The 288,358-nt window shown below is 42.3% G+C and overlaps 5 protein-coding genes across 21 annotated transcripts; 2 read left to right on the forward strand and 3 right to left on the reverse strand.

Moving 5' to 3' along the window:
* Positions 1-18,794: 18,794 nt before the first annotated feature.
* TMEM65 (transmembrane protein 65) lies at positions 18,795-48,695 on the reverse strand (the record flags this gene model as incomplete). Of its 2 annotated transcripts, none has more annotated exons than XM_083859110.1 (8): positions 18,795-21,341; positions 22,944-23,049; positions 23,690-23,732; positions 24,913-24,967; positions 25,723-25,790; positions 27,826-27,870; positions 41,342-41,422; positions 48,377-48,695. In XM_083859110.1, the coding sequence occupies 8 exons, from the start codon at positions 48,693-48,695 to the stop codon at positions 21,249-21,251; spliced, it is 810 nt and encodes a 269-aa protein (XP_083715236.1). In that variant the 3' UTR covers positions 18,795-21,248. The 2 variants fall into 2 exon arrangements, with proteins under 2 accessions (XP_083715236.1, XP_083715235.1); XM_083859109.1 differs by lacking the exon at positions 41,342-41,422 and adding an exon at positions 45,508-45,747.
* A 33,032-nt stretch (positions 48,696-81,727) lies between these two features.
* Positions 81,728-89,529, forward strand: RNF139 (ring finger protein 139; the record flags this gene model as incomplete). Its single annotated transcript, XM_083861001.1, has 2 exons — positions 81,728-81,908; positions 86,848-89,529. The coding sequence occupies 2 exons, from the start codon at positions 81,728-81,730 to the stop codon at positions 88,656-88,658; spliced, it is 1,992 nt and encodes a 663-aa protein (XP_083717127.1). The 3' UTR covers positions 88,659-89,529.
* Positions 89,426-105,615, reverse strand: TATDN1 (TatD DNase domain containing 1). Of its 3 annotated transcripts, none has more exons than XM_083861014.1 (12): positions 105,522-105,615; positions 103,915-103,980; positions 103,335-103,384; positions 100,979-101,042; positions 99,624-99,767; positions 99,481-99,523; positions 95,703-95,788; positions 95,557-95,597; positions 94,080-94,156; positions 93,341-93,411; positions 92,339-92,465; positions 89,426-89,686 (listed from the first exon to the last, which is right to left on the reverse strand). In XM_083861014.1, exons 2-12 carry the CDS (start codon positions 103,952-103,954, stop codon positions 89,584-89,586), a joined length of 846 nt encoding a protein of 281 aa, XP_083717140.1. In that variant the 5' UTR covers positions 103,955-103,980; positions 105,522-105,615; the 3' UTR covers positions 89,426-89,583. The 3 variants fall into 3 exon arrangements, with proteins under 3 accessions (XP_083717140.1, XP_083717139.1, XP_083717141.1); XM_083861013.1 differs by lacking the exon at positions 105,522-105,615 and adding an exon at positions 104,968-105,016; XM_083861015.1 differs by lacking the exons at positions 103,335-103,384; positions 105,522-105,615 and adding an exon at positions 104,968-104,995.
* Positions 105,016-108,594, forward strand: NDUFB9 (NADH:ubiquinone oxidoreductase subunit B9). Its single transcript, XM_083861043.1, has 4 exons — positions 105,016-105,147; positions 105,272-105,464; positions 107,305-107,418; positions 108,356-108,594. Exons 1-4 carry the CDS (start codon positions 105,062-105,064, stop codon positions 108,485-108,487), a joined length of 525 nt encoding a protein of 174 aa, XP_083717169.1. The 5' UTR covers positions 105,016-105,061; the 3' UTR covers positions 108,488-108,594.
* A 2,535-nt stretch (positions 108,595-111,129) lies between these two features.
* Positions 111,130-237,412, reverse strand: MTSS1 (MTSS I-BAR domain containing 1). Of its 14 annotated transcripts, none has more exons than XM_083874530.1 (15): positions 236,641-237,412; positions 219,998-220,059; positions 217,227-217,300; positions 145,751-145,835; positions 144,245-144,336; positions 142,472-142,546; positions 131,293-131,450; positions 129,948-130,055; positions 128,864-128,961; positions 126,666-126,873; positions 119,197-119,316; positions 117,931-118,125; positions 115,719-115,883; positions 115,228-115,390; positions 111,130-114,084 (listed from the first exon to the last, which is right to left on the reverse strand). In XM_083874530.1, the coding sequence occupies exons 1-15, from the start codon at positions 236,710-236,712 to the stop codon at positions 113,402-113,404; spliced, it is 2,358 nt and encodes a 785-aa protein (XP_083730656.1). In that variant the 5' UTR covers positions 236,713-237,412; the 3' UTR covers positions 111,130-113,401. The 14 variants fall into 14 exon arrangements, with proteins under 14 accessions (XP_083730656.1, XP_083730660.1, XP_083730650.1 ...); XM_083874534.1 differs by having other exon boundaries at positions 111,130-113,937; positions 126,666-126,876; positions 236,641-237,410; XM_083874524.1 differs by having other exon boundaries at positions 126,666-126,876; positions 236,641-237,408.
* Positions 237,413-288,358: the final 50,946 nt, after the last annotated feature.

A 288,358-nucleotide genomic window follows, 5' to 3' on the forward strand; every position in this document is an offset into this window, starting at 1 on the left:
ATATAAGGGTATTTAAGGTCACCTTCATCAGAGTAAAAATGAAATTGTGAAATTACGGGTCCTTTTGAAAAGGTCTTCCCAAAATGGCCAAGGTCCTGTGGGGAAAGAGGCCCCTGAAAAGCTGAGCAATGAGATCCTTAAATGAATGTCCAAGAGCTGCCATGTGGATGTGAGCAATATGCTGAGGAGCCTTGAAAGATGGCTGTTGACAGAGTCCTTGGAGAGTCAGCTAAAAAGCACAGACTTAGCACTGTTCATTCAGACCATGCCAGAAATCAGTGCAGCACCTTATCAGTGTGAGAAAGGCCAATTACCTGTGCTGGCCTCAGCTGACAGTGACACACAAATCCCTGGGGGCTTCTGCAGGCACAGGAGGCTTCCTGTGTGATGCCCATCACCTCTCAGGAACAGGACTGCAGGTCGGCAAAGGTCTTTAATTAAATCAACAGAATTTATTCAGACTTTTGCTGTGGCTTTTTTCAGCAAGGTGGATGGCACCCATTAATAGCATGGTGGGCTTCACTCTGGGAAGCAGAACTAGAAGAGAAGTCTGTAGTACCATCACTATCACACAGAAAGGAAAAGCAAAAAAGCATTAAAAGGGTGCTTTTATTCCCCTGTTCAGTTATATTATTATGATAAGTGTTGTCTTGTTCTACAAATGATATTTTCTCAGCCAGCAGTGATTTTCCCAAAGAAACCTTTTATGTCTGACCATCTCACCATCTCTCTTCCCTCTAGATCCATTTCCAAGTTTGACAGTTTGCCCTCTAATGCCTCTAAATATTGGGAAAGGCAATACCTTCTACATCAACCACCAGATCAAACAGCCAGAAACCTGACCTAAAGTTGTGTATTTATGCAGTTAGAGAACATGCCAAGGCTTCTGAGAAAGCAGATACACATTTTAACCTGTTTTCATTATTTATGTTGTCTTTTAGTCAATGTTGTGTGCATAACTGGCCAGTTACCTTCCCCCCTTGCAAGAAAATCTTTGCCTTGAGAAAAACAAGAAAGCATTTTTACAAAGGATTTTAGGAAATTACATAAAAAGTCAGATGCTCACCTGGCAGAAGGCCAGTATATGCTTCACATTAATTGCACAATATTTATGCCAGATGAAAATGTGACCCACTCTCTAAGGAAAGCTTTAAAAATTCAGTAACTCTGAAAATAACATATAAAATCTCCTTTTTCCCCCAAAGGCATAGATTTTCTCTTTAAAATTCTGTAAATCTCATTTGCAGGATAAATAATGTTCAGCCTTTAACAAACACCAGACTTATCTTACAATTTCTGGAAATGAGAGTTCCTTACAACTGCAGCAACATCTGCATCTGCTTGCAGCAGCCACTGGGCTCACTCTGCCCAGGATGCAAAGAACGGGGAGCACCATGAGCAGGAAGATTGTCTTGGTGTCTTAGCCTTCCAGGAGGAGAGGATTGAGACATTTTTTCCTCCACAAATATACTGAACAGCCAGAGCAGGGTGGTCCTGCTGCCATCTCAGCTACCAGCACCTGCCACACCACTTTGAAACACCATCCCCAAGCTGCTGGAAACATGCAAACAAGCTGCAATAGATTATCATGAAGCCATTAATCAAGAAAAGCACTGATGTCTCATATGCATATTTTTATGCATCAAATATTTGTTTTACCCTACCAAGCCTTAGAGAAAGCTGCAACAGTAGAGAGACCTAGCTTTACAGGCTCTAGTATAATTAAAGAAAAAACTTAAGTTAGTGTGGTGTTGCTGGTTTTCAACACTTGTTCAGCAAGCCCTGAATAATTCAGAGGTACCTTTGCTTCTTATGAATAATGTACTCAGTCTTGAATTTGAGCCAGTAAAAACTTGCATTGCATCACTGAATTTTCTGCCAGGCACACCACCAGCAGTGATGCTTACAGATAATATCTAATGGGTTTAGAGTATAAATTTGTTTTGCCTCCAATATAGCCATATCTTTATGAATAACACCTCCTTACCACTACTTAAATGTTCCCATGACACATTTGACTGGAGTTTTCCATATCCTGAGATAGTTGTTAGCCTGAGATTGCTCAAGAGTCACAGGATTTGCTGCTCTGTCCTCTTCCTACTAATTCCTGGGCACCTTGACTTATTTTTTTGACCACTGTTGAGCAACCAAGACAATGTCTTCACCACACAAGCTATCACAGCCCAGATAAAACACTCCTGAATGGCAACAGTCAGCTCAGAGCCAAATATTTTGTACATGATGTTAGGACTGGTTTTCACCATGTATATCCCTGTACAATTATAAAAGTGAAATCTCATGATTTTCTGCCCAGTCACTATGCCTCCAAAGATCCTTCTTGAATTCTTCACACATTATCTGATTTTTACTGCTCCCAGAAGCTTTCTATGAATATATTAAACAAAGCACTAAGCTGTCTTGGCCATAAAATAATTCCATCCTTCCTCAGGTTATTCATTCCTCTGCTCCATGCAAGTCAAAAGAACTGAATTTTGGAGAAAGATGAAAGACAGAAATTGCTAAGTCAAGGTGTAGAAAAATTGTGAGCAGAAAGAAGATTGAATGCAAATAGACAGAGCTGGGAAAGGAGGCAGGTTTTGTCCAATCCTTACACTGTCTACCTGGGACACAACTGGGGCTGGACACATCCCTCATGTAGCCCTTGTGCTGTGGTGGGACAGGACAGGGCCACCTCTCTGCAGCCCTGCTCTACACAGGTGTTCACATGTGCCTGCCAAGGGGAGGGCTGCACTCAGGGTGTGAGAGGTCAGAAGCGTTGCTGGCTCAAAACATTTCAGGCTAGAAATGTTTTGGGGAAGGGGCAGGTCTGGCCTTGGCTCTGGTGGGTGAGGTGATGCCCTGCCCTGCACACCCCACACCCCAAGGCTGTTTCCCAGCTCTGCAGTGGCTGCCAATCCCTGGCATACCAGAGAAAACACTCCACACCCATCTCTGGAGCTCCTAGCCCAGCTCCTGAGCTGCCAAATGACTGGGATTTCCACGCAGAGACAGGGCCCAGGAAAGCCAAAGGTTATTTAATCTGAGACCTGAAGAAAGCATAAGTCTTTACCCTACCTTCTCTTAGAATTTCTATCAGCTGAACACTGCTGAAATCAATAGTGGTAGTTATGCTTGGTCTTTTCTATATCTTTTCTGTCTTTCTCACTTTCTTCTTCTTCTAATTCCCTCTTCTTGGGATTTTGAGAAACTTAAAATCAGCCAGGCTTAAGAGTTTGCTAGTTGAATGGGCTAAGTTAATGCTTTGAGAAGTGTTCTATGTTGATTGAATGCTGCTCTAAATCTTTTGTTGAAGTTCTTTGATTTTCTAAAGTTGCCAGTAAGGTTCTTTTTGTTGTTTTGAACTCTTGAGAATATGATCAGTATTTCTCCCATGTATCTAACTCAGAGTACATGAACAACTAAGTCCTTTTAAGTGTCTTGTAAAGTGAGATTTTTGTGCCTTACACAAACCCTGAGGGGTTTGGTTTACCTTAGTGCTGAGCAGCAACACATGGAAAGAGAATTCGCCTGCTTCCCAGCTAGTGAATTGATCTGAATAAATAAACCCACATCCTGACTCCATCCAGAGCCTGGCATCTTTACAAAACAGCAGCCTTCAAAACTAATTGGGGCTTGACTGCAGACTATTGTCCCTCTGGCATTCAGGTCCCATGCACCCAGGCCAGAGGAATGCTGCCTGGCCTCAGAGCTGGAGGCTGTGGGAAGACAGTCACCAGCAATTACACCCTCTGCACCACACCTCCACTGCAGGAGGTCTGGGGCCCTCCACTCATCCCTTCTACACCATGAAAAGGGAGTTAGATGGAGCTCTGGGACATGTACCAGATTCCTCTTCCGTGCCTTAGAAAAGCACCAGCCTCCAAACGCAACACCTTTCTCATTCATTCTCTTCCTCTGTGCCCGGGGTTTATCTGACATTATAGTCCACCTCTATTCACGCTCCAACACAATGCATCAAGTGTCACTCTAAGGGAATAAGATACAGAATTTAGAAAAGAATAATAAAACAAAATTCCAGGAGTCTATGAGAACAGACTAAATCTCAAAACTGCTCCAAATCCTTATTAATAAAAGTCCCTAAATACGCCATACCTTAAGATCAAACACAATCACAGCTGAGGTACACTTTATTTATGATAAATTCTCCTAAAAAAAAAAGTATTATTAATCAGCACAAACACTGCCAGTAGTGCTTCTGACAAGAAATTTCAACACCTTTCTTACAGAACAAAGTCTCTCTCTGCTCCTTCTGGCACTTTTCATTTGCATCTTTTCCACTCACTCAACTTTGAATATTGTATTACACCAAAGGGAATACAACGACCTCTTTGCAGACCTAAAGAGGAAAGTTTCCTAAAGGAAACTCTTAGGCATTTCAATGGAAGAAAAGAAATCTTCTAGTTAGAGACCATAAAAATCAGCAGGTATCAGGCAAACACTTCCATTTTGATGAAACTACACTCTTTGCTGCAAAAATATTCCTCCTGAAGATTAAACTTATTCTAGCTTATGTGAAATACTGCAAAATACAAAACATTTAAAATGCCTACATGCAGGTGATGACCATTTAGTTCTGATCATTCATCTGTAAGGAATGACTGGTTTGCAGCACAAATGCAGGAAATACCCGTATCATACCAACACAACCAGCCCATTATTCTCAAAAACATTGAAGAGACCCTCCACATCAGATATGCAGGTGCACTGTGGGTCTGTGGGTCTGTCCTGAGAGCTCAGCTGCTGAGCAGCCCTGGTGGAAATAGCCTTGTACTCCAGGAGAGCCTGCTAGTGAGACTAGGAAACAGCTCTCTCTTCCAAAGCTATAATAACGGTTCCCAGATTTTCATTCTGCCCTCTTGTTTACTATTCATTTATTCATGTTTATACCAAAGACTCCAAGGCAATACCCAAGATTTTACAGCAGTCCTTACAGAGGTTTAAAAAAATAGAAATAAAACTTAATTGCTTACCAAACTGCATAGTCTTCATCCTGCCTCCAAGTTGTATTTGTTCTCATGTCCATGTTATGTAAAAGGCAAATGACAGGATGGTAAGGTCTGTTGCAGGTTTAACTCAGCAGCATGTCTGTGCTTGGTCTTACACTGAAGACATTCTCTCTGCCTGAAGAGAGCTGCTCTGAAGCAATCTCTGAAAGTCTGCCTTGACCTGGCTCCTTTTCCTCCTCCCAGATTTCAAGCCCAGGCTGTACCCAAGCCCCAGCAGACAAGTACCAGCACATTTCTCTGTCCTGGCTGCCCAACTTCTCTTGAAAGGCAACTAAGCCTCACCATTTTCTTTTCTAATTACCACAGAGAGTTAAATACTTTTTCTATCAGCATCCTTATTAGAGAGAAAGGGTCTAGATGGGTGAATCCTAGTTGTGGTTTCTCTGTAATGCTGCTGAACTCATAGGCTCACTTCTGGTGATCTGCTCATCTTTGGTCTTTGCATTTTCTTGGTCTTGACCAGCATTAGGGTCAGGTTCAACCTGAAAAGCCTCTGAATAAAAGCACAGCAAATGATTACCCCAAATGGGAAAGCCTCATGGAGTGGTAGGCACCAACAGCCTGAACTGAGAACTGATTGGAACACGGTTCTAGTTCTCACCAAGCCTAATTACATTTACTTTTATAACCACAGACATATTCCTTGCTCCCTAACATCTCGTTTGTTTACACATTGTTGCAAACACTTTCCTGCATTTAAAAAGCCCAGCTTCATTTCATGCTGAAATTCAAGTGTTCAGAGCCCAAAGCACCTTCAGACACCAAGGGAAAGGAGAACTCTCCAGCAGTTCAGCTCCCATAAAACAGGCTCAAACTCACCAATGGCAAGTACCAGCTCTTGCTGTGGCTGCTGAAGGAAGCTCTCGCTGATGCAGCTGCCCCCTGGGAAACTCTAAGGATAAACACAAAAGGATTTGATAGCTGCGGTTCCTATGAGTTTCAGAATTTCTGAAAATCTTCAGTTTTCCTCTACATTTTAAGTTTAGGTCCTTGCAGGTATCCGTAAGTATTCCAGATCCAACCATGTCCCATCCTAAGTGGACCTTGCACCAGGCCAACTATGATTCATAGCAATCACTGACTGCTTCATCATTCTCTGTTCTTGTGTATTTTCAAACCTGACTCTTCCCTATGTCCTCCCCTAGTGCTTGGTGAAAGACTCCTCCAGTGTCCAGCCTTGAGTCCAGAGACAACAACTCTCACCAGCTCTGCACCAGCCTCAGTGTTACCTGAGTACTGAGATGGTGCCATAGGGTTGAGCATCAGCACAGTTTGAGGAAACACAGGGAAATGAGCCCATCCTGAACTGTTTTCTGTCCCATTGCAAACAACTCCTCATCTCTCACCCGTAGAGCTGCTGGGCAGGGAAAAGCCAAGGGCCTGACTCTGCTATGACTGCTGTGAAAGTTAAGGAAGAAAGGGTAAAAAAGAAAGGTTCTACCTACTTCTTGTCCACACAGGAGTAGCAGGATTTCCTTCTTGATGGAGAAATCCAACGCTGCATCCCCAGTGACAGGGATCAGCATAAAGTTTCTAAGGTTTGCCCAGAAAATCCTGCAGAACAAGCATCATTTTATATACTCCCAAGGTACAGGGTTACTGCAGGATCTCTGTCTGGATGCAGGCTTTGGTATAGTGAATTCATATTACTTCCAGATGGGCCCAAAAGTCTTGACTGTAAAAGAAACCTGAGATCCAAGAGTCTAACACAGACACCCAGAAGAAACATGTTTTCATCATGTCAGGTTCATGCATTGCCCAAGGTCACCCTCTGGCTAAGGGTACAACAGTTTAACCAGAATTTTTCAGCAAAGCTGTCTGAAGGCCTTCCCTACACTGCACAAAAATATGAAGCAGAAAAGGAATGAAACAGGGATAATGAGGGTTGATTTGTAATTAAATAACAGCCTTCATGTTTTCCAAGTTTTATTCCAGCAGCTTTTGCATCTCATTGTGCAGACATGTCACTTATTTAATATTTGCACAAAGCTGATGATGTGCAACAGTTTTTATTAACAAGAAAACTCACCTCCTCTCCACTTTTTTAATTCACAATGATAAATACATTTAGAAGAAAATTCTCTAGTCCAGCTGGAGCCCCACAGCCCACTCACACACTAATTACACTGGGGGTGCCTGTAACCAGGATTACTATTCAGCAGATAGTACTTCAGAAGCTCTTGTTGCTAACATCTTTTTCACCTACACTACAACCAGCCTTTTCCTCATGCCCACCACCAGTCAACTGCAGACTATATCCCCTCCCCAGCCACTGTTTAAACCACACATTAATACCAAAGATAGTTTAGAATAAAATTCTTCAGTTTTGTTCTCTCCCCTACAGACAAAAATAAATGCCCACTCCCACTGCTGCCACCTCCAGCTCAAACAGAACCCTCAAAACCTCCCAAGTTATTCTCTTCCAGCGATCAATACTCTCCAGGCTTGATTACAAAATAAAGGCTTTCAGAAGAACAGCCCAGAGGGTATGGATAATGCTCAGTGGTTGCACAAAGATAAACTTGGCCCACAAGGGAATCACAGAATACCTCGGGTTGGAAGGGACCCACAAGAGCAATTTCAAGCCAAGCCTTCAAGCTACTGAAGGTTTAGACTGCATTTCTCACATTTGTTCCAAGAAACTCATTCCAGAGAGATCAGACCCTGCAGCTGTTATGTACTCCAGCTTTCTCAGCCAACCAACTTGGAAAGCCAACACCTTTGGGAATAAACATACAAAAAGGGAGGTGAGCAGCAAATCAGATGCATTTAAAAAGCAATAGAGAGATCCTGCTCCTGTTTACTGCTGGCAGGGAGGCACAGAAGCAGACAAGCTCTTCTGGGAGCTCTCCCCAGCTGTGGTACATCACACACAAAGGTAGCACCATGTACATGATATGCTGCTTGTGGGAGCTCATCCTGCAAGGAAATTCAAAGTCACTTTTTCCAAGCCAGGCTTCCACCACCAAAACTCTCTTAGTGTAATTCAAAACAAGTGCCCTTCATTCTCTTCCAAGGCCAGGCTGGATGAGGTCCTGAGCAACCTGACTTAGTGGGTGACATCTCCTGCCCACACTGGCAGGGGTGGAACTAGAGGATTTTTAATATTCCTTCCAACCCAAACCATTCCATGATTCTGTGATCCTCTGACAAGAACTGACAATCCTGTAAAAGGTAAAATATGGACTTGAACATGGCAATGTTTTCAAGTTTTAACTATCAATGAACTTTTAGCTACATGGTGCTTTTTACTCCTATTTTTTACCTGAAACCATGTGAACAATTGCAGTTTCCTTCCAGTGAAAATTTTTTTTTCATGTGATAACAAAAATATATCCTACCCACAGAATCATATCATGACTGGACTGGGAAGAGACCTCTATAAATGGCTTAGTCCAACCTCTTTCCCAAAACAGGGTCACCTACAGCATGTTTCTCAGTGCTATGTCCAGGCAGGTTTTTAGAATCTCCAAGGATGGAGACTCCACAATCTCTCTGGACAGCCCGATCCAGCGTCCAATCACTCCCACAATAAAATGTTGGGTGTTTTGTTATGCTTAAATACAATTTCCTGTCCCAACAATGGGAACCACTGAGAACTAAATCGCTCTTCTTTACCCTCCCCCCAGTCAAGTATTCACACATGGGTAAGGTTCCCTTGAACCTTCCCTTCTCCAGACTAAATAATCCCAGCTCTCTGAAGCCTTCTCATATGACACATGCTCCATTCCTTAACCATCTTTGTGGCCCTTTACTGGGTTTGCTCCAGTATGTCCATGTCTCTCCTGTAACAAGGAGCCCACCTATTGGCACAAGTTCCAGATGTGGGTGGTCGCCTCTGCCACAAGGGCAATTGGTCAATTGATGGCTTTTGGTCATCTTGGGCCTTTCTGGGGTCAGCCCCAGCCTGTAGCAGTACATGGGGCTGCTCCTGCCCAGGGCCAGCACTTGCCATATCCCTTGGCTGGACATCATGAAGATCCTGTCACATTCCTCCAGCCTGTCCAGGCCCCTCTGGATGACAACACAACTCTGGTGCATCAGCCACTCCTCCCAGTTCCATATCATCTGCAAATGTGCTGACACAGTAACACAATCAGCCACGTTCATTATCAATGAGGTTAAATAGTTCTGGCCCCAGTATCAACCCCTGGGCCACCAGTAGTGACTGTACTCTGGCTGGACATGGCTCTGTGCCCAGACATTCAGGCAGTTTTCAGTCCACTTCACTGTCCCTGCACTAAAGGCAGGACAAACAACATCCATCACTCACTCTCTGCTCAACTCCTCTGCCCATCATCCCCAACATTCAGCTAGAACTAGAGAGAATTGACACACAGGACAAATTACACTATTTAAAAGTTTAAATAATGATGATCCTTGAATTGTGATTCAGTTTTATGCTTATCTAGAACAACACACGTTTCTGCTTTGTTTAAGAGTAAGTAATTTATAACATCAGAGTGAGGTTTGTATTACAGTCAGTCAGGTAAGTAGCTATTTCCTCCCAAATCTCCCCTGGAAAAGCACACTTGCTAGAGCTCCAGCAGAGTTGTCATCAAGATAAATGTGTTCTTGAGTGAAAAGAATATGCCACAGCCATTCATATGCTGACTTGTTCTTGTTGCCTCTTGACTTAAATTCATGATCTATATTAAGATTAATGATAAAGACTAAGTATGTGTTCTGAAATATGCATGCTAATGAAGATGGCATAGTTTGAAGCCAGTTGAGAGGGAAATATCTTGACTTCCATCTGCTACTGAGCTACACAATTACCCCTCCTCCTCCTCCCTCCCCATTTACTCAATTTCTATTTTGAAATGCAAAAAGCTGCACATCTCTGCCAAATTGCAACAAAATGCTAAACATTTCTAAAACAACCCTGAGATCACAAGGAAAACCATGTGGAGGCCAAGCCTTTCAAGCAGGTTAGACAGAGCAACAAAATGCAGTCTCTTAAGATCTTCAACCAAAGCACCTCTGATTTTCAACCCCATTATCTGAGCCCAAAGAATACTGGCAAAGTGTATTCCTGCTGCCTGCCTTAATATCCCTAACAGTCCACACAGCCCCATAAGGTTTCAATATGTTGGTTAATTTGATAACATTTTAAAGCATTTTTTCCTTATTTCTAACAATTTCTTGGAAGTGAATACTCATCCCTCTTTCACTTATCTGCCTTCTGTCCTACTGACTTATCACTTCCCCCTCCTCATCAGCCCAAATTTGAACACCCAAATACTGTTTTCTCTCACACCTCCCTATTTGATCCATCCATTCTGTCCACGCTAATTAAAGCTCCACAGCAGCAGGCATCTCTCACATATATGTAACATCCCTGTTCAAATAAACTAACATCCCATTTTAACTACCATGACTTCAGTGCTACTTTTCCTCTTTTCCTCCTGTCTCTCCTTCCTCAGACTCCATGGTTTTTGTTTTTGTTTTTTTTTTCCTAGTTGTGAGTTTCTAACAATCTTTTAGTGCTCTCTTCCACAGCACCAAGCATTTAGTGTTAGCTGGGCATAGCACTGTGCTGCTGCTATGACAGCAGGTTTTGTGTCCAGTGCCAAATTGTCTTTTAAATGCATCAGCATCTCCCTGTTGCTGGTACAAACCCAATCTCTCCTGGTAACAGACTTGGCTGGAACCCTTTGCTGCCACAGATGCTGTCTGTCAGCAGCTCCTCCTTTAGCAGATTTCTTCATCCACATGACTAGAGGCCAAACATCAGGTCAGCAAGGGGGGCTGAAGCTGTGACAGGACGAGTGAGTGTCTCAGGCAGAGGCAACAGGGATGGAAAACCTCTCTCAATGTCATTGACAAAATCTGCCACACTTGTGACCACAAGAAACCCAAATTTTCCATATTCTAAGGAGAAACCTTTATTATCATTTGGTCAAAATACTCCTGTGCCCAGCTAGTTCTCATCTTCTAGACTGAAGTGACATTCACACCTCTCTTGCTGTTGGTGCTGCACCTCAGAAACTATGAACCTTTTACCCAGAACAGTCTGCAGGGAAACACTGAACTGTAACTTTCCACACCTGAGTGACTCCAGCTTCACCAGACTGGATCCTTAGTAGTTACATATGTACTTTGGTGTTAAAAGCCCAATTAAATTGACAAATAATACACCTACAGCATTGCAGAGGGCAGGAATGCACTATATCTATGATTAGATGTTCTGCACCTACACACAGTAGATGCTCTGCACCTACACACAGATCTTACAGGCCTAACTTTAACTAAAAGGCTCATCACAAGAAGTAAACTGGAGTGGCCTCAGCACAGCACGAGTTTACTCCAGGTCTTGTGCATACAACAAGTGCTTATCCTGTAGCAGCTGCACAAATTTAACTGGAGCTTATGCTCCTGGAAAAAGAGCCTCCCCAGTTTCCCAGACAACCATCATGCACTTTACACAGACAAACAACGCCCACGGTGATCTGTGCATCTCACCTGCTGGGAAATCAGCCCAGCAGCCACTGGACAGAGGCCCTGCTGTCTGTTCACTGAATTTCACAGAAGTCTTTGCACATTTTCCATTATTGTGTTCTGGATACAGCCCTGTCAAATCTGCTTCAATCTGTCTAGAAGACCTGGTATACCACTGCCAGAATCTGCTCTGCCAGGTTTCCAGAGCTGAATAGGGAACTAGAGGCTGTGAATGCCGTCTAGCAAAGAATCTGAGCTGCTTTTCTAAAAGTCACTTAAGACATTAAGGCAAGTCTCCAATAGGGATGAGGCACTGTATTTCTTTCAGGCCAAGAACAGTAACAGACTCTCTCCTCATCCAGTGAAGGACAGCAGCTCTTTTGTTATCTGCCAAGAGAAATGCCACTCTGCCAATCCCACACCAAAACGAAAACCAACACTTTTATTTTGAATTTAGTTGTATTTAGTCCTGAAGGTGAAAGACTTTTTTATAGCTTTGAGTTTACTCCAAGTTTGGAGGATAGTCATGTTAAATTCTCATCCATCACTATTATTCTTCTCTACACTTACACTGATTGCGAAAGCCACTCATCTTCTAGATCCTACAAGCTGTGTATCAAAATCATCATAGAGTCAAGAGTCCCAGGAGCCAGGGACAGCCCCAGGAGGTATCCAGCACATCTGCAAATGCCCATTTTACTGGGCTGGGTCACCCCCACGATTCAGATGTGTAAAAGACTTTGCTGGCTCATCTTCTCCCAGGATTCAGACTGGGCAGCAAATCTTCAAACTCAGCTCCAGTCTGATATGCCATGAGCACAGGATCTGGTCCTGAGGAGCCAGAAACTACACAGAGTTCAAAGCCATAAATTGCTGACACTGGATTTACCTCAGCTTACCCACAAGTCTAAAGTTTGGGCATAACTTAGAACTAGTCAGCTGTTCTTCCTCTTTGGAAGCAGGGGGATGCAACATCCTGCAGAGGTGCCTCTCTGACTCCCTGCATGGCTCACAGGGATGTGTAACTTCTAGACAGTCACAGTTAAGTGAGACAAATACTACCCTGCAAAAAAGAATGACAAGCTGGCATGCTGTAGATTCCCCCAGCAGTATTATTAAGTGACAAAACTGCCAGTTTCTATAAATTGATTCACTAAGATCAGCAAAACCAGAGTTTGCTCCTGTGGGTTAAAAATCTAATAGTTCTTCAAAATTAGGAACAAAAAAAATGAATAAAAAAAGACAGACACAGACTGTGGAGAAAACCAGCAAAAAAAATATTGCTTTTGCAGGGTTAGTAAATAATGTTGAGAATAAGCACAGTTTGACATAACTGGCATTTAGAAGAAGGAAAGAAAATATTGAAGGAAGCAAAATATTAATGTAAATAACTAAATACACTTTTTTCCCCTTAACTAGTGCTTACACTCTGCTAGTGGCAGGATACTGTCAGAAGGATTCAAAGAGGTTGGGAGAAAATTCAAACATTTCAAATACAAAATAACAAGCAGAAATTGGGAACAACCAGTGAGTGTTAGGAGTCATCAGGGCTGGAAAGCCAAAGTGAAAATGAAGGACATTTCCTCTGTGAACTCATAAAGGCTGACAGAGTTTTCACTGCACAGACAAGAGTATCAGGATGAAGGGATAGTAACTCCAGCAGATCTTCCTATTTGTTATAGCTTTCTTGTGACCATCCTGGATGTATTTCATGCTGTGTTTTAAAGCACTGGAAAATGGAACTTATTTATTTGCAGAAATAATAGTGCTACAGGGGAATAATGGGATATACAGAAAAGAGTGGTTATGTTCCAACAGTGACTAAGTGTAGTTAAAAGTATGGATATATTTCCAACAGAGGAATATTTTTCAATATGCATATACACTTACCATGGGGGGGGGGGGGGGGGGGGGGGGGAATGACACACTGAGGAGTACTAATTCAAAGCAGCAAACTGAGAACACTTAAAAATGAAGGTTAGGAGGAAGCTTCCACACAACTGAAAGCAAAATGTATTAAAGCTGTAGGCCATGGTTTGTAAAACAGCTATAGCATCACCATGCCTGCAACAGCTGACACATTGCTGCCAAGTGCAGGCAGTACAGTCATTTATGGACAGCAATAGCTACAGATGCTTAATTTTTTCTAACATTCACACATCTCCAGAGCATCCATGAAAAGAAAAAAGCATGTTTAGGAAATGCAGAAACTCCCCCACCTTTTGTTCTAACCATCTGTGGCAATACCACTCCCTCTGCACTTTCTCACAATGTGGAGGCAGTAAAAGAAATCACCAAATCACCAACTAAAGGACACTACCTGGAAACTTTACCCAGAATAAGATTAGATGAAGATGTGAGATAAAATCCACAAAAACCACAGTGCTTACTGAGAGTTTATCACAGGACACCCCAGGTATGTGTCCTGGGTTGCAGTGTAGGATGTACACAAAGTATTTATTCTATCACCATCTTCATGAACTGTTGAAACCAGGTGGGGCAATGTTTTCCCAAGCCCCCTGCCTCTTCTGCTAATGGCCCATTAATGCCTTTGGGGTGTCTTCTGCTAATGGCCCATGAGTCATAGGTAACTCCCTCCAGGGGTTATCTCTGTTAATGGGCCATCAAGGACCCATTTCACACTTCTCATGCTATTGTGAGATGCTCTGCCCAAGGGGAGGAGCCAAGCATTCTCACCTGAATATAAGCTGGTATGTGGGACAGTGCAAGGGCACTTATCCACTGGATTCCCAGAGGAGCAGAGCTTCACCTGGACTGCTTCCACCATCCTGCTCAGGTTGTATTCTGACTCTGTCAGTGATCCTTCGTGTTATTGCATTTATTTTATTTTACTTTTACCTTTTTACCATTCTTCTTATTAAATTATATCTCTGACCTGGAGCCTCTCATTCGTTTTGCTTTCAAACCACAACAGTATGTTAGAAGACACCTATGACTTGTTCTGCAGCAGACTGTTTCTTTCTTAAATAGGTGCCTCTGGCAGCAGCAGCTTTCCAGCCTCTGAGTTGCTGTCCTTGCCCTCTGGTCTCTGGTTTTACAGGCACAAAGTGTGAGAGCTGTCTCATGTATGCTTTAAATTCCTTTTTGATAGACAATCTGTTTATTTTAGCAGACTGCATTTTTCATGCAAAGTAATTTACTACAGAGATCCCCACTGCTGAGCAACACAGAACATTGGCATCACTTGTCACAGCAGCTGAAATGAAAACAAAACCAAAAAAACATTGTAATTTGCTGCTTGACACGGAGTGTCAGACAGAACAGCCATCAAGAAAGGAGCAGCTCTTCCCTGCTGGAAAGTTTAAGGAAGTTATTTGTTTCCCTGTCACCCCTCTTTGCTACCAAGCTGGTCCACTCACAAGGTCAGTTTGCTTTAGAACAGTCAGCAGCTTCTATCCAATGAGTCAGTTATTTCACGGGGAAATAAACTCTTCCATTTCATGGAACAAGCTATCTTGCACAATTCTTAATTTCATTGACCAAAAGCAACATGGCACAGGGCAGGTCAAACCAAAATTAGTGCAAACTCTGGGCAAAAGACAGGGCTGAAACTCCATTATACTCCAAATATTCACCATGGCTTAGAGAATATTAGAAGACTGTATGAATTAACATCAGCACAGTATTTTTGGTGCAGAGGCTGTAAGCCAGTACCCTCCTGCTTGCAGCATGTGAGCAATCCCACCCTGAACTGCAACACCTACATCACACAAAATACACTCTGCAGGACTGGTTCTGCCATATAACAAAGGGATCACGAGATACACAACACAGATGGAGCAGCCCAGCTGCAACGTGGAAAATCTACATTTAGGCAGGGAAATCCCATCTTAAGAACCCTGCAAAAATATGAAAAACTGAGCCTTGAAGCCTGAACGATATCCAGACGTGACTGAATTCACAAGTACCCAAACCCCTCACATGTCATCTTGGTGACCTATAAAAAAAATGACATGCAACTGCCTTTTGGCTTTCCTAGGACTTCATAATCTGACAAATCATACAGCCAGGCCATTCATCTACTGCAGAGATAAGGAGAGGACTATCCTGTGAGATGTTAAGGTTTCCAGTGGGGGTCAGGAGGAACCTCTTCTTTCTTTGATAGTCACATGAAGGACTGTCCTGCTCCTCAGCATGTCAGCACAATAACCCTTGCCATAAATTAATGCAATCCAAGAAAACCATTTCTTTTCCCAGGGAAACTACCCCAATGTCTGCTTCTCTTTACAATGCAAATGAGAACTATAAATGAAAATGAGACAGCCGATTACAGCATGGGCTCTTCTTGGGATGTCTTCCTACAAACAATGGCTCTGGTTGCAGACTCTTCCCCACTCTTGACATTCCTTAGAGGTTGTGGAGCTCTCAGGGAGCAAAGTGTGTAGCAGCAAAATGATACTCTTCAGTGTTCCAACACAAAAAGGGGCAAGTAACTAATAGCAGAAACCACACAGAGAAAAAAATCACAGATCTTCATGAAAGTCTACCTGAAACTTCACCAGAAGAGGCTGTTCCTCTTTTCATATCCAACTGGCTTTCAGTGTGGTCTTTGGTAATTTGGCACTTGTACTGCAAAGGTAAATCACCTGTACACGTTCTTCTCTTCCTGTTCAAGGACCCCTGTCCTTTTATATCCCTTTTCCTTTGCTGGTTCCTTCTATGATTCAAGGGCCAAGATGTGCAGAGAAGCAAGTCTGGGGAAGGGAAACCTCACCAGCCCTTTGAAATCTTCCAATGTTCCAGCACGTCAAAAGCACTCTCAAGGCAGAGATAACAGCAGGGGAATACCATGAATGAAAATCACAGGGGGTTTTTTTCTCTTTTAATAAGACCCCTACGCATCCCTGTGTAGGGAAAATGACTGAGAAGAATCTCATTCTCCTCACTTTCCTTCTTGTTACTAGCTGGAAGTAACAGACAAGTCATTTTCAGCAAAATATAAAGAAACACCACAGTGCAAACAGACCACCCTGCCAAAGCCAAGCAGCAGTGCTGTGCAAAGACAAGGTAGCACTCTGTTACTATTCTACCAATCCATGGTACTGCTCAGTGGAACCCTCTTCTCAACAGGAATGGCAGTGGTAGGTCCCATATGGCAAATCTCACCCTTTGGATCCATGTTTTCTGAACAGTGAATGGTCCCCTTCAGGACACTTCATATTCCATTACAAGATACTCTATTTTCTAACAGATAAATCAATACTTCACAAGTTTGGCAGTGCTTAAGCTTTTTTTCGTACCAACAAACAAAACTGAGACACTCTGATAAGTACAGTATTAAAAACAGAACACAAAACAGACACAAAATGCATTCATTTAAGGTCTCAAATAATTTTGGTATTTCACAGCAAGTTGATCCTTGCACACATACACAGAAGGAGTAACTCGTGACTGTGAAGCAGCATCTAGTTCTTTAAGCCATTTGCTCACATACTGTCCACTACTAAGTTGAAGACTGTTAAGTCAGAACTATTTCCTGCCTGCAAAAGGCCTTACCTTGGCATCATCTACTTATAGGAGTACTACATCAGCACTCCAACACATAAGTCTTCCAACACAAAATAAAAAAAAAAAAAAAAAATCCTTCTGCATTTATCTTGCCTGGCTTCGAAATTTCAAGTTTGCCCAAATCCTTGGCCCACAGCCCCTGCCCTGCCCCAATGCTATTTTGAAGCAACACTGGATGCCAAAGGTCCTGAACACTGAAACAAGAGAACAGCCTTAACAAACACCTAATAAAGACTTTAGAATGGGACCCTGAATTTGTGTTATGAGGTCTGGTTATTTTCTTAATATTTTAGATAGAAAAATTCCAGAGGCACAAGACTCTCAGAGCAGGGTGATAATTCCTCCATACTTTATTAAGGCCTTCAGTTTATATTCTGCTGCTCTGTCAGCTTGTCATTAGACCATGTAAAACATCAGACCAAGAAGAGGGAAATGTTGAGTAGAAGTGTGACAGACTCTCTGAACAGCATGAATGAACTTCAACTACACAATGCAACCACAATGGAGTAAAACAACAGCCAGCCTGTACAAGTTCTCAAAATTAAATGGGACCATCCTTCCAGTACAGATGTTTTACTCACAGCACTTGCACAGACATCCACAAAAGGGACTGGCCAATGAGTAAAAAAAAAATAAACTGAGGCGCTCCAAAGTCCAGAAAAGTTCAAAAATGTTTAGTTTACTTACAAAAAACCTCAGTTAATTCCAAAAGTTCAAGTGCAAGTGAACTTCTGATTAATATTAATCACAAACACCACCAGTTTACCATGCAAACATTTTAATTATTTAAATTGCTCTCTTCCGAGCATGAAGAGACAGAAGTACCACTCCATGGTGGTATTTCCTATGACAGTGACAAAGGACCACTCGCTTAGAACGTAAATATAATAAATTCCTGTTTTGTATAACTGAGGCTGAATACCCACAGGATATTTTTAACATTTCTCCTCCAGCATCTGGTCTAATAAAGAAACACAGAACAGCTTTGCTGTAGTACAAAAGTTTACAGAAAGTTCAACAATTTAATTAAGGACAATACAAAATATGTTGTCTGAATTCAAATAATTTATGTAAAAGTACATGCATGAGAGAACACTGGCAAGAAGATTTGGGTAACCCTATTATCAGATGCATGTTCTTTGTTCCTAGAGATAACATACAGTCAAAAATACATTTATAATTTAAGTTACAATAGAAGACAGTATTTCAAACACAATTTCAGGTCTACCAGCCCTTCAAGGCAAAAAAAATTCCTGTTAACACAGGACAAACTGATAAAATAATAAAAAAAACAGAGCAATACTGAAGTCTCTGAACAAGCCTGCAGTGTTTTGTTTTTCATTTTATCAAGGAGGGAGAACATACCAGAAAATAAAGGGAGTCTTGTCTTCTCAGTTAAGTTTTTAGTAAATGTGATCAGAGCATCAGGGATTACTTTCATCCACATACCCCAGAAAACCCATTCTCCTTCTGGAGAGACAGGGCACGGATCAGGCACAGATCTTCCCTTCCACACAAAGCAGTGCCATGTCCACACAAGTGTGGATCCCACAGCCAAAGGAAACTACCAGATTCTCAGAGGGGCAGACTGGCCCCAACAAGCATCTTCTCTAAGCCTCCAGCAGCACCACTAATTCACTCACATCACAAATTATTCTTCACCTTTATGAAATAATGAAACCCCAGAAGTTGCCTTCTTCATTATATCAGACTGAAATACCCAGTGTTTCTTACCATGTGTCACTTGCCCTCCATGTTTTTGTGGTCAACTAAATATTTTAACAAGACGACACATGATTAACTTCTTTCAAGATATTTTAGTTCATTGATCTCAATAAAAGCACTGGTTGCAGTACAATAGTTTGACATACAACAACAGAAGGTACTCGATTTACATGCACAAGCTATTTAACAATAGTACACAGTCTTTCCTATTGCCATTATAAAACAAATGCTACTCTGACAGCTGGCACAACCTTCCAATTGTTCTCATGAGTTGTAATAGAGTGATGAAAACAGTGTTCTGATGGTACAATGCCAAAGAACAGAGATTTGGCCACTGCTGGAAGATTCCAATCAAGATGGCAGTATCATGACAGGAATCAGTGTTGAAATAATTGTAAAAACGGCAACAAAAGAAGCTATGCAAAACTGCTTTAACTTGTACTTCAGTTTAAGAAAAATGTGGAAAATACATACAGTTTTGTATAGAAATAAAAGTGCATGCAGAGACAGAAAAGTTGAAAGTTTAAGGCAAGAAAAATGTGTGGATGAATAAAAAAACCTCTGAACACTGAAGTACTGTAAACCAGCAGCAATCAGTTGCTGAAGGAGTGTGTCATTGCCTTTCTGGATTTTTTCTCTGGGTTGGGCTTTTTTTGAGTATTTTTGGGTTGTTTTGTTGTTGTTGTTGTTGTTGGAGTTGTGGGGTTTGTTGTTGTTGTTTGTTGCTTTATTTAATTTTATTTTAATAAAGCTTCCATCTTTGAAGCAGAAGCCGAAACTCCTCTGCATTTGTGTTTGATGCTTGGCTGAGCTTATGTTCAGTTTGACAGCTTGGTTTAATGTGCAAAGTACAGCATACACTATTAGGACTGCTCACTCCAAGCTTTCAACATCTGCTTTTCAAAAAACAGACACAAGTGCCACCTTCATTTAAATCAGTTTCAGTATTGCTGTTAAAGGGCTTCCAGAAATGAGAACACAGAAGTCAGATTTATAACAATGAGATAAGCAACAAGCTTTGTAAAACACACACATGTTACAGTAAGACTTTTCCTATAACAAATAAAAATCATCAGGGGACTTTTTTTTTTTTTTTTTTACCATTTCTTTCTAGGTTTCAGAAGTGCTAGCAATTTCAGCAAATAAAATTTTCAAAGTGCCCTGGCTGTGCCACTTTTTAGCAGCTTCTCCAAATGGTATTCAAACAAGTAAGAAACCTTCTCCTATAAGGGACAATTAGCAGTTCAGCATTATGCTAGTGGCAAGTAAGATCCTGAAATAGTATGAATATTCAATAGTTGTCATCATTTTATTTATAACCATATAAAAAACCTCAGTTACATGATACTGCACTGTTAGGTCTATAATACGCCATGTAAGACTGCAAAAATAAAAGTAAAAAAAAGTAAAAAAGGCCTCAATTCTCCTATTTTTGTTACTTTTTTCCTTAACTAATTGTCTCAAAAAAAAAAAAAAAAAAAAAAAAAAAAAAAAAAAAAAAAAAACCAAAGGCTTTCATCTTTGATGATGATCACACAAAGGTATATCAAATCAGGTCCTCTAATCCAGACTGATGGTACACTCAACATTTCAACTGAACCACTCATTACAAACCTGCAATGCCAGCATTCATTCATACCCTTAACTGTTCCCTGGCCTCGTCTACCCAATCAACCATTCACACCTTATTTTTAGCAGAATGATTTAAAAAGTTGTTTGTGGTTTTGAAACAGTTGGTCTGAATTCTTTAATATCACACTCAAACCAGAGGAAGACAAATTTAAGGATATTTCAATTCAATCCTCAAAACACTACTTAGAAAGAAAAAAACAGGCATGAATATGGAAGTACAGAAGGTGTTAAAACATCACTTTAAAAATGGACTTGGTAGAGGGCCTACACTGGAAACACTTACCTTGTCAAAGCATCAACATGATCATCTCAAGACAATTCAGAGACACTTAAGTCAGAATCATGAAAAAAAAAAAGGAAACTATGCTGTCAAATATCACTGAAATATCTAATCTAAGGCAGTGCAAAATGATGGCTGGTGAGGGGCAACCAGTCACCTTGCAAAGTGAAGGACTTCAAATTACTCATCACTGATCTTCATAATAATCTGCACTGAAGGACCTGATGAACACCAGTGATATTTCTGTCATGCAATTACAACTGTTAAGCAACCAATATGCAACTTAGGAGTGATACTGTCATCCATGGTGGATTATTGAAGTAATAACCCATTAAAGAATAAGTTCAAAGGGGAAAGTGGTAAACATCTTGCTGTAAGTGAAAACACTTCAAAAAATTTACAATTAAATAAAAAGTTAGATGATATTTTATAAAAAGAAGTACTGAACACAACAAGGCCACAATAAATTAGTGTTTCCATAAAATGACATGCTGAAGGTTTTGTTCCCAAGTCTATACATTTTTTTACTGTCTGTTATTTCCTAAATATTGACAGCATAATTGAATAATTGAGGTACAGTAGTTTACATTTGTATATGTCTTGTAAAAAGATTATTATTTTTCTTCCAGTTTTTCTTCCTCCTCGCCAAAGAACAACAAAGGAAACATTCCTAAAATGCAGCCAATGGTCACTCCAATAGCTTTACCCTAAAGAAAGGGGGAAAAAAATTAAGATTTTCCATTGATCAGTTGTTACTCATTTCCCATGCACCACCACAACCAGGAACACACACCCCTTGTTCTAGTTTTCAGCTGGGAGTCACACTTTTCTTAGCATGCAGACTAGAAACACAGATATGACAAGGTTAGAAACAGTGTTTGCTATGATAAAAGACAGTTCTGAAAAAGGAGGAGGGCAATGATCATGAAGAGCTGCACAAGTGGTAAGGGAGGAAAGAGAGATTCAAAGAATTAGCAGAATGGCCAGAAAGACAGAAAAGGAAAAAAAAAAACAAAAAAACCAACAGAACAACACCTACACACATTTTAGGTGCAATTATAAATGCATCTGCTTGTATGTGGTACTGCAAATCATCAAAGGAATGAGTGGCTCCTTGCAAATATGATGGCTTTCAAAGGCACAAGGGAAAACCAACAAAAACTGGAAAACATTTCAGATGACCTGAATGTATAAGTCAAGAGGAGATGAAATATAGTAACACAAGCAGCCTCCAAACACATCAATAGCAGTAGGTGGATAGTGTTGAAAAACTTGAAACAGTAGGAAAAAAAAAAAAAAAAAAAAAGAAAAAAAAAAAAAGCTACCATACAGGCAAAGGCACACAGAAATCTTTTCACTGACAAGGAATATGAACAAACTGAGTGCAATGACAGGGTTTTGCCACAGGCTCAGCTTTTACTGAGAAGACTCTCAGACTATGGGACAGTCCTCTGACAACATGCCAACTCTTCACTGCTCTGTGCTTTGATCTATCACTGCTAAAACCTGACTTTTTCTACCATAACTTTTCCTCAGTAAGTGCTACTTCTCCTCTCTTAAATCTGCAAAAGTATTTTTCCCAATGAAGACTCATTCTGGCAAAGTGAAGTATCTGTTTCTTTACTCAGTTTCTGATAACCTGTTTCTTTAATCATTGCTCTCACTGCTGAAGTGGGACCACTTCAAATGTTTAAATGTTAAGTAATCACCCTGAAAATGCATCTGCAAGATAGATAAGTGTCCTCTAACTGTAAACACAGGCAGTGAATATTACTCAAATGCTAAAAGTCTGGCCAGAGAAAAGCTAATTTCATATCCAAGCTAATTATAGAGTATTAGAAATTAGTACAAACCAGCACAGGTTTATGAATAGCAAGCACTTGACAAAGAATGTGTAGGAGTAAAGTACTAAGGGGTCATAACTTCCAAGTAAATTATCTTATCACCATAGCCAGAGCTCAACCCAGGTATCTGCACAGCATAACAAAGTCATTGCAGAGACTATCCATGTCACCTGGGGCTTGCTGCATACAAAAAAAAAAAAAAAAAAAAAAAAAAAAAACAAAAAAAAAAAAAAAAAAAAAAAAAAAAAAACCCAAAAAAAAAAAAAAACACCAAAAAACACTCAAGCTCAAAAAAATCCAGTCTCTTGATTTTCCCTGACATGAGCTCAAGACTAAACCCTCTGGGGAACATGCACAGTGTTGGTGGTCATTAAGGAATAAATGGAAAACGTGACAAAAAGTATTTATCAGCTAGTTTAAACACAAAAAGCTCCACATCAGCAGAGCTGCCCACAGGATACTCACCAAGTGTGCACTGAGACGGGTCTGCCACATGTCAGCTTGTTTGGGTGTCAGGTCAGGGATTGACAGACCCAGCCGTGAAGCCAAAGCTTCTACATAACCTGCAAGACTGGAAGAACAACAAAACAAGAACAAATGATTTTGAATCTCACAGTATCTTTTAGTGTAGGTTTTAAAATACTAATACCAAGAGCTTTTCCTTCAGTATACCAATAAAGTGATTGAGAGAAAACTATGGGAAAGAGTTCAGACTTCTAAAGGTCACATTTTGCAATGTAAGTTAATTACCTCACTGATTTAATATAGTATTTCCAAAAAACTTCATGCAGTATAACACAACTGGTGCGAATGTTAATGCATTTTTGCAGAGCTTTTTAAGCAACCTTTACTGGAGAAAAGGTCACTTGCAGACTAGTTAGTGGCAAGCCTTGTAATTTGCAGAAAACAAAACAGAGAGAAAGAGGGGAAAACAGGCACAACAAACAGCTTTATTTTCAGCAGTTATGTAGAAATTTCCTTTAAAATCTAAAATAAGCTGTATCTGTTTTTATCAACAATAGGTGTGCCTAGACCTGAAGACATTGCAGAGATATTGTTTTAGCTGAGGAGAAGGAAATCTCTTCAGATCTAGGAGTAACAACCTGAGAAAGTACATTAGGCAGAGCAGTATTATATTACAAAAAAACTTATTTTTCCACTTTGCATCTCAATGAATGCACCTAATATTCTTAACACAGGTTCATACATACCCCAGTCCAGCTAAATCTGAAACAAGGTTTCCCAAAGCTGCAGCTGGAGGGAGGAAAAGGAAAGAGAAAAAGGTATTATTTTAGCTTTGAACAAAACCAACCAGCTCCCACCCTCCAGTGACCCTCATTTACTCTCAATTTATATAGAATTAAAGACTAGACCTAAGTTCCTTATATTTCAGTGGTTTTATTCTGATCTTATTACAGTTTAATAACAGCAGCAGACTAGAATAAGAGGTGCAACTACATTTCTCACTTTACAAGGAGAAATCTTGACAAATACAAAAAGACAACACTAACACCTGGAAATCAACATAACTTTTGAGATCAGAGTTAGGAACAGCTGTGCATGGCTGTCAGCTCCATGTAGCTAATGCTGGACACCAAGCAAGGCCTTCCAGTGCCTGAAGAGGCACAGGAGCACTGGAAATAGGAGCTGTCACTCAGGTATGCACCTTTCATAAACATATCAACATATCCGTGCACTGTGTCAATTTAAGAAGAAATACTGTCCACAAGTGAACAAAGTTACACACAAAATACACGATTTCACAGCAGACCTTACTAAGATAAGCCTGTGACTGTTTCACATTGAACCAAAGCCTGCAAATCTCCAAATCTTTAATTTGCTCTGCTGTAACATTTTCAGTTAAGCTCTCCCTCCTTGTGCTTTCGAGCAAAGCTGCACCTGCAGCTGGTGGATCCATGGACACTTTCTGAAACTGCAGAGGCACCAAAGCTGCTGAGCAGAGCTTATCAGTTTTGGCCAGTGCAGGAGCAGGGTGGCTGCTTGGCCTTCCTGAGGTATCTCACCAAGGCAGAGGAGCCACCAAGAACTGCAGTAAAAAAGACACCAACACTGATCTCCACTCAGCACTGCGAGCAAACAGCAACACACAAATACAGATATCCACGTACACTGATACTGTGCCCTGTGGAATTCAGAGCAGCTCCATTAGAGAAATGCAAATACACTTTCCTAGCTGACCCAGGATTTGAATATTTAGCTTGAAATCAACAAAAAGCATTTTAAAAGCTATTTGAACTGAAAATGCATTTCTGCAAATGGAATATGTCCTTGCTTCACCCAAAGGTTGTTTCTTTATTAGGAAAGGCAGCTGCAAGACTGAGGAAGAGCCATTTCCAGCACTGTGTGCTACTTTCAGCCTAAAATACAGGAATGTGCCACACTAGTCTAAATGTGCTGCAATTTTAATACTTGCCTGCCATAGTTGAAATTCCTAAGACAACTCCAATTGACAATTCTATTTGGGTTCCCTGAAAAAATAAACAGTTTTCTCATTATTTGAAGGATTTGGAGTTAAAATAAATTATATTGATACAAATGACAGAAGTATAAGCTTGTTTGTGTTAAAAGTTAAAGGATAAATAGACATTTTTTCTACTAGATCACAGAGATCCTATCTTCCTGGCATATTTATTTCCCCCTAAGGCAAGGGCCTACTTCTGGAAGTCTTTTATTATTTCATACTCTCATAGCAGGGAGCTGGTGGACAAATCTGCAACTCCTATCCCTGCACATCATCTTCCCCACTGCAATTCTTAGCTGAATGCACAGCTCTGAACAGGAACTTCTACAGATACCGAGCAAACAAATAAAACACAGTGTCACAGCTCCTCATGTTTTCGGCTGAAGAAACAAAACCACATGGTCTGCATTATGGAACAGCAGTACATGGTCGAGAGATGAGAGACAATATGCATGAACTAAAACAAGACGTATTCCAGCTGGATACAGCAAAACATTTTCCATCGTGAGGACAGCTGAGCATTGGAACAGGTCGCTCAGACAAGCTGCCCTTGGATTTCTCAATTCCCTCAGGATAAAACCATGAACAACTTGATCTCACCTTACAGCTGGCTCTGCTTTGAGCAGGAGGTTAGACTAGGGACCCTGAGAAGGTCCTGAGCAAGGGGATTTTCTAGACTAGACCTCACAGGCCATTCTATTCTGTTCTCTTGAAAAATATGAATCTTGCAGACTTGAGCAAGGAATTAAACAGTGAACTTACCGCAGCAATCATAATTGCGTTATCCAAAAATCCAAACCCTACAAAAGGTAATGCGTTGTGGAAGAACACTAAAAAAAATAAGTAACAAAGAAAAGAAAATATTTATAAGAGAGTTCACTGGTGCACAGGAATAACTGAAATGTCTAATACTGGTTTTAAGAGAAAGGCAAAATACACCTACTGGTCACCTTTTTGTTGCTGGCAGGTGTGGTAAAACCCTTTGCTACACAGAAATCTTACTAATGCCTTGTGAAGAACCTACTTTGCAAATACTTGTACAATTTCAGGTGGAAGCCACTTATGCCTACTAGTGCATAAGAGAGATACTTAAAACTATATGAACTCTGGTGTTATTTACAGACCTTACAGTGATATTGCAGTATCACTGAAGACCACCAAACCATCTCATCAGACTCCCTGCATTCTTCTCTTGCTTGAAATAAAGGCCCTTTCTCTGCAAGTCCCTCACTATTTCTGTGCAAGAGCTCCATCTTTTCACACATTCCTAAAATTTCATATTTTAAAAGCATTGTCTGGAGCTAGACAGTTTTTGTCAAAACTCCTTTAGCTAAATCTGCAAATGATGAAGTGGATTTCACTAGTGTGTCATATATTAATTATCTCACCCTTTCAATCAAGACTTCTGTATCTTGATTTTGTTTGTGCACTCAGCGCAAGTCAGACTTGTAGCTGCTCATTAATACACAGCTTAAGAAACTGAGTTCCACCTTTTGTTTCATGCATTTTCTTCTTTCTTACTTCCGAAACCTATTAAACCCTTTCTGAAAATATTTTCTATTGCAGAAGCCTGGAACATGCTGGTCTGAGTTATTTCTAAGAATGTGCACAGTGCTACTGTATCATTCCTTTTTGTTCTGCTTCATTTTCTCTCTCAGGTTTTAGCCTGGAAGCTTTTGATGGGGGTGGGATTGAATTTGCACAGCATTGTCTCCAGCTGAGTTTCAAGGTGCTCACTTCATAAGACTAAAGACAGCATGAGGACAGACTGCATTACAAAAATACAGCTGAAATTTTTCAATTTTTTAAGATTTGAAGTGCAGCAAATATTCAGTTTGGATTTGGTTGGAGTTTGGGGGTTTTTTTTAACTTCACATTGGACTATAATTCCTATGTTTTATAAACTTAAAGAGATGGAAATCTAGGAAGAGGGATGAAAGAAGAGTGCATGAACCTCATAGTCATGTGACTGGTACCAGTACCTTTTGGGTTTCCTTTCTGCAGGCAGCATGAATCCATGACCACACAAAAAACCAAAGCCACATTCAAGATCTTTCATGCTTATGTGCTAGAACATGAATGGACATCTGTAACTACTGTGTGAGAATACACCCATCTTCTAAACTGCACAGGTGAAAGACTACAGCACAAAATGTATGAAACTTGCCAATTATTTTTCAACTATCACAGGACAAACTCACCAAAACACAAATAACCAAAAAAGCAGATAGATATGACCATTGTTTTCAAAATGTGTGTACTGGAGCTAAACTGGGATCTCAAGTTCTTAGTGAAATGGACAGAATTTTTGAATTCACCAAGGGACAAGGAAGGGGGAGGTGGGGGTGGGAGGGAGGCAGGGGGAAGGAACCAAATTAGAAAAAAAGGTAGATAATTAGAAAAGGAAAATGTTTGCCTAAATAAATTGGCTCACTCTGGAGTACAAAACCACTGAAATACATTAATTTGGAAACTAAATCAGAATTTGAATCATGGTATTATATTGGAAATAATCTGTTTCCAATTTCTCTGTGATTTTATACCACTTCTCAGCCCTTTCAAAACACAAAAACTCCACAAGGCACTGCAGCACCAACACTGCTTGGCTTAGAAAAACAATGTTTGCTGCTGGTTTTGTGCTCTCATTTGGGCTTTCTGTCCTACTTTCACTAAGTGTTGCACATTCTCCAGCCGAGGTGTTATGAAACAAAGGCAGCAGGGTGAGTGTTGGTGCCTGCTTTGGTTTTCTCTTACTCCATACAACTGGGATGAGGACAGACCAGCACTTGTGGAACAAAGATGAAGCCAATTCAGAGAGAGACTGCACAAATACTGAACCACATTCAACAAACATTCTTCTTTTACCATGTCTCAGTTGTCCTGGAGATGGTGGTGCAACCTCCAACTTCTCTAGAGAAGTCAAAATGAAATGAGAAAGTTAGCTGCTTCATCATAAATCTGGTTTATTATCAAGTCTTTATCAAATTACTAGCAGGCAAAAAAGCAGTTATGTTATTTAACAGCTTTCAAATGGGAAAGAAAAATACTTCACACCCACATATTTATTATTTTTACAAAAGATAACAGGGTATTAAAAGCCAAAAAATCTTAGAATATTACAAGCTTACAGTAGTGTAAGTAACAGAATACTTCAGAAGCACTCCAACAGCCATCTTCATTAGAGAATTACAAAATCACACTAAATTTTTTTTTAAAAATCAAATCTTCTAGAGACAATTGTACGGGTTTTTTTAGAGATCCTCTAAACATGCAGCAGACACCCTTCTTTCCCCTATCAAGTCTGCAAAACAAACCCTATCATTTATATTCTCACAAAAGGTATTTCTCAGAGCAATAGAAGAATAAAAGAAAAATACAGACCACTGATTTTTGTAGCACCACATTAAGTTTGGTCATTTGGTGCATGTTTCAGGTACCCTGGACTCAAACCACTAAGAATTAGCAAGGACCATGACATCACTCCTGAACCTGACAGAGTACTTTCTCTACAGGAAACCAATGCAGTTGTGATCAGAGATGCTGTGCAGAATGCAGCAGCAAGCTACTCGTTTAACAGCAGCAAGGAAAAAAAAAATAGCTACTTTTTTGGGGGGTTTTCTTGTGTATTTTTTAATGTAGATATTGACCATACGACTTCCTTTTTAAAACCGAAAAAAATCATTCCCCTAGTATTTTCCAATATTATGAATCCAGAGGTTTTAACAAGTTGCTTCCATACTTCTCCTGAGGTAACTTGTACAGACACAGTTAAAAATGGTAAGATGTGGAACCTGCAACACTCAAGTATTCAAATTTTACTTGGGGCAGCCAAGTACATGGAAAGACAATGCTGCAAACACAGACTGAGATTAATTTTAGCCTATGTCTGAGCACTGCAGACTAGAGTGAGTATTCTTGCATCCAAGTCACTCTTATATTCAAAGCTATTGTAAAGAAGAAATTAAAATATTCACTTGAAGTACCTTTGAGGAATAAAAGTTAGTTCATAATACCAGTACTGGGCCAACTAGGACACTGACTTCCAAAATAACTTCACTAATTGAAGTTCTTTCAAGCTCTAGCAGTCACTGAAGATGCACTTCCTCCCTCTGCCCAATACAAACACTACCTAAGCTTCACCAACACCAGATGTGCTCACCATGCAAATGGGACAAGTACAGCCCAAATACTACAGAAATAAAGATTATTCTGCTCTTCTCTTGAAAATGCCAAGGAATTCACAGATTCAAAGCTCAGGCTGGCAGAGGAACATGGTAAACAGAAGTGGGTCCTGTAAGAGTCAATCTTCTGAAGCCTCAAGTATCAACAGCAAGAAAACCTCAGACCAATATTTTCAGCTCCTGCTCAGGAACACTGGGATTGGGGAGGGGACTCATTTTCATATGGTTTCCTTCTGTTCTCACAGGTTAGGCAATTCTTTTACAGCAGTCTAGACAAAGAAAGAACTACCCATATACACCAGGACTGCCCTTTGGGCAGCTTTTCTCAGGGACAGTAAATTTCCACAACACTGGGGAAAATCAGAGCCACCTTGAAACAAAGAGATTAGCTGAGGCCACTGTTTCCAAAAGCTCCAGATGCCCTCAGGGTGGCCAAGCAACCTAAGTCAACATCCAACACCTTCACATTTCTGATGAAGCTTCCCTAAACTCATTTGCTCCATCCTGCTGAAAGCCAGGGAGAGAATGAAAAACCCAAACCAAACACAATCACAGGAGGTCACAGAGTGCTGCCCTCCATGGCTTTCTGCTCTGATGGGAAGCCCTCACACCAAACCACTGTGGTTCCTGGGCTTCCTGTGGCACTGAAACCACCCCTGCTGCAGTGCCCATCTCGTTTTTAGATTTAGGTCTCCATATAAAGGACTTTGTGATAAGAAACTGTAACAAAATAAACAAATTTCCAGGAAACGCTTCTTCTGAAGAAGACATCTTTTCACACTTTTCCCTGATTATGACAGCCAGTCAGATTAGATAATTTCCATCTATTTTGGGTATCAGTACAGAATACAAAAGACTGTTCAGCTTGTCACAAAATACTACAAAGCTCTAGAACATCCGTTCTTTGGATTTAACTACAACTGAGTTTGATAGCACCTGTCAGTCTACACAATTACATTCTATTCAGTCTAGCTAGACAGCTATTAAAAAAAAAACTAAAAGAAATCCCAGTGCATAATTGATTTTAGAAATTTAGTACCAAAAGGAAAAATTAAGGGTGTTTGGTAGAAGGAAAATGAAATAAAAATGTCTTATGTCTAGGAATAACAGGACTTCCAAGTTACAATAACTAAAAAGAACATCAGTTCCTCCTTCGGAATATAAATCAAGAACTACCTTGGGATGTTTCTAAAAGAAACTGGGGAATACCATTTCAAGGTTAGAGGAAAGACAAGTTAGTGTAAGACAGAGGGAAATACCAGGGCATCAGATATAAACAAAAATTACTTAATCATTGACATAATCTGTTCCAGTAGTGTGGGATTCCTGCTAAACAGGCATTTTATCAAGCAGTCCTTCACCACTATCAGGGCAGAAGTTGCAAGAAGGTCACTGGGGACAGCATTGTGGCACCAGGCTCTGGAGACCAGGCTGCTCCTGATCAGCCACAGGGAGCTCATGCCAGTAACAGCATGTTCCTGCTCCACATGCAAGAACTTTATTTCATAAATGGAAGTCTTGTAAACTCACATGGAAGCATGCCTGCTTTCCAAGCATTACAGCTTACCTCGTCATCAAGATAAAAATTAATCTCTGAAAAAAATCTGTGATTGCACATGTTAATGAGACAGGGATAGGAGAAGTGTGCCAGATGAAGTTCAGAAAACTGGTGCTGGTGACCTCTGCACATGCTCTGGGCAGGGCAGTTCCCTCTCTGCCCGAGGCAGGACAGAGCCCCAGAGAGTATCTCATCCCAGCCCAGAACAAAGCGGGGCCAGCTCAGACCAGGGGGCTCAGGACCTTGTCACACGGTACCTGCAGGACGAGGCTCCTGGGAAAAGCTGTCCCAAAACAGCTTTGCAGCACCAAAACAAGGCTTTAAAGCACAAAGGCATCTCCCCTGAGAACTGATGCTCTGCCTCTGCCAGGGACAGAGCACTGCCTGCTGCAGGAAAGGGCTGCTCCAGCTCAGCTCTACTTGCAGAGGCCAAAGATTGCTTTAAAGCTGGGACACAAGGAAGAAAAAAAAAGCAGAAAAAAACCCCCCAAACCACTGTGGTATGAAAGCCAAAAACCATTTTACAGAATCACTTCCAATATCATCTCTTTAAAGCATAACATACTTTAAAACTTTGCAAGATATGAAAGCACTGAGAGCCAAAAAAATTTTAAACAGATTTTTTAAAACTCTAGATAGCAAAACATATTTCAGAATAGGGAATTTATTCACAGGAAGTTGTTCTGACTACTTGAATTTTTGAGACTCAGCAAAAAACAAGAATAAAAATATTCGGAGACTACAGCAAAGGAAATGTGCTCTTTGTTTGTTTTACCAGAGGGAAAACAAAAATAAAAATGGTAAAATCCTATTTAAAAAGCTCAATTCAGCCAGGATCAAACAATTCAGAGTTTAAATGTCTGGGGGAAAGAAAACAACTCTAAAGTACTCCAGAATTGCATCTCACGATGGCCATTCAGCAGCTCATCCTGTGCCACAGCACTCAATAAGACACAGAATTCATCTTATTGCAAAAGGAATAAAATGAAATGGTGGAGTGAAGAATTGCTGTTTTCTAACTGACATTCATTACCATAACTGAGGTTATAAACCAAGGTTCAAGTGCAATACATGTCATGAGACCTGAATTAGCAAAGTCTAGGAATCAGAAAAACATTTACTGCTTCTTAAAATTGTTCTTGATATTTTTTAAATTTATAGTATCATCTTCTTCTCTAACTATTTAAAAAAATGCTTAGAACCCAGGGGGAGCACAGGGGGTGAGGACTGACACATAAAACTATCAACATAAATAATACCATCATCCACAACTTGGTCCAAACCCAGCAAGCTAAAGTCACTATGCCAATTGTAGCCAAGCACTTGCAATTTAGTTTTAGAATTATTATTCTTAGCTGACAAACTAACCACAACTAACAGGTAATGGGCATGCATTTATTAAAAACAAAACCAAAATCCAGCAAGTTGTCATCATTAGTTTCTGAATTATCATTTTCTTTAAAAACTGGCATACAAGAGAACTTGCAAGCCTAAAGGCATGTATTATGTTTTATTCGAATTGCAGCTAACACCACCATAAAATTTTACAGCTGAATTTGTTGCTGTCACCCAGGGGCAGGAAACAATAAGACTGAATGCAGGCACTACTGCCAGAGCTACCCCAGGAAAATACTTGCTACTGCTGAGTATTGCCATATCTGAGACAAAAATATGAGCAATGTTTTACAAATTTTTATATAGTGATTGAATTGTTTAAATTAATTATTAAACAAGTATATGAGTATCTAGAAGAGGAATATAAAAAGTATTAATAATCTAGACCTATTTTAACATAATTTTAGGCTTTGAAGGTATCTAATCTAGAAATTACAGAGGGTTTTGTCTTGAATTCATCAATCTATTCCCTCCAAAAAGCCTGTCCAGGTCACTTCAGCCAATCATTCAGATACACATCACTGAAACAGCAAAAACATTACTCACACAGAACAAGAAATTAGAGAAATTGTCGTGTCTACTAAAAGGAGGTACTCCTTTGCACTTGAGTTCATGAGAGGATCTTTACAACCAAAATTCTAGATTAGAGCCTAAAAATGAGATGTGTTATTGCTTTGTTCAGAGGTGGATCCTCAAAAGCAATTTCTGACTCTGATGCATGAGTTCATCCATGGAATAAGCTCATAAGACACCTTCTCATCGTCCTTTTTTCCTCCCCTGCTCTTCCTCAATGTTTTCACCAAACTGCAGTCTAGCAAAACTGAAAAATCTTGTCCCATTGATCTTCAGTTGCATTCCCTCAGTATTCCAGATGGGGAAACAACAGTCCATGAGTTGACATTAAAGCAAAGTTCTGCATCATTTGTTATAACTCACAAGTGGTTTCCTGTTACTACAGCAATTAAGGCACTAAAGGATGCTGACTTGTGCAGTGCTAATTATAAACCTGGCCGGCAGCCCCTTCAGTCACATGCCCGGCAGAGGGAGAGCTGGGCGGAGCTCTGGGACAAATACACAGAGGAGGGGATAGAAAATTCCTCCACTACTCTGGAGAAGGTAACTATGTCCAAATAAATATTCTGTATAAATACAAATAGGATAGTATTTTTTTAATACTCCCTGTAACATTGTAGACAATTACACAGTGATCACGCTGCATCACCCTTCCTGAAAACCCTTGAAGTGGCAGGAGATTATCACCTTTATTTGAAAGCTTTGTTACATCTGCTGGACAAAGAGCCCAACAAGCTTTACAGGAATGCAGTGTGTTCCCAGGCCAACCAACTCCCTTCAGAACAAACCCCAGTAGTGACTTCAGGCTTAATCCACTCCTGTGATCCCCTGTAGTGAGTATACAATACCCTTAACCTATTATCCCTTCCAAAAATGTGGCACAGCATCCATATCCTCTTAAAGATGCTTGACAAAACAGAGACCTAAGGTGGAAACCCTGACTGAAAATGTAAAAAAAAAAGCCTAAAATGCAAACAGGTATCCAGAGGCTGAAATCACTGTCCTCATCATTAAGAGGGTTTTATCCTCGACCTAATCCCAATCTCTATCAGTGCCTTATAAATGTAAATGTCAGTATTTCCACTCAAGTAGGTTTGTGCCAAAATATTTGCAGTGGTTTTCTTAAAAGGTCTCAAACCACAGCTGGAAAAAAAAAAAGAGTTAAGATGCTTGCCTCGGGATTCAAGAGGGTTAATCAGCTAAAATGATGACAACACAGAAAGGACTTGCAGCTTGTAATAGAGATGCAGCATAAGGATAGAAATACAGAGCCTGAGCTGTCTCCTTCAAAGAGAAATGGAGAATGTCAGAAAAACAGCTGAAGTGTTTACATGAAAGTGCCAGCAACATAGTAACACTGATAGGAGAGCAAACAGGAACAAGAATGAGGTATTCTGATCTGTGTTCCAGAAGTAGATGGTTATATCATCATTTAAAAACAAAACAAAAAAGATAAGAACGTACTTGAGAGCTGCAAAGAAAAAAACTTGGTTGTTCCAACAAACCAACAAACAAATTGCTATAGCAGTTCCCTGACTGGAAAAAAACATCTTCAGAATTAAAATTCTCTGCCTCAAAAAATCAAATACTCATCCTCCCAAGAGGAGGCAGGCTCTGCCTTCCCTCCTCATCCTCTCCATTTCAATGCTTGAGGACTGCAAGGAGCTCCTGGGAGCCAGAGGAGGGGCACTTCCCAATGGCATAACAAATTCTTCCATCTTTGGATGAATGAATCTTTGCCTGGGATGATTAACAACCTCTTCACTAGATTTGGAAAAAGGATGAGCCCTTCTGACTAACAGAGTGGAATTAATTTCATCCAAATGTATTCATTTAACTGTTTCAGTAAGATGAGGTTTTGGCATTTCTCTGTCAGCAGTTTTTTCTTGGGCCACTCTTGTTCAAGGCAGGGATCTATCCATCATTTCATGGGTTTTCAGTTGAGCAGAGCAGCAACACAGCAGCAGTGCTGAACTGGAACCAAGATCATGGTATCTGTGGCTTATCAGAGTGCAATATATTCCTGTAAAAGAACAAGCAAAGCAATTCTGTGGGACACCACAGAAGATTTGTTAACAAAAATTATCAGCACTCTATGCACAATCAGATCTGATCTGTTAGAGGACTTTCATCACCTCTAAATAGAGTTGTGTTAGGCAACACTGCTGTCTAAACATGAGAGCTCATGAAATATCTAGGGAGTTATATGTACAATTATAATATCCTTTATTCATTTATGTTCCCCCCAGGCCCTGCTTTAACAAGAAATCTGAAAAGCTGGTTTATTCCGCTACCTCCTCCCCCTTATGCCCTTTCCCCTCCTGCACAAAACTACATTTGTTTCCCCAGGAAAGCAAGCGAGTGGGGAAAATGGTTTGAAGAACAGGGAGCAGCATTGGCTGCTCAGATCAAGCCCAGGTCTGGTACCTGCAGCAGAACCTCTTAGAGCAGTCAGCTCTAGTACAGAACACAGGGGAATGCAGGGCACTTCCCCCTCCACTGCCCTGGCACAAAACAGAGTGTAATGAGGGGTTTGTGCCTCAGCAACAGCAACAGCTGTGCTTCCCACAGCCCTTGGCACCAGCAGTACCTGCCCTCAGAGAGAACAGCCCTTCCCAAAGCCACCACCACCCGCAGGCAGCTGCAGCAGCACAGGAGGACCAGGCAGGGGCTGGCACGTTAAATGTGTTTGGTGGGATTGTTCTTTTCCTTTAGGAAAACTCGACTACAATCTTTACAGAGAGCCAAAGACAAATTGCTATTAAATCACACACCACTAAGTACCAGCCCTCTTGTAAGCAGAAAGTTCCATTCCCTGCCTGAGGATGACCTTGGAAGCAAGTACAACTGCAGAAACAAGCTTCTGTCTGAAGCTTCTGACTTTAAATATATGTAGAGTTTATTGCTTTTCATCTGTCTCTGACTTAATAGAGTAACCTAAAATAAGAGAGACAAAGAGGACAGATAAAATGAATGATCATCAAACATTTTGTCAGACTCATGCTAAATGTAATGACATTCCTCCTAATTTTTCATTGCATTGGGCATTAAAGAGAAAAGTATGAGCCGCCTTGAAGTCCTTAAGAATCTATTAATTCCTGAGAGCAAAAGGAACACCATAAGAAACCACTGACAATTTAAGTTCCAACCATAAATTACACTCAAGTAATTTGTGCCTCTCTACATAAATGCCTAATGAATGCAGAATGCAGTAGCAATGACGTTATTCTTAACTCTTCACCTGCTGCTGGAGGGAGTGCAGCAGATTCATCACTTTGATACCCCTTTCCCTTCCCCATGTAACTTAGCAAAGCTGCATTTGTGAAACCAGTCTGACTCCCCCATCTGACTCCCTGCATAGTCAAATTCAAGCTGCAATTACTGCTTCCTCTGGCAAAAAACTGAAAGAATGATTATAATATAAAAACAAATAAAATTACCTCACATGGAACTTGACCTTAAAATATTTTCTTTTAGCTTTTATGTTATAAGAGTAAGGAATATCTACTGGGTTGTTATGCAGCTGCATTATGTACTAATTTATTCTGCACATGAATTTTAAGTTCTAATAAAAAACTCACTCTGTTCACAAAAATTATCCGAAATATTAAGATTGCAGCTTTGTAAATTAAGTCACACAGAAGGAAGAAGCAGAATTCAAAGGCTACTGTGCTCTACTTTTCCTAAAAGTGAACAGTTCTTACTAAACTCACTTTTTACTCCTTCAACCAACGGCCTTTATTCTGCCAAACAAAAAAAGGAACATCCTTCTTCTGGTCAGTGTTTCTCCAGCCTCTGGCAAGCATGAGGCCTCTCTCAGGAGGATTCAATTGCAAGTGCATCCCTACAGCCTCCAGCTGCAGAGCCAACATAGGCTTCAGTTCCCCTCACACCCTGAAAGTGCCAGCTGTGCACACACTCCCTCTAAAGCTGCTTCAGGACCTCTGCTCTATGAGGAGCTGCACAACTGGTCCATCCATTTAATCCCAATGCTTCTTAACTTCCCCAGAAACTACCCAATGTCTGTTTATGAAACTCACAGTTCTGCTACTTAGGACAGTTTTTGCTTTCAACTTTATGTATTTCCCCCTTCCCACTGACAGGTTTTTTTAACCTGTTCTTTTGTCACAGCTTCACTGTAAGTAGGCAGCAGAATCCTGTGAGTGTTGAACTTACACCCTCACCTCAGTTCCACTAATCAGCTTGAGAATTAGTGAAATGCAAACACAAATCCTCGGCTCAGAGTTTTCTGCATGCATAAGCCTGTTTTGTTTTCCACAGGAGAGGAAATATGGAATCTAAGGTATTTAACACTTCTTCCCCAAGGCAGTGGGAAGTATACTGTGGCACTGCCTACCTCAGTGACATACTGCAATGCCACTATTTACTGGAGATCTTAATGAAATATGCACCCCTATAGTTTTTCACGCTGTGCAGTGGCGGCCGATCACAGTGTGCCTCCAGCATCCTTCCCTCCCTCATTCTCTCCTCCCTCTGCTTCTGCAAAATCTGTGCAATGTTTACACAGCTCCTTTTCCAGCAGCAAGGAAGGTGATGGATTCAGGCTGAGGTTGCTTTTTGCAGTGCTAAAGTACTGTATGATGTGGGGGGCAGCCACTCAGACCATGATGAATAATCCTGAATAGAGAACAAAAGGAAAGGAGAGGAGAGAGAGCTCCTTTCCCAGTCACAAGACAAATGTTGAGGTAAAAAACACGATTGCAAGTAGTTGCCAAAACTGCAAAGGTAACCTGGGAGATGAAACCAGTATTGCTCACTCGTACAAGTCACCACGTGCTGTTAGTGACACAGAGATCCCAGAACAGGCTCCTGCTTGAGGCACAAAATCACTCCTGGCACTTCCCATGAGAAAACAGAAAAGACAGAACCTTAGGTCAAATGCAAAACTGCACCCTGAAGTGATCTAAAGTCACGTTGTTACTGCAAGGGGTGATTTGATACTTTCCCTCCTGTTCCTAAATTCCCTCCTGATTATGCATTAGGGACTCCTCCTTTATTCTGGCACTTGTTCTTAATCAGACACGAAGCCAGGCCCAGAGAAGAACAGCACGGGGAGCAGAATTGAGACTTTCATACCCAGAGGTTCTGGGGGCAGGGAAAGAACAGAACACTTTACAACAGCACAGGTGAAGGCAGCAGTAAATCCACACCCATATGGCCAAGTCACATCTACTACACATTTCCTCACCACAGCTCATCCAGGCCTGCCCTTACTCACTGTGGGAAACTCAGGAGAATGTTTTTCCTCTATGGCTGGGAAAAAGTAATTAAAGTGAGCTTTCTTTTTTTGAAACTGAGCTTTCAACACAGGATCAGACAAAAATCACAGTAAAACTCAGCCATAGTAATGTGCAACTGCAAAAATGTAAGCATGGAAATGAGGTAGATACAATAGGTTCCTAGCACCCAACCCTGAGATGTAATTCAACAGTCAAAACTTTAAAAATCCAAAGACTTTTTTTTGTTTGTTTGTTTTGGTAAACCAGATGCAATAAATGAATAAAAAAAAAATTAAAAAAGGTCACATTTGAGTCTTTTTCAGCCTGGGCCATTTGTGATTTATCAGAACTCAGCTGCACATTGGTGCATTTCTTCTGTTCAGGGAAAGAGACACTGAATCAGAAGTCTGTCAGATATTTGCAAAAGGAAAAGGTCACCAGGCTGATGATTTATAACAGCACTGTCACTTTTGCAGCTACCTATTTACTTGACTTATTTTACTCCATAAAATAATACAAACAGTTAATGAAATTGAGGAAGGAGTGGTGGATTTCAAGCTGTTCTTGCATCTCTTCTTTATGGCAAAAATCTTTATTAGACAAAATGGCTGTAAATCTAGTTGGAAATTCTTAAATCTCAACCTTGAGTGAAACAGTTAATTTTACATTTGTAACATCACAGCTTTATTTGCACTTTGTGAAAATTAGCCTGTTGCCAGAAGTGAAGCAAAGAAACAACTGGATCAAGAGGTTATCTGTAATCTGAAAATACAAACTCATGGTATTTGAAAAGGGCAGCTGGCCAAAGAAATTTGTTTGTTCCACGCACATTTTTCTCCAGTCTTTCACAAAATTAAATAAAGCAAATAAAACAGTTTGTACCAATTCAGACTGTTATGAAAGATAGGATAATATCCTCATGGAGACTGATGATTCACATCCTTACTGTAAGATAACTTACAGCAAACTGGCCAGCACTAAGGGATAGATTACTGCACCAAGTCAAACGCTATCAAGTGCAAATAATTTTAAAAGTTACTGTAACAGTACAATAACCAGAAACTGATAATGCCTAAAAGAAAAATGTAGCAGGTCAAAACACAGCAATTATTTATTTGTTCCCAGCAAGGATTTGGACCTGAGCTTTGTGGCAATACAACTTTCCATATGACAACACAACCCAAAGCACAGACCTGTGTCCATGGCACTGACAAGAATCACATACCAGGGACTGTCTCCTGACCCTCCCTCCTTCCCAGAATGGATTGAAAGTGCTCATGCCCAGACTATCTCCAAGAAGTGAGCTTTGGGAACCTAAGGCCACTGTGGATATTGTATCTGGCTCCTCTCAGCTGAAGTTTGTCTCACTGTAGAAACTTTTTTGTCTCAAACTGCTCCATTTTTCTTGAAATTAGTAAGATTTTTCAAAGCTGTGTCCTTCCTCTAGGTCATGCAGGAGCCTTTCACCAGGACCACTGCCAAATGGTAAGGCATGTTCTGGAAATGCCTAAAAGCCATGAAGTATTCAAGAGGACTGAGGAAAGGTTTTATCCCTACACACAAGCAGTAGGAAATAATAAAACAAACCACCTGATTCTTATGGCTGCTTTAAGCCAATAGGAGAGTTGATAAAGCGTATTATTCATCTCAAAGAGTCTTAAATATGTTCCTATTTTCCCTTTTTATTATCTAAAAAAAATAATTGTAATTAAAAAAATGAGTATTTGCCAAAAGTATCTTAGTCTAAATAAAATTTAATAAAAACTCAAACGATACTGAAAAATGAATGAACATGATGAGCCCATCATATACAAAAGGAAACTGGCAACTGATAGAGGAAAAAAGTAGAACAATCAGCAAGTATCACTATGTACTCCAGCTGCAAGGGAAGGTATTTTATAAACAATTAGCACAGAAATGTCTAAGAATTCTAAGTAAATCAACACTGGAAAAAAAAGCTGTGGTTTTATACTCCATAGTTTTGAATGAAACATGCACTCTGCTGGGTTGAAAAAAAGTATTTTGTGGGCTTTGTCTTAAAATGCTCCCCATATTTCAGAGGAAGTATGTGTTACAGGCATGAGTTAGTCACATCCCAAAAAATTCCATGTTCATTCACTGTTAAAGGAAGTTCTCACACACAGCAACAAAACAGAAACAAAAAGGCAGGCTTTTAGAATATTTGAAATATCACTGTGCTAATTTAAGGACAAAGTAGAAGCAGGGCACAAGGCAGCTCAAGTATTCATGTCCAGCTTTCTCAAAATGAGCCAATTGGTAAAAATATCTAAACAACAGCACAAGGACCCAAGACAGGTTCTTTAAGTACTCTGCTTGCAGGATATACTTATTTTTCCATTTACTTGTTGTTTTTAGAAAGGAATTTCTTCTGGAGACAACAGCTGCCTCTGTAGTTTCATATTTGGATTGATTAAATAATAAATAAGGCTGACTAAAGCTAAGAGTTTTCAGTTGAATGAGTCAGCTTTAAATAATTTCTTTCTTAGAGAAACTGGAAGACTTCCTTTGCTTTTAATTGAGGTTACACTAGAACCTCTGTGTTCACAGAATAAACATGATCTATTTCATTCATGCCTGTTGCAGGGAGATCTAAATGTTTTGAATCCATCACTCTCAAGGGTTGAAGTTGCACTCTAAGTAAAAGCTGCATTTCAAGTGATCTTTTGTAAAAAGCCCTGAATCAAAAACAGCTTTTGTACTGGACAAGAGAGTTATTGGGAGACAGATTTTCCTTTTAGCTCTAAAATGTACTGTTTTACAAAACACCCAGCTGAAGAACAATGGTTTAAGATTCAGATACTTTTCCTGTTTTGTGATTTAAAAGGTATTTGTGCATGACACCTGTTTTGTATTCATCACAGGCTTAAACACATGCAAAAGACAAAACAAATATTAATTGGAGCAATCTTTTATTTTAATTGAAGTAATCTTATTTACCTTTAGCAGGAAAGGGCAAAGGCAGCTAACTAAATAATATTTTTTTAATACTAGTATTATTTCTGCATTATATTTGGACCTCATAATTTAATGCACATCGCTTTCCAAGAAAAAAAAAAACATAAGGTAGCTGACAGTGAGCTGCTTCAAAAAAATGAAGTTGTTTCATCATCTGAAATATCTGAAGTATTAACTATAAACTATAGTATAGAGCAGCAGTTTCCAAAAGACCTATGCTTGAAACACCTTGGTCAAATTAAACATAAGTAAATGAAGATATGGATTGCTGAAATTCTTGAGACTGAAGGCTTTATATGAATACGAACAAAACCTGTGTATTTTTATTTCTTGCAGCAATACATGCCAAATGCATCAAAACAAGCATGCAGGAAGTCTGTCAAAGCAGCAGCCTGCTGGCCTTATGCAATGCACATGTCAGCAAACACACTTTTCCATTTGGGTTTTTTCTACTGTACCAAGTACACTGGTGGTCTCTGGTGACTCTACCTCCTCTGCTGGACTCTCAAGTGGTAGCAGTGCTTTAGGATACCTGGATGCTATAACGAGTTTTCAAAAGCAAAATAGCAGTCATTATTTAAAACCTTTCAATCAATACTGGAGCATCTGCCAGCAAGAAAAGATCCTTTATAAATATTAAGACCGGATTTCTGGGGGTTTTACACCAATCCCACTTGATTGTTTGCAGGGTTTTCTCAGCAAAAAAAAATAAGACAAAGTTTCTGCATTTCAGCATACTAAAACCTGCTTTAAGTTATGTGAGCAAGTAAAATTTCAGAATATGGAAGCAAACCAAACCACAACAAATCACAGCAAAATCATGAACTTCATAAAACATTACCTTGCTACAGGTGGTACAAAGGCAGAGAGTTACAGCTGACATTTTCAGAGAGCAGTTTCAGAATAGTTTTACCATGAGTGACCATGCACCAATTTTCTTGTTTATGACATTAAACCTCAGCTCCTAAATTACCTAATAATCTGTGTTTGAAGGGATTTAATGATCATCTAGTTCCAGCCCCAAGAGACACTTTCCACTAGACCCAGTTGCTTCAAGCCCTATCCAACCTGGCCATGTAGGGAAGGGGCGCTCACAGCTCCTCTGGACAACTTATGCCAGTGTCTCACCACCCCCATAGTAAAGAATTTCTTCCTAATAGCTAATTTAAACCTACCCTCCTTCATTTTAAAGCTATTCCCTCTTGTCCTATCACTCTATGTCTTTGTGAGAAGTCCTCTCCAGGACACTTGTAAAACCCACTTACATGCTGGAATGTGCTACAAGGTGTCCCCAGAGCCTTCTCTTCTCCAGGCTAAACAGCCTGAACTATTCAGCCCACAGAAGCAGAGGGGCAGACACTGATCTCTTGTCTGTGGCAGACTCAAGGGAAAGGCCTGAAGTTGCCAGGGAAGGCTGAAGTTGGATATTAGGAAAAGGTTCCACATTCAGAAGGTGGTTGTGTCCTGGAAGAGGCTCCCCAGGGAAAGGGTCACAGCAGCAGCGTCACAGAGATCAAGAAGCATTTGGACAATTTGGACAATGCTCTCAGGCACATGGTGTGACTCTTGAGAGTGTCCAGTACCAGGCCAAGACCTGGACTCGATGAGTCTTGTGGGTCCCTTTAAAATCAGGATATTCTGTGATTCCTGAGATTCAGATGTTAATGAAAATGATCAGCAGAGCCCCACTTTTCCTTCTGCACTCTGCCTTCAGGAGAGGGCTCCAAGACTCCAGGCAGGAGGTAGGAGATATATTAAAATAAAAGTTTCAAAAGCAAAATGTAGCACATCCTTCAATCTGAAACACAATATTTCTTTCACCACCTAGTATTTTTGACTCAGCAGTGAGATCAGTAACAGTCCTGGTGTAGGCTGCAATGGTCTAAGAGCATAAAGGAACTCACACAGCAGGCTGGCAAGAGTTTGTCATTATACCAGCTTGACAGGACACTTCAAACTTGTGAATCAGACACTTACCAGCAGTCTGCCAGAAGACCTTTTCTTAGAATAGCAATCAAACACTAGAGTTAAAAAAAATTATTGACCTAGGTCACAGCAAGGGAGAGAGAAGTTGATGACACTGCTCCACACACAGCATGGCATTCACCTGCATATGCCATGGTGAAGGAGACAGGACGACAGAACTGTTCCCATCATGGTACCTGTCAAAGCACAACAGCATGAAATGTTCCTCTTCTCCCAGCTCAGTATGAAATGTTCCTCTTCTCCCAGCTCAGTGGGCTCAGGGCAGTCCTCACCACAAACCTCACACCTGCACTGTGAAATCGCTCTTCAAACAACACAAGTACTTCCAGAAGGATGGAATTGTGCTTTGTTGTGTTAACAGAGATTCAGTTCTAGCAAAAAGAGGCACTAAAATCCAAGTGGTTCTAAACCACCATGGCAGATGAACCAGTTGGTTCATATCAGCAAGAAGCATCTGATACACACAACAGAATAATTTTCATAAGAGACTTGTTTAAAGAGTCTAAAAATCTCAGTGAAATCCACTTGTCTTTGATGACATCGCATCTTTTCAATTTGCAATTTTCTTTGCAAAACTGTGGAAGCAGAGGCACATAAACTCAAATACTTCCCAAGCTTTTCCAGTAAACTGGGGAGCTCATAAATTTAACACCAGAACATAAGCCAGTGAGGCTTCTTCTGACATCAAAGTAAGATTTCACCCAACAAAAGCTAAAACCTTCTGAATTCCCTGAGAGATTCTGCACCAGCTGTCAGCCCAACTGAATGCAAGGAGGTAGAGCCCTTTACCTGCACACTAGGTTTTTTAACAAGAAAAAAATACAGCAACTTGAACTTATGAACAGTTTTCTATCAGAATGCACCGTTTTGTTCAGATTATTTATGTATCTCAGATTATTATATATGGTATGATATTCCAGGGCCTTCAAAGAGAATCTAGCCAGAAACTGCATTCTCCAAAACCTGCATATAAAATGACAAAAGCAGCTGTCAAGACTCACTGCTATGGTGTTTTTGTATGTTTTCCAGGTAATACACAACCTCAACAGGCAGAAGAAGAAGAAATTCCACATCAAAAAGTCTTTTATTTAGTGATCATATCACAAAAGTCTTCCACCAAAAGTATAAAATGCAACTGGGTGCTTTCAAAGAATTGTGCTCAATGTACAAACATTATATATTAAAAGCATCTATTTTATGTATTATATACACACATACATATTTTATGTGTATGTTCACAAAGACAGGAAAACAGGATTTGTATTCCCATCTCTGCAACAAAAGATGGAAAAATAAAGGATTCTGTCACTGTCAAGACCTGAGATTTCTTAGAGGCCCTAGATAAGCACTGTGTTAGTAATATTAATGAAAAGTAGTTAGAGCTGGGCTGAAGAATATTGCAAAGCAGCACATAAAAGACCAACAGTACCCTAGGAAGCAATAAAGACACAGCAAAAATATCAAGTTTAGGGTTTCTTACTTGAAAAAATCAAACCCTTTATTATTCTCCCTCCTCATTACCAGGCTTGCTGCACTGCTTACAAGTGCATCTTTCATGAATCATCTTATATCATACACTGGAAACTAAAGGTAGAAACTCTAAATATAAATATAAGCTCCTTAAGAAAGAGGTTCCATCTTCTTCCTAATGCCACTTTTGTCAATGGAATATTGCTATAGAAGGTCAGAAGCATTAAATCATTCTCCATATTTTTTGAAAGATTTTACACTTTCATCTCCATCATGCAAGAAAGAAACAACAGAAATCTGACTATCTGAAGGCAACAAAACTAAACCTTGATTACAGGGCACCACTTCTAGAAACAGAAAGCAAGACCATTGCATTTGAAATCAACCGGCCTACTTGCTACTTCAGTGTTCCTGTAACTATGAAAATAGAAAATATACAAATTACTTGTATTCAATTCCACATGTATCATCTCCATCTGGGGTAGCTGGGTGTGACCAACATGCTTACCAGAAACATAATCTAAAATTTAAAAACTTTGTTTCAAAGTTCTTCCTGGGAAAATGGGACACCTTACTCATCTTTCCAAGGTTCAAAAGGGAAGGAAAAAAAATAGTTAACAACTTCAATGCAGAAGGAAAATTAAATCGAGATGAGAAAGGATTTGGGATTCACAGCTGTCTTCAGAAAGAACAGCTCAGTGATGTTTTGACTAAATTCTAAGATAGTAGGATACAGATTATAGTCTAAATCAGGACAGTTTTCAAAATATTTTCTGAGAACTATTCTATTGAGATTCAGTTTTGCAGTCTTTCCCCCAGCTTCTACCGTGCAAAACGCATCTATGAATTTAAACTCGGGTTTTCAGCTCTCAGTCATCACATGCTCACAGATAAGAGCTCTGCCTACTGAAGCACTAACACAAACAGCAGAATTTCAGTCAGTGTTTATTCATAAGCTGGACTGCTTAACCGAGCTCTAGTGCCCAGTATCTGGAAGCTCCTTAAACCTCCAGGTAACACAGGCGACAAGGTGATGGCAGGCAGGAACATATTCACAAACCTCTCCTCATCTACAGTTTTTGTGACTACAGCATCAACAGATGTTTTAAGTGACAAAAACGCTTCAGAGACTCATCTAACTTAGAGGTAACAGCTACAGCCCACCTACCTGAGGACCGTCCTTCGGCGTAGCAGCCGCAGCAAGGGCAGGGTTTCCCCGCAGCCTCTGCCATGAGCGGAGGCCACAGATAGTGTGTCCTGTCATACTGCGGGCTAGGGCAATTAGCTGCTGGAACTGCATCCTTCTGCTGGTGGGCCTGGGAATGGGCTGAGGAACTCGCCCCATTTGGTTCTTGATGTGCCCAGGTCTCCCCATATTGCTGACAGCCTCCCCTAGCTGATATGGGGTCTGTTAGGGCACAGAAGAGGTAGTGAAGGAAGAAGGTCAAAACTTAACCCAATAAGGACCGTGTTAAGGAGGGTATGGGCTAACACCTCCCTTTCCATAAAGAGTTATGAAAAGATCACAGGCACAAAACAAGCTTAAGCACAGTAGCAAAACTGCATAGGCACTTCATGATCAAGGAGAAACTGATTTTTCAGACTCAAACAGAACACGGGAATTTATGCAAGCAGTAAAGAAGAGAATCTGAAGGCTGGATTTGGATCACTTTCATTGGAAATCAACACGAAAGTACAACCAGTGACCTCAGCTAAAGAATCAGCTGCTGGGAGCTACAGCATGCTGCCAGCGAATGAGAAGATTGATAAGAAACCCAACATCTCTAAAACAGTTTTGTCTTGACTGAACTCACAACTTGTAAAGATCAAAAATGACACCAGTCAACTGGAAAAAGTACCTAGAAAACAAGGCACAAATAGCTCTCCCCTCATCTGCTACTCACAACCTGCATACCTATTCAGGTCATTGCTACAGTGTCACCATTTCAACAGCAGGAAAGAGCAACCATACAAAATATCTTCTAAACATTATAAAGCATTTAAAATACAGAACACAAACATCTAGCTCAGAAAAGTCTCTCATTTTCTTTCAAGTGTAGCCCTTCTATCCACCTTATCTTCTGGCACTCCACAGTGTTGAGAGTGATGATACATATCCTACACCTCTCTGCCCTTCTTCACTTCATGCAAAATCTGAATTCTTTCAATATCAATCCTCAAGAAAACAGCTATGGGCAATAAATTCAAGATAGGTTTTTTCCTCCAATTTCTATTTAACAGACTTACTAGAAGCCCTTTTATGATTCTCCTTTTTTCATAACACATGAAGAAACAGAATTTCTTGTAGGTAAAAGCTGACAGCTGTTACCATGCCGCAGTCTGCTGCTGGCTAAAGGAAAAGGTTATCTACAAAAAAAGTCTTATGAAGCTAGATGGGCAGATGAAGAATCTGACTCCAAGGATGAGGTCTGATGGCACTACAACCCTTTATGCAGCCCTACCTACAAGACTACTAAACCCACAACTGAGATTTTGCTGAAACAATCTCTCCAGCAAGATTAATTATTACAGTTTTGGGCACAAGTAAATTGCAATTTCCACTCGTGGAATAAGCTTAAAACCAACTAATAATCTCCCATGCAGTAAAATGTCTAAACTCAAACTAATGCTTTTGTTACTTTGCTTCTAAATCCTAGATCATCAGAAAGCCACAGCATTTTACACAACAGACTTTCATATTATAACTAACAGCATCTGAGCAACAAGATATTAAATACGACCATCTGTTGATTTATAGCTGTATAAACGTGGAGATGCTACACGGAAATTTTCAAGTCTCATTTTGATATAGACCACACGATCCTCCAGGTACACAGCTCCGTTTAACCTGAGCAGTAACCGATGAGACGGCAAGAACCCTTCGGAAGCTGAGAAGGATTTATTTTGGAAGAGTATTAGTTGTTAGTATTCAAAAGTTAGTGTCAGCTTGCAGTTCAGAGCATTCTACCCTCTGTGTTGTGAAACAGATAAAACCGATTCACTGTCTGCAACAGAGAAGCGCTGCTGCTCCCAAAACGAGGCGTTTAAGTGAACTACTCTTACTCTGACTAGAAACTGTTTATATGCAAGTGTGCTACAAACAAAACCAAAGGGACACCCGAAAGGGTTCTGTCTCTTCACAAAAGCAGCACTTTTACAGCTGACCCCCAGACCTTTCCTCTGCCCACCCAAAAAATTTTCCAGACATCTAGAGAGGAGCCACAAGGCACAGAAATGCCCTTTCCAAGGGCACGCTACTGTCAAAGTCACAAAGAGGCCTAGATCAAATGCACACTGATCTCTTAAATACCCACTATCATCTTCGCTGCAATGGGGATTGTAAATTACAGCCGAGGATCAGAACCAGAAGTAAGGAGGTTGCAATTAAAAGGATTTGGTTTTGATTTGTTTAAGGAACAGCGTCAAGTTGGCAAGAACAGTTGGATCAGATGAGAAAAATCACTGTGAATTACTTTAATCGGCATTGCATAGCCCTGCATCCAGAGGCATCTGTAAACTTCCCCGGCACAGACACACCTTCCCCAGTGACACTTCCAGCGGCAGCGCCGGCAGCTCTCCGAGCAGGGCGGGCAGTGTAACTCATCCATGAGCTCCCAGGGCAGCAGCACCAGCCCGGCGTCTCCTAACAGCTCTGAAATCAATTTACTGCTGCCCTGCTGTCGGGAGGGTTTCATGAGACACACTTTCCTACTCCCATTCCGAAAAATGGCCACCCGTGCTTCTCTGGGATGACAGACCCCCCGAGGATTTGGCACAGCGGGCCGATTTAACTTCCAAAGGTGCTGCGGATGCTTCTGGAAACTACATTTCAGGTGGTGTGCATCACTTTTTACCCGATTACCCTGCGAACAGAGGGGCGAGCGCCTCTCGGTGCCTCCTGCTGCTGCCGGAGTTTCCCACTCGCCCGGAGGAGCCGCTCGGTGAGGGTGGGAGGCCCCCAAACTTGGCCCCCCAAACTTGGGAGGCTCATCCCCGGCCCTCCCGCCCCGCCGGGCCCGGGGTGTGTGGCGGCTCACCTTGGGCGATGGCGATGGACTCGAAGCGGTGCAGCTCCCGCAGCAGGCAGCTCCGCTCGGTGGAGTGCAGGCTGTAGATGAAGTCGCGGGCCCCCTGCGCCGTGTTCAGCGCCTCCATCGGCTCCTTCTTGGGGTGTGTGCCCAGCGCCCGCGACCCCCGCGGCAGGAGCGGCCCCCCGGCGGCGCCCCGCAGGCTGCCCAGGCGGCGGCGGCAGCAGCACCGCGGGCCCCGCAGCGAGCCCAGGCAGGACGAGGGCACGGCGGCGGGGCCCCCCGGCCGCCCCAGCAGCAGCGCCGCCCGGCCGAGCCACGCCGACATGGAGCCGGGCAAGGGAAGGGCGCGGCGCTCGGGCCGCCACCACCGCCCGCGGCCGAGTCGCCCGGGCCGCGCTCCCTCCGCCGGGGGGGCCGGGCGGTCCGCGCCAGGCACCGCCCCGCCCAGCCCAGCTCCCGCCAGCAGCGGCAGCGCCGCCCCGCCCCGGACACAGCCCGGCCCCGCTCCGAGCGGCTCGGCTCGGCTCGGCTCGGCTCAGGCTCGGCTCGGCTAGGCCCGGCTCGGCTCGGCCCGGCTCGGCTCGGCTCGGCTCAGGCTCGGCTCGGCTCGGCTCGGCTCAGGCTCGGCTCGGCTCGGCTCGGCTCGGCTCGGCCCGGCTCGGGCGCAGGGCGGGGCGGAGGGCCCCGGGGCGGCCCCGCGCAGGCGCCGCCCGGCCGCGCTGAGGGGACCCGGCGGGCTCTGAGGGCAGCGCTGCCTCTCAAACCCTGTGGGGTGTGCCCGCTGTAATGGGCCCGGAGCTCACAGGGCTTCTCCCGGAGTCAGGCTCCAGCAGCTTGGCAGGGCGGCAGAAATGAGGTTTTGCTTGTCTTTCCCGTTTTCCAGGGCCTTGCCTTACAGCGTTGTGGTGTTGCATCATCCCGTTATAGGTTTAGTACTCTTCGCTTGCTTGTAGTGGTTGTATTGTTTTGTCATTCTGACACACCCGGAATAGTTATTAAAAAAAAAAAACCAACAACAACAACAACAACAAAACCCTAACCACGTTCAGGATAGAATTTATGTCTTGAGGAAACAGAGGTTATTTTAAAATCAGGTTTGGTTTTAAACCTCTCTTGAGCTTCGCTGCTACAAATGCCATCCGTGTGGGTTAATCCACAGTTATTCACTGTTCTGTCAAAGCACTGTGTTCAGATTGAATTAGATATTGTAATTAGACTGCAGCGAACCTAAACAACCACCTGGGACTCACGTATTTTATGCCTCGCTCGTTTAACACGAAGGTGACTTCAGAAGGCACTCAGAATTTACTTTTAACACTAAAGGTAGCAGATCTATTGATGTCCATCCAGGTGGTTTCTTCACCTAAAGGGATCTGCTGCTGCCTTGGAGGAAGGCAAACAGAAAGTTTTAACTTTGCGCGAAAAAGCAGCATTTTCTTTCCGTTTCCATGGCTGCAGAGTTAACATGTCGTATAAAGACAAAGGTCTCATAATAAACAGAGGTGCCTTACCTAGACTATGCATTCATATACTACATGTACAGTACAGAGGGAGCAGAAAGTGAGTGCAGAAATGTAGAAAATAAGTTGTAAAGGGCTGAATATATAGTATTTTAATTCTCACCCTGTTAGCTAAATAGCAGAGATAGAGGAGTATAGGCTACTATTTTCATTTAAATGCAGTTTTTCCATGCATCTAATAAAGCCTGCCTCTGAGAGGAGAGATTTTTTTCAATTCTGTCTCTCTGCATACTCCTGATCCAGAGCCACTAAGCCTTTGATGGTGTTCAGAGCTGTGCTTCCCAATTGTTTCATTGAAAAAGTGGAATCTTCTGCTGCTCTTTGGGGGAAATACAGGAATCAGTAATAGTTTCCAATCCCAGAGAACTGTAACAACAATATTTATAAATATGTTCAAAAATGCTGTTAAAATTTCGGTAACCAGATCGCTTTTAGAGTAAAAATGCATGCTTCCCACATGGAAAGGCAGGACATGCAGTGGGGCTGAAAAAAAATGCCAGACGGAAAATAAGGAAAACCCAAACTTTCCAGAGGCCAAACCTTTGATATTTAAATTTGACGTATTTCTGGTTGTGTTATATATTATATTTGATTTTACATTCCCAGAGCTGGATTGCACCAGACTAGAGAGACAGAGCAAAGAAGGAGCACTGGTCTCTGACAAGAAAAGAGACTTTATCTCTTTCCCGTGTCACACTGTACAGATATTACAAAAGGTGATTGCATCTGGATTGTTCTTGGGGTGTTTTGACAGGACTCAAAATATTGTAGGTCTTTTCAGACACTGAAGGACAATGAGCAGGAAGTTTCTAGCATAGCCTTTAGGTATTTGCTGTATAGGTATTTTCACTCTATAGAAAGGTGCAGGGACATTATTTAAGTAGACAATATACAATACTGTTATGAAAATAAAAGTCATTACTTATGTGTCAGGATTGGGATCAGGGTTTAGCAGACAGTAAATTCTTCTGTGGGCATCAGCTGTGGTTTACACCTCTTCAGGCCTTTAAACTGCATTGAACAAATTGGAATAGAAATGTCATTGGAGGGACTATTCTGCAAGGACAGGAAATTACAGAAATAACCTAATAGGTTTTTTCTATAATTTTTTGTTGGAGCTTTTATTTTCTGAAGAAGGGAAATTGAAACCATTGGCTGAACTGACACTTTAATTAATCAGACTGTCTGCTTAACTCTGTTCAGTGGGTGGTGTACAGTAACTTTCATTAGTCCCTGACATTCTAGCAGAGCTTGAGAACCTGCTGAAATTCATATTTCTCACAACATTCTGAAAAATGCAGAAGTTTCCCTGTATTTTCTTAGTTTTTTTTGCTGACAGCCTAATTTTCTCCTAATATGATTTATATTTTGAGTGACCAAACTAATAGAGATGGTTTATACACCAACTGACAGAGCTAGAAGGAAATCATTAAAACCTTACACAGAAAGTTAGGTCAGTTCAGCCTTAAAAACTGGAAGGCAGTTTTTGTAGAAAGCAGCAGAAAAATGCCAACCTCTTTAAGAGAATTTCTGCAAGGCCTTCTAGGGGCTGCAGAGCTGACAGACAAGTCTTTTTGTGGATATTGGCAGGAAATACTTTGCAGCCCTCATCCTATATAAATAATGGGTGTACATTTAATAATTATATTCTTACGTGGTGGAGTAATAGAATATTAATGAAGGACCTTTCTATTAAGGATGATTTCTCTGCCCAGTGTGAAGGTGAATATTGTTAGCTAAGGTGAGACCAAGGTTTAAAGGTTGATAATCAATAACATCAATTGCAACTATGCACAGTTTATGTTTTGCTAGTTAAGTACTACATTTTTATATAAAGTACTATATTTTGACCTATGCCAGTCAAAATTTCAACGAAACTTACAAATAAATAGTCCCAGAGAGTACAAACTACTTTCATTTTGCCTCACATTTCTGAAAACAAATGGCTCCTCTGGTGCTGCTAGCCCAGCTGGGGGCTGACCCTATGGTCCTTTGTAGCTGGCTGATGGAAGAATCTACAGACTATGAAACACAAATGCTCACTCAAAAAAGGAGCCCTGAAATATACTGGCCATTTTCTAAAATTCAAAATTTTATCTACAGTCTAAAATATGAATGTAAGACAAGTTTAGGAGGTTAAATTACCATTACTTATCGCAATAGTGGGAAAAAAAAAAGTAAGATCCTATCATTTAGGAATAAAAGAAAAATTTGCAGTAGTCTTAGAATAATAATCATAGAATCACAGAATATCTTGGGTTGAAGGGACCTGAAAGACATCTCATTCCAACTCCCATGTCATGGGCAGGGATGTCATTCACTAGACCAGAAGCTCAAGGCACCATCCAACCTGGCATTGAACACTTCCAGGGATGGGGCATCTGTAATTTCTCTGGGCAACTTGTTCCAGTGCCCCTGCACCCTCTGAGTAAACAGCTCCTTCCTGACATCTAATCTAAATCTTTCCTCTTTTAAAAGTTTAAAGCCATTGCCCCTTTTCCTGTCATGATCTGCCTGTGTAAAAAGTTGCTCTCCCAGCTTAAGAACTTAGAGGAGATCAAGTGCAGCCAGAGGATCTTTCTCACCATCAGCACTTCCCTCCTTCTAGAGCTTTGTACAATCATATGCATGATAATATTGACAAACACTTATTAATGATTTGAAGACAATTTTTGGCTTAGACTCTACTGGCTTTGTCGGGGACAGAGTTAAAGTTCTTTACAGTAACTGGTGTGGGGCTGTGTTTGGGATTTGTGCTGAAAACTGTTGATAACACAGGGATGTTTTAGTTATTGCTGAACTTTAGTTAGAGCTTACACAGTGTCAAGACCTTTTCTGCACCTCATCTTTCTCATGTAAATTATTCCATGTTTTCAACATTCAGGAAGCAGAAGACACGACGTAAGGTTTAAAGAAACCTGAAGATTGTGGTAGACAATCACTGAATAAGCTCTCTTTGGAACACTGTGCCTGAAAGGGATTGTGAATTTTTTTTTAATTATATACATGGGGTTATCAGATACAAGATGTGAAGTTGCACATATTCTCTCTAGTGTGTCTTTCAGGCTAAATGCTTTCAGAATATTGTATTCAGCTACAGTGTCCTCAGTCTAAGATAAATTGCACATAGTTAAAAAATATATTGGGAAAATTAGTAAAGGTTTGGAAAAATGCTGTTTAATAAAAGAATTCAAAGGTAAATTTCTTCACTTTATTAATTGGAAGTTTGTGCAGTAAAATTATACAGTACAGTCACAGCCATCCATATATATTGATGTATGGCAAATCTTGAATCCAAAACTAGTCAGAATTTTATTTTAGCAGTGAAAATAATAACAACCGGAACAACTTTCTGAAGGGTAATTTTTTACAGAATGGGATCTGTTTCATATCATAATAAAGAGAAGTCTTATCTTAGTCAAGCTCTTAGTTCTGCTTAGACCATCTCTTAGTTCTTCTTTTGACTTTGAAGAGCCAAATATAGGTGTTTACTGTAATTCCTCCTACAATTATAATATATGATTCACAACATTTCTTCCAATGAGTCCTGGAGCTTTTCACACTAAACATAATGGAAAATTTTGTCCTTTGTTCTCCATTATTTGCGTTCTACTTGGAAAAGATAAAGATCAGTGCATCCTTTGGGATCAAAAAAATGAGTGTGTTAGTAAATTGGGTAAGGTGAGAGCACTGAACTGTTTCAGTTAGTTAACTGCATTCAATTATGTCAGGGGGAATGTATGAAAGAAGAGAAATATTCCAAAAGAGGGTCAGGAATGTCAGAGGAAAGCAACATATATACCTTGCATTTATTGAGCCAACTAAGCTGTTTCCTATTTTATCTCTCCCAAAAAAGGACTAGGTGGTCCAAAATTTTCTCTGGTAAATTCTGCTTATACAGAGGGTCTCCAACATCCACAGTGTAAAGCTGTGACTGTCACCAGGGGGTCCTTGGACATACTTCCAGGTGTGTAAGATTGATTTTTGGGTCTATACAAATGCTGAGCAGGGTGTGGGGTGGCTGATGTGCTGCTGTCCATCTCTGGAGTCACCTGGACACGTGGGAGCTGTAAAGTTCTGGGGTGGTATCACACCAAGGATATTATACCATTGACTTTCTTTGAAACATGGAAGAAAGATAAAGGTCTCAAACCCTTACAACAAGCTGGGTTAGGGCCTTGGAGACATCCACCACTTTGTGATGTGAAATGGATGAGATGACCTGTAGTGACCTCATCCTGATAATGTTTTGCTGTGTCTGAGGCTGCTGTTCCCTCATGCTTTATAGAACATCGCCGTCACCATTATCCACGTTGCCCCTTGATCCTGTTTTCTTCTAATGAGCAAAGCTAATTAGTCACAGGAGATGAGAATTAAATACCACCAAAAGGGCAGCCCAAACTGTTGTTCAGCCTGTTTATACATTTAATGAAAGAGGTCATGAACAAAAGCTTTTTTACATCCCCGCAGAGGTTTTCAGACAGTTTGACATCATAGATTTCTCTGTTTTCCTCGTTTCTCCTTTTCGTCATCTTCTTACTTTGTTTTGCTCTCTCACTTTCTACTCAAGAAGTTTTCCACCCACACTACCCTGTTAACATACTCAGCCTGGCTGTGCCTGATCCATGACTTTAGAAGGGCCCATGGCTGCTTTTTGGAGTCTTTCCCCAGTCCAATTGCTACTTTCTGGTCCCCTCTTTTTCCAGAAGTAAGCATGAAGTAAGCATGACAACTTGTGTTGAAGTCTTCAGTGCAATTTTCAATCCCCATTCTCTGATTTCTTGATAACTAAGTTGCTGTTTGAAGCTGCCTTGTTATACAAAAGCAAATACGATTATACACCATGATAGTGTGATGGCCCGTGTCAATAATTGTAAAATTTCATAGTCTAAACTCTTTTTAAGAAAATTCCATTTTAAAAATCACATTATGAGTTCTATGAATACAAGTTAGCATGCCAATCAATTAACTGATTCTATCACCTAGGTAGTTTTAAAAAAGGAAATAAACAGGTGTGAGGTGCAAAAAAATCCAATGTCTTACTGTAAAATTATTTGTACCCTCATTGTCTGGAATCTTGAGAGTCATCTAAACCAGTGAATGAACTTTTTCCTGAATAGGGTCATATGTGCATATCCCCTCAAATTAAAAAAATTACCAATACTCAGAATAGATTAAAATCCACATTTAGGTGTTTCCTGTTGAATAGCTGCTGTGCAGATTTAACTGTTGGATTAATTCATTCTGAGAGTGGCAATGAATATTTAATTACTGTCGGTTTAAATATCAGACTACTTCCACTGTTTCAGTGAGATCATCAATAGTTATTGCCTACAAGATTCATTTAACTGTTTGTAGAGGACATATAAATCTATTTAAAATAGGAAGATGTATGATCACATCAAGATGAGAAAAGGAGCAGAAACAGATGGTGTGTAAGATCATCATGGTAGTTTGCACTAATATTTCATTCAGCAATGGGGAAAAAAGCTATAGGCAGTTCATAATAACTACAGAGATATAATAATCTCCAAATGTGCAAGTGACTGTGAGATGTTAAATCCACCATTAAATTAAATGGTGTTTTTAACGTGTTTTATGTCATGGTGGTTTTGATTAACCACTTAATTTCTGTATAAATTAATAAAGATCAAAATTTTGAAAGTCTTGATTACTCTTTCCTTTAGCAAAAAGAAAATAACTTCCTAAGGATAAAAGTTATAAGGTAGAAAACTTCTATAGTAACTGGCCACTCACAGCAAAGAATTGGAACATGCATGTTACGCCTGCATGACTGACTCCTGTGCAGGTAAATAATGGTGAGTTACTCCAGCCAACTGTTTCTAGTATTGTATTGAACCTAATATCAAATTGGATATGAGAGGAGGCAAAGAATTTGTTTGTAAAGAGAAACTTCTTCAAACCCAGAAAACCAGATGCAAATGTGAAATAAATCAGTAATGACCAAAAGCCACTGCTTTGCAGTGTCTCAAGCAGTATAACAGCCTGAGCTCCTTCCTGAACAACAGCATCTTGTGTCAAACTAGAAACAATCTTAATTGTCAGGGGCAGCTGGCTGAGTACAAGGCACAGCCTGATGTGCTGCTTCACTGTCACTGAGGGTTCACTGCTGGCAACCCCTGAGAGTGCTGGCTCTACCAGGTGGGTGAACAAGGCAGGGGCACATGGAAAGGAGTCTTGCCTTGGCACCAAATTCCAAACCAGTGAAGCTGATGTCCAGCTGTTACAGGTAAGGAATGACTATTGCATATATGTTATAATATTAGCATATATTCTGCAAAAGTTAGTATCTCTGATGTTTTAATGCTTTAGATGATAATTGTAACAAGTTTTAGTATATTTTTAAAGCAAACTAAAGAAAGAAGATGGTTTCCTTCCCAAATTTTGGGTACACAGCCTTTTCCAGGAGACCTAGACAAGCAGCTGAAAAAAGGGATTCTCCTAATCCCACAGAAAGGAACAGAAAACTTTTAGTATTCATTGCAACAAAGTATGAGGTTCTGGGCACTGTATCTTGGCTCCATTCCCTGCGTTCTCTTGATGTCCTCACCCCTTTTTTCCCTGGGCTGTTGCTGGGAGAATTGTTATAAAACAAGATACAAGGTATGAAATTTGTCCTGTGTGAGCCCTTAAGAAATTGCTCTGAAGCTAAAGAAGAGTCAGAACAAGATGAGACATTTAGCACAATAGTTATCAAAATTAAAGGTGAAAAAATTGGAAAAGAGAATTAACATTATGAATCAGGAGTGAAGCCAAACTCTAGTTATGAGCTGCTTTCTGTGGAAAGCAGGTTATTCCATACCTACCTGCTCTGGGTTTCTTGCATTCCTGCAAAGATCAGATAGCAATCACTGTCAGAGGTGAAATTGGTGAACTAGAGAGACAACGGGCTGCATGAACAATGTCAGAACCAAAGCTTCTAGATTCTCTCACATCCTTAGCCATTTGTTTGGAAGATGTTAGAGTGAATACACAAGGAAACAGTCCTGTTAATGGAGGAAAATGCTTGCTGCCACTGATTCTCCCTTGTGCAATCCAGGGATTTACCTTGCTTATATTTAACTTGAATTTTCCAGCACCTTCATAACTCATGGAGGAATGTAGTCCTGAAATATGCTGACCCATGTTCTCTCAGACAGAGCAGTGCCTTTGTTAAGAGTGGCTGAATTGTTCATTGCTCTGACCTTTTTAAATAAAACAGAGGACAGATCAGTCTTGTGTCCATTCATTACCAACACAGTAGGCCACTATTGTACTCTTGTTTATTTATTTTGCTCTCAATCTACAGCAAAGTGTCCTAGAATTACCATCTTTACATATAGTGGATGAATAAGTGTACAAAATTTGCATTTGGGCTTAAAAGGAAACAATGGAAAATATTTTTATTGATTTATTGACTTGTTTTCCCCAGGTACTTTAATGCTATACAGGAATTCTTTTCCAGAAGATTTTTCTTCTAAAAGAAAAAACAGATGGGGAGGGAATAAATTGCCTTTATGGGGATTTTTGTATTACATAGATATTTGTATTTGATAAACAGAGGATTTGAGCCAAACTTTTAGGTGCAGGGAGGTAAAGAGGCTCAGTGGAGCTATGACACTTCTATCACTCAGTGTAACGCTCCATAACCACTCACTTTATGGTCTAGTTTTAACAGCAAAAGGAACTGCAAGTTTATATTTCTATTTTTATTTGTTTATTTGCCTTATTCCACTGTCTTTTCATTTGGTTGCATGACTACAAGAAATAAAGATGTTTATGTTAAAAAACTTTTCTCCCAACAATGCCGCTCAGTATCTAAGTCTGCTTGCCCATAGGAAGGACAGAGTCTGTCCTGCCTGGTTTCTTAACCACTATGTAATCCAAGAAGCTATCGATTTTATTTTATTACTCTGCTTCTGTATTGCCTGACCTCAGTGATCTCTGCCAGGCATCTGTCTCTAGCATTTCAGCCCTGTGCTGCCTCACCTCTTACTCCCTGCAGCCTACGTGATCTGGAGCAGCAACACAAATTTTTACAGTTTTGACCCTGCGTCACACTTGTATATTTTCCAGCAGTCTCCATGGTCTTGCTCATCTGCAGCTTTCATTCTGGGCTTTACTGCCTGAACTTCAGGTTTCCATGGCCTATAAAGAAGTGTAGAGCAACCAGCTCAGATTTATGCACCTAACTTTGGAGATATCCATGGTAGCATCTAAGTGCAGGTGTCTGTGCACAGGTGTCTGGCCTCCCAGTATTGGTGGGGAGGGATGCAGACCCCTCTGGAAGACAATTCCCTTGATGTAGCTTAGAGGCTTGTCCAGTGAGGAGCTTAATCACCCTCTACTGGTTCCTGGGTATCTGCACAGACTGCAAAGGGAGTCACTGTGACTTAATGCTTAATTTCCAGATGGATAAGCTTTAGCAGATAGGCTTACTCAAAATCACCTTTAAAGCACAGATACTACTTGTCCTCAGATGCTACTTTGCTTTTATTGACTGTGCTTTTTCTCTTGCAAAGTCTGGGTAGGATTTTAAACCTTCTCAGCAGAGCACTTGCTCTTCAGGAAATAAACCCAAAGGACAATAGGACATGAGCTCAATGCATGGGCTCTCAGCTGGTCGGCTGATTTGTGCAAAACAGGGGAACCTGCATCTTCTACCAGATGTGTCAGAAGGTAAATCCCACAGTCCAGAATAATTTCATCCATATTTATCCCATTCTTTAACACTCTTCACTCTCGAATTAATCTGGAATATAAACTGGTCTTGCCAATACAAATTATTATCTGAACAACAACTGGTATTTTCTCAAAACTATCTATTTTGGAGAGAAAAAGAAACAAATAATCTTTGCACATGAATTGCAACTGAGGGAGAAACAGCTACTTTTCTAGGAGTTTCTAGTCATGATGCACCAGAGGAACAATTTGTTGATACCAAGCATTTCTATTTTCTGTTGTATTGCCACTCACAAATGTGATTTTTCAATGGTTTACAAAATTATTGCTGTGGAGGGCTCCAAAGCACATTGTGTTTGACAGATATAGGTGGTAATTAGACACAGTGTTAAGGACTAGAGGCAAATGTTCATCTGTAGATGTACTGGGGATATGGTGTCCCCCAAAGAAGCAGCCTCCAAACTAGAGATTGCAATGCCACTTAAAAGTACAAGTGGAATCATGAGCAGAAATTTTGCTCCCAGTATTGCTACAAGCCAAGTAAATGTGCAGTTATATTTCAGTGGTTATATTAGTCAGCACAACATAATTTTTCCTGATTTCTGTCCCTCCCAATGCAAGATAATTGTGTGATTATATGAGAAGAAAGAACAAACTCTTCAAAATGTATGACAGAAAATGCACTGTGTCTTCACTTGTGTTCTTTGTGTATATTACCTCTTCCTCTTTGCAGTTCTCTGAGCTTAATATACTTGCTTTTAAGTAAATAATTCCCAAGGCACAGAAACAAATTGAACTTGCAATTTGAAACTTTGCAGTTTAACATTTGCACATAACCCATAAAACCAGGATATGAGATTATTTTTTTAGAATATGCAATCTGACATCTAGTAATAGAAAAGGTCGATTTTGTTAAATTGACAGTGTATATCAGATACCATAAAATGCATGTGAAGAGTTTCAGAACAGGAGAATGTTAGTTTCCTAACAGTAGGAATTGCCTTTGGTTTTCCACAGCACAAAAAGGTGAAGTCGTTGCTTCCCTGGTTGTGTGTTTTCATTACCAAAGTGTGGCTGGCCAGAGAGATCGATAAACACAGATACTTGATTTGGGTGTAGAATACAAGAAAAACAATTTTTAACACATCAATAAACTGGAAATTGCTTCTGAGAATTAGCATCAAAATAGTTGTGTGGTTTTTTATTCCAATCCTGTCTCATTTTCCGCTTACCTATAGCTTTTGCTTGCATTCACTAAATGGAAGACACTGATCACTTTAAAATGAGACTACAGACTGCACCTAAATCAGAAGTTCCCTTACAAAGTTGTAGTGCTTCATCTTTACAAAACACAATTTAGGTTATGCTCCTGCTTTAATAATTCTTGGGGAGTTTGGGGATTTTAAAGAACATTCTATCAATGTCTTAAAGGTTTTTATAACAGTCACAATGACAAGAAATTTACATGAAGCAACATCTACAAAAAAAAAAAATAACTATTGTGTAAACTTTAGACTTGAGCTCTCAAAAGCCCCACTTGTTATCATGAGAATCATTAAAACTATTAATGATTGCCCAGCTCAGAGTTTTAGTCTGTGGAAAGGTGATTGAAACTGCTTGTATATAGCTTTTAGGTTTGCTTACCTCATCAAGCTGAATGACATTAGGGGGATTCTCAGCACATCTAAGATGAGACACTGGAAATTTAGGGCTATGTGTACTCTAATTTGAAGGTCAGAGGTATTTAGAGAGTAGCCTGGTGCCATGTGCCAATTTTGACTGTACATCTCTATTTGTAATACTGTTTATAGTCAAATGAATAAATTAAGATTTCTAGGAGTGTTTTGAACAAACTCTGCCAGATTTCCAGGCTGATTTCCATGTTAATGGATTTCTGGTTGCATTTAGTCTAAAATACAGATTTAAGACACATCTAATGAAATCTTTATGAGCTCTTGCAAGAGCTCTCTGCAACTGAAGCACAAGCAGTTAAGATTATCTAGAAATTTGCATTTCTCGTATAGAATATGAAATTATGCCTAAAGTATGTTACAGAACTTGTTTCAAATTCTACTTGTGCATGCACTTTACCTCTGGGCGTGTTCTGTCTTGTTTTGGAAGATCCGGCTGAAACTTCTCTTTTTCCATCATGTTCTCAGGAAATTATCAGGAAGGGAATTGCTCAATAGCAGACTTAACAATTAAAAAAAAAATTTACAGCCTGTGTGGATTCCTTTATAGTCATAAAATGAAAGAGGAAAAACTTGGCTCAGATTATAGAAAGATGTTCTATAAGGATCCAGTTACACAGAAGTATAGAGTTAATGCCAAATAGGTACAATTCTGTAGGCTGAAGTATGGGAGAACATACACATATTCATGAGTATTTAATACATAATCATATGTGTGGGTTAAATTACAAGCAGTGATTTTTTGTTTGTTTTACTAGTTCAAAGTCTCCACAGAAGTCTTCTTACTGTAGCTGCTGCAAATATTGCTGGGAAATAAGAGAATAGGGCCCTGACTTGGAGAGCTTTGTGCCAAAGGACTCTGGCACTGACTGTCCTATCAACAACCTTGATACCAAACTATTATGATATGGTAGTGACAAGAATACACAGCAATCAAGGAGTCACAGGTTAATTTTCTTCCTGCCATTCTGGCAACATATTTGTATAGCACTTTATACTTCTGAAGAGGCAGATAAACACCAGTAGATTCTCTCTGGAAGCAGGTCCTTCCACTTTATTTGATAAGCAGTGAAAACACACCACAGTGAATCAGTGATTTAAGACCCGCCCAGTTGCATCCACTGCATGTGATAATTGACTCATTTGATTCCCTTTCATCATCCTCTGCTGTGGCACTTCAAAGTCAGGAGCCTGCTGTGCAGCCCCATTGCTGGCTCCTGCTCTCCACTCTGGGTGCTGTGGTCAGCAGCATCCCATGGCCCTTTCCCAGCTGCAGCTGCTGCGAGGGCAGGTGAGCTGCTCTCTGCAGCTGAGGGCTGTTCCCAGCAGTGCCCAATGCCAGAAGAAGCCATTCCAGAAGCCATCCAGCCCTTGCAGAAGCCAAAGCCCTCAGCTGTAGATTTTACACCATGATGCAGGCTTACCTTGCAGTGTGATCTGACACACAGGCATACAGTCCAGTCTGGGACGAGTTAATCCTGCTTTCAAAGCCATTGAAGTCCCACTGTAGGTCGTGTGCCCAGCAGCCTGAATTGGCTTTAAAGCCTTCTAAAAATGGCTGTTAAAAATTCAGTAAAAAGAGTCCAAGGCGCTAAAGCTTTGCCCATCCAATAGCCTCAACTGAGTTTAAAATTGACAAAGCACCTCCCCAGTGTGCAATAGGTTTTAAAAAGTTAATAGCAGCAATTATATCTACCCTGAAGCCTCAGCTTTGCTGTAGTCCTATACAGAGTTCACTAGAGACCATCATCTCTCTGTAATAGCAAATAAAGATGTTGAGCACAAACATACAGTATCTTGTTTTGGGGAGATTTCAAAATATTTCCATTATTTAAATGTGCTTGCAACTATGTATCAATATAAATTATGTAGGTTAGTAATGAATATTGTTATACTATGCACATCTTTTATCTTGTTTATATTAAAAAATTATATATTTTATATATATACTAATTAAACTACTTCCTAAGACGATGATCAGCTCACATAAAGTCTTTTTTACCACTCTTAAGGAGAGTCAAATTGTTCTGGTCACACAGACATTCTCTGTGCATGCTGAGAGTGGTCTCAGCGATGTGGTCTCTACCTCTGCCGAAATCACCCCTTTCACCACCTTGTTACTCAGAATTCTGTAGCAAATTTCGTTCTAAAGCCCATCTTCAGGCAGCCACCCGACTACAACTCAGTGGGGCTTTCTTCAAAAGTGTGGCAGGTTACAGCACAACTCTTTCTGGAGGTGATAAAGGGCAGCTCTCATGCAGAGCCCGGCAGGGGAAAGCAGAGTTTAGGGGAAAGGGTGACAGAGAAGAATGTGCTTTACTGATTTCATTAATGTGGAGTACACAAAATGAATCCCATGTGAGACAGATACAGGCAAAGGAGGAGCACCTCTGTTATTCAGCAAAGAAAAATCATGATCTTAAAAGCTGTCAGCCCTGTCCAAAGAAAATACATGTTCACAAACAAACAAAAAGCATGCAGCATGCCTAACCATGACATGCACAGCAAGGCATGTCGATGAAAGTTTGGAAAATCCCCTCTTCTTTTCCACATTTACTTTAAAAATCTTCTTTTTATCTGTTGTCTGTTATGCCTGTGATAATCATCAGGGAGATTTTGGGGCAAAGAACATGAGTTCTTAACTCTTAATAGCAATTTTGCACTGGGTTATTATTCTGTAGTCATTAATTGTAGTTATTTGTAGACCATGAAGCTCAGAAGATCATATCCTCAACAAATGATGGAGAAATCTGTATTATTTTGCAAGGAGCAAATGCTTCTACAGGCTGATGCTGGCATTTCACTACAGCTAAAGAAGCACAAGCTCAGAACTGTTTGTCAAATTTTGTTTCCAAAGTAGCTTGTCTCTGTATTTCTCTTTAATTTCGAAGTAAAGCAACATTTGACCATAATACACATAGACCTTTATGCAATCATTCAAAATAGCAAACTTGAAAGTTTGCATTACTTAATAAACTTATAAAAATAGAAGTAATTTCAATGAAAAATCAGGGACATAAATTTAAAAAAATTCTTCTAGACCCCGAGAGAATTACCATACCAAATTAGTCTATACCAGTCAGATACTTGATCATCTTGTCCAGAAAAAAAAAAATATTGATATCATATCATATACTATAATTCCAGTGGGATGGAAATTAATGCAAGATTCTTCACCTGGGATGGAGTAATGCCAGGCAAAAATATTGACTGGGAGATCAGCCCTGAAGAAAGGGATTGAGGGTTACTGGTCAGCAGCAGCTCAAAAGGAGCCAGCAGTGTGCCCTGGCTGCCAAGAGGGCAAACCTCATCCAAACACAGCATGACCAGCCAGGGAGAAGAGGTGATTATCCTGATGTGTTCAGCTTTGGTGCAGCCTCAGCTGGAGCTCTCTGTGCAAGGCTGGGACCCAACAGTGAAGAAAGATGTGAAGGTTCTTGAATGCATCCAGGGAGGGCAACAAAGTTGATGGAAGGTCTGGAGGGCTGTGATGAGTGGCTGAGGGCTCTGGATCTATATGGTTTGGAGAAACGGAGGCTGAGGGGCAACCTCATTGCTCCCTAACAGCTTCCTGAGGAGGGGAAGGAGTGAGTGAGATGCTGAGCTCCTCTCCCCGGAATCCAGTGGTAGAGTACGTGGGAACAGTTCAAAGCTGCCTCATGGTAGGAATAGACTGGGTATTGAGCAATTCTATATGAAGAAAGTGGTCAAACACTGGAAGGGGCTTCCTGGGGAGGTAGCCAATGCCCCAAGCCTGTCAGTGTTAAAGAGGTATCTGGACAAAGCCCTTAACAAGAGGCCTTAACTCTTGTCAGCCCTGAAGTGGTCAGGAAGTTGGGCTAGATGAACACTGTAGGTCCCTTCCAACCCAAACTGTCTATTCTACCCTCTTTTACTCTGCTCAATTCTACTCTATTCGTCAATACAATATAACATAATATTTACTGATACTCACTTTTCTGTGACCTTATCTCAGGTTCATCTCTTCCTGCTATATAACTCCACCTTGCATGTGTAAACAATAGGGAAACTTTTCCCCAAAACCTCTGAAGTTTATGAATGAAGAGAGTTATCTCTCCTTGACATTCAGGAAGATCCTTTCACTGACTGGTTTTTACATAGCTGCATAGTGGCAGTGCAGGAGTGTTTGAACTCAGCATCTTTCTTAACATTCCTGTCCCCTCACTTCTCTTATCTATGACTAATGGCGTCACTATTCTTCCTTCCACCCACACTTTCTAAACTGGGTGTCATTTGTTTCTTTCTTTTTTGAACACTTCCTTTTTGCCATCAACTTCATTAATATAACATTTCTCATTCTCAGCTTCACAACCTTGCAGGAAGCCCCATTAGCTTCCTTTCCCCCTTCTCCCTGCATTCATTGACTTAGCCAATTATTTTGTGTCTTTTCATTCTCACAGTTCAAGCCTCAGTATTGAATCTTAATGAAGCAACTCCACCAGCACACCAGGGCCTCTCTCTGATGACCCCCCTCCACTCACACTTCTGGCCAGCAGCATCAAGAGAAACAGCTGGATTTAGGAATATGCTTTGGCTTGCATTCACAGTCAGCCAGACATATGTGCAGGCACTAAAATGTAAATTGATGCTTTATGTGGCTACAAATATTTTAGGAACAGCAAATCACCCTTGAATTATTTTGATGTTGTGCTTGGCATTTCATGTTATTTTTGCCAGTTCTGGAGGAGGGAAAATGGTGAGGGGGAGTGAAACCTACTGTCAATATTCTTCCTGTGAAGATACATGCTTTCTTTACCATTAACTGTCTTAAAAGATTCTTAATTTTAAAATAATCACTTTACTGTGCATTGCGAGCTGAAAGGAATCATATACCTTTATGCATATTTGATTAGTTATTGTGAATCTCTGAAGTTTTTGTACTGTATGGTGGATTCAGACTTGCTGCTTTCTAAATTTTCTTGTCTGGAATATATTCTAACCTTGGACTGACACTGCCAATTTTTTGTGTGTGTGTGTGTGTGTGTGTGTTCTCTCATCAGAGTCAGAAAGATCCCACTAAAATGCAATTGCTCAGACTTAATTTTTGATGTTATGGAGGAATTTGTTAGCACCTCAGCTGAATTCAATCCCAGAAGAGGAATTTTGGTTACACATAAAAATGAGATTGTTACTTTTTATCATAGTTCTGTTAGTTTTTAGGACACCCTTGTGGGGAAAGAAGAAAGCAGTTTTCTCAGCCTTTGCTGTAGACATTCAGTTTTACAAATTATAAATTGATGGAATGTTCTCCTGCTTGTTTCCTACAGAAATATCCCATACTAAATTAGTTTGCTACAAGTTTCTTTTCTATTATCAGCAATTAAGTTCATGCCCATATCATATTAGCATGTCCATATCATATTAGCAACTCAGAAGGTTTAAAAGCAATCTGATAATGTGGGATTTTATACAAATTTATTCTTCCTGCTTAAAGGGGTTTCCACTTATTTCTGGGAAAGCAACTTCCAGAGGAACTGAAATATGTTACATTAAAGAGGATAATATCTGTGGCACAGGTGAAGCTGTCAGGTGATTTTTCTGTAATAATTTTATCCACAGTGCTAAGGTCAGCCATGTGTTACAGAGGAGAAAGATCAACCTCCTCTGCTCAGTCATCTCAGGAGGCTGAGGCTGTTGTGTGCAATTACTTCAGTTGTGATCCTGGATGGGCCCTGTAGAAACAGGATAAAGGAGCATTCCAGCTGGAGGCCTTTCAGGTCCCAGTCCAAGCCTACAGCAGCTGAGACAAAGAGGCTGGGCAAGGACTAAGAAGATACAGAAGCTTGTGTGGGACATATCTAAAGGTGACCAGTGCAGGCAGGTGATTCTGCCCTTCAGAATCCATCAAACAGACCAGTCTCATGACACAGCTCTCACCTGTGCTTCTCTCCCCAGCCTCCAAATCCCACACAGCTGGTGCAGCTGCAGAGTTCTGTGCCTGTACCTGCACCCATTAGCAGCTGGACACAGCTGGACAAAGCACCTTGCAGCCTCAGTACCCCCTCTTGGGAGCCACTGGGCATGTTCCCATGCCTTTGTTCTACTTTAAAATCAAGCAAAACCTCAGTAGGAGCTTGGTTTTCTCTCATGTCAGCAATCCTCAGCCTCAGTTTTTGCAACTCCTGACAAGTTAAAAAAGACAGTGGATGAGAGGCATTAGAATTATAGATTATCCTGAGCTGGAAAGGACCCACAAGGATCATTGTGTCCAGCTCCTGGCCCTGCACAGGACAACCTGAAGAGTCCCACCGTGTGCCCAAGGGTATTGTCCAAAGGCTTCTTGAACTCAGACAAAATTGATGTTGTGACCAAGGAAAGTGTGTTCCAGTGCCCAACCACCCTCTGGGTCAAGAGTCTTTTCCTCATATCCAACCTAAACCTCCCCTGACACAGATCTGTGTGCAGTCATTATTCTGTGGAGAAGAGGAGCAGGTCTCTGAAGGCTCACATCCATCAAGTGACATGGAACCACACTGCACCAGCAAGAGTCAGAGCTGCAGGAGAACCACCTTCCCAGAAAATACATGCCACCCTGGAACTGGCTCCAGCAGGCAAAACAGGTGGTAGGAATGGAGGCATTAACACAAGATCCTGCACCAATGAATTCAGTTGCAAAATTTTCATTACTTCAGGGGACCAAGATGCCATACCTTGCACTTGCATATGGGGCCATGTTATCTTAAAGTGATTAGGAGAGGCTCAGCATTTGCTTTGAATAGCCCATTATGGGATAAATTAATCCTAAAACTCTACTGGCTCCCATATCTTGCTGTAACTGCTTGCTTAAGCTAATCTTCCAGCTTTACTTGTGAAGATTGAAGATGATGGTGAAAAGCAGCTAATAGGAAAGGAGAGAGGCTTTCTTTCTCTTCCTGGTTACAGTTCAGCTTGTTTCATTCCTTATTTGCCATCTCTATTGATGTCTAAACATATATGGAAGTGGGCAACATTTAGAAAACAGCAGATTGGTCCTTGCTCCAACCACCTGTCTGTGTACATGGCAGCAGAGGTGATAATGTGTCCCAGAATGGGGATTTAGTGGGCTTGTCTGGTGGGATATTACATTTTGGGGACTGAGAAGTGAGAACAAGAGGTTTCATATGGTTAATTGCTTAAGTAATGTGAAAACCAGGTGAGTTTGAAAACAGCCTGAATGAAAAAATGTCCAGCCAAGGAAAGTAAATTACTCACTTTGCTGCTCTCACATCATAGTGAAAAGCTGCCAGGTATTTGGTGCTAGCTAAAGTAACAGTATATCAAACTTTGTCTCAGTGTTTGATTAGAGCTAAAACAGGGTCTGTGTAACATAACATTTACTGTTGTATTCTGAATTTTTGTAAACAAAGTGTTTGTTGAGTAGAGAACAAATTCATACTTACCTTGTATTTATCATATAAAGCAAATATCTTTCTGGGAAATGAAGGGTGAAATATGTCTTCATCTAAAGCACTGGAAATATTTCTTTCAACTTCAGTGAAGAAATCCAAAGACACTAGGAGATGAAGAAAATTAGCATAATCAGCTCATGTTGTTTAATCCCTCTAGTCCAACCCAGGAATGTTCTCTATGTGCTACTGCTTAACACTTTTATCCCAGCCAGGTTTAGATTGACCTGTAATTCCCCACTCTGCTGCCTTTTGTAACTGTCAGAGAGCTCACAATGTGCATCTTGGATCTCACAGAAAGACATGCTGCACACAACATATTTTAAAAGTGTAGTTATATTAAGTGTAATGAGGAAGAGCACAGGGAAATATGGGAGCTGCAAAAGAAAATGCTTTCAAATCTGATCATATTATATAGTGTAATGTATGTATATTTTTGATTCCTTCCTTTAAAAGAGCTGTTAAGATTTGATAGTGACTGGAATGACAAATGCAATAGGAGAAGGAAGGCTTGTAGTAAGAGATTTTTCAGAAAATGGAGAAATCAGCTGAAAGCTGTGGAGTTTCCATTGGACAGCACAAGCATTGATGGCTCAGAACTGCTTACAGGTAAGAAAAACAGCTTCTGTTATGCACATATTTGTATCTTGCTTAAGTAATGCTTGTCACCTGTCTCTATAATGTTTATATTAGAAACATAAAGTCCTGTCAGGCTTCATTTCAATAAAACAGCTTCAAATCCTATCCCTCAGATCAGTCCATTTTCATCAACTAAGGTGAAATCACCCCCAGGTGCCTCCCATCTGAAATGAACTGACTATGCACTGATTGCAGACCTTGCAGTGCATGCCACAGTATTGCTGGAATTTATACAAATTGCTGTTATTAATGCAATGCCTGCTGTTACAGTAGAAGAAACAAGGCTGGAGTTCTAATCATTTTCTCTTGAGAGTTGATGGAAAACATTTAGATTTAGACACCTCTGCTTGATTTTTACGTCATTAAACAGAAATAATGCCAATTCTGGAGAAACTTTCTCCATTTGTCATATACTCAGCTGGTTTCCTTCATTGCACTGAGCTCAACAATCTGAGAATAGCTGACAATTTGTTTTTATGGCTAAATGTTTTCCATTATATAAATCCTGGATGTTACTCCAATACACAAAATCTAAAAGGAAAAAAGGTAAACACTGTGTATTAGGCTGGTTGCCGAGACAAAAATCTTGACAGAAATGAAATATTGATTAAATCTGGCAACATAACTTGGTGGGAACAGGAATGGGTGGTTCAAAATGTCTCTAAGAATGTTTAACAAAGATGGAACGATACCAAACTATAGATAGTCCCTGTAGACTTTGGGCTACAGCCACAATTATTTTGTATTTTCTAGAGATTAATTTGGCTTTGAAAAATGCAAAGTTCATAAATGCACTTATGAAACACACAGACCTATGCATCATTTTCCAGTGGCACATTTATAATTTGTTTTCTTCCAACACAAGAAGAAAAGCATTCCAGTTATAACAGTTTCTATTTTTAAAATGGCTTAGGGGAAAAAAAACCCAACAAAACAAAACAAAACAAAACAATACAAAAACAAACAAACAAACAAAAAAACCCCCACAAAAAATTTAAAAATATAGTGCTACAAAAATCTGCAGCAAGAGAGAGAATAATGATGGGATAGGCCACTCAGCCCTGGATAGTCAGAAGCATTACTCTGAGGTCTAATGTACTAAGCTCTTTCCATGGCTTTCTCCTCTCTCCCACAATTACCACAGGCCTCTTTGGTTAGGAGTTTGAGCCAGTTTGACCATGTGACACTTATTTTTTTCCTGTGAAAAGCCTCACCAAAAGAGATTACTGGGAGTTTTCAAGGTTGGGAGTTTTCAAAGTTAGTTTTTTTGTTTGGTTGGTTTTGTTGTTGTTTTTTTGGTTTTGTTCTGTTTTTTAATTTATTTTGATATTTTCTTTTTTTAAAAGGCCAATATCTTCCCAGAGATATTCCTTCCAGTCAAAGAAAGATAATGGAAAAGCTACTAAAGCTCTTAGTTCCTATAGTTACGATCTTTACCATATATGACCTATAGTTACAATCTTTACCATATATGAACTGCAAGTTTTTGGGACACTGATAATGAAAAGGAGTATAAACAGGTTTTCAAAGGATGTTCACCCATATTCAGTGAGGTGGATCTGGCACAGGTGGATCTGTCCTTATCGCTGCTTTTTGTGTGTGATCCCATCTGCTTCCTCAGGTCAGAATTGCAGTCATGTGTTCATGGGATAATGCAAATCAGGGAATTAATCTGGGGCTGGGAAAAAAGGATGCTCAGTCCATAGTCTGGTTCATTGTAAAGCTACATAAAGCTCCATGCTGGGATGAAGGGAGGACAAGGATTAAACCAGGGAACACCCATTTTACCAGTGACACAGAAGTCCATTGATTCAAACAGATCAGGAAAGTTTAGCCAGATGGCCTGATCCAAATCCTACTAAAGCCACTGTGAGCCCTCCATATTATCTCCTCTTGGAAGGATTTCAGAGATGGGCGAGCAGAGAGAGAGAACCTCACAGTAGCACTGTGGACACCCTGGCCAAAACATCTGGGAATCATCCACTGCAACTTTGCATAGATTTCTCACAGCAGTGAGCTGTATGGAGTGAATCCTGTTTAATAAGATCCTGTGTAGGGACCAAGAACTTGGGTCTCAGAAAGGAGATCACACCTTTTTTTTTTGCTGACAGTGCTAATAAATCCTTCTGTAAGAATTGTCATGCCAGACTGGGGAAAACTAAAGGTGCAATTCCAGGAACATTTCTTCAAAAGCAGTCCTGGCACATGGCTTGTGTGGAAACATTGAGATGGACAGAGGAACTGCCAAACCAGTAGAAGAGAAATACTTTTTCCTTCCAGATTTTCTTTTCCCAGCAGGATGCCTTTTAAAGTTCAATGCAGCTTGAAGAGATGCTGTGCAGCTAAAAAGACTAGACTAGAACAGAACAGAGCACATCACAGTGGCACAATACAAACGTTAGAAACACTTCATCACTCTATCATTTATATAGAAATTAATTATGAATGTTCTGTAAATCAATACACTGGTAGGAAGCATAAAAATAAATCTTCATAGCTACTCTCCTGCCCTCCTGTTATAAAACCTATCAATAGTAGAATTTCCACAGCTCATTAGGAAGCTCATCACTGTGCTGAGCTGCCTTTAGAGATGGAAAGCTTTCTGTAATACTTAATTGAATAATCTTTTGGTGCATATTATGCCATCCACCTTTTTCCTGCACTCAGAAGTAATGCAAAGAATGTGATCACCACTGGTCGTTTTGTTCTCAAAAAATCAAGTGGTGTATGGATATGTTTTCATTTGAAGGCTGAAATGCTTTTAACTAGAAGAAATACATCTTATCTTAAATGAAAGAATGGAGATGAGAAGGTAACTCCTTCTTCATCAATCTCATATATGACATCATCCTTGTCAGGAATATTTGAAATTTCTGGCAAAGCTACAGTATTTTCAACTAAGCAGAAGAAATCTATCCTGCCTGTATATTTCCGCACACATTTTTGACTCCTGCAACATCTAAAAATTCTGTTCATGACATTCCTAGCTTCTCAGAATGTGCATATGAAAATCAGATTAGCAAAAGTCAACCATAATGGAAAAAAGCCTTCTCCTCTTTTGGTATGTTCTTATTTGTTTGCATCAGCCTTCTTTCCCAAAAATTCTTTTCCACTCCTTAGCTCCACTGCAAGCAAAGTCATAAAATCATAGAATTGTAAAGGTTGAATCATTGAGCCCATCTGTGTCCAAAGTGACTGGAGTGTTTGGACAGCATTAGTGTTTGAGCCCACCCTGTGCAATGACATAAAATGGAACATTTTACAGACGATCCATTTTCTCTCTGGTCCATAAGTGAGTGCAGCCCCTCATGACCTGGTTCGAGGAATCCAATTCAAGCTTATCAATAGTCAAAACCCACCTGTCTGAGCCATCGTGTTCAGCCACTTCTGTGGACTAAAACTTGTCTGAGGCTCCCAACAGCTCCCCTAAAACAGTCCACAGCAGTGGGAAACATTTTGTGCCTTCGAATCAGTTGGATCACAGCAATATAGCACATCTGGCCTAAAACCTTTGACAAATATTGCCCTATCTCTTCACAGCCCAGTCCTTTGCTCCCTATGACAGTTCATATATCAGTGTAATTAAGTTCAAGACCTCTGTCCTGATCCTTAGGGGAATCAGTGACCTGTGCCCAGGATATCTGATAGGTCATCTAAAGGCTACAAATGAAAATCAGTGTCAGCAATTCAGCTCTCTACTAGAGCAGAGTATCTCACAACTACATTAAAGCTCCCTGGTCACAATTCTTGCAGTCCTGGCCCAAAACTAAGACATAATCTCCAGTAAGTTCAGAGGCATTATGAGCATCATGACATTTTTCCTTGAGTGGTAAATGTATCCCTTCAATTTAGTCTTCCCTACAGAGACTATTTCCACAGTGGGGAATGCCAGGTCAGTGAATAGGAGCTTTGTATAATCTAAATGTTCAGCCCCTACTGGGAAGAAGGTATTTTGCTTTCTCCAATCTGCACTTCCAGACAACTCAAAAATGAGTTGATAAACAAAGAGCTTTGTCCAGTTAGCAGTGACTGGAACAGTAGACTTTTAAGGAAGTAAAAGGACTGCATCCAATTCTGGAAAGGATTCAGGAACTGCCAGTCTTTGATAGCTGAGAGAGAGAAGTGCCAGGCTGTAAAGCAGTATCTAAATTCACTGCATGCCTGTCCTTGCCCCTCCTCATGCCAAAGGTATGGAAGCAAAGAAAGAAATAGCAGAACAAAGCAAATAATGAACTGAAGATTGTCATTCATCATCATTTCATCTCCTGCCCGTTGTCAGGGTGGATGCTGGGTCAGAAAGCCCAGAGCTAGGAGGAGATGCAGGGTACTATTTGTAACCTGTGTGGAATTCTTCTGTGGCTGTTTCAGAACTGCTCTCACAGAGACAGACACTAAATGTGGGGCAGCAGAGGTGCAAGGCTGGCAGCTGCTGCATCCCTCAGAAGAACGTCCCATGTCAGTGGGGTTGGATTTGCCTCCCTGGGTGCTTCCTCCCACCCCCTATGCATATGCAGCTGTAAATAATCACAGGTTTTGTCTCTTTTCTTATCTCACAGTTCAAGCATTACAAAGATCATGTAAATAATGTTAACATTTTGAGTCCTGACTGTGAATTTTTTGGTTCTTACACCACCAGAGCACCTGTCTGCCTGGCACAGTTCTCTTCTCTCACAAAGCACGCTTGCCATCTTCTGGCCAGGCCACCAAGCATCACGAGGCTGGCTGGAAATGCAGTCTCAAGTGTCTGTACGACACAGGCTTTCCCAGCTCTTAACACAACCACCCAAGCAAGCAGTCTGAAGTGAAGTTTTGCTTTGGAAAGTTTCCCTATCAAGAAGAATTTAGCTTTCATGCTGTGCAAAATTCATCTTTCTTGATTCATAGATTTGCATGAGTTTTTGCTTCTGTCTTCATACCTGCATATATCCTGAGTTTCATTTATTCAAAGACTAAAGGAAACATTTGGCCTAAAGTCTGTATTATTATGCTGCTTTTACATTTAAACCACAAGTTTCAGTGGCTTTTATAGGAAACTAGTGTTGAGCAAAACTGGAATTACAGTTTTCATTAATAGTTATTAAATACTAACCTTGCAGTGGAAGGTGAGGCTGAACAAAGTTCATATTGTATCAGGTTCCAACACAAATATTTGATGTGGCTGCAATTAAAGCCAGTGCTAGATTCACCTTGATATCCTCTTCAACCAGGGAGGATCTTTCAGGAAAATCACATCTTCTGCCATGGCAGATCTAGTTTCCTGTATAATTCTGCCTTCTCTCTACTTTTGTGTCTCTCATGTTGTCTATGAATACGTATCTCCCAGATCAGCTCTTCTGAAGACTGAAATCATCCTGAGAGGTGTATCATTTCAGTCAAAAGTATAAAAATTATTCTTTCCAGTATGCAATAACAATAACAAAAATAGTTATTGTTGTTGTTGTTATTATTTTTATTATTACTATTATTTTAATGCTACTATAGAGACCAGCTGGCACAGCCAATTGTTTTCACCTAGTTTTATATCAGCTAGCTGGTGTTATCTGGCTACAAGTTGTACTGGTGACCAGCAGTACAATCTGGTCTGTGAGCTGTTTTCAGCTACCAGGAACCAGCTAAATTTAGCAGCCCACAGATTAGCAAACAGTTCCTGTTTGAGACTGCGTGGGCAGAGGGCAGGGGAGCTGGGGGCAGGGATGTCCTCTGTGTGACTTCAGAAAGCTGAGGTTTTCCACTGTGACTTTTTCCACTGACAGTGGAGTTTGGTGAGACTGGGAATTGCAGCGTGGAGCTCAAGGCACAGGCAAGCCCCTGGCAGGCAAGGCTCAGCTCAGGAGTGACAGGGAGACTGGTGTTTCACAGACACATTTCCTCTGTAAGGCAGAGGTTTTCAGGAAGACAACATTTTCTGCTGTGGCATGGCCAGTTTCCAGTGAAATTCCGATTCTGTCCACTTCTGTCTTTCACAAAACAAGTAGCACAAATGGTAAAATGAATGTCGAACCCCAAGCTAAAGGAACTTGCGTTGCCCTCTGTTATTCCACTTTGTAAATCAGGATTTCTATAACTGCATTCCAGATGTTACTAAATATCTGAGCAAATATTGAATTAGAATAGGCAAATCTTGCCTTTCAGTGATACAAACTCCCCACATGCAGCCATGCATCACCTTGAAAGGGGAAAAAATCGAGTTGTAATGCATAATTAATTTCCTTAGCTACAATATACAATGTATAGTGCAAGGTTCTATGTGTACAGCTGTTACTTAATTTGTTGTTTCAAAGAGAAAAATTTCATTAATGAATTTAAAAATTCACACTAGATCTGCATTTTATTTTTTACATTTACAGCTGCCTAACACAAAGCATGGCTGAACTCAGAAAAACTGCTACGATGGCAGCATGTGCTTTTCCATGCACTCCACACAAAATATCACAATAATTTCCATTTCTCCCTCTCAAGCACACCATTTCTGAGCTGCTGTCTGGCAACTGAAAAAATGTGCTGCACCAGCTGCCAGAGTATTTAAGCTTCCTGCCTGTTTTAGCAGACAAAAATTGAAAACAGTATCTTTGAACAAATAGGTACTGAACTTTTATTACAAGAAGTAATAGCCAGGAGCAGCTACAGAACAGAAACTAATATTAAAATATAGAAATATTAGAAATATAATGAATATTAATTCCTGCCACAAAATTCTAGCATCTGGTCTGAGCTACGTTTAATATATTTTACTACTTTAATATTCTAGACCTGTTTTTACTGAGTATGCAATTTGAAGGAAAACATGCTGTCTTTTCTCCTAAGGATTAATAACAGGATTAGGGGGCTGGAAAAACCACTAAGAAAGGGGATGATATGCAACAGGCAAGCTCATAATACTGCCTGTCTCAAGCAAGATGCACTCAAACACTCAAAAACAATGGCAGGAGACAAAGGAATACATGGCAATAATGAAAAAAAAAAAAAAATAGGATCTTTATTCATTCTTTTGGTTTCTGCTTGCTTAGTTGTGTTTTCAAATCAGGCCTGGAAAACAGAGTCAGCAGCTCTGGGAAAGAAAGCAACTCTCTGCAGCAGGAACTGAAATGTGTGTGTGGAGACTTAGGAAAGACAAGACATTTCTCCGTGTAGTGCTTGTAAAACAAAAGGACAACAACAAGGATGAGGAGGGATCTGGGAGGAGCGATCTTAAGTGGTGCATATCCCCGAGCCCCGGCAGAGAGGGGCTGTGGAGCCGAGGAAGCCAGAGGGGAACGCTGCCCTGGGCACGGTGCCTCGGGCAGGAGCTGGGCAGGGCCCTGGCTGGCGGCCACATGGAGCTGTCCACCAGTACATCTCTTCCGGGGCAGGAGAGATGCAGGGAGGGGGCTGCAGTCCTGAGACACTTTCCTTGTCTCTCTCTTTCTCATCTCCCTGCTAAGCATGCTGGTCGGAGTTAGGAAATGAGACAAATGTGCCAACGAGCAACTGTTAATATACTTTGTTCTCTTAGCCCCTTTTCATTTTCACAGAAGGCAAAGGCCAAAGCCTTTTTATCTGCTCAGTTTTGTTCAGTAGAAAATTGTAAAGCCATAACCAGGAAGGCCTAACACATTCCTTAGCAATCATTTACTTTAAAGAGAATGGAATAATTGTCATTAAAGGACCATGGGAAAATTACAGAATTAAGAGGTTCTCCTCATGCAGATGATGCACTTGTAGGTTATTCTTGTCTCCTGCCAGTCTCCTGCCACCCAAGGCTTGTCCATGTGCTTTGACTCTCCAGCACCTGCCTTGCTTTATCAAGGCAGAGAAATCTTTGGGTGCTTCAAACTTTTCAAGTGAGCATTCTTTTCAAATAATAATAATACATAATAACACCATGCTCCACTAAGGGGAACAGAGTCATGGAACCATGGAATCAGGGAATGGCATGAGTTGGAAAGGACCTTAAAGCTCACGCAAGTTCCAATCCCCCTGCTGCAGACAGGGACACCTTTCACTGGACCAGGTTGTTCAGATCCCCCAACCAATGTGGCCTTAAACACTTCCAGGGATGGGGCATCCACAGTTTCTCTGGGTAACCTGTGTCAGTGCCTCACCACCCTCAAAGTACAGAATTTCTTCCTACTATCTAATCTAAACTACCCTCTTTCAAATTGAAGCCATTCCCCTTTGTCCTGTCACTGGATGCCCTTTCAAGAAATCCCTCTCCATCTTTTCTATAATTCCCTTTAGGTATTGGAAAGACACAATCAGGCCACCCAAAGCCTTCTCTTTTCCAGACTGAACAAAACCAACTCCCTCAAGCTTTCCTGATAGGAGAGGAGCTCCATCCCTTGGATCATCTTGGTGGCCTCCTCTGGACTTACTCCAACAGGTCCATGTCATTCCTGGTTGCAGACCCCAGAGCCTGATGCAGTGCTCGCATGTTACAGACATTGTCACGTCACACAGATGAGAAATCAAAATCAATCCTTCACACAAAAAAATTATTACAATTGTGTTTGCTACATGTTAACTATAAGTAAATCTCTTTCTGGTTTTTTAGCATCTTTTAAGACATGCTATCTAAGCCCACGGCATTTAGCTGTAGAGAAGGAGTAAACCCAAAACTTAATTACTAACTTTAACCACATTAATTTTTGTAGGGAAATTTTTAATATATTCAGAAGATCCCTAGGTCAATAACCATATTTACAGGTTTTACTTTGGCTTTTAAAATGTTACTTTGATTTGCTTTTTTCTCTTCAGAAGACACAGATATAAGCTACTCTTGGGTAAAGACTACTGGAGTCTTTAATAATAGTATTAAAAATGCTCACGAGTGTAGATCATTTCCATTGGACTTTAAGCAGCAATATGTTCGTTCATCTTTAAATATTTTGCGATTACTGCACTGGCAGCGCCCCAAACTCTGTCTACACTGAACACAAGAGGTGTAGGAGAGCCTGTGCATCTCTGTGCCTGGGTGGGCACTTTGCTGTGGCAGCAGAGCTCACACCAGGACGCAGCTGAGCTGGGCAGAGCCCGGGGCACAGAGCCCAGGGCACAGAGCTGTTCTCTGCACCAGGCACAGAGCTGCTTCACCAAGGCACAGCTGCCTGCTCAACCCACCAAAGCCCACATTAATGAAACAGCGACATTTGGCTTTTTTAAAATGCAGATCAGTCTATTTAATGCAAGAATATCATCCTAGGGGAGGAAAAGCCACGTTAGGTTCCTTTCGTGAGTCTTTGGGTTTTGTTTCGGTCCAAAATATAGATATCCTTAGAAAAATTGTTACAACAAAAAGAAAGATGCATTGGACAGAGCTTTAACCTTATACAAGGAATGCAACACGATATCAGAGAATGCACTGCAATAGGTCTCTGGAAAGGAGAAATGGAGTTTGGAACAGTTAATGGATTGCTACATGCATTGCAAACTGAAACACAGTTTTGACATGCACATTTGCACTGTTTCTCTTAGGGGACAACTGTTTTCATCCTTACAAAAATTACTGTTACTGAATCAGGCTAAATTTGCACAGGGTGTTTCAAGGCAAAGGTATCATGTGCATTTAGTTTTTCAGGACCTTGTATTTAGAAAAAAACTCCCACCCTAATCCTCTTGAAACCTTCTCTGCATTTTTAGTCTTTTTTAATTATAATAATGCGATTTGTGCAAGACCATGTGATTTTTCACTATCTGATGTGAGCACTTGCATTAATCCTATAAAGCCTTTGGCTGTCAAAGGGATCATCAGAGCATTTAAGCAAATGGGGGAGTTTCAAAAAATCTAAAGTTGTTTCGCTAAAAAGTGGGTTTAGATTTGGTTATAATATATGGGCACAGCCACTAAGCATGGTCTCAGCAGACTGACACAGAAAATAGGCTGTTCTACCATTCCAGAAGATAATAAAAATTCCCTTATGTCCAGTTAATTTCAGGCATGTGACTTATAGAACTGATAATTTGTATTTGTGCAGTTCCTCTTGTTCCAAAAATCTCAGATGGAAAAATGCTAACAGCTTTTGAAAAAAATCACATGAATTTTGACCACTCCAAACTATCAAAAATCATTTTTATGTGGTAGAGTAAAACCCAACCTTCTGCCACATACTGTAAAGAACATCAAAGAATTCCAGTGACTTGTTATTAAAATAGACTGGTCTGCATCTGACTCAGCCTCATACAGGAGGTGCATTAAGTTATTCCGAAAATATTTTTGAATGTTACGTTTTTATTTATTATGAAACAGCTCCCTAGGGGTTGTTCTTCTGTGCTGCCGTGTCCTGGGCGTGGGGCTGACACCTGACACCACGTCAGGGCAGGAACACCCAGTCTCAGTGATACTGCGGGAAACAACCTTCACCTGCAGCCAGGACTATTTCCCCTTGACAATTCATCTGTACAAACAAATAAGGCAGATTTATTCTTAATTTGTATGTTAGTTATGAATGAGAAACTGAAGAATTCCTCAATCAAGGAAACTTTTTTTCTGTGTATTAATAGAAATGTACAGGGAATAGTAGTTAACTATTATTAGTTAACTACTATTGTATTTGTATATACCCAAATATACAAAGAAGTTGAGGCTGCATTTAACTCTCAATATGATAAGCCAAGTTTTCCTGCACTTGTGTCTATGACTGAAGTGAATTCAGCAGGGGTTTGCTTGTGTAACAATGCTCAATTTGGTTTATTATTCCACATTTGAAGCTAGGTAGTGCAAATTGCAAAATGAAATATATCCAGTAGATGTCATCATCTTGTATCCCATGTGCCTGATAATCCAGTTTAGATTTACTTTTTTTTTTTCTTTAATAGAACTGAAATCAAAATCAGGAGTCCTAACAGAAATAAGTTTTCTGAAAAACTTGAGTAAAACATACTCATTTGATGTGATACACCTTACTAACACTAGGATTTCTGGAATGTTTGCACCCTCAAAGTGTTCACGCACAAAGTAATTTGCAGATATCCGTGACTGTACTCACATGAGCAAATAACATCTGTAAAATATCCAGTAAAGGCATGTATTTAAACCTGAAAATCCACTTAATGGGTTCCATTTAATCCACATGTCCTTAAAGCAATATAAGTATGTACTACAGCATCGCCTCTGATCCAGGAGCCTGTACTGCAAAAATAGATTTAAGATCCTCTTTACAGATGAGAATATTAAATGAAGTTGAAAGGGCTTCAGGAGGTCAGGGAATTCCATTTCCATAAATAGTGCTTTGAGTTGTTCATTTCTTGAAATTACACCTCAGATAAATCAATATTTTCATATGGATTACTGGGAATTATCAAGTACTCTGATGTGTTTGACATATACTGTTTTTCATTTCAAATCAAATAGTGCTATTTACATTCAGCAGCTTTACGTTGAGGAGTAAAATGATTCAGGCAAGTCCAAATCACTGTGATTCAGCCATCTTCAAACGTTTTCAGATTTTAAACCCTGACCTCTATTATTTGGTGTGGGGAGACTTACTGGGTCAGAGTTACGCCTTTCAGCATGTGATTAAAACACGCACTTTGTCCATGTCCATGGATTTTGTAATACAATCCTTTAGCAATCTGGCAACATTGCTGGCTTTGTTAGCTGGGGCATTGCTTAGGAAAATTCCTGTGCAATACTGCTGTGGTCTAATCCAAACCCCATTTGGAAACAATAGAAAAGCTTCCAAGGGTTTAAGCCATGGACAAATGAGGTTCATGCAAAGGCTGAGCCCCAGCAGGTGAAGCAGGAAGCAGACTCTGGTGGGAAATTGCAGCGTGGCAGATGCCAACAGGCTCACAAGGCTCATCCTGGTTGTGTCCTGGAACCTGCTTTTAATTCCCACAAGGGGTGGGGTGGGAAATGTCCCAGTTTCAGACAGGCTAACAGTGTTACACATTGCTTTCAATTTAATAATAATTTCTTTATTTAGTAAAAATCATACAGTCACAAAATGTTAAGGGGTTGGAATGGACCTTAAAGATCATCTAGTCCCAACCTGCCCTGTCATGGGACGCCTTTCACTAGAGCAGTTGCTCAGAGCCCCATCCAACCTGACTCTGGACACTGACAGGGTTAGGGTGGCCACAACCTCCCCAGGGAACGTGATCCAGTGCCTTACCACCCTCACAGTGAAAATTTTCTTCTTAATGTCTACCCTAAATTTTTCCTCTTTTAATTTGTACCCATTATTCCTTGTACTATCACTACAGCTCTTGATGAAAACTCAAGGCAGCTTGAAATTTCCAATTGTCTTTGCATCTGTGTCTTTTGTGATAATGCACGAGGAAGGAGAAAGGATGTGAAAAGAGAATGCCTTTTTTTCCTCTGACCCTTCTCCATGGTTATGCATTGGCTAAGAGAGGTCTTGTGCATCCCACTCAAGAGAGCTGGGAAATCTGATCAAAGCCCATTAGTCCTTCAGGCTGCACAACTCCCTGGCAGCCCTGGATGGTACCGAGTGCTCCAACATCCCTGGACAGGGCAGGGAAAAGCTGCAGCCGTGAGCAGCACTGCGGGATGGGGGACATGGAGCTGACCCTCCTGAGGGGCTACAGCATGGGCACACCTCTTTGTGGCTGGCACAGGATTCCTGTCAGGAGTGGGGCTTTAGGGGCACTTTAGGGATGCAAAAGGGCAAAGTGCCCATGGGACCAGGCCCGCTGCCATCCTGCTGCTTGGGCCGGCGTGTGCCCAGCTGGGCAAGGAGGCCAGTGGCATCCTGGATTGTTCCAGTGTGACCAGCAGGACCAGGGCAGTGACTGTCCTGTGGTGCTCAGTGCTGCGGCCACAACCTCACTGCTGTGTCCAGTGCTGTGTCCAGTGCTGAGCCCCTCAGCTCCAGAGGGACATGGAAGAGCTTGGCAACAGCGTTAGGGAAGGGTCTGGAGCACCAGGAGCAGCTGAGGTCGCTGGGGATGTCCAGCCTGGAGGAAAGGAGATCCAAGAGGGATCTTGTAACTTTCTCCAACTCGCTGGAAGAAGGTGCGGGTCGGCCTTTTCTCCCAGGAAACCAGCGGCGGGATGAGAGGAAGCGGCCAGGGGCGGTTTAGGTTAGACATGAGGGAGTTTTTCAGGGAAAGGCTGATCGGACACCGGCACGGGCTGCCCCGGGCGGTGCGGGGGTCTCGGTCCCGGAGGGGTTTGGGCACAGCCCGGCCCGGGCTCTGAGGGCGCTCCCCCGGCCCAATGGGCGCCGGCGCTCCCGGGGGCGGCGCTGCGCATGCGCGCTCTCAGCACGGCCCCGCCCCCGGGCCGGCGGGCGGCGCTGCCGCGGGCGCGCGCAGGAAGATGGAGGCGGCGGGGCGGGAGAATGGGGCGCGCCGGGCGGCGGGCGCGGGGCGGTAGCGGCTCCCGGCCGCCCTCCCTCCCTCCTTCCAGCCCTCCCTTCCTTCGCTCCCGCCCCCTCCGCTCCTCCGGCGGCGGGAGAGGCGGCCCGCCCCGCGCAGGGCATGGCGGCCCCGGGCCCTCCGCGGCTGCCCCGGGTGCGGCTGGGCCCGCGGCTGCGGGCCGGGCTGGAGGTCGCGCTGCGGGTGCCGAGCCTGTTCCTCATCGACGCCATCTTCAACTCGGCCCCGCTGCCGGGCGGCTCCGTGAGCGCCGCGCTGCTGGGCGCGCTGCTGCGGCTGCTGGGTGAGACGCCTTCCCTTCCTCCCCTCCCCGGGGACGCGACCGTGCCCCGCCGGCCCCGCTCTCCGCTCACGGCCCGGGCACGCCGCCGCTCCCCGCCCCTCGCCCGGCTGCTCCCTACTGCCGCGGCCCGGCTCTCCCTTCCCCCGGCCCTGATCGCCGTCCCCAGCCCCTGCTCGGCCCCCGGGCTGGATCTTCACTCGTGCCCCTCTCCGGGCCCGCTTCACTCACCCCCCCGGTCTGTCCCCGGCTCCTCCCGCCTCCTCCTGTCCCCGGAGCGGGGCCAGGGCTCGGGACTTGACCCCTCTCTTACTCTGGGGGCTTCCAAGGTGGAAGACATGTGATTTAGTGGGTATAGGGTTTTCATGTGCTTTTTTAAAAACCCTATGGATAGTGTGGTGTCTTCCTGAAATTCACTGTTAAAGCCTTGTTTTAGCAACAGCAGTTCCAAAATGCCGGGAATTTGGTTCCCAGAGGGAAGAGAAGCCTCTTGAAACTTGCCAGTGGTTATTTTCAGGCTTTTTTTTTTTTTTTTTTTTTTTTTTTTTCTCTTTCTTCCTCTGCATGAAAGATGAAAGTGACTGGTGTAACTAGGTGATACTGTTTTCAGTATCGTTATCGAGGTTCTTACCTGGCCTCGGCTTGGTGGGAGTCCCGTTCAGTGAAATGCTGTACAGGTGATACTTTGCTCTGTGTCACACTTTGGAGCTGGTGATCCCGAGGCAGGAAGAACGCAAAACAAATCAAGTCGTTGTTTGAGTTTTATTTGGTTTGGGTTTTTTTTGTTTTGTTTTGTTTTGTTTTTAATTTTTTGCAGGCCCGAGAGAGATGGATTTTAAGTTTTATTTGACGTTTATAGTAGAAGAAAAACAGGAAGGAAATAGGCAGTACAGCTTTGGGGGCAGGAAGCAGAGAAGAGAGAGTTAAAGGAAATGTGCACAGTGAGAAGTGTGGTGTGACTGCATCACACAAGTCGAGGAGTGCAGGGGGAAAAAGTAACAACCAACCTATAGCAAGAGAGCAGGTGAGAGGAGAGCAAAGGAAGGAGGTAACAAAACGCAGCAGGTATTTTGTTTTGGTTTTTACATTTAGTGTATTATGTTTATAATACTGCTTTGGTTAAGAGTGCCAGGGGAAGTCTCTGCTCACATGAGAAGTGATGCTGAGGAGGCCCTGAGTTGCCTCCTTTGCCTGCTGTGCCACGGGTATCTGCAGCTCTGGGATGGGGAGAGGGGTTCTTCCTCCCTTCCTCCCTGCTTCCCTTTTTTTTTTTTTTTTGACCTTTTGTTCAACACTTACGGAATTGCTAAGAGTGATTTTTTTTTTAATGACATTGAGGTGCCTCACCAACTTAATTTTAGGAGTCCTTCATCATATGATCCAGATGTTTTAAGAAGAGGTTTGAAATGAAATCCACCTGTGTAAATGAGAGTGGTGGATGTGTTGTTCAGTGAGGTCCCTTAAGTGTGTGGTACTGGGATTAACAGATTAAGCCACTTTTGAAGTTTGCATCTATATGAACAGTTTTCTGGAAGGGGTTGGGGGAAGAAGTGAGAAGAATCCTGGCCTTCTGCAAAAAAGCTTTGGGAATGTTTTATGCCAAGAAACTTATCTTGAACATTTAGAAAAGGGGTCTGTGGTTCTTGGCTTTCCAAAATTAAAGATTAAAATGTAGGCACCTAAAGATGATCCTAAATACCTCCCATGTGGTTCAGACAACAAAGTGCTTTTGCATCTGTTTCTTTCTTATCTGAATGTAAGGATTGCAGGGTTAGGTTTTTGCTATTGTTATTTGTCACTCCAAAGTGATATAGTTATTTTGGATCATTCTGTATTTAAATAGTGAGAAAATGTCCTTTAACTTACCATCTGCAGACTTTTGAAGTAGTGATCCAAACTTTTCCTGTAGCACAATAGCACAGGATAAGCGGACAACCTGCCCACCAGATACAAAGATTGAAGCTCTGGAAAGACTGATGATTTTGGGGGGTGGTGTTAGGCAGTCCTGAAATATTCTGGGAGTAGAGCTCTTCAGGAATGCTAATAGAGATCTGCGTGGGTGTTACAAAGTTTTACAGCAGGATTCCTTGGTCTGATCCTTCCATTACTTTCCACGCAAGGAAATAGAGTCATACACAGCACCGAACCAGCTCTGACAGCTGGAGCACGTTTTCCCTTTCATGTTTTTGATTAACCTTGCTTTGTCCCCAGCACAATGTTTACCTTTCATATCTTTGCACCGGGTTTAGGTATCTCAGTTCCAGCAGAACCACCACCCCCAGGAGTGTATGACTGTCACCTCAGACAGCAGTCCCGCCTCAGTGAGGACACTGAGTTTTGAGAAGGGTACTATAAATACTTGAGTCTGCAGAAAGATGTGCAAGTAAACAGAATGACTGGAGCTAGGGAAGAATAGTTTGGCAGTTCCACATGAATGAAATGCTGATGTGTAAAAGTGACTGTCCCCTGCACATGACTGAAAGTCGAATCCTGATCCTAGTGGGCTGTAATAAAGATTCTGACAAATTTCAAGATTTAAAGGAAAAAAATGAGATGGAGACATTCATTGTAACACAAGAAAATATTTTAAAAGTAAGTGCAGTGTGGTTTGGTTCAGTGCTGTGTGTGGAGGCCATACTGGGACAGCTGGCAATGGGGTGGCACAGGTAGAAACAGTAAGGATGAGTAGAGAGACAAACCTTATCAAAGGAGGAACTGCAGCATTTCCTAGCAGAGGGAAAATGGAAAAAGACTTACTGTTTTGGAGGGCAGAGGGGGATGGGCACAGGGCAGGGCAAAGTCTTCTCCTGTTGAGATGGACTAAGTGACACAAATGGAGATGGAGGAAAGGGGTGCTCACTGCCCTTTCTGAGATGTGCTACCTCTTAGGGTCTTTTGAGACTCCTTCAGTGAGTCTTGACTTTTTCCCATAAGTGTTAACAGAGATGTGCTGTACTTTTTGTGAGTCCCTTTTCAGAGGAAGCAGTAGGACAAGCTCTATTGACTCACTGTTGTACTGTTTTTAGAGATGTGTCTTGCATGTGAAACGTCAGTGTTTGAAGATGACCTGCAGTATCTAAATACAGGCCCGTTACTGCCACTGCAAGGCACAAAAATAGGTTTTGTTAAGGCGTGTTTCAGAGCAGCCTGCTCACTGCAAAATGCATCTCCTTTGGCTCAAATGATCAGAATTACATAAATAACGACCTTGTACAGGCATGTGAGCCTTTTCTGTGACTTCTGAGAAAAGACAAAGGCTACTAACTCATCAGCAGTATTGGTTTTCCTAAAGATGTTTGTGGTGGCTAAAATGACAAGGCAGCTGTCAAGCTTATTTTGTAAAAAGTGCTGTATATAACCAATATTTATCTTTTCTTGGAAGAACTGAGCTACCAATGCAAAGAGCTTTCTGAAAATTGACAGAGGGTTTTCTTCAGTCCACTTCACAAGGTTACCAGGTGAATGATTAGTTAAGGAGAATGTTTATATCAGCCAGTGCTACTGGCAAGGAATACTGTTCAGGCATATTAATAACTTTATTTGTAGCCTGCCTTTTGCAGTTGATTCATGTTGATCCTCTCTCCTCAGTCGTCCAAGCTTTGGTGGTTTTGTTTGGTTATTGTTGTTTTTCTTTATACAGGCAGTGGTCACATTATTGGTAGAATCAAATGCTATTTCAAAGATTTTGTTCTCATGATCAAGAGACTATGTGTTAAAATTTTTTTAAACACTTGTTTATGGCAGATTTAGAACAACCTAAACTACAACAGTCAGAAAAGACCCATGCTGTCCTCCAGCAGAAAGAGGATTACTGGTGATTTCATTGGTTTTAGTACAGAGATTGAAAGCAACTTAGAATCAAATATAAGTTGTAGAGATAGAAATCTCTCCAAACTGGAGAGATGGATGAGAAGGCAGTTGCATAGAGTGGAAGCTGATGGAGAAGTCCAAAACAAGGCAGTGTGTTTCCTGAAAAAGAAACTCTTTAAGGAAATTAATCTAGTGCTAAGTGCCATTTAATTTAACACCTCTTAGGGCAAAGCCCTTACCTATGTGGTGCACAGTGATGGAATTCATATATTGCACTACAGAAGTTTAGTGCAGCGACATGAAATCCCAAACTCCCAATAGTGCAGTTGCTCTGACAGGGTTTCTCATAGGAAGGAGGACTTCCCAGGCATGGTCAAGATGTGATCATGGTCAATAAGAGGGAGAGGTTAGCAAACAGGAATTTCAAGGCCTAAATCTGACTTCTAACAAGACAGACAAGTTTGCACTGGCATTGGCAAAGAGTTAATTGGTGCAGTTTTGGATTCTGTGCACAAAAGTTGTATACTGTGGAAGGTTTTCTTCACATGACCTTTTGTCACCACTGTCACCAGAAATAAAAGCAAACTGAGGGGAAATAAGAGTGCCTTCCCCAGAGCAAACTACAGCAATTTTTCACTATTTTCCCATTAAAGAGTTTAACTAGTGTTTTGGTTACTTATATTTAGTACTCCAGCTTGGATGGCTGTAATTGAGTGCCTTGTTCAAGTGAATTTGGGGACTTACTAAATTTTACTCATTTATTCCTTATTAGCTTTGCTTACAAAGGTGATGCTCTATCTGTTGAGGAGGTTTTTTTTGTTTATTTTTAGAACTACAAAGGCTGAAAGGCTCCGAGTTGTCACTGTTCTAGTCTAAAACTGCAATGAACTTCATAGTAATTGTGATTTAGGGTTTGCAGTGGCTTTGCATCACAGCTGTAGTGCACAGATGTTAAATGCAGAGATTAACTAGTCCTCTTGCCTGTTCTCTGAAAAAGGCACCATCGGCAATGCAAAGTTACAAGTGACTAATGGGGAAGTGATACATTAAAGAAGTGTTGCTCTAAAGCTAATAAGTTAAAATCTGTTGTTGAACTTCTGTTGTGAACTAAATTATTTCAATCTGGTTTTAGGTGTCTTTGTATCCAGCGTTGTTCTGGTCTTACAACAGCGAGCACTTTTCAAGTTCTACATGATCGCCTCAGCGTTTCTGCTGGCTGCAACTTCAGTGTTGGTGAATTACTATGCTGCTTTGCACATAAACTTCCACAGTGCCTACTACACAGCTGCATTTGGAATTCAGATCTTCCCACATAAAGGACCTTCGCTATGGATGGCACTTTCCATCCTTCAGCTTACCTTTGGAATCGGATATGTTACTTTGCTAAACATGCAATCCATATACTCTCAACTCATCATCCTGGATATACTGATTCCTGTAATTGGCTTGGTTGTTGAATTACCTTTAAATGTCCGGCAAGTACTTGTTTTTATTTCAGGCCTAGTTCTGACACTAAATACCACGGCCATTTTAGTTACAAAAATGAAGTGGTTCTATTATTCGGTACGATACGTCTACCTGCTGGTGAGGCACATGTATCGTATTTATGGATTACAGCTATTGATGGAAGATACATGGAAGAGGATTCGGTTTCCAGCTGTACTGCGTGTCTTCTGGCTAACAAGACTTACAGCACAAGCTGTGGTATTAACATATGTTGTAAAGATGGCTGAAAACAACACGGAAGAAAAATTCTTCTTGATATCGTGGGATAACTGTTGGGAACTGATCTGCAGCCTGATCATCAGTGGGTGTGACTCTACTTTAACTGTGTTGGGCATGAGTGCCGTCATTTCCTCAATAGCGCATTATCTGGGACTCGGTATCCTGGCCTTCATTGGATCGACTGATGAGGATGACAAAAGGCTTGGGTTTGTAGCACCCGTCTTGTTTTTCATTCTGGCTCTGCAGACTGGTTTAAGTGGACTGAAACCAGAGGAACGACTGGTTCGCCTGAGTCGAAACATGTGCCTTTTGTTGACCGCAGTCCTGCATTTTATCCATGGAATGACAGACCCCGTGCTGATGTCTCTCAGTGCCTCCCACGTGTCGTCGTTCCGCAGACACTTTCCTGTACTGTTTGTCTCCGCTTGCCTTTTCATTCTTCCAGTTCTGCTCAGTTACATCCTCTGGCACCACTATGCACTAAATACTTGGCTTTTTGCAGTCACAGCGTTCTGTGTAGAGCTTTGCCTAAAAGTAATAGTTTCTATCACTGTTTATATATTGTTTATGATTGATGGCTACTATAATGTGCTATGGGAAAAACTTGATGATTATGTCTATTATGTTCGCTCAACTGGCAATATTATTGAGTTTATATTTGGAGTAATTATGTTTGGAAATGGAGCTTACACGATGGTTTTTGAGTCGGGAAGCAAGATTCGCGCTTGCATGATGTGTCTGCACGCGTACTTCAACATCTACCTGCAAGCCAAGAATGGCTGGAAGACTTTTATAAACCGCCGAACTGCTGTGAAGAAAATCAACTCGCTTCCGGAGGTGAAAGGAGCTCGGTTACACGAAATCGATGACGTCTGTGCAATCTGCTACCACGAGTTCACCACCTCTGCCCGCATTACTCCATGCAACCATTACTTTCATGCACTTTGTCTTCGGAAGTGGCTGTACATTCAGGACACATGCCCCATGTGCCATCAGAAAGTGTATATTGAGGACAAAGAAAATGCCAATATCTCTAACAATAACGGGTTTGTAGCACCAAATGAAAATCCTGTACGGGTTGCAGAAGAAGCTGCTGATGCTGAAAATGAATTAAATGAAGATAATGACAGTTCTGATAGTGATGAGGAAGATGGTGACTGTGTGGCACAGCACTTGAATGAGACTCTTAATGTTGACTCTAACTCCCTTGGTGATTAGGATGTCCTTTACTAAGCCGTGAGGTATTTGTTCAAGATTGACTTCAACAGAATAAAAGTATCACTTTGTAGTTATTGTACTTAAGCACAACAGCAGTATCTCAATGTTGAGTCTGTGAATGGTGGTTGTTTACTGTGGTGTGTGCTACTGTAAATATACCTCTAATTTTTGCTGGTCTCTTTCATGACCACCTTAAAATTATGTACATTATTGTACATGGAATAAAATGTTTTCACGTTTTTAAGATGGTTGGAAAAACACTCTTTAATTGATGTAGTGATAATGCTGTGCCAAAGACTGTATACCAGTAATCCCCAATCAATGTCTTCTGGATGCAAATGAAAAATACTGGTGAAAACAGACTGTTCAGCAGGTCAACTCGGAAATGAAAGCCTGAGCCAAAGCAGCTTTACTTACAAATTCAGTATTAGCAGAGCTTTATCGCAAAAAAACTAGTGAGTTGTGTTTTAAAAAAATAAATTAAAAATTTAGGTTGGTAGACTTAATGCTACAGCATTTGCGTATGTGGAACAAAAGGCGACACTGCTCAGCTTTTTGGTGAAGCAGCAAAGCGCATGCCATGGATGTGTCTCACCCTCCTGAACTGCCAGCAGTAGCTTCAAGTGCTTTACATGTGGATGCAGCAGCCTGGGGCTCATCCTGTGCCTCCACTGCCAGCTGGAGTCACAGGCATGGGCTGGCCTTGAAGTCCATCCTGAACCTTGACGGAAGGGGGACAGGGCTGAGAAACTGCACAGATGCAGATCACCTTTTCAAAAGCAGCTTTAATCTTGTACCATAAAAAAAAAACCCCAAACCCACTACATATTGGCTTCCATTGATTAGAACTTGCAGGTATGATGATTTTTAAGGTTTTGCAATATATTTACTGAAGTTATGCTGAATAAATGTAAGAAAAACAACTCTACATATTTGGAAAGAAGACTTTAATGGTGTTGTTATATAGAGTATTGGCCAACTCAAGTGGGTCATCTTCTCTTACTGCCGCCATTATTTCCAGTATTTGACTAAAAAAGAAAGATTTGTATTAGAAGACTGAAACCCAGTACTTCAGAATGTACTTCAGATTGCTGCGTATGTATGTACAAGTCACTAAGATTAAGCTGGAATAAAAACCTACACTAAGAGCAATAGGGCAGGGTGCTCAGATATGCAAATAGCTTCACTTTTAAGTTACTAACTGCCATTTCCTTTACACTGAACACTGGTTTGCTCACTGGTACAGATTCATCTTTGGTCTTTTGACTCTTGTTTGGAGGTAATTAAACAGCTTTCTGTTTTGAAGGAAGTGTCATTTTGTGGGTGTCTTTATCAATGATCTTCATTTTTCAAACAAAAACTTGTTAGCCTGTCAAGGTTATAGCTGCACTATGAATAGACTGGTCTAAGGTAAAGCTTAAGTTCCAGATACAGCTTTATCAGAGCACAGTGCTGCCAAAGTACCTTACTCCTACTTCCCCGTTCTTTAGCTTAATTGTGATTAATATGGTCACGTATTTGCAGTAAATATTAAATGAGGAATTTCAAAAGGCCCAGGGCCTTGATACAAGCCAGAAAGAGGAGGCTATAAATGGGATGGACATGATTAAAACCAAACCACAACAATTTCTCTGCAATTGCTTTCTTGATTTTGTAGCAGTCATTCTTTAAAAGAAACAGTGATATTCTGTACCCTTCCTCAGATGTATCATACTTTGATTTTTCCAGTAGCAGTAAAAAACTTCAAACTTCACCATGAAGAATAAGAAGCTTAAGCTTGGTAGTAGCATTTAGTGGGCTTCAGATTTTGCCTCTAAACTGAGGCAATAGCTAAACTTCTTTTTGTGAAAGACAGAGTAGGAAAAGTTGCTTTTAATAATTACTTTATTGCAAATATTTTCCTAGATGCAGAATTGGCCAAACAGCGTCTTGATTTAAGAAGATACTCCAGATGAGATGGAGTGAGATCAGGCCTACTCAGAAACAAGTAACAAATACCAAAGAATTTCAACCAAGACTTAGGGCTTACTTATCTCTCCTCACTTGGATGCAGTAGAAGGCGGTATGTGAAACTGCTGAGGTGAAAAGAGAAGTCTCTTGTGGCTGAATTTTTAAAAAAATAGCTTCCAAGGGGAGTAGTTCTAAATATATATATATGTATTTGAAGCAGAAGTATCACTATCAAAACTGAAAGGTGTCCAGCACCACCGAAAACAGACAAATGGAAAATTCCTCCTGCCAATTGAGCTGTATATATACCCTAAACATTAAAAACACTTTGTGGACTGAGTAACATTCCCTCACACCAGATTTTGCTACTTGAGAAGTCGCAAAATACCAATTTATCAGTTACCATTTTTCATTTTTCTTACGGTTTTAAGAGGTTCTTGAAATTCAACTGGTTACAATGAACATGGGATGATAATTTCAAAATAAGATTGAGCCAAACAAGTTTTTTTTTTTTCATAAAAGAAGGCAAAAGCCAAAGCACAGCATTTGTGTAATTATCTTGAGTGCATTTGTGCACTCTGCATCCATGCATTTTGAGTTTGGGGGTTTCTGACACATTTCTGTAAGACAGCAAACAAATATGTGGGGTGTTGATGACATAAGGGCTGGTTGAAAATGTAATGGTAGAGGCCCTGCACTTGTGATCAGAAGAGTTTTCAACTTCCCAAGCTCCAAAATCATGGACTGACTCTAGAAAGTCTTCAAATATTGAAGGAACCCTTCCCCATGCTAATGTGTCCTCTTCACATTAAAAAAAAAAAAAAAAAAAAAAAAAAAGAATTTCAATGAGTGTTACAATTTACCTAATTGCATTAAAAATATCTGAATACTAGAAGATGCCACCACGTAAGCTTAAACTGTGCTTTTACATCATCAGTGGTTTTCCAAGCTCCTTCATGTCTCAAAAAGCAACAGATTTCCCTTCACTTCTCAAATAAACTCCTGTTCAGACACCTTGCTGCATACCTGGGTCTTTAGTACGATCCTGAGCAGTATTTCAAAATCTAGACAGAGAATTCTGACAATTCAGCATTTGATCTATTAATGGTATTTAATGCAGGTAAAAAAATATTTTCACTAATACAATTAGACGTGTTCTTGCTTTTCACACTTCTGTGATGAGCTGTGTGGAAAGGAGGCAGAAAACCGTGTCTGTACTTACTAATTCTGTCCATAAGCCCCTGGAGTTTTCTTTCACTACTCTGTATCTTGGCTGCTGTCAGTCATATCTAAATTTCACAGGATCAGATTCTTTGAAGCACAACAGCAGAAGGAAGAAACATCCCTGACAAAAACGCATGCTGTGGCAGTTCATGTCACGGGCACTGCCCCAGCTGTGGGACTGGCCCCTGATCCCCAAGGCTGGATCAGTTTTAAAAATTATCTGAACAACAAGTGACTGAAATGAATATTCAAGTCAAATTATTTTAGAGGGTATAACCTTCTACATTTATCAAATATTCACTTTCAGAGAGCACTGTAGATCCAGAATTGCTTTAGAAGGAAAATTAAGACTTCTAATTTTTCCACAGCCTATAAAGCAAAACCTTGCACAAGTTTCAGTACATTTTGAATTAATTTCTATTTTCTACATTACTAGTGAACTGGGATTTTTCTATTTTTTTTTAAGAGTTGAAGTATTTAAACTAAGTGTACAGTGATACACTTACATTATATGGCAGGGTTCATTTCTGTCCTTCAAGCAGTGCCCTTTTTCCCATTTCTTTTTTGTAGGAAATGTAGTTTTAACGTATTTTGATCCAGCGTGAGTATTTTTCACTCCGCACCAAGGTGCATCTAGTTTAATTTGAAAAAAAAGAATTAGGAGTGCAATTGTTTACGAGTAGCATGAGATAGTTTAATCAACTACTTCTACCGACAAAAGTGCCTGCAGTCTCTTTCTAGCAGTGACCTCCAACTCAAAAGGAAATTTAAGAGATCTGGGCAATTTAGCATCTTGGATTTTTACACCATTATCTTCAGGATTTTACACTTGAAAAAATCAGCAATAATAATACATAACACTAATTTCTTCTGACATGATAAAGACAGCCAGATACACTGCATGCATTCCACAGAAACTTCCTGTACAACAGGTCTGTACTTCATGTGCAAATAAATCTAAGGATTTAGCAGTTTGCGGTTTTCCTTTCTCAGAGTCAGAAATTAAAATAATAACTCTATGTGTAGCTTGTCAGTTATTGATAATTGAACATGAAAAAGACCCCACAACATCTCTAGTCAGTCCATTAAAATGACTGTTCAGTGGGGTAAGAGGAGAATTCAAGCATTCTTCCACCTATTCCATTTAAAGAGTAGATGTTTCCAAATACCATTGCTGCTGCCAGTGGATAACTCATAGCCATTGCCCTGTGCTTGGCACATCTCCAGCAAGCTACATTTTAAAAGACATTCTAACAGGATTCTGGTACATTTAAAAATCCGAGCTGTCAATTTGTCCTTTTCATCTTCCACTGCAATGTCAGGAACTGACACAGCAGCTTATTCCTTCCAGCACAAGGCTGGAAAGGAGTAGTTCCATAAATTGCTTTCCCAAGTAGAGAAAACAGCCACTGTTGTGAATTCTTTAGGTCTTGATTCTGCTTTATGATTGCTGTACCAGTACATCTCATTGCCCATTGTCACAAACTGACCAAGATATAAAATCTTACCAGTCTCTATCATTAATCGTTCACTAGGAATTGATTTCAGTGTTTCCAAGTTGGCTTCTGTTTTCAGTGAACTAGAAAATTTAGAGTTTGGTTAAAAAAAAATTTAAAAAACTATAAAAAGCATATAAAAGTAATTACTGTGCCTGTTAGTGTTTTGTAGCAAAGGCAGCTTCCCAAGTAATTTTGTTAATGAATAAAATTTGCTTCCTTTTTTAACAATACTGCTCATAAATTAAAACTGTGGAGAAAACAGCAAGTTTAGTTAGTGGGAGAAACCATCTACAGAACCCCTCTGGCTGCCCTTGCTTGCCTGGTGACAGCCTCTGTGCCTTACAGAGTGGTGCTAGCTGGCATTTGGCCAGGTGACTGCTGAGAATCCAAACTGCATAACCAGGAGATGAGGCACTCAGGTTACATTTGCATTGCTCTAGCATTTGACAGGCAGCTTAAAGTCAGGCTGTTTTTTAAATGCTCCTCAGAAGGAATCTTTCCACACTCAACAGCCTTATTTAATTACAAACAAGGATTGTCCTGAGGGTAGTAGAGTGGACGTGGATTAGCTGACTGAGCTGCACGGCAAGAGCTTTGATGGCTAACAGACTAATGAGAGCAATTCTAAATCTGTCAGATGATTAAGGGTCTAGTGAGCTTTCAAAACTTGACCTCATTGTTTAAAGAAAGCAATGAGTTCGCTACAGCTGCCGTTTTAAAGTAGTTATATTTCTTGTAAAGAACTTACCAGCCATTTATTCCAATATAAAGGTCCAGATCTATTAGAGCTGCCGCTTGTTCCTTCGTGCCATCAAAAGAATGTACCTAGAACACATAAATATAGCTTCACAGACATAAAAATACATATGTACTTTTATTAAAATCCCAATGACTCAAGTATGTATTACCTTTTATTAGCATCAAATACCTTCAACAGTATGCACTACACATCATTACAAACATCAAGATGAAACATGGCTCAGTTGATTCTGAATTTGAGCAAAGTTCAGGCTGAAGTCACCTGAATGCTGCTCTAGAAGTGGCTACCACACTTTAACAGTGATAAATGTGTGTAGAAAAGGCCCATCCAGTAATATTCTTTTGGTCCTGGAACTTGCTGTATCTGGGAGAACTGATAACTGGGAGATCATACTCGGGAAGTAATCCTGTGCATGGTGAATTTTTAGATTCTTTCCTCAGTATTCCCTTCAGGGCATTGTCAGGGCCACCATAAGAGCAGCATTCTGTTCTCCACAGATGTCAGTCCACTGGAACTAGCAAGACAATCTGCTTGGTCATTCCAGGCACTTGGTGATTCCAGAGAGGAAACTGGAGGATCACAAGTTACACAGTGTAATGCAGCTGGGAACTGCATCTTCTCAGCCTGAGTGGAGTAAAGAGACTGACTGCTCTGCCTCCCCGTGCTGTGACAGGGACAGGCAGCTGCAGAAGATGCCTGCTCGTTTCTCCCCTCTTTCCTGGCTCTGCAGGAAAAAAGAAAGGGGGGAAAGAAGACCTTGACCTTACATAGGAGCAGAACATGCAAAGCACTGAGGGTGGGGAAGGGTAACAAAGAACAAACTTGGGGACTGTGATATTCTTGTAGGAAATGTGGTCTCATGTTAGAATCATGAGCATTTATTACTTTTGAAAAATCCAGTCATAATGAAAACCTGAAAAAGCATTGCTGGACTTCCCTGACCGTTTCACCCAAAGCTTTTCCCGTTAAAGACTTCTGAATTAAAAAACGTGATCTGAATATCTAAAGACATAAAGTAATCAAGAGTTCCATCTGGATCTAATTTGAAAATGATGTCCCAACATCTGAAGCAAATGTCTGAGGCTATGGCTTCCACTGGGAACACACATCTAAATTATCTGCGGTCTGAATGCACTGCAGCTACAGACACTGAGGAGGAACTGGGAAAAGGCCAATGTCGATTATGAGGTGCTTAAACTGTCCTCCTGGCAGGCCAAGAAAAACTGTTCACATCAGCTGCAGAGCTTTTTCTCAGCCTATCTTCTTACCTTGCAAAAATCCTGTCGAATAAGCAATGAACATAAAAATAGTAAAAGGGACTGGAAAATTTACTAGTTAATAACAGTTTAAATCGTGTAACAGGAAGCCTACCCAGATTCTGTGGCAAGCAAGGAATTGCTTATTAAGCAGTAATATTCACACACATTCATGGAAAAATGAATGCTACCCTGAAGTCCATACTTACCACTCCTCCTACAATTCTATCTCGGTTTCTTCTCATTATGTCTATGAAATGAAATAAAAATGTAAGACAGCTTTGTAACAGATGAATATAAAAGATTTTCATATTCAGAATTTGTTCTAAATATGAAATTCTCAAACAAAACCCACCTAAAAAATCAGCATGTGAGTTTCTACAGTGCAGAAACATGGGCAGCTGACTCTGTTCTGACAAGTCAAATTGTTTTTCAAAATACCTGTAAAATAAAATTCACCTTTAAAGAGAAACTCTGTAAGAACAAATAAAGACAGTAAAAGATTTTCTTTCCCAAGCTTCTGTCCTCCAGAACAAAATTAATGGATTTGCCAAGCAAAAGTTCTTATTTCTGCAAGAACTTCTTTCCATGTGCATTGCCACAGCTGTGACCTATGCCTGAAGACAGGTAAGAGCCTCAGTACTGCAGAATGTCTATGTGTATATGCTGAGCATGTACTTCAGTGTAGTGTGGGTGCTGGAGTTCATTTTCTGAATTTATTTATTTTTAATGTAAGAGGAACTGACTGTTCTTTCCACAGTGTTCTGAAATGTCAGGAATGGGAGAGTGTGGATGACACAAAGGACACTATTTCAATAAACACTCATAAACACGATGAGGGTGAGCAGGGAAGCACTGTACAGGCTTCTACAGCCTCCAGTGGCCAAACTGCATCAGAGCTGCTGAGCTGTGAGTGACAATCCATGGAGGAGAGTCTTTCCTCTCTTGGGATGGAAGAAATATCAGATTAGACATGGTACTTTTGCCCCATTCTGCCTGTTGTCTTTACCTGTTTTCCCTCCCCTCCTCTGTGTTCCTGCATCCTTTTCACTACTTTTTATTTCCCTCCAACTTTGTACTCCTCAAGTTGCCCTTGATGGGGCAGTACCAGCAAGGCCCCACCCTGTGAAGAGGCACTGGAATGTGGGCAGAAGGAAGGTAAGAAGGTAACCAGGTTCCCCAGTGCAATTGCCAAAGGAAGACTACTTAGCACTGAACTAACCTGTGCTTCTCATTAGCAGCAAGCTCTGCAATTACCATTCCACATCCCTGCTGCCCCACTCCACCCAGGCAGGGAAACCACCCATGCTCAGGGAACACAGCAGAGGAACTGAAGCCTGGCACAAGGCCAGCAGTGCATGGGTGACTCAGTGTCCACACGCCTTGGAAAGACGATTCTATTTGGGTGAAGCAGGAGAACAACACTGCCCCTCCCAGCAGGCTGGGGCTCTCTGCACACACTGGATTTCTTGAGGTGTTGCTGTTAAAACACAGTCCAGGGCACTGGGAAATTCCAAAGGGAAACTCCAGTGATCACACTACTCTCTGTGAGTCACTTATCAATCCGGGAAACTGGCAGCAAACCATTAGTTTGATTTACATTCTCCTAAAAAACTCAACCAAACAAAAGACACTAAACAAATATGCAACTAGTCATTTAATTTAATGTCATTTTCACTATTTTCTGTATATTACAAGTTGATATGTCTCAGATGAAAGTTACCTCCCTGTTAATCAGTGCAAATCCTTGAGATAAAACAGGTTAAACAAATCAGCTGTAACCTTGAAAACTGACATGAAAATTAATGAGAATGCATTACACCTACTTTGAATCTTCTTTGTCTAGATATCATGCTTAGTTTAGCTTGTTTGACTAAATATAAATTAATTGCAGCTCATGACTGCTCTTGTGGTTAAATAGCTACAATTTTTGGTGTGTTTTTTTTTTTTTTTTAACAGAATACTTGTTTCGTATGGGAAAGTGGTTTTAGAGACAGAACTGCAAATTAGCTCCCTAAGTAACCTACTGGCCAATTTCAATCTAATTTTGAGAAAGGTAGAGCCATTGAAAGTTTAGTGCCCCTACAAATGGAAAGGTAACTCAAACTTTTTCCATTCCTAGCAACAACAAAGTCCAACACATGTTGTTCCTTGGCCTGTCAAAGAGAAAGGGGAGGTGGATGGGGAAATTATTGAAGAGACAAAAATAATAATTTTTAAAAATTTAAAAACCCAAACCGTAGAAAAGCATGAAGAAACCAGACATACAGTGATTTGAACAATAACAAAAATAACTCAGTAGGAAACTAACCCTGATGAGTTCCAGTGCTTAAGGAATAACCTGTTCCTTTGAGCAAGCTTAATTTTGACCATCACGTTCAAATGCTACAGGATCAAGACACTAAAGGAGCTACAGCAAACTGGCCTTGCTGAGGTAGATCTCCAGACAAACACTTCTGAATAAATCTGAGTAAAGGTGCATGTGATATTGTTCACTTCCTCCAGTTTGGTTGGGAAAACTCCTGGTTTTGTGTTGCTACGCACCACAGATCCCTCCCAGTAGTACAGCAGATGTGAAACCTTTATATGCTTATCAGTCCATTTATAATATGACTTCCATCATAATATGAAGGCAGTACCTTCATCTTACTACTGTTCAAATCACTGCTTTCTGTTGGAAAAATTCTGAGAATGGGGAAGATTTTTGAAATAAAAAGTTCTTAGGAACACTACAACAAAGAAATTTCATCTTCATTAGATTCTTATCTTTATTAACTTTTAAACTGAAAAATAAGAATCAAAAATAATGTTCATTTTTTACAGGTGAAAATTATCCAAAATAAAACACAGCATAACTAACCAGAAAAATGTTGATTAAGTACTAAATGAAAGAGAGGCCATGCTCTGATACTTCTTGAGAAACAAACATACTGCTCTTCTGTGGGGTAACTGTGCAGCTGTGCCAGCCCTCCCCGTGACTGCTGCACCTGAACTCCAGGGCAGATGAAAACCAGTCAAGTGTCTCCATGTATTTCACACTCTGCCTTCCTCTGTTCACTTCACTGATCAGGCCTGTCATCTCTTTCCTTACAACTCAATTTCACTGCACCCAATTGGAAGTCACTACAGCTCTTCAGCTGCAGTCCACTGGACAAGGAAATGAGATATATATTTTTTCCCTCTATAACATCAAGGCAGTTAAGGATCTTAAAATCTGATCCTCCATCAGTATTTTAGTTTGCCACAGAAAGGAAACAGATTATGCTCTAAGGTGTGCTTTGCTGACCTTCATGTACACTGAATTCTACCAGGAAAAAAATGTCCTGTCCCCTTTGCTGAGTATGTCATTGTAGGTCTGTAGCATTATGAAGAAATTAACTCCTCCTACTGCCAACCTGCAGCAATCAGAAAAAACACAACCAACCACTGCCCCCCAGTGACTAATTTACTCAAAACAGTAACATGCAAATATAATTCAGTAATTACTAATCTTATTTGAATTTATCACCTGTATCTTTCAATCAGTTCCCTCTGCAGAGTTGTTCTCAATACAAGAATGCAGGCTGATTTCAGGGGCTGTGGTAGCTTCTTTCCATTCAGCATCTATGCTGCATGTGCTGCTCCTCTACCTCCTGAGACAACCTTTACCATCAGCCCTTCATTATCTGCTCCTAGCTAACACCTTCCTTACCAAAAGCTTTTTTCCCCACTGCTGACTTATGCTTTTGATGGTTCTGTTCCCTTCCTCATGCTTTTCACTCAACCCAATTCTTTCACACACTACATTTATGTTATTTTTCCCACAAGTCTCTTAGAGCTCTTAACTATTAGCAAGAATGAACATCTGTCACACCCAGAAATCCACAATTTCTGATCAGTTTTACAGAAAAAGACAAGCTGACATATGACTTGTTGACATAACTCAACACCAGGCAGGTAGCAAAATTTAGCACATTGCACTATTTTAATGTAGGCATATTTCTTTAAATTCCCAATTCTGCCAAAAAAACTCTGGGCCCAACCCTGTAACTTTTAGAACTAGATGTGACAGTATGTTATGTGGCAGAACATAAGATAGAAAATACTCCAGCAAATTGCTACAAGTCAACTCACAATCATCAAAAGTTTCTTACTTGAGTTGGATGTCCTTTGGGCAAAATTCTAATCTATCAAAATCTACAAACAGAAAGAACAAAAAAACCCATTTAGTATTTTAGGAATTTTTTTTAGTTATGTCTAGAAAAAATAAATATTTAAGTAATAAGATAACACTTACCTAAGCCACATTCTCCAACTGCTACTACCTTTGTCCTATTGTTTTCAATCAGATTTTTTAATCCGGATAAATATTGTTCAGGGCTACTCTGCTCAAATTCTCCGCAGCGGGTAGGATGACAGCCAACTGTACTGAAAAACATGTCTAAAGCAAGAGAGTATTAGGAGGTTTTAAGGAAAAGGAAAAAAAGAAAATTTATTCAGGGTATAGACAACATCTGTCTCTGGAGTGGTTTTTTTAACAGTCACAATTTTAAAAGAAAACTCCCTTTGACCATATTTATCTCAGTGATAATTTTATTAGACAGACGTTTTCTGCTGTTAAAATGTCACACAATATCTCCAGTGGGATGATGTGCATGTGCCTTTTTTTAGTAACATTATTTGGTGGACTCCAAAACTGCAGCTTAGAGCTGAACTGCTCTGGTGGAGCAGCCCTCAATAAGTCATACAATTGTTGAGGCTGGATGAGACCTCTTGAGATAATCTAGAAATCCATCTTGTTCGAAGTGCATCAGGTTACCCCAGCTGTAAGAACTGCAGAGAGTACTTCCCTCACATGCCTTGGATAAGCTCTGAGAGAATTTCAGAGGTCACATCTGCCTGATTCACCCAAGTATCTGATCTAGATTAACTTACCAAAACAAGTATTTCTGCTAAGTGTAAAAGCACTGGGGAAGGGAAAAACCAGATAAGGCCCTGAGCAACTTGCCCTAATGTTCAAGCCAGTCCTGCCTTCCTGATGGAAAGTGGGGAGGTGGACTGGCTTGGACCAAATTATCTCCCTGAGTTCATTCAAACCAAAATTATTTTATGTTTCTGTTAGTAAACAGTACTTTATCATATGTTTTAGCTCAAATATATATTAAAGTAATTAGTGGAATGAAATTTGCCTAAAGAAAAGAGAAGAGCCATTCTCCTTTCACAGAAAGAAGGGAAAAGCCAGGGGAATGATCAAAAGAAAGACATCTCTCATCGTCAAGCTGGTCATTACAGATTGGTGAGTAAAAAAACAAAAAAAGGCAATGAACCCCATATATTTCACAACATGTAAACATTTTACCTTGTTTCTAGGACAGAAACTTGTATCAATATTTTTATTCCAGAGATTTCCTATAATTTCTATTTTTATTTAGAAATAGAACATGCAGGAAAAGAGTGATTCCTTCCGACATCAGGGATCTAAAGAGCAACACACAAACTCATACACAATGCATTCATCCCACTCTGAAATGTAATTTCTCATTTTCATCTGAGATTTTGTAAGCACCTCTGGGGCAGGTCCTTTTGAACTCAATTCTGAGAGCATAGAAGGTTAAATTATTGACTGACAATGTAAATTTAAAGTGAAAATACCATTTGTCTGTGCCAGCTGCAGTGCATCTTGACTGTCTTCTAAACTCCCACCTGTAATCAAAAACTTGAAACAACAAAAGTACAGTCAGTGTGGATGTTCTTTGAACATCAAACAGAATGTTTAAGAAAACACTCAGCTACACAGAAGGATCTCGACAGAGAACATCAGAATACAATTATTAATATATATAAAACAAGATTTCATAAATCAGCAATGAACCTCAATGGTCCTCAGGAGCTAGAAAATACAGCAGGCAGCAAAATACGATTTTTCCCCCTTCATCAAATCTCTTGTATGTTAAGTATTTAAATCACTAAAGGAATAAAACACTTCAATGTGCAGCAGCATTAGCTTCCCAAAACAATGAGTGAAGACTGTATTTGCACTTGAGAAATGATACTTAGAAATATTCTCCCTGTCTTACACCTGGGGAAACTATAGACTCCCAAAGACCCAAAACAAGACATGAGTAAGTAGTTAAACCAAAAAATGAGTCTGTATCAGAGCTGGGATTATAAATTTAAGAATTTCCATCTCTGATCTTTTATTTTCACCTTAAAGTTATCACATGAGAATTGTTGCCTAGAGTGTACTTTTTTAACCAGCACTTGCAGAATATTTCACCCTAGACTGTAACAACCAGGTCTACAGTGCTTTTGGACAACTTTTCTCCCTGTGTGTGCTGCCAGCACCAGCTCAGACATTCCTGCAGTGTGCTCATGACAGAGGGACACATCCCAGTGACATCACTAGGAAATAGTAAGCTGAAAAGGGCTCAGTGCATACACCACACAGAGCAAAAGTGCACTAAAAAATACCATAAAGCAGCAGCTAAACAGAAAAATAGAGGTATTTTCTAATAAGCACATTAAGGTTCTAGGCAAGCAGGAACAATTTGTGATGGAATAGGCTTCTGACACTGTACAGGCCAGTAGCAAGACTGAGAACAGCTCAGGGCAGGAAATGAATAACATTTCTCAATCCACTGTGCATCTTGAAAAAGTTATGCAGGTAATCTGTTTTTGATGATAAAATAAATTAAAAAATGCCATTTATTTTCAGAGGATGGTATCAAAATTAAATAGCACTTATGCAGCACATAGAAATGCGACCTCATCCCTGTATTTACTGCAGTGAGGTAATTTCTCCATCACTGCTTTTCTTTTTTGCAATCCCAGTGCACTTCCCACTCTTTTCAGATGAGAGTTTTTCAACAAACTCCCAAGATGCTCGTTCCTCTGCTAGAGGAACATTTACTTCTTTATTTCTAATCCAGTAGCCTTATTAGTGCAGTAGAACAGTTTGTGACAGTATGCATTGTATTCTACGGTAACTCATATTTTTGTCAAAAATTTATTTTATTTAGAGAAAGGCAGGCTAAACTATGGAATGTGATGCACTCTGGAAACACCAGTTTCAAGTTCAGAGTTACAAATTCTCTCCTGATTATGCTGCTTTAGTACATGTAAGCCAGTATTTACCAGCAAACATGCAGATGTCTCAGCTGTAAGAGTTTGTGGGCACTCCCACAGCTCTTCTGTAGTTACCAATTTCCTTTATATATAGAAATATCTGAAAGTCTCAATCAGAAGAGTTTGATCTTCTGCAGGAATTGTTGATAAGAATCATAGAATCATTAAGGTTGGAAAAGACCTCCAAGACGACTGAGTTCCACCTCTGACTGATCACCACCACCTTGTCAACTAAACTACAGCACTGAGTGCCACATCCAGTTGTTTCCTGAACATTCCCATGGAACAATAACCACCACTTCCCTGAGCAGCCTGTTCCAGTGCCTGACCACCCTTTCCATGAAGAAATTCTTCCTTCATGTCCAACGTGAACCTCCTCTGGCAGAGCCTGAGGTAATTTCCTCTCGTCCTGTCGCTTCTTGCTTAGGAAAAAAGACTGATCCCCACCCAGTTACAGCCTCCATTCAGGAGTTGTAAGCAATAAAGTCTCCTCTGAGCCTCCTTTTCTCCCCCAGCTCCCACAGCTGCTCCTCACAGGATTTACTCTCTATGAGCCACACAGGATACAAGGAAAAAGGAATGGTTGCCTACAAAACAATGTGGAAAATTATGTACCACTTCACTACAGCAGATCAGAGGAGAACATCTTCCTGCTGAAACTGTACAAAATAACTTCTACATCCACATTACCTACAATATCACACAACTTCAATAATGATCTGTGCATACTCTGGACAGAACACTGCTGTTTTGTGCTACTGAGAGAAGTTACTGCATTTTCCATTTGAGTCCCAGAAACGCTGTTTTAGTGGGAGAGCACTAAAAAAACAAATATTAGAAAGTAGCTTAAAATTTTAAAGCCATTTCATTATAAAGAAATTACCTTTTTAATGCCAACTTTGACTGCTCTCTCTATTACATCCAGAAAGTCATCTGCAAAAGTTCATAAAATGTCATAAATTGAACTTGAGGTTTTACACGATAATTTAACTCCTTTTCAATTTTCATGCAGTAAAAATTCTTATCATTAAATCTTTGAATCACAGTTAATTAATCTTTATAAAACAATAACAAAGTGCAGTAACTGGAGATCCAATTTAAATCCCAGAAGTCAGTGGAAGTTTCCCCGCATACTTTAGAAGGTTCTCCACTTTTACATGGTATTGAAAGGCCACAAGAGCAAAAAGCCCCACATTATAATTAGTAACTGTGTTTCAGACTTTGACAGACCACTGTTCATAACTCTCATATCAGTTTTTCAATGCAATCCCAAGTAGATTAGCAATTGCCCATTTTGCTGCAGAAGCAGAGTTATTTGCATGTAAATATCAATTAAGACAATGCATTTTGATTGGGGTATCCAACTTATTTAGTCAGGCTTTCTTTCTTAAGCCCAAGTACATAAGGAGGATAAGAAAGAAACCTTAACATCATGTTCTGGCATGCAAGAAAGAAATATTTACCTTGATGTTTCTGTGTTCCCCTGTAGATTCCTCTGAACATAGGATCTGTCAGGTTAATACCAATATCTATGGAAATCCAAAGACAGAAATTAGGAGTTACAGTTGTTCTACATTTTACTCTGAGCATTAATCAGCTAGGGAAGACAACAGAAACCCTATCTAAACCCTGGACCACCACATTTGAAGTCATAAAATGCTCAAGCATAACCTTACTTGCATAACTTGAAAACTTACTCCTTACTAGAAGCGACAGAAAAATTAAAACTTTTGCCTCTGCGCAACTTCAGAGTTTCTGTGAGTGTATCAAGCACACCCTCACAACCACCAAAGTGCATACACATGTGCTTTTCACTGCAAACAAATCTGCTTCTCACACGAAAACACACATTTATGCTAACAAGCATAAAGGAAGGGGAAACGCAGCATCTCCCATCCAGCCTTCCAGGGGTGGGAACAGCAGAACGCCTTTTAAGAGCTGTCTGTTCTCCCTCCTAGTGCCACCCCTGGGCCATCCCGGGGGCACTAACGGGGCACCTGCAATGCTTTCCGTCTAATTTCCTAAAAATACTAACATTTCCACCCAAAGCGGTTCTATACAGTCAGAAACAACCACGACTACTGTGCCAGTGCAGGGCAGGGGGCGAGGGGCGACCCAACCCCACAGCTGGGGGGGGGGGGGGGGGGGGGGAGCACAAACATTCCCAAAACGATTCCTGGGGGCTCCAAGGTCCCCGAACCTCGGGACACCGAGAGGGACCCAAACCCTGCCTGGGGGACTGCGGCGGGAAGTGACAAGCCCTGGAAGAGGGGCTGGACAAGCCTGGGGACTGGACGAACCCTGGGTGAGGGGCTGGGGCAGGAGGCGACCAGCGCTGGATGGAGGGCTGGGACAAGCCCTGCCACAGCACAGCCCGAACCCCCGTCCGCTGCGCGCGGCCCCTCACGGAGCGGGACAGCGGCGGCCGCCCCATCCCGGCCCCGGGCGAGGAGCGGGGAGCCCGGGCCGAAGAGACAGACACAGCGCCGCCCACTCTCCCCTCCCCGGCCCCTCACCGATGAACCCGGCGCGGCTCATGGCGGCTCCGCTGGGCGGGGCCCGTCCCGGCATGCCCCGCGCGGAGGGGCCGGGCCGCCCACAGCCGCAGCCATGGCGGCCTTCCTGACACACCAGCAGAAGGTGCTGCGCCTGTACAAGAAATCCCTGCGGCACCTCGAGTCCTGGTGCATCCACCGGTGAGGGCCAGGGGAGAGGGCAGATGGGAGTAGGGAGCGCCCAGCCCCGCGCTTGGCTGGGCCCGGGGTGTGTGGGTGTGGTGGGGTTGTTTTCCTCCTCCCTGTGCGTGACCTCTGTCCGCAGGGACAAGTACCGCTACTTCGCCTGCCTGCTGAGGGACCGCTTCGACAGGAACAAGGACATCAAGGACATGGTGAAAGCCACCGAGCTGCTGAAGGCCGGCGAGGCGGAGTTCTGGGCCAGCCAGCACCCGCAGCCCTACATCTTCCCCGACTCGCCTGGGGGCACCTCCTACGAGCGCTACGAGCTATACAAGGTGAGGGGCCGCTAATCCTGGGAATTGCTGCCTTTGCTTTGAATTCCTTTTATGTACCTTGTCTCGGGCAGGGCCGCAGCTTGGCCCAGCAGTGTCACTTCATTCCTCGCCGAACATCCTGCTGCTTGTCTGGGAGGAGCTGCGCTGGTCATTGAAAATTGGGTTTCTTAATGAGTTTGAACAGCGCTTCTTGTTCTTTTGGGATTTTTTTCCCCGGGGATAATCATCTGCTGCTCTTCCCCCCGCCGTGGGGGTGAGGACAGGGCTGGAGCTGAGCTGGGGAAGTGAACAGCGCCGAGGGAGCTCTGCTGCCTCCCAGAGCACAGCCCGGGTGTGCTTTGACACTCCTCTGGTGTCACCTGGGCTGGCGGGGACTCCCTTTCACTCACTCCTGTGGCTCTTGCAGCATTTTGAGTAATGGTACAAGTTACCATTTCCCTGCAGTGCCAGATTTGTGTGCCACTGTGTGACAGGAGCACTGCCTGGAAATACAAGCCTTATTTTTAGACTCTCTAAGGCATTTCTACAGGCATTGACCATCAAGATCGTTTTATTTAGGAGCGAAAGTTTCATTAAAAAACACAGGAATTTTGCTTTATTGGCATCATCTTTTTAATGCATTAGAAGTTAATGACTGCATGCAGCCATTTTTTCATGAATTTGAAAAAAGTGCTGGCCCAAGACTGGATCTGATCAGATCCTTTTACATATTAAGCCGTGGAAAAAGAAAAATGACATTGATTTATCAGGGGCAGAATAAAGAATGTATGAGTGAAAAAAGAAGGACTTAGTTAAGCTTATGGCAAGGTCAAGGGCCTGAGCAGTAGTAGAGATAATAGTGACAGGGAACATGGACAGAAAAAAGGGTGGCTGAGCAATAAATGATCAATATTAGTCTTCATACAGAAACACAACCTGGGTTATGCTCTTTCTTCCCAGTTTGATGGGCCAAAACTGTCTTAACAAATTGGCTGTCACAAGGCTTTGGCTGGTTTGTGTATCAGTGACTGTCCATTGTGGATGTGCTCCAAAATGTCATTTTTAGGACTCAGGCTGATAGGTGGTTTTAATTGGAGTTTGCTGTGTGTGGATATTTGGATATTTACATCAGCAGCTGTGCTATTTCCATTCAGTCAAAGGTTTGTTCTGTGGTGAGAATCACAGCAGGAAATGAAATGTGTGAATATCACTGAATACATGGTGGTACTGGAGCAACTTTTTAATTTTTTTTAATTGGGATTTTTTAATCAGTGTTCCTCTCTTTAAAATGTAAACAATTGGGGTTTTTTTTTAATCACTGCAAAATTTTAAATTTCATTTTTTCCCTTGTCAGAAGGTCTTGGAGGTCATGCCATTCTCAAGATCTTAAAGGACTAAGAAACTGCTCATTTCTAAGTAGTTGTAGATACGCAGAAATGAGCTGTAAAGTTCTGTGTCTGTCAAGTTAAAAAAATCAGTAGTTGGAGAGAAGGATTCCTCTAACCTGTTGCCTTTGAGAGAAGGAAGGGAAGAAATCAGATCTTCGCCTCCACCAGATGGAATTGTTTTGAGAAGTTTAAACTGAGATGACCTGGGACTTGTTTTGGAATGCTGTGATTTAAGCAAGTCACTGTAGTGTCTTCCTGTGGGTTGGGATAATGTGTGAAAAGTTCTGATCTCTGCCACGTGCCATGAGATAGGCAGCTCTTAAATGGTGTTTTTATGTAGTACTTCAAAATGGAAAAAAGGAACCTAGGGACTAAGACTGGCTTCATCCTCTGTGTTTCATTCTTCTGCATGTGTGTGCAATTGTGATTTCATATATAAAAACAGTATTTTAAATAATGCTTTTCCCCAACAGCTTCCTGAATGGTGCTTGGATTTCTGGCACCCCTCTGAGAAGGCAGTGTATCCTGATTACTTTGCCAAACGAGAGCAGTGGAAGAAGCTGCAGCGGGAAAGCTGGGAAAGAGAGGTCAGTGCTTGCTCTGTGCAAAGGAAAGTCTCTTCAGCACACAAGAGTCCTGTGTGGCACAGATGTGTTCTTGGAAAAATTACTGAATGTCTGCTGCAGTCTCAGTTAGACCCTTCAGTGCTGGAGCCCTTGTCAGTGTGAAACAGCCTAAAATGCCTACACATCTGTTACAGGTGCTGAAGGGTTGTGAAGGGAATTTGAAGTTAAGGCTGAACCTGCAGCCTTGTGTCAGTTAGCTTTTTGGGAAAAAAAATAAATCCAAAGTGGGATGAAAGGAGACTTAACAACCAGAGACTTCCTCTTCTGCTGCTGTGGGTCTCTGACACTTTCTGGTTACACCTTTGAAAGTGGTTTGCTGCAGTGGTCATCAGTTGGGCATTGAGACCAATTTCTGGCCATCCTTAACTGAGACTGGAAGAAGTTTGTGTTCCTAGAAAAGTTCTTTGATTCAGTTGGATTGTATGGAACAGGGCACTCTGAGCAGGATTGACACAGGGACAGCCAGCACTTGTGCTGCTTCAAGAAATGGGTATTGAAAGCATGTGAGGGGCTGTTGGTGACGTGCAGGAACAGAACTCTCCTCCTGACTGCAGGGAAACTTGGTCCAGACTTGGAATTACCTGTCAGCTTCCAAAGCAGCACAATTCAGCCTGTTTGATAGAGTAATGGTAGACACAAGTTACATGGAAATAATTCACCTTTTAAGTGAAATTTCTCATGTAAATCACCTCTTGCTCCTAGAAATTCCTTCCTAAATAGGTAGTATGAGCCTAGAGTGATGAGTGAATGGAAGTTAGTGTTGGGAAAAATGAAACCTGTCAGCCGAATGTGTTACCACTGGTTCTTCTCCATAGAAATAGGGGCTAATTTTGCTCATTACCTGGGCACTGGAAATGTATGTTCATGTGCTAAAGCACTTCTGTTTCTTGTCTTCTAGATTAAGCAGTTACAAGAAGAAACTCCAGCTGATGGTCCAAGAACTGAAGCTTTGCCTCCAGCTCGTAAGGAAGGGCACCTGCCCCCCATGTGGTGGCACCACGTCACTCGCCCTCGTGAGCAGCCCATGTGAGAGCACCTTGGGTGTGAATGGCAGCAGTCTGTGCTGCAGGCAGGTGGTACCTCAGTTACCACTTGCTCCTCTATAGAATAAAGCCAAATAAAGTAACAGAAAAGGTGTTTTTCTGGCACAGTGCTCTTCTCTAGCACACTGACACTTCACTGCCAGCTCGCGCAGGCAGTTTGTATCAGCCCCCGTAACTTGGAATGTGGTACTAAATAGAGGGAAGGTGTTAAAGCTGGAGTTAAAGATACAGACAGCAGCAGACGTGGGCTTTGGGTGTTCTTGTAATGAGGGTATTTCTGACCTTGCTGCAGGATAAAGACATCATTCTTCCTTCCCTTCCCTCCCCTCCTCATTAGGCCCTTTGCTGCATTTTTCACTTCCATATCAAATCTCACAAGACATAAACTTTCCTTACAAAATGGTGCTTTCCTCATGGCATGGATACCAGTGCTGTAGAGCACTAGAGGAAAGTTGATCCCCATATAAACTGAATCCCAGATAACCACTGAGCTGTATCAGTTAACACACAGGGGCTGCTGGGGATTGTGGCTCTTGTGTGCCCATTCAGGGGTACAAGCGGTTCTGGCAGTGTGACACACTGAACTGGGGACAAAAAGCTGTTTGCTTCTGGCCACGTTCCCAGAGCATTGGTACAAGACAAGGTAAATTCTGCTAACACTTTCACTAACTGCCCTGTGAAAGAACAGGTGGGATTCAGCCACTGAGCAAAAACTCTTAGGAAAACGTGTCCCTTCAGCTGTTTCCTGTTTTTAAGGCTAAGAGGTTTTTAGGTTGCCTCATCTGACTTCCATTCTACAGAAGTTAGTTGACTGTGCCCATGTTTTAGCCTAAGGCTTAATATTTCTGTGAACCCCAATTGAACAAAAGACAGCAAAGCACAAACTTCAGCTCTTCTAAGAACTAAACATATGTAGTTTAGGAATAAGGCTTTAATCTGGCTGGTTTTTAGAAACTTTTAATCTGCTCCTTTCCAGTAATTCTGCATGCTAAAATAGGTATGAGTTTTGAAAATAAAACTCCAGAAAAATATCTACATATTCCACAGCTGAAATTTTCATTCCTGCCAGAAAGGAGGATCTGTTTCCTGTGCTGAGCTAGTCCAGAAGTAGTGACAGAATTGAGGTGTGCCCTCTTCCAGAACAGCTGCTGAGCACACACCACACCTCAGGCTGGAGCTGTGACTTGGAATAAATTCCTTCAGTATTGAAACACCTGAGCAAAGCACTGACACCTGAACAAGACAAGATGCAGCAGTACTTCAAATACAGGCATTGAGAGATGGGGGAATGAAACCATGATCCTTTTGGAGACATTTCCAGCCAAAGCACATTGGTTTTTCCTTTAACATCTTCCTGACTGTATTGGGATGGGATGGATTAACTTTATACAGAGCAGCCCTCACAGTCCCAGGAAGGTGTTCAGAGCACATCCAGTACTCTGGCTACTGCTAAGCAATGCTCCACAGCATCCAGGGTGTCCACTTGGCATCCCTCTCACCACTGGACTGGGGGTGGGAAAGATCTTGAGAGGGAACAGTTAGGACTCAGGATAGCTGACCCAAACTGACCTAAGGGCATGGGCTCCTCTCTGCAGGGTTCCAGAGGTTCTACCAGGAGCCTGCTCCAGCACAGGCTTCCAAGGGCTCTCAGCCTCCTTTGAGCAGCCACCTGTTCCAGCATGGGCTGCAGCTGGATCTCTGCTTCCCCATGGACCTCCATGGGCTGCAGGGGAATCTCTGCTCTAGCACCTGGAGCACCTCCTGCCCCTCCTTCCTCACTGACCTGGGTGCATATGGGGCTTTTTCCCTCACATATTCTCATTCCTCTCCCCACCTGCTATCACTGTCCCACAGAAACTTTCCCCTTCTTCAATCTTTTATCCTAGAGGTGTTACCACTGTCACTGTTGGGCTTGGCCCTGGCCATTGATGGGTCCATTCTGGAGCTGGCTAGCACTGGCTCTTTCAGATGTGGGGGAAGCTTCTGCCAGCTACAGGAGAAGCCACTCCTGTAGCCCCCTGCTACCTAAACCTGGCCTCAAGCCCAGTGCAGTGAGAAAATGGATACCTTTAGCTAAAAATGAAATAATTGCTGTGGCAAAGAACTAAACTAGGCTATTGTGTGGCACCTCTGAGAGGGAGCAACATCTCCCCCCCCATCTGCCTTTAATGCTGAGAAATCCGAACAAAAGAAACTCTTCAGTCCCTTGGGGAGCTGTGGGAGATGGTGCTGGTGTTGTGCTTGATAAATTCTGGCTGTAGCACGGGCAGTGTTGACAGCAGCAATTTTCTTCTTCTGGCCTAAGGAACTGCAGTCCAGCATGAGGTGGATGCACAAAAATGCAGAGTCATCTGTGCTTTCTGGTGAGGTAACAACAGCGAGGTGCAGGGAAATGTCACCTGCTACTGTTTAACGGGAATTTCCATCGTTAGCACTGCACTTCTGCTCCACTGCTACCCTGCCGGTGCCCATCAGTAAAACACAGATATATGCAATTTTATTTACTTGGCTTTTAATTCTCTCTTGCTTCTATTACACACCGGTGGAACCTGCATGGTCTTGAGATGCCTGAGAAAGGCCACCATTGATATCCAATGCTCTGGAAGCAGAAAGTCTTTAAGAAGCAAAATACGGGAGTTTTCAGCAGTTCTTTATTTATAATGTAGGCTTAAGCAATCGTTACAATGTAGAAGGGAGACACACTTACAGCAATTATTTATACCAGTTTAGAACAAAAAACTGCACAGGGAGAGGTCAACTCTCAGTACAAACTAGCAACTAAACCACAATAATTTACCATTAGAAACAATTTATTTTTCAGCTGTGACACTGCTTTTACAATATGCAAAAACACAAACAATAGAACTATCCAAAGTGTTTTGTCACATTCTTTCTACATTGAATTTGGCAACATTTTATATTAAATTTTACTGATTATACTAACGTTTAAGAACTAAACAAGTGAAAAGCTGTACTTGGGTACAGTTACATCCATTTATTTCAAAGGTTTAAATAACACTTTTAACTATTGAGATTATCTTCTAACAGTTTTTGTTTATGCAAAAACCATCTCAAAGCCTCATTTGCACAATGCATCAGCTACTGTATCAAGATTGGTGGGCTACACCACAGGCACTACTGTTTATTATATTCTGTAATAAGGAGCTTGTTTTTCAAAGAAAGGAAGGTTTAATATTTTCTAAGAATCATGCTTTTTTTTTTTGCTTTTTGCTTTTAAGCCATAACAAAAAAAAAAAGTTCAGCAAGCACAGCAGTGTAAAATGTCATATAGAACACAGTGACTACACAGTTACTAGAAGTTTCACATCCAATGCAGTTATGTATTAAAGCATAAGAGGTCATGTAGGCGAGTCTAGAGCCAACAGAAATCTGCAGTGTGTGGTGGAAACCAGCCCCTTACGTGTGTTATTTGGTGCGTTTTTAAACAATCCCGGATCCGCAAGTCTGGCCTCCCTCCACGTGTGGGTCTGCTGTGGGTGGGCAGACAGCATCCTTCTGGATTGTCTGGCTTGGAACACGTGTCATGCCAAGGGCTCTGCACATTTCTGTCAGCTTTAGGAGACGGGTATTGCAGCAATAACTTACTTTTACTTTAAGGAAAAAATCCAACTCTTAATGATTCTATCAATAGCGTTCCAAAAAACATTACTTAAAAGTACAAAAAAAGAGACTATAGTGGTCAGACTCCCAGTATTATCAAAAAAACCAGTATCACCCCCCGCCCCCCGCCCCTCAACCCTTTTCTTTTCGGTATTTAAGAAAAGCCAATCAACTGCTATTTAAAAGAAGTTAAGAAAAACAAGCCCCTGTATTGGAGAGAAACATTTGCAGTTTATTAGATCACAAGCTGGTTTCACCTGTCAAATTTTTAAGTGTTTTCTCAAAATAGTTGGGCTTTCTAAGGTGCCCAGCCTGCTGGGCACAGTCAGAAAAAGGCATTTTGATAACATCTAAGAACTCCCTGCTTGCATTTTAAAAATGTTTTCACATTTATAACTGCCTTAAGCCTGTTGTCCTTGTTTGTATTCAGCGGAAGGATGAGTGGAACAAAACGTGAAGGTGGAAGAACCAAGCCTACACAGTTAAGGCTGCATGCATGTGACTGAGAGTTGCTGCTGTGCAGTCAAAAAAGAAATGTGGAAAAACCCAGTTTTTAAAACACCCTACAGAAACAAAACACTGCAATCCAATATGGCTTATTCTGATGCATTTACCATGAAGCTACTAGTAATTCATCCTACTAGGCTACTTTTGTGCAACAGCATCGGCTATTTTGATGGCATCTCCCTCCCCCCACTACCCCCCAATAACTCTACCAACTGCAGGTTTCTTCCTTGCATTATATATTGCTTTATTGTCAATTTTTTTTCCTTCCTCTCAAACTTTTTTAAATACTTAAATGAGGATCCGTTCCATATAGCTCGACTTAAAACTCTAGTAAGTCCCACTGATCTATGTTTTAACCTCACTATTACAAGGCGCTCTACAAAAGCTTGCAAAAAAGCCAAATTTTCATTAAATCCCTTTGCTGAAGTTTACTACTCGACAATTTTTTTTTTTTCTTCTATGATTTAAAACTTTACAAAGAGAGTTATAAAAAAGGTAAATGGGATTTGGCACCTTCAGAAAAAATTAAAAGTGTAACTTAGATCAAAAAAATGCAGAAACAAAATCATTGATATTTACAAATTAAAACACCACTGAAGATTATGTCTCACTATGCTCTTTCATTTGTTTTCTCTTTTAGAGTACTTTCAGACCGTTCTGTTACCGAGCATCTTAAAAAAACCCATTGATTACAGATTGGAATGGATAGAGACAAATTATTTTTCTCACAGTTCCTTCTCGGCGTTCAGTAGTCTGGCACAGCTCCTCCTCTCCTAGGAAATACGAGGTGCCGAGCGATCATTCGTGGTCGTCTTCTTCAGCTTGACCCCGCGCCGGATGGCATTGAGCATATCCTCACCCTGCGGGACATCTCCGGGGCTCAGCTCGCCGGGCTCCACCTCTGCCGGCCCTGTGGGTGCCAGGCTGGCCACCCCATCCCGCTCGCCCTCCTCGCCCTCACCCTCGGGGACCGCCTGCCTCTGCTCCTCCAGTTTCTGCCCCGACGCCGGAGGGTTGATGGACGCCTGCCCGCTCCACGAGGGCATGGCGGTGACAGCCTGCCCACCCTCTCCTGCTGCCGGAGACTCCAGGCTTTGCTCGGGGCTCTCTTCTGTCCCGGCGAGGGCACCGGGCAGCCCCCCCGGGATGTCGGGGACGGTCGGCGTTTTGACAGGAATCACCGGGGTCTTGATGGGAATGGGGCCTCCACCGATGGTGCCGCGCCTGACCGAAGGCTTGGTGGAAGGCGTCCGTCGGATGGTGGCGACGCCGGGGGTGACGATGACCGGTCCCAGCGTGGTCGGCAGACCTGCGGTGGAAGCGGGACGCTTGGTTTGAAACATTCTGCGATAGGACTGGCTAATGTCACTGTTTCTCGGGATGGTGGAAGATTTGTCAAACTCCTGTTGTTCTGCCTCCTGGTCACCACTCACAGAGAAATAATCATAATCTGAAACTGATGCCAAAAGACAGAGTTAGGATCAAGCTGGAGCAGACAGCTGAGTCATGTCAGTAAGTCTGAAGTATGTATAGATAACCAAAAAAGCCTGGAGTCAATAAGAATTAAGGGAGTTTCCACCTTCAGAAGGAAGAAAGTCCAAGATTCTGTGACCAAGATTTGATGCCAGAAGGCGTCACAGCAGACCAATCCTACATCTGCCCATGGCTCTTGTGAAAGAGAACGAGCTCCACATCTGTCACCAACATGAAGATACCAAAAACAGCATCCTACAAGCCACGTGCCACCACTTGTAGATAGAAATACTTGAAAAATGTAATTTAGATGAGGCAAGTAGGTTCAGGGGACCATGTACCTACCAATGATTTCAGCAGCAAATTTGTTTACTTTGCAAACAAAGTAAATTCCAGCTGTCAGCTCTGAAAACTCAGCCTCAGCTTTAATAATTGCACTGGGTTTCTTCCTTTCTACGTAAGTGCTGAGCCAAGCTTGGCCCTCCACAAGCCCTGCTGCCTCCTGTGACTGCACAGCACAACCATCCCAGCTGACCAAACAAGGCTAGAACTGCAAACACCAAGCTTGGTCTCTCTCAGCCTGCTGCTGGTTCTGGAACAGGGCACAAAACCCAACACCTTACTGCAGCTTCCTAGCTATGCCTAAGTTAAGGTCTCCAATGGATTTTTTTTCCAATTGCAACATTTCTGCTTAGGCAGGAAAATAAAAGATCACAAAGGGAAATGAAGAACAGATTGAGAGTGCTGATGGAACATGGCAAAGCTCAAGAGTGTGTATTTGATGAGACTACAGCTCAGAAATGACTCAGGAACTTCTGGATGCAATACCAGTGTCATTTATAATTCCAAGATCCCCTCTGAAATGGTGGCATCCTTAAGCTGAAACTCACCAAAGCAGTGCACAAGAAAATACAATTGTTCAGTACACTATGCAGCACTGCAGGTTTCTATGCAGTTAATAAATCCAGGCTGCCTTCCAAGCTGGAAAAATCTTCCAAACAACAATGCCAGCCTTTCTCCCTAGCTGACTACAAAGGCAGCAAGTGATGCTCCTTGGTGCCATGGGGTGAGTGTGTGATGGCCAGGGTGGGAATGCTCTATAAAGGAATATCTCCTGAATGGGTACCTTGAGATGGGATCGTGTCCTCTGAACAGCACGGAGTTGTTGTCTGGGTGCTGTAGCCACTGGAGCACTGCAAGGAATCCCGACTGCTCCTCTGTGTGTCCAACTGCAGCCCTCTGGACAGAGCGAGTGCCAGCTCCTCACAGGCCTCCATCTCCTCACCCTGCTGCTTGCACACAGGAGAGAGACTCGTTACACCTGCAAGGGTCAGTCACCTTCACCCACTTTCAGCTACCTCTCCTCCCCATCAGAGCTTGTCACTCTCATAATCCAACAGGATTGTGCCCAGCCATTTGCTTGGGCTTAGGAACAGATGCTTCTTCGGAGTACATTGCTTTATAGAAGTCAAGGTGCATTCCCTCCTGCCCCTATGATTCCCACCAACCCCATCAGCACCACCTCCCAGACAAACAAAACATAAAGCACATCCCAAGTACTGGCAGGAGCCAGGAATTTCCTTTACACCAAAGAGCATATTTGAAATAGAGGTTCACCCTCGTGGCAGCTGACACCGTCATGCTCCGAGGTCTCTGTGGCTCCTCGGGGGGCACGGGGGCTCCGCTGGGAGCTGCTCCGTTGACGTCCTGCTCGCGCTTTTCCTTGCGGCGCTGCAGCGTGTTCACCATGGGCTGATCGTACGGGCCGGGCTTGGCCCAGTCCTAGGGAAACCAGCTCGTTAGGGACAGCTTTCCTCAGGAACTCGGCTTTAATTACAGGCTAAACTATGCAAAAGGGCAATTTTAATGCAAACAGATTGTGTGTCAAACTGGATATGCATTTCTGAATAAGGTGAGAAATAAATTTTCAGGATATTACAAATCTTCCTATATTAAACCTTTATTTCCTTTATTAAAAGGAATCTAAATTTCCCATTCTACCTAAGCATTCTTATATGAAGGTATTTAACATTTTGATATTATAGTTTTATCTAAATGAAATTCCATAGTGTTAAAGCCTACATTTTCAGAATTTCAAGCACAAAAATGGCTGTCACACAGCAGAAGATACAGATAAATGCCCAATCAGTGATGTAACTGTTCCAGATGTGCACAGGTTCTAGTATTACATGCTGTTACAGATGTCTTCAGTTCTGAAAAACTAGGCTTGAACAGATTTTTCATACACATTAGTGAAGCGAGTTACCCTGAGTTCTCTCTCAGTTTACTTACTAACTGAAATCTAGTTTATAATGATAGTTTGTACTGAAAAAAGACTAACCTCACTCTGAATTACTGGTGCTAAATTTGAAACAGAAATTCCTCAGGCCATGAGGGCTGTATTCACTGGGGACTCTATTAAGCAAATAGGGTGTCCAGAACCCACACTCTGCACACAAAGAGCTTGACTGATCCAGGACCTGTGCTGGCATGGAGAACCAGTGCTAAGCAGCAGCTCCCCCAACACCAGCTGCTCCAGAGGCAATCCCAATCCTAAAAGTTTTCCTTCACTGAGACAAAGACTGCTTTAAAAATGAAAGAAACAACTTGTGCATGAGAATGGGCCCCACACCCCCACAGCTGCCTGCTGGGCGGCCTCCCACAGCCTTCTGATAGTCAATTAATGATGGACTAAGACCACACTGTGGGTTTCTTGAGGTGTCTCAGTCCAAGGAATGAGAAATGCAAGGCAGCTGAACTGACACACCCCTTTGTACAGACAGGTATTTTGGTTTTGTTAACTCATATGAAACTCTGCTTTGCCTTGACAGTTGTGTCTCTGCTCCAAGTGTTTTGCTGTGAAATACACTGACAAAGTGCTTCTAGCAGAGACACAACAAATGACCCTGAAGCCCCAGGCCACTGTGGTCACCCAGTATGTATCCCAACAGTCTCCAGCTGCTGGAGATAGAGTAGGGGCATCTGTAGCAAGTTATCAGAATTTGGATGTACATACACAGGTCCCGTGGTGCATATGCCGTATTATATAACCATCCACAGGCACTTAAAATCTGCACAGCTACTGCTGACTGCACAGAAGCCTTGCTGAGGATCCAGAGCAACAGACAAGAAACCTTTTCCCTTTGCTCTAGGGCAGAGTCTCCCAGGGGAACCACCTGGCAGGGATGGACTTTCAGGCTCTAGCAGAGCAGACATGTTTTGATGCCAAGTCAGATCCCTGCAGATCCAGCTGGAGCAACTGAGAGAAGTTACTGTAAACTTTTCTGGTAGTCTCCCCAAGAGAGCAAAACGAGCTGGGTGAGCACTTCCAGTCTGTAAAGCAGTAAAGCAGTAAAGCTTCAGCCACAACGTGCTGAGCACCTTCTTAAACCACTCCAGCTGGATCTAGGAGAGTGTGCCTGCCTACGGCCATGGGCCCAGCCACAGGGAGAACATCAGGATGTCCAAGGTAGGGTCCCACTAAGACAACTGGATGTCCTTCCCTGCTCTGACAGTGCCAAATAAGCTCTTTTCTCCCTGAATAGAGCCCAGAGTGTTTTCATCAATGTTTCAGAGCTAAACTATTCCTTCCTCCCTAGGTGTTGTCAGCTTTGGTAGGTTTCAGTTGGTGCCAGAATACACGAGGGTCATTCAGAAATACCCACACCCAGATTTCAGGTCTGATTTTCACCATGCAGTGCCCATTCAGAGTGAGACCAAACAGAGCAAATCAACCAGTAATTACACGGACCGAAAGGGAGCAACAACTGCCGTGTGCATGCTGTTGGTATGAGGAGGTGAGGACTGCCACAACAAAAGGAACACAAACCTTCCAGCTAGGGATCTTAGATGATGGTAACATGCCTGGCCCAATGGTGTAATAATGAACGTAGTCTGGAAGGAGGGCTGAGGGAGCCCGAGTCCACGCGCGGGAGACAGGCGGGAAATGAGGGAAAGGACCTGCACCAACTGAAGCTACGGATGGGTCACTTGATAAACTACAGTGATAATACCCATTAGACAACTGGAAATGAAACAAATAAAAAAAAAGAAAAAAAAAACAAAACAGAGAAATTAATATAAACAGAATGAATACGAAAATACACTGTGACTGATGTTCTAGGGAGAAAAATCTCTGCATCTTAAAACAAAAGAAAGGAAATTCTTCAATTTGCTGCAAATAAAAAACAGAAAATTGATATGATGCTTGGTTCACAAGTGAGATCACCTGAAAATTGTTATCTATAACAGATTTCAGGCATCAATCTAGCAGTCATTGTCTCCAGGCTGAGCAGCTTTGCCTTCTGTCCATAAAAGCAGCACACTGTGAAAAAGCCTTTGCAATTTAGGTACCCTGCAGACTGTGGACATAGAACTTTCCCAATCCTGAAGGCATTTGTGTTGGAATCTAGGGCACAGGGAAAACCCCTAATTAGGGAGATCTTGGACTCAAAATACAAGACATTTGCATTGGTTACATTTAGTCTGTGTAGCTGGACAGAGAGGAAAAGCATAAAGCCCTCAAACATGACATATTCTGGCTGTGTGATGGTATGGAAGAAATAAACAACAAAAACCAACATCAAGGATTTACCAGGTGAGAAAGGAGACTGCTAGCACTTCCTCCCCTGATTCAGAGTGTATCCCACGTAATTTATTCCAACCATGTGTATTCTGCTTTCCTTATTGGTCAAAAAACAACCCCCATTACTCAGTGTAATGTATGTTACTTAATGGGAGAGAAGGGAGAAGCCACAAACAGCACAACCTGGGCATGGTGCTTTTTGTCAGGGAACCAGCTGGGTTTGGGCAACATTCCACAATATCTTTGAGTAGAAAAGCTGAAAATTACCTTTTCTTAGAAAATAATCTCTGTAAAATGCCCAACTTGTAGCTTCTCCTAGTAGCTAATTTAAAGGCAATTGTGGTTTTTATTCAGACACATTGATTTCTAAGGGAGCGTGCAGCAGTTTCTAATCCCATCCTCACAAAGAGGAATCCTGGCTGCATCCCATGCACGGGGGGGCTTTGTCCAAATGTTGCAGGGTTTGGATAACGAGCTAGTAGTAGGTTTGTATGTCTTGAAGTTTTTCACCTTATCTGTGGAGGCCCAAGCCCCCATGGTGGAGCCTGAGCTGACTGAGGTGGGGGAACTGCACTCGCTCACTGACTGGCAGGTTTCAGAGGCTTCTGAAGAGGCAGAGCTGGACGAATTCTGCAGCATAAAACAGCACCGCAACGCAGGGAGAGGATACGCAAGCCACCAGAAAATAAAAAAAAAATCACAAACAAAAAGACAAAAAGCACATACACAGAGACACACAGGAGAGAGGGAAGGATGAGAGAAGCAAAGGGTTAGGATTTTAAAAATCAATTAGAAACTGCTCAAAACTATTGCTAACGTTCAGGAAATCTATGGGGAAAAAAAACAAGCCACTTGCTTAATGCGAGAACTTGCCACACTGCTTAGGAATGAGGGAATTGAGGCAGCAATCTCAACTCCTCATTGCAATTTCAGCGTCTCAATTCTGCTGCTGTCTCAGAGCAAGAAGCTGAAGGAGCTGAGGGCACCTGTAGTCCAAACATGCAATATATACTAAGACAACTGATTTATACAGAAAAGCAGATCATCAGTACTTCGAAGACACAAAGTTTAGATTTAAAACATCAAGTAGCAAACATCACTTACATTCACAAGTTCTTGTACATTCTGATCTGCAAAAGTGCTTGTGAAAAGCCCATCTGAGTTTGAGTATGATGGAACAGAGAAAGAAGTGATACTTACCCAAACTGGAGTTTTCCAAAGTGCATGACTTGTATGCATGTGCCTCTGCAGGTAGGATGCATACACCAAAAGCACCCTGCCTCAAACCCTCCTGCCCAGCAGCCAGGAAGGTACATGCACACTAATGAGTGCAGAAGTGGTGGCCTGTGCTTGCCACCTGCCTTCTCCTAACAGCAGAGGCAGAAAGTACCAGGGGCTTGGATGGAGAGTAAAGGAAAATGCAGGATATAAAATGTCCACTGAACACATCAAATATTTTGCTCCTACCTAGGAACTTCTCCAACTTCAGTGCACACCTTTATGTACCTCTGCTGCTGGCAGACCTCTACAACAGCATCTAATTCAATGACACAAAGGCCAAGGGGAATAACCACATGAACCATTTTACCAACTACAATGCTCTCCCACACCTCCCCCTTGGAAGTGGCATCCTGCTCTGTAGGGATGTCTGTCCAGGTCCAAATGAGAGCATGGACATGAGTCACAAATACTGGCAGAGTTGTCAGGGCAGTACTGAGCTCTTCACTCTCAGAAATTCAACACCAGCAAGACCAATTCATTCTTTAGTAGCCAAGGACCTGTGAAACAAGTCTACCTAAGGTGTTTTGTGACAGCAGAGAGAATGTGCTCTTGTATCAAGTTTGTGTAGCCAAGACAGAGATTTCAAGGAATGACATGATGAAAAGGAAGGTAAATCTCACCTGAAATAGAATTTCACCAGTTAACTTTAGGCAAGATCTCGGGTGAGTTTGCAATAGAAGGACAGCTAGATATGAGGCAGTGTAGAGAAGCAATTACTCCTAAAACGCACAAGTTGTCTCACTGCTCACCAGGAGCTACAGATGGGTAATGTGCAGCCAGCTGCCTGGGTAGAAGGAGATGTAGGTCTCCCAGGCCAAAACACTCACCAGAAGGATTTTGGTGAAGACTGCTGGGACAGCTGAGAAATCAACACAGTATCAGCATCTTGAGCTTACTGGTGAACCGTGATTTAAGTGAAATTTTGCAAAGGCTGTTAAAATTCTAAAAATTTAAAAAGAGTGATGGAGTATTTTATAGAAATAACACTCATCTCACCCTATGCTGACATGAGGTGATCTGCAGGTGACCTGTCAAATGTGCTTAGGGTACAAGTATGCTCAGCTAACAAGGCTTGTATTGAGGAAAGTAAGAATTAAGGTGAAGGTACAATCAGAGGGAACAGCAACAAATGACACACAGCTGTTAAGGACAGCAGTGAAAGTGGTGTACCTTATGATGCAGTGGCATGATATTTAGTGGAACCTGTCACATTCTTGATTTAATGCAACTCCTTTTACAGGAGAAAAGCTCCTAAAAATAAGAATACTGATAAAGATGAGCTGCAGTTGACTCTGCCATCAGTCATAACTATGTTGCACTAAATGGAGATGAGACTATTGCCTCTATCCCTAGAGAAAAATACATTATGGAAAACTAGCTTTTACACTGAACTCCAGAGTTCTGCCAGTTACCTCAGTAAAAGAAGCCTCATGAGAATATTCACACTACTGTTATGGTTTAGTCAGGAGAAAAACAAGACAGAAAAATGCAGAATTCAGAAAATACTTTCTGAAACCTCCTACTTGTGGTCAGAATGACCCTCCTGGATCTGCACAGTCTGCACATGCACGAGAGATAGTGAAGGGTCTGAGTTCCAAGCATGGCATCTCCCATGTTACTTTGTTCTCTACAGATGCCCCAAGGGTGACAAGCAGGAACCTGGAGTTTACATCTAATACACTATTTGTGTTTACAAGACAGAAATTTCACAAGGTTATGTCAAGTAATGGTAGAGAGAGCTCACAGATGAGGTTTATTACCATTAAAAATGCATTTTAAAAGGTCAAAAATGCAGATTCTGAAGATGCAAAGTATGGAGAAAAAAAAAGACTGGAATTGGTGAACTTGTTTTTGCAATAAAATGACTCCTCCAAAGTGAAAAAAAGATGATTAACAGGTCTCTCCCACTAATTCAGTGTGTCCTTTTTCAGGAAGAAAAGCTGGACAGAGGCTGAACCAAGATGCCATGGGAAAAACATCCTGGAAACTGATGGAAATGCAAGAGGTGGTGGTACAGAAACAGGGTCTCCTTGTCTTCAGAAACTTGCCAGGCTCAGAGAAAGGGAATCTCTGGTCTTGCTAAAAAAGGATTCCAACAATGGAGAGGGAGGCAGAAGAATACTGAACTCCTGAGGGAAAGCATAAGGAAAACATGACTGGCAGCAGGTCAGACTAGGGAGGCAGCCCTGAATGGCTGCACCCAGGTGTAGGAAGCACAGACTTCCCTTCCTGGCATAAAGTACACAAGGGACTGAAAACAGAAACTGCACAGCTACTGCTTGGGCAAACAGTGTCCAGACTCTGGAGCACTTCTAGATGGCACAGCCTCTCCTGGGGGCACACACAGAGGGCAGAGCAACTCCTACTCATCTTCCCAGGGTGTGAGAAATTTGACTATCAGATTTTTTCACCTTGTTTTAGTAGATTCCTTTTTTAAAATGACTGTTTTATTTGAATATTTTTTAAAATCGGTTCTCCCATTTTAGCTATTTTTCCCCATAGCTGTGATAATGGCAGTTCTGCTGTGTTCTAAAATCATCTCTTCTGAGGAAAAAAAAATGGAATTAACAGTATAAAGCTAGAACTATTCTTTGCAGTGACAAGCAGTGCCCCAAATGTACATTTGTACAAGTGTAGCTTGGTCTCTGGTATCTCAGATGAGCCAAGGCTTGTTCTTGGATAGTGTCCTGCTGCTTGGTGTGGTATGTATGAGTTCCAGCAGATATATTTAAAAAAAAAAAAAAAAAAAAAAAAAAAGCTACTGGACTGTACAATTACATTTTCCATCTGCTGTCCTACTAACCTATAAAAGGATCATGGTCATCTTGGATTACCTGCATCTTTTGTTTGCTATGCTTTCCATTCAAACATAACATTGCTTTCTTAACCCTCTCCCTTTCTCAAATAGGAGACAGAGCTTCCTGGACAAGGGCTTCCCAGGAGACCAAATCCTAATGATGAGCGTGGTTCAATGTCCCTCTAGAGTTAGTGGAAGATGGTATCAGCTACTTTTAGAGTTTTTTGTTCTGTTTTGGAGGGTTTTTTTAAGGTCTGATTTGGAAGCATCTCTTAATTTAAATAGAAAACTGAAGAGCTGTAACAATGTATTTCCCCTATTCCAACTTGCAGCTATTTCAAGCAATGGAACCTACTCAAAAGCAGACTCTTTCCAGCTTTATAACCTGTACATGCAGAAACAGCTTCACATTCAGTTTCCCTCTACTTCATTCTTTAGGGAAAGTGCTTTCTAGAGCACTTGTTTATTCTAACAATAAAGATTTTTCTCTCTACTGTCTGACAGCACATCGGCATTTTTATCTTCATCTGCTTCTTTCTTTCTCTTTGCTTTCATCTCCATGAAGTCACAAGCAGCCTGTAAAATCCAGCCGTGTAAGTGCTTCTCCCCACATGCTGACTTCAAATCCAGTGGATCCTACTATTATCATCCCCTAAATCAAACATCACTGAACTGCTATCACATCCTGTGATCACAGAGACTCCCAGGCCTCAGTTTGTCTACCACACAGGGCAATGTGTGGGTTTAGCAGCACCAGCCACATCCAATGTCCTTCCAAGAGCCACTCTGTGCTTCCAGGTCTGTCAGAAGGGCTTTGTATGAGGTCACTGTGTGTCATGGGCAATGCTGGCTATGCCTGACCTTACACCTGGCATTTAGAGAAACTGTTCCACTCCAGAAAGAGACCTGTGATGCTTTTCCAGCTGTTCAGTTATACCCAAATATATCCCTTTAATTATGACTAAAAGCCTTTTACAGTGACCTTCCCACATGTACAGCCATGTGCCACAGGCTAACACTTTTACTCCCAGCAATACTGCAGAAAGGTGATCCTCAGAGAAAGCAGTCTGTTTTTATAATTGCTCTTTTTTCTATCTTCTATGCAAAGTGGGATAATGGTAAAGACTTACTACTCTTACTAACAACTACAGGCTGGAAAGCAATCTTCATTTTGTCAGACATCTCTCTTCTGGTATAGTCTGTATCCTGTTCCAGTCTCCAGTTATTCTTTGTCTGAGATTCCCAACCACCTCCCCAGCCCCCATCTGTGATTTTCAGGCAATTCAGTTTAGTTTTCAGTGACATTTGCTTGTCTAAAATATAGATGAGCTTATATACATAATAGCTTTACATAACTCATATATTCACATTCTTATAATATGGGAATTTTACATGGTCCCCTTCTAGTGTTTTTTTCTAAAACTCATTATTAAAAGAAAAAGGGCTTTGTTGATCCAACATATGCCACAGTGTGTAGCTAACAAACATCATCAAAGCATCCACCTACACAAGATATACAGCTTTTTATTTCCTTTATTGGTTCCAGAGCTTGCTTTTCTGCCTTCTCAGTGTCACTACTAGAAACAATGTCATCAGTGTTTGAGACAGAGCAGCAGCCTCCTCCCACCCAGCAGGATGCTCCAAGCACAGCCCCACAGGGAGATCTGTCAGTTGGTTAGAGACACACAACACGGGGTAAGGCTGCCCACTGAACAGCTCCTGCTCAGCTCACAGCCACAGTTACCTGTCAGCACAACACACACACTTTACTTAGTGCTGAACATACAAAGCAAGACACTTAAGCAAAGATGAAGCGGCCAGGCAATGATCTGTTACCTTTTCCTCTGAGTAAAGGTAAACAGAACTAGAGACATACAGAGCACATACCTATTTGTTATACCAACACACTACACTTGTCACACAGCTGCAGCCTTCCACAGCTCACTAAAAGCTCAGGTGATGATTGGATCAGTTTGCAACCATATGGACAGTTTCTAAAATGAAGTGAAAGCATATGAACTTAGCTGGTGTAAATCAGCGTGACTCCCATCGACTTTCAGGATGTTTTGCCACCTGACACCAGCCTAAGTTCTCTCCTCTGCTTAACAGGGGACTTTGCAAAGAGAGGTGTTGGTTTTTTTTCATGCTAAGAGCAATTGCAAAGTTACATCCTTGTCTGCAAACACAGCATCATCATGTGGCTTACTGCCCTTTTATGCAGGTGCAGTGGATACTGTGAAAACCAAAGATGATGCTAGCATGTGTAACTGATGTATGTATCTTAAAAGTCAGCTTCCTTACCTTGTTACTATTCCAGTTTACTTTATTATTGCTCATTTACTTTTTTGCATTTCACTTAGGTTAGCCATAGCCAATCTAAACAAAACATTCATTTTATTAGTGTGCACAAAGTTCTCCAGGATGTCATCTATAAAAAAAAGCTGATTTGTCCAGACTGGGGACAGAAGAGGTATTGTTTGTAAAGAAAGTATTTCTAAAAGTGAAAGAAGGAAATATATTTAAAAAACCATTGAGCTTCCCTTGAGAATGTGTTCCAAGCCTAAATGAACCAGTGCTGTTTTAGATGATACTTTTAAAATTTTCACTAAGGGTACAACTTACTGAATGTGCTGCAAAAGGCGAGGGTCTGTGTGCAATCAAAGGTGGCCTAGGGTAGTTTACATGGGCAGATGACACTTGATAACCACTAACACTTGCTGACTATGAGAATTAACACTCCCTAACCATGCCTACAAGACTACCTACTCCCCGACATGTAAAAAGGAGTGCAGCTACATTTTTGAAGTAAAAGACAATTTTCTTCAGTGATCTCGGGGTGTATTAAAGTAAGTAATACTCAACAATGGGATATTAGGCCCTTTTCAGTTTGCAGCTAAGATTTTCAATGGTATTTATAATGTAAGAAGGCAATTCAGCCTTGTTTAAAAACATTACAGTTGCTGTGGGATTTCTTAAAAAAAAAAAAAAAAAAAAGAAAAGAAAAAAGGCAGCAAGGAGAATTCAGGTGCTGAAAGAAACAGGCAGTGGAACATTGCAAACCTCTGCCTGCAGACGGCCAGTGAGTTTTTAGAGGAATGATGCCATGAGCAAATACAGCAGCAGCTTCCTTCTGCAGACTCAAAAATGCTCAGGGAACGTTTGCTTGTATTTGTAGTGAAATCCTCTTAATCTGACTGGCTTCAGGATGTTATTATCTGTGACTACACAAACGATCATTTCTTATGAGCTCCATAAAGAATTAATAATACCTCACATTTTCATGCAGAAACCTTATTTCTGCAAGGTGCTCAACTGAGAGTCCAAAATTCAAGTCTATCCCCAGAAATGGGTGTCATGAAAAAATGGCAAAACCAACTATGTATAGTAATGCTTGTAGCATTTAGAATATCCCAGACTTGGCAGAGGAGGAATAAAGGAAGTCTCTAATGGCAAAGCCACCAGTATTAATACTATGGCTGTCAAAAGGATCTTCTGGCATCAATATTTGCCCATTAAATAAAGAGCCACCAGATATTAACCACTTGCAACCTGTGCAGGATATTAACTGGAAACCTCAGTGAGTAAAGTGAATATTATTCCCTCCTATAAGATGGGACTTTTTTATTGTCTGTATTTATCTCAAAGTCAGGCATCTAGCCTCCCTCCAGGGCCAGAGAGAAAACTGTATTGCCCAAGAGTGACTCATCCCTTTTACACAAAAGCAGCATCAATCACTCCAGCCAGAGGCCAAACTTTCGGATAAATGAAATGCACTAAGACAACCCTTATCCTCAACGTTTAAACTGACTCCAAGGTACCCCAAAAAAACCAAATCTGAAAGGTGAGCCAAGCTACAGAGTCCAGCTCACACTCAGGTTCTTGTTCTCATGCTTGCACGTACCTGGTTAGGTGCTTCTGGTGGCATGGGGGATGGCGATTTGGACTGGAAAGCATCCTGGGACATGAATCCAGAGTCATGGGAGGACACACTGGACAGCCTCATGGGTGCCTGCTGAGGCAGATTGGAGCTGCGATAGCGATAGTGTGAACTAGGTGAGTGCGAGTGCGAGCCACTGGACCGGGAATCACTACTGTTAACGCTGTTCAGACTGCTGTGAGAGACAAAAGGAACAGAGAAAGGAAAGGGGAGAGGAAAAGACACAAGGGTGGGGTGGGGAGAGACCCATATACAGTACAATTAACATTCCACGTGTCTCTAGCAACAGGCAGCATAAACCGGAAAAGAAAAATGTCGACAAATTAAATATATGTGTATATATGCACATATACATCAGTAAAGAACCATAAGCAGCTGCAGTATCCCTGGTGACCAGAGAGAAAATGGCATTTTTATCTTGAGTGTCATTCAAATGATCAAATCTTAACCACTCAGACTTCAAACTCAGGTTAGGGACGAAGGAATTGCTACGTGCCCTCCCCGGAATTTGCACAGCATTTGCTCAATAAGTGTCTGCTGATGGTTCTCTCCCATTTTTGACTTACACTTGGCCCAGATTTTCAAGGGGATTTCTAGCACAGGGACCAAAGACATTGGAGTTCATCTCAAAGTTTGCCTCTAGACATGCTGCTGCAGACAGCCAGCAGGACAGTGTGTGAGGTTTCTGAAAGCATCACCAAACCCCCACACTTTAGAGTACCTAGGACAAGTTTTGCTCACCTGAAGGCTTCCTACCAGATAAAAGCACATAACAGCACATGGAGTGAAGCCAAGCCACTGGGTACGGAGCTTCAGTTAGTAGCAAGGGCAATCAGAGAATTAAACCCTCAAATTAATACCCATGAAAGCAAACCAAAGTGATTTTTCAAAGACAGAGATTGATTTTTAATCCCCAGAATCCATAAATGACAGCACGGACATGCCAGTCACAACATGGGAGCTATTGGAATTTCCTGCTGGGGTGGCTGAGCAGGACGAGCAGCATCCACCAATGTGGTGGGAGCTTCCTGCTCCATTGGCAGGAGCCTGCCCCAAGGGATGGCTCCAAAGGGATGGCCTGCACCTCCTGTACACTGATGCCACACACAAAGATGTGCAAGTCACTGTGGAGCAGAGGAGGAGGAGCTCTGCTTTATTTTACCCACACACTTCAGTCTGTGCCATTACAGGTTTTACTGTACAAGAAGATGAAATTGATTAGGAAGAGATGATCAATTTTTGGTGGGTTTTTTTGCCATTTTCTTTTATAGCTTCAGGATATTGCATCTTTAAGCCTGTGCTCATTGCTCTAAATATGCACGTTTTCACATATATATATATATATATAAAAGTACTGACTTTTTTTTATATATATCTGCATGCAGAGACAAGTAGGTACATAGAAGTTGTGTTCACTTGCTCTGACATGCTGTAGGTAACTTTGCTCATACACAGGGAACCTGTAGTACATTATTCATAAAGCAAACTGAAAGGTAATCATTTGAGAGCAGCTAGAGAGGTGTTGAGCAGAATACACAACAGGGTATCTTCCTTTTCAGTAAAAGGAAAGAGTAAATGTAGACACCAGGATATGGGGGCAACATGCTAATAAACTGTTTTATGAGAAAAAACAGTTTTTACAGAGAAAGCATAGACAGAATCCAGTGTTTCAACATATTTCAGGACAGCATTAGACAGCATTAAACAGTCAAAAAAACTTGTATCAAAAAAGCATTTCCATCTACCAGACTCATAGGGCAACTGTCAAGGATGTTTTTTCCCTTTTCAAACAGTTTAACTTACTGATTAGTAACAGCTACTTAGAATAATCTAAAAAGTCACCACATGAAAAACAGAAAAGGAAATTATGAATGGACAATCTCAGAGTTTAGATCACTACAGTCTGCTCTTTGATCCAAAATGGATTCAAGAGAACTGAATCAAAAGCATCTTCAAGTCGTGTTGAGTTCAAAAGCTTTTCAGTCATGCCCATCCTCTTTAATACTCCCAGCACACACTTAAATGAGTAAAGACCATGAGAGACTGTTTCAGTAAGACTTGTTATTTAAGATTTAAGAATGTATACAAATCCATTTCACAGTTTGAACTTGCCTCTCTTTGCCCCCAAACAGATTAGAAGTAAGTATTACCAACTGACTTACCTGCAAACACTAGATTTTCTGGACATGGTAGTACTGGGAGAGGATGGAGGAGTCTGGTAAGACCAGCTGTAATCAGAACCTTTCAAATCTAAAATTACCTGATGAAAGATAATCAATAGCATCAAGGATATGGAAAAATTTTCACCCTATTAATAGAAAGCATCTGCTTGTCATACAACATTCATCCCTGCTACAACCTTTCAGTGCCAATTGAGTCTCAGTTCTCTTCCAAAATGACGCTGTATCACACAGGAGAGTTGGTTTCATCCTTTGCTTTCCCAGTACTATCATACTTCAACACTAAGGCTGCCACCACAGAAAGAAAGTTCAGATTTGAATGGAATAAAAAACTTTAAAAAGTAAACTGGAGATTTATTTTTTGCATTAAGGAATCTTTTCCAGGCTTTGTTTCTTTTATCTTGACTTAATTATTACAGCCTTTGAGTTGAAGTACTGTAACATTTTAAACAATCAACTGAAGATTTAGTATTCAACCACAACAGAGCTTTACACTTCTATGTCAATGATAAGGTGATTATAAAGTATGACCAAAAAAAAAAAAAAAAAAAGTGTTCACACAGCAGGGTTGCAGAAAAATGTCCTATTTGGATTCATTTAATGACAACACATTTTCCTATGCATTTGAAGGACAGCATGGAAAAATGCTCAAATGTTAGACTCCATCAAGCTACACAACCCCAGCAATTGTGTGACTACAATTGACAGGGATGCTCAGCAACAAGTGACAAGGATGCTCAAACGTAGTGCAAGGAGATGACATTCGTTTCTCAAACACTTTCTGCAGAAACTGGGCATCTTCACACCCTTCAAAGTGTTACTGCTACCACTTCACTCTGGTCTTACCAAATATTTTAGGGGCACTCAGACCCTGAAAACAAATTTTCACAACAAAACAGTTTGTTTTTTTTAAAAATTCCTCATGTTAAAAATGACCTTGCTGCTGTCAAGCTTCTACAAAACATCACATTAAGCCACTAACTCTAGTAGTCAATATTCCTCCCCACACAAAAGAGAAAGTGGTGCAAACCCCAAATAAAATGTTTTCCAGGTAACAAGAGCTAACCTGTTCACTTGAGGATGGCAATTTGTGTGGATCCATGGTGAGACTTTTCAGGTCATCTGATATGGTTTGTAAATGGGTTATTTCTCCTAGCATTGATATTTCTTCTTCCTGAAAAGAAAAACGAGCCAGGCTAACCACAGCCTTGGTTTTAAAAATCACACCTAACACAATATATAACTTTTGCTGATGACTGTGGGGATGCCCAGTGGAGCTCCATTTTCTTTCCACAATATGCAAGGTTGAAAATATTAATTATGCAAGGTTGAAAATATTAATTTAGAGTTTTGTAACTACTGTAGGATTGCTCTAAATTCTAAGGCCCAGAAATCTTTTCTCTCATCAACAAGATAAATAAGTCTCAACCTTCTTTTTGTGACATCTTCAGAAAAAGTGTCAGTTCTGCTGCACTTGACAAATACCTAACTGTTCTACGTACACTAACTAATGTGCCCTAACAATTTTAAGCTTGAATGTAAACAGGGGTTAAATTCATGGCTTTTGATAGTTAAGTTAAAGGCATTATACAGGTACAGAGCATTAATACATCTATGGTTGATTCTGGCTCAAATTACAAGGACAGCTAACTCAGACGATGATTCCTGCACTGTAAACTACCACAGTAATTCCTTAGCTACCATTTCTTCAGGGTCCTCTGAGTCTGGAATTCACCTCCTCCTGCTCAGCCATGATATTCCTAAGATTCTCTAACTGTGGTTTTCTGTTGAGACTGATGCTCTTTGTAAACAAGCACTGCGAACATTCTCCCAGTACGTTGGTGACCCTTCAGTAATGCACCTCGCCTGCACAAAGTCATGGACAATTCCTTGTCAGGCTTCAGACTACTTGAGATGATGAAAATTTACTCAAACCACTCCAATGAACTGAAAAACTGTCATGTAGAAGGAAAAGAACTATTACAAAACTGCATGGATGCAGTCTGCAATTTGTCAGATAATGTCATTATATACACAGGGGAGGTTGTGAAACATTTATCAGTCCTAGCACTGGGGGAGAAGTAAAGAGGATTTATACTAAAATGTGATATTAAGAAGGAAAGCAGTGGAAAAAACTGCATTTCTAATGTCTCAGGCTGGAATGCATAAAGAATACAAACTGACTTCAGTCTTTGTTTACCCATCAGTCAACTTGAAGGTATTCAGTGTTTTGCATTGCTCCAAACGCCTACAAGAAAGGTCCCAACTCTCACCACTTGCTAGAGAGAGACACGGGCTGGATTTTGGCTCTAGAAATTAATTCCTAGGACATAACGAGACACTCTCTTCAGAGGCTTCTGGCCACTTATCTAATCTGTGAATTGTACTGAGTGAAAAGGAAGAGCTCTTACGATCACAGGGCGCAGCATGGAGATGAAAGCACAGAAGCGACCGCGCTCCTCTATCAGAGCCTTTCTGACAGCTTGCTTCTCCGTCTCTTCAAGCAGCAGGTACTTATCATTGACATCTTGTAAAGCACTATCCAGCTGGGGCTGAATGTCACCCCGTCCTGTATGCAGGAAACAATCAAGAGCACATATTGTCAAAACTGTGCCTCTCTAGAGAAGACAACATTATTTTTCAGCCAGCACTGCTGCTGGATTGTGCTTTTGCCATTCAAGTCTCAACCAGCATTTTCCCTTAATATTCAAATTAGTAAGGATGTTTCCCCCCTCAATTAAATCAAGCATTTCAAAGCATTTATTTTTCCCCTTTTGCATAGAATAGAAATCCAGCTCAATTCAAAAGGTTTCAACAAGCCAAAGACAGCATTTTAAATAAGGACCTTATCAGAGCATTAGGTGTAGAAACTCTTCACATCATTCTTGCTGGAAACAAACATCCTACTAACTGGGAGAATATAAAATCACTAGGCCAGGTGTACTCCTCCTCCTTCTTGCATTTGTGCTCAACAAGGTCCTAGTGAGAATTTTGTGGAGCCACTAAATGGATGAATCAATCTCCTATACAAAATGCTACCATGGGCATGTTGCTGATCATTGGACCTCTGGGTTCAAGTATTCTGCACAAACCAACTGCTGAAACTGTTTTCCTCATTCCAGAGTCCAAACTAAACCAAACCTCTCAACATAGGTCATATATATATATATATATATATATATATATATATATGTGTGTGTGTGTGTGTATATATATATATAAAAAACATATATATGTGTATATGTATGTCCAATATATGTCAATGGATATAGTAAGAATCCAAAGTTTTGCAATTAAAAAGCTTCACTGTATTAATTACAACCAACCCATAATACCAAAACTTTCTGCAGCAGCTAACTACCTTATTCTGCACTGACTGCTGATGCTGCATCATGCCAAAAAATATTCCTCTAGGAATTAAGAGCTGCTGCTTAGATATACTAAAACCAATAAGACTGCAGTTGCAAGATGTTTTCAGGCAGCTTACATCCCTAAATATTTTAAAGGACCTCAGTAGTATAAATTTGTTCCAAATCTCCCAGAAATGCCATCACATGCAATTCAACTACCAGAAAGATAATACTGAAAAAATGGAGGGTGAGTTACAAGCAGCCACTCAAAATCAATTTTTTGGATGATAACCTTTCTGCACAGAGGATTTAATGCTATGAGCAAGAGGAAAAAAGTCTCTTTTTGTGTGTAGTAGACAATGCAGATGACTCAATGTCAGGCTTACAAAGGAAAAACCTTTGCCTTACTATCACATGTATTTCCTTAATACTCCAGAACAAGACAAAGCCATCAGCCTCCCTGCACTGAATACACAGCCAGAGCTGCAGGAAAAGAGAGCAGTGATGGAAGCAAAGAGAATTGCGCTGGCTTAGTGGAATTACAGCCTGGATATATCCAAATCTCCTCTGTACAGAGTTAAATGTAGTCCAGATGGAATGCACTGACATCCACATGCAGAGCTCTGCAATGGATCCTGGAAGAATTACATGCAGTGCAACATGGACACGACCACTGCCAAGGCCACCTGGTACCAAACTTCCAGCAGGGTCTGATCCTGCACATCAGTCTGGCTGCTCTAATATGGTCATAAAACTGTTTTGGAAGTAAATAAACTTTAAGAAGAACAGAGCCTGAGGGTCCTCTGCTACCTCCATCAAAATCAGTATCTACCAGAAACAAATTATAGCAGAGCTTTGGGTACCTCCCTTAAGGTCCTGTGCCTTTTTGTCTGTCACCCTCAGGAGACAAACTGGGCCTTCCTGCTTCAAGAGCATTCTGTACATTTCAGGCCCTCCCCATACTCTGCCATCAGGTGCAGTGGTTAAACATTTCATACTTCTCTGGAGTTGTTATTTCAAATTCTTTAGGAAACAGAACCTTTCATCATTGCTCAGGCCCTTTTTGAGTGCTGACTGGAATGACAGTGGGTAAAATAACCACCTGTTGCTCAAGTCTAGATATTGGGTCACTACCATGGATGTACCAAATGCAAAATATATTGGCTGCAAACTACATCAAACACTCATTAGTTCAGCTCTGGAGAACTGCTATAAACATTCAGCTGCTCCACCATAATCATGCACACAATGCAGTAAATCCTTGTTAAATGCATTTGCCTATGCAGTGAGAACACACACACTTAAAAAGCAACTGGACACCAAAATGGGTTCAATTATAGTGAATTTTGGAACTTTCTGTGGACCTCAGAGCAGGACATCTTGGACCAGAGAAACAAGAGCAGCCAAAACCTGGGGAAAGAATAAACCTCATTTGCACCTGTATAATTTCACTCAATTCAACAAAGTTATGAGGATAATGCTCAGGTCGGTATTTTAACCCTTTGGTCAAAGCATGTGTAAAACTGCACCAATCTCCAGCTTCCTCTGTACCTCTACAAAATTCCCATTTTATTTCTTCCAGTGAGTCAGTACAGTAACAGACACACTGCTTCTCGCCAGTATTTTCACAAACCTGTTTTTATGCTCAGGGGCATTTGGGCAATCTGTGAAAACACAGAAGCTGTCTCAGATATAACTGAGAGCAGGAAACAAGCTTAGGTGAATCATTTAGATGAGGCTCTGAAAGCAGAAGTTTACAGATGAGTATAGCTCTCTCCTGGTGACTTCTCGTAACTCATCTTTTAGGAGGAGGAGAGCTTTATCAACATCCTTTGAAAGCTGCACAATGCAGACATCAATCTAGAAAGGTTTTTGAAAGCAGGCATAGCTCTTCCTACTCCCTGAATCGCCAGCTGCACTCAGCTCAGGAAATTTGAGGGATGAGATCTCTGCCTAATTGAACCAGTTTCTTTGGCTAAGCAGAGCACAGCACATCCCCTCAGCAACACTTCTACACCCAGAGAACACCAAAGGTGTGAGAGCCAACTGCTGAACAGCCCTGCTCCTCAGACACCATGGGTCTCCACTGATTTGAATCTGCCACTTCCTCTCAGAAGGGAATATTGACCCCTGGAAAGCAATGCAGTTCTTTTCTCCCTTGAAATGACAAGGAGAAGGTTAATTGGGCAAGGCAGTATTTTTGATTGCAGTATTTTTGCTGTGGTCACAAGGCACACTTTGATAAGGAACATCACCAAGTGATTATTTCCTCCAGCCCACATCCTCTGGCCTTTAGGTTATGCATTCCAAAACACTTCCAAACCAACACAACTACCACAATGACATAATTTAGGTCCAGAACAGTCTTATCATGCAGCAACTGTAAAAGTGCACCTGGGAAGGACACCCCAGCTGCAGGCAGGTTTGAGTGACCCACCACAGCAATCAGCAACAGCAATGGTCAAAAGCATCCAGTGCAGTCACAGGTCACTGGTCTGCAACCAGCCTGACATGAACAGGAGGTAGGGATGGTTCTGCAGAGCATGTCCGGCTGCACCCAGAAGTACAAGTCAACAACCTGAACATTGAGGAGGAATTCAAATCCAGCCTTTCTCAAAGTGGAGCTTCTGATGATGCAGAGAGGAGCAGAAATGCAAGACCAGAAGTTGAGGAGTGAATTCTCCAACAATACCATGCTCCAACAGCTGTGGCTGGACACAGGCAAGTGACAGCTAATCGTGCAGGGAAGAGCTGAACCGCTTCTCATCAAAAGTAACATGGATCAGCTGCTGCTTCAAGGACAGTCTCAATGTTACCCTCACAGCAGGTGCTTTACATCATTACCATGACACACAAGGGCTTCAAAGGACCAACATGCAACAGAACTTGCATTTTACAGTGTTTTGTGTGAATCCCGGCTGAAAGCCTCATGCAATTTCTTAAATAACTATTGTTCAAAAAGAACTTTAGTAAAGGAAAAATATTGGGGAAAAAGGAAAAGGCAAATCTAATTTTCAACCCCATTTCATGCCTATCTTTTATAAGACAATTTAAACTAGCAAAACTCTCAGCAACACCAAAGTAGAACAATGATTTTAAATTCTCTTTGTGCAAGTCAGACTGCTAAAGCTAATGCTATTATTGACAATGCAATGCAGCAAATATTGATGAAATTACTATTTTCCATGTCTTCACAGAAAGACTGTTCCCTTCCACCTTTTTAAACATCTGCACAGAAATTGAATATTCAATACTGGACACTTGACAGAGTGGCAGAATTTACATGGTATGAGGCAATGCTGAGCACACCTCTACTTGTACAAACCAAAGCAGGCTCCAAGTCAGTCATTCCCAAACCACCTTCTTTAGAAGAGCACACCTGCTCCAGCTGCCAGAATGAACACCTCCTTAAAGTTCTGCACAGTAAAGCCAACAAATTAACTAACATGGATCTGTGCTGAGAACAGAAGAATTCTGCAACCATTTACAGAAAGGCAAAAACCCTCGTAACTAGGATTAACCTCAAAGTCCTTCAGAAACCAAATCCAAGTCTTTCTGCTGGCTACTGGAGATCTGAGCCAGCTGCTCATGTTCAGAAGTGCAAAGTTTTGCCTTAACAGGAAAGCTACAAGTTGACATTTCTAGATTTTATTACAAACCAGGAAAACCACAATGTGTGGTTTAAAAAAATGGGGACAAGCAGCAGGCTCAGCAAGGCCCAGCTCCAGGAGCCTGGTGGAGGCACTGTGTTTGAGAGTTTGCTGATTTAATCAATCCAGGCTTCTCCCAAAGGCAACACCTACATCACCACACTTACAAGTGCAGGTATGAGTGCTTTGCTCAGATTCAGAAACACCATGCTTCATTCACAATGGGAACCCAATGCAGCTACTTTAAACTTGCAAAACAGCTGGAACAGCACCCCAGTTTAAACATATTTGAGATGTGATCAGGCAATAGGAGACAACTGTGATGCCGAATTCCAACCCCTTCCCCAGCATGAAGTGTTTAAATATAGTGATTTTTTATCTATCAGGTAAGAAAGATGCATGCGATTTTCAGAAAAAAGGGAATTTGGATCACAGGTTACAAAGACCAACATTAAGGACTTTAGGCTCTAGACTTTAAAAGTCATATTAACAATAAGATACTCAATCATTTAAACATCACCTTGATGACAAGTCTATTCCATTTAACTTCTCTCCCAGCTGTGACAAGACTTATCTGTCCATGTTAACCCCTTTCTAAAATAAACCAGAGGTTTATCCACAATACTGGTTTTCTTCTTTTACAGTGTTCCAATTAGATGCCAAAAGAAAATAAATCAAAAGATGGTTTGTTCACTGAAATTAGGCAATATTTTAGTTGCATTAGAAATTAAAGTCTAGGCAGTTAGTGGAGACCAGACACCATAAAGAGGCCACAGCAAGGGCTACAATAAACCAGCCACCAGGGTCACAGCATGGCACAGACTTACCCAGAGCCTCAGCTGTCAGGCAGGTGCGCATGGTGAGAAATTGCAGGACACAAAATTGACACAGAAAGGAAAATAAAAAAAGTCAAACTGGTATTCCAGCATTCCTAGAACTTAGACATTATCATCAGCGCCAAGACAAGAGAGTGAGCAGTTTGGACCAGACTATTTTGACTTCTTCTGTTGCTGGTAAAGACAAATGCATTAGTTTTGTATCCTGGTGAGCTGTTGCAAATTAAACCCTTGGTTAATCACCACACAGTTTTACTTTATGACACTTAAACCAGTTTAGACTCCTCAGTGAGGACATGTAAACCTGTGCTTCAGAGAAAGTGCACAACAGGGATAGCCAGACCCTGCTCAAGTGGCACAAAGCTCATCCCCTCGCAGCCAAGAAGGAACTCAAACCTGCAGAACTCTAGGTGGGTGCTGTGTGAGTAACCACAGCACTTTTTGATGTTCTCTACTGCAATTACATTAACAGATTGTTAATTAAATGAAAACCTAATTGCTGATGCAATGTGGAAGAACATCAAAAAGATTAACTATGATATGTGTATTTTAATTAAAAAACTTTATGTGATAAAATTTTATAATAAAACTGGCTCGCTGTCAAAAAGAGGGGAACCATCAAGAGGCCTTCAAAACTCAAGGAATGAGAGTAAATCGAAGAAATGTCTTCAGTCACTGCTTTAGCAACATCTCTTCACTGCATTTTTGTAAAGGAGAACTCACATTATAAGCTTGCAGGAAAAAAACAACCCAAACAACAAAACACACCAAAAAGCCCTGAAGGCACCAGGGCCTCATCCACAGGATTGGATTTTTTTCCTGCCACAGATAAGGATAATTTGCTCATTAGCTTCCCTCCTTCTGAGCTGCATCTTATTGACTCCACAGAGTCACTTCAGTCATGGTGCCACACTTGATCATTTTAGAGGAATGAGGCTCCCTCCTGGGGGAGGAAGGCTCTGGCCAGGGATTCTCCCTCCCCTGCCTGCCACTCCAGATGGGGCAAGTGCCATGTACAGAAAGAGTGCAAAGTGCTTGAATGAGAAGGTCAGCACTTGCTCTAAGAACTGAGACATTCTTCAGTTATAATTGCACTGAAGAGCTTTACGCTTTTTAGAGTCACAGGCTTTGCACATCCATCCTTGAGAGAAGTAGAACAATATTACTGAGACCAAAGGATAACACAGAAACAGCTAAACAGACTCTAAAACACAAAGAGGTCATCTTTGCTAACCAGATGGAGGAAGAAAATGCACTTTTGGCAGTATTACAGCAAATTAATAATCATGTTCTACAGTAAATTAAAAATCACGTTCTATTCTCTGAATTTCATTAAAATCACAGAACACTTTCCAAAACTGCTGCATAATCAAAAGGAGAAACTGTCAGTTTGGATACTCAGCATTGATGGGACACAAGAAGAAATGTTGCACTGAATGTTAAGGGAACTCTGCAGAAACTTCTACATGTCTTACAGATAAAACTCAGCTTTCTTATTAACATGTGTTATATTATTGGGACTGTTACATCCAACAACTTCTTACATATCCACCTGGATTAAAACATTTTCCTCAAAGCTCACACAGCATGACGTGAAGAACCTGAAAATGAAACCTACCAGTCATGTTATAGGCAGAAGGGAAACCTGTCTATTTATTCATTAATAGCCAAGCTGAAATACAGAAAATAGACCCAACATGCACTCCAGATTTTACACATACATTCAGATATATTTTAATTTAATCACTTGATTATTTTTTCTGCAAAAATCATGCATTTTTTGACCTACCCAAATGGTTACATGCAGAGCCACAGCTGCTGACTCTCCTGATTCAATATAGCATCAACAGCTTCTAGCAGCTATGGATCCACTTACAAGGCCCTGACTCAGCAGAAGCCTAAACATGGAATTTATTTTGAGTATATGCATAATCATTCTGCTGACTCAGGTTGGCTGGGCTGACTTCTGATGGCCAGTGTTTGTCTGAAGACCAAGAGCAATTCAGAAGATGTCTGCTATTCCATGCACTACACAACTTCATCTGTTCAGACATGAGCTAAGTGTCAATGCTGGGGTGGGCAACAAGCCCTAGGAGCCTGTTCCTCATGGGAACAAGGGTGTGAGGAAAATGACGAACCTTGAAGATCACCATGACAACCCTCAGGGACTGCATGGATCTGGGAGGTACACCAGGATCCTATTTAAGAATACACAGGTTTAGCTTCAGGTGGAATTTTTTTTTCTACAGTTAAAGATAACAAATAGAGCAAAAATTTTGTCTGTGAGGTAGTTTGCACTGCAAGATTTCCATTTCGCAGTCGCGTCACTTTACTAAGAATACCCTAGTAAACTTCCAGAAAAGACCCTGGACTACTTCTTGTTTTGTATAGAAAGCATGGTGTTTCCCCCTTCACTTCAAGCTTTGGAAACACCCTTATTGCAATTAACCCTTTCTCTGCAAACATAATTTCTAATATGTGATCTTAAATGCAAGGCCTGAACTGTCAACTTGGCCACACGGAACGAGAACAAACAGACCACACACAAGCCAGGGAACAGGCAAACCCCCCTGGATTTGGCCCCTCAGAGCTAAGGCAGGGAGCCCAACCCGCAGCACTCCTGCCAGGACAAGCCACACAGCTCATGACCCTCCTTCCTAAACGTCCCTGGGACGCAGACAAGGAACAAGGAGCTGCTGTGCATGCTGCAGCTGTGAGAGAGCCTCTGCAGCCTGACACATCAGGGCCAGGGGGCAACACTGCTGTGATGTCAACAAGGAAAGGAGAGGGTTATATCTGAGCTCCTCCATCTAGAGCTGCCCAAAGCAGAAGAAAAACATTTTCCCATAAGGTCAGATGGGAAATAGCAGAATAAGCTTAAAGGACCTTTTCAGTAGCATGCACAGTGTTGAACCAAATCCAGAATTCAGCAAACATACCGTTTGCCCACAGGTGACCACAAAGTTAATTCAAAAGTATTCTTACAAGTGCTAGGAAGGGAATGAATTGGTTGTTTTAGAGTTCCCATAGATGAGTCAGTAACTTTACAGAAAAATCAAAGGGACAGGTCCTGCTTGAGGAAGAACAGAACAAAAAAGTAATCTGAAAAACAGAGAAACAAGAGAGTTGAAGACACAGGAAGACATTCATGCACTCAGCCACATGCCTGTCAGCATAGTTTTCCCATAGTTCAAACCTCATTTGTGTCCTAAGGCAGAATCACTTCTGCAGCTTTATCCTGTTATCAAATAAACCCCTTCTTGATTCTTATATCCCTCAGTAGCAGCAAGAGCAATATACTTCACCACACAGGACATTGAACAGATTTGTCAAGATGGGTACATACAAAAACATTTCCACAACACTTGACACTGCAGTCAGACCAAAGCTTTATTTCCTCAAAATAGGGATCAAAACAAAAAAAGAGGGGAAAAAGCATCTGCTCCTGACTTTTTCTTCTACATTTAAGCATTGTAGGTAACTTGCAAGAAGGCAGGAAGGACTCCCTTCCATCCCACGTCTACTCATGCTGGGGCCAACAGCTTTGGGCATTCATACTCACAGCCATATGAGCCAAGGCCTCCTCACAATACTCCTCCTCCAGGGGCCAGGAGAACAACTCTCAGCTCCTCAAAACTATTGCAGCTCCTCCTTTTCCCTGTATTGGCTACCTGTGAGTCCTCAGCTCTTCCATCTGCCCCATACACTCAACCTTCCACTGACTCCTTTTGGTTTTGTGCTCTGGAGCAAACACCCTGAGTCTGACAGCAATTCCAAGGGGGACAGCACAGAAATACAGCACCTTCACCACAACTCCAAAAGAACATCTTAACAGCAAAATTAAGCAAGGGAATTAGATTTAAAAAACCCCAAAACTTCCCCCCAAACTTCAATCACATCATGGCTGCTATAAAAACAATGGCAAAATGAGGCCTGTTCCACTCCTTGCCCAAAGATGTTTAATCCTGGAGGAGGACAAAACACCAGTTTCCTGACTCTGTTCATGAGAGTTGGCTCACATAGGAGGAGGGGGATATGAAAGCAGAAAATCCAAGGACCAAGTCGGCTTGCTTTAACCTCTGCTGATGGATGCAGGTGGCATCTGCAGTATGAGAACAGTGGGTTAGGTTTTTTTTCCAAGAGCTTTTAAGTACTTCTCCATCCTCTACACACTCTACAGAAAATGATGCCTCCTCCTTCAATACTGCAGACTGATTTATTGAACACTCAGATGCAGGATAAAGGGGAAATGGAGCCAGACAGCTGTCAATCCATAGAAACAGGCTCAAAAAATGTCTCCTTCTTCACAGATCCCAGATGTTCACCCAAACCATCCCATGCTTTTATGTTTTTCTCAGTACTTAACTACCATGCACTGATGGGTTGTTTGTACCACACAAGGACAAGAAGAAATAAGACTAGAAAAGGTGTGGGGGAGAGGAGGAGGAGACATGGACAAAAAATCACAAACTGTATAAAGCTGTTGGTCTGAAGTCAGACATTTCATCACACAAAATGAGAAACACGTTTTCGCATCACCCAAAAATAAAATCTTATCTCAAAAAGTCACGTTCCCCTAATGATGACCATTCTGATTTAGAACACTAAACTGGCAAACAGACACACAGAACCTACAGAGCTAAGCTCCCTCTTGCTGTCTTTCACCTCTCCTTTCCTCATCTCTTATCTAAAGTCAGCTAACATTCAAGAGCAGTGTTCCAGTCATCTGGCTTTCTACCAGTGTAATTATTGACTCATCTATATGAAAGGACAGTTAGAGACAGCTCATTTGTTTCGAGTAACACACAATTTCAAAATTTCAAGAAACTCTCCACCCCAGCATTTCTTTCTGTCCCTGGGTTCACAGTTTTTAGGCAGGAAGAGAAGGACAAGTTTCAGCCTGCAGACTGAGAGCTGCTCAAAGCACACTTCAGACCCATCTGGGAAGAGCCTAGTGCAGGAAAGGGAACCAGGAAGTCTTCTGTACAAGCTCCCTATCATTGTTCCAAAGCCTGGTGGGGTTTGCACTTGGCCAAGTAAAACCCTTAATGATGGCAATGCTGCAGCCAGCAGCGCTGCTCGTTTCCATCAAAACAGTGATGAAACCCCTGTGACAAGGTGGAGGTGGGAGAGCAACAGGAGCATGAGATACAGCTGCTGAAGAAGACAAATTACCTTTCAGGAAAACTCCCTTTTTTTTCTCACTCATCCTTAGTTTTCTATGATTGCCAAGTGCCCTTCCCCCCCAAAAACAACCCATGCCACTGTCTCACAGTCTGATCGATAAAGTGAGGTTTAGGAGATCACAGGCTGTTAAAAAAAAAAAAAAAGAAAAAAAAAGAGGAAGAGTGACAGAAAGAAAGAACAGTGAGAAATGTTAATAGTTAGGGAACATTTACATAATGTCTTTTTTTATATTATTCCAAAAGATTCTAGAAAATTTTACGGGTATCTGCTCAAGTCATGTTAAGAATGTCAGTGTTCCTAAAAAGAAAAAGTTAGCAGTAAGGGCTCTATTTTAAAACATGATTGACTTTGCACAAACAGTTTTAAGGCTTTTTTATAAGAACATTAGACAGCAGCTTCAGAACATGATTTAAATGACACATAGTAATTGTATCCTGGTACCCAAGTAAGTATCAGGAGTACATTAGAGGAGCAGGGTTATTACAGTAGAAAGTCCTATCGCTGTTCAATCTTTGTCAATGAGCACAGCTCAGAAGGCTATTAACAGTACAGTATGAAGCAAGTTACCTTTCTTTGCTTTCTTCTGTAGCTTCAGTGTATCAGATGATTTCTTTTTTATCTCTTGGCGGGCTTTTTTGTATTCTAAAAAACACACACAATCTCTATTATCAATATAGTCAATGTCAAAATGAATGTTTTTCACAGAAAAGGCTACATTTAAAGACGTTAGACTACAAACTTTTGGAGAACAGCTACTGTGGAACAAAGCAGCTTAGAACTTACATTTTGTAAAGCCTATACATTTGGCTTAATATAACATTTTAGGGTGTGAGCACATTCACATACCAAAATCTTTCCCGAATAAACAAAGCCTTTACAGAAATAACAACTGAGAACACAGTACAAAATTAGAGCGCTTTTCATTTCATCCACTCTCAGGAATGGAAAACAGAGATGACAGGTTTCTCAAAACATCTGTGTTCAAAAAACAGCTATCCAGAAATGGCAAGGCACAGAATATCCTGTGAGCCCTCTCCAGCATGAGAGTCAGGCAGAGGAAGAGGGTGCTAAAACTCTGCCCAAGGAAGGGTCACATTGCCAGCTCCTTCTGATGAAGTGGAGCACACTGCACTTGTCCTCATTTTCAGAGGAGCTGCACATCCCAGGAGAATTAAAATCCCAGGAGAATTAGAATCCCAAATTCAACCTCTAGTGCAGGAACACTAAAGGTACCAGATATGGAAACTGATACTTAAAAAAAAAAAAAGGAAAAAGGCATGTAGGCATGTATATACATGTACACATACACTTTAACAAAGGAGATCAGTGTTACTACTCTTCTGTAGACAGAAAAACAGAAGCAGATTGATGGCAGGCACAGGAACTGTACTGAGGCCAACTGCATTCCCAAGTCTGCCCAGTAAACTAAATCTCACTGTCACTTTGGCCTGGGTCAGCCCTACTGGCATGACCCCAGGTGATTCCTCTCTCCTGCTCTCTACATGCTTAACACTCTGGGCAGCACAAGGCAGAAAGTTTTTCAAGAGCTGCTTCTATTTGACCACAGTAATAATGGGGCAAGAAGAAAATCCTCCTCAGGAGGTCAAGCCCACTCCTTCCCATCAGTTCCCATGGTGCTGCTGCTTCTTTCAGACATAACAAAGTCTTAAATGTAAGGGTCAACCAGTGGTGAACTGCAACTTGCTTTCAGCACCTGTGCTAGAGGGCCACCATTCCCAGTACGAGTTTTGCAGAGCCAAAGGCATCTACCAACATGCTTGCTGTGCAAGACTCGGCTGCCTGCTGCTCATTCCTGCACGAAAGCCTTAGAGCCATCACCACTGCAGCCCTGGGCATCCCATGTCCCACAGCAGAGCTCTCCTGTTCCCCAGGAGCACTTTCTGTATGGCACCAGGTATAAAATAACAATGCTCAGTGTTTTACAGGGCTGTGCATTCTCTGGAGGACGCTCTGGCTGAGCATGACATGATCTTAACAAGCTGCTTTTAACAACACCCCAGGGCTTTGCAGGGATGGATGCGGCATCTCCAATGCTCAGCTCATACAGGGAGAGTGGGCTAACAGAGTTAAACCCAGTCACTGCTTACCAGTCTAGAAAAACAAACCACCCCTGGGGGGTCCAGCAAACTAAACCTTCAAAATGCACATGGCAAGGGTTAAAATTTTGTTAGGCACTTTGGGAGAGGAGTGTTTTAGAAGAGAAAAACTGCTATACATAGTTAAGCATGTCATTCAGTTCCCCAGTACAAACATGAAAAGAGGAAGCAAAACTGGTATTATAATCTTATTCCTATTAAAGAATTCTTCCTCTGTAACTACCTTTTGCATGGTCTTTATCCAGCTGATTGGCCACTTTCTTCCACTCTTCCATCTGTTCTTGAAGTGGGTTTATCAGACAGTCAATTAAAGCACTAATTTTGTTGAAAAAACACAAAGAGCAATCAAATCCTGCAGATGCCCCTATTCTTACAGAGAGAGCCAAGGTCAATATTGGAGTATTTTTACTTTTTGCTGTGACAGCTACCAGTGTCACAATGTAAATATCAGAACATAAAAATGTTTACAGTATAGAAAGCAAAATAAAAAAAGCAGATTAAAAAAAAAATCCACATCACAAGATAACCAGAATTACAAAAGCTCTGGACAGTGAGAAACAGAGTGTAAAGCAGAGAAGTGACCTGAAACAGTTCAGTGTAAACAGATCCTACCCAAGTGTCACACAATTTAAATGGAAACTCTGGAGACCAGAAAGGTTCATGCAGCCATGGAGATTATAAACTTAAATAGCACACGTATATACACAAGACAGAGCAGCTGTACAAGAGAACAATATCCTGCCCACTGATGTGCCTCACCTCACACTGGTGGAGTCAGTCCATGATTCAGCACCAGTAATGCTCCACTAACTAATGAGACTGGGATCAAACCATTTAAACAGCTAACTCTGTGGTAACTGGAGACTAAAATTGTCTCCTCATGGCCGATTTCATAAACAATTTTATTTTAAAGTAATCACAGAATAATCACAGAATGTCTTGGATTGGAAGGGACCTTAAAGGTCAGCTGGTTCCAACCACTCTGCCATGGTCAAGGACATCTTCCACTAGACCAGGCTGCTTGTACCATCCAATATGGCTTTGAACACTTTCAAGGATGGGGGAAAAAGGGAAAAAACATAGCAGGTCATCAGGCAAATGGTGAAGTATCATTATTGTTCACCTAAGGTCAAGTATAGCTTTTAAGTCTGGTTAAAAAAGGCACACATGCAAACGACTACTGACTACAGAAGTAGGTTGTTTTTGAACAACGCAAGTTGCACATGAGTTAATCCTCTCTCATTACCTCTGCAATCTAACTTCAATTTCAAAAACAGGATGAGAGAATTTGCATTTCCTATACTGCTCTGATGAAGGCTTTTCTTTTGGCTGCAAGCTATTTGGGTTCTGCAGCAAGCTGAGGAAGCAGCACAACACTTGCTGCTGCTGCTGCTGCTTGTTTAAAACTTAGTGCCAAAGCTTTAAGTCCTGAAACAAAGACAGGTCAGTTGGTCACATCAGCAGCCGCCTGCTCAGCACTGAGCAACAGGGACTGACAGTGGGAATTTGGAGCACTCAGAGGTGATTTGAGGTGAACTGGCCCAGCCCCATAAATGTGCAGTGAAACGCTGCATGTTCACAGCACCTCGTGTGCTGCAGGGAGAAAACAACTGCTGCTCTCAGTGACATGGGCAGCTGAGAAGTCAGTGCTGATGAACAGCTTTATATATTCCCCAGCAGCACATGAAAGAGGAACCTCCAGTGCTGGGCCAGGCATGGAGCCACTCACCTGGAGAACTGCCGGAGTTTGGACTCTATACTCCTGTGCCTCATACACATCCTGGTGAGAGCAGACCCAATCTCTCTGGTACCACCTGAAAAACAAAAATCAAAAGGCAGGTGAGACCCCTGATGATATATTCCTGCCTGTGGTGTAAAGGCGTAACAACCAGAAGGGGGGTGCCAAGTCTTCCAGTGATTGTAAAACAGATTAACAGTAAGTGTAGAATCAACCAGGCTATTAATGGGGCAGATCTCGGTGGTATCTGCCACCCCAGGAAGAGATTCATTCCTGTTCACCTACAGACCAGAACTGAGCAACCAAACACAATTAAAACACAGTTCTTCCAGGCAGCTTGCTGTGCCATGAGGCTCAACCCTGGAGCAGAAGGCTCAATCCATCCTTCAAGCAGAAGACTTGAAAGGAAAGGGTTTGAGATGTCAAAAGCCAAGTAGCACAGCTGTCAAGGGAATGAGCATCTACAAACAAATTATTCCCACATTTCAGCAACAGGCCCGGGGGATTGGATGCAATTTCCCATCCCCAGATTCTTTAGACCCAGCATCCCAAAGGGGCCGGCTCTCCCCGGCTCCCGGCGCTGCCCGGCACGGCCGGCAGGTGGCGCCGTTGGCCGCGGCGCCGCTCCCGGGGCTCCTCCCGAGCCCGCCCGACCTCCCTCCTGCCCTCCTTCCTTCCCTCCCTCCTGCCCTCTGCCAGCACCAACACCTGCCCCACCAGCCTATCGCATCTCCATACAGCTTTGCTTCACTTACTACTACTTTTGGTACTCGCTTTGTTCCTATTTGCAAGTCAAATCTGCTATTTCAGGATACAAACATCAACCTTCTTACGCACAGTTTCCAAACTCTACTACTCTCTGGAACAGTGATCAGCATCTTACATCAGCATCTATTTAGAAGTCTTATTTGATTATTAAAATAACCTTAGACTTGTATCATAGAGTGATATGATCATCTTCCCCAAGCTTTTAAAACAGTATCGTTCAAGTTAAGAAAACAAAAATCTTCCTAAGAAACTTGAAATATTTTTAACCATTTTGATTTTTTTAAAACATGAAATCAAGTCACCATCTTCCTGCATTCTTGCAGAATTAAATCCTGTGCCCATGAAATGGCTCTGGAACAAAGACACCAAATAATTGGAACAAATTGTGGCTGTCAGGTATTGTTCAAAAAGATAAAGTCCTTTGTCTCTTGCCTGGTTACTCATGCTTTCATAAGGAGCTTTTGAAATACTATTATTTGGTAACATCAAAGATCTGTAGCCTTGTTGCATACAGGTGGGAAAAGCACACAGACTCCAGGCTCGATTGGTACCCATCTCTTCCAATGATGCTGCACTTGCACAAGCTGAGACAGACTCCAGTAACTCAAAAAGCAATACAGAAGATGGGGAGAGGTGTAACAGGGAGAAAGAGGACAGCCTTCCCAACAGAGACCGGATCTCTGTCTCAAAACATGGGCATTTTTCTTTGGATCCACTGCCAAATAAAAATAATTTTATTTCAGAGCCTAATGTGGTACACAACAGCAATGGCAGAGCAGAACAAATGAACCAAAAACTTCCCTGCATCAAGTTTAAGTAAAAGGTTTTTAAGACTGAAAACTCACTGAAATACTGGAATATTAAGGACCATCAATGGTTAAGTGACACTGCTTCCCTAAGTCTGTTATACGAAAAAAAGAAGGGTTGTATTAGAACAATAAAAAGGAAATAAGGCACCATGTGTTTGGGGAATCCAGGAAATAAGGGTCAGTTACTATTAATATTAAATTCCAAGGTAACAGAATTTTAACTGAAACACGATCAATCAAAATATAAATATATCCCCTTAACACATAGTACAGATGGATGGCCAAGGTCAGGAGAACAGCCAAACAAAGTTCAGAGTTTAAAAAAGGAAAAAAAAAAAAAGCCTGGAATAAAGAGTTTTTTCATGGAAAAAACCCAGTGAAACTGGTTGGTGATGAGTGGGCTACTGGTTCTTCCCACCTTTTGAAACTTCACGGTATCCTTAAGTGTTTACAAGAACATCAAAGGATGAGGTGTTAATTTTATTCTGTGAATGAAGGCTAATCTAATGAAGGGAAGGTAAAAGGGAAAGAAATGGTTTTGAGAAATCTTTGATGACCCTTCTGGAAACAACGTGTTGCTGAAGATGGGTTGAGGATTCTGCTTGGGAAGGAGAATGAGGGGTGCTGCTGAAAAGTTTGGGAGAGCTGAGCCAGCACCTCTGCTTGGCCAGCTCTGTTTGGACCCAGGGAGGGTGCAGAGAGTGGATTGGGGCTGGCAAGGGTCACCAGACTGAGCAAAGGACAGTACCAGCCCATCCTGTCCCACACCTGAATCCCACTGCTTCTCAACATAGTAACAACTCCAACAGCACTGGAATTGAAGAGAGCTTTACTTCCCTGTTCCCAATTATATTAACTGTCAAGGATACAAATGCTTCCTGAGAAAGTAAAAAAAAAAATTAAATACAAGCCTCTCACCAGCCCTTGATTTATTGAGCTGGAGGAGCATGGCCATCACCAATGCATTCAGCTGTTATCCCAGGAACACCCACAGTGCAAAGGGCTTGTCTCAGCTTTCAGCAGGCTATTGAGAGGGCTGGTTCCCACCAGCAGAACTGCACTGATGCTCCTGTCTCCAAAGGTCTGGGATCAGCTGGCCACACAAACTGGCAGAAAGGAACCATTCTGTACCACTGCAGTGGTTTGGAAATATCCAAATGTAACAAGAGATGGTAATTTGGATTTGTTTCTTTTATCCAGTATCAGCTGCAGTGAACAAGACTCAGATATGCTTTATATAAATGACAGTTTGATGAGCAGGTTACTCACAGCCGGAGCGGGCGGCCTGCATGTGCACTCTGCACACAGAGATGGACCTGACAAACAGCATTAATGTGTGTGCAAGTCCTGCTACTGGCTGTGCACCTGAGCAATCAGAATCAAGTAATGAGTTTATTGCAGTGGGCAATGCCACAGTCACACAAAACCTGCTTCAGCTTCCAAATTAACTTATGGTTTCTCTTTTCAAAACCTGCTCCGTCAGTGACCAATTGCCTGCTGATTCAAGGATGGAACCACGAGCCAGGCAGACAGAAGACCAGTGGAGAGAACTTCTTTTTTTCTTTTTCAGTGCTATCAACCCACAGATGTGGTGGCAAAAGGAGCATCTGACAGAGAAGTGTGTCAGGAATACACTGAATGTGCTGTCCATCTCCACTCATAAGCAGGTCCCTGGAACAAAGTCATGACACTCCAGCAGCTCTAATTTCCCAAAATGTAGAGGCCACACTAGCAAACTTTTCACCAAACCATGAGTATGTTGGGTGGGTGACCTGGGCTCCATTCACTGCCCTGCAAGCTCTGCGAGTCAAACTGCTGTGCCTTGGGCTCTCAGTTTATAAAATGAGGTCGTGAATTATCTGCTTCTCTGACATCCTATAATAATTCATCTGGTAAGGCAAACAATGCCTGGGAACAGCGTAAAGTAATACTTTGAAACCGGAGATGAGAGCTGTATTCATCAGAATTCCCACTCAGAGAAAGTGGCTTAACAAAATGCTCCTGTCAAATTTGATTAGAAAGTGGGTGATAACATCAGCCTTATTTCTCATAAGTAAAAGGCAACTCTGCAAGGCAAAACGTGCCTTCACTCTCACCTTCCCTGCTTTTCCCTTCCCTGCCTAAGCCTGTAAAAGACCACAAACTTTTTTCATGTGCAATAATTAAACAGAAGTCTGTGGACCACAACACTACAATGAGTCCACTATAAAGGCATAAATGATTTCTTTCGATGCTTGCTTGTCATTCAGCATCACAGAGAGACAACAGGGAGAGACTGTAGGAGAGAGACTCAATTGTTTTATGGGAGTCATTATGTTGTATTTAATGATGATCATATATCAAGGAAATGACTATTTGATGAAATGTGCAGCTGTACAATTGTGTGGCCTCTATATACTCCAAACGACTCGCTACAATCAACCTCTTATCTTCCTCTTCTCACTTCACTGTTGAGCAACTCCAGCAGGCTCAGAAGATGCTGCCTTTCAGGAAGTGCTTTTAAGGTTCCAACTTACTAACGAGCTCACCTTTATCTCCAAGGCCACAGTCCAAACGTGCCAGTCACTTCCCCTCTTTCCCAAAAGGGAGAGAATGATGAAAAATAGGTGTAATATTTTTGTAATTTCGAAGTTATCAGAAGAGGTTTCCATTTTTGAGTAAAGCAGGAACAGAATGGAGGCTGGATTATTAAATGCAGTTCTGAACATAAAGGCTATGACAACTGACTAACAGCAGGACATTTTAAGCTAATGGCCATTTACTCAACCCTTATCCAAACTCATGCTGCTAGAAGAGCAAGCAGTTTCCATCACTGATTACATGCGACATGGGCCTTGATCTTGCCAAACTTTTTATGTGGATGCCTCCATGAAACTCAAGGATGATGAGATCAGTTCCATGGTGTTACAGCAAACAGAGAAAAAAGGACAGATTTTCTTAAAACTGACCAGCACAGGTATTAGTACTGAGACAGAAACCTGAAAGTGCAGCTATGGCAGCTCTCTATGTTCATGGTGTCAACAGTCTCCAGGTAAGGCTTGCAAGTTGGAAAAACACATCAAAAACTGCAGACAACAGACAGATGTTGTTCAGCATCCACCAGAGGCAGGAAAAGAAAACAGGACACAGTTATCCCTACAGCTGTGAGCCTTTCTGAGCAGCACTTGGTAAAGTCTCTGAAAGCTGCTGATCAAAATCAGAAAAAAAAAATCCTGAGGTTTTTTTTGGTTTTTTTAGAATTTAATTTAGACATCTCTCAGTGAAGACTGGATCAACAAATGCAGATTCAAGGTCAAACTCACCTATGAATTTTAGATTAACCAAATTTAATAAAACAGCTCTGGCAGGCCATTGTCATATATTGCACCTCTGCAGTTGTCACTGCAAAGGAACAGATTGCTTTGCAATGTTAAGTTGACTGCCCTTTGGGGCAAATTACTTGGAAAACATATTTACAGGGGCCTGCTAGGAAGTTCTCTGTCACATTTGCCAGAGCCCCACACAGACCAGCTGAGAGGAAAATGCAGTGGGTGGCTTATTTTCTCATGTGCAGAAGAAACTAGCATTTGTTCATGGATGGGACTAGCAGGATCTCGAATTGCATTGTCATTGACCTTAGATGACAAAGGAGTTGAGAAGAGTGGCAGTGGCAGCTAGTTTAAGCAGCAAAGAAGTCAAAGGAACAGGAAACCTGAGCCATCCCTAGCCCACAGCCTGCCCTGGTAACCACCAGCATTCCAAAGTCCCTGTAACAGACTATGACCATATTCCAGTCACTTTGTTAAAGAATATGCAAGGAAGCTCTTGTGACTTCTTCTGATCTTGCTTATTCCTTCAGTGAGCAGCATTTTTGCTTACTTTAGCTCTTCTAGCTTAGCACTGGGCAAGATCCCCACCCCATGGCAGTCAACACAAGCACTGCCATTAAAGAAGTAGGGTCAGAATGTCATCCACACACACAGAGGTCACTACACAGTCCATCCAACATATAAACATGGTCATGAAGCAGCCCTGCTACGATCTCTGGACATTTTGGGTTTAGCCAGCCTTCAGTGCATGAATACAAAGCTCACCCATGGCCCTGTGCTTGGAAAGAGGATGTCACACACAGGTGGATAAAAGCGCTTGGGGGAGGTTTAAGTTATCGCAGGATGCATCAGTTCAATTTCTGAGAAACTAAGTCTGTCATTGATTCACAAACTTGGAAAGAGACACAAAATGCATCACTGAACCATGACATCCAGTCAGAGAGCAGCAGAAGTCCAGGCAGAAGTGTTTCCCAGGAATAAAAGGCTCAAGTTTGAGGTATTAGTGTCAGGAGTGCAAGCTGGCTTGCTACCTCCTCCTCTCCCTTTCACAAATGGTGTTGCCAGCACAGAAAGAATTCTTCCAAGAATTAATATCCATTCTTCCTCACAGGTGCCTGTTGTTCATTTTTATGAATCTAGAATTCTGCATCTAGTTTTTAATGCCACAAAACCAAAGCATGATTAAAACCAGATTTGTTTAGAAGAGCCACAATAGTGTTTTCCATTATTTACATTTTATTCTTTAGAATACAAATAGTTTCAGTACTGAAAACATACAGGGTCTGCTAAGTATCTGTACTTACCATCAAGCTGTCCACTAACATTGCCCGCACTTTTCCCATTTCTTTTTATATTTATAGCAAAATGTATTTCCAGAAAGTCTATGCATAGCTCAGTAAACCTAACAGTCTTAACCTGAGCAGATCCAACTGCTTTGCTCCAGCTGCTACACCCATCAATGGCTCAAGCAAAGCAGGTGACACGAGTCACCAAGCTGGTGTTCTCAATAAAAACCAGAACACATTAATAAAAAGAATTCTGTAAGGAAAACAATTCCTGAAGCAGAACAGCAGGCCAAGCCTGTGTGCTAATGGAGCAGTCCCTCACCAGTGCAGAATCCCAGAGCTGAGCTGGCAGCCAAAGGGGATGGATGTAAAGGCCAGCTCCAGCAGCCAGGGACACTCTGCACTGAGGACCACACTCCACTGCATGCTCCAGACAGTGGAGAAGAGATGGAGATCTGGATCAGGCCTATTTAGATAGCCAGACTCATTGATCTCCATACCTCCACGATTCTGGCTCTAAATGAACACTTAATGTCAGCCCAATGTGTGAAGAAGGCAGTAACTCAAGATACTTATGGTCTTTTGGAAGTACAGCTCTTCATTTTGCCCGGGCCCAGCGATGAGCTGCGATGTAATGTGATTAGATTACAGCAATATTCAATGAGGGGAAGGGATAATACACTTACAGCAAATGGCTTGGAACACCAACTGCAATTTCACTGCACACTTGGCAAAACACATACTGCTTATTTTGAACTGACAATTTCCACAGAGGCTTTAAAAAGCCTGCAATGTCTCTCTGTTTAGTTACCGGCCTCACAAACTTCTCTGGCCCCAAAAGCCCCTTAACTCAGGTCTCTCAACCACCTGTGCTGTGGATCCCAATCCAGCAAGGATTTCAGCTACCACCAAATGGCTGCTGCCTCTGAAGCACAAAATCAAGCACCGCCAGGACAAGCAGGTGCAAAAAAGCAGAAGAAAAGTTTATTTTTAAATCCAAGTCAGCAGATCTAACTGAAACCCCACAGCAAGCAGATCTGTAAAATAAGGCAGTGCTATTTTTATATGCTGTCACTTCTTCCAGCAGAGCATGCTTTCCTTAGTGAACTGAGGGAAAGATCATGAGGGTAATAAAGGGAGGTTAAAATTATTCAAACCACCTTAAGAAATTATAGTTCAAGACATTTTGCAGAATGTCTGTTATTTTTCAGTTAGTTATACAGAGATACATCATCATCAACCCATCAAAAGGCTCAATGCACACCTGAGCATTGAGTGCAACATCTCAGGCTCTGGGTGCAAGGGAAAGCTCTGTCCCTGCCCCAGGTATTTAGGGACACAGTTTCCTCTCCTGGGGCAATCTTATGCCTTTGCTGAGGGTTAATAATCTCTAACTGCAACTCAAACCATCCATACAGAGGGATGCTGGTGGTGCTTCAAAAGGCCATGCATTCTCTTTTTGGTACTTTCTCAAGGTAGCTGCTCTGTGTGCTCCAAAGGCCATTTAAAACTAATCTCAAATATGTATTGAAATACCCATTATTCAACTTCATCCCCACTGATTTATTTACTGTGACTCCAAGCTCATTTCAACATGGCTTGGTAGAGGCCTTCTGGGTAGAAGAGATTAAAAACACACTGACTTTGCAGACTTCTGCTCTAAACCCCAGAAGACTCTGCAGCAGGCACATGGAAAACCTGTACACATCTTTAATCAAGTGGCAGATAGCAAAAAGGTAGCAGGAATCCAGGGCACTAGTGTTTAGTTATCCGGACTGCCTCAAAGCTCATATTTACTGGTATAAAGACAGTTGAGCTGTTTATCAGGTCAGCTCTCAGTTAACCAGTTTTGTCCTCACTGATGGGCTGCTTTTATTTTATATTTGGCTACATCCTACTAATTTTCAACTTCATCTTCCTCAGCCTTACTAAATATAATGAATTTTCACAAAGGCAAAAGAGAATGTCACCACATGGGTTTGACGCTAGCTGGCTGTTTGAGCCTGCAGTACAAAAGAATTTGATACACAACAGTGAACCCAGCTTTAAAAAAAGATATATTCCACCTGTTACAGAAAGTGAAATGAGGACAGCCATCTCCAAGCAGAGGAACTAGAGGTCTTTGTGCTTTTGGCCTGAAACTCAATAAACATATTTCCTTAAAGCCACAGCAAACTCGGAACTTTCGAATTTAGAAAAAGTATATTTTCTCCTTGTAAGCAGCAAGTGAAGTTCACAGAAGGCTGCAAGCAGAGGTGAGACATCTTACAAGCACAGGGCTGGGCTCACCAGATCTTTGGCTGCTTTGAATGCAGAGCTTCACATGCTCTGCAGGCAAACTCCTGTTTATCCCATGAATCCTTCCAAACAATCTCTGCTGTCAGGCTGCATTTGAAGTGTGCCTGCTTAAACCAAGGAGAGTGCAGCAGGAGAAAAGCTTTGATTGTCTGAGTCACAAAAAGAAAAAGGCACATTTGCAGAAAAGCTCCAATAAAAAGCTGCCTTGGAGTACAGCATGACAAGCACAGTGTACAGCAGGACACTCAGCAGCGCTGACTGGCACACCAACACCCAGGACGTGCTGATCTCTTTCTGCAAGGGCAGAATAACTGCATTTCTTCTTGCAAACAAGCTCTGTTGAACTGTAGTAAACACACTTTGACCCCTGAAACAGCAGATGCACCTAATCTGGCTGGACTTGCCTGCTGTGACCCACACACCAGGTTTGTAAGACCTGGGCAGGAAGGCCAAGCTTTGAAATATCACTCCCTCACCCTTAGTAGTGAGAACAACTGCAAGAAGCTTCAGAGAGCCTGAAGCAATGGGAAAGACTAGAAATCAAAAGGCAGAAGAAAAGTAAAGATTAATTAAGAACGGGGCTTTACAAATTCTGAAATTTAAACCTTGAAAGAGGAGCAGAAGCTATTCTTCTCAATGGCTTTATCCATTTTCTCACTGCAGTGCAGGACACCTTCAGAACCTCCTCGCACTGAACAGCCCCCAGGGAGAGGAGCAGCAGGGTGTTCACACCTTACACTCCACACAGGACAAACCTTCAGAGCACTAATACTATTCTAACCAAAACCTGCTCATCTTACAAGCCTTGATGACTTGACCAGCTGGGGCTAGGCAGCTTTAAACAAGGCTGCAATCCACATACAGAGTGATGCTAAGGCTTTAGCAGTAGCAAGTAAACATGTTAACACTCATCCTAGGGGATGCCACTCTTTCCAGAGGAGAGAAGTGCCTGCTCTCCTCCAAACATTGATGGTAACACCTTTGGTTATTAGTCCTTTCCAGCATCTCACTCAGCAAAAACCAGAGGGAAAAGACTGGGAGTGACCTTGGGAGGCTGTCTGGTCTGCTCACTGCCCACTAAAGGCAGGGCCAACTTTCATGAGGTTCTAAGGGTCTGCCAGTTCAGCTTTTGAGTGTCTCTAGGGGTGGAGATTCCTGGGCTTCTCTTCCATTTGCTGATTAGTGCCACTGTGAAAATAATTTTCCTTACCTAAAATCCAGAGTCCACTGTCCCAGCAGTTCAAACATACAGATTTCCAAGCACCCCTGGCACTGCTTTGTAAACGTAACACAGCAAATATATGTGGAAAGTGTTTATTTGTTTTATGCAAGTAAAAGCTTCAATATCAAAGGAATGTGAACACCCACCATAAGTACACAAAGCAGCATTGTCATAACCCAGTCTATGAAAAAACGAAGTCTGCGGCATTTTGAAAATTACACAAAACCAATTAAAGTTTACCTACAAAAAGCAGCCAGGCCAATTGTTAACTTGCTTCATTTCTTCAGGTTTCTCCAAGACATAATGAACAGTGTGTTACAATTAAGTTCATTTTAGCAGAGAAACATTCATCTGGTCATTTGACATCTCTGGTAATGCAGGAAATCCATCTAAACCCCACAACTTTTCACACGCTCTGATGCTCCCTTGTTCTTCTAACAGACCTCATCAACCTGCACCTACAAAACAGCTGGCTGTGACCTACTGCTATTAATTTGGCCATTAAAGACAAGAGTAGGTGCCAAATTTGGATGGAGGATTTCTGACCTAGGCTTTAAGCACTGTAATGCCCAGGACTAGCATATAAATTACAAGTGTAGAGGAAGTGCTCAGAAAGGGTCACCTCCTATTTAGAATTTATTAACTACGTTCCCCCAGAGATTACCCTGACTGAGCACCATGTAACCCACATTCCAATATTTCACAGTCATATTGCTACATGAAAGGTTGCCCCTTATTTGCATCCTGCTCAGCCTTGTGAAGCAGGATCAATTCCACCACTCTTCTCCCAAAGACAGTCAGCTTGAGGACTCAAAAATCAGCTTGAGTGACTCTGAGGTCACTCAGAAATTACACACACAAACCTGCACACAGTCACAGTGTGTCAGAGGAAACCCACATTTGCATTACTGTGCTGGACATGCTGAGAAGAGTCTTGGATCACTCAACTCTTGCCATGTGGTCTCAAACACAGTTTGTAAAATGAAGAGCCAACAGAGATGATGATATTTTAGTCTGCTAACCGAAGTGAGAACCCCCAGGTTTTGGAAGCTTTCAGTCTTGGGCTTTAGTCCCAAATCACCAAGTGTAAGTTTGATTCAAATCCACCTGCTGCTACCAGCATGGTCAGCTTGGTCCTAAGACTGAAAGGTTGAAATCTTGCATGACAATGAAAAATACAGGCTGCAGAGTAAGAATGCAGCTGCTCTGAAAAGGTGTGCAGGAAAGAGGGAGTTACTGAACTGCCTACCTTCCCCCCAAGGGTAGGCAGTAATGCTTCAAAGCACTGACTCATGAGCAGTGTTTTTCAAGACAATGGTGTGTACACTACCACAAGTCCACAGGCCGTGCAAAGCCCAGGCTGCAACACAACTGTGTTGAAATTGTTGCAACCAAATGTTGTACAGAGCAAAGCGTTTTTCACCTTGTACTCAGCAACCTCCATGTGAGCTGCTCAACACACTCCTGTGTCTGTATCTCCCATCTGCATTGAGAAGTAATTTATGGTTTTATTTAAGGAGAGCTTCTTGAAGAGGGCAAAGGTGCCTCAAATTGTTTCCCCCAGAGTAAAGTGCATCAGCAGACAGTTCCTGAGGAGCAGCTAACACCCGGGTGTTTAATAACACAATGCTGTTCTGGTTTTGTGACAGTCTCCTGGGCATTGCAGGGTCAATGCAGGCCAAAACTTTTGCAAATTTAAAGCTGCAGTTAAAAAGAAAAACACATATACTTTTAACATCATTTATAGACTAGACACACTTTTGTTCCAGAAAGAATCTATCTGTTTTTTCTGCTTGTACAAACACCCACCATGCTGGACAGCCAAACACTTGTACTGGTAACTAGTTTCGTTACCACAACACACCAAAGTGAAAAGGAACCTTAATAATGTGGCAGAAGCAAGATGTAAAATATATATATTTTTAATGTGCTCGTTTTTCACGTGGTCAACTTCTACAGTTATGCTCTGGTAAGCGTGTCGTATCATCAGTCTTAATAGACTTCCAATGCAACAGCAGTTTCTGATTTATTCCTCCCCATCCCACATCCTCTTTCAGAGTCCATTTCAAGCATCAGTACCTGATGCCTGCAACATCTGCAGGTTGCCAAGCCAGTTTAGCTATGGAAAAATGGATACCAGCTACTTGCCAACAGAAGAAAATACACTCTGCACTGCAAACTGGCTAGCTTGTGCTTTTTTTCCATCTATCTATAAATAGGGCAATGCCAACTGCTAATTAAAACAGACAGGTTCAAATGGTGCAATGCTGTAATCACAGTATGACATGTGTAATTCTCTAAACATATATTAAAAAACGAGGCTAAAAAGCCCTCCAACCCAAATGCTGTAAACGGATAAGCTTTTTACACCGCATTAAGGAGAACAGAGAGCTGCTGACGGAGGGAGGCTTCCCTGCACAGGAGGCACAAAATATGCACCAAGAAGCACAGAAAACACAGACCATGAGATCTGTTGTCGCATGGCACTAAAGCCACGCTCCCTCAGGCTCCCAACGAGCCCCTGGGCTGCTGGAGTATCTGTTTGTGACGTAAGCTGACAGAAACTGCAATGCAGCACTCACAGCACGGGCCACCAGCAGCTCTGAATTCCTCTTCCGCAGCAGCAGCAGCACTGCCACTCATCCTGAGTGAACTCAAGGGCATGCCTTCCACAGAAATAATTGCCACATTTAATCTGTCCAGCTGCAATCCATTTCAGATACGACTGCCTGTGATAGGAGTCAGCCTAGATTTTTTTGAACGGTTTGTTTAAAGTAGGTAAAATAAATGGTTCAATTAAAAAGACAGCCCCCAAAGATCTGGGTTTTGAAATGGGAGTAAGGACGGTATAATTGGGTCTTGATGTAAGGAGTATTTCTCTGCTTAAGAAAAAATATCTGTCCAAAGAAAGTAGTTAGTCTCATTAATCTGGCATTCCCAATAGGATCAAAGGCTATGAAAGGCATGGCTTGCAGGTCAGATGATAATAAAAGAAGAAAAAGGTACCTCAGTTGTCAACCCAGGATGAACTACCAGTACTCACAGGGCATGCATTATTTTCCTCTATGGAAGATATGGCAAAACCCTATGGCAGCAGAGGTGGGAAGCACTAAAAAATCCTGTGGCAAACTCCTGAATTGTAAACATTAATAAAAACAGAATCACACTGAAGGAGCTCCAGTTTATCTATTAGGAAAGCTTTGTACCAGGACTGCTAAAATGCAGGTGAGCTAAGGGCAGAATGAGGCATGAAGCAATTAAAAAAATGTATTGCTCTCCAAAGAGAGACATGGTAAGTTATCTGCTATGAAAACAAAAGCAAACCTAATACTATTTTAAAGCATTTAAAAATGTGACTTAAGAGAAAACAGGTATAAATCAGCATCAGCAATTAATTACCCATCCAATAACTGCCTCTTAACAGAGGCAGCTCTTGCAAGTCAAATCAGCAGTCACACTGGGCAGGAAGAGGGAGAGGATCCCCATGGACACTTTTTTCTACCTATAACCAAATGTGTGAAGACTCCATTTTAATCCTGAAGTGCATGGAGAACATGGTATGATACAGGTTCCTTTGAAGTTTGACTGCCTTTTGCAAAATGAAGAATAAACAACATCAAAAGAAACCAACTTGCAAAAAAAAATTGGTGAAGACACTTTTCAGCAGAAGCTGTTTTCCAAGAGGGCACGCCCTTCCTTCAGCCTGTTCCCAGTCTAGAGTCACTCCACAGAGTAACACAGAGAGGTGCTCCTTAGCCAAATGTAGCTGTTAACTATTAAAAATGCACCTTTGCTTTAGGGTGTTGTTATCAGAGTTGCACTGGACAGCACTGGATACATTTAAAAAAACTTTAATGCTATTGGGGTTTGTCAGTGTGAAACACTGACCTGTTTCTAAATTGGGGGTACCTCAAATGCTTGAGGCAGGATAAGCACCCACCTCAGTAATCTCTCTGCCAAGGCACACCTCAAGAGAAAATATTCTGACAGGCAAAGCAGGCAAAGACCCAAAGTACAATCTGCTCATTTAAAAATACATCCACCGTCAATTTATTCTGCCATCTGTTAGTGAGGTCAAAGGTCAATCCAAAATCTGCACAAGCCAGCAGCCCTCACAAGTGAGGGGCCCTTTTCCCTACAGCCAGCAGCACATGTTTGATGGGCTCAGGATCTAAGCCAGCTCTTTGGCCAAAGTGACGTGGTGCACTTGGAGCAAGGCTGGTCAGGGACAGCCTCAGGCACATGCAAACTCAGGCACAAATGGAGATCTCTGGATGTACAGTAGGATGTTGTTATCCACCCTACTCCTTCAAAAGTTTTGGGTGCTTCTGTCTCTATGTTACTTACACTGTGTCTCCCAACGGCAATTCTGGAAACCTGGAAAAGCCCACTAGGGCATCCAAGGATCCCGCCTACAAATAAGAACCACTATAGAACCCACCGGAAAGATGGGCATAAAGACAACAACCAACACAAGGCATCTTCCAACACCTCACCACATGTCAAACATCAGACCAAGGTCCATCTTCCCTCAGTTCACAAGATTGCTTCACATGGTTGTTGGCCATCAAAGTATCATAGAATCTTGTGTTGGAAAAGACCTCCAAGATCATCGAGTCCAATCTTTGATAAAACACCAACTTGCCAACTAAACCACAGCACTAAATGCCACATCCAGTCATTTTTTGAACATTTCCAGGGATGGCAACTCCTCCATCTTCCTGGGCAGCCTGTACCAATGCTTAACCAACCTTACAGTGAAGAAATTCCTGATGTCCAACCTGAACCTCCCCTGGTGCAGTTTGAGGTCATTTCCTCTTGTCCTTTCACTTGTTTGCTGGGAGAAGAAACCAAACCCCAACTGGCAACAGCCACCTTTCAGTGAGTTGTAGGGAGTTATAAAGTCCCCCCAACCCTCCTTTTCTCTAGATTAAACACCCCCAGCTCCCTCAGCTGCTCCTCTTAGGACTTGTACAGCACCTTCCCCAGCTCTGCTGCCCTTCTCTGGACATGTTCCACAACCTCAATGTTCTTCTTGTAGTTAGGGGCCAAAAACTGGATACAGAATTTGAAGTGTGGTCTGGCAAGTGCTGAGTACAAGGGGACACTCACTGCTCTGGTCCATAATCCCCAGATCTGTTTCTGCTGGGCAACTTTCCAGCCACTCTTCCCCAAGCCTGCAGGATTGCAGGGGGTTGTGGTGACCAAAGTACAAGATCCAGCACTTCATCTTATTAAACCTCTGTGCTGGTTTTGCCCTAAACACTAGACCCACTACAACCTCATACCACTGGCCTTGGCCCATTGATTCAGCTTGTCCAGAACATTCTACAAGAACAAAAACTTGGCAGCTGATGGGAAACGTGTTGTTCTGACACCAGGCTCTCTCTGGCCCAGTCCAAAGTAAGGCAATGGTCAAGCTTAAAACATGCCAGTGGTCTATCAGTTTAGCACAGCCAACACTTCTGAAAGGAAGAACTTTCAGGCTTAAGTCACACAGAGTCTTTAAAACCTCTCAAACAGAGTAATTTATAACAGGATACGCTTCCTGCCATAAAACATACACATGCAGAAAATATTATATACTTCCTTCAAAATCTATATTTAAATTGGAGTGCTAACACTCTGCTGATATTGCTGGTGATATCCACTGCACTCACTGACTTTTGAAGTGACCTAGAGGTTTAGATGCTTTAGCATGGCTTGCTGTTACTTTATCTGCAAATTCTCCTTCACCACCATCGGAATGCTTCTCCAGGGGAGCCACCAAGGCAGACACCACCTGTCCTGGTGACTCACAGCAGTGAACTGGATGTAAGGAGCATGAATCACTTAGAAGAGCTAGCCCAGCATTTTGACAGAAAAGCATATCACCTTCATCAGTCTGGAAGGCTCTTTTAGAGCAGAGTATGGGAAGATCCACCAGGCAAAGAGCCATGTCCTCTCTCTCTCTACAGAACCTTCCTGACACAATGGCTGCTGCAACTGGAGACAACTGCAGGGACAGTAATGACAGTGCTGTCAAAGTGACACAGTTACTCTGCTCACACATACAGACAAGTTAATGCCAGAAAGAAACAGTCTGTTCTTTTCCCAGGCAACTAGAGAGGTCTACAGCCCCTTTAGGCAGAACTGAGAAAACTCTGTCTTCTTTAAGATGCTCTTAAGCTCAATGAACAACAAAGCACTATTAATTTGAAAATACTGAACTTGCCTGGCTGTGAGAATAGGGACCTGAGCTCCAGTTTCACTCCTGAAATTCCCTGCAATGAACAAAATGAACCTTCAAATATCTATGACTTTAAATTTGACTCTGCACAGTACACCAATGTCACACTGGTGATGTTTCAGGGAAATTTGTGCAGAGCCAATGCAATGTTTTTCAGCACGGTCTCTCTCATAAATGAACACACAGAGGTCTGCAGTGTGAGCCTGAAAGACAAACATGCTGAGTCTCACCTTCAGAACACAGACCTCCAGAGTATCTGCTTGATATCCCCTAGTAACTCCAGGCATAATGGGGTTGGAGGAGGAAAGAAGGAAAGCAACACTAACACAACTAAGATTATGACCTTTAAATGTTTAACTAGCAATCTATTCTTTGCAGTCAAGACAAAGCAGCAGGTGATTAGCTTCACTCTGAGTCACTACGCTCCTGCAGCACCATAATTCAATGAGACATTTTAACAGCCCTCAATTTTGTTTGGGATCTGCTTACTACAGCCGTGGTGCCCTAGCTACAATTTTGTTTTGCCTCACAAGCTACACAGGGTCAGTCCAGGTCAGGTCTGGACTGAAGGAGATGTCTCACAGAAGTTCCCAGATGTTCCAAGAAATGGGCCTGTTTCCGGAGCAGGCACTGTCAGTCTGGGAGAAGGTCTGGAGCTTGTGCCTGGATACAAGCTGTGAACTTTCAGCAAGCTACAACAGAGAGCCTGGCCTCTCTGTCTCACCGATCTCAGCATGCACGTACTTCACGTGCTCAGGCTATCCACTATCCTTCAGATACACTGGACACACCATTCTCCACTTTCTGCTGTAGCTGCTGCAAATAAACTCTTAAGGAACTCTGTCTCATCTCCAGAAGCGGCTTCAGCGTGGCAGTGTATGAACACCTTCCCACCCTCACCATCTGCCTGATCCATTCCTCAGCTGTTATGGTACCAGGAAATGGCAGGAGCAACTGAATAAAAGTTTCCCATTTAACACGTAACACGTAATTTCATTGTCTTTCAACCACACCTGGATTTCAGGAGTTATACAGGAAAGGATCTGCAAGCTCAAACTGCTTTCTTGACAGACAAAGCTTTTTCCATTTCTCCAGAGTAGTTTCTTTTTCCCCAACAGCTTGATAAGCAATTCTGGAAACGAAAAACATACATCCCTCCTCCCCATAGCTGAGTCAGCAACAGCAAACTCCTGAGGCATGCATGTACCCTGCTGGCCTCTGGACCCCCAGAACTGTTTCACTTTCCCTCAGCACTTGAGTTTGCCAAGCCCAGGCATAGCACAGTGCACTCAAATTGCACTCATGCTTGCAGGACCAGCCCCTTTTTCTGCTCACAGCCCAGAGGGTTACCAAAACACAAATATAAATTAGTGGGAACAGCACATGTTTCTTTCATCAACCCATTGTCAAACATGCTTGCTGAGAATTGAACTACACACAGTATGTCCTGTTCCAAGCCTGCAGCATTGGGCACACAGGTCAAGTTTTTACTTAAAAATTACCTTTGGTCACCTGTTACTGACCATTTCATAAGGCTTAGGAATTTCTTACTGGCGGCAAGCTAATAGGTAAGTGCTTAACCTTACAAAACATCTGATCATGGGTTTTGATCCAGAAATCCTGGGTTCAAACTCCAGTGCTGTGGTCCGTTCATTTGGGTTGTACCAATTAGGAAAAAAACAAGTTACAAGCTTTCCCAGAGAGCAATGAAACATTTTGTTCCATTTAGTTCAATAAAAGCCTGTTATTAAATATTCTTCTACTTCTTAAACCAAGTGTTCTGCATTATGGAAAGGCTTATTTTTACATCATACCTACCCTGTTTGTATTTTAAGGCCACATTGAATATATTTTTTTAATCCAGATTAGACTCACCAAGAGTGTTATCAGCATATCACTCAGAGGTTTCCAAAGAAAGTATCTGTACCGTAAGCTCCAGCATGTATGGACATAGTTCCATTAACATAAACACTTTCCTCCCAGTAACACTTCATTTTCAGTATGCATTGCACTGCTAGTCACAGAGGTGTCAAAGCAGGGTTACTGCTTAATGGACATAATATCACTGTGTCACAGGGAAGCCCTAATCAGAGTTTTGCAACAGACTATTGCAAAAGGGTTCCAGAACCAGTTATGGCAGGAAGATTTATGTCTGAGATATCTATACCTATTTGAATGAGAGGTATTTTGTTTTACAATAGTAAAAAACTAACACTTCGTTCCTGTAACAGAAAGTGAATCAAGAGAAAAAAAAAATCATCTTACACAGCAAGAAGAGAAGCTGGCCAAAAAAATGCAGGTGAAGAGTGAAGTCATGTATCAACCTCATGACTAGAAAGCAAGAAAGATGCAATCTGTTTGTCTTATACTTAAATCCAAAATCTCAGATTTCTTTCTAAGAAGGCCTTGAACCATGTCTCTTATGTGCTGTTATAATCTTGTACTTTGGTTTGCACAGCAGCTGTAAAGGTGCTGTATGTAGGCACCACGATCTTTGCTTTCAATTAAAATCTCTGCCAGTGCTTCAATCCCTCAACACTCCTACAAGAAAAACCTGGTGAGTCACCACACACAACCAAAATGCCCAAACACCTGTGACCTGTAAAGAGCTGTGAAACTCTTCTACCTACGAGATTTCATCTCCCCACCAGACAGTGGCCAATTCTGAGATGGTATAAAAGTCTTCAAAACTTGAACTAGTGACTTAGAGAGCTTTCTGCTGAAATGAGGCATGCCACAGGCGTCACAAGTGGATGTTTAAGGGGGAAAAAGTCTGAACAAAGAGTATGTTTGACAGCTAGGCTGGGAGAGGCCCTAAACCTTTCAATTCTAAAAGCAGTGCCATCTCTATACCACATCCCATGTCCCAGGAGCATGAGGGCAGATATATCCTTGGCCTGGCAGTCTGGGCTTTGTGCTCTGTAACTTCAGCAGTTCCTGTCTCTTGTGGGTAAAAACATAAAAATCACCATCAGCCTGAGAACAGACACGGGCTGTGCTCATGTATGCTCAGCACAGGGGAGATGGTCCTTCCCTTCAAGGAGCACAAATGATTGACATTTGGTCAATTAGTTCTCTATTAACATGCAGCAAGGGACAAGAACATTTTTTTTTTTCTTCCTGATTTGATAGAAAAAACATTGAAACACGTTTTAATCTGCAACACAGACTGATAAAACCAGCTGCCCAACAGACAGGCTTAATTCTCCTTGGAGGGCTCGGGAGCAGCTTTACTGCCTACCAGATAAGTCATGTTTACAGCAGATCCTCCGAACTGCTCAGCCTCCTGGATGAATTTAGAAATCAGACCAGAGGGCAGATTTGCAGAGCAGTAATTAGCACAGGAGACGGTGGAGAAGTGATTGAGAAGAATAATTTAGTCTGTGTCAACATGGAGGGCTTGTCCAAACTTCTGGGCAGCTCATGGAAGAAAGGCAGAGAAGGATGAAACAAAGGGGATCTGCACTCCAAAACTACTTCTCACAGACCACCTTAAGAAGCCTTAATCAGCTTTGCAACATTTCTTCCTATTTCAGAGCTTTTTAATTTTTTTTAATGTTTTTAGAAAAAAATAAAAAATAGGGTAGGCCTTGGGTATCCCTGACAGGCAGCAGCACCGTGTTGCCACAGTGACTGTAACAGTACACGGTCAGTTGGCAGGCAGAGGATTTCCTCACCACTGTATTTCTGCTAATGAATCAGCAAGTGCCTTAACTTAAACACACCACCAGCTTGATCAGGCTTGTTACTGTACAACTGCACACCAGAGCAGAGCAGATGGAAGAGCTCCTGTCATACCAGCCAGATTTAACCCTCCTACCCTCTAAACCACTTCCACAAAAAGCCAGCATAGGGAAGTCAAGCCACCATTTTCACAGAACTCAGCATCACTCTTTCCAGCTCAGATGGATTGCATCAGCATCAAAATAAAATAGAGAGAGATCACTAGAAGAAATTAAAAAGATGTAACTATGAGCTTAAAACCAAAACTCAGGTCAGAGGAGGGCCAGGATCTCTAGGACCTCCTGATACAAAACTGAGCCACAGCAACAAAATTCATGCATTGCCTCTCACGTGAAAAGACAGTAGAGAACATGTCAAACAAGTTTCTGTAGGAAGGGTTGGTTTATTGGTGCTTCCCTCCATTCTCAGGAGCTGTGCATCTTTTTTTCAAGTGAGTAAAAACCTGTTACTGACATTTCAGTGACAGACAAAAAGCAGTACCAATAGTGTCAATCCCAACACATACTCCTCCAGTTGCTCCTAATATGTTACTACTCTTGGATTTAAATTTGTGAACACGGGTCCCAGAGTACACACACAACTGCTGCAAACTCAAAAGCATAGAAACTAAGAAAAACATTAATTTACCTTATGTAAATGGTTTAAGTACTCATATTGCTTAGACTTCAATATGTAAAATAACACAAGCAGATTCATACAAGAGTTAAATATGGAGTTATGGACAGATCAGGTAGGAGGTGGACAGGTCTTCTTGCCAGGGGTATTTATTGACTTTCTGAAAATGGCAAACAGGCATTAACTCAAAGTAAAAAGTGGTTCAAGAGGAGAAAAAACCACAAGTAAAAGGAGATCAGATCCAGCCCTTTCCAACTTCCAAACTGACAATGACCTCTCATTTTCCAAGGCATTTCCCATCTCTATCTGTGCCTAATTGAGACAAGCGAGTCTGACAGCAGACAGTCTGCTCCCATTTGATGAAGGAACAGCAATTCCTGAAGAAATAGCAGGGCTAAGAATAAATCCCAGTGGTCAGAATAAGTACATGAACTAAGTACAAGGCACACATAAGATTTATTAGGTCTCACGCTGTAACAGCATCACGAATCCTAATGGTGCCCTATTTGCTATCCGTGTATGCCTTTAAGGCAATGATAAAAGATCACTTGGCACAGCAACGTATCATGAAGAGTTTCACCTGCAGTGGTTCACTTCTAGCCCTTTCTAATTCACTTGTGTTAAGCCAAAAACTGGTAGAAAAAAACCTGAGAAGTCCCACAGTGTGTACAAGCTGGTGAGCAGGTAGGGTTGCCAAGTAATTCGCCAGGCTGGGAGGGCTGTACTACAATCAGTGAGCTCAGAAGGCACATCAGACATGTGAGTTAGTCAGTGATCATGGAAACACTAACAGCAGGTAATTTTACCTCCCTTTTTATTTGGAAACTGTGGTGTGAACCCTGAAAAATCAAGGCATTACAGAAATGGATGCTGGTGGTGCTGTTAGAGCCAGCCTGCAAATGCTGCTGGACAAGGCGGCTTGGAGGGGAACATGGGCAGTTCCAGGCAGCATGAAAGCCTAAAATGGCCATCAAAGAAGCCCACTGAGATGATGCCATGAAGGACAGGACTCTTACTACAGGTGGTAAATGACCAAAGGAAACAACATGGAGCAAAAGGGGAAGTGAAAGAGAGGAACAAAGAACCTTCAGAGCACAAAGACGCCAATGGCAGGTCTGTTCTTCCTCCTGTTTTCCACATAAAATAACTACACATCTGCCATCACAACCAGACTCCTCTGCATGGCAGGATCACCACCTCGAGGCTATAGAAGGTTTTCATATCTTACAGAGCACATATGAGCCTCTGATGCTCTATATATTCAGTACAGGAGACAGTGACCTTCTAAGGAGGTCCCATAACCATTACCCCACATCCTTTTGTACAACCTGGCTTTCAAGGCTAAATACAGGCAGTAGCACAAGCTTGTTTGCTGTAGTTCACAAGCCTCTGTATATTCATTTGAATCAACACCATCACATTATTTGACCTAAAATGATATCAACACCTTAAGTTCACAAGCAGACACTTCCATCCAACACTAACTGTGGGGCTGGCTTCTCTGCTGGGAGCATGCTGGGAGCATGTCTCCAGTGCAAAAAAAGGATAGTAAATAAATTTATTTTCACAAGCCTTTGGAGAGCTTTGAAGGTGAAGCAATACTCAGTCACAATCAGGATGCTCCCAGTTAAAGTACAGCTAAATGGCCCTGCAGCCACACATCATCTCTTAAATCACTATTTTCCTGATACATCATTAATGTGAATAAAACAAAAGAAAATATATGAAGTCATAATAATCCTGCCCTTTTGAACACACCTGGTATTTGCTGGTCCTGCATCCCAACTGCAGGAACTTGCCTGGGATCACTGGGCAAACAAATAGATGGAAATGTTAGTTCCAAGGTCTACATATTTTTTCCATGATGAAAAGGGTCCTTCCAGGGCTGGTTCAGACACAAACTACAGGAGATGAGGAATGTCCTGGCTAATGCCCAGGGGTCTGTTCACATTCACTGCATGTTCCTTAGTCCGGCTGCCTGCAGTATCTCTCTTATTTCACAACAGGTTCTTCTACTTGTACAAACTTCACTCAGCCTTCATTTGCCGAGGACAAACAAAACTTAATGGAACCCCACAGTGCTCCAAACAAGCTACAGCACAGCTCCTCCTTTATTTCTCTCATTCTACAAGAGAGTTAAGGTGAGCAGCTCACACGAGCTGTCTGGGAAAACAGTGATGTCTTCTGGCATGTAGTGCAGGCTGAAGGTCTTGGAGAGACCATTTTTGCTAGAAATCTCATGATGCTCAGCAGGGAGAGAGGCCTCATAGCGAGGGGCTGGAAGGCAGAGATGGGGTTTTGCAGCAGCTCTGAGCCCTCACCACCAACAGTGGCTCTGCTGTGCATTCAGGATTATTGATTATCCTCTCCTAATCCCATGATTGAATGCCCAGGGCAAAAGAAAAAAAAATTGTATTATATACAGATAGATAGCTATTTAAAATCATTAACAGAGATTTATATCTCTGAGCAAGTCTTCTGTTCTCTGGGGAAACCAGACAGCTACATAGCAAGAGACTGAAAGCTACAATAAAATGAAAAAATGAGCTTCAATAAATCATTAAGCTAAAGCTTATAATGTTTATCTGCAATGTCATGTCCTCACAATCTACAAAAGCAGATGCATAACTTTTTGTTTTTCTTTTATTAACTGTTAAACTGTCATGTAACTATTATGAAAGATTGAAGCTTTTTTTTTTTTTTAAAGCATTGAGCATCAGGGACTGCAGTTTCTTGTAATGGAAGGGATGGATATGTGAATGCCAAACTGGAGATAAAATATATGCAAATGAAGTTTGGAGGGTGAGGCTGCTCACCTTCTGCTGATCCGTGCCCAAAACCTCATTAACAAGGCAGTTCTGTGAGTTTATTTTTACTAATTCTGCTCCATTTTCCCTCATTTACTACTCTTCTGGTACACTCCATCCCTACACTTCCAAGTGTTTGACACATACAACAAGGTAAAGGCAGTAGCAGAGCCAGTTTGAGGCTCCTCAACAATATGGGAAAGTCCTGTGATCTGTGACACTCCTGCCATGAGAGGGGAGGATAGGCAGAAAGGCTGGAAGAAAGCAGACTCATTTCAAAAGCAGAAGGAGCTTTTCAGGGTCAGCAGCTGCTTTCCTACCCCCTCCCTTGCACACAGCACTGGTCATCCCCCAGCCAGCTGTGCTCTCCCTCCCCAGTCCCAGAATAGCTGGAAAGATGGAAAGCCAAGGGCTGGGCACTGCCACACAGGTAGAAGGGTGGAGGAGGACCAGGATGGCCCTGCAGACACCCCTCTGGGACACCAGCTGATGGCAGATGCAGACAGCTGTGCCCCAGTGTCCTCCCCTACAGGCTGGGGCAGTGCACAGAGAGGGGCAGCTGCAGCCTGAGGGGACATGTGGCCATGTCCCCAAGACTCAGCAGTGACCAAAACAAGGGGCAGCCAATGTGTCTGCATGATCTCTCTGTTAAAAGCTCAGCTCTTCCGACTCTGGGCAGTTCCATGAACACCACTGACATTTTCCAGCCTTGCACTCTAACAATCTACAGGCACAGACCCTTCACCTCTCCCTCTGAAGTTCTACTACAGGCATCAGCACAGAGGAAGGAGAAATTAGCCTCAGGTATTTTAGGGATCCAAATAATTATACGAAACCTTGTTTCCATTTTTTACAAGAATAGAGCAGTAAAGCTCTCTGCTCCCTCAGGCTTGACATCCAAAAATTAGCAATTGTTTGTTTTACAGAACAAGACTTGCTCTATTCCATTTCAACCAAATCTGTTAATCTAGAAACAAAAGCATAAAAAATACTGAAATTTTGACTGAGGGCGATTTCAAGAAGCCTACATTTTTCTCTGTTTTTCTGAGATATTAAGAATGGACTCTTACATTTATTCTACTGTATTTCCTGCTGGCACAAATGCAAAATTCAAAGCTGCTGTGCTGCTTTTGTCTGCTGCTGCTGATATGCAGTGTAACTATGTGTTCAATCCAGCCTGGGAGGGCTGCTTTTTAAAAGCTCAGTTGAAGCATGACTCCCAAAATCTTGGTCCTACAAATCCGTGAGCAAACCTCTCAACTGCTTTATGCAAACCCTCAAATTACTACTATGCTCAAGTCCTTGAAGACCACCAAATTAACAAGCTCCAGCCCACATGACTAAGGTTCACAGAAGTTCAACCCCAGCTTATGTAAGAGACAGAACTGGTGTGTTTGCCTTTAAAAAACCCCACCAAGATAAATCCTAGGGTCAGCAAACATGCTGTGCAATATTTAACAAGAAAAAGCTGTGACCTTAACAGGATTTGCAGCCTAAAACTGCTCCTGAAGGCAACAAACATGACATGATCATTCTGACAGCTGTGACAAATTAGTTTTCATTTGCCTGAGAGCCAGCCATGTTCATTTAACTGCAATTATGGGCACATCATGATCCCCATGCTGGGGAAGGCACCCGGCCATCGAGCCAGACAGCGGAACAAAGTGTCTTCTACACATCAACCTCTTCAAATGCTTCTTCTGTAACAACACCAAGTCTTCAAAAACAAACACTTAACATGCACCAGTAGCTTCCCCAGGTGTTTATCGTGGTCCCTCAGCTCTTTTTCAACCAGTGGAACAACAAAAAACTGGTTCAAATGCTTTAAATTCTGCATCCCTTCCCTGCATGCCTGGTTGTAAAATGCAGTGCTTGCAGGGGAACATGCTATTTATAGGTATTTACTGTTGGGTACAATGCAGGAGATTTGAAAATTGTTCCATCCAGCCTGACACGTTATTTTGAAAGACTAAACACATAAATTCATTATTTAATTTGGCATTTTTTTGTAACTCATCTTTATGCCTAAGAACGTATTTGGACCTTGTGATCTTTAGAGCAAATTCTGCATACTTACCTATAATTTCATTAAAACCCTTTGCTTATCTGCTTATACTTCAGCCCCACCAAAGAAGAAAGCTTTTGATCAATTATACATTCACCATTTCAACATATTGGTGAGTTAATTAAAAGGGAAAAAAAATCACCTCTGGGATGTGTCCATCAGCATCCTTGAAAATTCCTATAGAACAGATCCATAGCGACTCTAATCCACTTAAAGAAAAAACGAGTGGAGTGTTTTTTGAATCTAAGACATCATTTCTTTATTCCCAAGCAGGACTTTCCAAGCCTATACATTTGGTAGGCAGGAATGCAGGAAAACCCTGCTCTGTCTGTCTGTTTGCTCTTGAGGCACCAGCTGCCAACAGCAACAGGTGTTTTCTGGTTTTCTTCTCAAGAGAAAGTCCTGGGCGCTATCTCCAGCGGAATGCAAAACACCAGCACGGCACGCGGGGCCCGGCACGGAGCCACATTCCTCCTGGAGCAACACAACCTCCACCTCGGATGCTTTCCTGGGGAGTGGGCTAGGCTGGGGTATATGCACTCAAAACATTCAGCAAAATCACCACCTCACTGTCGCTTTTTTTTTTTTTTTTTTTTGCAAGGGAAAGCTCGCTTATCAGCAGCTGTGGAGCACTGTAGGTTTGCACAGTACAACATTAATTAACAGTCAGCTGTCAGTTCACTGAGACTGAAGGCCCTGGCCCTGGCAGTACCTAGCCTTCTATTCCATGTTTCTGTGCAGGGAAAATATTCAGAATTGATTTTCGGTAATTGATTTTCTTTTCTACGTCTTCAGTGAGCCAACTGAGCTAAAATTTCTGAAAATAACACACGCAGGAGAAAAATGAAAACAGCAGAATGAAGAAAAAACAGGTGGTGAAGATGAGGCAAAATGAGGAAATAGATTTGTGATAAAAAAACTGCAAAATAACCCATGACCAGAGCAAACAGCCATGTAACATGCCACCAGCATCTTCTGAGGAATACTTAGCAGTGAGGCATCACGCAGTGTAACGCAAATTTGAAATTAAATCGAGTTTTCTTCTGATCTTCAAAGCCTTGTAAATGCATTAACCTTTACTCACTCTGTCTAGTCCTACAGATCTACAGTGAATTAAGCTTAAATAACTGTAAGATTCCATCATAGGCTCCCTGTAGGAGTGATTTTCCTCATCCTGTTGTACACTGGGAATTTTTAGACAGCAGTTTTCTCATGGCGGAGACACACGACAGCACCTAACACACTCCAAATGGGAACGTGATACAAGCAACAAAGCAGCCACCCAAAACCTAGTCATGCTGCTCATGTTTACAATGTAAAAAGTTATGTTTATACTGATAAACACAGCTTTTGAAAAGGTTATTTCCCTCCTCCTCTGCAAACAGAAAAGGTTAACTTCATCATCTGCTGCACACACGTCAAACTATCATGCAAAGGAAGGAGCTGCAGAGAGCAGCCCTGTATTCCTCTGCACCAAAGGACCTCTCAGAGGATTCCAGCAAAATGCCCAGAAAACCAGTGTTATACTAACCTGCCTCAAATTCCTCTGCCACAGCCTGCTTCTTTAGTAGACTCAGTTTTAACAGCAAGCCTCCAAGTTACAGTTTATGGATAAGTCCTCAGACCAGTAAATTCAGAGGTAAAACCCATCTTACCTTTTTGTTTAGTGTATTCATTAACAGTGTAGTGGCAGGAGAGTTCCTTCCTCTACCTGCTTTCAGACTAACCCCACTGACAAAGCTAAATCACAAAAATGTACTTACTCAGTCATAAATGAGTGCTGTTCTGAGAGCTGTATCCAGCTCAGCTTTACCCAAATTCCTTGAATTATATATATATAGATAGGGCAGGGACATTAGCACTGTAACAGTAAATAGAGCAGCCCTCAAGCTCAACTCCTGCCTGTGAGGTGCATCAGCAAAGTTCAGAACAATCATTTCATCCACAGGCAGGCAAAATGCTCCAAATATAAGAGGTCATTTCAGCAAAGCCCAGAGATGCAGGAGCCACAGCTCCTTTGACAGTTGCCTAGCAACACTCTGTTATCTTTTATTCATTTATATTATTTTTAATACACTTACACTTATCCCCAGGTCTCTACCCAGGGTTCACTCCAAAGAGAGTTCAGCATTTTCAGTCATTGGGGGTGTCTCTTTACTACAGATTTTCTGGAAACAACTGAGTTCTGCCAAGAAGAACACAGAACACAAGGGCTTTCCAAGGACAGATTCTGGAATGGGCTGTTTGCTCCTTGCAGCCTCAGTTTTGCGTCACATTGTGCACTTTGTCAGGATGTTTCTCAACAAGTACCTCTTATGATTGCTACCTTTCGTCAGCATCCAGCCAGCCACTCAGTGCATGCCACGAAGACACGGGCTGCATGGATTCTGTGAGCTAAAAATACCAGTTAATGGGAAGCTGCTGCAACATTAAACACATTTTTATTCTTAAAAATATTCAAGTTTATTCCCTCGTCAATAAAAACAAGGCAAACTTCAAATTCAAGAGGACCTTGATTTGCCACTTGATTTTCCAAATGAAAGGAAAAAATATTCAATTATTTATTTCTGGAGAGAGAAGTCTCCCCTTGTCCCATTTCCTCACTTAAAGCAAAAGAAAACATAACCAATGCCCACACAGAAAACACCCTAAAGCCCTTTGGGCATGTTTTGAAGAAGCTATTTAGAGTAAGGAACACGGGCATTCTCTGTCCTTCTATTTATAATGAGGCTCCACTATCCCCAGGAGCTAAAGCAGAATGAAAATGGGTCACATATCTAATTAGCACTATTGAAGCATGAAGCCCAAACATCCCTGAAATGAAATAGATTTCATTTTTTTTAATAACTTCAGCTTCATTAGAATATCCCACAGTCACCTATGTCAGAAGCTTAAAAAAAGGGTACCATAAAGCAGGCACATATCCAGCATCATGCTGCTTTACTGCTGGGGAAGGGGAGAGTGCTTTAGACAAAATCTAATCTATTAACTAAAAAAATGTAAGAGTCAGTTGGTCTAGCACAGCCTGTTCTTTAATCACTTTTTATTGTTAAAAAAAAACAAACAACTGAACAAAACAATATAACAAAAATAACACAATCCTCTTGACTACAAAAAGTATGCAGATCCACTAGCATGGATGTGGATGAAGCACATGGAAGGGAGAGCAGTTTCTAAAGCAGACAAATGAACAGAAACTGGTGGCTTCCCACTTTCTCTAACCAAAGATGCCACAACACCCCATGCTTTTCCCCCTCCTGTACGTTTATTAGGAAGCTGGTGAGGGCTCTGCAGCGAGTCCCCCAGCTCTGCTCTTGGCTCTGTTCCTCACCCACACCTCTCTCCCACGCAGCCCTGAGTGTCAGACAGCACCAGGCACACGGGGCTGTCACAGCACCACGTCTGAATTACAGGTGTGTGCCCTGGCAGAGAGCACCGGGGAGCTGCTCCTCCTGCTCCCCCAGAGCAGGCACAGGGTCTGCAGGGGCGGGTGGAGGGGAGGAGAGGCAGCTGCCAGCTTTTCCTCGGTCTGTTCACAGCACACATGGCTCAAACGCGCACACTGCGCTGCCACACTCTGCTTTCCCCTCTGTTTCCACAGCCAGCTCCTTGCTGTGATCTCCCTTTAACTCCAGGCAGGCTCAGCCTCCTGCACCCACCACCCAAAATTTCATTTGCTTTGGGCAAGAAGGATGCCAGTGAAGCTGTGTGTACCCACCAGCTCCGGCCATCCAGCCAAAAAGACATCCAGACTTTCACATGCAAACTCACTCTCCTTGTGAACAGCACTCAGCACTTCACTTCAATCAAAGTCAACAAGCCATAAACATCACTCATCCATGAGGGCTGGAAGTCACTACAGCCTCCTGGGAAAAAAAAAATACTATGAAAAAAATCAGAGGGGTGAATTAATTGAGCCTGCAGCTGTCTGCTCTACATACGAGATGTCACAAAGTTCATGTTGCTGCACAGGATTTTTTTTTTTTACAAGGGATGAGCAGGTGAAAGCAGTGCAAAAACCAGAACAAAGTGTTTACTCTCCTCATCCACAACTATGCTTTCACCCCATAGGCAACTATGTCTTTTGCAAGACTTGGCACACGAACACTGTAATGCATCTTTTGCAAAAAATTCTGCAATTCTGTTTATGACAATGAAAAGATTTTTCCTTTTATTCTTTTTGTTTAACTTCTTTTTCACAGTGGAGCACAAGGGACGCCACTGCAAAGAAGTGAAACATATAGTATACTAACTTGGTTTTATCTAGTAACTTAACTTCTTGGTCTGCAAATGGAAACAAAATAGACACTCAGATAGAGACATATATACAAAGGCATGTATTTTTTAATTGCATGATGTGGTCATTCACAAACTACCAAGCTCTCCAAAAGTGCTCGGATGCAACACAATTTATAGGCAAAGCAGAACAAACAGTGATAGATGACCAATATCCATGGTGGAGGTCAGCAAAGGCTGGAGATCACTGGTCCAGTGTCAAGACCAGATCTTTACAGCATCTACATTATCACATCTGGGGTAATAATCACCATTTTTATCACTTGTTATTGTGAGAATTTAAATCACATTAGTAAAAATACAGCTTATACCAAAAGTTATTCTTCACAATTTCTTCTGTAACCAGAACTTGCTCTAGCTGCAAGGATATACTCAGCCACTAGAAATGTTGAAGTGGTTCAAATGGTATAATGCTTGCTATACCTACTTTTTTCCCCTCAAGAAAATTGCTCAGCAATTTCTTGAAGTGACTCCAGAAGTCCTGAGAAGCTCTGGATCCACTGAGGCTCTCTCTCACCAGCCTCAGCAGGCCCACTTCACACACACTTCCCAGAATGGGGCCTTCTGCTTAAGTATCCAGCTGGAAGATGACTGTGATGTGCTTCCCACCCTGTTTGATACCAGGACCCCTTCAGGCTGTTAGAAGTGCCTTTCAGGGGATCAAGCCCATGCACCAAACCAGCCTCCCTGGTGCCTGAACTGCCCATTTGAGGTTTCCCACACACAGCAATGGACACAGCCTGTGAGGAGCCAGGAATGGCATCCAGAGCCTCCACCAGCAGAAAGCCCCATTTACTATGAAACTAGAAATAGCAGAGGGGAGGCTTTCAGAGTGGAAAATGTGATGAGAATAGAAAGCAAGAGAGTAAAAGCCCTGTCAGCACATTTCATAGACAGTCTTTTTAATGAGGAGATAAACAGATAAAGCTTTCAATCCATGTATGGAGGCTTTTTTTTTTTTTTTTTTAATTTGAAAAGAAGCTAACCAAGCACAGAGGATTCAATATAAAACAAAGGCAGAACAAAACATTTTAACAAGGCCTAAACAATATGAAAATTGTCAATTCTAGTACCACAGAAAAATCAAAAGGTCTCCTCCACTCCCTACCCACCCTATTTATTTTCTTTAATTATCTTTTCCTTTCAAGCAGGTGACTGTGCAGTGAAGTTAACAAGTCCACACAAAAATCGTCCCCCAGTCCTGTGTGGCCTCACTAGCTTTGCTGCTGCAGCACTACAAGTCAGGGCAAAGATTAGGAGGAAGTTAAGCTTCCCTGCTGGAGTCAGCTCCATACCACACAATGTGGATCCAGACCTCCCCAGATGTCAGAGCTCAGTGCGACAAGACTTTGTTCCTGTTACACAGTTCCCAGCTACAGTATCTGCCACCCTCTACAACCATTTGATGTGCAAAGAGGCTGCCCCGCCAATACCATGTTGCTTCTTAATCTGATGCAACACATTTAAATCTGGTGTAAGTAAAAATTCAATGTTCAAAAATCAGCCTGAAGCTACTAAGGAACAAGAGAGATTTCTTCACGTGAAGATGATTTTAAACACAGAATTTAGAAAATATGAGATGGGACCCAGAAAAGCAACTTTGCAAAGGGAAGTCCTCCCTTCACAAGCCACACAGCAAAAGCAGAATCCTCTCCCACTGTGGTTTCTTCCATCATAACCTGGAATCATAACTTCAGACTAGGAAAGGATTTGGGGGGGGGGGGGGGGGGGGGGTGGCACCTTATTTCCAGTGGCCCCTTTAATGTCCCCTCCCCTTGCTGCTGACACTCATCCTTCAGCTGGAGTCTTCAAATGAGTTCTCCATGACTTCTCCTCCATGCACAAAGACATTAAAAGCCAGCAGCCTCCAGTGAAAGGCTTTATATCCTCTTTTTATCTTCTCTGCTATGTTCTCCTGGGTAGCTTCCAACATCTTCACGTTTCATGTGTGGCACCTTCAAAGATAAATGATTTACAGGGGCTTTCTGCACAACCTGCAAGTACCAGCACAGCTTTATCCCTGCTCTTCTAAGAAGCTCCATGCAAACACATAGCTAAGAACTTTTCCCTAGACAAGGTTATATATATTCCTATCCAAATCTCAAATTCGAAAACGGAAACAAACCAGTTTAATATACAAAATCCAACTGACAGTCATACTTGACGGAAGATAAATATTGTTTTGGGGGAGTCATGTTTCAGACCCTGTATTTCAGCTTAGCAGATGACTGCATCCTAAAGAGTCAACCACAGAAACCCACTACAAACACATATACATTTAAATATGAGACATTGCTCCTAGATATTTTCAACAAACTGCAAACCTACTGTATATTCAGCCATCCTGAAGAGTCCCCAGGAACCATTTTCTGTGTTAACATTCAGGATTTGGAAGTGTCACTCTGTAGGAAGCTGCACAGTCTTATAATCTGTTACCCAGGTTGTACACAACATGCAACTTAAAGTGTGTAGGTTTTTATTTTGAAGCAGTAAAGTAGGGTTAAAAACTGCCTCCTGCAGATAGTTATTAATATAGAAAAGTAAAATTTAATCACTGACTACATGACAGATGAAATAAAGTCTAATGTGGTTTCTAATTTATAACAGCTGGGCCAAAATTATCTCCAGACATTAAGGGTCAATATCAGAGCAGTGGCTACACCACCACAGACCTCCAGAGGGGTATTTCCTTTCAGACCCCTGCACTGCAGGGCTGGCAGTCCATGTCTCTGTACAGCAGAGCCTGTTCTCAGAGCTGCAGGTACAACAGCCTAATGCAGGTGCTGTGCCTGCAGCCCAGGCTGCTCCTTGCTCTTCCAAATGATGATGCCATGGTACGTGACTCTGTGTGTCCTCATCACTGTGCACTGCAGTCTGAAGACATCCACCCCAACTCTCTCCTTCTCTTCTGAGTTTATTCAAATAGCTCGTTAGAAGAGTGTTCTTCCCAAATGACAGAGTAAACAAATATCTGAGTTTGTTTTACAAATTCTTGCTTGCTTGCTTCTATTTAGCAGAAGCGAGCTGGGTCAGATTAACCAGTGTACCAACGAAAGCAATAAATTCATCCCCACTCAGGCTTCCAAATCTGAGATTTGAACTGCCTGCCCAAATGCTCTGGGCATAAAAGCTTCCCAGTCAAATCAAGGAGATCTCATTACAGAAATTTCTATGTGGTCTGAATTGAGTAAGAGATCAGGTAAGATAAAGAGACGGTGTGTTTTCAAAAACCTCCTCAAAATACATATGCTTTCTCAATAGATGCAAAAGTTAATATATCTATTTAGGACTGAGGATGGATACATCCAGTGATTGCTCTCGACATTATGGAGTAAGCTCAGATGAAGGCAAAATTGCAAAATGAAATACAGCAAGGTCAACCATCCTCATTTATTGTAATAGTAGGCCAATCCAACATGAAGTATGATTGCTCTTTTTCTTGCATCTGAACCACAACTTTCAAAATACACCCTGTACTGCCTTCCTCCAACACCCTTTTTATTTGTACACTGACTTTGGTATTGAAAAATCTGCATATGCTACTCAATTTTTAGGAAAGGAATTCAGCAGTTAAATACTTTTTTTAAACTGGGTATTTCAACTGGTCCAGTGCATTCACCTCTTACTCCCATAAAAAGAGGAATTTTTTAATGGACTTTGTTTCAGTCCCACTCACTTTCATGGTATACATCCACACCAAAGAAGTTTCTCCACAGATGGCAAATTTCCAGCATTTGCTTTCAGGCTGCTTATCATGAAAAATACAGATATATTCCTTAAATATGATATGAATCAGAGCCAGAACTCAAAGCCAGAAATAATTACCTTCTCTGGACAACATTCAGTAACCCACTCCCTTCTTCCCCAGCCTGCCAGCTATCCTCAGCACAAGCAGCCATCCTCCCTCTTTTTAATTGCCCCTTCATTTGTTTCTTGTGCTTTAGTCTTTACTCATTTTTCTCCTCTTCCTGCTCCAGCTGTTTCCAGGAGTCATACATGGCTCCATCCCCCAGGCTTTTTACTCTCTGCACTCTTCTTAGCTTCCTCTTGAGGGTCCAAACTCCCACTGAAATACTTTTGTTGTGATCAGCTGGAGTGAAGCATCCTCAACCACTGAATAAAGTATCTGTGTTTTCAGTATTCTCAAATGTAAACATAAAATAAACAACTTCATGTGGATGACTCAGATTAGCTCTTCAGTCTTCTTCCCTGTCTTTAACATCTTGGATCGCTTCCATTTTTTAATGAGGTTCAGGCATTACTTTAAGTGAACCACTGCTGAAAAAAGGTCACAAAGTCCCCTCTAGCCCCATTTCCTGATTGCTGGAGACACAGCCACCCACCTGACAGACCCAGCCATGGAAGGGCTGCTTTCTGCTTCTCAACTCTTCCTCCAGATCCCTACCTTCCAAAGAGGGCTCTTCCCATCTGTCTGAGCACTGATGCTTGTAACTAAGTTTGGGTTTTGGTAATGCCAATATCTCCTTGTTTGATACATGTGTCCTGTTGCTTTGCTTAGACTTGGCTTTCCTTCCAATAGTCTAATATTACCAATGACTCTTAAAATCATTGCCTGTATTCTGATTTTCCACTTGTTCTTTCCTTTCATCAAGCTTATGCTATTTCAGCCTTCAGAGACTGACTACACTGAGCTATTGAAATGTCAGCTACAGTCTCAGGCTGGCCAACCTGTCCAGCTGCCACAGCTAACCTGGTAAGCCACAACATACACCATCATGATTTTCCTCTAATTTTCCTCCTCACTGTTCATCTGTCACATACAAACACATGCCTATCTGTCCTCACAGCTTTTGCTGTATTCAAGTCAGCTGTAACCTATCAGATCCATACTGTTATCATGATTATTTATATTATATATATGGACTATTACCATCATGTCCATTGCAAGTCTGTGGGGGGAAAAAGAACTTTCATTGAGTTCAGCTCTGTACAATCTTGACTCAATACCAGCCACAAAGTAACCCCACGTTTATTAAAAACTAGCCACAAAATAGCTCAAAAATATTCCCAAATATTATTATAACTGAGAATACTCCCAACTATTTCATAAAAAACATTCCCTGTCTAATTGCTGCTTTTTTCTTTGGAAGGCAGTCACTAATAGCAACACTGATACTAGCATATGGAGCAGACTGCAGCATTTCAAAGTTGCCAACAAGTTTAAACAAACAAATTGCAGAAATTAAAGTTTAAGCAAAAACTTTCTTCCCAGAAACAAATACTGACACTGGATACAAAATATGAAAATGCCAAGCCAATACAAACACCAAAGGAGACAAAACAAAACCAGGCAGGAATTCAATTTTGGCATAAGTGACAGCAGTTTTGTGCTGGATCACAAAGGAGCGGTTTCATTTCTTAAAAATTAAGTGTCTGTACCCTCAGGTAGGCAGTGAAGCACCTGGCAAGGCTGGGGAGGATGATGCAGAGCCCTGCACTCCCTCTGCCCGTGACTCACCAGGGAGACACTCGCCAGATCTTTTTAGTTTTTTAATTGTTTCACACCGGGCAGGCTGGCAGTTCCTGGAGGGAGCTTTTCCTAGTAAATATTATGCCAGGAGATCACAGACTCCATGAGTGGACAAGCCTCAGAGGCAAAAACCTGGCTATGCAACTTCAGTGATAGAGATTTCTTTTGATGTGACCTACAGGATTAACCATAATCCTGCTGTGACTAAATATGCTATTTGCCATCTTTATTGCCCATGAAGGAAAATTTAAGGACACCTCTATTTCTTTCACTATTCCAGGCCAGCAAAAGACTGGACTGGAGATATTATGCAAGACATTAAGGCCTTATTTCACAATAGCCAGTTACTTTTTTCTCTTGTTTGGACAGATGCTCAAGTAAATAACTGTCAAGATATTAATAAAAAGAGTAATCCCACTACCAAAAAAAAATAATAAAAAGCAATATTAATATTTTCCTCCCAACAAAAGGCATTCTGTAGTCCTCAGTTCTAAGTGAACTTTTGCCAGTCACTTAAAAAGCATCTCCATTTGCTGATGCAGGTACAGGCAGAAGGGAGCCCTCTTTGCAAGGGGTCCTTTGAGTTACCTAATGTGAGCAAATAGAATTAAAGCACCCATAACAAAAGCACCTCAATCTAGAAGCATTATCATTAAAGGTCAAAAATAACCCCATGCAAAACAGCAAGCTCAGGCTGAAGGAAACCATTGCTGGAAAGGGCTGCTTTAAGAGCATGCTGAATAACAGTTAATTTTTTGAAGTTATTTTGCTACAGGACACAATCACTTCAGACTAACATTAAATCTGACCATTGCAAATAGAGAAGCAAGCAATAATGCAGATCACAAAAAACCAAATCCTATTCCATGACCTTTTCAATCAGATACTACATGGCAACTTACCTCTATCACAGATCATTGGTCTCATCAGAATTGCTCTATCAGATACTTCCTACAGTCCAGTCTAATATTACATCAGCAAGTCAAGTGAGGACACAGACATCTGACTTTCTCCTTTAATTGAGACTTTGCAAAAGAAGAGAACTCCTTAGGGCATTTTTTCCCTGCTCAAAGGAGGCCATCACATTCACACTTGACTATCTGAACCATTTAGATCCCTAAGGGGTCCAGGACCAAGTTGTCTCAAAGACATCTCCTATGGGCAGTTCTACACTACCTGGGCAGAGCAGGGTCTGGGTACTCAGTGTGGAACCTCACCCAGATGTTTTCATTCTAACAGTCAGTACACAACAGACTGGCTTCAGTTCCTTCTGGCCATATTTTCTAGAACTAACTTTCAGAACTTTATACATACCCTGGCTTTGCCTCAGCCCAAATGCTGCCAGCTGAGAGCTCTGGCTGCACACAGCTAAGTGGTGGATGTGAGGCTGATCACTCCAGGCAGCACTGCACCATCACTCAGAAGACATCCAGATAGCAGTGAAAGCCAAGGCTGTAAGAACACGCAGGCTCCTGAGCCCAGGCAGATACTTTTCAACTTAATTGCCTTCCCTGTTTCTTCAGATTGCCCCAAAGCCATCTGTCCCAGGCTGCATTCCTTCAAGTGCTTGCACATGTTAAGTACCTGCTTACTTAGCTGTCCTCAGTCACGTACACAGCCTGCACAGCTCCCTGCCCACGCTCCACCTCGCCTGCAAAGAAAGCAGCTCCTTCTCCAGCTGAGTCTGAGGAACATCACACTTCACCTCATGGCTGCAAACAAACTCACACAGGCCACAAGATAGTTTAGCAGAGGGGAAAAGAGCATCCAGAGTGAAAAGGCTAAAGTGCTCTATAAAACTGCTTTACAAACTCATAGGAGGAAACTTCTGTTAAGTATGACAGGATTTAAGCAATGAGAACTCACATGCCTAAATAACCCTGTGGAGTTTTATCCTCATGCTGAGGCTTGATGGTTTTAGCCTTACATTGCAGCATAGTTGTCTCCTTGCACAACTGCAGGCTGAACCTGGGAAGGGAAATCAGCTGTGCTCTACCCATACCTAGAAGGAGGAGGTGCTGTGTTTACTCACTCAGGTCCAAACAGCCTCACAGAAGTCCACACTGGTAGCTCCTATCAGAAGCCACAGGATTTCCTCACTATACATTCATCTATTAACTGTTATAATCAATAACATGAAATTGGGCACTGGGCTTTACTGGACAGACACTGGCTGCACAGCAGGCTGCTCTCCAGTGTTCTCAGCAGTCTGAGCAAGGTAGAAAATATCAACTGCTACCTATTTCTGTCCCTGATAAAGCTCCCAAGATAAGAAATCACACCATCCATAACTTTGCACTTGAGAATGGTAGAGGAATGAAGCAAGCAAAAACTTTTTTTTTAAATTATTACCCTCACATGGCAATTTCTGCCAGAGAGACTGGAACAACCCAGAAGCAGAAATTAAATTCAGTTTCACTTCTCCCTTGCTGTTACTCAACATTAAGTCCTGCTATTACTGCTATGTAGAAACTTTATTTTTCATAGAAATGCCTGGATCTTCATTCCCATTCATTGCACCCCAGTGGCCACAGCAGCTACACAAAGGACCACCAAAGCAGAGAGAATATAAAACTTTGGTATTGCTAACACAGAGCACATCAGGCATTTTAACAACACTAAACTACAATAGCTACAGCAAAACCCAATCTTGTGCCCATTTATCATTGCCTGCATTTAAGGCTGTTGCAGCCTGTCAAGTATCTGGAAGCTCTTCCTGCCATCTGTTTCCTTCCTCCAAGGGTGCTGCAGTTTTCTATGATTGCACTCTCTCTCTCTCTCGCACACACAAATAAAAGACTTTATTTCTGTGAATCATAAGAATTATTTTTCAAGAGGGCTATGAATTTTGAACCTGCCTGTGCAGCGTGTCATTTGCTTGGATGGATAAAATTCACGGTTGCCTGTCTCCACCTTCTCAGAGAAACACCAAAATCTATTTTCCCCAGTCCACCCTTTCTTTGTGGATTGGTAATATTAAAGCCAGCCAGTTAAAATGACAAGAACTTACCAAGCTGTTTCCAGAATGCAGTGGCTTGCTGCTTCCACAAAAAAGCTGTCACAACAATTACCAAACCAATTAACAACAGCTAAGCAAAGGGACAGATTTGTAGAAAGACTTGTTTGAGTTTCAGTGCTGAGTGGGAGTCTTATTGCTGCCCTTTGAACACTAGAGTTTACAACAGATTGTAAATGGTACCTTTCCTGCAGTGCTGAGATTCCAGCAGATGAGCATCTGCCTCCTTTCTGTATGTAAATATTGCCCTTTTCCTCACTTCCTACAGAAGGCACCTATGGATTTTACTCTCTCAGGAAAAAGGCTGCCCTAAATATTTACGGATCCTTTCAGGGTTTTACAGCAAATAGCCCTAAATGTTCATAAACATCTATTTGTACTTCTAACAAAGTCTATTATAATTAGTCTATTATTTCCCATAATGCAGAAGTTATATTACATAGTTATCTATCCTTATATCAACAAAAAACCTCAGAATTTTAAATTGTAGCAATACTCTAGCAGAATTATAAATCTTTTAAGCAGTTACTTTCTGCTATTAGCTTTGATAACAAAAAAAAAAACAGGGATGGGCTGGCTACCTAGCATTCATTTTACTTTTTGTTTCATACTGCAGCCCTCCTACAGAAGGAGGATGGGATTTCCCACAGGAAAGCATTTTCATTTTGAACCTGAGTAGATCATTAAGAATACCACTGCAAAACACTTAGCAGAAATACTTTGGTGTTAATATCAAGTTTGGAAGTAAAAACAAAAAAACCCTCCTTACACTATATTCTGCAATACAACTTCAAGAAGCAAAGAGAAACACACACAAAAAATGTCCTGGACTAGGTGCATCTCCTGCATTTGAGAGTTTTGATAGTAATAATAATGTGTTTACATAATCTCACTAGAAAACACCAGATGAATCTGGCCTACATGTTTTAAATAACCTGTTGCTGCTACTTTATGGAGAAGCTGGTATTAAATCATTAAGCTAATAGTCAGAGCTACTGTTTGGGTTTTAATAAGATCTGGTGCAGCTGATAAAACAAGTGAGAAGGAGTTTTGCAAATGTAAGCTTTGCATGAAAGCCTGGTCATGGTAACACTAACTCAATTTCCCCTCTCAAAAGAACAGCCATAAAAAACCAGCACACTAAGCTGACTTGCTCCATCTATTAAAAGATACCAATATCCACCCATATTCCAACAGGTTGTGGGAGCAAAGGCATTTACAAAACAAAGATGTTTCTCAGAAGGGTGTATGCTTTGCTGCTCATATAAAGAGAGCTAAGCCTTATCCCAATTCCCCATGTATTGAATAATGAAGACCTATTCAGCATGAAGGACCATGGGCTACGTTAAAGTGAAAAACCAGCAACAAAATTCAGCACATCTGCCTCCAGAAACTGCAGAAGAGCATACAGAAGCCAGTGCTGAAACACTTTTAATTGTGAAATTGTGTGGGAAAACTGGGAGGAGGCTGTGTTGTCAGACAAAAGAGAAAGACAAAATCCAAGCATTCTTTGAATTAACTCCCAACTGCCAAGCACTGCTTGCCTCCCTTTTTCCACCCTTACAAGCTCCCCACTATGAAAGAGTAGCCCCCATGCAGCCATCCCTCTGTGCCTCCCCTCACAGCAGTAACCAAGGGTGTCTGTATCTTCCAGATCATCAGTGCAGCATCACTTCTTTCCCAAGAACAGAAAACAGCAGCAATTCAGAGGATCACTAAACAGAACGCTGGGATATGTTGGACAAATGAGCCCTATGAGACTGGGAGTGCTACAGAGTTCAAGATGACCCTCACAATTTCATCTGTGACCAGGGGTCTGGCTGAAGCTGTTGCCCCTGATTATTAGAGGAAAGGTCTCTGCCTGCTCTGTTCTCAAATTCCCTTCCATCTTCTAGCTGGACTTTCTCCAAAGTGAACACGATTCTTTCTGGACAGCAGTGCCTGAGACATTTCCCAAGGGATTTGTTCCATGGCAACTCCTGCATGCTGCATCTGCCCAAAGAGAGAGCACTGAGCTGAAGGCGCAACCCTGCTTAATCCATCATTTTTACAGCAAAGACTTACCTGTGTACCATGACAACAGCACAGCCAACATCAATAGTAAAAAGGTGCTACAGGTAAAGAACTTGAGCCACCTTCTAGCTTTCCGGTGTTTACAACACATTCAGTTCATGTTTTCACATTCTCCTGTACTGGAATTCTTTTAATCAAGTACTTAGTAATATTCACAAAAAAACTGAAAAAACACAGAAAACGTGATTTGAATACAAGCCTGTAACCCTCTATGTTTGCTACATCCCACAAAGGCCACCTTAAAAAAGGGCTTTCTAAAATAAAAAGCAAGTAGCATAGCACTTTTAACTCCTAAGTTGTACACTTCCTTTGGGTTCAGATGTTTGGTGTGAGCTATGCTGTCTGCACAACCCTAACCAATGCCTGCTATCTTGCATTTCCCTTGAGGAATGTAATTAACATCAAGCAAAAACCCCACCTCCAGCATCAGGGAGATAATTGAAATCTAGGCAGTCCCAAGACTCTTCTCAAATTGAGAAGTTGCTAAACCAAAATGTAAAGCTGCAGCAAGATGTTTATATTAATTATACTAACCAACCACCAAGGGGCTCCTATCTAAGGGCCATTTTCCGTGGATAATTCATGGCAGCTTTTGAATGATGGCCCATTCCTCAACAACACACAAGCTGTAACAGCTACTTCAGGCTCCCAGTATGAAACTGCAGTGGCTGCTGAACTCCTGAAGGAACTATTTTTTAAAACACTATCTTTCAGTGACTCCTTTGTGAGAACAGAGGGGCATTTCATGGGTTAGTTTCCAGCAAAGTACTGCCTTGTAACACCCTCAAACTTTCACCATTCAATGAAGATACTGTGATCTGACAGTCTGAAATTTTGGACAAAAACATCCTTGAACTTGTTTTTAAAAGACACTTTAGTGTTAATTGCTTTTGATAATCAGCTTTTGGGTTTTCCCTGGGAGGTTCTGTCCAGCAAAGCTTTTCTTCACAACTCCTCCACATAGAACCACATAGTGAGCTACACCAATACAGTGGGTAAATATGCCCCCTATATGAGTAAATCAATTTAATTGACTACCTACAAAGTTAATCAATTAGATTAACGGTTGACCTACTTAAAGATAGGGAAAAGTATCTGATAGTTATTTTCTGGAAAACAGAATGCAATAGAGCATCACCGTATAAACACACTCAGGCAGTCCAGATGAAGGTGAAGGACATGCACAATACTGGAAGAACACTGGGCTCAATGGAAGGCAAAGGACTCCATTTTAAATTGATGCATTTACTTGATGTTCACAGTCTTGGGGGAGAAGCAGCAGGGCAAAGGTTCTCTGTGATATATGAAAAGCTCTCTGCTGAACACATTGAGATTTTCCCAACAGGGGCAGCTCAATGATCAAGACGTCCCCTTTTGGAATTTTTGAGCCCTCTTCAAAGTTCGTGGTTTAATGAGTAGAGGAGACAGGAAGAAATTGCTACAACTCCCTTTTCCATGTTATCTGTCTCAGACAACCACATGAACTCCTTGCAAGCCCACATTTTACACTGTTGCATCTATGCCCTAATAAGCCATTTATCCTGCAGCAAGCTACAATAAGAGAGCACATTTATTGACATTCACCCTCAACTGCAGTCAGCAGTTATCTCGCTGCATGTCCTCCTAAGCCCCCCTGCTCCTGTCTAGAGATCAATTTACTGGATATCTGATTCACTAACCCATTTTTTCCTGTTCAAAGGACAGCATTTTGGGCATATACTTTATAAACAGCTGATTCACACCACTACTACAAACTGTTACTGTGGGGGAAAGGCGTTGGGCTTTCATTGTTGCCTTTTTTGGGTTTGGAATAAAAAGCTTCACTGGGATAAACTGCTCAGATAAAGGTTACAAGTTCGTGCTCCAACAGCAGCTTGGCACCACCAGCCTCCTCACAACACTGCAGCTCCTCAGTCTGCAGTGGGGTTTCACACCTGCAGCACTGGATTAAGGCAGGGACTACAGAGCAGAAAGCCTGTTCAAATCATTTGATGAAAGGCTCCTGTGGCAGTGCCATGCTACTCAAAAAGACCTATTTGTACTGCATGCTGGAGCCAGAGCAATCCTAATAAGTCATTCCTTCAGATATTTGTCAATCAACAGATGAGTACACTGATGAAGGCGGCACTGTCTCCTAGTGAAATGTGCTTTCTTTCTGTGCAGTCAATCTGAAAGTTGTAATTCTAGCTCATATCAGACTCTGTGTAATGTCACTTATAATTAACAAACCTGAAAAGCAGCAAATAATTCTGAAAGACAACTGAACAAGTGATGTCAGGTTTTATGACAAGACACTTACACCAGAGGCAATGCATCAAACAGCTACATGACATTAAACTTTCTTACAAAGAAACATTCACCTGCTCTCTATTAATTCACTTACTTGATATTTAAGGACTGACAGTGCTGAAAAGTCTGTCATTCCATTAGACAGATAGCTGTCCTGCCTCAAGGGAAATGCCAGCAGTGTAATGGAAGGAGTTCCAAGGCTGGTGTGTCGTCAGCCTGGGTCTGCCCTGAGCAGCTGTTCGGAAACCCAATACAACCATTCCTCAGGAAACCACAGACAAAACAGCATAGCCAGAAGTTTCCAAAAAATGAAAAGCATCTCTCATCCCTCAAGAAAACCTGGGCAAGTGGAGAGAACAACAAACAAGAAGGAGAAGTGGAGGGAATAGTTAGGAGTCAAGGCATGTTTCTGCCGAATGTCCCTGGAATGAGGCAATTCCAGGCAGTGGATATAGGGAAAACAACTCTGCTTTGCAAGGTAAATTAGAACAATTCATTCATGGTTCTTGCTTTGAAGGTAGTCCAATGTATTTCATTCAATATCTAATACACACAGGAAAAAAAAAATATTATTTGTATTCTTATTTGCTCCCAAGAGTATTCTTTCCTTCCAGTTATGCTATGCTTTGCACTGGTAGCTAGAAAGGTGTTGATAACACACTACTGTGTTATTCTGGTGACTTATTTTATTAATTTCTTCCCCACTTTTCCCAGGGGCTTTTCCTAAGAGGCAGTATGATGGCTTCAGCAGCATACTTCCCTTCAGTCCTGATCTCCTTAGTGAGTTTTAGGGTCTCTTCATGAGATGTTGCCACACAATTAAGTTCCCAGCAACCTGAACAGCAGCAGTCCTTGGGATGGATTAATTTCACCCTCCACCAACAGCAATTTTAATACTCACAATGCAAGATGAAAGGTAAGAAGCAGAAAAACAAACACTTGGGGGAACCTGATTACAGGAGAGTCCAGCAGTAAAGGGAGCCTCCTGCCATTTCCCTTTGTCAATATATTCAGTGATGGCAGATCCCCTCCCCTCCACAGCAAGGGTACTGCTACTCCCCGCTGAATGGGAAGAATGCAAGATAAGAGATCCTGACTATTGGGTTGCAGGCTGTACATTACTCCCTAATCCTTTCAGACACACTGACCAGGTCACTGTTTCTCTGATGCCTGGATTTGTTTCCTGGCACATGCCTATTTCCTAGCTTAGAGGTGTGAAGAAAGCTAGGTTTGGTATCTTGAAAGCAGCATGCCACTACTTCTCAGCCCTTCCCAATCCCTCTATCTCAAAAGCAGAGCACTGTTGGTGGAGTGCCACCCCGACCAGCTGGCCCTCTCAGCACTCTTTACAACTGCCTATTATCTTTGTGTGACCTTCACAGCACTAACCAAGTGCAGAGAGGAGCAGACAAACAACTCAAGGAAGAGCACTAAAAATATCCTCAACTTGAGTTAGTCACAGGACTGTGGCCCTGCTGAGAGCACCAGCCACTGCTCAGTTGAGCCGCAGCCCTGCTCTTCCAGCTCAAAGGGATCTGCACATCAAGTGAGCTCAAACTCTTTCATTTGGGTTATTTTAAAATGGCAGTGAAGAAACACAGATCTCTGCTGCTGGGTTTTGTCCCATGACCAAACCAGAGCGTTAAGAGGCAGCTCGCTGATCCCAATCAGCAGTGGCACGATTGAATGTTCAATAGCTTCCTTGTGCCAGTGCACCACCACATCAAGGCTCTGCCACTCTGGGTCATTCTCCTGTGATTTAGTGAAACCAGGCTTCCTCTCACCAGTTTGTCAGAAGACTCTGCAGAGGAAAGTATTTGTTCAGTCTTTAACACGGAAAGAAACTCCCTGCAGACACAGGAACCAAGCCATACTTGAACCAAGACACAGGAAGCAAGCCTCACCACTGAGGTGGGGAATACCAGGAGCTATTTGGAACAGCCTTCATCAACTGGATTCAGCTACTTAATTCTCATGTGGTTAAAATAAAAATGCAGTGTTTAGGATGGACGGGGGCTAAAAGGAACTTAAAAAAATAATTTAAAGTTCCTGGGTCAGGCAGGGCTCCAGGGATTAAAGGGCAAGCAAAGCGTCTAAGACATGGAGAATGTGACAAATGGATACAAAACACAAAGTGAAAACCAACTTTTCCACTAATGTGAATGGTCACCTGCAAATCAAACCCTTTCACTCACAGAAAAGCTGACTATAATAAATAAATCCTCTGTATTTTCCCCTCAATTTTAAAGCAACCACTCACAGAAACACCGGTGCATTTCTCAGGCAGAGCAGACTTGGGTGCTCTTTTAATAACCTGCAACAAAGATTCCCAGCCAGGCAGCGACCCACAGGCAGTTCAGAGGAACAGGAATGTGTGGGTGCAGAGGCTTTTCTCTGTGGCTTCCCCACCAGCTGGTGCTGTGGAAGGGAGGGCCCAGGGCAGCTGCTGTAGGACATAAATAGGCAACAGCTGTTTGGCCATATGCTGAATGGGTTCCAAAGGGTTAAACTCTGTCACCATGCAGCAGCACACAGGCCCAAAGCAATACCCCAATGCCTCTGCAGGATCTGCTTCCACCCTTTGGGGTATGGGTGGGGAATGAGAGGGCAAAAAACTGTCTCTCAATTTCTTAATACTTTATTTTGAAGACGAAAGCAAACCTCTGAGGGAAGTGAAAACTATCAGCCATTGCTCCATGCCGTTTGTCATGTGAAGGCACTGATGCAATGCTGCTCACATCAGTACTATTTCAGACCAACAAATTCAAGTGCATTTCAGTGCATGGTGAAAGTCACCTCCAAATACAAGAGACACTTCTTGCTGCCTATCACTGCACAGCTGGAAGCAGCTCCAAACCTCAGAGCAGCTTGCTGCCCCACTGCATGTTTACAGCCTTGCAGGCTCAACTACCAGTTCCCTACAGAGGTTTGAGTTTTGCTTGGCACCCTTCTTTTTCAGGGGGCTGGCAGTGACCTCCCTCTGCCTCCCACCACCATCCACAACATTCCAGTTTTGGTGGAAACAGTCTCCTGATTGAGGCACACAAAGGCAGCAGCTCTTTTTGGAAGCAAGCTGCTCAAGAGGAGTTGAGAGCAACCACAAACTGCAGCTTTACAGCTAAATCAAAACACGGTCCCAGCCTGGCCTTCCTGTCAGCCACAAGCACAAGGAAAGAAGCATTATGGGGGAGTCCTCTCAGACTGGGATGAGACAGAGTGACCCACTGGGTACACGACCCATGTAGTGTTACACAGGGGCAGAATGGAGCCTGAAGGGGTTTTTAAACCGTGAACTTGAATAATTCTCAAATCCTTCCAACCCTGTTGCAAGGGTGGCTTATGTGCTGCTGTTTGTTGAAGGAACTTCCTGAGCTTTGCTGTTCCCACGGGGCTGGAATGGGGCAGACTGAGCTGTGCCACAGCTCCCCACATACAGCTGTGGTCACTTAGAATCCCAAAGTTTGCATTCTGCCTCTAATGCCAGGAACTCATTTCTCTCATCACAGCTCTCATGCATGATTTAATGAAGACACACACCACACCTGAAAAGAAGTGACTGAAAGAAAGGGATGAATTATTTAAACTCTCAGTGTCTCTCTTTTTCCCATCAAGTGTAATCATACAAATGCCCTCATCTAATACAAACCCTTACCAGTTAACCAAGTACCACCTTCCTGGAGCATAGACCAGGAGTGAGCTCTGCTTCTTCTAAAACCAGTTCTGATAAAAACATTAAAATAAAAAGCAACACAACCAGCTGCCTCCCAGAATGCTGGAGCAAGACACACAGACAACACAAACCACTGTAGATTAACAAGAGCTGCTATTTCTGGTACAAGCTTGGGCCCCTTGTTTCCTTTGGCCAATTATGATAATAGTATTTGGCAACAGTACCAGGACTGGTACAAAAACAAGACCAAAATGTTTATATAGAGAATCTACAGCACATTTGTAACCTCTGCAGATCCTGATCTCACCAAGCCAGTAGCATCCCCACAGGGGCTGAGAAACAGAGAGCACAGAAGAAACCCAGGGAAGCAGAGCTGGGGGCTTGCAATGGGCACCACACCATAGAGTCACACCCAAGTAAAGCAACTCCATCCTGACATTCCCTTACACGCCAACTTCAGCTGCAGTGAAAATCCTGCAGGATAGAACACCATGCAAAGAAGCACCCTGAATGACTAGGTGGAAAGTTGGTTTTCCCTGTTTATTACCCCACCTTAACATAACCTCTGCTATATGGGCCAAAATTTCTATTTAAAAAATGGATGGTAAATAGTAATAGGTAATAGATCCTGTGAAAGAGGCCAGGGGAAAATGGCACATGTAATAGTTAGGTTTTGGCTAGGATTTTCCCATTCACTCCAATGATTTCGCCTCTATGAAGAGACCCCACTTATTTCTTCGGGCTACATCAGGAACATCATATCTTGTCATCTCTTATGACAAGCTTTAGTTACAAAGTTAGTTCATAAAGCCAGTTTAGAACCCCACGAAGAAGATAAGAAAGCTCCTGTTTTTCAGGTACAGTATGGGAGATTTTAAAGTCAATGGTAAACAGAAACCATTTGCTAAATCTGGTCAAGAGAAACTACATCATTTTTAAGTGTGACTACAACACAACTTTCAGTCCCAGAATGCAAAAAATAAATTAATGAATGAATAAATGAAAGAAAGCACATGGTATAGCATGATGTGAGGTTCTCATGCTGCAAGTGCAGTAGCTGGAGAAGAACAAGGATAGTATTGTACAAATCACCTAATTATATAAATACTCACTTCCCTGTCACTACTATTTCACACTATTTGCTGTGTTAGCACAACAAACAGAACACAAAGTTCTGCAATAAACACTGGTGCTATTTATTCTGGTGCTTTCTCTATTTTGGATGTAAATACACCCATGATAATATAATCACATGAGAACTGTTCAGCTTTCTAAGCCTTTTCCCTGCCCCTCTGTGCTACCTAGCACAAATCATTTTGACAAAACTGGATTGTCAATAAAGCCATGGCACCATATCTGTTTATCTATAATCAGGCACTCCACAGGTATTTTTTTCCAAAGTCATGTCCTTAATCAAGTGCTGCTCCTTTCTATATATTTTTGAAAGTTAAAGGTAATGAAATTAACTGCTCTAAGTGCATGCACCAGACACACTCACCACCCCCTACAGAGCAGACAATTATCTTCAGCAAGCAAATTAGGCAGTGCAAGAAAGAATACCAGGATACATTATTATGTGTAAATCAAACACTGCCAGTCTGTAGGAAGCAAATAAGATGGTGAGATACCAAAGCTTTACTCTCACTAAACACGGTGAGTTCATACTCTCTCCAGTTTCACTACTCATGGTGTTGCTATATTTAAAGGAACTGGGAACTGTTTCCCCAGCTCAGAGCCTCCCAGGAGGGGACAAGTCAGGCTGCAGACACAGCTGGCATCAGCCACTTGGCAACTGCACTTACGCATTTGGGGGAAAAAAGCTGAGCTCCTTGAGAGGGGAAAGGGTTTTCTCTGGATTCCTCTGACTGAAGTGGTCAGTCTCAGCAAGTCAAGGATGATACACTTTCATGGAAGCCATGCCGCCTATTTTAATCCTATTTTAAGAATCCAGCAGTATTTCCTTACAGTTAGTTGACATCAACAGGATGCAGCTTTCTGCTAGCAAGTGCAGGTTACCTCTATCCAAGGGATATCTTCCAGAACACGTTTTCTGCCATTTATGCACTCACATTTAGATTAATGTATTCTGTGTGTCCCATTGTTTCTCCACAGCTTCCTTCCCTGGAGTTCATTTTCCTCTTGGAAATAGTCACAGGAAAATAAATTGCTCTTTCAGAACTGAAGGGATATTCAGCAATTAATTCATAAAACAGAAGACCTATTTGAACCCTCCCTTTTCAGTTTCTGAAAATAGTTCTTTTCCTTTCATAAATTAACTAATTGGGTAATTAAAAAAAAGGGGAGGGTGGGTTCAGTAAACTACTACTGGAATATTTACAATTGTATCAATGCTTATGAAGTGTACCTTTTTATAGCAGTGAAAAAATAGATCCAAATTCCAGAATTAATGCTGTTAGTAGACACTTGTTTGGCTTGAGAATGAAATAAGAAAATGCAAGCTTCCAAGTGGATTTCTATTTGAGGCTTGGGTGACTAATTATGTCTAAATAATTATTCAGATGCTGCTTGTTTTAATATCTACTTGATTCCCACTCTCTTTCTGTGAGGAAGAGATTCAAAATACTTTGGAAGAAAGTTTTCCTGCTGGTGAAACAGAACTTTCTGATGCAGTATTTAAAACGGAAAATTTAATTCCACAATTGGAGCAACATAAACTAATCTGCTTCTTGGCAGAGAAAGCAGAAACATTTCTGGCTGCAGCATGTGAAAATGGATAATGACAGCAAAATCTCAACTGCACCCTAATCCCCCCCTTCTTAATACTAACTGTGCCACCTCAGCATTACCTTAGTTTCTGATAAAATGTTTATGAAGAACAGAAACTGAGAATCAGCTACCTCAAATCCTAAGTCCCCCTTCACTGAAATATCAAGGATTTCAGATCCAACAGAATACTGAGGTGAAAGTTGGGAAGAGACTGAGTTCCATGGGAACTTGTAAATTAATTAGAGTTTACATCAAAGCAGAAGGATTGAACATTCCTTTCACATGTCTGGGGAGCCTCCAAATTAATCCCCCGAACTTTTTTCATACAGTAAGGTAACAAATACATTGCTGTGCATGATTGATGTGAACCTTGGCCTCCCCTTCAAGCTCTGGTTTTCAGATGTGTCACAGACTCCAGAAACCTATTTTTGGTTGTTCAACAAGTACTCAAAACTAAAAGCAGACATCTATTATATCTACGTGGGTGTGTAAATATAGCAAATACACTTTTTTGCAGGGACTTGTCTCTGGAAAAAATGTAACCTAAACATGTCTGTTACTGGTTATTTCACTGCAAATAAGACATTTAATATGCTGCTGTAATTAAATGAGTAAGGCAGAACAAACAAGACATTTAATTCTTAAAAAAACCTGTTACCACTAAATTCACGTATCTGTTTAACTCTTACTTCTTCCATCCCCACATGAGGTTATACGAAACTTTTCAGTCCTTCTTTTCCTCCTGATAGTTTTGAGCTTTTACTGTTGTGTGAATGTAGGGAATGAGAAGCCAAAAAAAAATTGTGTAGCTTTAATCACAAAATTACAGATTTACTTTTTACTTCCACAAAGACTATATTACAGTGTTTCCTCCAAAGACTAAAGATACAGGATATTATACTGGACACTCATGCTGCTTTTTGGATTGTCATTTATTGCTAAAAATGGCACCAGCAAACACAGGTGCATCACCAAGGCATGCTCTCAAAGGGGGACTTAGTAAGGTCAAATCTCATGTGCACTGAACTACATCCACTGGCAAAAGCCCATGCTTAACCCAGGAAAAAGCACATTAAGGCTTGCATTTTAAATCTTTACTTACAAATATTTTAAAAACACACGTGAACCAATTGAACCAGACTTGATTTTCACAGAATCATCAAAGCTGGAGAGACCTTCAAGATTATGTGCTCCAACCATCAACCAGCACCACCACAACCATCCCTAACACCAATCCCAAGTGTCACACCCAGATGGCTCTTAAGCACTTCCAGAGATGATGATGACTCCACATCCTTGCTGGGTAATTTATTCTCCACTGTCTGATCACTCTTACAGAGAAAAAACTTTTTGAAATATGGAATCTGAACCTTTCCTGGCACAATTTAAGGCCATTTCCCCACATCCTTTCACCTGAGATGTGGCAGAAGAGACCAACCCCCCTCTCACTACAACCTCCTTGCAGCTGTAGAGACAGCGAGGTGCCATGAGCCTCCTTTTGTCTGGACTAAACACCACCAGCTCCCCCAGCCACTTCTCCTAAGACTTGCTCTCCAGCCCCTTCACCAGCTCCACTGCCCTTCTCTGGGCACACTGCAGCACCTTCATGTCCTTTCTGAACTGAGGAGCCCAGAACTGGACACAGCACTCCAGGGGTGGCCTCACCACTGCCGAGTACAGGGGACAATTCCTGCCCTGGTCCTGTTGGTGACACTGTTCCTGATCCAGGCCAGGATGCCCTTGGCCTTCTTGGCCACCTGGGCACAAACTGTGCACAAACCTGGGCACAATCAGGTGTTCAGCTGCTGATGACCTGCATCCCATGTCCTGTTCTCCCAAGCAGCTCTCAAGCCACCCTTCCCCAAGCCCGTAACGATGCACATGAATGTCCATGAATTTACTGTCAAACTTGCCTGTTTTCAGTGCTGATGGGACTGTGTGATGTTAAATATCTCAGACTATTACAAGCATTGCCTGTTCCAGGGTTTCCTCTTTTGCAATTAAAAACAAACACAAAAAAGAAACTCCAACCCCACAACTGTAGAAGTGTAAAACATTAAAATCCAAATAGAATTCTTCCTTCTTCTTTCAGGCACCCAGGATGAACTTCACACTCAAAGCAAGTCAGTGAGGTTGGGACCTGCAGTGAGGTTGCTGCCACCTCAACTTCTTTCAACTTTCATTCGAAAGTTCACTTGAATCTTGTTTCCTGTTCTGTTGAAACACTGGAAATCCTGAGGTCCTCCTCCCAGCCTCACCCTACCCCTCAGACACTGCAAAGACCACAGGAGCATTTGCCTGAATCCGAGACACTCATGTCATCTCTTGGCACACGTCCCCAGGTCAGCTGTGCGATGCTGCTTCCTCTCAGAAGAATGAGGAAACGCTGCCAATCCCTTTTCCTCCTCTCATTTTTAGACACTTTCACAACAAAGCACAACCCTCATGACATTTAAAAATAAAAAATGCCCAACCGTCAATTTTCTCTTCCTCCCACCCGAAATGTGTTTGATGTGTTTACTCAAATATTTAAATTATGAGGTTTTTCCCGTGCTTGATGTATTTAAGGTATTGCTAGTATTTTTAAAGATGCAGGTGTAGTCAAAGTAATTAGCAATTAAAAACAGATTGATCTTTTACCAGTTATTAAGAAACACTGAACAGTGCTATTTAAATAGATAACATCCTGCTTCCAAGAAAATATGATTAAAAATGTATGCTAGTGAAAAGGACTTAGTATGTTATTACAAAAAAGGGAACAATGGAAACAATAAGCTCTGCAAAATGCCCTTTTTAAAATAGAAACTGTACTGAATACAATGTAGATTATCTGGGAGCGTATGCAGATATCACAAAAGAATGATGAGATAGGAAGAATTTTCACTGTGACAGAGAGGATGTATCGAGAAGTTAAAAATAAATTCTTTGCCAATTGAGAGAAAATTGCTTGTACAACTCTGGCATCTGATACCAGTTCAATGCTATTCAGATGCTCTGGATTCCCCTTTCTGTCTTAACTTGGTCTGTTTTAGAGACCACACAAACGTTCCTCTGCTAGAAGCATTTGTTTCTTGAAGTTATTATTAGCCATGAAGATCTAAAGCAGATCTGTTCTCAGCTACATTCATAGCCCAGATGTGGATATTGTGAAGACTATGCATGAAGAATCAAAGCCAAGATTCCAGAGTCCCCTACAAGAGACCCACAGGAGATGAAAAGAAGGCTGTCTTCAGCATTTTCATCCTACAAGCTATTTATGGGACTATGACTTCATACTTTTTTGTTCTCAAGTAGCACAGATGTGCTGTATCAATTCATAGATTTGGAAAAAGACGGGTAGAATGAGTGTAAAAAAAAAAATCCCTTTTTGCACTTGAAGTTGCAGCAGCACAAACAGGGAACTGATAGGATGTGCTGTATTATTACTGGGGCAGATTGTTTATTCACTGAAATACTTACATTGTATTCTGTCTGACCATCATTTGTCTGAAGAGATTCTGAAGCCAACAGCAATGAAAACCTATTTTTATTAAACAAGCTGAAAAGCAAGGTATTTTGTCTTTGTCTGAATTAGCAGAGTGCCTTGCTTTTGACTTGTGTGTTATCTGCCTGGTAGCCATTTTGTTGAAGGTTTGTTTTATTTTTAAATTAAGCACTGTCATTTTAAATAACACATGCTGTCTTCAGAACTCAAGAGAGATAAAAATTTAAACAAAACCTGAACATTATGGTTAGACTACATTATCCTAGGTCTTTTCCTATTAAATGATTGTATGATTCTGTTCTCCATATGAGTGAAGATATTAGTAGGTCCAGGAATTGACTTGCTGTGCCATAAAACAACTTCCAAGTATGCTAAAGAGGGTATAATAAAATTCCTTATTGTAGCTGGAAGTTTGCAATACCTTCTGCCAATAATGTTTATGGGGAAAATACTTTATAAAGCAACCAATAGTTTCCTTTCCTACAATTTTTCATTTACATACCACATTACTATCTCCTCTGCATACATGGAAATTCTATTTGCCATCAACTGAAAAATATACAACATTCAAAGACAAAGATCAAAATGTATGATGAATTCAAGAATTTGCATTGGGATGTCCCTGAATACCAGGACGCTGCCCCAGAAACCCTCCTGATTCACTTGTCTTCTATAGAACATTACACACAACCACAGAGTCACAAAAAGATCTGGAAAATTTTAAGGAATACATTTTCAATGCACAGCCCTTATTCCACTCAGTGGTACAAATTAGCAAGGGAGGTTCCTTAATTAGGAAGTGCTAAATTTAGGATTGCAATATTCGTCTCAAAGGGTCACAGCCATCTCTGTTTATTCCAGCAACTACAAAAATGCACCTTATATATGTGCATTAGAGTGTATAATTTACAGCACATAACTTTAAGGGTTTTGTAAAATATTTGCCCAACAAATGTGAACATTCTCCCAGTTCTTTTTCCTCCCCCAATCTCCCATTTCCACTCGAATGAGGTTAGCTAAGAAAAACCCTATTCATAGGAATTAAGAGCTAAATATCCAGTCCACTCTCACAATTAACAAGTAGCCTCAGTCAGTGTCTGTGCCATAAAGCTGGCTCTGGAGGTTATAAGCAGGCCCCTGTATATATTTTAATTTGAATGACATATGTCTGAGCTATTAGAGATGCTCGTACCAGTAAGAGCTACTAAAAAACTGCAAGGCACGTGTTTTGTAGTGCATTAACAGAAATAAAACATTGATCCTTTAAAAGTCATGGATTAAAGGAAATCACACTCTGGTCTAAATTTATATGCTTTTGATTACTTCTGTGGTGTAAATGTCTCAGGAATTGGAGGAGTGAAGGGTTCTCAAGCTGTTATTCTGATGGTACCAGCACATAAAATTTCCCTTCCTCCAAGACAATCCCAGCCACACACAGTGCTGAGGATGCAATCACGATGTTTCACAGGTCTTGCAATCAAAGCTAATTAAACATACTGTTAACTATTAACCTGCAGCTACTGCCCTGCAATTGCATTGTCACTCAGCTTCCATGCCCCTCATCCAGCTCTGAATACAGTCTTAGCCTCAACTTCTTTTCAGAACAAGATCAGTGCCTTGACAAAGCTCTAAGCAGGGCAGATGTAGGGGTCTAGCATTAACATTTTCTGCAGAGCATCTCATTTAAAATAAAACATTGAGCTTCAATCCTGAGACCTAAACCTCTGTAGACCTGTGCAATTCCATCTTTGAGCAACCAGCTCCTCTGATCACTAGGATGACCACAGTTTACTGCCAAAGAGGTCCCAGCAAACCAGAAGCAGCCTTATTATGGAGGAGGATCATACTTCTTATTTGTCTCCTCAAACCCTGCACACAGATAAAGACAACAGTTGGATAATGTGTATGCTGCAATCCTCCCCTTTTTACATACTGTCTTGGTCCACCATTTTTTCCTGCTTATTACAGTAATTAATCCAGCAGATCCATGAAGGCACCACACTGGTAATTCCATCAGCTAACTTGCAGGAGCTATACATCCTTCCAATGAAGCCTTGGCATAGCTCATTTTCAGTCCCTTTACAGCAGATGCCAGGTCATACCACCCGTAGATCTATGACCCACTGGAAATATATGATGAAAGACACTTGAAGGTTGCAGCCTGTGGTACAGACTAACTGCCCAGGTCACAGGAACTGGATACAAACCAGAGATCTACCACTGAAGCTGTTATAGCTGTAACACCAAAAATATGATGCTTACCACTTTAAGACAGGCTCTAAAGAGAATAACTGTGAGACTGGTATGCAGGAGACACAAGTAACCTTAAGATATTATTGCAAATATGATTAACAAAAGTATTCCCTGCCAGTCTGGCAGCTGCATAGAAGCACTAGCAAGTCTTAAAAGGCTAAGACTGTTTACTCCAGATATAGTGGACACATCCAATTGAAGTAGTCTAGAGTGCAAATCAAAATTCCAAGTAACAAGCTGCAGGATAGCTGTTGCAAAATAATCTCTTAATTCTTTCAAGTCTTGTCAAATAGAAGATCTCTCAGCCTCTACCAACAGAAAAATCATCTAGCAGTAGTTGATATAATTAAATTTAATGCAATAAAAAAAATTATCCAAACTCTAAGACCAGCTCATAAATATGTAAATTTCATTGTTATGAAAAGACAAGTCAATCAACTCTATGAAGAGATAGCGAGATATTAACTTCTTTATATTGTTAAGTGCCCATCACTTTTGCCCAGATAGTTGAAATTGCAATTTGCAAATACACAAAGCTAGCTGAATAAAGACCAGCATCTCATTTCTCTCCAGCTAAAAAAAGAAATGAATGTAATCAGCACATTTTCTCTCTAGATGAGAATGACAAATACAGTCACTAACGCATTGTGCTGCATTTCTGGTCCTACAGCTGCCTAAAGCCTCTACTTCCAAAAAAAAAGTCTCAAAAGTAGACAGCTGTGAACGCAACTTGCCCTATGCAAATGTTTTCAACTTTAAAAGAAAACCACTTTCTTCACTGCCTAACTCCTTCTTGTAGTGCAAATCAGGAGGAAAAGGGAGGAGAGACAGAATGCTTAGATTCCTTCCCTCTGTTATTCCAGGAAGCTGTTTGGGAAAATAACTGCTCAGGCTCTGCATTTCAGAATAGCATCAGCTCCCCCAGCCACCAGCAAAGGGCTTCCCCTCAGCCAAAGATCCTGCTGCACCCACGCACTCTTCAAAGCTCCTCCTGCTGATCCTCATGACCATTCCTGGAAACTGTTATGTGTGCAATCCAAAGCACAGCTCCAAGTACATCTCCCTGGTCAGAACAACACATGCCTAAGTGTTATAAACCACTCTGCACGCAGTCAGAGGGAATCCATGCAGCTCCAAGGCATTTTGTAAACAAGCAGACAGGCTGCATAACAGACAAAAAGTATAAGAGCATAGGGGGACTAGGAATTTAAAATGCATACAGGACATCACTGACTTAATTATGGAAAACTTCACTTTTTTTTTTTTTCTTTTTTTTTTCTTTTTTTTTTTAATTCTTAAGGTTACTTACTGTACTTACCTAGCTTTAAAATGTCAGAGCACAGGCACAAAAATTAGTATTAACCACATAAGCAAGCAATGCAATAGGCTGCTGCTTTTTTTCCTCTTTATATATTTTATGCAAATAACACCTGCAACTTTTCTTCTCTTTTTCCACATCATCTAGACAGCAGAAGACAAACCTGCTTAAAGCAATATGGGAAGAAAGTACCTAAAAGATTGAACATGCTGGCAGGGAACCACCTACAGTCATCCCTTCAGCCTGATGCAATTTCAACTCTTGCATTTTTACAGACTTCTGACTAACCAGCAAGGTGGCAGAAACTGGAGGAAAACTATCTTCAGTTACTCCTGTTATTTTGTATTCTTGCTCTCATTTCTAGGCAAATAGCCTGCAAAAAAAAAAAAAATCTCCACAAAGCCTCACCACAGATGGCAGTTTGGCATTCTCCAGCCAAGCTCACACCTGCAGCTTCCATGACCGCTGCTGCAGCTGGGCTTTTTGTCTCCTCTCACTGACAAAAACTGCAAAAAACCCGCAAGTGTTAAGTGACCCACTACCACCATCCATTTCATTAATGAACTAAGCCCATAAGAAATCAAGATGCAAGCCTCTGCTCTTGGCTCTGCTCCCACCAGCACAGCTCTGCTTATTTCACAGGAAGGGGTAACCTCCGGCCAGTTTGGGCATAGAATCATTTGCCATGGGGAAATTCCAGTCCACAAGAGGAAGGAAAAAACCAAACAGGCAAACAGAAACTGGCAGTTCTGAAGAGGACTTCAGTCACCAATACCAGCATGAGCCAAGGGAGCTCTGTGCTGAACAGGTCACGAGCCCTGCAAGGGCAAAGGCAGATCCTTTCACAGCAGCTTCACTTGAACCCTTGCAGCTAACCAGCCCCAAATGGAGCCACCAGCCTCTCCACACCACCTTACTCTCTCCTGGCCATGACATTTCACTCCAGGCCGTGGCTTGACACAGTCCATGAGCACCAGGACAGGACAGTCATGTTATAGAAGGTGGTTATGTTTTCTTGCACACTCTGAGCTGTGGCAAGACAATCTCTCCCTGTCTGTGAATTTTATGCGAAACCCACAGACGACAGACAAAACCAAACCCAAAGTCTGTATTTCCTTCAGAAATCCAAGCAAGACTTCTTACAGGTATTAGTTTGATTAATTTTTTTTTTTCTACATATATATTTATACAAAGAAGAGGCACCTAGAGCATTTTCCAGCACACCTGCACTCCAGAAGCAGTGCCTGTTCCCACGCCTCCCTGTGCTGGAGGGCTCCAGCCAAGGCTGTGTCCAGCACAAGGCTTGCAGCAGACTAAGCCCTGACCAGCCCTCCAGAGATAATCAGGTTAGATGATCTAATGATCCTCCTGGTCCTTAAAAAGAAAATTAGCTGTGAATCACTTTGATGCTTTGAAGCCCTGGTCCAGTTTCTCCCACAGACAGAGACCAGTCACTGCAAGATGAAACTCAAATCAAAGCCAAGTTTTACTTCTGTGGTCAGCAGCACAGACATATTTCAAAACCAAGGTGAAGCAGATGACCAGAGCAGAGAGGTGAAGCCAGACAGGCTTCTCTCTGTCTGTGGGACAGGGAGGCATTCAGTTGGCTAAGAAACAAAAGGGTAGGGCCACAAAGAGCCTGAGTGGCTTCCTGGCCTGATGCTTTCCCTAAGTAAATCCTAAACTGGCAGCCACTGGTCCCCACTATTCATTCACTTAGTCATTCTTATCAAAGAACACTTCTCATATCAGCTGGGCAAAACTTTGCCTCTTGCACAGGTAACTGAATAATCCTCTAATCCTGCTTCACCCTAATACTTTATAAAAGATTTTTTTAAAAACTCCTCTGAATTATGCGCCCTAGATGGCTATTAACAAGGATAATCCAAGAGGCTTTTGTCGAAGCTTAGAGGGTACTTTTTCTCCAAGACTGACCTGTCCAGTTGTCCATACTAAAGTGGCTCACAGATATTTAAATCATGCAAGGTCATCACTGTTTAGTGCTTTCACAGAAAGCTTCCCAAACAGAATTAATTAGCTGATAAATTATATTGAGAATATATCCATCAAACCTAGGGATGCTGTTCCTTGTGTTTGTGCCAAAGCAACTCTACTCCCACTCTTCCATCAGCATAAATGAGTTTAAAAATAGCCTTATAAGAATATTAAAATGGGTTTCATTATAGCTTAAACTAGTGAGAAGACTGACAACTATTCCCACAAAGCAAATTCACATATACCCTTTCTAAATATCCTAAAAAGAGTTGCAGCTCTACCTACAGAACTGAAATCAAAACAAATTAACAGAAAACAAAAGAGAAGGTAAATTATTACAAACAAAGTGTTCATTGTTGCATGGAGAGGTCTTTGTTCAAATACATTGCATGTAAGAAATCTTATTATTGTGTAATTAAACCCTGAACTAATATGGCCAGGGAAGTGGAGCCTTAAAAACAAGGCTTTCAGGATTGTCTAGTTTGACACCTTCTTTACATGGCAGAAACGAGTTTGTCTGCCTTAATCCTTCCTCTACAACCACTGAGAAAGGTCTGTATGTGCTGCAAGAAGAGCACTTGAAGTCTTCAGGGATCAAGAAAAGAGTAACATAACTTCAGCTAGGCCTAATCCCATTCAATCAAACCCGCATCTTGCTCATCTCTTGTTATTACCAATCCTCTTGCAAAATGAGGCTGTTCACACACATATTTCCAAATCATCCATCTTAATGCAAATATGCTGAAAATGCTGCAGAAAAAATGCAGGGCCACAGTCAGATAGGAAAAAACACAGAAACCCACAGAAGAAGAAAACAAAAAAAACCACAGGTAAACCTCTTTCCAACAAAAACAAACAATGGCCTTTGCAAAGCAGAACTAAGCCAGCCAGAGAGGGAAATCCAGACAGAGTCACAAAACACAAGGAAACAAGTTACCCCAGACTTCTTTCAAAAAAAGGAAAAGAAAAAGAAAGTGGGGGGAGTGTGAAACTCTAGCTGCCCCCCCTGGGTCCTGTAAACAGTTGTCCACCTGCCCAGTCCCAGTAATGCTTTGGGATAGTTCTGGGCATGCAAAGTAGCACAGCTAGGATCCTAAATAGCATCACTGAAGGAATTAGGTACCAGGAAATACAGACCCTCCCTCCCTTTTTAATGTAGTAGCTTTGCAGGAATTACATGGCATCTCACACTGATCTCCAAAGAAGCATCTCACCCTGGATCTCCAAGTGACTTGAACAAACTCTGCAGATCTTAGGACCAAAAGAAATTCTCATTGCTATAAATAGGTCATACAAAATAGAAGTGCCTGGCATCCAAGCCTTGGGGTCAAACTACCACTTCACACCTCCATCCTGAGGGATGTCAAAACCTCTACAATCCAGGCTTATTCTTGCAAGTCTTTATTTTATTCTCCCAATAAAGAGAACTAGATCCCCCTTTAACTACAAATCATTGTAGTTATGTAAATTGCTGTTATCGCATTGCTTGCTTTTAAGAAACAACAAAAAAAAAATCTAAATTGTATAAATTACGAATTTTATGCATATGGTTACTTAAACTATTGTTTGAGGCAAAATGTGTCATTACAAGAAGAAGCTAAAGGAAGAGACTCCTGTTTGCCTTGTGTCCCTTCAACCTTTCCTAACGGCTGGAAGCAGTGAATCAAAGGTAAAATGAACTGACTTGCCCCAGTTTGTTTCCATGCAACTTAAAGCTGCATCATCAATGTTTAATGTTTACTCCCATTGGTCACAAGAAGCTTTTTATATGCTGAATATTTTTCATCTAAGAGATGTTTTCTCTTAAGGAAAGCTATTCATACATTTTTCACCTTATGTAGGGTAGGGTAGAGGGCACCTAGGGTAGACCTAGAGGGCAGAAATTTTGAGTCCAGGTTTCTTTTTTGGAAAACAAGGAAAAAAAAATCACATGTGAAAATAAGTTGAAACCAAACTATGACTAACTTGAAGTAAACAAAAGTTAAGCATTAACAAGAAAACATACATTGCTTTATCCATGACAATCATGACCTCAAAAACTAAACTCTAGAGAGACTGAAATTCAGACCAATTTAAACAGATTAGGCAACCATCAAAACATTGGAGACAAGGGGCTTTGGAAAGGATATTGCATAGATGAATTTTTTTAACTGACCAAGCTTTAGCCTTCATTAACCAACCTAAGAGGACAGGACAGACTTCTTGCCACTTAGGCTCAAAAAACCCCTAGCAATATTCATGATGGGCAGATGGGTGGCTGTATGCTCTTCTGAAGGCATTAGCTTTTTCCCTGTGAGAGACCCCATTAATGCTAACATAAAGCCTTAACAAGAAAGCTTCATTCTAACAAGCACATTTGCTTTAAAATACTTCGATCTAAACTTTAAGCTTAATTACACTGTGCATAAAGTCACCCTAAAGTAACATCTCAACCAGCTTCTTCATTGTCTCTAGAGATGCACACCACAAGTTTAGTACTTTCACCCCAGCTGGGAACATACATGAACAAGGCACTTTCTCCCACTCTTAATTTTGAAAGCCATGTTAAATTAGTAAGGTTGCCAACAAAGAAAACAAGTTGTGAAGAACAAAGAGTCTCTGAAAACAGGCAGCCACTTCAGAGAGAACAGCTAAAGGACTTGTGAAAGTGCAGCTCGAGAAAAATGGAGTTTATAGCTCTGGATGAAGGCGGCCTCAAGCTTACAATGAAAGATTAAAATCTGCTCGTCTAAATCAATTATTGTCCTGAGCACACACTGTGCACTTGAACCCAACAGTCTGGGGAGGGCTTTGCATCACGGCACACACTTGGTGACAACACTCATTTCCCCAGCAGCAAGCTACATTTCAGCTTAATAGCTAAAACATTCCCTTGACTGTATTCCTAACCAAGGCTCCTGCCTCTGCAGCAGCTCCAGAAGAGCTACACATGAACTCTTTACCTTTGAACCAAAGTGACTAACACTCACACAGAGCTGCTATTCTCCATGCAAGACAACCTAGATTTAAAATGGATACACAGCCACAACAGCATCGAACAGAAATGTGCTCTCTTGGACTCCAGTGATTTTGCAAACTAGCAGAAAATGAAACAAGCATTAAAAACAGGGATAATCCATCACAATATGCACTTTAAGCATTTACTAAATGTACTCTGGATTTTATTTATTTATAACAACTCAATGTCCTGGACTTCCATCACTGTATTGTGTAAATATAACAAAGTCTTACTCTAAGGTTCTTATTTTAGCACTCTGCTTAGTACCTGCTTGAAAGAAAGGAATATTTTTTTACTTCTAATCAAGGACAAAGGTGAACATGGTATTTCTCAGAAACGTGAGTCATTATATTCTTAAATGATAGTTTCCAATTCTACTTCTCAAACTGTTAATCCGGTCATATCTCAGTGCCAAATTGTCTCAGATTATTCAAATGCATCATTACTCTCTTGACGCAAATAGTTTAATCCAGTAATTTATTGAGTTTTTTAAAATCACTGTAATACTTTTACTATGGACTTACATACGTAAACAGTGAATATAAAAAATGACCCGTCTGAACAGATTTTTTTAAAAATAAAACCCCTCACCCTTGCATGGATATGTACCAGATGTCCCCTAAATATTCCCAGCACAACACACCCAGCTCCTCTTAGTCCACCATACCTTTCTTCCTCTCTACACTCACTTTCCTCAGCCTGCTCCAGCATCCCTAAATACCAAATGAGTAAGAGGCTGCTCTGAGGATGGCCAAGTCAAGGCTCCCCTTGAGCTGGCTGAGCAAATGGCACTCCTTGTGTGTGCACACATGTCTGTATTTACAGGTACACAGGACATACAATCTCCTCAGAGACACTTGGCTTCTGGGGGGAGAGGGCTTGAAAGACACATGTGACTAATATCTCCTTTCCTAGCACAGCCAGGAAAAACCACCTTCAGTCATACAAAATGACACCTTCACACTTTGGACTATTTAATAAATGCCCCAAGTTTACTTCAGAGATCAACCTCAGCCTCATCACAATTTGGGAAACTACTGGGGTGGGGAAAAAAGAGACCAAACCATTGCTGCTGCCTAAGTCAAGTTTCTGTACTTAGAGGACTTGGCTGGACAGCAAGCATTGTACTGCATTCCTTTCTCATCTCCATCATATGAGTCAAGTTTTTAAGGTCAGCCTAAATAGAAGATTCAGTTTCATTTTCATGCACCTGACCCCACTATGTCTTTCTGGACTAATTGCAAATGGTGCAAACCAGGCTTTGCATATTGCCCAGCACACTGAAAGCCTACAGGCTCTACAAGCCAAGCTTCAACACTCCAACCCCCACTTAACCCTGCAAAACCAAATACATTAAGCAGGTGTGTCTGGGCCTAAGTAAGAGCAGAAGCTGGTCCTGCAGATGAAAACACATTAACAATGCAATTTATCATGCTCAGCAGAACAAACACCAGCTCTGCTTCAAAACAGAAAAAATGGCAATACCAATGGCTGTTACCCTTGGGAGAAAATGGACCCAGTTCCCAGACATATCTTTCACTTTAGGGTGGGCTGAAGTGACTCCAGGACAAACACTCATTGATGTATTCTTCAGTGTTTCCATCTGGCAGCTCTGCCAAGGGAGGGGAGTGATGTTAGGGAAAAATACATCCCTCCTCCTCACCTCCAACTCCATTTTGCGAAATGTCTATTTTTAGCCCTCAGCGTACACGCCGAGGTGCTCAGCACTACTACTGTAGTAATGGCAGCACAAACCTGACTGCTTGTTTGTCATCCACAGAGTACTCACACAGGGCTGCATCCAAACTGCAAAACAGCCTCAAATACTGCTCCAAACTGAAGTCCCAGCCAGCGCCTTGATATTAGTTACTATAGAAACCAGTCCCTCTGCACAGGCGCTCACAGCAGGAAATCATGCAGATTTCAATTTTACATAGTAATAAATGCTGCGGGAGAGGAGAATTTCACAACAATTGCAGGGGCTGATTGTACAAACCCAGACCTCTCCCACCCCATGACGCTGTGCCCACACACACAATTGCCACTGCTCCTGTTTTTGAAGTGGTTTCCACAAGGCTTGAGTTGGGATGGCTGCTGGAAGAAAGGTGGTATAGTATTTTTCAATGGCTTCACTAGACTGGAAATTGTACTCGTTTTTACATGCAAGAAGCCAATGTGAAAACAAAACAAGCAAAGCAGTAGGAAGATTTAAGATTTGTATGTAAGTACAGAGAGTCCTAACATTTTACAGGAAGTGCTGTCAGGTCACAACCCAGGGCTCCTTTCAGAACAGCCCATCTTCCTTTCCTTCTCCACCCTGTCCAAAAAACCAATCTGAATGGAGGGCAGGTCACAGATTAATTTCTAGAAAAAAACTGTTGTAGAAAACACAAAGACAAGAGGGAGGACTCTGAGCCCTGAAATGAAACAGTGAGGCAATTATATTATTTTAACTTTTCAGAAGTAGTTCTACAGGTTGGACTCCATCATGCGTGGGAGTGGAAAGGGAAGACACACAGCACAATGCACTTCTCGTCCCAGGCAGACCTTAGTTTTCTATTGGAATTCAAGAACCAGTGGGGACTCTTCCCCACCTCTCTAAATGAGCTCATAAGCATCCACAGGGCAGGTTTTACTACATCAGCCAGGGAAGAAAAGAGCAGGGAACTGCTTCACTGAAGTAAACTAACGTGAAAGAAGGAGGGAAGGGGTGAACAGCTTGCACAGCAACAGGGACAAACATTTGTGCTGGCAACACCCGACAAATCGTCAAGCAAACAGAAGGACAAGAAAATGAAGGAAGCTGATCTATTTTTAAGCAAGACCTCATTATTACCATGAGCATGCACTGCTTCCCGAGAAGCAGCAGGTATGCAAACATGAGATGAATCACACCGCCGAGTAAATCACCTGGCAGCAGAACACTACTTTGCATGGACACACACAGAGTGAACATATACTATCTACAGCCTTGACACCTACAAAAATGCGTGGAAGAGCATCCTTCTGGGATGACAGCCTGAATTATGGAGAGGAAAAAAAAACCAAACCTGTTAGACAATGCAAATGTCACTGCTGCTTCTGAAAATTACTTTCGTTAATGATTAGATGGAGTCCATTGTTATGGACACTCCACTTGCAATTAGTCTGCTGCAATTCGTAATTTCACTTGTTGTATAGCTCTCTTATGTCATTAGAAACAAACACAGTTTTTGTCCAGCCAGAGTAGGAACAGACTGAAGGAACTGGAGAAGACAGCCCAAATGAAAGCACACATTTTATATCACAGCGTTTGCACAAACTGCCTTGCTGACTGCAAAGAACTTCACAAGTGGTTCAAGGACACGTGGACTGGGGTGCAATGAGGTTGACTTAACTGCAGGACTAGTCAGGTCCACACTCACATCCCTAGAGGTCTGGCAAGTTTGCAAAAACCCAGCTGACAGCACCAAATCTGATACTTCACCAGCACAACTTCTTGGAAGCCACCACTGAGGTGATCAACAAAAGGACAACCCCCAAAACTGCATTTCCAGACAGCTGTGAGGCCCAAAGCATGAGGCCACAGAAGCTCAGCAACTGCTCTGCAGCCTCCACAAGTTGTTAGGGGTAAGGTCCATGAGGCAAGAGGCATTATCCTACTTCACAGAAACCTTGCTTAGACTGAACTGATTTTCTAATTCTCTTCCCACACCATACAGAACTTCCCTTTCTCTGGTCTGGCAAATAAAAAAGATACTAAATAAAACTCAATGTGAACAGATCTTCAGCTACCTTTGCTACCCATCTGGTGACAGATTAAAAATAAGTAAGAGCTGCAACAACTCTCTTGTTGTGATCACTACAGGATTGTAACTATGTGCCAACCAGTAATTTATCACATCAAAAGGCTGCCCGAATTAGCCTGAAAGGGGATCTCCCACCACAGAAGCATGTGCTACACTGGGAAAACCAACCACCAACCAAAACCTCAACCTCCACTTTCAAATCCACATCCCATCATCAAAAGGATGTTTTTGCATCTTTGATTCTAAACTAATAAATTATCTGAAGGAAATCCTAGAGTGAGCCACTTATGATTTATCCTCATTACTTCCCGAACTGGATGTTTGAGACATTACAGGTTTGGTTCTGTTGCCAAGACAGAGAAAACTCTTTATGGCTACAAAACCAGTATTTAGTTACCAAAGCTTAAGCGCTCTGCGTGAAGATGCCCACAGAGATATAAATTCATCATGTAGCTGGAAACAACAATCAATCCATCCATCCATCCCAAGCCTGCAGAAAAATCAGGATCTGATACTCTACCCTCCTAAAAGCAACACAGCTGTATAAGTAAGGAGAGAGAAAGAACCACAACCAAGTGTATGAAAAATTAACTCTGAGCTGTTCCCCCTCCCCACACTCCCAAAGATTTCCAATTCAGATGATAGTGAGCAGACTTATATTCAGTCATGTAAAAAAGTCCAGCCACTCCTATCTTAACACACCTGCCCACTCCTTGGACGAAGTACTAAAGAAGCTTGTTTGCTTCTTCCTCCCTCATCCTTTTTTTTCCTCCCTCGTCGAAGCTGGTCTTGCATTCAAATTTTCTATTTAGCACACACAATCACCTGGTGGCTTTACTCCCCTTCCTAACAACATTTCAGTCTTTTAGTAAGCACCTTAGCAAGCTCAAAAAAATACTGGGTTGTAGGGCAAATGCAAACTCCACTCCTGCATCACTCTGCACTGTATCAAGGGGCATCTGACTATATAAGTTATTATAGCAATTATTTTTGTCTATTGCCCTGAATATTTCTCCTTAGGTAGGGACAAATCAGCACAAATGTTGTCAATGACCCTGAGCTAGATTTTGTCTTGACCTCAAGGAAAAAAAATAAGGCGTAAATAAATAATATTTTTTTATGCTGCAATGCCTGCACTCACACATCATCCTCATGAAAACATAACTGAAGACTGAACATTTCATTTAAATACTTTTCCCTCCAATTTTCACAAAGAAAAAGTCTGGACTCTATTATTTTTCTTCAAAGCCTCCAGAGGACAAATAAGTCCTTATTACAAAGTCATATCTTAACTGAGAGGAAGCTCAAACGAAGGTTTTGCTATTTGAATATGAGCATCTGAAATTAAAGAGGAGTCTGAAAGACAAAGGAATTGGACAATGAGAATGCCTTTCCTCTTGTGACCAGCTTTGTTTTCACTCTGAAATTAGGCACGGATCACCATCACATCTCCCCAGTCCACAGCCAGGAGCAAAGCAGTCTGTTTCAAAAATGTTAGACAGCTTTTAAGTTTACTGCTGTAGATTGTGGTGTCTTTCTCCTCCATAGGCTTCACTTCTGTATCGTCTTTTTTTTTTCCCCTCATGAAAATAAATAAATCAATAAAATCACTTTTCAGTATTGTCCACTACATTTTGCTTTAGCACCAAGACATTACCCTACGTTGGGTCACACTGTGCCACATTTACAGTGAGCAAGATACTGGTTCAGGAAGCCTCAAGCTCACACTTACTTGGGAGGTCACCATAAGTTGGGAGATAATTCCAGCCCTGCAACAGTTTGTGCAGCTTGTCACTTTGGAAAACCACTTCAATACATACAATATAGATTAATGGATCACCCAGACTATGGACTGTCTGAAGGGGTACTTACATACTACCTGGAGCAACATGGATGCAGAGTCTGCCCAGGAACACTGATCTGCAGCAAAGGTACTATATTAAGCAGTCTAATTAAACATGAAGAGCAGTCATTGAGTAGTGCCATAAAAGAGCTACCTAATGTAGACACTCACAAATATTAATCAAATTTAACCTTGTAAGTAAAAGTGTTAAACCGTATTAACATTTTTGTGTGCTGTTGAAATTCAATGAGGCCTGAAAAAAGTGCAAGTGCTTTAATGTAGCACTTCATCCATACTGATATATCCTGCCCCTCAAAAGGGTAACATTAAAATTACTGTGGTGATTTTGGTACCCTGCTGCTGCTGCATACCATGCAGACACAGGCTGAGTTTTGCTTCCAAATCTACTCAGTGTCCCTTGGTAGCTGGCTGACTATCCACAGTATCCACCCCAATCTCAAGCCCCACACTCCAGCAGAGAAGGTCTCCCACTCAAGAGGAATTTCCTGCAACTCTGCACTGCCTTAAAATCCTCTCAGACATTTGTAGAATGAAAGAGAAGGAAAACGTACTAGATGTCAGAATTACCAAAGGCAGGGATAATATACCTCTAGTAGCACTTGCCAAGAGGGAACTTGAAACAGCATTACAACCCATGGAATCCAACTGGCCAGAGAAAGCTGTGTGATACACTGACACCCTCTTGAAGTGATTTAACTAATCTGCTAATATCAAACACACCTATGTATATGCAAAACCCTTCAATATGAATGAAAAACAAAAAACCACAAGACTTGAGTATCGGGTGCCTCATTAAATCTCACTTTGAAGATCAATTTTAAGCTTGGGTAAATCAAAGCTTTTAGATCATCTTTCCATAAATTTTAATTTACACCTGTGCAGATGCAGGTAGGCAGGACTGGGGCAGGGTTTTATCCACGGAAGCTGCTGATGGTGTATTAAGTGGATACAGAAGAAGCGTGCATATCTTCATATTAATCTCCCTCGTAACACTAGGAGCAACTTTTCACACCTACTTTCTCAAGTTCCTGAGCTCTAGTACTTATCTACAAAGGACATTCAAATGCAGCAGAGGCAGAAGAAGACTAAAAAAAACAAAGCAATTTACACACATCCTTTTACATATTGTTGAAAGCCAACTTATAAACATATATCACATATAAACACGTAGTATTTGGGATGCACAGTTCTTGTCTTCATAAGAGAATACATTTTTATTGCACAAATGATCAGGTAAACAGAAATTAAATGAAATTAGATTTAAATTTCTTCCATGCTTCAGTTAGAATTGACGCAGGTAAAAGCATTCAGAATCTCAAATATCGAAAGAAATAAGCCATGTAAGGAAAGTGTCAGGAAAGATGAGGCAGGAGAAAAGCTTACAAATATGACTGCCTGGCAAGAAATACTGAAAATATAAAACCTGTAAGTGAAACAGGAATGAAAGCTGTCTTTAAGATGTAGGCATGGCAGGCAGGAAGACAGTGATTAGCTAGAAGATGGGTGGAGAGACAACAAACAAAGGGACACCAAAGGACCCAAGGATGTAGCCCAACTAAGGTATCCCGGGATGTTCCTACAGAAAAGCCTGAACTAAAACTCATGAGCACACGTCTCCTCAAAAGGAGACTTTACTTTTAAGGTATTCAAGAGTTATTATTACATTATTTCAGGTATATTGAGGATTTAAAGGTATTCTGAAATACCTCATTCATTTAATACTTTGTAAGCATCCTCTTTAATAATCATAGTGAGAGATAATAGAGATTCCACTGCAGACTACCGGGTTCTGCTGGGCTGTATGCCAAACAGATGCAGCTTGAATAACAAAAACTGCTACATAAATGTCTCTATTTTGTCAGAGCTCGAAAATCAAATCATCTGAAGGAATTTTATTTTCAAAAATCTCCAATACCAGGAAGAACAGCACACACTGCTGTACAGCTAGCATTACTTTAAATTAGCAACATAACTTGACAATCTGCCCCATTCAAATGATGATTCTCAGATGACCAGACCCACAGAAATGTAACATTTTGGTGATACATGCATCAGAACTAGTTTCTCTGTGTTTTCCCCTGTCAGGCTAAAATCAAAGAATTGAACCAAGGGAACTGAGCCGAGGAAAAAAGAGACAACTTTGGGTTGATGCTCATCTAAATGGAGAGACAGCAAGAAGGAAGCAAAAGCTGAAATGAGCCAGTTGGGAAATTAATTTGTGTATTGAGTCACCACAAAACATCAGGTACTTCACGTTCAGGGCTTTTCCTGCTTTAGAAGCTACAAAGGGAAGAAAATACAGCAAAGTACAGGTTATCTGACTCATCCAATCATAGATTTTACTACAGGCAGAGCTCCAATTATGCCTTCAGTGTGAGCTCCAGATGGGAACGTGAAGATTAACATGGCCACGACCACAGGATCAGAAGGAAGTAAATGGCATGGAGAGAACAATGCACCAAAAGAGCAACGACAGTGCTTGGGAATGGCAGTAATGGCACACAAGGTAAAGATACCAGTTGGAACACAGATTGGCAATGATGGAAATAAGCTCTCATTCTTGAACACTTGGTGACTGAAAGAAAATTGTCTCCCCTTGCATGTGGACATGAATATCCATGCAAACACTTCTGCTTCTTTCAAAGTTAATGCTGATGCAGACAGATTAAAGAGTAGCCAGAGTTCTTCTGTTGACTGATAAAACACTTTCATCAGCTAGATCAGTGAGTCTTAAAATAACAAGCCACTTTCTGTAGAACTACAAGCAATTACAAATTAAAGGCAGCACACAGCTTCACAACACTTCAGTCGTCCTACAAGGAACTAATGCTGCCCCTCCAGAGCAGGCACCTGCTTCAGCATTTTCATATACAGTTAGTTCCCAGAAGAGGCATTTGGCTCATGCAGTGATAAACCAACTTCATGATGTAAAATACACCAACTTCCCTGCCTTTGTCATGGGAAATACTACACAAATCCCATACATCTCCAGCAACTGAACATGAACTTGTCTGACTTCGGTTAATCTGTTAACTGTAAACTTTGGTTTACCTGTTAACCCTCTAAACAGTATGGAACAGGCCAGATGTTTGATTAGACAATCAGATATATAACTTTATAAACTGGGTAAGTAACAGGCAAAATTTAGGAAAGAATTTTTCACTTCAGATAACCCCTCAAAGGGAAAACTGAGACCCTGTTAAAAATCCCACATCAGATAAGAAAAACACTAAATTTGTTCTGTTTCCATTTTGGAATAGAATTCCCTATAATGATGGCAAAATAGATTTTTATTGAACTGTGCCCTCGCAAGTCAGAGGGATTTTTGCCATCACCTTTTCTGAGGACAGGTGTTTATCCCTGCCCACAGCAAGGTGGAATGATCTGTACTTGTTAAAGGACCAAAGTGCAACCTCAGGGATAAACCTGAATGGGCACAAACAGAAGATGCGTTGGGAGGCAGATCAGAACCACCAGCTAACTTGGAGTTTTGAATCATTGCCCAGAACATCACTTTCTAAAAATAAAACCAAAATTGCCTTCTATACTTTCACTCAGGGAAGGCAGAAGACAGAACAGAGGAGCTATACAAATTTGGCATGCCTGGGTTCACAGAGCTCCTTTTGTAAAGGATGTGTTATAAGAGATAAGAGACAAGACAGGACACAGCAGAAAGTGTAAAATACCCTTCAAAAACCCACATAAGCAATTTTTGTTTCAGAGTGGGAAAGTTTCAGTCATTCTGGTATCTCAATGCAAGTCCTATAAGCCTGCCAGCATAGCTAGAAGACAAGTCTCAAGGATTTTGGTAGTTCACTTTGTTTCCCCTTGGGGAAGGCAGAAGAAAGAGAAGAGAACATGCTTGAAGGAAGGAGATGTTAGAAATCCAAGTTAAGTTCTACCTTGGGTCTCATCCTTAGTTTATTCCACTTTCTGTCATGTTTATTATTTTATTTGAGATTACCTATAATTTACAGTAGGTATGCATATAGTGAGGAAATTCTTATCAGAATGTAAATATTAGCTTTAGACAGGAAAAAGATGTGTTCTTCCCTCTTGTCATTCATTCTATGACTTGGTGCTCACTCCAGCAGCTGCTACTACTCCTGTTAGCCAGAGGTAAGAGAAGTCTGACTGAGCTTGCACTCTGCTAACGGGAATGAACACCCTTCATGTCAGCAATATCAATTTCTTACCCTCCAAGGCAAGAGTCAACAGCACATTGGGACTTTAAAAAATGCTACAAAACCTTTAAGGTTAGAGGTTACCAAGATCTGCTCCCTCAGCAGCAATTTATCTGCACTCTGGATTTACTCTTCAGCAGCAGTCCAAGGACAGTGACCACGGGGAATGCCCTGCACCACTCCAGGGACATCTGCACACAATGCCTTGGTCACTGGGCATCCAGCACCAGAGAGCAGCAGCCTTTTGTGTCCTTCCAGCTCAGCAGTCTGGAAACAATGCCAGCTGCACTATTTTGGCTCTCCATACCCACCAACAAGCTGAGACTACTACGCAGAGAAGCCCACAGCCCAGGAAAACTCAGTTTGACCACAAACATCAGAATTAAGGGGGAAGGACAAGCAAAGTCTTTGCTCAAAGATATAAGTACACGTCACTGTCATCATCAGTGGCAGACCCCAAAGGCCACAGCATCAGCCAGTATCTGCTCTGTCTCCAGCAGCCCCTGGGGTTATTTATTCCAGCTGAGTATCAAGCCTTTTACATTTACACAAGGTATAGAAGCATCAGTGAATACAGATTTCTGTAAATCTTGCTTTCTAAAATATTATTCATCAACGTATAATTCAAATGGTAATTAAGAAGTGTTCACATGATTGATGACACATTTAAATTACAGGTTTCCAGCTTTTTTTTTTTCCAGTAAAGACAACTTCCTTTTTCACGTGCCACTTTTTCAAAGTGCAAGTCCATCTAACAGATGTCTCACAGATCTGCTTGTCAATGTAACAAGTTAAGACTTCTTTTTATTACGACAAATGGTACAAACCACACAGCATTCTGTTAAACTCAATATTGACACATCTGCTTACCACGTGTATTAGTAGCCATGTCAGCCACTTTCTGAAAGGCATCCAAAAAGGCAGCAGCTGCTACTACTGTAGTCCTGAAATGCATACAGATAACAAAACATTAGCAGTGTCTCATTGATGCCTATTTAATTACTGCCAAAAACATTTAGGCTTATAAAGAATAACACTCTGTGAACTTGCAGAGACCACAAAAAGTATTCTCTTTTATATCTGAACTTAGCCTTCTCCCTCCTCCATTTCTTAATCCCTTCCTGGCTTTGTGCTAGCACTATGGACTTGGAGGCAGCCACACTAATTCCATGCTGAGAATTGCACAGGACAGGTGCTGTTTCAAAAGAGCACAGCCACCCTCCTTCTAGCTGATTTCCTCTGATGAAGTAATATTAAGCAGTCAAACATGAAAAACAAATCTAACACACATTATAGTTCGCCCATTAGTGAACAAATTACAGCAACTGCTATTTTCAGGGAACATGCTTATTTTAAGAATAAACATGCAGCAACTCCCTTTTATCTAGGATCCTGGCCAAACAATTTCATGCATTTTTCATGTGGGGAGCACGAGCATCCCTTGAAACAGAAAATTTTTTGGAAATCTGACTGGTGTGGAGTTCTTGGACAAATGGAAAAGTGGGGAAAGAAAGAAAAAAAACCCTCAATTTCAAGGGAAAAAAAATAAATAAATAAACAAAACCCCTGTCTTATCTAGCGCTCCTCCAAGCAGGACCCTTCCTGAGAGGTACACCAACAACTTCAGACTTTACAATCCAAAGTGTCAACCCCACTAGCCCAATCTCCCTCCATGTCTGGAGAGCCCTCACACATCTGTTCAAGTGGACAGCAAACGTGAGTTACAGTTTTCTAGACACGTTTGTTCTAGATAAGTGCACCCCAGAGCCCCAAACACCTCAGGTCAGTCCTGATTTCTGAAGGTTTATAGTCTGGGTGACCCAATTAAAGAGAAAAGTAGGCCAGGGCTCTACAGGTAAAGCACAATCGTGCCCTCTCCACAGTTACCTCATGGTTCTGGTTCTGCACATCTTTTCTAACTGGAACTCTGATTTTCTCTCTCTCCTGTCAGTCAGTCTTTTCAAGTAAAAATCAGAACAAGGACTACCATATTCACTTTGTTTCAAGAGCTCCTTGCTAACCTCAAAAAACCCAGCAGACTTGCAGGGAAGCTGATCCTCGGCCAGAAAGACCACAGGACTGCTTAATTAGGTCAGATTTTATGCAAGTCTCACTCCAAATATGCTCAAGGTACAGAGGACATAACTGGCAGTGTAGTAAATGGCCTACTGACAGCACAAAAGATTTGAACACACACAGAAAAAAAAAACCACCCCAGGCGTGAGAGGACCAAGCAAATGCATAAGGACTCTCCACATGTCCAGGAGATTAAAGGGAGGGCAAACTCCCCACCCTGACAGCTAGCTAGCAATATTGGGCCCTGGAACCAGAGAATCTCTTCTAAAATTTTCCTTAACACTGTTTGTGATGTTCATCTTCCAAACTCATGGGTCACAGTGTTATTCATGTCCTACGTTGTTAATTATTAATTATATTGCCAATAACAAAGTTCCATTTCCCCAGTAACAGGATCCAGAAAGACCTGGCTCCAGCTCAAATGACATCTGCTTTCCTTTATCAGAGCACACAGAAATGAAACAGCAGCAAAAGGCTCACATTTGCTAGAAACAAACAGCAAATCCTGGAACACAGGCTTTCAAGCTGCCTGCTTGCATGTTCCTGCAGCACTGCACTGATTGAATACAACACCACAGGACTGGGAAATAAACAGAACTATGCCTCATGCCATCCCAGAAGGCCTGTGTTTGAAGAGTACAAAAGGCTAGGAAAATTCTCCATTTCTCCTCTTTCTCTACTTCCTCTGCATCTTCCATACTCACTGTGACATGATTGCTGGAAAAGAAAAAAAAAAACACATGCAAGTGTGGCATGTTAGGCAGGGTGTAGCAGAACAGCATATTCCAGCTGTTCTGGGCAAATGAAGCTGACCCCAGCTTCTTTGGGAATGGTTCATAATGCAACACAGAACCACAAACCACACTGCCAATAACCTGTCAATACTACAGCTGCTGGGAAAAAAACCTGCTGCTTTATAGAGCAGAGAGAAGAGTTTGGTTTGGGGAGAGCTGTGAGGAAATGAAGCTTGTAGTTGTATCAGCAGAAACAAAATTTTACTGATGAAGGAATTCTAGAGGTAGGATTGGTCTGAGTGTGATACTTCTGCCATATCTTAAAAAACCCAGAATGCCATTTTCAAAGTTTACCCCAAACCCTTGAACGTTAATAATTACCAATGTATGATCCAGCAAAGCAATTCCCTTCATTTTTAAGTCTGAAGAAAATGCTGGTAAGGTTACCAAAGATTTTTTAACATTTGGGCCCACTTCCAACATAATCTCCTCTGTATTCTACACTAATAGAAAGGGCAACACAGACCTAACTCCAAACATGTGCTCACTAAACAACAATAAACTATTTCAAATTTTTTATCAAAATCCATGAAATTTAACTCATTTCATACTTACTATGTAGAGCTGGTGGCATATTGGGAATTTCTCTAAATACATTAAAACATCAGTAGTAGTATTCAAAAAATTACATGCAGGTGTTGACTAAGAAATATGCACAATTTTACTCAGACCTGCTTAGAAAATTATCCTTGCAAAAGCTGCATTTAATCTGAATGTTTGCACAAACCAAGGAACTGTGGGGGATCTTGACTGTGTAACATAAAAACTTACCGAAGCTGAGACTGCAGTTTCCCAGCTTTATTTATAAAATCTTCCCACACTGGGTAACTTCCCTGCAAGAAAAACAAAACACAACAATGAACACTTAATTTGAGCATTCTGATTTTAATACTATAGATCAAATTAAACTAGATGTAAAACAATAACTAAAACGGTACTAAATCTTAATCTGTGAACACCAAAATTAACTGCTTCTGAATCTAGATGAAACAGTAATCCTTGATAAGGCTTTACAGTTTTTCTGAATAGAAACACCGGGCAAGAGGGATTTCAACTGAAGCAGCAGAAAGAAATGCCTTCCTTTGGATGGATACAGCAAAAACCAAGCCCATTCAAAGCAGGGTACTAGTATACTGCAACAGCGTGTACAGAGAAGCTCCCAAAACCAAAGGCAGCATTACAGTTGTTCTTTACCAATTGATCATCTGTGTTTTTACCAGGTTCAGAGCCTGTACAATAAAAGTGTGTCTTGACCAAGAGACCACCTCAAGCTCTGCCTCAAGATAACTCTGTAATCGGGCACAGAAAAGCACAGTGACAGCTCAAGACAACCAACCTTCCCAACGGCTGCCTTGTCACTGCAAGACCTGTTTCCAAAACAGTAAAAAGCCTTGGAGACAATTAATGAATTGAGCTGATAAAACAGCATGGCACTGAGTGTATACAAAGTGCTTAAGAAGGTTTAATTCTTCCTGACCTCAAGCTTCCTGTAGAATTCTCCTTTTTTTTTTTTTAATTGGATTAAAAAACAAGGTTTTACTTAGAATATAGACACAAAGTATTCTTGCAAGTCCTGATCTTTATTTGCCAAAGCTAAAACAAACAAAAAGATGATTTTTTAAACTGAAATTGCTCTCTGTAGAGCAAGTACAAATTTTCCGCCAGCAGCAAAAATGCGGTAGAAAGAAACCTCAAAACTTCCCTTTGACTGGAGTCTAGAGAGTAAAATAGAATATCCCAGCTTCCTTTAATAAAGGTATAAGACTTGCTGTTACCAGAGCAACAACACAATAAAACCCAGATAAGGCAGCTCCTCAAGGCTAACATTACCCCAGCTCTGACTGGAAGAGGTTACAAGCAAGTGCAGTTGCTTGTAGCAAACCCAATCCACCCTTATAATTTGGTCTGCTTTTTGTAAATAAAACAAAATCCACAGCCCACACTGCCGTGAGAGACAGTGCTTTGTTTTCAGGGCAAAGACAGGCCCTTTCCCAAAAGCTGTCAGACAAATTCAGCTCCTCAGAACACCCTGGCAAGGCAGCTCCCAGACACCTGCTCAGAAGCCTGTTGGTACTCCACTCCCTGTATTTTTCAGCAAGGTTTGTGGGGATTTTGCTAGAAGGAAAAAAAAAGGGGAAAGACCCCAAACAATGCAAAGCAGGTGTTCATAAAACCTTGTTACACCCTACACATGACAGATTCCAGTGGGAAATACAGAATGGGAAAGAGAGAATAGCAGTTATCTGGGTGGCAAGACCTAGAATACAAAGTGCTTTGTGCTAAGCAAAAAAACTGTCAGACATTTTAAAAATGAAAGAAACCTAATTTTTTAATGAGGCAAAAAAAATTTGCTATTTCCTTAAAGCTATTAGTCCTACTACAATCCCTACTCTGAAGCCCGTCTCTCACTGTCACCTGGACACTGTGCATACATAATTCATGTGTATGGCAGGAGCCCTGAAAGCCCTGACAATCACCAGCAGGGCCCAGGGCTTTACGGGATTCTCCAGCAAAATGCAAGCCGGCAAGCAGAGGATACCAAAGCAGGCTGATTATGTTTCCATCCCACTGGTGTATTATCCAGCTAAACACACCTGATGGCATGCAGGAGATTGACACCAGCCCTGTTTGTGTTTAGCTGCTTCCCAGGGAAGCTTAACACACTCCTATTAAAACACAGCTCAGGAAGAAACCTCTTTTTTTATTATTTTGTGGTCAGCCTGGAGAGCAAAACTAGAAAAGTCAAACATTTCCACAACTGTTGTTCTTGTCTATAAAAATGCTCTTTTCCTCAAACCAAGCCTGCTCAAGTAAGCTGCAACAGCCCACTTTATTTAACAGTTTGCTGTATTTGTTTGGTTGAAATCAATGCAGTTTGTTTACCTGGGATCCCTATGTAGTGACCAATAGCACCTGATCTCATTTCAGAAGGTAAAAAAATTGAGCCTTTGGGGTTTTTAATGTCACTGACTTAATACCTTTGTTGGTGGATTTCTTTTCTTGCTTGTTTTTGCATTTTTAAAGAAAACCTTCCAGCAGTTTTACATTAATGATACAAAGTCCTGCATTATCTGCTCAGTTTGCCGTATCTTCATCTCGCTAATGAATTCAGCAGAAAACAAGAGTCATGTACTTCATCTGGGTTCCAGAATAATTTGCTCTCACTTTTCCCTGCTGAAGCCGCATCCACAAGCTCATCTCTCCCTCAGATCACAAAGTCACGCACTAAATTGCATCACTCCTTTCAGTTTTCTCAAAGAACATTTCCACCACCGTATCCCAGCTGAAACCAAAACCCCCCTCATTCCTACCTCCAGCCAAAGTGCTCAACACCTACCACTCCACAAGACCAAACAACCAGAGGTTTATCCCAACTCCAGCACCTAGGAAGCCATTTAAGTGATGCTTACGGGGACAAACCAAGGAGATGGCAGGAATCAAACTGGTGCTGTACATCTGCCCTGGGGCAGCAACTCCTTCTCCAGGACCTCCTCCTGTGCTACCCAGAGCACGGCAGCCCTGCTGTGTCTCACCTCCAGAAACTGCTCTTGCTGTTGTCAAAGCAGCATCAAGAGAAATGTCAGCATTGGTGGGAAAACACACACATCCTTGATTCGACATGTATTACTTTCTCAATTTAAACACAAAAGAAACAGCAGGTGGAATTTGATGTCTTTGTCCAAGACAGGCTTTTGAGACATAAAGCCTCTTCTGAAGAGTAATAACACGGTATTTTTAGTGCTGCCTTTCCCAGAGTTTCCTCCGCTCCCCCTGCAATTTTCAATTTAAGCTGGTTGATAAAGAAAATAATTTTTCCCCTTTTAAATGTCAGGTCTGGTGTTATCTGTGAAAGCAGGAGGCCTCCCCCAGGTCCAGCCACGCTTAGGAAAGAGCTAGGGCAGGATTCTGGGTCACAAATTCCCATTTAGCTCCTCATGGATTAAGGCAGGAATCGATTACGGTGAGGGTTTGTTTAAATAATTTTCTTAAAAATTCTTAAAGGCTTAATCCAAGGACTATTTTCCCCAAAATAACTTTGTGTCCAATTATTTCTTCCTCACTGAAAGAAGAAATTTGACCTGTCCTCCACGGAATGGGTGTTCCCCACTGCCATATGACAGTCCATGGCATTGGGGGGGATGATGGAGCTCCTCAGTGGGGCTCAGCTGCCCACCCAGCATGTCACCAGTAAGCTGCAGCATGCCATTATCCTACCCCACTGCTTCATTAGTGGGCGTAGAGGTGATTAGTCACCTGATCCACAGCCCAGCCCCAGCTAATCCATGCCAAACACAGGCGGGGAAAACACTGGAAAACACCTTTGAGCCTCGGGGCTGAGAAACAAACCGGTGCCTCGTGCCTGTCACTCAGGTAGCCAGTCCACAATTAGAGACATGAAACAACTTTCCCTCGGGGACAGCAAGTGTGTCTGGAAGCGCCAGACACCAACACCCAGACCTGGGCGGAGTCCTGCAAAGCCACAGCTCCTGGACTGCCACCGGGAAAAGAGTGGGCCAGCATCACTCCCTGAAATCCCACCCAACACCCACAGCCAGGGACATGGGCAGATGGCTTAATTTTTGTTCACCTTCCTCACCATTCACATCTATGTCAATTGGCAATAAATTTCAACTTCTCAGGTCTGGTTTGCTGGTGGCAACAACTAGTAAGTGATTTCTGTGTCTTTGTCTCAGTCACTGAGCTTTTTCTTACTATTTTCTCCTCCATCCCACTAGGGAAGAGGAGATAAAAAGAAGCTGGCCAAGGTCAGCCCACCACACCAGGGAAGCGCAGGAAATTATCACCAAGATGCAGCTTTGGAAAAAGAATTTAAGTGTGGAATTTTTTTTTTTTTTTTTTTTTTTTTTTTTTTTTTTTTTTTTTTGTGAACCAGAACAACCACCCTACATAAATGCAACTCTACAAAAGATTTACAGAAGATAGTTTTTCCCTTCCTTTCAGGCCAGTAGATCCCACACCAGAGTGGGAGAGAGAGACACATGAGCAACTCAATGATTTGTCAAAAAAGGAAGGGTAGACTTGCAGCAAAGGATCCTATTTACTGAAATTGTTCTTGATGACATCTAATAGCAAGAATAGAAACCCAGATTGTTGTATCTAAGATTACAACTTGAGTATCACCAGCCTGACAGTTTTAAAATGTTCTGTCACTCTTTTTGCCAAGAAGTTATAACTCTTTTTTCCCATTAAGCAAAAAGATGCTTACTTTATTAATTTACTTCCATGCAACCCAATTCCCATAGATAAGACCCATTCCATCTTCAAAAACCCTTGACAGTGTTGTTTTAAATGGTTTCATTTATCAGAAAGGCTTTGAAGCCCTATTACCAGCTCTTGCTGGAATATCAAGTACAAAGGCAGCAGTAACAGTTTGGAATCCTGTTCACAGCCAACAACCCATTTAAACTTCTGGGGCAGGGGGAAAGAGGCAGAGAGGTGCTCTTCAGTAAAGCCAATCCAAAATCCAATTTTGGCTGTTTCAGCTAGAGAGGTAACAGAGAGAGGAACCAGGCAAGAGCAGTGCCTCGGTTTTATCTCAAGGGTTATCAAACCAAGAGCTGCACTCCTTCCAGGAAAGCACTAACAATGACTAACTGCAAGACTTCAATGAAATGGAAAAAACAACAACTACACAGGCTACAGAAGTTAGAACTTCTCCACCTCAGTGTTGTTGTTCAGCTCTGATAAGCTAAAAAGTTGAGTCCCAAACACGCAACACACACACCAGTGTTACAGAGCTCCACGCCCTAGTAACGCATCCAAATGCCATACATCTATTTTTGGAATAAAAATTGTAACTTGGCTTGTGCGTGTGTCCTCCTACCCCTCCAAAGTAAATTATGCTGGAAACAAAAGATTGCTTTTTGTATTTTTACCAGATAACAGAATCACAAGGATTATTATGAATGTCTCATTTCTGTGGCATTTGCTACACTACCTCCAAGAAGCAAAGAGACTTTATTGTGCTAAACACCACACAAGGTCACAGATGTTACAAATGGCAATCAACAAGTACAGTTTGCACATAGAGACTACCACTTTTCCAGAGTCCTTTAACGGACAAAACCAGGAAAGAGTGGAGGAGGAGAGGACAGGAAAACAAGTAACAGTCTGAAAGAAAAAGGAGGAGGGGCAGAAAAAAAAAAAAAAAAAAAAAGAAAAAAAAAAAAAAAGGTTCCAGCCACAGACGTCTCAACACATTGGAAGACGCAATGGTTGACAGTCAGTTTCCCTTCTCAGGCAGCATTTGGCACTGGAAGTTTTTCCTTTTTTCTAGAAGAATCAATAGTCAACTGGGTGAAAGAGCACTTGGCCAGCCATAACTGCAAGAGCTGCAAAGTGCTACCAAACATTAATACATCCCCTGTACAATCCACTCATTTAACCAAGTCCATGGCTCATGGATAGGACTGCCTAGACCCTTAACAACTCACAAAAGGTCTTGCAACATACAGGGGAGCACAGAATCAGCATCATCTTGCCTGAAGTTCATAATTGCTCTTCTTCATCCCAAAAACTCTGCTTGTTGGCTTTGTCTCTTTCTACTCTAAAAAGCATCAAGAGCCTGTCTCAGGAATGTTTCTAAGCTGCATCTAAAGTCTCAAATCTTTCAACACACTGAAACAGGAATTTTGCTGGCAATAAAGACTTCATTCCTTATAATGACACAGAGGTGTGCACAAAATCTGTTCCATTAGTCCTTTGGTTTTACCCACCTCATTTCAAATACACAGAATCACAGAACAGCTTAACTTAGGACATTTAACGACCATCTAGTCCAAGCCCCCATCACGATCAGGAATATCTTTTACTAAATCAGGTTGTTCTCAGCCCCATCCAAACTGAACACAAACATATCCAATGATGGAGAATCCACAACTTTTCTGGGCCACATTTTTCACTGTTTCACCACCTTCATTGTAAAATAAATCAATTTGTGTCTGATCTAAATCTACCCTATCTACTCCCTATTTCTTATGTTCAGAATGAGAACTCAGCCAGGTTCCAATACTGATTTCAAGAGCATCCCATAGCCTGATGCTGTCCATCATCTCTTTTCCAGTGGTGCAGGACAAGAAACAATCAGTTTGGCTTCAGCAGAGAAGTTTCAGATTGCACAACCCATTCAACTATGAGACCAGGGAACAGGCAATTCTGAAAGGTCGGGCAGCTTCCTTTCACTAGAACTCTTCCAGGAAGAGTAACACATTTGTATAGAGGTCTTGCAAAAATACTCCCACAAGACAAGGAAAAGGATTAACTGACTTCAAAGTCCCATCTTCATTTCTAAGCTAAAGGTATTGCCACACACAGGGGAAGTTTGAGCTTAGCTGCATCAGCAAGAGGGATTCTCAGCTTGTGCTGGGTCAGAACCAAAAAGGCATCAACAGCAAAAGACATGAACTTCTCAAGATTTCATAGCAAGAGCTGAACACACACATTGCTGAATGGAGGAGCAGACAGGTACAGGAGCAGAAGAGATTATAGTGCAAGCAGGTGAAAGCAAAAGCACTTCAAAGACCAGAATAAGATGTCATTTAACCAGTAACTGCCCTTCAGGAAAGAAAGGAGGGGTAATTAAAATTAGTCTTGTATCCATACATTTACTTCCATTATTTCTGCCTCTTGTTTAGAGAATGGCAGGATTAGAAACTAGTTTCCCTCAGCATGCATAGTATAAACAGGAATGCCAAGCTTTGCTTTTCAAGGTGATACATTATCACAACATTGAAAATTATGCAACAAAACACTGCTGAAGACATCTCATGTTATTAAAAAAACCTGTCAACTGAGTATTTCTTCTGTGTATCATAGAACCACATGTTTAGTATGTTCAAAACTGCTTAGTTTTTAGTTTCAGTAGTACATTAGGACAATGAAGAAAACAGGTAATAACATGAAAAAAAAATCAAGACTAAAATCCAGTCAGGAAAGTCCAGAAAAGGGTATTCACACCACTGGGGTAAAAAAACCCAAACAACAACAACAACACAGATACCCATTTTTTCTACATTCTCAAACCACCTGAAGAAGTCTAAAGAATACCCACTTTCCCTTAGCAGCACTGAGATGCAGCACTACCTTGCAAGAACATACATATTCATTAGATCTCACTAACCATTTAAAGGGGGAGGGAACCTAAGTCTGGTACCATTCTGTTGTCAGAGCTCCAGAGTCTTTAATTTGTATTATAATAACACCAGCACTGCATTAGCCCATGCTTAAACATCCCCAGTGGATGATACCAGTTGCTCTATGGCTGTGACTCCAAACTGTAGTACAGCAAGGACCCATTAAAACTCATCCTGGTTCACAAATCCAACTCAGGACCCTCCTTCTATGTCAATAGGAACCACGTCAAATCTGTACTGTCCACAGCTCAGTTTCATGGTTTATAACATGAAGAAAATCAGCTCCAAAGCAGCCACTTCATGGTTGAAATCCAAGATTGGGTAATTAGCAAACAAAAGTTAGACTCATACTGTGAGAAAACACACCATGCATAGACATACAGTCTCTCCTTCTCTAAACATAGGAAGTTATTCACAAGACATGGGGGGCGGTGGGAAACAGCTAGCCACAGCTTCTAGAGACTTTTTATCCCACGCCACATTAAAAAAGCTGGACATTAAGCAGTCTTCCAGAGGAAGCATTTAGTTACACATTCTTCACTGCAGGTCTGAACAAGTTTGCAAGCCTGAACAGCAGATTTCTCCTCAGAGACTCATCAATACCGCCTTTCATCCACTCAATCATTAAGTGGCCACTGTGCATACTCAGCAGCTATTTTCTAAACCCACAATATTTCAGCTGGATCAAAATGAAGATAATTTAAATATCAGGAGGCAGTCAGTCAAGTTAATACCTACACAGGATAGCCTCGAGCCAATAGCCCTGTGTTGGTAATGTCACCAACACCACTGGGGTCTCATCACTTTTTTCCAAGCAAGCAGAAACCCTAATTTCTGACCATCCACTCAACACAGTTTCCATCCCACAAGCAGTCATAACAATCTCCAGGACCCAAATTACAAACAAGCACTTGAGCTGACCAGAAAAGTATTTACTAGGAAAAAGGAGCAGCCAAGTACCCAAGTTTTTAATGTTTATTGAACTTTGCCTCATGACATTCGGTGAAGTATGCTTATCAAGGCTAGTTTCTTTCCATTTTACTCATGAAAAGACAAATAATTCCTTTCAAGCTCCAAATCAGACCCCTGGCTTGCTCACAGGCAATGAGCATCTATGTGGTTTGCTCAGGAATGATATTGTTAGGAGACATCACAAATACAGCTTTATGAATAAAAAAATCCAAATTATGCCTCTACACAGAGGGCTTAAGAGACATTACAGAGCATGCATGTGAATTTTGTGGGGAAAAGAAAAAAAGATACATCTCATGCTCGGGTGAGAAGCATGGTGGCAGTTCATCGGAAGACAAAATGAGAACAAATGTGAACCTTTCTGTACCATGAACTAAGTGTCTCTAGTTACACTCATCAGTACAGCAGCACTGTAACACCAACCCAAGCTGATTTCTGCAAGAATTGTTTGTTAAAGGGTGAGTGTACTCCAGCTGGCATCCTAGAATTCAAATCAACTACATACCACCTGTGGTTGTTGACCATAAGAGTGAAAAGTAAAGAGCTCACATAAAACCCCACAAGACACAAACTCCTTATGATCAACCAGCTTATGGTTAAGATGTTCCAGTCAGGCTTCTTCCCTAAAAACTGAGAGAGGTCCTGTAGTTTCAGTTAAAGGGGAGGAGTTCAGGACATTTCTGTTGAGAATTTATCAGTCATTTTCAGATGTCATCTCTTCTGCCTGCAAACACCGAGTTATCACAGGGGTGAACAGCAACACATCTTAATCACTAAAAACAAAGTATGTGAGGATAGAATCCTATTATACTGGGAGCATAAACAGCATCCCCTCATTAACTCCACGTTGTAGATGCACCCAATTTCTTCTTGTCCTAGGGGGAGGGAGTATAAGTCACTAAACCTGCAGCCATAGCTTGCCTTTCTGTAAAGTGGGAGCCATTCTTTGGAGCCAAGTCACAGAGAGAGCACTTTGAAGATGAAAGCTGCTATGGGCTTAGCCACAAAGCTACCAGACATTTTGTCTCCAATCCTTCCAAACGTCTTGGCATTCCAGCTATCTCAGCCCAGCAGGAAGAAGTCTATCAATGTCCTTAAAGGTCAGCAGAGATCCCAGCAAACAAAGCAGTGCTTGGCACCTTACAGTATCAAGGTAGATGTAATTTTCAAATTAAAAATGTACCATTGAAAAGGAAAACGCATTTCTATATACGTAGCCTAAAAAGACTATATTATTCTGAAGAGTATCCTCTTTATGATATTAACTCAAACTTCTCTGTACTCATCTTTGCACACTCTGAAGGAGACCAGAAAGCCTTTTTAGATATAGCTCCTATTTTGCCCCCTGCTTATCTTCAAGACCACACAGTCTTTGGGTAGACCATGAACCTTAAAAATGTTCTTCACAAGCTGAAAAGAGACTGCTGTGCAGAAGATGATATTCACAAATTCACAAGAATACTCCATCAACTCTTGTAACTTCTATACTTTTTTTTAAAAAAAGCAAAAAAAATTGAGCTTTTCAGGTATTTTATAATAAAGATTTGAGTTCAGTTCATGCACATTCAGAACTTAGGAAGGAAGCAGCAACCTCCACTGAATATCACCCTCTGTTAGGTATTAACCAGCACTAAGCCTGTAATTACACAGACTTCTTGTTCTTCAACATTTGTTCAGTCAATTGTGCTTCATGCAGCACTGCACAACTCCTTCTACACTTAGAACCTCACAAACCTTATTGTGCAGCTCTTGGTATCCTGCCAGGTCCAATGGAGTACTCTTAACAGATATTAAAAATCCTTGCTCTGGGTATGTCACAAGATAAGGCAGCCCCGCACACACTTATGTAGCAAATGTTCAGCAGTTGTATAAATTAACGCTCGCACAAGAATATTTGCATCAAGAAAGCATGTGTCCCTAAAATATAAACCACTTGTGACAAAGTATGTTGCCAGCTATGCCTTGTTGCTTGAACTCCAGTGTCTAGGCAGGCATGCAGTGGCTCTCTTCCTGCACCATCTTTCAGCCGTTGCTGCACGTCAATCCCTCCCCCTCCAAGATGTTTACAGAAAGATACTGCAGCTGCTTGGAAAAGGCAAGAACTTCAGTGTACACAAACCAACTGCCTGAGCAAGCAGGTTGTTGGGAGGCAGAGGAGTAAGAAATCAGCTATGATCCAAATGCCTTGGTGGTAAAACCTTTGAGGAAGAAAATAAGTGAGAAGGAAAGCTCCAAATTAACTCATTTTAAATTTGTTGTGAAGGAGAAGAAAGACCAGCTTGCTAGGTTTGAAACAGATAGTTGTCCTAAAGACTGCTGTGTGAAGGACATGCCAGTGCAACATGGCAGGTGTGCCTCCTCTCCAAGCCTCTACCTACCTGTCTGTTGCACAGAAAATCACAGAATGCTTTAGGTTGGAAGGGGCCTTACAGATCATCTGCTCTAACCCCCCTGCCATGGGCAGGGACACCTTCCACTAGACCATGTTGCTCAGGGCTCCATCCATCCCACCCTTGAACTCTAGGGAGGGGGAACCACAGCTTCTCTGGGATATCTGTTCTCAACACACTGCAAAAAAAATTCTTACTTATATCTAATCTAACCCTGGCCTCTTTATTGAAGCCATTCTCCCTCATCCTGTCACTACATGCCCTTGTCAAAAGTCCTTCTGCAACTCTCCTGCAGACCCCTTTTGGCACTCAAGGTGCAATAAGGTCGCCCTGATTGACAAAGTCCTGCCTCTCAAATCTGCCAAAGTTCCTCCGGATGGTATTGCTCCCCTCCAGCATGGTGACTGCACCAGCCAGATGGGTGACATCACCAAACCTGCTGAGGGAACACTCAATCCCACTGTCAACATCACCAACAAAGATGTTAAGCAGTGCCGGCCCCAGTACATGACACATTTGTTTTTCCTTACAGTAGTTACCATCCTTAACAGCTGGACTGAAACTAGCCCTTAAAATCATCCAACTGAACATTCCTAATCTCCACAGAGATCTCAAGCTTCAAATAAAGCACAGCTGGGGAGGAGCTGTTGCACTACCACATGTCACGGTAAAATAAATTTGCCCAGGTTCTCTGGTACATGTGTGCTGTTCCTTGGATTAACATCAACGCTGAGGACTTGCAGCTGTACTTGCTGTAGTAACTGTCTCAGCAGTTCCAGTTGTTCCATCAAATATTTTTTCTCAGTTTATATTATTAATGTGAATATCACAAGGCCATCCCTTGCAAGCAAACAGGGCTACTTAACAACTCTCAATCCTGGATGTGGCCACCCCTGGTCCCAACCTCTACAAAAGAAAGATTAAAATGCTGCATCTCACAGAACACTTTCTAAAAGCAGGTAAGAGGCTGCAAAACCATAAATGTTTCTCATGCCTCTATGTTCATGTCTCTCTCTTCTGCTTCTAAGCTTTGCACAGCTGAAAGAAAATGTGCAGCACTGCCTAGTCCAGGAGTCCCTGCACCTCCTCTGGAGTATTAAAGTAGAGGTTACTGCCAGAAGCAAAAAGTTGATTTTATTGAGCTTTCAGCTAAACAAATATAAATAAGGCACATACACAAACAATAAAAGAATTTCTCAATTTTTCCGGAAACTCAGACATCCATTGGGGCCCTTGTTTTAGGACAATCCCTGCTCATCCCTCACATGCAAGGAGATGAATTAGACTAATTGGTAATACACACCTGACCCATTAAAATTTAGTAAATCCTCTGACTTGGTATAAATGAAGTCACAGACAACCTGTGTTCATCCAACTGCTCATTACTCATCTTCCTCCCATGCCCACCCCACAGGTGACAGGTGCTGTACATACACAGCAAGCCCCTGCTCGTGTCAAAACACACGCTGGCAGAAGAGGCAAGATAAATAAAGAGAATCCTAAAAGCCAAAGAAACACCATCGAGTAAATGATGAACTACCAACACAGTCAATTTCAATGTCTTCAGAGGTGTTATTTTCTTTCTTCAGGATAGCAGGGAACAATGTGATTAAAAGGAATGTAAAATCAAGTCAGAAGGAAAAGAGGTATTAAAGAAAATCTGCTCTGCCTGAGAAGACAAGTTCTTTTGAAACCCATCCGCAACAGGCCCTCCCAAAAATTAACTGCAATCATTTGCTTTGCACTAGAAGAGATATTGAAATTAACAGCACATTGCAGCATCTCATTTGTCAATTGGAAGAAATGAGTTACAAACCATTCAGATCAAATACTCCCTTCCCAAGGGAAGCTACAGAAAATTCGCCACATTCAAAAACAAGTCTTACAGCATCTGCACGTTGCACAGGGGACTACTCCTCTGAGGGGACATGCACATTTTATTTTTATAAACTTTGATTGCTTTGAAAAAGGGTGTAACAAACTACAAGTGCCACATGCTCAGTGATGGTATCATAGGAAACATCAGGGCTGTGACAAAATAAGGATGGGATGGGTGCACATGCTCCCACCTTTATGATTCTTTAATCAGATCCTGAAATGTCAAAGCACAGAGATCCAATTCTACAGCACAACAGCCAGGTATACATTGTGGACTTTACACAAACAGATCTGTCACCATGTACACCACCATATTACTCAACAAATCTGACCCTTGTTTGGCATGGAAAAAATGGACTCCCCTTGTCAGGGGATTGAAGTTCCAGATGTTCTGTTTAGCCTGCAGGAGACTGAGGGGCAACCTCATTGTAGTCTGCAGCTTCCTCAGGAGGGGAAGAGCAGGGGCAGGCACTCATCTCTTCTCTCTGGTGACCAGTGGCAGGAGCAGAGGGAACAGCATGAGGCTGTGTCAGGAAAGGTTTAGGCTGGATATCAGGAAAAGGTTCTTCACTCAGGGTGTGTTTGGGTACTGGAAGAGGCTCCCCAGGGGAGTGGTCACAGCACCAGCCTGACAGATTTTAAGAAGCATTTGGACGAAGCATTCAGGCACATGGTGGGATTGTTGGGGTATCCTGCGCAGCACTAAGAGCTGGATTCAATGATCCTTTTGAGTCCCTTCCAACTCAGAATATTCTGTGACTCTGATATACAATAATGTGCAGTACAAATGGGATGTTCATTAACTGTTCTTACATTTACTCAGTAGCACCATTTCTTCAAATCACTTATCTTTATGCCGAGTTGATTTGGAGCAGGTTTTGTGGGGTATTAGCCACAAAAATATTTTTTGTAGAGGGTGGAGAGAAATTTGGGGTATATGGAGAAAACATTAAATGCCATTCAAGAGACCTCAGCCAGCAAGACACAATCTTGCTTCCAAAAAATGTGATGTGTTAGTCACACTGACATAGATTGCCCAAATGAAGTTTCAAACCTAACACAGTATATGGAGACAAATGGAAACAATCACATTGCTCAGAATTGTAATTGCAGTTTTCTGTAACCTTGTCAAAATCAGGCAGAGCTCAAAATTAACAACAGGTACACCTGAGCCAGTTCTGTGTTATTGTGAACAAAGAGAGAAATCAGTCCACATGTACTGTATCTTCAGCACCCATCTGCATCCACTGGCAAGACTTCAGAGTAATTAAGCTGTTGATTAACCCTAACATCTTTATAACAAAGTTTAAGGTAGAGTAATGCATATGATAAAAGAACCTGTGAACCATTTAGTTTAAAAAAAAAAAAAAAAAAAAAAAAAAAAGGCAGATGCTGCATCAAATCCCTCAGCACTGCAGGGCATGTGGGGCCTTGATCACAGGCTGCAATGAGAAATAGGCAGGGATGGTGCACTTGGGTATGCGTGGGCAGACCCCTACGCAGTATCTCCGAGATCCTGCCAGAAGCCTGCCCACACAGCTCTGACTACGTGAAACAGCACTTAACATGCTAATTTTCACTTTACTACTAAAGGTATGATTAGCTGAAAGGTTCTGGTTAACTATCAAAAAAAAAAAAATATATAGCTGCTTTTCCTTAGAAATCGTTGTGCTCCTTTGTGCAGAATTCACAAAGAATCCCAGTGCAGCTCGTCAGTAGTACAGCATCAGCTGCATCGAATTTAACTACAGGTAAAAATTCTTTGTTCTGCTCATGCTAAATAACGAGTAGATTTCTTAAACCGTAACAACTACCATGCTGCTAAAGATCCGCAGCGATTCCTTCCAGACCTCCCCCTTCGGTAGCTGCCAGTTCACAAAACAGGTTCCACTACTATGGAGCATTAAGAAAAAAATATTCACACCTGTGCCCATCTCCATACGCTCATGTCAACATGTTTTCTGATGAGCAGCATTCCCATGCAAGTAGCAATGTGTAGAAGAAAAAAAAAAAAAAAAAAATAATCCACACAGAGGGCCACTGGCTTAAGAGCAAGAAAAACCAAATGCATCATTTACGAAAAGAAGGAAAGAATAAACATACTCGGTGTCCCTCTGTGAGGAAACCCAAAACCACACTTCATCTGGAACAGAACATCTCCTGCCTGTTCCCTGCACTGACCACTAAAATGATTCCAGGATTTGTGATAGTTTCCTGCTTTTTTGGGGGGTATCTTTTATTTTAAAGTGCAGTTATTATTAAAAATCCGAGGGGGTTGAGAGCTTGAGGACCACCGCTGCCAGGTCTGCAGCATTGTCTTGACAGATCCACACAGACTGCCCCCTCCCCTCTGCAATCTGCCTGCTCCTGACAAACCACGCTCTTAATTAAATGTCTCCTAAGCTCTGCTGAGAGGAAAGTGCATATGAACACTCGCCAAAAAATAACTTCTAGCGCAAACAGCTCCTTTACCCTCCCCAAAAAATACACTAGAAGCCATTCACCTCTGTCAGGCTCCCTCTTAGAGCAGACCCTGTCCTGCAATACCACCTGGCAGCCCTTTCTCCTGCAGCCCTCGCTGCACGGATTGAAACACCCGGAGAAACCCCAGCCTGGGAAAAGCCCAGCGCGCACGGCCGCCGCCTTTAAACCACAGCGGTCCCCCATTATCCGACACGTCCCTGCACATCTCCCGACAAGTGCATCCTCCCGGGCGGCCCCGGCAGGCGGACAGGCTGCCCTTGTGCGGGGAACACTGCAGTATTCTGCAGCACGGCCGTATGCCCGGGCTTGGGGGCAGACAGAACACAGCGAGGCTTTTAGGCGATTTACCTCCACCAGGGAAGGGTGGGGGGCACCCGCTCACCCCAAGAAAACCCTGCAGAAGCGCCCTTGGCTGCCAAGGGTAGAGGGGAGCGCCTGTCTCACAGGGACCCTCTGGCAGAGGCGGGATCAGCACAGCCGGGTTTTCTGGAGGCACCTGAAACCTCCGCGTCCATTCACAGAAAGAAGGGAACGCCACCTCCACCAGCACACACCGCCCGAAAATAACACCGCACCACCGACCGAGCCGCGATTTTAAATTCGGGCACGCATCAACTTTTGAGCATCTCCAGGCACAGATTTATTTGTTTTCTTTTTTTCCATCGGCTTGGCACCGAAATAAATGCCCAGACACGGCGTGCCCTTCCCTCGCAGCCCCACCCCAGGGCTGACAGGCTCCGGGCCGCACCACACCGCATTCACCGCTGCCCATCCCACAGCCCGCGCCAGAGGAGGGGAAAAGGAGAATAAAAATATTTGTCTAATAAAGAGGCAGGCTCGGAAATCGCTGGTGCAAGGTAACAGCCCGCGTGTTCGAGCAAATAGAGAAAAGAGGGGAGGAGGAGGGAAGGAGGGGTGGTGTCCTGCAGGCAACTCGCTCGCCCCAAAACACGGCTGTGAGGGCACGGAGCCCCCGGGCCGGGCCGGGCCGGGCTGATCCCGCCGGGGGGACACGGGCCAGCCCCGGGGAGCCCCTGGGCCGGGCTGATCCCGCCGGAGGGACACGGGCCAGCCCCGGGGAGCCCCTGGGCCGGGCTGATCCCGCCGGGGGGACACGGGCCAGCCCCGGGGAGCCCCTGGGCCGGGCTGATCCCGCCGGGGGGACACGGGCCAGCCCCGGGGAGCCCCTGGGCCGGGCTGATCCCGCCGGGGGGACACGGGCCAGCCCCGGGGAGCCCCTGGGCCGGGCTGATCCCGCCGGGGGGACACGGGCCAGCCCCGGGGAGCCCCTGGGCCGGGCTGATCCCGCCGGGGGGACACGGGCCAGCCCCGGGGAGCCCCTGGGCCGGGCTGATCCCGCCGGGGGGACACGGACCAGCCCCAGCCCTCAGCCCTCAGCCCCAGCCCCAGCCCCGGGGAGGTCGCACCGCCAGCCCCTGTGCGGCCGCACCGCCCGGGGCCAAGTTCCGCCGGGCCAGGTGGGAAGACGCTCCCCCCCCTACCCCGTGCTCTGCCCCCACGCCCCTCAGCCCCTTACCTTCATGTCGCTGATGATGGTCTGGAAGAGCCCCCCGAGCGCGCTACATTCCTTCTCTATCACCGCCTCCATTTTCGCGGCCGGAGCTGGCGGGAGGAGCGGGGATTCACCGCTACCGCTGCACTGCACTGCTCGGCTGGGGAACACCGCACACCCCGGGCGCCCGCCTCACCCCCCCAAAAAAAATCCCCAAAAAATAAAAAAACGGAGCGGGGGAAGAGGCAAACAAGCTGATGTAGGCAACGAGAGGAAAAAAATAATAATAAAAACCCCACCACAGCCCAGCACACCTGAAGCCCTGCCTGCCCGCCCCTCTACACGGGGACAGACCCCAGCGCTGCCTGTCTCCTGCCCGCACCGCCCCGGCCCCCGGCCCCCGGCGCCCCGCGGGCACTACGAGCCCGTGCGGGAGCAGCCGCAGGCCCCATCCCCGCGCATCGCGGCACGGCAGCGCCCAGGGCACCCGCCGCGCTGCAGAAACGCTCCTGGAAAAAAAAAAAAAAAAAAAAAAAATAGGGGGGAAAAAGATCGGTCTCTGTAAAAAAGGGACCGAGCGTCAAGCCGGTGCTCGTGGAGCAGCCTGGAGGGGGGTCTCTGGCAGCCCGAGTGGAGCAGACTAGCGCCAGAGCAGCCAAGCCGCTGCCCGCCCTCCCCGGGAACAGCCCAGCCCGCCCGAGCCGCTCCCGCGGCGGCAGCGCCGCCCCCGCCCGGCCCCGCGCCCCGCCCGCCCCGCGCGTCACCGACACCGCCGCCCATCGGTGCGCCCGGGGCCGCGGGTTCGCGTCCCGCTGCCGACGGGGCGGCCCCGGGCGCCTCGCTGGTTGTGATCCCGCTCTGCTAAATGGCATGTTTAGCATTCGGAGAAGAAACTGTTTTATTCTGGTGACGTTGGCCGGAATGGCCGAAGTTGGGCTGTTTCTGGTGACAAACCCCCGATATCGGGCTGGGAGCCGCCAGCAAAGCTGACTGCAGCCTGAGGAGTGCAGCGGCAGCGGCTGCCAGGCTGCTCATTCATCCTCTCCCACAAATGCCAGGCGACAGGCAAGACTGTGAGAGTGGGCTGCATAAAACGTGGGGGCTTGAAGCAATTCAGTTTGCACGTTAACTCTGCCAAATTTTAACGAAACGTCGCGGTCAGAACCGCTGTGTTTGCACAGGCGGGCGGGCGGGCGGTGGCTCACACCCTGCACGTGTGTGATGTGACACCGGCACATGGCAGGGCACACCGAGCACACCGTGTGTGCAAACTCACTGCTCGGATGGGTTGGGGTGCACAGCCCCAAGGGTCCTGCTGCTTGCTCCAGGGAAGCTGCGCACCGAGCACACCGTGTGTGCAAACTCACTGCTCGGATGGGTTGGGGTGCAGAGCCCCAAGGGTCCTGCTGCTCACCCCAGGGAAGCTGCACACCGAGCACACCGTGTGTGCAAACAGAGCACTGCTGGAATGGGTTGGGGTGCACAGCCCCAAAGGTCCCGCTGCTGCTTGCTCACCCCAGGGAAGCTGCACACCAAGCACACCGTGTGTGCAAACTCACTGCCTGGATGGGTTGGGGTGCACAGCCCCAGAGGTCCAGCTGCTGCTCACCCCAGGGAAGATGCACACTGAGACCCCCTGTGTGTGCAAACTCACTGCTGGGATGGGTTGGAGTGCATAGCCCCAAAGGTCCAGCTGCTGCTGCTCACCCCAGGGAAGATGCACACCGAGGGAGGCTGTGCTGCTGCTGTGTGTTTTAGTGAGAAACTGCTGTAGAACTGGGGACATGGATGTACGGAAGAATAAGCCTTAGACCTTGGAACAAGTGCGAGGGGTCTGTCTTTCCGTTCGTACACACAGTGGTGCGTGAACAGCAATGGCTGAGACAGAAATACAGCAATTTGAGTTATTAAAATAGATCCTACAAACTCTGCCCAAGAAAAAACAGTGTCTGTGTCAGTGCAGTTTGCTTCATTTCAGCCAGTCCCTAGACAGGTGCACAGGAGGGATTGTATCCTCTGTGCTAATCTATGTCTGAGGGAGAAGGCTGGCCAGGTGCCCTGTCCCCAGCAGGGCCATGGCAGCACAGGCTGCAGCAGCAATTCCCCTCTGCTTTGACCCGCACGGCTCTGACCAGGCGATTCATTTGGAGCTCTGCGTGGTCCTCACTGCCAAAGAGGAGCCCAGCGAGTGTCCCCAGGAACTGGTGATAATGACACCTGCTCATCTCACACCCAGCTCCAGGTGCTGCCGTGGCATAACCAGAGTGACAGCGTTCCTGCAGGACACAGCCACAGCCAGCAACCCGCAGGGAAACTTGGTGTCCTACTTTGCTTTCTTCAGCCACCCCACTTCTGGGATGATCCTTGTTTCAGTGCAAACAGGGGCTTGGCTAACCTCATTTCTGGAAAGGTTTCCAGAGTGCAACAATGCGCATGGGAGAGGAGGGTGAAAAATCTCCTTCAGTAAGTAAAGCTGGTGTTTAAGGACTGTGTTGATGCTTTGGTAAATAAATCAGGGCTGCCTGCTCTATGGCATGCAACAAGTCCTCGTACAGTGATGAAAGAATACGCAGGTATAAACAGAAAAATTAGTTAATAATTTTAAATCCAAGTTATAACAAGTAAGTTGGGTGTACAATGTAAGATAATGGGTTTTACCTTGTAAATAAGAAAGTGCACCTCACTGATTAGGATGAGTAACTTTTTAAACTACTGTAATTCCAGTGTACCTGGTCACAGCCTAGAGAGACCTAATCAAAACTGTTTAGGTGGAATATATTTTCCTTCAGAAGGTGCTAGGGTGTGAAAAATGGAGACAAAATTATTTCAACAAACTTTTATATTCATAGGACAAAAAATCAAAATGCAAACAGGAATGTGTTTGTTCTTTCCAGCATTTTCTTTTTTAAGTCTATTTTGTTAAATTTTAATTAAGTCTAATTTGTTAAATAAGTGTAAATTTTTGTATGTATCACTTAGAACAAAGATTGTGTTCATTTTATATTTAAATTTTTAATTTGTTTGTAGCCTAATATAGCTAAAAATAAAGAAAGGGCATACAGCCTGAAGGCATAAAAATAGAATCTTGAAAACGGATTTTTATTTTTTTTTTTTAATTGAAGGACATTTCAGACTTTTAATTTTACTCTGCCTTTTACTGACTTCTAAGGATAGAATTTTCTGTGGGGCGACAATTCAGCTTCAACCAGCTGTAGAGTGAGAGTGAACATTTTTCTTTAAAGACCTGAGTCCAAATGGCTGTTTAAAGTGTGAGTAAGAAGTAGTTTGGTGATGTTGCAGTAATGTCGGGTTACCATCTGCCACATTATTTCTGGGATCTGCTTGATTGATTCGTAGCAAATCACTTCCTGCAAGCATTATTTGCAAAACTTTTATTATGGGCAAAGGCTATTTCTGTGTTCGTGAGCCATCGTTCCCGGGGAGCATTTCATTACCAAGTGATGACATTCTGTAAAATATCCTGGTGCATGGACAAATGCCAGCACCACTTCTTGACAATGGGTCAGCTGAGTGCATCTTGCTCAGCAGCCCCCAACAGATGTCAAGCCTAAATTTGTCAATGGTGCAACAGTAGTCCATGTTCTGACATTCATCAACACGTTGGGTGCTCTGCTAACAAAAATTCCACTGAAACCTGAAGAATACATAAGTGGGCAGGCTGAGCCTTGGTCACTTTGCCTGGCCTGGATGGTTCCTGCTGCTCCTCCCGTGCTGAGCACCAAGGCACAAAGTGCAGCTGGAGTGAAGCTGGATACAAATGCCTCAGGGTCAGGAGTCCACAGTGTGTTCCAAGGTGATCCAGCAGACTTGTCTTATGACCAGAATGTGTCCATTCACATTCCTGTCTCTTGCTTTCTCCTTCTGTAAAATGAAAATCCCAAATTTAAAAAGCATTCCTACTGTTTATGCATCAAGCACAAGTGTGAAATGTCATTGCAATCAGAACAAATACATGCTCTGTCAATGTGCCTTAAAAGGTTTAACAGTGTTACTTATTTAGGTCCTGATCTTATGAGGATTTAAACCCACTTATGAATGAGAGTAGCCCTGTGGAAGACTAGATTACACATGCACTTAAGTGTTATCAGATTGAAGCCGTAGAACAATAATCACAAAAGGTACTTAATCACCTTTAAATTACAGTGTTCCTAATTTAGCTAATGTTATTCCCCAAGGAAAAATTGCCTCATCTAGCTTACAATCAAGAAAGAATCAAGGGCTGTTCCTTCAAGTGGTTGACAGTTCAAAAAGAGATATGATTTTAAAAGAAAAGGTTGCTAAAGGCTGAACTATTTAATTGAATTATCTCTTTAAGAAATTGATGCAAATTAATATTATAATACTCCATTATATTGCCTCAGAATCTTTCATCCTTGAGCCTCCAAAAAATATATCAATAAACTTTAGAAGCAAATGAATACTTTCTTTTTTCTGAAACTAGTGTATTCTGTCCCTATTCGAGGCTTTCTAATAATGATTTATATTTTGAAGGATGATGGTATTTTTCCTATTTATAGATTTTAAAAAAAAGAGCCCAAGAGCTTCCAAGAAATAGCGTCTCTCACATCCCTCCAGTCCTCAAGGTGCTCACAGGGTGCAATCTTGCTCTGTCTGTCCGTGGAAGCAGATGAGCTCACTTTGCAGTGCCTTATTGGACAGAGAGGCAGGATAGCAGGCAACACAGCCAGAAAGATGACAAAAGGAATTGATGAAAAATGGAGAAACCAAACTGAATCTATTTCACACAGCTGTCTTAACAGCATTATAAATATTATATGATTCACTGGCCACACATAGAGGTGAAGGACAATTCCCTTTTTTTCATGAGTGTGTGTTTACAGTCTGCGGTTTCAGAACAGGAGAAATAACAATGCTGTGGTTCCCCGGCCTTATCTGGGTTATTTTATGTCATGCATTGTTTTTAAATTACCAAGTAGCATTGCTGTACTGGGGGTACCTCTGCAATTGTTTCTGCTTGCTGTGTGCTGGCAAAATAACAGCTGTTATTGCATTACCAGGATTGATTTCCATAGAACAGCTCCATCTAAAGCCTACCTACAGGCAACAACTCTGCAGCAAAATATCAATGCAGTCTCATTTTCGGCTTTTTTCAGAAGGGAAAAAAAAAGCATTTTCAGCAAAGTTCAACACAAGATGCCATTTATTCAGGGCACACAGAGGACAAGATGCTTATTTTTAAGGGACTAAACTTGTCTTCCATTTCCCCCTCACCAACAAATAGGGGGAAAAAGTCCTGCCCTCAGATATCTCTGTGCAAGGCACAAAATCTGAAAATTTGGGTTTGTGTATTGTATCTGGGGCTTTACAGAGAGGCCACATTTTGCAGAAGTGGGAAGGTGGGATGTCCTTGCTCACATGTGCCATCTGAGGCTGGTAGATTCAGAAAAGGAGCTCAGGTCTATCACATCCTTCCGAGCAGTGGTCCTGTCATTGCTTTTGAATCTCCTCCATGATCAACCTCAGTAGAAGGCCAAGGGGATTCCATGGCCAAGGGGATTCCATGGCCAAGGTTATGTGAGTGTTTTCACCCTGTGCAAGTTTGCAGCAGCACCAACAGTGTATTTCCACAGTCCCCTCCCATCCATGGCCTCATTCCTGCACCATCCCATGCCACCAGCACCAGCTCAGGCACCCACAGGATAGATCACACATGATTTGGTTGAAAACTAAGCCTACAAAGAAAGATCATTTTGGCCCAGAGGAGGACCCTCCCTGCCTCTTTGTGTTTTAGAAAGTAGGGGCAGCTTGTATAACCCTTCCCATGCTCGTCCCCCAGTAGATACCTTCTTGTTTCTCATCTGCAGCCAACACAGGTTTAGAAACTGAACTGTTGATCTGAGCCCTTGTTCAAATGGCTTCTTACCTTATATCAGGTTCTGGTGTGGACACATTCACTCCACAAAACCAGGCCTCCCTTTTACTTTTTAAAGCTGTTTGCTGATGCATCTTGAAGTGATGCCCTAAATTAACTTGGATACAATTCCCTGAGTGCATCTATGTAGTCAAGTAGTAAGTTTAAAAAAAATCAGGTTATACTTGCAGTTACATGCATGTTTAAATGCTCTGAAGAAATAAAGCCTATAATAGGTGTCACTTTTGCAAATCTCTCATGTCCTCGTCTTCAGAGCAACATCAACTTTGACTTCAGAATAATTACACCTATGTATCAAAGTTACCTGTTGGGTTCTATCACCAGCACGTGTATTAGTCCAAGCCTTTGTTGGCCATTTCTCCTTTTAGATGTTATATAAATGAATCTAACTTCCCATCAAGCTATAATTTTTAGTAAATCACTACTCCTGAAATCTCCGAGATCGGTATTTATTGGTATGCACAAAACTCAGTATGTTGAACCACCTCAGGACATGATCATGTGAAACATAATGCAACACTTTCTCCTACAAAAGAAAACATTATTTTTTGCCAGTTCATAAATCCAGCTTTTAAAACAAGCACTACATTCACAAAGAAATGGCTTAGAAAAAAAAAAAAAAACAACAAACAACTTATTTCAATGGGCAGACTCCCAACTCTGTGTTACTTGGGAATAGTTAGGCTCTTTTCCTCCTATCTCTGTAGTTCTGTTCAGTTTTTGAAATTCTGAGGGAAAGAGCACTAATCCTTTTTTCCAGACCTAGACACCTGGGATGTCAGTAAGGAGAAATTTTTAGGCAGAGGTCTCTGCTGTGAGACCAAGTTAAAGTTCTACTGCAAACTCTCTTGCCAGAAAGCATTTTGGGGACATCAGATCATGCTGAGAGCCTGCTAGTCTACACTTTCTTAAAAGGAAAAAAAAAAAAAAAAAAAAAAAAGAAGGAAACATAGGGATTAGAAACAAGAGAAGCTCTTCCAATGAATCAAAGAAGATGGACAAAAAGAAAAATCTAGTCTACTGATCCAGATAATACAGGCAGACTAGCACGTACTGGAATTTGAGACTAAAACCAGTGAGAGCTGACATGAGGACATCCTGCAGGGAAGGACAAGCAGAGCCATGAATGGTGCCATTGTGTGACTATTTTAATTAATTTTTGTAATGAAGCCAAAGCTCTAATTTACCACATCCCAAAAGTAAATAGAAAAGGTTATGACCTTAATTGCAGAGGTGGAGAAGGAAAACTTAATTGTTGAGTAGTGAGCTATCACTCGTTACTGCAATTGGATAGATACAGTTGGTGTGTTACTATGAATAGTCCAGATTCAACAGTCAAAATAGTGGGTAATCACAGCTTCATTCCCCTTCCCTTCATCTTCTTTCCAAGTCTTTGATTAGCAACATTTTGTACCAGTTTTACCACGTGGATTGCAATATTCCTGACTCCACAAGACTCTAAGTTAACATGTCTGGGAATATAAAAGCCTTTATTTTCTTAGTTAGCAGATGTGTGAAGCCTCAGCAGGATGCAAAGATTACGGGAGGTCCTTCCTGCCTTCTTATTTTCTGCTAACCCCTCATGGGTATATACCTATGCAGGAGCTAGTGATGGACAGAGAGTTTTTCAATGTAACATGTCCACAATATAAAAAAAGTACAAAAGTCATATCTCTGTAACCATGGCCACTAAATAAATACAATTAAATGTGCATTATGTGCTGTTCAAAACACGTCTCTGCATCATTCAGACTGTGAACAACCATCCCTGCATTTAATTTATGAGGTCATCTCTATGCACCAAGGCAAAAGTGCATGGACAGGTCTGAGATTGGTGTGAATCCTTATGCCTTGTCAAATGCTGTACCTCTATGTGTCCACATGTAAAAAGTACAATATTATTTACTCACTAAATTGAGTGTTTTCTGCTCCAGATCTTTTTGTCTTTTGCCCTGTATTATCAGTTTGAAGAGGAAATTATCCAGCATCAGAACATGAAGGGTTTAAGCAGAAATGTTCATAATAAAAAATGCTGTTCTAGCAAGTTCTGCTATGGCAGAAACAAAGGGGTGATCTGCATTAGGCTGACTAGTTCAGACAAAGCATACCAGAATTAGGGTGAATATTATTAGATAAACACCTATAATGTGGCAGCTGTCATCCAAAATTCCAGTAGCTGCTCACTCAAAATCCTTGCATTAATATCCACCCTCCTTTCAAGCATATGCAGAAGCAGCTGCCTTTATCCTAGAAACACAAACATTTCTTCTGGCCTTGACCTTTCCTCAATATTACTGCTGAAAATCAGGTGCTTCTTCTATACTGTGTCCTTAAACATTGAGTGGCAAGGCAGGTTAGTTAGCTGGTTGGCATCACATTTTACCAGCTTAGGTTCTGAGCACAAAACTTGATGTATTCTGCCAAGAATCAAGATCATCAGAAAAATTCTCCTAGTGCTTTCAACATCTGAGAAAAAAAAACCTCCTGAATGACTTTCTAAACTTTGGTTAGTACAGGGAAATAACAGATCTTCCCTCTTCTGTGGCTGTCAAATTAAGAGTGGACTACCCTTTTTTGAAGGACACGTTTTAACAAAACACAAATCAGCACAAATCCTGATGGCCTGTGCTCCCCAACAGGATGATCCAACAGTGCCATTTGACTTTGAAGGCTGTGGCTGTGTGAATCAACTTCTAACAAAGGGTTTAGCACAAATCTTGAGAGACAGCTGCCAGTCTTACTGATGATCAGGGATGATATATAAGGAAAGCACTGATCCTTTCATGCTCCTGTCCCAGTGGGTTGAGGCATGGAAGCAGAAAGGAGAAAGATCTCATGATACATGATCTGTGTATGCTCAGTGGGCAGTGTGCTGGTCTCCAAAGCTGTATCTCTTCTGAGGGCACTACAGCTGTCAGCAAAAGAAATGTCTCTCATTAGGCCAAGCAGGAAAAAGTAGCCAAATGTTTGAATGGATGAATGAGCTTTTCCTAAAACCTGCCTGAAATACAAAGGTCTTCAAAGCTAAGTGAGGCCATTTAAAACACAAAAAAATGTTGTTTCTTAGAGAAGAGCTTCCACATCAGGTTTAGAGCATAAAATACCCTCCCTATATATCTGGGTACTTGGTTGACATCCACATCTTTTGGCCTTTTGTAGCTGAATCCCATGGCAGTGCTGATTCCCAGCCAGTGCTCTGCTGAGCAGGGATGGGTGAGCGGGGCCCACGGGCCTTAGTCCCAGCTGATGGGGGCTGCAGCCTGGGCTTCCCTCCTGCAAATGCTGCTTGAAAGGAGGAGCAGATTTTACATCCCTTCAGTTACAAAAGGAGCTTTTGGCTCTACTGCCAAGGCTGGCCCTCGGCTCTGAAGATCTCAGTCATCTGCAAAGAATTGCTGCACGCTGACCCAGATACTCCATCAGCTCTGCTGCAGCGCTGGCTCAGCGACGGGGCTGCCATTCCCTGCTCTCTCTTCTGCCCTATATCCTGCCTCAGAGACTAAATTAAAAAAAAGAAATAGGGACAAATTAATGTTAATTAGAATAGCATTTTCCTCCAATGATTTTTTTTCTGCAAAACAGAGTTTCCCAGGGAAATCTGTTGCCTTAATTTTTTTCCCCTTCTGTTTGCCTTCCCTGACATCTCATTATGCTGCTTTAACTCAGGAATCCTGACACATTTCTAACATACGCTGTCCTTAAGAGAAGAGAAATGTGCCATCTCCATTCTCTGCCTTCCTTGCATCTCCTCCATGTGTGCCATGGTATGTCAACAGAGAGTAGGCAGAGCAATTTATGAGCTAAAGAGAGGAGCTGGGAGCTCGGGCTAGCCTGGGCCCCTGGCAGCAGCCACCTCAGATGTTCACATTGCACTCCAGGGGTGTGTTGTTAACAGGGCACTCAGTCCAGCAGCTGAGGATGCACCTTGTGTCCAGTTCTGGGCCCTTCACTTCCAGACACTGAGGTGCTGGAGTGTGTCCAGAGAAGGGCAACAGAGCTGGTGAGGGGCCTGGAGAGCAAGTGCCACCAGGATCAGCTGAGGGAAATGGGGGTGTTTAGCTGGGATCAAAGGAGGCTCAGGGTAGACCTTATTGCTACAACTGCTTGTAGGAGTGGCCAGGTTGGGCTCTTCTCCCAGGCAATGAGTGACAGGATAAGAGGTGGGTCTCAAGCTATGCTAGGGGAGATTCAGGTTGGACAGCAGGAAGAACTTCATGGAAAGGTGTCACAATTTCGCGACACACAGAGGACAAGCAGGCAGAAGCAGGTCAAACAAGGAAAGCTCCCCTTTATTTTCTGACTCCATCAACTTATATACACTTTGTACAAAAGCCAAGGATTGGCGAAAGAGGTTCCCACCTCAAGGACCTCATTGGTCACCGTCACCATCAATCTCTCTCTCTGGGAGAAATATGTAAACACAAAGATAAATTCTAACAATTCATATAGTTTACATGAAGCTGCTTGAGAACCTTGCTGTAAAGGTTCAAAGACTCAAAAGCAAGAAAATTCAGGGCGACAGAAAGGGTTGTTTAGCATTGGAATACTCTGCCAAGGGAAGTGGTGGAGGTACCTCTGCTGGAAGTGTTCAAGAAATGATTGGATGTGGCACTTAGTGCTGTGGTTTATTTGACAAGGTGGTGATTGGCCAAAGGTTGGACTTGGTGACCATGGGTGTCTTTTCCAACCTTAATGCTTCTGACATTTTAAGAAGTATAGTGGATAATACAAAAGTGTCTTTAAAGCTGCTAGTCTCTGCTAGAGAGGAATTGAAAAAAAGCCAAAAAGCAAACCTTTAAATGCCTCTGAAATTTCACTAGATTCAAATTACATTTTCGAATTAATTTTTTTTCTCTGAAAAAATTAACAGGCATAGAGGTATATCTGGAAACACCACTAAAGGGGAATGTTCATCTTTGTAGTCTTCCTGTAGAGGACTACAGGGCAACACCAGCAGAAGATCCCAAAAGGCAAACTTCTCCTGGTTTGCTTCATGTGACAGCACAACACCTTGAGAAGACACAGCATCTTGCAGCAGGATGAAGCACAGTGTTGTACTTCCTTGCCACCTTGGTAGTACAAGAGAAGAGCTGCCTGGGCTTGGAGCCTCCTTGGTTGAACCTGGTGCACTATTGACTGCTCTGAATAAAATCCCTGTGCCCCTTTCTGCTCTGAGCCATGTGAGGCCACAGGCTTGGTTCCCTGCTCCTCTGTGCCACTTCTGCGTGTCCTGAAATGAATCATTCGGAGCAGAGTGCTCAAACTCCATCCCTTGGTTTCATATCTTCATTAAAGTGCTGCTGCAGCCTCAGAGGTTGCAGCTGCCCCTGTGTGATGCACCAGAGCTGTGGTGGTGTCTGTCCAGCAGGATGGACAATGTGGTTTTGGCTTCGAGTTCTGCGGCATGAAGCGATGGACTGGTTGTTCAGCCGCATATGACAGAAGAGACCACTATTGACAGGTTTTCTTGCAGACAAGGTTTTTCAGATAAATGGGAAGAAAATAGTGCAAGGCAGAGCAATAAACCTTCTAATCCACTCAGCAGGATTTGCAGGGCAAAGTGAATAATGCAGAAGCCAGGGGAAACAATGCAGCCTTATTCCAAGATATATAAAAACACAACTTTAGAGCCTGACAATTTCTTAGAATGTAAAAAACCAAATGCTGTTAAAATTAGCATCTTGAGAGAAGTGAGGGATTCCCTAACTTCAGCAGACACCTTTTCCTAAAGAAGGGGGAAGCCAAAATTATATGAGCTCTGAGAACCCTGGCATACAATCTTTTTCTCTTTTCTTCTTGAGATAATGAAAAAGTAGTGTTTCCTGAAGTTCTCTTACCAATGGAGGGACTGTGACAAGGACTGATTTGGGGAAATGTCAGCCTCATTTTTACCTCAAGCCACTTCTTTTTCCTCCTCCACTAACCTCTGATTAACCTCTGATCTTTCTTCTACATCCACAGTCTTGCCAAGACCAAATCCTCAAATCCACAGTAAAGTCAGAATAACAAATCTGGGTGGCAGGAAAGAGTGATGGAGAAGCTGTGTGGCAACAGGATTGGGTTTTGAGAATAGATCCCCAAGGAACAAGTGTTTACAGGATGTTTTCTTGAAGACTTCAGAGCTCTTGTGTGGTTAGGGACTGAGGCTGGACTTCATCAAAGGAAGACTGACAGCCTTGAAAGCCAATGCCCAGCTGACTTTTGTGGAGACTGTCAGGTAGACACAACGCCCTAAAAGTTTGGTGCTCCACTACTCTGGGGAAAGGCATCATGTTGCCCAGTGCCCACACAACTTTATTTCAGCTGAACAGAACCAAACTGAGGTGAAGCTTGCCCCAGGACAATCAAGTTGAATCTTTTGTTTCCATCTTTCCCACAAAGGGCTCCTGGAGCTGGGAGTCAGCTTGCCTTCCCCATCTCTCAGTGCGCATTGCAAGGCCCATCCTCCCCAGGCTGCAAAGGCGGAACAGTGTGATGTGATCAGAGGTGGAGGTCTGGAGGCTGTTTTGAGCAGACATATATGATTTGACAGTGTAGACTATATTTGGTTGGTGAGGTTTTTTGTGGGTTTTTGTTGTTGGTTTTTGGGTTTTTTGGTTGTTGTTTGTTTTGTTTTGGTTGTTTTGTTTTGTTTTTTTTGAGGGAGAGGATGTTATTAGAAGCTGTTCTATTCAAATTATTGAATTGAGTACTTGGTTGAGAAGTGTAGATGGTTTACTTCTGCATACAAAATCCACTGCATAGCATTGCAGAGGCATCAGTGGATTAAAAATAAGGTCATATGAGAAGTCACTGAGCTGATTTGTCTGTCACCTGCCATGAGTTTAACTTTCAGTTGAATTCAGCAACTTTACTCTTAAAGGTACTGAGCTTTCCAAGTAATAAAGTAAATGCAAAGATGGCAAGCATTGCATTTAAAATATTTATTTATTTAGGACTAGCACAATAGATATATTCCATTCCCCCATTTTTATTTATGAATTTCCTTTAATGCAGCTACATGAAGTAATTTTAAAAGGAGCACAGTAATTTTCCCTTGCATTAATCACTCATTGATTGCCAATGCAATCTGAGATAGTGGTACCAAACAGGAAATATTCTTCCAGGTTTTGTTATTTCTCTCCCACTGTGATCACTCATTGAGCTTGCTTTCCTTCTCCATCCCATGCCTCCGTCCCGGGGAAGAAGCTGAGCGTGCCAAGAAGGAATGATGGTTTGTTTCTGTGTTGTGAAACCTGGTCCTTCTGCTCCCACGTGGACCAAACACAGAGGGCACAGTAGGTGCACAGCTGCTGCAGCATAAGCTCTTTGAAACACTGTGTCAGCTTGTCGCTCTGATATCCCAATAAAACAGGGCTTTTGGAGCATTAATTTTTCAAGCTGAGGGTGTTTATTTATACCATTGCAGTCTATGTAATACCTGAGCCCTATTTTGCCAGGTTGCTATTTTATTTCTTCAGTATTCAATGCATTTTCTATTGGTGCTAATGGCAAGTCTCCCACTTACAAATACTGGGAGGAGGAACTGTCTGTTGTGATAAAAGCATATTGTATGTGAAATCTGATGATGAGGATTTTGTCGATATGGCACTGCATTATTTAATTGATTTAATGGCCATGCCTTGATCTGCATTAAGACTCTGAACTTAATGCGGTCCTTGAAACTAAAACAGGCTTTTATAAAATTATTTTCTTCAATGGCCAAAATAGAGGGGAAAAAAAAAAAAAAGGGATGGTTTGTATGCCAGGGGCTCCTGCATTTCACAAGTGATAGGAGAATTTTCTGTCTGGAGAGACAGTGAGGGTTTTATCTCCAGGTGGGAGCTAGGAGGCAGGAGGGCAGGAGCAGGTGTCTCTCACATTGGCAGGCCCTGTGAAAGCTGCATCCACCTCTGAGCAGAGAGCTCAGCAGGCGTTCCTGTGCTCCACAAATCGCTGCCAGCTGTCAGAGTGGAATGGCTCAGCAGTGAGTCTCCCGGGCTGCATTCTGGCCAAAATTCAATTGGATTACAAGCCAATTGCTCCAGCCTGTCCCAGAAGCAGGAAATCACCATCAGCTGGTTGGTGGGATCTGCTCACAGGGACAGACAGTGCTGCTGCTCATCTGCTGCAATGTGTTTGCAGGAGCTCAGTGGGAGCAGTGGCTCTCTTTGCTGGTCCTATGAATGCAGCACTCCCTCCTTCCCCAGCCTGGGGGAATGATGGCTTCCTGGAAAAAAAACAGATAAAAAAAAGATAAAAATGGAGGAGAGGCAAGGTGTACTGCTGCAAACAGCTTTCTCTGATAGGTGATTTCTTGGTAAAACATCCAGCCACTAGATTCTCTCAAATCACTCTCACTCATGTGACTGAAATAGCAAATAGCTTTCACCAAAATAAGAAAATTGTTTTTATTTCACATAGAGTTTGGCTGTGGACAGCTTGACTCTGGAATAAAATCAGAGACTTTGCCAATTCTATACGTAGCAAGTCTATTTAATCACAGTTTGTAATCAATAACATTTTGAAAAGGAGAAAGAAGTTTTCTCTTTGCAGACTAAGTCAGGCTCTGACTATTTGTAATTAAAGGTAAGACATTCATGAGAAACGGACTGTCATAGATACAGCTTGACATGTTTCTTCCCTCTTCAGCACTGACACCCTACAACACACTGAGGGATTTGGTGATGAATCTTGGGTACTTCAGCTAAAGCCCCACTTCAGCCCATTTGCAAGCTGGACCTTTAGCAGGACTCACTTGAAAGAAGTAGTCAAGTCATTGTCTTTTCTCCACTGGGGCTGGAGTGGAGTGCAGTGGGTGGGTGGGTGGGTGCAGTGAAGCCATCACATTTCTGTCTTGTCAACCTTTTATGACTAAGTATAAAGGTGAACAAGAAAACAGGGTGCTGTTAAGCTGTTGGCTGATCTCATGGAGCAAGAAGTGCCAGCAGTGGAGCATCACCAGGCTCAGGCTGCCCATGGGCTTCTTTGCTTTGAATGAATGAGACCTGTAGGAGCAAAAGGAAGAGGAGAGCAGAGAGATGGGGACTTCTGAGGGTAATCAGGAGCATCTTCCCATGAAAGAGGTCGGGGAAGGAAGCTTTTATTCCTCTTTCTCTCACATGTTTTCACTTTCTCTTTTTTTCTCTCTATTTCTAGTTCCATGGGGGAAACATTGCTATTAAAGTAAAGCTCTAGGACTTAAAATATTCATAGGGATTCTTTTGAGGAAATCTTGGCTCTGGTGAAATCAACAGGAGTTTTGGAATCAACTTCAATGGTGTCTGAATTTCACCTTGTTGTAATACTGTCCTAAAACATTTCCAGGGCTGTACAAAAAGCACTGCCTGCTCAATGCTGACCTTTCCATCACAGCTGAACAGAGCCTGGTACCCTCCTGTGAAATTCACCATTCTTTTGTGATAAATCACATCCTCCTCTCAAGGGGTAACAACAAATAAATGCCCCATACTCATCCTGAAAATGGGATCAACAGTGTCATATATCACTGGGCACCATGAACAGACCTTTGTAGCTTCAGTGGGAAACTGTTGGAAATCACATGTTACTACAGAGGTTGTTTATTTGAGGGACAACTGGAATATTTATTTGAGGGACAACTGGAATATTCCAGTGATCCAGATTTAGTTATTTTTGGTGTCCCTTTCCATAAGGAGTTGGCAACCTATTTAAATCCAGGGGATCATGACTAGTTATTCAAGTTTTGCTCTGCTGGATTTGTGCTGTGTATATTTTGGAAACACTGTCTGCTCTGAGCAGCAGATAGCATGATGCCACAGCCCACATCAGTGAAAAGCTCTTATGATTATTATTTTTTTTTGTCTTCCATGTTCAGTGAAGGCTGCACTCTTTTCTCCCTCTCTCTATGTTTTGTTGCCAATGTGAAATGCTTTAAAAATGCCATTAAGGAATGTGTTTCCCACTGGGATATACACTATATTTCACTTTCTATGCTCTTTCCAACAGCAGTGTAGCTCTGAATCTACAGTGTAATTCTGATGATTGAAAAAGCACAAACCCTTTCTTTTTGGTAAGTGTAAGTCTGGGTCTGTTGAGAACAGGCTTCTAATGTAACGTGCAGAGTCCACATTTCCATAAATCCACAGTGATTTTGATGCAATTGCCTTGATTTTCCAAGGTACTGAGGAACTTAAGCTGGTGGTCCTCAACTTCTCAGCAAATGAGACCAGACACTGATGATTCAAAAGCTAGATCCAAAAAAGGAACCACCCAAATTTGTGAAGCCCAGTGGCTTTATCTTTTTCCTCCCCCTGATCTTTGCTTTTCCCGTCCCAAGAAGAACTCATACTGATTTCTTCACTTCCACTCTACCTTTCAAAAGCACTTCTGGAACATTTGTTTCACCATCCTCAAAGGAGCTTGAGATTGGGGAGTGTATCAGCAGCAAGGGGTGACTCAGCAGTGAGAAGTGGTTTCCAGCCAAGCCTCCCACGGCGACTCTGAGAGGAGTAACCAGCCCGTGTGTGCAAACACGTCGGCTCGGCAGGAGGGGATGGCAGCCACTCCTCACACAACATCTGCCTCCACTGCCAGCCTCTCATCTCTGCCCACGTAGCACCATCCTCAGCAGCCAGAGTGGATCTCCCCTTGCAATCCTTTCCCAGCCTGCAGCAGAGGATCCCTTGCCTGCCTCTTTCCCACCTCACAGCTTGCCTGGCACCTGTGCCTCTCTGCAGATCTCAGCTCTAGGAGGGGACAGCAGCACTTTGGGAAGCCCCTGAGAGAAGATGGCACAGTAGCTTTTATACATTTTATACACAGAGGTAATGTGATGAAGTGAGGTTGCTCTCTGCACTGCTTTGTCACCCCCAAACCCAGGTTCAGGTTGGTTTGTCTGTGTGCTGGGGGACTGGGAACAAACTGGCTGTGCAGGAGCAGGATGCTCAGAGACATCCCCACCTCTGCTGTGGACTCGCTGCATGAGGCTATAAGGGCAGGTATCTTCTCTGTTCTCTGTATTTAAAGACTAAAAAAGCAACTCTGACCTACCAAGATTAAAATAGCTCAAGAGCCTGCTCTGTGTCTTATGAACTGATCATTGCCAGAAGGAAAGAGAAAAAACAAACTAGGAAAAAACTCTTTCACTTGTTTCATCCCACTGCTGTCTAATCCTCACAACCTCCACCTGCCTCCCTGGGCCCTTTTATATCTCTTAGCACAAGCAACAAACTTGGTTTCCCACTAAGAGACAGAATCCTGGTGCAATGCACAGGGAACCCTATCATGTAGCTGATAGTTAAGTGCAAATTTCATTTAAAATACTTTTGAAAGACAGAGAAGGTGGATGATGAACCAAAGGCTAGAACAAAGGGGCTCCTGCTGACACCACTAAACCTACTTTGATGTCTTCAACAGGAGTCACACTGGCTGTGGAGTCTGGGACATTTTGTAGACCTCAGCCCTCCACTGTTGTGAGCAATGCTGGAGGAAGATGGGTTTGAAGTCCCTTTCAGAGTTTTTGGTCAGAGAAGTGTATGCATCCAAGATGCTAGAGATTATTAGAGTTATTTTTGCTAGCACAGTTCATTGAAAAATGTCCTCGGTGATACAGTTACTCAGTTCTTTGTTCTGTGAGTTACAACATGAGAATAAACATTTCCCTGCATAGGGAAAGGCTGATTAGTTTCTAAATTCACAATGAGTAGCACCAAAATTGTGACCTTGAAGAGCTACAAAGCTTTTGTCAAATAGGGGTAAAATGGTCCAAAGCCTAAAGCCTGGCTCCACTCCTGGGAGTATGCTGTATGCTTTGGGGTTCTGCTGTGTTCCTTCCAGGAGCTGGCTTGTTCCAGCTGGTCTCCAGCAGACGATGTCCTGAGTTTAGTATCTGGAGTTTGCAGAGTTGGCAAGGTAAGCAGAGCACTCACAAATTGTTGGGGAGAGAAGAGACCCTTCAGCAGACCCTCTTCCCCTGATTTCCATCACAGCCACTCACTTCTCACATGCTGCTCCTGCTTGGCCACACTGGCCCATTGTTGCAAAGACAGTGTCTAGTGGTGAAACACATTTTTAGCTGTGAGAAACAGAATCCCTTGCCACTTGCATCAAGAAATTCCTACAGCATAAGTCTACGTGCTTGTGTTTTTCCTCTGTTTACGTAACCTATAACTATTTTTAGCTAGGCAAGGACTTTCCATTGTTATCCCTGCTTATTTTCAAAAACCTTAACATGTAGTATCATATTAGTCCCGATAATTTTGTGTTGCTTTTTGTTCCCAATTCCCTTCATTCCTTGCCCCCTCTCCCCGGTGGATCCTAGCCCATACTCTCCTTCCCAAGAGGCATAGACTGGTTTCAGCATGTCTGCTTCACTCTGATTTAACCTAGTCTTTCCCCCAACACAAAATTAAGAACCCTTCTCACAATACCCAGTCACAATGACTGGTGGTTTATTTCCAGCTCTTAAACTTGAAAACCTATTTATAGCTCGAAACGCTTGAAAAGAAATCATTAAGGGAGTACATTTGTGAATGTAGAACAAAGATCTAATTCTGGGATTTTCTTTGTGCGATTACTTAGTGTAAATAACAATGTTTGACACCTGCTTTCCTCTCCCATTGAAATCTCAAAGCAGTTTCCATCTATGGATCCACTGAGCCCGAGTGCTGCAGAGACAGGAACCATTCATAAGGATCTTGGACTAAACCCTTGATCTACTGATACTATTTTTCTTTTAGATTCACTGACTTGCTCTTACTCTGTCTGTGACCCTACTCATGCTCCTCCTCACTTCAGGGGCTGAGGCATGGGTGAATTAGACCTTCACAGATTCGAATTATATCAAAAATCTAGGACTACAGCCCTAAATGGTGACATGCAATGGAGACCCTGAGCTCCTTGCTCCATTCTAAGCCATTAAGCATCATCATTCATCTATAAAATACAGCACAGTTACACACTGATGCAGAGACTATTTTTTTCCCTCTTTCACTTCCCTTCACTATTAATGTAATGTGAATATCATTCACATTGTGAGTGTGGGGCTAAGGAACCCCATCCTAGTGTACTCTACTGTGACAGCCTTAATACACTTTGTGCTAATTATGTTTTGCTTTTTTCCTTTGGTTCTGATGAAAAACTGCAAATTTGCAGTTAGTGTTTGAAAACCAGTGCTAAGTTGAAAAGTTCATGCATTACTCATGGGACTGAACTCCAAACCAGAATTTCTCTTCTGGATCATATTTCTACACTGGGAAATCAGGACTCAAGTTAACAATGACAAACCCCAAACAGGACTCAAACTAAGAATACAGCCACATGAGCTTATCAGTACTTTTTTTGTCCTCAAATTCATATTTTTCCATTTCCCTGTCCTCCTTCAGACCTAAGTGTCACTTTGCTGCAGTTCATGATACTTGTCTCTGTTATGGGCATGTTCACACTTTCTTTCCATGGAGGCCAGTGTTACAAAGACAATTAAGTTGATTTAACCAAGAAAGACCATCACTTGCAGCTGATACAGCCCAACAGCTGGTGGAAGTACAGCAAGACCAAATATTTCAACCACTAAATTAGTTCTTTCATAACTGTTTTTAACAAAGTATTTTGCTTAAACTTCAATGCCATGTTCCCATAAAGTGTCTTTTGGTGGAAGGGGTGATTTGCTTGGGAAAATTTATTCTTGCTGTGAATCATCCTTTCCCTTGAATCATTACTGTGAGCCTTGGCAAATGTTTTAAAGTCCATTCAATTTTTTCTGGGCAATCATCAACATGCAGATCAGAGGCCTCATTCTGAAGACTTCTGGCCATACTCAAGCAGACCTGTGAGTTCAGAACTCCTCCATTACACAGATTATTACACAGATCCCCTGTAACCAGAAGTGTGCCTAAAAGATACACCTCAGAGATATGTCCACTGGAAAATAAGGCAAAAATTAGCCCTCTTTATGAAGGACATTTTTATCTAAGTCAAAATATTAGGCCTCATCTATGAGAATTCAAGTGTATTGCTGTTTTTAGGTACCTTCTGGGTGAGGGATGTAGCACAGTGATAAAGGGGGACACAGGGAGCGAGGTAAAGGGTGGGGAGAGGACCTAGAACCACAATTCTTTACTGCATCACGAGGTGTGACTTGGGGTGAGACCAAAAATGCCTCTGTGGGCATCAAGCACATGTCTAAACCTCGCCAGATTCCACAGAGGTTTTCTTCTTGTGTGCAAAGCTATCTTGACCTGGTTGGTTGTCTCATTGCTCATGTAATGAGATGGATTAAAAACCCTCTTATCTTTTACTCTTCCAGTCTGTGCAGGGCACAGTCACTTTGAAACCGCGATGGACTTGGCAAAAAGACTGTCTTAGTTTGAAAAGACAGGAGTCTGTAAAGGAAGGCAAAAGCCTCCTGTGAAGTGGGAAAGGTAAACCCCCTCCCTCCCTCCGAATTACCACAATTTCAAAATAAAAAAAAAAAACAGCTCTCAGGCAAAGGTATGGGAATGGGAATAATAGTTATTTACTAGAAAAAAACTAAAATAGAAAAAAAAAACAACAAATGTAATTAGTACAAACAAAACTACTGATACAGTCAGAAAACCTGACACCCTGAGGAGTCAGGGTGTTGGTAAAAGTCCAGTTGGATGGTGGCTGTGCCTCCTGCAGTGGCAGATGAAATGCTGCTGAAGCAGAGATCCTGTAGAAGGGTATAGTTCTCTGTGAAGGTCTGGTGATAGAGTAGATGGGCCCGGTCCTCCTCTGAGAATCCAGCAGGGAAGAAGCTGCTTCTCTGGGAATCCAGCGAAGATGGCTGCTCCTCTGGGAATCCAGTGAAGAAAAACTGGGCCGATGGCTTAGACCAAGCTTATTTTATGCAGGTAGGAATGCTTGGTTCCTCCTTCTGGGTGGAGCATCTCACAATGGGATGATGTACCTTATCAGTCATGCAGTGAGTCACTTAATGGCCCATTAGCAGGAGGCATCTCCCCGGAGGGAGACATTGTTCTTGGAAGAGATAAGATAACTGCCCCCCACCTCCAACAGATGGCAAATAGAATACATTCTTATCTCACAAATCCAGGACATTATCCACCCCTTATTCTATTTCCATCTGCATCACAATGAAATCTTACACCCATTTCTCACTTAAGACTAGGTTTCCTTGTGGTACACAACGGGTTTCTCCATCTTTCTGCATTACCCACCAAGTATAACCAGGTCCTTGAGCAAAAACAATCCCACGGATGGGTTTGTCTCTGCCTGAGGTGGGATTAATCCAAACAGTTTTTCCTAAAATACCTTTCATATGTACCACAGGGACTTTATCTCCATCTACTGTGTGCACGGGTTCAGACTGGGCAGGACCAGCTCGATTGATGGACCCTCGGGTGTTGACCATCCAGGTTGCTTTTGCCAGGTTCATTTCCCAGTTTCTAAAAGTTCCACCACCAAGTGCCTTCAGGGTGGTCTTAAGGAGTCCGTTGCACCGTTCAACTTTGCCGGCAGCTGGAGCATGATAGGGAATATGATATATCCATTCGATACCATGTTCTCTGGCCCAGGTGTTGATAAGGCTGTTCTTGAAATGGGTTCCGTTGTCCGACTCTATTCTCTCAGGGGTGCCATGTCTCCACAGGACTTGCTTTTCTAGGCCTAAGATGGTGTTCCGGGCGGTGGCATGAGGCACAGGGTAGGTCTCTAGCCATCCAGTGGTGGCTTCCACCATGGTCAGCACGTAGCGCTTGCCTTGGCGTGTCTGGGGCAGTGTGATGTAGTCTATCTGCCAGGCCTCCCCATACTTGTACTTGGACCACCGTCCACCATACCATAGGGGCTTCACCCGCTTGGCCTGTTTGATGGCAGCACACGTCTCACAGTCATGGATAACCTGAGAAATGCTGTCCATGGTTAGGTCCACCCCTCGGTCTCGTGCCCACTTGTAGGTGGCATCTCTGCCCTGATGACCTGACGCATCATGGGCCCATCGAGCCAGGAACAACTCCCCCTTATGGTGCCAATCTAGGTCTATCTTTGACACCTCTATTCTTGCTGCCTGATCTACTTGCTCGTTGTTTCGGTGCTCCTCATTAGCCCGACTTTTGGGGACATGGGCATCTACATGACGGACTTTCACTGTTAGTTTCTCCACCCGAGAGGCAATGTCTTTCCATATATCAGCAGCCCAGATGGGTTTTCCTCTGCGCTGCCAGTTGGCCTTTCTCCACCTTCCCAGCCACCCCCACAGAGCATTGGCTACCATCCACGAATCGGTGTAAAGGTAGAGCCTTGGCCACTTCTCCCTTTCAGCAATGTCCAGGGCCAGCTGAACAGCCTTGAGCTCAGCGAGTTGGCTCGATCCACCTTCTCCTTCGGTAGCCTGTGCAACCTGTCGTGTGGGGCTCCATACAGCTGCTTTCCACTTTCGGTTTATCCCTACGATGCGACAAGAACCGTCAGTGAAAAGAGCGTAGCATGTTTCCTCTGCTGGTAGTTGGTTATATGGTGGCGCTTCTTCAGCCCTTGTCACTTGTTCCTGTTCCTCATCATCAGTGAGACCGAAGTTTTCACCTTCCGGCCAGTTCGTAATTATCTCCAAAATCCCAGGGCGATTCGGATTTCCAATACGGGCACGCTGGGTGATAAGGGCAATCCATTTGCTCCATGTAGCATCAGTGGCATGGTGGGTAGTGGGAACCTTTCCTTTGAACATCCAGCCCAGCACCGGGAGTCGGGGTGCCAGGAGGAGTTGTGCTTCCGTGCCAATCACCTCCGAGGCGGCTTGAACTCCTTCATAGGCAGCCAAGATTTCTTTCTCTGTTGGGGTGTAGTTGGCTTCGGACCCTCTGTAACCTCGGCTCCAGAATCCCAAGGGTCGGCCTCGAGTCTCACCAGGCACCTTCTGCCAAAGGCTCCAGGACAAGCCATTGTTCCCGGCTGCAGAGTAGAGCACGTTCTTCACCTCTGGTCCCGTCCTGACTGGGCCAAGGGCTACCGCATGAGCAATCTCCTGCTTGATCTGGGTGAAGGCTTGCTGCTGTTCAGGGCCCCAGTGGAAATCGTTCTTCTTGCGGGTAACCAGGTAGAGAGGGCTCACAATCTGGCTATACTCGGGAATGTGCATTCTCCAAAATCCTATGGCACCCAGGAAAGCTTGTGTTTCCTTTTTGCTGGTCGGTGGAGACATCGCCGTGATCTTGTTGATGACCTCAGTGGGAATCTGGCGGCGTCCATCTTGCCATTTCACTCCAAGGAACTGGATCTCTCGGGCAGGTCCTTTGACTTTGCTCTTCTTAATGGCGAAACCGGCTTTCAGGAGAATCTGGATGATTTTTTCTCCTTTCTCAAACACCTCTGCCACTGTGCTCCCCCACACAATGATGTCATCGATGTATTGCAGGTGTTCTGGAGCCTCACCCTTCTCCAGTGCAGTCTGGATCAGTCCATGGCAGATGGTGGGGCTGTGTTTCCACCCCTGGGGCAGTCGGTTCCAGGTGTACTGCACACCTCTCCACGTGAAAGCAAACTGAGGCCTGCATTCTGCTGCCAGAGGAATGGAGAAAAACGCGTTAGCAATGTCAATAGTGGCATACCACTTTGCTGCTTTGGACTCCAGCTCGTACTGGAGTTCCAGCATGTCCGGCACGGCAGCGCTCAGCGGTGGAGTCACTTCATTCAAGCTACGGTAGTCCACAGTCAATCTCCATTCTCTGTCGGATTTGCGCACAGGCCAGATGGGGCTGTTGAAGGGTGAGTGAGTTTTGCTGACCACCCCTTGGCTCTCCAGCTCACGAATCATCCGGTGGATGGGGATCACAGCATCTCGATCTGTCCGATATTGCCGGCGGTGCACTGTCGAGGTCGCAATTGGCACACGTTGCTCTTCCACCCTCAGGAGTCCTACTGCAGACGGGTTCTCTGATAATCCAGGCAAGGTGTTCAACTGCTTAATGTTCTCTGCCTCTACAGCAGCTATTCCAAAAGCCCACCTGAGTCCCTTTGGGTCTTTGTAATAGCCGTTCCGGAGAAAGTCTATGCCTAGAATACATGGAGCGTCTGGGCCGGTCACAATAGAATGTTTCTTCCACTCCTTCCCGGTCAGGCTCACCTCGGCCTCCACCAGGGTCAGTTGCTGAGATCCCCCTGTCACACCAGCAATGGAAACAGCCTCTGCCCCCACCTGTCCCGATGGTATTAAAGTACACTGCGCACCAGTATCAACTAAAGCATCATATTTTTGTGGCTCTGATGTGCCAGGCCATCGGATCCACACTGTCCAGAAGATCCGGTTTTCCCGTGCCTCTCCCTGGCTAGAGACAGGGCACCTCTAACACTGGTTATTATTCCCTTCCTGGGCATACATACTAGAGGTTCCTTCAAGGGGATCTGACACATCATACCCGGCAGCTCGGTCATGGGAGGTCGAGGCTACCTTCACCTTGGTGGAAGTTCCTCGGTTAGAGTTTCCCTCTTTGAGCTGACGCACCCGTGCTGCCAGGACAGAGGTGGGTTTCCCATCCCACCTACCCATGTCTTCCCCATGGTCACGCAGGAAGAACCACAAATTGGCCCTTGGGGTGTACCCTCTGTCTCTAGCTGGGGAATGTTGGGCACTGAATTTGGGGCCTGTAACTCGCACAGGGGCTGCATAAACTTTCTTCATCTCCTCCCTCATCTCCTCTTTGAACTCCTTAATCACAGCTGAGATATGAGCCTGCATTGGGCCATTGATCATGCTCTCATAATTCCTCAGCTTGTTGGCAACAGAACCCACGGTCTCTCGGTTAGTATCTGCATCAATTGTTGCAATAAAAGTGGTGTATTGAGATGGCCCAAGGTTTGCTAGGCTCCACAGCATTTGCCCTGTGCACCTGACTTTGTCGGGGTCATTGTCATGCTGTCCATCCCTCCCGAAGAGTACCTCCAATATTGCTACTTCCCTCAGCTGTTGGATCCCTTCCTCAAGGGTCTTCCAGCGCATCCTATGGTGGTGCTCCTGCATTCTTTCCCTGTGGACAAACCTCTCTCTGACACTCATTAAAAGCCGCTCCCAGAGAGAAAGAGACCCTGGCTCCCTTACAAAAATCTGATTCATACCTGAGTCCTGGGTCAAGGGTCCCAAGTTCCTTGCCTCACCACCATCCAGCTGCACGCCTGTACCCATAAGATCCCAGACCCGGAGTAACCAGGTAGTATAAGCCTCACGTCCCCGTCGCACAATGTCTTTGTGCAGGTTACGGAGACTTTCGTACCTCAGGGACTCGGTGATGATTGCAACCTCTGGCTCCCCTGTGGGTTGTGAGGTTCCTCCATTCCTATCCTTATCTGGGTGCTCAGCTTTCATCTTAGACCTCCTTGTTTCTACCGGGGCAACTGCTGCTGGCTGTGACTGCCTTTGTGGTTCGGCTGGACCCTGGACAGTTGTAACACCTGTGGGTTCCACTGCTGTACTATTTGGCTGTCCCTCTTGAAGGCAAAGTGAGGGTTTCTCAATAGCTGGGGAAATGCACTCCTTCAGCATCTGACTCATCTCCTTAACCAGAACCCCCACCCAATCTGGGTGGTTCATTTCTGAGACAGACTGTGGGGCAGGGTCAGGCTCTGGAACAGCAGCATCTCTAGTCTCTGGGGCAGGTGTCAGGGTAGTTCTCCATGTTAATCTTCCCTTATCTCTGAGTGCTAAATATAACAGGCATATCAACAACACCACCCATTGTATGACATCATTAGCATTCAGAGTGGATCTTAACCCTTCAAAAACTGGTGGAGCAGACCCAAAAAGATGGTTAAAAGGTTGGGAGAAAATCTCCCCTGGTGTCATTTCTTCACAATAGGTACCATTATTAAGGTAACCCCAAAAACACACAGTTAGTGTATGATAGCTCTGAATCCATGTACCTGCCTTCCAGAGGAAGTTAAAGATCCATGAATTCCTCACCTTATTAACCCATAAGCCAAACTGGATAACAGCCACAGTAGCCTTAGTTATAGGACCCATATCTAGATAAGGGCCTGCAAATGGGAGAAATACAGCCACGATCACGTGCCACCCAAACCAAGGTAAGCTAGACCACATGGTGACACTCAAAGATGTTTCTATATCAGTACACACAATTAGATTACTTAAGAACTATTATTCCCTTTTTCCTTTCAATGCCCTCGAGCCCCACGTTGGGCGCCAAGATCTGTCTTAGTTTGAAAAGACAGGAGTCTGTAAAGGAAGGCAAAAGCCTCCTGTGAAGTGGGAAAGGTAAACCCCCTCCCTCCCTCCGAATTACCACAATTTCAAAATAAAAAAAAAAAACAGCTCTCAGGCAAAGGTATGGGAATGGGAATAATAGTTATTTACTAGAAAAAAAACTAAAATAGAAAAAAAACAACAAATGTAATTAGTACAAACAAAACTACTGATACAGTCAGAAAACCTGACACCCTGAGGAGTCAGGGTGTTGGTAAAAGTCCAGTTGGATGGTGGCTGTGCCTCCTGCAGTGGCAGATGAAATGCTGCTGAAGCAGAGATCCTGTAGAAGGGTATAGTTCTCTGTGAAGGTCTGGTGATAGAGTAGATGGGCCCGGTCCTCCTCTGAGAATCCAGCAGGGAAGAAGCTGCTTCTCTGGGAATCCAGCGAAGATGGCTGCTCCTCTGGGAATCCAGTGAAGAAAAACTGGGCCGATGGCTTAGACCAAGCTTATTTTATGCAGGTAGGAATGCTTGGTTCCTCCTTCTGGGTGGAGCATCTCACAATGGGATGATGTACCTTATCAGTCATGCAGTGAGTCACTTAATGGCCCATTAGCAGGAGGCATCTCCCCGGAGGGAGACATTGTTCTTGGAAGAGATAAGATAACTGCCCCCCACCTCCAACAGATGGCAAATAGAATACATTCTTATCTCACAAATCCAGGACAAAGACTTACTAGGATTCTTGAGTATTCTTCCTTGTTATGTTCACTGGACTGTGTTTACATGTTTTTGCCCACTGCTTGTGCACCATCACTTTTTGTTCACCTGATATATGCCTGCACTCAGACCGAGCATTCAGAGCTTTGTGATATCCTTCTGTGTCTCATCCTCCATCCTTGGCCCAGATGCATCTCCTTTACACCTTAACAGATATTCGGTGGAGCATTTTCTCCACATTATTCTGTGGAGGTGCCAGCTGCTCTTTAGGGCATTAAAAAATTACAGAACAGGGCCAAGTAGCTGATGAACAACAGTGGTGAGAGCCAAGTTGCTGGGGGCTGTGGGGCCTGTTGGCCTCTCCTGGTACACCTGTGCTGAGGAACTGGTGCCAGTGCCCACCCTTGGGTCCTGGGGCCAGCTGGCATCATCTGGCCATGTCCCTGCTTCTAGCTTTGCTTCCAAACAAGTTTGCAGACTTCCTACTATTACTATTAGTCCCTGGTCCAGGTTGACTCCTTTGCTGAGGAGATTGCTGGTTACCCTGGGCCATAGTCATGGCCAAGACCACTCCAGAGCTTTTGCAGTGTTGATGTTCCAGTATTTGACCCTGCTCTCCAGTTTTCTTCATGCCAAATGAGTGCTGATTTGCTTTGTGGTGTAGCAATATCTTACTTCCAGACATAAAGGATTTTTTTCCCTGTTTGGCTGGTGCTAGTTTCTGTGAATCCCCTCACGGTATCCCAGAGCAAGCTGGTCTTGTAGGTATCTCTGCCCATGTTTGGGGGAGTTGGAACTAGATGATCTTTGAGGTCCCTTCCAACCCAAACTATTCCATGTTTATAGCCTTAAATTTCCTTCCCTCTGTAAAAAATCCTGCCATATGCTTATCACATTCAGGATGTGGTGGTTCAATCTGCCTGTATTAAAACTGGGGAAAAATTAGGATAAGGTAATGGTAAGGCAATCACCTTCTTAACAACAGAGGGTTCACCCTTCACTTCCCCACTTACTAAAATAACGTTTTTATTTTCTACCATGCTTGGATCCTGGGATTTTTTTTAATATTTTAAAATAGCCTTTTCATTTTCCACCATGCTTGGATCTTGGGATTTTTTTAATATTTTAAAATAGCCTTTTCATTTTCCACCATGCTTGGATCCTGGGATCTTATTTCTGCTGTCACATCCAGTCTGCTAAGAGAGGTAGGTTCTGTATCTTAGTCTGAGGTATGATTTTCTGTGTGTTCTTTTGAATGACTTTGCCCAAAGGGGTGATAATAAAAAATGTGAAAGCTGGTGTCAAAATAATTTTTCTGAGCCTGGAACACACTTTTTTTTCATTATTCTTGACATTCTTTTTTTTATTTGTATTTTTTCCCTTCTCCACTTACATTCAGAATTAAAGCAAAGTAAAATACATAGCACAGATAATTCGTCTTTCATATTTCTTTGCTTGCATTGGCCCATTCTCGTGTGAATATGTGAGAGCTCTGAATACCACATCTGGTCTTTGTATCCCTGTGATTTATGAAGACACATGATTTTCCATTCACAAGTGCACAAGAGCATGGTCATATGACTCCTGCTATTGGGAGCTCTCCTGCTATTTAGCCAGAGCCAAAAGCTACAGAAGCATCCCAGAAGCAATCTCATCCAGCATTGAAATGAAAAAAAAAAAAAAAAAGAAGCTTAATATTTTTACACAGATCATCCAGAATCCAGAATAGTTCTTATTGTGTCCTCCCATTCTGCTGGCCAAGTGGGATGATGCTTCCAAGAGGAGGGGGCTAGTCTAGTGCTTCACGCTTGTTATTTATTTTGTTGGAAAGCTGAGATCTGGGAATGCTTTAGGAGCAGACCCTCCCTCCATGCCATTTAGAAGGGTGTCAGGGATGTCTGGTGTGTCCTTGATACCTGGTGGTGAAGAGCTGAGAGGGAGAGACCCATGCTGCTGCTGTCAGGCCCTGAGTGCCCTGCAGCTTGGTCTGTAAGGAGGTGCCAGTGTAAGTGCTCCCACTCCATCTGTGTGGCTCCCAGGTGCCCTCAGCATGGAAAGAGCAGGAGCCAAATGGCAGCTGAGCCAGGTTGGAAAGGATGGAGAGCAGATGATGCTGTTCCAGAGCTTATCCTCAAATAAGGCTGCTTTAGGAAGAGAGCTCATCTCATGGTGATACCACATTGACACACAGTCACTGGCACAGCTGGCAGGGCTCTTCTCCCTGTCTCAGGCCTCTCTTCACTTCTTTCTAAACTGTTTCCTCCCTACCCCAGATTTTCTGTTTTACAGCCTGCTGTAAGGGACCTGGCCTGCTTCTAAACACATCCACAGCTATTTCATACACTCAACAAAGGCAGGGGGCTGATTTTTGGACCAGTGCCACCCTTTTGACATTTGCATTGGGGAAATAGCATCTTCAAACCTGTATGTCAGGGGTGACACCTCAGGGTCAGCAGAGGTTTGGGTGGCACCACAGCTTTGGTCCTGGGCATGGCCACTTCTCCCAAAGGCAGTGCAGGGTAAACATTCATGCTCTCAGTCTAAATAAAACATAAGCTGACATGTTTTCACTCTTTAGTATAGACATTTCAGCAACCCTTTAAACAATGTATTAGAAGATGTAGTGACATGGAGGGCACAGTGGTGCAGCTCCCATATCAAAGAAAATTAAAAAGGTGGAAAAATGACAGATGCTCCATGTGGGGTTATTTCCATTCACCCATGTCTTTAATGTCCACAGCTGGAAAATGCTTCAAATGAAAATTATTGTTCACTCTGGATTCCTTGGCAAACCATAGTGCCACAAAGCTTGTGTAAAACTGAATTGGATGCTACAGTCAATAGGTGTTAGTGAGCTACTGATGTCACTACAAAAATAAGATTTGCCTCATGGCTGAAACAAGGGATGGGAATCTCCTGGAATTTGTTAGTTTCCACCACTGATTTGAAATGGTAGCTTAGGGCAAGGGTTTGTTTTTCTTGCCTGCACCAAACAGTATTTCCTGCCTTGCAGAAATGGTGGTGCTGGAAAATTAACAAGGTGTGCAAGAGCCTGGCATGATGTGGCCACTGTTGGAAACTCCAGGGACTGTTCTCTGCAAGGATGTGGGTTAAGTAAAAGTGCTATTTTTGTTTCATTGTGGTTGTTGCTGTCTGTCAGCACTAGGAACACAGCAGTGAACACATCATCACTGTCCTCTGGCTAATGGAGGAGTTGGGTCACAGGCTGAGCATGGGAAGTTTACAGAGGTAGGGTGCACAGTTGGTTTTTACATGGACACACACATTTTCCTGGCATGGGTGATGATGCCCACAGTGTGAACAGTTCAGAGAATTGCTTTAAGCAGACGCACTTTGCAAATAATGTTTGTTTTGTTTCAAAACAAATAGGGAATGATTGAAAAGCACAAAGGTATTGGCAGTGCCACAATGAGAAAATTATAAAGGCAGTCACACGTGATGTGTTGACTGAGTTCATACACCAGGACACCTCTGAAGCTCAAATTTGTGAAAGAACAGAAAAGAGCTGGGTCTTCAGATCCTACAGTTTATCAGTAGGTTTTGAATGCCTAGCACCTTTCAGCATTTAAAACAACAAACAGTTCATACTTGAATTTAATATGAAAATGGGCAACTATGCTTTTTCCTCAGTTCAGACCGGTGATTCCTGGCTTGGGCTGCAGCACCAAGAAGATGCTGTCACTGAAAGTCAAAGGTTGATGTTGGTAGATGCAGGGTGGCAGTGGCCTGTCTGGCTCCCAGATGGTGGGGCTGGCAGGAGTGGCCAGGGATGGATTACACCAGAGCAAGGGACCAGGAGTGCTCCAGGGGAGAATAAATCAGCCACTGTAATTATCCACAGGCAATCAAGCAAGGATAGAGACTGTTTCCCCATTGCACAGCATAATATTTTTACAGAGTTTGTGTTGGTTAGATTCTTTCTCAATATACAGAATTTTGTTCTTTTTTGTTCCAGTCCTATAGTTCACCAGACAATTCCTCCCAGCAGGTATTTTTGAGTAATAGAAAGTGCTGTGAGGTCTCTTCAGGACACAAGGATGACTAACCCTGCAGCAAGTATCTCCAGCATAGAACAACCAATGAGATGCAACCAAAGGACCCAGAAGCAGGTTCTAACCTCCTTTACACCAGCTGGATTCTCAAGTAACTCCAGGAGCATCAAAGGCTTTATGTATCTTGTTTTAATATAAATAATCCAAAATCTGAGCTGACCTCCCTGCTGTCAGCAGCAGCAATGATTTCATATGGGCAAGGGTGGATCCTACCCCAGCTGGTTTTGGAATGATCTCTGTTTTTTACACCACTCTGGCAAGTGAGGTCTAATTTGGGGCAACCTGACCCACTTTGAGTTGTGCCTTACTATAAGATCAGCTTCTTGAGCATGCAAAGTATGAGGTTCTCCTGGGTGAGTTGCCATCCCACCTTTCTCTCAGTATGGTGAGTCAGAAATAAGACCTGGTCTGTCCCTTGCTGGCACACAGCTGGAGGGAGAAGTAACTTAGATCATTAGATGATTTGAATGACTGTATGATTGTCTTGAATGACTTGAATTCTGCTCTTTGTTGCCTCTTCACCAAAACAGAGACTTGGATAAAGGAGGAAGAGGAGGAGAGCAAGTGGGGGGAAGATTTAAGGAATAGATTTAGGAAATTGCAATATGTAAATTAGAGTTTTGTGTTATATATATTTTGGATTTGAAACTTCCTACTTGGATCCCTCACTACTGCAGTCTAGGAATGTGGGGAGCTACCTTGGCACTTTAGAGATGGACACCATGATATTCTTTTGTTATTTTTTAGAACAAACATGACCTTTATCTTTTCCTCCAGCGTTGCCTGCAGGAAGACTTTGGCCATCCATGGGTTTTGTATTGCCTGCAAAATGAGACTTATTTTCCACCCCAAGCCTTACATGGCAGGATGTGATTGTCAGACACTGCTCCTCTACTTGCTCCATGCACATGCTCTGAGAGCACTGACATGTTTATTATGATTAATAAACATTATTATTCATAGCACAGTGGCAGCTAGAGATTCTAATGATACATGAGGGGCCTGTTACTCTAAGCCTAGTAGAAACTCATAGGAAGAACAAGTAATTTAAATAGACAAAGAATGTTATTACTGTTTTACAGGTGAGACCCAGAGAGAGTTGAAAATTCATCCTATGCCTCACAGGAAGCTGTGCAGAATCAAAAGCTGAGCTCACGTCCCCCACACTCCGACTTCTAGCTTTACTGAGATGAAAATGCAGGAGGAAAACCACTTGCATAAAGCCAAGTGTATCACAAGATACACACTCATTCCTTCAGCCCCATAGAGCTGAAGAACTGGGGTTTTTTTTGTTTTGTTTTTGTGTTTCCCTTCCCTTGTGATTAATTTTTCTTTTCTTCTTGACTTGCAGCTTGTGAGTCATTGTTGTAGAGACAAAATTTTCTTTCAAAACAAATGGAGCTCAGTTTTAATCAAGAAATCAAACACTATTTCTTTTTTTTTCTTTCTTTCTTTCTTTACCTCCCTTTTTTATATTAAGCAGTATGAGATCAGGCCCTACAAAAAGAAACCCAAGTTCCATTTGGATTAACATTTGATTGCATTTTAGTGCACCAAATACCAGTTCACTTCCACAGAGGCTGGTGTGGAGAATTTTAACACCTCTTTACTGCTGGGTTTCCTCATCCTGCTGGCAGTGGGGGTGTTCTTGTCCTGTCCAGTACATTTGGCATGATCACATACAAATAACTCAGTTCTCTCTAGTTCACTTGGAGCTTGAAATGATGTCTCCATGATTTTTGCCACAAAAACTCGGCTGAGATTCAATCCATCTTGAAATCTTAGCCCTGTCATCTTGTTCCTGAGAATTTGCTGACCACTGTGTCCTGCCTGGGCAGCAGCTTGAGAGACACCTTTATATGCTGGCCTATATCTGACTATGACTGTGCCATCCTGGTTTTCCCCACTGCCCCCCTGCTTCAATTTATTTTTTCAGCCCCCTCACTGCAGGTGGTTTTTTTGTTTGGTTTTTTTGGGTTTTTTTTGGTTTTTTGGGGTTTTTTTCTACCAGAAATTCCCTTGGTGTTGTAATTTGGGTGAGGAAGGAGGCGGTGAAGGGTTATTTCCACACTGGCATTTGCTTTCATCTTTCTCCCGCTTCCATGCTTCATTTCATGTCCTCCTCAGCCAAACAGGTGTGGTTATAACTTGCCAGTGTACACCATGCTCTGGGTCCTGTCCCAAAGAGCACTAAGCTCCAGCCTCTTTAAAACCTTCAGCAGACCTGTGGGGACAGATGGGGCATCCAGGCATTCAGCACATAACCTGGGACTGTTCCTGGTGGGATTTCCATGGCTGGAGAGAAGTCATCCCTTCTTCCTCTTTAGGAAGGGGCAGCAGCTTTAGGATACCATATGCAAGTACAGGCAATGGTTTGAGATATAACATTGTGCAGTTATTCATGTTCCCACACTACAAGCTGCACAGTACCAGCTCCTTGAAGAGAGGTGACCCTTCAGCACAGAGAGGTGGCTTTCTGGCACTGCTGCTCCAGCCCATTCATCACTTGGTGTGGATACCTTTTAGAGGTTATAAATACATCCATGCCAAGATATTGCAAATGTGGTCAAGGATATGGACTTGGGGGTCATTTTGTCTCCTGGTGTACTGCAACCCAGTACAGTAAAGTGAGTTCTTCTTTATGATGTTAATTTTTAAGGGAGGTAAAATTAAGCAGATTTTCCTTGAGGAAACAGAGCAAATAGCAAGGTCTCGATGCTGCATTTTGGGTGAAAAGAAGGCATCATGAATGGCTGGATTTGAAGGCGAAGGCAAAGACTAGATACGATTTGGTCTGTTCTTGTCTATTCCTTTTATATAAAGACAACAGCTGACTGCCTTTCCACTGTGTTTCAAAGGACTGCCTCAAATGGTATGTTTCAACTCCAGGCATCTGCTTCTTCCCAAACACTGAACCACCATGGTGCTTCATAACACTTTTTATAGCTGTGAAGTTCAGGGGCATTAAGCACCTGACCAAAAAAAACTTCAGGGTTGACATTCAAGCAGGGAGGCACTGGAAACTATGTGATGCCTTGAAGATAAGGGGCTTTTTGTTTTCTTTGGCAAAATGAGACTGTATGACTCTTGCTGATTAGTTCTGAGCATATCAAACATCCACAGATTTAACCATAGATGCCAGGTGGCAGGAGGGCACAGTAGCTGTGAGGAAGCTTGTTCATTAAGACTGCTAAAAGACTTCAAGCCTGCTCACCTGTCCCCTGAGGACCTGCTTGACAGAGAGCTTGACATTGTTCTGCACCTTCCATCTCTCTTGGGCATGATAGACTCATGTCCTCATAAGAGCAAGAGACACGGCTCTTGGTGGGCCATTCACTGGGTACACACAAGGAAGGGAATTCTTGTGCCATTTCCCCTCCAACATCCACATGAATATACGTCATGATAGGCTGTAAGGAAAAACTGAGCTTGCAAACCCCATGCTTTTGATTTACCTTGACAACAGTTGTGTTGTAGTTCCCCTATCTTTGTGGGTTTGCTTTCTCCGTGCTTTGGCATTTGAAACCAATGACTGATGTCAAAACAAAGCTGGGCTTCCCCGAACTTTCCACTTCTGATGGCAGGCTCATCAGACCTCTCAAACCACAGAGGCCATGGGGTGGTGAGGGAGTTCTCTGAATGGCCAGACACCGCAGGGAGCGGCGCTGACTGTGCCCTGGTGTCACTCTGAGTCACCACTGAGCCCATCACAGAGATGGGAACACACAGTGCTTGTCAAGGTACCATGTTCTGAATGGAACAGAAAAATCCACCTTGAATTGTGGAGACTAAGAGTTCTGTGGAGAAAACGTCGCTCTTTGAAATGAAAAATAATAAAGAGCAAGCTCAAAAAGATCAAGGAGTCCTCTGGGGAGTAAGGCTGAAACATTACATGGTGGCAGATCCCTAAATGAGGAGTTCACCAATTAGCAGTGTATGTGAGCAGCTCTCTGACCTAAGTTCACTTTACTCAACACACATTATCTGATGGCTTGGAAGTGAGAGGGAAGTTGTTCCCAGGAGGCAGAGGGTCACTGTGATCTAATGTCTGCATTTGCAAAGCCAAGACTTGTTACTCATCCTTTAAATATCTATTTTCAATAGTATTTTTTAAAAAAAGTAGTCACAAGACAGACTTGTAAAGAAATTCCTTGTACAAAATCATTGGTTCAAAGACTGGTACTCAAGTAGCCTTTTTGCATTGTAAATATGGTCTGTGCATTTCAGATTCTCCCTGCAGTAAATAATGGATTAAGTAATGAAAATCCTATTATAATGAGAATGACATGAGGCTTAAATGAGACCAGAGCTAGGAAAACTAAGCCAATTTTGTGTTTTCCTCAGAAATCAGGCTGAGGTTTATCATTAATATATCATGACTGGCTTTAATTAGGTGATTAATGGCAGGAACAACATAATAACAAGGTGCTTGGCAGTGTTATTCTAGCTGATTTATAGACACATCACAAAAAATCTGAGTTTTGTCTAGAAAAATTTACAACTGAAGAGTGAAGACTATAATAGAAAGTCCAAACCTGCCAACTTTGGGAGCACCTCAACAACAGGGTGGACTCTTCCTCACCCTCTCTGTTGGAGCTGGACCCTGCATGAAGAAAGACCAAGACAGACAATAGACCAGATACAATTAGGGAAGTGGATGTACAGAACATTTCCTTCTGTCACTGACTTTCAGGAAACCTGTGAAGATACTCAAGTGGAAAGGGAAGCAGAGGCACTGAAATCTCAGGCTGAGGGTGAAACCCAGGTCTTGCCATTTCTGGGCAAGTGCTTGAATTAGCAGGTTTTTATACAAAAAGAAGGAAATACCTGTTTCAGTTATATTCAGGAAGACAAAAAAAAAAAAAAAAAAAAAAAAATAGCTAACTGGTAATCTCCAGCCAAAGGGAGGATTCTGGTGATGTATGGGAGGGCTCTGCAAATCCCCAGCCTGGATGATTGCCCTTGTCACATCCTGATTGTGCCATGGAGACACCAAGGTGTGTAGTAACCTTCCATTCTCTTCCACTCTTTGGATTTCATGGGAAGAAGATGTGGGTGTGTGGGTTGTAAGTCATGGCCTGCCCCATCCAGTTCCTGGCTTGTCTGTATGGAGGTCTATGGGGTGAACTGTGGATCATCAGAGTTCTGCAGACACAGCAGCATGTCCCAAACTGTCACCTGACCTGAGCTTTCAGATAAATACCTAAGCCAAAGACAGCATTTTCAGGACTGACTTCTTCACATTTCAGTCTCTCTTAGCAATGTCCTGCTCAGAACTCTCAATGCTGTGGGCCCCATTCCGGGCTGCCAGCCTCCTCATTGTGGCAGTGCTGTAGGTGTCTTAGCCCATGTCATCCTCAGGGCCTTCTGGCTGCCATTCCACAGCCTGCCTTTTGCCTCCAGCTTTTAACCTTTCCTCTTAGGATGCCACAGGAATGTTTTCCAGCACTTCTGGGGTGGTTGTCAGTTGTTCTCACTACTGTTGTTCCCATGCTGCTACTCGTATGGCCTTGAACCTACCAACCTTCTACTTTTCTTTAGGCGTGTTCTCACCACTGGGGTGAGACTCACACCCACCCTTTCTCTTCCTCTTGGGGGTGTCTTGCGGTGAGATACCCAAAACCAAACAGATTAACAACCAGCAGGCCTGCAATACCCACCCTGGCCAAACTGTTCTCCCAACAGCATGGTGAGCAGGAATAAAGCACTAATTCCCCCAAAACAGTTCCTGATTAACACTGTTCGGTTATTATGGGACATTATGATGGGGGGACTCTCCTACACAGAGAGAACACCCAACTATGAGGACCCATTGTTTGTCTTCCCAGCTGGCTGCTCAGAAAAATTTCCTTTTTCCTTATCTTTCTCTCTACTTCAACACTCGTGCCTTGCTGTCACTGATAGGGTGATAACAGCAAGGGCTGCTTGATAAGATGACTGCAAACATGGTGTCCTAACTCAGGATGTGGTTATGGCTGTATCTGAGAAAATTCATACATCCAGACCCTTGTCTTCATAGTACATCATTCTTTCAACCAGCTGATTCAGAAATGTACTGAGCTCTTTCCAGGAAAGAACTCGTGAGATGTTCAGGTCAACTTAAAATCAAATCTTTAAACGAATTCTTGTTCCCTATTTATTATAAGAAAGACCATCAGCATCACCAATTCTACAGTGATGGCTTGTGTTAATGTTACAGAAATGTGGACCTACTTCTTTGATGTCAGAAGGATGTCAGTTCATGACTGATGAATTTTTTTTAATCACCTTTATCTTTAGATCCACCTAGTCATTAAGACTCAGAAAGGGACTGTACAAGTATGTTTACATGCAAAAGATGGTGCTCTGTGTGGAGTAACTGATTATATTAGCAGCTGCAATAGTGACTGAAGAGTTCCTCAGTCTTGCCAAAACACAGGAGTCACTCCAGCTAAGAATGATATGATTTCTTTGTATCTTTTCCAAATGCTGTAGGAGATTCACTTCAGTCAGAATCCTAACCAGCACAAACAGGGGAAAAAGACAAAGCACAGAAAACACCCAGAGATAGTGAAGGCTCAAACAGAGAGAGCCCAACTTCCCAGCATCCTGAATGGCAGCTGTGAGAGGTTCATTACCGTGATGATACAAGAGATAGAAAGAAAGATGACTAACAAGCCTTTCGCTTGAAGTTGTGGCTGAGTCTCTCAAAACTAGTAACACTCAGCTGCCTCTGGGCAAAACTCTCCAGCAGTCCCAAGGAGCAGACTGTGCACTGAATGAGTAAACTGAAGCCAGGACACAGTGATTTCTCAAATCACTTGCCACTGCTGATTTCCACCCCTGGTGCTTCGAGCTCTAGTACACAGCTTGCAATGCCCTGGCTCCAGATCACTGTTGGCTCGACAATGTCTAACATAACTCACCCATTACACATTGTCTAGGGTTCAGCTGTCATGGCTATAAACAGCAAAGTAAGAAGAGATAAGAGATTACCCAGATTACTGGCAGCAGTAGAAGCTGTAGAGCAACCTTGGCAAAGCTGCTTTTGCTATCTGGAAGAAAGCTGAGTAGAGAGGAAAACAAGGCTCAGCCTGTACTGGGGCACAGTCCTTGGCATCCAGCTAGGAGAGAGTGACACAGGCTGCCATCACCCTGTCAGCTCAACAAGGCTCTGTACAGCCTTAGGACTTCTCCCCAAGAGCAACACTGACCAACAGCATGGCCCTGCTAAAGGCTCGAACATGGAAGGGAGTTTCTAAGGAGTCCTCACATGGTACCAGAGACTATTTCTCCACCATATCCTTACCCTGAGCAGGCAGCAGAAAGGGTTTATGCTTCACACTTCCTATTTGCAGCAGGCTAAGCCTCATTAGAAAGGGGTTGCAGTAATTTTTGAATGGGAGCCATGGATGCTCAGTGCAGTGTTGGGTGCCCATGTTAGCTGAACTGCAGGAACAGCTCATGGTCACACTCTCGCTCCTTGGCAGGAATCAAGGAGAGCACGTTCATCCAACCCCCTTCCACTGAGGCTTAACATAATGTGTTTCACCTCCCAGCTGCCGTAGGCCAAGTGTATGAATCAGTCAGCTCTTGCAGCAGAGTTGACATGTAGGAACTCAGCCATGTGTCTCAGCCCTCCGGGCTAACTATTGTCACAGTGTCCTTCCTCCTGTATTTATCTCAGCTTGTTTATGACCCTGCGTGGTTGGGTCACAACAGATTTACTTTGTGCCTTCCCTTGGCACAGGACACGTTCCCATTTCATTTTTGCCATGCAGTTTTCCCTTTTCTGGGCTGCTGTGGTTTAGGCTCTTTTCCCTCTATGCAGGGGGGTGGGTTGCTGAGCTCCAGAAGTATTTTTTATGATGCTACTTAAGCCCACCATTTCTGACCCTCTCTATTCATATCCAGACATGTTCCTCTATTGCTCTCCATGCAAGTAATAAAGCGCTCTTCATAAGAAAGCAAGCAAGCAAATAAAAAGATTAGCACCAAAAGCTGTTTAAAACAGATAGAGTTTAAAGTCTTACATTAAAAAGTGGGGCTGATTTTTGCAGTTTCCATTATACTCAACAGAGCATTTTTGTCATTATAACTTTGGACTACAGAAAAAAACCCTCGCAATAAAAGGCTGCCATAAATTGACCTTTTGTTGCAAATTCTGCCATTCAAGCATAAAGCAGCAAGAAAGGCTACATAAGCTGTGTTAAAAGTAGGTCACTGTACATCCGCTGTTACCACAGCGGGGCCTGGCTGCGTGTTGCTAACGGGGTTTCTTGGTTTGAGCAGCAATACACACACAGGAGAGATGTGAGCTCACTGCACTTCATACGGCACAGAAAGTGACTGACAGAGTGGTGTCAGGAAGGATTGAAAGCCTTGTTCCTAGGTAGGGCAGCACTCCTGTGGACCATCTATATACAGCTGCTTTCTGAGAAGCAGGGCACCCTGGTAGCAGGGATGGTGTTTCTGCCAAGAGCCTGGTGGCTGGCACTGCCACCCCTTGGGCAGGTTCTAGGCCTCTAACCCAGGGTATTCCCTTTCCTCAGAAAAGACCTTATTCTCTTATGCTCTGGCAGCTACCAGCTAGAGGGAAACAGGGGTGAAGAAATGACGGTTCTGGAGGTCTCATCTCTTCCAGTCTCATTGGTTTAGTCTCCACAGTCACATAAAGTCACCCAGACCACTGTAATGTAAGCTCTCTCTCAGAAGGCAGAGAGAAAGAGAGCCTCCATAAGTGTCTGAACTGTCACTGAATCTTCACTGTTGGTCCTCTGAAACATTCAGATAGTCTCATCCCTGCGGCTCCAGGACAGTCCAAGTTAAAACAACAGAAGTGGCTTAACTCAACCTGTCCCCTTCTAGGGTTACATTCTATGGATGATCCCTGGGTTTTTTTCAGCACTGTCAACATTACTAAAGAGAAAGTTGATTCCAAAAGTCAATAGTATCTTTCTCCATTAGCTCCACTGGGATGGAGCTACAGACATTACCTCAGAAAACCACCACACTCTAGAAAAATGTTTAAGTGCACAAAGCTCCAAAATGCCCATCTGAATTTGAGTAAACAAAGCTCAGGGTCCTATGTTTTCTTAACTCAGACCCCACCTAGCATACTACATATAATAGGAACTCCTCAAGAGAACAATTATAACATTCATGTTTCCCCTGACTGACCAAGCTTATCTGGCTCAGCTGCACTAACTGGTTCAAAACAAGACTGGATTCAACATTCGAGTTCCTTCTGGAGATTGACAGCAGACTCTGGCAGGTGATGGAGAGCAAGAGCACTTTCCCAGAACTGTTCTGCCTTGTCTTCAGCTTAAGGATTTCCTGTTAAATCTTTTACTCAGCATCAAGGAAGAGCCTTCATTTAGAATCCTTGACACACATGATAGACCGAAGAGCAGAAATTGCTTTCCTTTGTATCTCCATTATAGACTTACACAGTGTAATAATATGCAGCCTTTGATCTTGTTTTGTTTGTGTTCTGCATCATCTTTGCAGCTGATTGGAAAATAAAATATAGAACGTGTTGATTTAAAGACATTCAAAGTAACAGACTACCTGTTAGTACAGAATAACTAGTATGAATAACTAGACTTTATAATTTGGGCTGAATTGTTTATTGCACAATAAATAATGTACCTGTTTTGGCAGACAATCTGCCCACCCATTGCCTTCCATGGGCTGCTGTTCAAAAGGGCTTAAACACTGTCAGAGGAGAGAAGTGGTGGAAGCAATATGCTGGTGCCTGGTCACCTGAAGAAGGAGAAAAATGTGGAAGTTTGGGTGGTTTTAATAATAGCACTGGATAGATATTAAGCAGGAAGGTCCTTCCCAATATTTCTGTGGCAGTTGTGGGTGGTCCCGATTTGATGTGTGGTTCCCTATACTGAATAAACACATGATAGGCAGATTGGGCAGCCCGAGACCCCACAGAGACAGAGCTAGAACACCATGACTTGGTGAGGGACATTGTAAGGCAACCAAAACCTGGTCCAACATGCTTAGTTGACACAAAAGGTGTTGCCTTTAATATGTGTTTTACACTAATTTTGAAGGATTTGCATCAAAATACATTAAATACACTTCTGGATATTACATGCTAAAAATTCTTTGTCCTGTATTGCACAAAAGACCCAAACCTAAACACAGACCGATTAAAACGGTGCTCTGCATATGAGCGCCAAACTTTTTAATTCCCCTCTGAAACAAAAGCCACAGGATTTCTGCGATCTTTGTAAGCCTCATTTCCTGAAGAGTTTTTGCAGCCATACTGCGTGCTCACATGTTGAAATGTACAAATGTGCCCATCCTACAGAATGACAAAGCAGTTCAGCATTTTTGGGGACCATCTGGTCTGATCCCTGGTCAAAACGGGCAATTAAAAGAGCTTGCTCAAGGCTGCATCCAGTCAGGCTTTTAAGATCTCCGAAGATGGAGTCTCCACAACCTTTTTGGGCAACTTTACTCAGTGACCACTGAGCAATAAAAAAGTTATTTCTTTGGCCCACATAGAATTTCCTATATTTCTCTATGCACATTGCCTCTCTGGCATTGTCACTGGGCACCACCATGGCAAGTGTCTGGCCCATCTTCCTTACTCCTCTTTCTCCCCCAGTCAGATATTTAAAAACATTGATGAAGTCCCCTGCAGCCTTTTCTTCCACAGGCTGAATAATCACAACTCAATCTCTGTTTATATGGCCCTGAACCATCTTTTTTGACTTTTTTCTTGGACTCCTCCCAGCAGGTCCATGTCTGTCTTGCACTGGGGAGCCCAGAGCTGAGCACAGCACTCCAGAGGTGTCTCACCAGGGCTGAACAGAGGGACAGAGTCACCTGCCCTGACCTGCTGGCAGCACTCAGCCCAGCAGGCTGTTGGCCACCTTTGCCACAAGGACATGTTGTGGCTCTTGCATCACTCCTCCCAGTTCTTTATCATCTACAAACATGCTCAGGGTGCATTTGGCCCCATTTTCCAGGTGACTAATGAAGAGAATTAACAGTATCAACCCCTGGGGTACTTCAGTGGTAACTGGCCTCCATCTGGACTTCAAGTTGCTGCTCTTCACCCTCTGAACACAGCAGTTCAGCCAGTTTTCAGTTCATCTCACTGTCCACTTATCTAGTCTGTACTTCAACATTTTGTCTTGAGGGTGTTACAGGAGACAATGTCAAATGAACAGCATCCACTGCTCTCCCTTCATCCACTGAGCCAGACATCTCATTGTGAAAAGCTGTTGGGTTAGTGAAATATGATTTGACTTTCATAAATTTGTGCAATTGAGATTATTTCCTCCATTTCCTAGGGATCACAATGAGGCTAATCAACCTGTAATTCTTTAAATTCTCCTTGCCTGTGTTGAAGAGAGAAACTTTTACTTTCTACCAGGCTTAGGAACTTCCTTAAGTTACCACAATCTTTCAAAGATACCTGAGAGTGGCCTTGTAATGACACTGACCAGGTCCCTCAGGACTAATGGGTGCATCCCATCAGATTCCAGGGACTTGTGTATGTCTAGTCTGAATAAATGTTCCTTAAATTAATCCTTATCCATCAAGAGCAAGTCTTCCTTGCTTCAAACTTTCCTACTGGTTTCAGGAACCTGGGATTCCCGTAGGCACATCTTACCTGAAGAAACAAGGCACAGAAGGCACTGAGTTTCACCTTTTCCATGTCCTTTGTCACCAATTTCCCTTCCCCATTCTCCTCTCATCATCACTGCAACCAAGGCTACCCCTGACTTTCCTACTGCTGACCAGTTTTTCCACATTGTTAAGTATCAGAGCAGATTCTTTTTGCTGACTTCTCTGTCACCTGTGTCTGGATGAGAGCTATCCCCAATGTGCTCCAGAAACAGCTTGGTTGAGCTTGGTTGCTTGTTTACCTGGTGGCTTGTGTCCTGCTGTGTTGTTCTCCCAGCAGCTACCAGGGTGGTTCAAGAACCAGACCTGCAAACATGACACTTCTCCCAGCTGCTTCTTCCCAATCAGATGATCTGACACCCACCACAGTTGCTCACACTGCTCTGCCCTTTAATCTCCACCCATAAGCTCACAGCTTGCTCATCACCCCTCCCTAGGCAAAGCTACAGGCCCTGCCACTGCTCTTTCACATGGATCTCTCTTCTGGATCTTCTAGATGATTTTAGAGAAATATCTGTCTCAAGCGTGCAAAGTTCCTACTACGTTTTTCATGGAGAAATATCTCTGTGAGGGGAGCAGAGTGAATGGATAGACACATGACAGGACAGTGGGATGCAGGACTACTCAACCCTTCTTAAACAATGGAAATCCAGTTATAGGACTCAAATAAAGGGGAAAATAAGACTACTTTATTTCTACTGTGTATGAGCAATTCTGTATTTTTTATAGAGGCATTGCAAGGCTTTGGACCTTCTAAAATAGAAAAAAAAATCTTAATGCCATTCTCAGACAAAAGGAACAGCTACATCATAGGACACCCTATGTGAGATCATCCTTACACAGCAGGAGTCCAGATCACAAAGTCATTATTCAGTCCTATCATTGCCTGTACTTTCCTCAAGAATTTTAACTTAGCTACAGCCTCTTAAAAATAATGTATGAACTTAAGGATTTTGTACTACCAGGGAAAATATGAAATATTATTCCTTGGGTCATTCACATTGGCTCTCACATTTCTAAGCATCTCACAAGCACTGGAAGCTCCCACTAATGTCAGTTGTTTTATAGTTTTGGCACCACACAAGCTATTGCTGCTTATTTGTTCTGTACTGAAGGCCAGTGACAGGCTTATACAAAGCTCATAGAGAGGAATGAAATGAAAATCCCTAAGACTTCAAATGCAGACACTGGTCCCATTTGCTGTTTCAGAGCCCTTTGTTTCTCAGATTTACACAGAAGGGAGAGGGAATGAAGCCAGTCACTCAATGAACAAACTGCCCTTCAAATCCTAAAGGATTAATCTGATGGCTCTTGTTGACACTATGTTTATTAGTTTCTTGGTGCAAAAAGATGTATGTTCTGTGGAGAAACAAAAAAATTGGATTGAAATCAGAGTTCCCACAGCTTGTTTGCTATTACAAACTTCTTGGAATTGTTTTAAAGCTTATCACTGTTTGACTGCTTTCTAAATAAGCAGGAATGAGGAACAAAAACATCAGTTGTTACCTCAGGCAGGTATATCCTTCAACAGGGCTACTCTAGTGCCAAAGTCCAACCTTAATTCAGCATCCTGCTGAATGGAGCTTGGTGCTGCTCCCAGCGAAGCAAGAGCAGCCCTCACCCCAGGGAATGATGGCACAGCTGGCCTTGTGCTATGGAATTAGAAGCTTCTCTTTTGAAAGGGTTCTTTGTTTCCATAAATAATGGGGAAATTTCTTAAAAGTGCAAATCTTCTTCTCAGAAGTGATTGGAAGCCCTTGAGCTCGAGTCTCTGAGGCAGCTGCAGCTGAGTTACCTGATCATAGGAATCAGTAGGATTCAACATGCCCAAATACTTCTGGGACTCTGAGCCAAGAGCTTGAGTTTCACAAATAAGAAATGGAACAAAGACTCCAAAGTGCTGGGTTTTTGGAGTCCTTAGCTGCCCTTGTGAAACACATCAGCAGGACCAAAGAACTCTTTTTTTGTCTGGATTTTGCTGCTTTTGAAAAGTTTACCTCAACCCCAAAGCTACTTGCCCATCTGTCTAAAAGCCCAACCATTCTTGAGAAAGGTCTGCTGTCATTTGCACCCTGCAGATGATCTGGACATCTCTGAGGTGTCTGGATGCCAGAAGGGCACGGGATGAAATGAGGGGCAATCCTGCATAACCATGTGGCCTCACCCCTCTCCGTTACTGTGTGACCAATATTAAATATCATTGCAGGCAGAAATAAGAGTATGTCAGATGGATGATGAAAAACAGCCTTCTAGGTTTTGTAAATCTGTCTTGTAGATGCAAGTTGGTGTCCCAAAGGACTTTTATATTACCTGCAGGGGATCAATGGCATCAATGTCAGGAGATTTTGGTCATAACAGACTGTCCTCCTTAGGTGATTTTCTGCAACTCTCAGTTGTTTGTAATGAATTATTGCCACCACAGTCACAGGATGTCTGAAGCACAGATGTCTTTTCTCTTCTTACTGCTGACATTCAGGATGTCAGTTTATTTTGTGTTTCTATAAACCTGTTTTTCTCTCACATGCAAACAAACATTTCAGGTAATAACCTTGTCTCCAGTAGAATATTGCATTTTGTCCTTCAAAGAGTTCTTTTGATATGAAATCCCAGAACCATCCAAAAGGCATTGACTGTAAAACAAGAAGTTCTTGAATTACTTATAAATACAAAAGGCAGGCAATATAAAAAAAAATATAAATTGGGAAAAAACCCTGGAGCTGTTATTTCATTCACTTGCACCTGCCCATGCTACTTCCAGATGACAAGATTGTAGAATTAAATACAAAAATGAAATAAAAAAATGTCATTATGTTGGACCATTTTTCGTAGATGCAAAGCTGACCTGGCCTTTGTGGGGTTTTTTTGCTAAATAAGTGGTGTTGTTTTTTTTCTGTTGTTGTTGCTGTGTCCATGTCCAGCAGAAACCTATGGTGTCTGCATTCCATCCCTCCACAGTGACACACTGGAGACCATTCTCTGGGAATGCCTTATGTTAGCATTACTGCAAATGACATGATGTGCTAGTACAGATGTCAGGTGAGAATTTCACAGCTATGATAAAAATCACTACAAAGCCTGGCCAGCATACCAGGAAACCTCTGCAGACTTATGCAATCCTGTTTGTTCCAGTTACATCAATCAAAGTTGCCCTGGCTCAGGAAAAATAAAGCAACTACAAACAATTGTTTTCAAATAATAAAACTCTCAAAATGTAATTGAAGAAACTCTGAACTCTGCTTTACTCCCATGTAAAAAAAAAAAAACCCAAAACATTCCATACATATCAGGGATTTGTGAGAATTCCCCTTCCTCTGTCTTGCCTTCTTGTAAAATTTACTTTTAATAACTGTCAGCTTCCTGAACCACAAAGCTCTCTCTTCTGTTTTGCTGTTATTCACTGGGGCAAAATAAAATGCTACAGCAAGAAGAGGACGCAGGTGTGTTTATCCTGGGTCAGGGCAAAAGGAATTTACACTCCAGCATCAGCAAGAGGCTAATGGGCTGTTTCCAGCCTTTGCCTGCTGCAGTGGGTCTCCTAGAGGGACCAGCTAAAGGACACCAGCCAAAACTACACCTCCTATGCCCATGTGCTGCCCACTGTGATGGTTGACCTTGGAGGGAATGTGATCATCGTCTTCCTACTGTAGGAAGTCCCAAACTTGCAGAGAGCAGAGGGGTTGGAGGCACCTTAAGCACAGCAGTTCCCCCTGTGAAACCATCCCACTTCCCTCGAAATCTGAAACCTTATCATTACAATCAAGGAATGAGCGCCAGGGAGAGGCTTCGGTGCCTTTTATCCCATCAGTGCCTCCTAACTGGAAGCTTGGAAATAACATAATCCAGTGCAGGTCCCTCTTACTGCAGTGCTTTTTTGATGTGGCCAGAAACCTGCTCTGTGCCCAAACTGAAATGCCCTTACAGAAGAATATGACAGCCCTGGGCAGAGGTGACTGGCCCAGTTTTACAAAGCATTGAGCTCCCTGTGTATGTAGGCAGTAGACAGATCTTGGGAAGAGATTTTACAGTTGGTTAAATCCCACTGATTTCCATGGCAATGCTGTGTTAGTCACCTTTCAAAAATCCTACAAAGCACCACTGCCCCATACCCTGGCTCTTAGTTAGTGAAGGACAGTGCCTATAAAACCGTGTTTCCTATCAGCGGGGAAAGAGTGTTGAGGCAATAATTTGCTGAGAGAGTACAGGGAGAAATGAAGCTTACGGAACTGAAGCAAAAACAGTTACACTTTGAATCTACCATATAAAATTCTATATAGAACACATTAATATACTGTGAATACAGTTCAAATTATTAGTTCTTTTTATTTTTCTATACTTTGAAGACCTTGCTATAAAATTCTCGTACAATTTCATTTAACAGCCAACAGAAATATTTCCCAGACCCAGTTCTCTCTTTCTTCAAGAGACACAGCATGCCAGCACAGTAACAGCAATTCCTGCTGCAGGATGATGATAAGATACACCACTGGTACATACCTAGTGTTATATTGACTTGGAGTATTGATTACAGCCCCACATCCCATCATGCCAGGACCTGCACAAAGGGTAGAAAGAACTGCAATTTACATGCTAGGGATATTCTTGCTCATGGATTTGGTTGTCAGGAACATGCACAAAAAGTTTTCTGCATATATTGCAGAGTGCTACAAAACCAAAAGCCAGCAGCTGCCAAAACAGACACCAGAAAACATTGTTCTCTGCATTTACGTGGAGATAGTTAAGATACTTTCTGAGGAAGTGGAAACAGCTGTCTCACGCTCTCTGAGGTTGCCATTTGGCTAAAGGGGAGAATCTTCCTCCCCTCTCCAGATTTCACTGCTGCCCAGGTTCATGAGACATAGATTTGAATGTATTTGGCTTCCTATCAATACCTCTGGGAACTGAACAGGAGCACTGACCTAAGCTCCCAGGCAACTTAATGCCTCTATTTTCAACCATCAATTGATTTTAAGGTTTGCTTAGATTTCTTAGGCTGCATGATCAGCCTTAATAAAGAGTCAAATTAAGTGTCTCAAGTCATGACTAGGTGAAATTTAAATCACATGTATCTCTATATATTCAATAGGAGCAGCTCATCTTAGCTGCTAAATGTTTGTAATCAATCTTTCACAAACATCAAGGAGAGAATTGGCAGAAAATATGCAAACCAAAATGTAAAAAAAAAACCAGCAAAACAACCCCAGCCCTCAAAAAATAACTAAATAAACCAAGTGCATGAAAGTGTAGTCTACTCTTGAACAACTTACAAGAAGTGAAGTTGCTCTGTAAAATCTTTAGCAGAAGCCATAGCTTGCATTATGCCAAACATGCCCTCAAATTTTTGATTTTTTTATCCCAGCTACAGCAAAGCCCTCCCTGGTCCTCTAATGCAAAGAGACATGGGGGTGCTGTGTATGTAGAAGTGACCTGTACTGTCAAGAAAAATTAGAGAATGCAAGAGAAGCAGAGAAGTCAAAGTTTTGGTTCATTTCCTCCCTGTCCATCTGCAAGCTGCTGGTCTCAAAGGAACATGGAGCAGCCACTGAACTGGAGCCCCAGCAGCTGCCCTCCCCTGAAAGCCAGGCTGCAGAGGGCTTCTGCCTGCTGGACAAGGTCTAGGCACTTCTTCCTCCTCCTCCCATGTCACCAGGAAGTCTGTGCAATCTTTTTTTCCTGTCCCCTTCGCGAGGCAGGAAAGGCCTGAAGAAACCCAAGCCTCAACCTCCTGACTATGAAATAGGGACTGAGGCATCCAGCACACCTGAGTGAGTGTATGTGCGACAAGAGGAGGCAGCTCGGAGACGGGAGGGGAGGACTGGAACAAAGGTGAGGAGGCTGGCAGCAGCAAGACAGGACAGGCAGTACGGTGTGAAGTTTAAATAGGGTGATGAACAGAGAGATGCAGGTTCTGGTCTCCTATACACACTGTGTGATGGCACCAGGGGAAAGTGAGGCCTCTTGAGATGCAGCAGAGGGAGAAGAGCCAAATGGAATGAGAGCAAATACATTGTTAAAGTTTGCACTTTGACAAGAGGGGGGTGATCTGGCAGCTGGGGTTGTTGATAGGGAGCAAAGTAGACTAGAGGTCTTTTTTATATCTTGCTATGAAAGTATCAGCAGTTAAACTACAGACCATGTCTTGGATGCCTCTTCCCAAGCATTATCATTTATAGACATTTTAAAAAATACCCTCAAGTTCCATCACATTACCTTAGTTGACTACAAGGAAGTACAGAGAGGGATCCATCATTTCCCTGCCTACACAAGGCTTGCCTGGAAGCAGAAGTATTAACTCAATCTATCTGAATGATCCCTGAGTCTCCAAAGAATATTTCTCCCTCCAATAAAAGAGTTAGGTAGTCAAATGGCAATCCCCTGAAATGCATTAATATAGAATCAAGCTTTTCAGGGGGTGCCTTGGCCCTCAGCTGTTTTGCTAAATTAGACATTAATATGAGAGAGAAACCTGCAAAACTAAAACTTCTCAGACAATGGTAGCACAGCTGTATCCTTCTCTGCCTCACACCTGTGCTGCCCAGCAGCAGCAGCCCCCTGTCACCAGGACAGCACAGCCACTTCTGTGACCCCTGCAGTCTGCACCTGCCAACACACTGCACTCCCCTTCCAGCTCCCAGGCAGTGAGGCCATGGGGAGGCCTTTCCTACTTCATACCCCATGCAACAAGGCAACTGCTGGCTCATGCTGTTTTCTCTATTTCCTGCATTTTCAGCAGTTTGCTGGAAGTTAAAACATACTCATTTGCTTAACCAGGGCCATCACCTGGAACACGATCAAGATTACGAAATTTGCATTTTGAGTCTTTCTGAACAAAGTGCCTCTAGGTGAGATATAACACACTCATTTCCTGCTCTGTGTCAGCAACAATTTTGTCTCGCTTCTTTATTTATTAATTTTTTTTTGTTTTAATATGAAATGCGTTGAAACAGAACCCAAATCTTCCAAAGCTAACAAGGAAAGGATTTCTTCCCCTGACTGAAGCTGAGTTGGTAAGATTGTCATGAGGCACAGCGTGCTGGGACCTGTACAGTGCCAGCAATGAACACGTATTGGGATGAGAGGAGTCATTCTAAAACTCTGGGCAGAGGGGTTGGGCCCATTTGTCTACGGGCCATTGTCTACCTCATTGCTTCAACAGCAGGCAAACAGCAAGACCAGATTGTTTACAAGAGTGTGGAGATCAATCTTAACAGTATTTTGTTTTTTCTGTAGTTAGTGATGACAGAAAGGTGATTATGAAAAGCAATTGAAGTATTTCTTCCCAGATTGGATGATTCATAATTACTTGTTGAAGCTGTTGTCAACCAAAGGTTGAGGATGGTGAGAGGAGGAAGAAAGACACAAAAAAATAATACAGTGGACTTAGAGCAATCTCTGCAATCCTCAGCCACCCCTCTGTGCATTCCTTAAGCACACAGTCCAACACACATGCAGGAACAGCAGTAAAACATTAAACAATGTACAAAAGCAGTGCCTACATGGAAGGCAGAAGATTAAGTGCCAGCAATAGTCTAGACACTGGGTCATGCACTTAAATCCCACTCATAATTTCTAACATTAAACCATCACTCAGACTACCCAAAAATGAATAAGCCTGAGTAAAGCTCAGAAAAGTCTTTGTCAGAGCACCGGGAAGAAGAAGGGCATGGTTTACATGTGCTACATCCCCACCTGCCTTAGTCAGGATAACTAGAACAAAGCCAGTGCAGCTGTGCCAGTTTACACCAGCTTAAGCTATGACCTGTTTAAACATTTTTGGATGGAGTCCAGCCATAGTGTCTAGACATTGTTATTCAGAAATAACTTGATCTTCATCTTTTGCTTTTGTACAGAAAGGAAGAGGAAATGTATGTCACAAAGCAACATTTCACGCAGAACAGCAGGGAAAGGCAGGATGGTAACCCAATTAAAGACAGATCAGAAATCTTTCAAGGCTGTTTATAAAGAAACATACTATCTTCAACCTCCGGTGACTGAATGAAAAGAGATTGCATGGAGCAAGGAATCAGGTGATCTGCCTTGCAAAATTTTCTTTGCCTCAGAGGACAAAATCCAAGAGCCCATTTCATCAGCCTTGCCCCTTTGGTCACTGTTGAAATCTTCTGCTTTATATTGCTCAGTTCCAGATGTGGCAGACCAGCACCCAAGAAAAAAGCCTTGCTATGTCATGTTAGCAAGGAAAAATCTAAGGAGCTTGCAAGGTCGTCTGTGTTTAGAGGCTATGTCAAACAGCATTACTTTTTTTGTCCCTAGTTGCTTACTAGAAAGAGTGTTGGAAGAAAATCACCTTCTTTAATTCTAATATTTTGTATCTTTCTGTTCTTCATTGCCTCTAGGTCTCCTGGTCAAAAAAATGTTATTTTTAGATTACTTATTTTTATGTAACTTCCATGGAAGAATTCAGGCTGCTCCTTCCACATGAATATCTGCACTAAGAGGAGGCAGATGAGGGATAATTTGAAAGGAACTTCTGTGGAGTCTTTGTGCTACAGCTCCCCGAAGGCTCTGACTTTCTGTCTTTTCCTTTGCTTCTACATCAGCATCTTGTCTCCTCATATGCAGCTTTTAAGTATATTTTTAGACAGTTGAACAATTCAAACAGTTTGCCTGGAGGCAGCATTTAAACTTAGACCTGTATTTTCAGAAAAAAAAAATAGATTAAAAGTTAGAAGGGCTATTTAGAAGTTTCAAAAAGGTCAGTCTCCTGCTGACATTTTTACATACCTTATTTTTGTAGCTGCCTGTATTTCAAAGGAAAAAAATTGTACATTATAAAGAAACATGTTTCAAGAGAAAGAAAAAGAGGTCACGAAATTCTGTCATAAAATGTAGGCTTTTATTTATTTACATTTACTTCTCAGGTTAGATCAGTGAGATTGCTCTAGTACAACCCAGACAACAATTTGATGATATGCCAAAGTCTGTATTCGAGCCCTCATACTGCATCTCACACATCATGCACACGAGGACTGGCTCAATTAATACATTCTACGTTTGCTAGTTCTTTTTTACCAAAACCATTTTTGTAGGTTGGGCAGGGTAACCAGTATTGTATTGCCCTGTTGTGTGCTGTCTGTTCTCCTGTAGCTGACCAAAACCAGCAAAAACCTCTTCTCAGGAGCCTTTGTGAGCTGAACAAAAGCACACTCACAGCCCACACACTAATTTCATCCAACAGGACACAGGTTCTGCTTACAAGTGGGGAGCCACAGCCTTAGGAAGTACATGGAGATGAAAACCAACTGATATCAACAA

This window comes from Zosterops lateralis (genome assembly GCF_965231275.1).
Source record: "Zosterops lateralis genome assembly, chromosome: 1".
Classification (NCBI taxonomy): domain Eukaryota; kingdom Metazoa; phylum Chordata; class Aves; order Passeriformes; family Zosteropidae; genus Zosterops; species Zosterops lateralis.

Coding starts and splice junctions, on each gene's coding strand:
- NDUFB9 (XM_083861043.1), top strand. CDS start 105,062: ATGGCGGCCTTCCTGACACACCAGCAGAAGGTGCTGCGCCTGTACAAG. Junction 105,465..107,304: donor AGCGCTACGAGCTATACAAG/GTGAGGGGCCGC, acceptor TTTCCCCAACAG/CTTCCTGAATGGTGCTTGGA. Junction 107,419..108,355: donor GGGAAAGCTGGGAAAGAGAG/GTCAGTGCTTGC, acceptor CTTGTCTTCTAG/ATTAAGCAGTTACAAGAAGA.
- TATDN1 (XM_083861013.1), bottom strand. CDS start 104,989: ATGAGCCGCGCCGGGTTCATCG. Junction 99,768..100,978: donor GCAGCTGGCACAGACAAATG/GTATTTTCACTT, acceptor CTCTTGCTTTAG/ACATGTTTTTCAGTACAGTT. Junction 92,466..93,340: donor ACGATTAATGATAGAGACTG/GTAAGATTTTAT, acceptor AAATTAAACTAG/ATGCACCTTGGTGCGGAGTG.
- MTSS1 (XM_083874524.1), bottom strand. CDS start 236,712: ATGGAGGCGGTGATAGAGAAGGAATGTAGCGCGCTCGGGGGGCTCTTC. Junction 220,060..236,640: donor CCATCATCAGCGACATGAAG/GTAAGGGGCTGA, acceptor TTTTTCTTGCAG/GGAAGTTACCCAGTGTGGGA. Junction 130,056..131,292: donor CCATGCTGCGCCCTGTGATC/GTAAGAGCTCTT, acceptor TTTTCTTTTCAG/GAAGAAGAAATATCAATGCT.